Source organism: Erpetoichthys calabaricus, chromosome 16 (genome assembly GCF_900747795.2).
Source record: "Erpetoichthys calabaricus chromosome 16, fErpCal1.3, whole genome shotgun sequence".
In the NCBI taxonomy this organism is placed as follows: Eukaryota; Metazoa; Chordata; class Cladistia; order Polypteriformes; family Polypteridae; genus Erpetoichthys; species Erpetoichthys calabaricus.
Window position 1 is genome coordinate 100,388,346 of NC_041409.2, and position 259,511 is coordinate 100,647,856.

At 41.9% G+C, this 259,511-nt stretch overlaps 4 protein-coding genes across 6 annotated transcripts in view; all 4 read right to left on the minus strand.

Annotated features, from left to right (window-relative positions):
• coch (coagulation factor C homolog, cochlin (Limulus polyphemus)) overlaps positions 1-17,654 on the minus strand; it is a 58,842-nt gene extending 41,188 nt beyond the window's left edge. Inside the window, exons 1-2 of one of the 3 annotated variants that reach the window (XM_028821933.2) lie at positions 17,261-17,654; positions 900-948 (exon numbers count right to left, since the gene is read on the minus strand). In XM_028821933.2, coding sequence (XP_028677766.2) covers positions 900-930 — 31 coding nt within the window. In that variant the 5' untranslated portion in view covers positions 931-948; positions 17,261-17,654. The remainder of the gene's footprint in view (positions 1-899; positions 949-17,260) is intronic. The other 2 variants (XM_051920001.1, XM_051920002.1) reach the window with 2 other exon arrangements.
• A 26,871-nt stretch (positions 17,655-44,525) lies between these two features.
• On the minus strand, positions 44,526-55,262 carry opn6b (opsin 6, group member b). The gene is made up of 6 exons (XM_028821429.2): positions 55,095-55,262; positions 54,562-54,767; positions 52,790-52,889; positions 52,312-52,416; positions 51,216-51,439; positions 44,526-45,283 (listed from the first exon to the last, which is right to left on the minus strand). Exons 1-6 carry the CDS (start codon positions 55,201-55,203, stop codon positions 44,882-44,884), a joined length of 1,146 nt encoding a protein of 381 aa, XP_028677262.2. The 5' UTR covers positions 55,204-55,262; the 3' UTR covers positions 44,526-44,881.
• Positions 55,263-64,449: 9,187 nt separating this feature from the next.
• scfd1 (sec1 family domain containing 1) lies at positions 64,450-241,596 on the minus strand. The gene is made up of 25 exons (XM_028821277.2): positions 241,486-241,596; positions 237,951-238,021; positions 235,422-235,510; positions 226,863-226,953; positions 220,626-220,748; positions 218,932-219,019; positions 215,438-215,527; positions 214,589-214,644; positions 211,132-211,217; positions 208,252-208,351; positions 177,909-178,048; positions 173,098-173,188; positions 164,841-164,914; positions 159,270-159,351; positions 148,358-148,454; positions 138,973-139,043; positions 133,835-133,914; positions 128,491-128,553; positions 126,325-126,400; positions 118,464-118,517; positions 86,277-86,329; positions 76,803-76,836; positions 71,277-71,342; positions 66,916-66,984; positions 64,450-64,620 (listed from the first exon to the last, which is right to left on the minus strand). Exons 1-25 carry the CDS (start codon positions 241,517-241,519, stop codon positions 64,597-64,599), a joined length of 1,902 nt encoding a protein of 633 aa, XP_028677110.1. The 5' UTR covers positions 241,520-241,596; the 3' UTR covers positions 64,450-64,596.
• Positions 241,597-254,958: 13,362 nt separating this feature from the next.
• g2e3 (G2/M-phase specific E3 ubiquitin protein ligase) overlaps positions 254,959-259,511 on the minus strand; it is a 61,718-nt gene continuing 57,165 nt past the window's right edge. The window contains exon 15 of the mRNA XM_028821563.2: positions 254,959-259,162. Within this exon, the coding sequence (XP_028677396.1) occupies positions 258,921-259,162 (242 nt within the window). The 3' untranslated portion in view covers positions 254,959-258,920. The remainder of the gene's footprint in view (positions 259,163-259,511) is intronic.

The following is a 259,511-nucleotide window of genomic DNA, read 5'->3' on the forward strand; positions in this document are numbered from 1 at the left end:
ATGGCTCCTCATTCTTAGAAAGTTTCAAAACAAAATGGTGTTTGTTGTTTAATTTGAGTCGCTGCCTAAACTGAGGTGCGTTGTGTGGCCGCTGGTTAAGACTTGGATTCCCGACCTGGTCAGGACACACGCTAAAGATGTCACATAAGTTGGCATGGCAGTTGTGGTCACCTGGGCCAATGCCTGCCCGTCTGTGAACCCGAATCAGGGCACCGCGCCATGCTGGGCGGAATGCGCTCCTGAAGCCGTGCCCGGTGCTGTCGACTGACTAACGGACGTTTGGGTCTTCAATGTTCCAAAATAAGGGAACGGAATGACGTTGGTTTTCTCCCTTCTGCGTTTTTATTTGACTGATTTTATTAAAATCACACAACATTCCATAGTACTAGGGTGTTGTACCGTGTTAGCCATTATGAATGTAGAGAAAAGCCAAGCAAAATGGCACCTTTTATTGGCTAACTAAAAAGATTACAATATGCCAGCTTTCAAGGCAACTCAGGCCCCTTCTTCAGGCATTATGTAATTGATTGATTGATCGTAATGATTCCATCTTGCCTGAAGAAGGGGCCTGAGTTGCCTTGAAAGCTGGCATATTGTAATCTTTTTAGTTAGCCAATAAAAGGTGTCATACAACATTCCATACAAATAAATCAATTTTTCAAACATAAAATCGAAAACAAATCAACAAATCCCTTGTACATTTTTAAAGGGGTACAGAAATGGGAGCAGATTCCCTTCAAGATTGACTGTGGAGGGGACGCTGGCGCACACTAAGCACCTTGAGCTTGGGAAAGGCGCTATATAAATAACATGTATTGTTATTATTAATCCGTTTATAGACTGCAGGGAAGCGGCAAAGAAGCCAGAGATTTAGAGGAGACGGCGTGAGGCGTACATACCGAGGAGTTGGAGAGCCACTGAATGATTCATCCTGCCGTGATGTGCGATCTGAAAGAGAAGACAGGAGACTCGTTACCGACGGCCATCATCGGACTCCACTCGCGCAGCGCGGCGCCGCCATCTGCAGCTCCCGGGGGTTTCGGTGTCCACAACTGCTACTCGTATTTTTGTCTTAAATCATTTCTCTTTTCTTGTAATTTCGATAAATCATCTATAATTGATAATTCATTCAAAGTGGAAAGCTTAGTTTATACTTACTTCGTGAAGCCCGCGCGCAGACCGCAATGCAAAGCACGCACGTAGTGAGCGACCAAAACGCATTTACACTTCTGAGGGTCCAACTCCGAAATTTAAAGAAATCGTTCAGTGATGGAGTGCAGTATGAAATCCAACTAAAGAGTCAGGACTGCCGATAAGCGCTGAGATGTCGGGGGATCAGCCTGGTGCTTTCAGACCCCGACATGATGGCGACGAGCCTGCGTGTCTGCCATTAGCGCGATGAGCGCTTCATCACCGGCTGTCCTCTCCTACATTTGTGTACTAAAAGACAGCTTAGTAGAGACCCGGAATACTCGGAGGTTTATTTTTTAGAATTTTGCCAAATGGTCATTTTCTAAAGCCCCCTTTATGATGGATTTACTGCCATAGCAGGACTGAAACACGCACAAAAACTAAAGTGCCGCTCTTTAGGATGTGAGAAGTGACGAGGGAGATCTTACTAAACTCCAGACGATGCCGGAGACAAACTCACAACGCGCTTTCACCCCAAATACAACAATCGAGGCGGCAGAAAGGACTGGAGAATCGGAGAGGGTGGCGGCGGTGAGGGTGGCAGTCATGTAATCTGCGGAGTGACAGCCCGTCCTGACACCCGCGTGTGAAGTCAAACCGCCGTCTCTTTCGTTCGTCTGTCACATCTTTGACTTCATGCGACAAACACTCAAGTTTGTTTATACCTTTTCACCTTTGTCGTTGGGTGTCATTACGAGCAGCCATTTATGATTTACTTTCTGGTTAGCAGATGAGGTGTTTGGTGCGACCAGCGGGCGATGGAGACGCGTTTTAGAGACAGATGTCAATATAATCTTCACAAATTAAATATAAATACAGTCGATATATGAAATGAACGTGAAAGGAGATCAACCCTTGGGCACCTCGTAGTTCATGAACTGAGAGTATGCCAGTGAAATAATGACACACACAGCCAACTATGTCTATGGTGCCAATCCAAATGGTCTGTCGTTAAAACCAGTATGTTAAATCTCAATGTGCACTTACACTTTTCATTTACATTTACTTATTTGGCGGACGTGTTAATCCAAGGCGATTTACACCATTTATAATACTGGTTATAAGATTGGTTTTTCAGGTGACTTGCTCAGGGTCACACTGGTGTCAGTAGTGGGATTTGTAGTCCAAAGCCTTAACCACAACACCACACTTTTCATGTTGGCTCACACACCGCAAAATTAAAAAAGAAATCCTCACCGGCATTTCCCCCAATCTGTGGCACCTCCTCATTCATATAGGAGGTCTGATCAAGCGCTCTTCTCGATGCCCTCCTCTCTGCCGACATCCTTTCACCCAGTCCTCCATGTTCTCAGATCTGCGACCTCTGCCAGTCCCTTCTGCACAGCACTACTGCATTCTGATGGCCGCACTCCCTCTGGATCAGTTCAGCAGATCCACTACTGATGTGACACTCGGATACTCCGACATCCGCCATTCCCTTATTGCATGGCACCACAGGGGTCAAACTGACACCCCTAGCTTTCCTGCTCCCTCTGCACCTGTTCAGCAGGTCCGCTCTCGATAAGAAATGAGTAAGAACAAAAACACTCGGCGCTCTTCCTCTTAAGCACATTCCCGGAGGCATCTGAATTCTGCCGCCCATTAATTAGATGGCCTCGACTTGTGACTGCACACTGTGATATTGGCGCATAGTTGGCGCCGACCCGACACAGACTGACAACGGAGGCACGTGTAAAATAAACAAAAAAGATTTATTTTTTCTTCACCTGTGGGGCACGTCTTCCCCGTGAACCCCACAGGCACAACACAATCCTCAAAACACACACAAAGAAAAAACACTCCAAAGGACACTCTTTGTCTTCCAATCCTCCCAGGGCAGCTTCATCATCATCATCATCCTCCTCCTCATCATCATCGTCATCCTCCTCATCCTCTTCTTCATCATCATCATCCTCCTCATCATCATTCTCTTCTTCATCCTCATCATCATCCTCCTCCTCCTCCACATCCTCATCATCATCATCCTCCTCCACATCCTCATCATCATCCTCATCATCCTCCTCCTCCTCCACATCCTCCTCATCATCGTCATCCTCTTCCTCATCATCATCATCCTCCTCCTCCACATCCTCATCCTCCTCCTGCACATCCTCATCATCATCCTCCTCCTCCTCCTCCACATCCTCATCATCCTCCTCCTTCTGCACATCCTCATCATCCTCATCCTCCTCCTTCTGCACATCCTCATCATCCTCCTCTTCCTCCACATCCTCATCATCATCATCATCCTCCTCATCCTCATCATTATCATCATCATCATCATCCTCCACATCCTCATCATCATCATCATCATCGTCATCCTCCTCCTCATCCCGACTCTGGTGCCCTGAGTAGTGGTTCCTCTTATAGCCCACCTGGAAGTGCTGCAGGTGCTCATTGACCTACTTCTGGCTGCACTTCCGGGTGGGCTATGCTCCCAACAAAGGTTCTGAGGGACATAGCGTGGCTTCCATGGCTGCTCCCCCAGATCTAGTGACAAAGGGGCGTCCTGGCCGTCCACCACAGTGCAAATCTCATCAGCCCACCACTGCCACACGTTACCACCACAGGCTCTCCTTTGTGCGCTCACATGAAGCCTCAGCCTCCTGGCAATCTCCTCAATCTCTTCTATGCCACCTCCACCACGAGTGCCGTACCGAGGGCTCTTCCTCACTAACCACCATCATCTGTTGGTATCCCACACATATCCCAAGAAGACCCCAAACTCTTGTGTGCTCCTGAGCCACTGCCTGAGCACCAAGCCCCTTCAAGCACCCCAGCCACCAATGGCCCACTCATACACAAGTAGTCCAAGTTGAGCATTTTGGTGATGTGACCCGTCACAAAGCTAACAGTCATTATGGGCAGGGTGCACTTTGCGGACAAAAGTATTGGGACCCACCACTTAATTATTGAATTCTTCAATCAGCTCCTTTGCCACACCCAGCCATGTTGTCTCCATTTACAAACATTTGTGAAACAAAAGGGGTCCTTCTGAGGGGCTCAGTGGCTGCACGCCTGGTACTGTGATAGGATGCCACCTTTCCAATAAGACAGTTCGTGAAATTTCATCCCTGTTGGAAATTCTGTAAATGGTATTATTGGAAAGTGGAAGCGTTTAGCAACAACAGCAACCCAGCCATGAAGTGTAAAGTCACAGAGCGGGGGCAAAGACAGCTAAGGCGCATGGGGTGTAAAAGTCACCAACGCTCTGCTAAAGAATTCCAAACTTCTTTGAGACCTTCATGGAGTGGGTTTCCATGCCATGCAAGCCTCACATCACCAGGTCCAATAGCAGGTGTCGGATGGAGAGGTGTAGAGCCCACCGCCACTGGACTGCGGAGCAGCTGAAATGTCTTCTAATGGAGAGATGAATCACGTTTCTCTGTTTGGAAGTCAGATGGGCTGTTTGTCAGGGTGTGGGTCTTGAGCCCTTGTTTCCAGTGAAGGGCAACCTTAATGCTTCAGCATACCAAGACATTCAGGACAACGCTATGCTACCAACTTTGTGGAGACAGTTTGGTGAAGGCCCTTTCTCTTTCTTCCTGCGTGACTGTGCCCCTGTGCACAAAGCAAAGTCCATAAAGACAGACCTGGTGGGATGAGTTTGGTGTGGAAGAACCACAGAGCCCTGACTCTCAACCCCATCAGACTCCTTTGGGATGAAGTGGAACGGTGATTGTGAGCCAGGCCTTCTCGTCCAACATCACTTCCTGACCTCGTCAATGATCTGCTGAATGAACACACTCCGAAATCTTGTGGAAAGAGTGGAAACTGTTATGGGGGGGCAACTCCATTTTAAAGTCTACGTATTTGAATGCAATGTCATTAATAATGATAATAATGCATTTTATTTATATAGCGCCTTTCCCATGCCCATTAAAGTCCCTGTTAGTGTAACGGTCAGGCGTCCCAATACTTTTGTCCATAGAGGGTATGTAACGTGTTTTGAATATTTTTAAAGTTCAATCGTAACCACAATTCCAACTCAATTCTTCTTCTCTCCTCCTGGCAATCCTGACCCCAACTCCCCGGCTGAGGTAGATGAGCTCCTTTGTAAGCCACACCTGAAAGTCACATTTTAGAGCCAAATGTAAATGTAATCCTGACAAATTATATATGGAGACAATCGATATACGAAGTGAACGTTAAAGGAGTGGCCTCGGTCTCCACATGATCAACCCTTGGGTGTCTTGAAGTTCATGAACCGAAAGTACGCCAGTGAAATAATGACACACTATGTTAACAGTGCCATCTTTCATTACAACCGGTGCGGTGACACAAGTTAAGGCGGAGTGGTGGCTCTGAGGCTAGGGATTGGCACTGGCTATCAGAAGATTACCAGTTCAAATCCCGTAAATGCCAATAGGGACTCTGCTCTGTTGGGCCCTTGAGCAAGGAAGGCCCTCAACCTGCAATTGCTGAGCACTTTGAGTAGTGAGAATAGCACTATATAAATGCAAAGAATTATTATTATTAATTATTATTATTAAATCTCAACATGCACTTCAGAAAGGTCTAAGGTTGAGATCCTGCCTTACGTTTGTTTTCCAAAACTACCATCCACATCAACGTTCCAGAAAGTACATTTATTCATTTAGATCCGTAGCACGTTCTATCAGTAATCAATAGATTTGTGAAATACTAATGGGTTCCTGATGTTAGGATGAGTCTTACAAAGGCGACGTTCAGGGTTTCCTGATCTGCTCGTGTCCTGCTAGGTAGCCTACAAGACATTAAAGACTTCAATATGAAGAGTTTACTTCTCCGATTCTCCCATAAACTCCCATATGCTCTCCACCATACATTCTCTTAAACAACATCTGACATTTCCAGATGGTACTATCAAGGAGGCCACCTGTATCACATTTCTCCTCAGTGTTTTTGACCATTAAAAACCTCCTAAGAAGTTTGAATTCCAAGCTCTATGACTTCCTCAACAAAAATAAGGAGAACCGAGCAAACTCATCTCTTTACTGAAAACCGAGCTGGAGAAGGAAGTGTCCTCCATTCTCTTCAACGGAAACAGCAAGGTCTGGTGCCAACACACTTGGACAGTCCCCAAGTCCTCATCGAGCTTTACAAGCTTTGACCACCGAGTTTGTGTCACATCACACCTTGCAAGAGACATCTGCACAGTGAGAAAGAAGGTGATCCTGTCTCTGAAAGCATCCACTCCATTAATCCCAAGCGGAGTTTCAGAGCCCCACTGGCTGGATGTTTTATCAATCAGTTCTCTAAACAAATCCAGAGAAAGCTCTCTTGTCCCAACACACACGGGTCCAATCAGACCAAAGGTGAACTTCAGGCGCCATCAAGATCATCACATCTGCAGACAAGAGGAGTGTGGTGGTGGTCTGGCAGAATGACCTTCATATTGCAGAAGCTTCTAAACAACTCCATCAGTCTTCTGCTCCCACGGAATCCAATAAATGATGACCAACAAGGAGGTCAGTTTCTCTGAAGGAATTGCCTGCCAATTCAGACAAAGACCCCCTACCAGGTGGGCTGAGTGTGCAATGGGTGCCAACAAATGGGATGGGTATTCATCTCATCGCACACTCAGCCCACCTGGTAGGGGGTCTTGTCTGAATTGGCAGGCAATTCCTTCAGAGAAACTGACCTCCTTGTTGGTCATCATTTGTTGGATTCCGTGGGAGCAGAAGACTGTTTGTCGGCACCCATCGCAAATGTACAAAACACCCAAAACAGAACACAAGTCATCATCTTCACAGAGCGAGACGTCCAATCTGTCATAGCCACCTCAGGACTACAAACCACAAGGCAAAATGAATCATCTGCAAACCTGCAGAAACTCCAAGTCGACCCTAAGAGAAAACTCCAACAGGACCTCCACCCGCTTTACCACGGGGGCTTAATAAGTGCTGAAGCCAAAGGCGCCACAGCCTTGAATTAATGTTAAGTTTAATTTGACAAAAGCACGTGTCACATATGGACATTGACACAAAGAGCATACGAAGAGCACAAGAACAAAATCTTGCGTACGCACAGTTTAAGGAAGAAAGGGAAAAATTTAGGAAACGTTTTCCAGTAAAATAAATGATGTATCAATCCAAGTGAAATCGAGACGTTCAGTTTCAAAAAGCAAACTGTAAAAAATCCCTGGAAAACACCTTACATTACCCGTATATTTTTATAGAAAACAAACTGCATTGTAATAAACAATAAGTGGGGACAATAAGTATGGAACGTGTGAAGGTTTTTCTCAGTAAATATATTTCTAACCAGTAACGGCGCCCTGCTATAACGACAACGTGCTGTGAATCCACTTAGCTTGACATTCCCAGTTTTCAGACTCTTTCTCTGTACGTTTATCACTCGTTTGCTCAGAGGTCGATGCGCTTGTTCCTTCCTGAGCAGCTCTTGTCTTCTTCACCCTAGCGGCCCCCTTCTTCTCTTCTTTCGTTGGCATCTTTTTGCATTAAAACTGATTAAGTCCGTGTTTGTGTTGCAATTACTTAGAATGTTTTTCTTAATTATTCACTTAAGCTGGCACTTAAGTCTTCAATCTGCCTCAAGAATGATTTAAAATATGAAGAGGTAGGGGAAGTGATGACGAAGGTGGGAGGGATAAGAACGGCGACTGTACGCATGCGCCACACGGCCGCCCGGCTGCACACTCCAGAGAGTTGATTCTACAATAAAATAAAATAAAAATAAAAAGAGGAATAAAAATCATCACCCCAAAAGTGGACAGTAAACGTCACGTAGTATATGTGTAGCAAATTTCAGGTCAATCGGTCAAACGGTTTGCAAGCTGCAGGTGATTTAAAATCCTGGCCGGACAAACAGACAGCCACAGTAGCGCATGCGGCAGTGAAAGCTCCGCCACAGAGCCCAGCACTAGAATGTCAGTCAGTCAGTCAGTCAGTCAGTCAGTCAGTCAGTCAGTCAGTCATCATCATCCAACTCGCTATATCCCAACAATGGGTCACGGGAGTCCGCTGGAGCCAATCCCAGCCAGCACAGGGCGCAAGGCAGCAACAAATCCCGGGCAGAGTGCCAGCCCACCGCAGAACACTAGAAGGGGGGCAGAGGGAAACCTTATGCAACCCCCCCTCATCAATTTGACGCATCAAAATTGAAAAGATAATAAGCAGTACCACCGCTCCCTATACGCAGAGTACGCAGTCTGCGTAGGGCACCAACTCCCAGGGGGGCACCATCCCAGCTGCTCAAAAAAAAAAATCGTTTTTATATATTATAATAATAAATTAATATTAATAATATACATATACAAATAAACAAAAATATAAACATATATATATATTGCATTTTACGGTGAACCGTTTGAATAAAGTTCTATTTTGGCCCCTATAGTAGGTGTTTTTTTTATTATTTTATTTTTACTTCCGTAATATTTGGGGGAGGGGGCACAAAAGTAAATTTCTGCTTAGGGCACCCATTTGGCCAGCAACGGCCCTGATAATAAGTTTCAATTGAACGTATGAATTTCTAGAATATTCCAATTTCTGTAAATTTCTCTATTTTTATCCCAATAAATATGTCATGAATTCGTCTTCTCTTTTCTTTTGTCATGCCGTCCGTTTAGTACATAAGTACCGAAATCAAAACAAATAAGTCCGTAAATAAAGTTATGCGTTATAAGGTGGAATGACACAGGGAGAAAAGTCACCAGTGCCACCAACAATAAGGCTGTGAAGGTCTAGAGAGAGCTCTTTGCTTTCACCCATCATGAGATGCTTCTTGTGTGCCACCCTGGTAATGAGAAACCATCAATTCGGACTAAAGCAGCTGATACTCATTGGCACTGATGGGGGGCTATCAGGAGTGACAGATGTCCGCTGCCTTCTTGGCTTTCCAGGCCTTTCTGCACCTCCTTTTCTTCACGTGTTCAGTTCTCTGCGTCATTCCACTTTATTACACATCACTTCATTTGTGGACTGACTTGCTTTGATTTCTTTGTATGTGTGGATTATTTGGGTTGTTACGGACATCTGGTGAAACGTTCATGTCGGTATCCCCACTAGAATTATATTTACTGAGACAAACGTCGACGCGCTCGATACTCTGTAGTTTAAACAATGATGTCAAGGAGATAAATGCGCATCAAGTTATGTTTAAAATTGTTATAGCTTTGAATCTCTTTTAATTTTTTAAGTCTGCCAGACTTTTTTATGACTATGTGGTATCGCTGTAAAGTCACGGCATTGTACTTTTTATATTGCGCTGCGCAGCGCACGGGCTGCCACTGCCAAGCCGAGGAGCTTCTTCTTCTTCTTGGATGCCATAATGAAGACGACATCACTAAACCCGACTGCACTCAGTGTGACGTGGACTACACTTTTCATTTTGTTTCAGTAGTCTCATCTACTAAAGTATTTGCTGCTAAAAATTTTTTGACTTGCTGCTAAGTACAGGGAACACTGCAATAATATTTCTTTTAGTTATGGTTATCTTAATTTACGTATTAATGTTATTTCGTTCTAATTCATTATGTTTCTCTGTGATACTTTTATCACGAAGCTTTGGGGTTAAGAGGCTACTTATGGGGTACATTTTATTATAAACTTTCTTTTTGTTTTATTGTGCGCACTGAATACTGAATTTCATTTCTGCATATGCATGTCTTAATGACAATAAACACCCTTTACATTTGCATAGGTCACGCCCCCTTTACTGTGACGCTAACGGCCCGCCTCCTTTGCAGTGCGAGAAATAAAAACTGGCAGCTCGTCCGCAGATCTCGCGTTTCGTGTGAACTGGTTAGGGGGGTCTTCAGTGTTGGTGGAATTTCATTTATGGTGGGGGTTCTTTTCGATAAACTGGCGAACCCCCCGCACACCCGATATCACAAAAGCAGCCTTTCTTTCTGCGCCCGTCAACACGAAGCGCTTCGATTAAACGTTCAATGCATTTAATATGTTAAAAAAAAGACTGTTTAAAAAGCAATGGATTTTATTCCCACGACTGAAGTTTTGTTAGTTTCACACAGGTGTGTATTATAAACATACTATAAATGAAGGTCTTGAGACAGCTTGCTTTTACCCATACTATAAATTTTAAACTTACTATAAATTAGCAAATACGCCGCCCAGCTCTTTAACATGGGCTGTAATGGTCGGACGTAACTGTAATATAAACACTATACTTGAACGAATAACGACGTAATTTTTATTGTTGATTGCATTACACTTATTGATATGAAACGCTCACTGCTCTTTGCTTCTGATAGTTTTGAACGTTTAGCTGATTGGATGCCCCGCTCAGCCCAATTCAATCAGTTACCTTCAAATCAGTGCGCACCCCGAAATAAAAGCGCGGCCCTTCAGAGCAATGCCATAGGCGGCCGACCACCCACGTGAAGGAAGGTCCTAGAGATCCGTCACAGGCTCCTTAAACAGCGAAGGCACCGCATTGTGATGCTGCTGATTTTCAAAGAGCCCCTGCCACATTCGGTCACTCGGGGGGCTGAGTTCAGGCACATCGGTGATCTCTTTAATCACCTGCGAGGTCGCCGACACCAAACATTAAAGATGTCAGCTTGGTGCACACCCCGATGGATATAACCTTTGTCAGAATAAAGCAGTCCTTTGTCGATCAGTGGCTCTAAACACCGCATATTAAGAACCTTTTCAACGCCCAAAGAACTGAAACGAGTTTTACTGACAAGCAACGAGGACCCACACAACCCAGTAAAGTGCCAGGAAAGACTAAAGACCGCGGGTTCGGAAAAAGGAACGAAATGTAACATGATGGTGGCGGGGACCGGAGCCACTCCGAGCAGCACTGAGTCCATCACAGGGACCACCCGCGCACACGTGGTCCAGTTTTACAAACCCGCGCGTGTTTTTTTTTTTTTTGTGGGAAAACCGAAGGAGCGAACGGCACAAAGACAACGACCACCACAGTCGGACTTGAGCAGAAATGGCCGCGACACTCACTGCATCATCACCAGCCTCATCATCATCATTACCGTCGTCATAATAATAATAAGAATATAATATGACGACGAAAAAGAACTAAGAAGGTAATGGCATTCATTTTAAAGGGCTGTTTCAACATTTTCACAAAGATCGGGAAAAGGAGCAACACCCAGCGGAGATGCAGGATCCATGAGATGGTGGAGCTGCCTTCTACACCATATTAGTAAAACTATCACGACTACTACTGCTAATAATCCATCCATCCATTATCCAACCCGCTATATCCTATCTACAGGGTCACGGGGGTCTGCTGGAGCCAATCCCAGCCAACACAGGGCACAAGGCAGGGCGCCAGCCCACCGCAGGGCACACACACGCACACACACAGGGACAATTTAGAATCGCCAGTCCACCTAACCTGCATGTCTTTGGGCTGTGGGAGGAAACATTAATAATAAAGAAGGGCTGTCTGGTGTGGTGGTTAAGGCTTCAAAAGCTGAGGCTGTGGGTTCAAATCCCAGCACTGACACCGTGTGACCCGTTGGCTGTATTCAATAAGCTGGCACACCTGTAGGGCGCCATACACCACAAACGCAAACTTTTTCTTCCCCACCAGACAATGTGCCGTAGTTTCCTTAAACCAGCGTTTCTCAACCTTTAAGTATTTGTGACTCGAGTTTTCATAACAGTTTTAATCGCCCCCCCCCCATAACGTTTTTTTGAAAGGAGCCCTCTAATACCAATTTGTTCTTTTTAAATTAATGATATATCATAGATGCATATTTTATTATACCTACTTAACTTTTATCGACATTTATCTAACTCTATATTTATTTTTCTGGTATCAGAATGTAGTTTAAGTTAATTTGTTTGGGTTTCAATAGATGGATTTTTCATATTTTTGATTCTTGTTTTCTTATTTTCACTCCTTCGCTCCCCACAGACTGAGGACCACTGTCTTCAACACTGAATTGTTTTCCATGTGTATAATTAACTGGTACCCGTTTGCTATGGTTGTTGTGACTTTACTGATGCCAGCTGTGTAGTGCGGGGTTTCACCCTGACGATACTTTCTAACGGTTTATTGATTGGCATATTTATTACACGACATGAATTTCTGATTATGCTTAAACATTCCCTTCTGTTGGAATGTGTTGCAAAGAAAAAACAGTTTTTACTACAAAGTTATACTGTAGGCCTAAAAATATTGTTACCTTATTTATTACAGTAAAAGTTTGGCAACCCAGCTTCCAGTTTTTTATCGTAAAAATAATTTTTTTATAGACCTAAAAATACTGTCACCTTTTTTTTTTTACGGTAAAATTCTGGCGACCCAGCTGCTAGTATTTACCGTAAATTTAACATTATTTTTTTTTAACTGTGTAGTCACCTCACCCGCCTGGGCACCAAATGGAAAACACAAAGAAATGGAACCAATTGTATCATAAATGTTGTAAGTCGCTTTGGATGCTTTTAGCATCAGCCAAATAAGCAAATGTAAGAAGTGAACGGCGTGTTCAATATTATAGCGCATTTCACAGCAATTATCTTCACACGGGTCTTTATGAATTACACAAGAAACGTTTTAAAATAATTAGCATGCTGACTACACGGACCTTTATACAGGTCTCGATTTAAAAATAAATCTAAAAAAATAGACCTGCATATAATTAATTTAGCTGAACTTATACCTAATCAAATCGATAGCATATCGGTATTGTTTTTGTGATTCAATATTTTATTTCAATAAGCACATTTGGCAATCGTAAAAACAAAAAAACAAAAATAAGAAAGAAAAAAAAAAACAGACACCCCCAAAAAAACTGCCCTGTCAAGGGGGCTCAGTAAGATTAAAGCTGGCGGTGCCCGCGCAGACCGACGAGCAGGAAGTCCAAGTCGATGAATTGGAAGTCGTCTCGTTAATTCAAAAGAACGACAATTATTGTGTCGCGCAATAAAAGGGCGGCAGAGTTTGGGGGAGAAAAAAGAAATCGAATGTGTGTTTATAATTAAAAAGAAAAAAAAGTAATTTATCAATGCAATCGAAACTGAGAAACTGAACTGCAAAAGTTTAACAAATAAAGGCGGCCGAGCGAGCGGCTCCTCAGAGCGATGTCACATTTCTGGATCCCTCAAACATCGAACAGCAGAAAGTTCTGGAAAAGGCCTTTAGTTTCTTTAAATCTGTAACTGGACGGTGAAGAGCTGAGAACTGATCTGTCAAACACCAGTGGCTTCTGATTTTAAAAGCCTGCAATCGTACATGCGGCTGAGTTCACGTTTTCCTGTCCTGTTGAGTCCCGCTAATAAAGATTTCTTCTCTTTCCACACATTAGAAACCATTTCAAAGACAAAAAATAAAAACAAAAATACATATACAAAGAAGATTTGTAAGAATGAAGGTGATTAATAAAGCAGCGGTTCAGCGAGAAACCAAAAACCACACCATAAAGTACCGTTGGAGAAGCAGGATTTGTAAGAGTGCACTGCGGGTTCAGAAAACGAATGGACCACCAAAAGACTGACATGAAACGCGATGTCCTCATGACACCCTCATCAAATTCAGGGTTACGGCAGCCGGGGCTTCTCCGCGCAGCACTGAGTACAAGGCAGGCGGGCTGACGGTTCATCATAGGGTCCATCCGCAGACAGCATGCTTTTTGGGGGACTGGGGGAGGAAAACCGAAGGAACAAGTGGCATACAGACAACGACCACCATAGTCGGACTTGAGCCGGGGACGGCGGACCGGGGAGATGGCAGTGCTACTCACTGCGCCACAATATTATTATTATTATTCATACTACTACAATAATAATAATAATAATAATAATAATAATAATCAAGTAAGAAGTTAAAGGTATTCATTTTACAGGGCATTTCACAGCAAGCATCTTCACAAAGATAGGGAGAAGGAGCAAGCGACACACAGACGACAACCTTCAGGAAAGCAGGACCCGCGAGCTACACACTGCGCAATGATATAATAATAATAATAATAATAATAATAATAATAGCAGAAAGAAGAAGTAGTTAATGGTGATATCGAGCATTTTACATTGGCCATCTTCATAAGCTTCTTTCTAACAAGAAACGCTTTGATAAAATTCATATGCTAACTATACAAACGAATCTAAATGTATACGTGTCAATTTTTATAATTCATTTATCTGAATTTGACTAATTAGCCCGAGTCCTTCACGGCAGAATCGACCACAAAGTAAGAGCCATGCATCCCGGACGGGCCGCCGGCCTTTCGCACCCTCTTAAAACGTCGTTTCTTTTATTGCATTTTACTGAGCTGTGTGGCTCCTCACTGACCTGTCCCTTGACAAAGAACCATTCCGTTCTGTGAAAGGTTTTCCGCTTCATATAAAGTTGGTTCTGTTGGCCTCGAAATGGTCCTTATATTGTACACAAAACAGAAATCTTTAACGTCCCGTTGGCTGCCTGGCAGGATACGAAAGCTCAGGAAGTCCTGTGAGAGAAGTGGCGAGAGTCCTTTTAACAATCAGGAACACTTTGCCGTTATTACCTGCATGTTGTTAATTATGGACCCCGTTATGGATCTAAACAAATAAAGGTTCTTTCTGGGACCTTGATATGGACGGCTCTTTAGAGAAGCCAACATGGTTCCCCTATGGCATTGCTATGAGGAGCCGCTTTGGCACCCTGATTTTTAAGAGTGCGGGACCCTTTGGAGAGCAAAGCTGCAGGTAACACGAATGTCTTTATGATGTGGGAAGAAACCAAAAGAACTGGGAAACTCCGACTCAAGTAAATGTAATTAACTTAAAAACCGTTGCTCCAGTATTTGATAAATGAAAAATCAGATTTCGTTTACAAAGAATGAAAACGTGAGACATTTTCGAGGTTTGTAGTTGTAGTGCCGTTTTTTCTGCATTGATAAAAATTAATCACAAAAACAAAGTTACAGTCTACTCTAAAATTTAAATATACGGTAGGTCACGTGATGATTATTTTATTTAACGCTTTTCCCAACATTTTACTAGAAAAATTTCAAGAACAATAAAATGCGAACTACAAACACTTCTCGGCTAAATAAATTAAAAAATAATAAAATACACCTGAGTTGAATTCATTTCGCTGCATTTGCCAAATGAAATCTCAGAGTTCCGACCGCAAGGCAGAGGCGTCACTGGACGGGCCGCCGGCTTCTCTCTGCGCGCTCCCGGACACGCGGGCTTCGTAGGACGAGACGCAGAAGTCATCTGAGCGGCACTTCAAATAAAGCAAATCTGTTGAGACCTTACAACTGTTGCTCCTATAATTGAGCATTTCAAAAAGAAATCAGAGTCCCGATTGAAAGGACATTCGGATATAATGGACACAACATTTTTGTAATGAGGTGAGCATTTTCCACTTATGCGATCCCCTCTTGTGCCGCGGGGTACATACACACTTATACGTTATAATAATATATCATTTTAATCTATACATTACAATGACATTTTAATGCATCATGTTAATTGTAATTTAGTTATTATGTGTCTCTGTGTAAAACACATTCGATTTAACGGACTAAATGGAATCTAATAACTCGAGGGTCTACGTCGTTTAAAAAATGAAAGTGTAAAACATTTTACAGGCTTACTACTGTGATGTACGCGTGCAATTTCTTGCACCGATGAATATTAATTACAAAAATAAACATGCATCCTGTTTTAACATGGAAATATTAGTCGCGTAAGGATTCTTTTATATAGCGCACTTCTCAAGAATGCAGTTTCATATAAACAGCCAAACTTTCTGAATTTTAAAACAAAATTAGTTTTATGCTAATCAGTTAAAAAACATTTCGTAAGATTGAAAATGGAAGAAAAGCACACCATGCCATACTGGCTCAAGCCTGAACAACATTGAAAAGTTTTAGGTAAACCTAAAAACGAATCCGACTATTAAAGTCACACTTGTACACAAATGATTGGGTACGACAGTCAGTGTTGCTTGCGGTGCCCCGTGGGTATCAGAAGCCGATGCCAGTGTTGCCCCCTCGCTGTCCTGATTGCCGGCGTTTCTAATTCCCCGGTGCGCGGCATTGCTGGGGGTCTCCGTCAGCTAACATCCCGTGTACAGGTGAGCTGCAGACGCTTGTTGGATTTTATCCTTCTTGTTATTCTTTAATGGCAGCTTGTATTAAAAAGTGAATTTTGATTACAGTGCCACGTGGCACCAGAAAGAAACGAGTTTCTGTGTGAGCGGCTTAAGCCGATGCCAGCCCTGGGTGTCGACGCTTCTAATTCCCCGGTATGCTGCATTGCGGGTCAACCTGTACCTGGGGACTCCGTTAGCTAACATCCCGAGTGAGGATGAGCAGCAGACGCTCATGGGGTTTAACTCTCTATCTTTTTTTCTCATTATAACTTGATTTAAAAAGTTAATTTCTAATTGCGGTGCCTCATGGGCATCAGACAGACACGCGTCTCTGCTTAAGCCGATGCCAGCGCTGCCCTCTAACTGCACAGACTGACGATGTTTCCAATTCCCCGGTGAGTAACGTTAGCTGACATCCCGTGCACAGGTGACCTACAGACATTCATGGGATTTAATCCCTATTCCTATAATTGCATTAAATCTTTTATTAAAACGTTAATTTGTAATTGCGAGGCGCTGTGGCTTCAGACTGGCACACATAGCTACTTGGAGCTACCAGCACTGCTCTCACTTTATCCCGAATGGCGGCGTTTCTGATTCCTCGGCAGTCTGCACCCGAGGACTCCGTCAGCTAACATCCCGCGTGCAGGTGAGCCGCAGACGCCTGTGGATTTTTATTCTTTTGATTTTCGTTCATGACAATAATAGAAAGTCAAGCTGGCACGCGCATTTAAAGGAACTTTCTGGGATATCCCGAGTTAAAAAGCGGCTCGAAGTCACAAAGGCCGGCAGCCTCGTCTTTATTGCGCTTTTTATTTCTCCCCTGCAGGTTCTGCCTGCCCGTTCGTTTCTTCCCCGAGACGCGTGCGCGTGCGCGGCTGCCGGTGCCCAGTGGGCACCGCCGCGGTTCTCCGCTCCCCAGTACTCTCTTGGCACCCGCTATCCCGCATCCCTTCTTCGTTTGCTTTCATCGCGACCCAATGCCAGACCCCTGGTTTCGTTGTTGATTTTTTCTTTTTTAATTTTCGTCGGGTTTCAGATTTCTTACTGACTCGATGAAGCGGAGAAGTCCTGGCCGCCGGAGGGTCTTCTTTAAATCCAAGTTCACCGTCCCCTGTGATTTTTTTTTTGTTCTTCTAAAATTATTTTTCTCCACGTCCCAAATGCTCCGCCGGTGCTCCTTTCCTTCTACTGACAAGATCGGGATAATAAGGCGGACCTTAAATATTGTCCCCGCAGGTCCCACGGCCGTCTCGGGGGGCTGCGTGACATCAGGTGAGGGCGTCGCTAACTTTGCGCAGCTCGTCTTTGTGCAGACTTGGCAGCCTTGAGCGTCTGGGCTGTGTGAGCGACTTTGGCGACAAACTTCCCCGACAGGCGACTCGAGTTGAATTTCACTCTTTGGGAAGTTTCCTTTTCTACCCCCGAAGATGTCCGAAGTGTATCATAATATCCAGATGGAGTTTGTGTGCATGAGATGGGCACTACTGACCAGTGGGGACAACCTAGAAGCTTCAGGAACATACAGTCCATCTGTCCATAGCCTTCGCAATGCATGGCAGAGATGGCACAGATGGTGCCAGGCTGACAACTTTAATCTGCAGCTCTTCAAATCTGTACCTGACTTATCCTCTGTCCAATGTCCCTCCAGTGAGCTTAGAAATTCTCCAGACCCCTCACTTTTTATGCGTTTTGATACGTTGCAACTTTGTGCTAAAATCATTTAAATGAATTTTTTTCTCATTTCGTACTGCAGAAAGACAAAAACAAAACGGATTATAGAATTTGCTGTAAACTGTGCTACCCGGCTAAGACAGACTGGAATCTAAATAATCAACGCAGAAGCACAAGTAAAAAAAAAAATGCATTCCATCTGTCATTCCAACAGGTGGTGCATCACGAACATTTGAGATAATAAAATGCATTACTAGAAATGGTTTGTGATGCACCATCTGACAGAGACATGGCAACCAGACGGACACACAGACAGAGCTTTTATTAAGGTAAATAAAAAACTGAAACCTGACACTGACACAAACAGATCCTTTACTGGGTACTTCTTGTTCTCCACATGAGACAGGGTGGTGTGAAATGTTATGGAGATGGTGTCCTCGGTGGACCTGTTGCAACGGTAGGCAAACTGGAGGGGGTCCAGACTGTCAGGGTTGATGTCCTTGATGTGTTCTATCACCAGCCTCTTCATGGCTATGGGAGGAAGTCCTGCTGGGAGGTCATCATTACGGGCAGTCTACTTTATTTTTCTTTGGGACAGGGATGATGGCTGTGTGCTTGAAGTAGGTGGGGACAGATGAAACCCTCAGAGATGTGTTAAAAATATCCGTAAAGACAGCAGCTAGCTGGTCGCAACATGTTTTTAAAACGCGACCTGAGACCCCGTCTGAGCCGGGTGCTTAGCGGAATGTTGAGTCAGGAAAAAGTCTTCCTCACGTCATCCTCGGAGAGCCACAGGCTGGAGTCTTGTGGCGCTGCGGGGGAGTCGCCTACCATACATTAACAATTTGTGGTGTCTTCTTCATATTAGGAAGTTTTGCAAAACACAAAGAACCACCTTGAAATGGAAAACACCCTTCGCAGAATGAAACGGTGCTTTGTCAAGCAATGGCTCCTTGAAGGAGCCACACAGTCCAGTAAAGAACCATGAAGTGCCGTCAAAGAAGCAGCATTTTTAAGGATGTAGGAAGACTTGAGGTTGTCCCAAACCTCTCCCATTTATGAATTCTGGTGGCCACTGTGCTCCTGGGCACCTTCAGTGCTGTAGCCTTCCCCACATGTGCACCTCCACACATTCCTGTCTCTGAGCTCTGCGGGCAACTCCTCATGGCTTGGAGTTTACTCACCTATGGACCTTCTTCAATAGACAGGTGGGCGCCTTTCCTAATCTGTCCAATCAGCTGAAGTGACCACAGGAGGTCTCCAAACCAGGTGTACAAACACCTCGATGATCATCAGTGGAATGGGATGCACCAAAGCCAGATTTCAAGGGTCAAAGCAAAGGGTCTGCACACCTGTGTCAATGGGACATTCCAGTTTTGTGTTTTTAATACATTTGAAAAGTTTCCTACAATTCTGCTTTCGCTTTGTCATTCTGGGGTATCGAGAGTTGCTCGATGAGGGAAGTATGAGGGTCTTGTACCGTGTTGGCCATTATGAATGTAGTGGAAAGTCAAGCTAGATGATCCCTTTTATTGGCGACCTAAAATGATGACAATATGCAGGCTTTCAAGGCAGCTGACCCCGACTAGGCCCGACTGCCGTGTCTGTGTGTAGCAGAGTGGTGGCCGCGCTGTTCCTGTTTCATGTCGAATAAAACTGGTTATGCTAAAGTACTGAGACTCAGCCTCGTGGTCTGGGGCACAAGAAATCAAAAACTGAAAGATCTTGTTCTTCTAAGTATTCAGGCCCTTTACTATCTCACTTCCAAAATATGCTCAGGTGCTCCCTGCTTGCTTTAACTCTCCTTGAGATGTTTCCAGAACCTGATTGGAGTCCACCAGTGGTCAACTGAATTGATTAGACAATCATTTAGAAAGGGGCAGCATGGTGACAGAGTGGTAGCGCTGCTGCCTCGTGGTAAGGAGACCAGATTATGGCTCCCAGGTCCTACCTGAGTGGAGTCTGCACGAGTTTCCTCCACATACTTAGGTCTCCTCTTAATGTCCAAATACATGCAGGTTAGGTGAGTCTGTGATCACCAGTTTGTGTTTGCTGAGAGGGTATGTGTGTGTGTGTGTGTGTGTGTTTGCCCTTCAATGGACTGGCACCCTGTCCAGGGTTTGTTCCTGCCTTGCACCCCATGCTAGCTAAGATTGGTTTCACCCCATGACCCTAGCTTGGATGAAAGAGGTTAGGAAAATGACATGACATTATTTAGAAAGTCACACGTGTACCTGCGTATAGATAGTCCTACAATTCACAATGTATGTCAGACAAAACCAAGCCATGAAGACCCAAGGAACTCTCAGGGAGACCTCTTAGATCAAATTCTGGTGAGGCACAGAGCAGGACAAGGGGACCAAACCGTTTGTAAAGCACTGAGTGCAACCTCAGAAATTGTGAAATGGAAGATGTTTGGAAGCACCAGGACTCTTCCTAGAGTTGGCCAAACTGAGTAACTGCAGTCAGGGAGGTGACCACAAAACCAACGGTCACCCTAACAGAGCTTCAAAGTCTCTCTGAATCAATCCTCTGAAAGGTATGATGGGATGGATTTTGTAGATCTTGAATGAAATGTCAATGGAAGTTTTTTGAAGTTCAGATGTGCTCTGATCTTTCTTCCATTTACCGTTCTGACAAGCCCATAGGTCGTGGAGTTTTACTTAACGCTTATACATAATGCGTTGTTTCTGAACCATTTTCACTGACTTTAAGGACAAATCGTTTTCACCGATGCTTTGTTACAGATTTGTGGCCGATGAAATTTAATGTCAGTAAATGCAAAGAATTACAAATAGGAAGTAAAAATGTGAGGTCTGAATACACAATGGGTGGTCTGAAAATCGAGAGTCCACCTTATGAGAAGGATTTAGGAGTCGTAGTGGACTCTAAACTATTGACTTCCAGACAGTGTGCAGAATCCATGAAGAAGGCTAGCAGAATGTTAGGTTATATAGTGCCTTGATGTGTGGAGTACAAGTCACAGGAGCATCTTCTCAAGCTTTATAACACACTGATGAGGCCTCATCTGGAGTTCTGTGTGCAGTTTTGGTCTCCAGGCTACAAAAAGGACATAGCAGCACAGAAGAAGGTCCAGAGAAGAGCGACTGGGCTGATTCAGGGCTACAGGGGATGAGTTATGAGGAAAGATTAAAAGAGCTGAGCCTTTACAGTTTAGAAGAAGATGAAGAGGAGACCTGACTGAAGTGTTTAAAATTATGAAGGGAATTAGTCCAGTGGATCGAGATGGTGACTTTAAAATGAGTTCATCAAGAACACGGGGACACAGTTGGACACTTGTGAAGGGGAAATTTCACACAAACATTAGGAAGTGTTTCTTTACACGAAGAACGACAGACACTTGGAATAAGCGACCAAGTAGTGTGGTAGACAGTAAGACTTTAGGGACTTTCAAAACTCGACTTGATGATTTTTTGGAGGAAATAAGTGGATGGGACTGGCGAGCTTTGTTGGGCTGAATGGCCTGTTCTCGTCTAGAGTGTTCTAATGTTTACAATCCACTAAAGCCGTAGATTAATAGAAGTAAAATTCCCAAATTCCAGACAGAAATTTCGAGGTGTTGTGCCAGTCGCAAACACCTAAAGCACCTCGGCTGCACCAGAGCACAGAATCACTCCACCTCCATTTTTAATTCTAACAAACGTCTTCCTATTCACAGTGGACTGTTAGCAATCACGAGGAAGTAGTTGAACATGGACAGGGAGGTGTGTACGTTTTTGAGAAAATTGAAATAAAATATCTAAGTATTGTTACTGTGACAGATAGGGGGTGCTGTCGTCCCCTTGAACCCTTAGCCCACACGTCAGACACCAGGTAAAAGTCCAATTATTATTTATTATAATAATGAAGTGCACAAAGCACCCTCCACTCCACAATACTCCAATAATTAATGAATACAATACACTACAATTAATCAATCCTCCACTCCTTCCTCCCAACTCGGCTCCCTCTGCTGGGGTTTCCCACAGTCCTTTTAAAGTCTCTGACCCGGAAGTATTCCGTCTCCAGGTCAAATGCCTTCTCCAGGTGTCCCAGAAGTACTGCAGGTTTCCGACCGCGTGACTCCTAAGTACTTCTGGGTTAGCGTCACCATAATAGTCCCCGGGTTCTTGGTGAGCGCCCCCTGGCGGCACCCACGGCACCAAACAGGGCTGAAGAACCGGACTCCATGTCAACATGCTGCCCTGCGGGAATCCTGGGAACCATTTCTATCCAGGGGAGCTGCCATCTAGCGTCCCGGGGGATGTAGTGTCCTAAAAAGTCTCTTTCTCTTAGTTGAGGGACATCCCGGCCAGACTGAACCACCGGCTGTCCCTCACATTACCAAAAAACAAAATCCAGAGCTCTGAACAGTAAGCGAAGTCGACACAAGAATTGCCAGCAGTCGTTACGATAACCATAAGAAAATCACCAAAATGGTAAAACTATGAACTGAATTGAGAAGTGGGAAGCTGCGAGTCATTAACTGGAACACCCAGCGCTCTGAGTTCAAGGTGTCACACATGTACGATTAGGGGACAACTTGTAATTACACTCCAAACCAGGGGTCGGCGCTGTCACTTCATATCACTTCTCTTCCTCTCTCTGCAGAAAAGATGATTGACAGACCAAACACAGATGAGGTCACTTCCTGTTTATGACTGCCTGAACCCGCCTCTTCTGCTTTCCAGACTTTAAAACCGGCTTCTCCGCCATCTTGAAGCAGAAGAGTGCGTAAAGAAACACACTTGTAGTGTCCCAAGAGCAACATCGGTCTCAAAATACATCACACGAAAGACAGCAGTGGACACCTGACAGACCTTCCCTATTGCGTTGATGTTTTGCTGTTTGCAGGTTTCTGTTACACATAATAACATTTCTTCCTGTTGAATAAAATTCAATGTTTTTGGCTCATTTTTCCCGAGGGTAAACAATGAGAAGGCTACGTGAATAAACCGCGTGACCAAAACTAGAACTGCATTACTGAGCTCATAAGGGAAAACTAGGATTACTTTTAATTGTGCATTTTTAAAATGGAGTTTAGCAAAAAAGGAGCAGAGAAAGTAAATGGAGACACAGGAGTCGGTCACTGACAGGCAGGCGCTTACTTACTATTGACTTGCTGTCAGCGTCTGGGGGCAGAGGAGCAGCTGCAGGGCTTGAACTGTGAATGAAGACAAGCATTTGAAGGGCCAGAGAGAGAAGTTAAAGTTTTAGAGCGCACCGTGGGCCAAGTTTGAGGCCACTTTAAACAAGGGGCCTGTTAGATCTGTTCATCTTTTGAACCATCAGCTGATCAGACTGACTGGAAAAACAATGTGTTTTAACAAAGTCTTGAAATCTGGGGTGCAAATAAAGACACAGAATTCTGGGAAATATGCAAATGTAAAGTAGACCTAAAGAAGAAGTGTTATTATCAATGAGAAAGCTTACGACCAATCTCAGATAAACTAACCAGAGTGTATATGCATATAAATAATGTGAAATAGGGGTTGTTTGTTAACTTTGATTAACTTACATCTTATAATTAGCTTAAAATAACTTCAGACTGGCAGATGAGCAAAGCCAAGGGAAATTCTCAATTGTCCAATTTTTACTAATGTCACTTACAAAAAAAGACATCAAGCCATGGCATCTACTGGTGTGATGCAGACATTGTACAGTTTTGAGCGATGCGGACGCCATACGCAGGGCTATGGGGTCAGGAGCAGTTATTGGGTTACTGGAGTCAGAGCCAGTAAAAATGTGCAAATTCTGACTAAATGTAAATTGTAATATATTAAAATTTACGATTTCAAATATCCTAATTAAAGTATTTTTTCTTTTGATAAAATATAACTTCTTTTTTAATTCTGTAAGTTAAGTGTTATGTTTAATAGTACTGAGTGTTTGTAAGCCACAGCGTTGCAGGAGCCTTTAATCCCGAACTTTAACAGGTGAGGGTGCTGAAAAATATCCTGATGAGTCACAATGGCGGTGGTGATGAAGGGCCTCGCATCTCGTATGCTTCAATCAACACGGTAAATATATGAGAGGAGCCGGAGGTTTTGAGAAATGACTGCACAGCCCTGGCTATACGGCGTTTGAGAAAAGCAGACGTTAGGCAGATGACATAAGCATTTTAAAATGGAGGGATGACGGAGCTTTAAATAGGAGAATGCAGTGCTGGTGTGTGAAACCGAAAGGCCGTAGTCTGTTCTGAAGACGCACTGAGGACGAAAGTACACTGACATCTGAAGTGCACAGTTTGGACACATAAACGGTTTTCTTTTCATTTCCTCTTTTATTTCACAAGCACAGTGCATTGCCATCATGACTGGCTTTGGAAGGAGCGTTTATGTGCTGATTATGAATTCCTAATCACAGAATGGGTCAGCATACACTTCACAACCTTAGTATTAAATATGTAACTGAAGAACACCTATTATTATTCAGAATTCTGCATTAGTATTAATGCAAATAATTTGTGAAATTACTAAAAATTATTAACAAAAACCCAGTCATGTAACATACCAGTCATTTGTGTGGTTTTATATATATAAGTGTGTGATACAGTACCTGCCAAATAATACAAAGAGTACACGATACGTGTTTTGCCCTTATTGGGACTTGTCAGGTGTAAGCGATTTTGCATCCCCTTACAGGATTCGAACCTGGAATGCAAGAGTATGCACACCTGACGAGCCCCAATAAGGGCAAAACACGTGTCGTGTACTCTTTGTATTATTTGGCAGGTACTGTATCACGTATCTGTGATCTGCTTCTCGTAAATGAGGGGACGTCACTGATGTCTGCTGACTGGCCAACCACCCACAAGTGTTACCTGGTAGGTAACCACCTAAACAATCAGATTGCAATTCAGAACTAAGAATGTAATAAAAATGTTGTATATTTATATAACATATGTAACTATGTGTCCATTCAGTTGCTCTGTTTCTGTCATTCCAACAGATGGCACTCACAAGCATTAAGACTGATTTTACAAATTTAAGACCAAATGGCACATAACCGAGATATTTGTCATTCCAACAGATGGCACATCGCAAATATTGGTAGTAATAAAATGCATTGCATTTGTCATTCTAAATTATGACACATCTCAAACATTAGCACTGCTTTTATGAACCCGATAGCAAATGGCATATAACAGAAGCATATGTATTGCATTTTCCATTCCAACAGATGGAATCTCACAAAGATCTGTACACCAATAGATGGTGCACCGAGGTCTACATTGATTACTTAGATTTCAATCTGTGTTAGATGGAGTAGCAGAGCTAGTATATATACAGTGCATCCGTAAAGTATTCCCAGCGCATCACTTTTTCCACATTTTGTTATGTTACAGCCTTATTCCAAAATGGATTAAATTCATTTTTTCCCTCAGAATTCTACACACAACACCCCATAATGACAACGTGAAAAAAGTTTACTTGAGGTTTTTGCAAATTTATTAAAAATTAAAAAATGTAAGCTCCTTATGATTCATATAATTGTCAGCAACCTTTTTAATGTAGAAAAGAAATTGTTACATAGCTTGCAAAGATGAAGTCAAGAAAAAGCAGTTTCGTATTTCGCTAATTTGTGTTTTTATAATTATATTAATTTTTTATGAAACATTATCCATCCATCCATCCATTTTCCAACCCGCTGAATCCGAACACAGGGTCACGGGGGTCTGCTGGAGCCAATCCCAGCCAACACAGGGCACAAGGCAGGAACCAATCCCAGGCAGGGTGCCAACCCACCACAGTGAAACATTATTATATTGTTATTAGTATTATTTTCTTTTTTGTTACTATTTACTTTTTATATTGTTGTTATTGGTAAATTGAAACTAATCAAGCAATAAACTGATTTGTCGTTATTTTATATTGTCATATGTTGTACTGTCCCTTTCTGGCCATGAGACATAAACGTCACTGACGAGTGGCTGCAGCAATCAAAAGCGGTTTGTTGCTCTTTTATGCTAACTGAACATTCAAAAGAGCAGTAAAGTTAAACAACAACTGTTTACAATTCTGCTGCCATTTCGGCCATGGAAGACGCCTTCACTTTCCCCTTTAACTCTTTCTACTCCTGCCACCCCCCGTTTTCAAGGCACGTGAGTCCACTGCACCTTCACATCTGGCAGCCTCTCAGTGGCAGACACAAGGAAACTGTCATCTGAAATACGTCCACCTGCAGAGACCGCCCTGTTAGTCCTTTTGCCATCCCAGTTGCTGCTTTAACTGAGGGTGGCAGAAAGAGGTCCTCTGTGCCCACCCCACTGCATGGCACTCTGAACAGCCCGGGTTGCTATGGCTTTTGGGCCACATGGCCTCATGTTGATTTGCCAGATCATTACAATATATTTTAACGTAGTTGTGTTTACTCATTTTGTAAATAAAATATACTCCCTTGTAAAGTGCGTGTACATTTCTTTACCTCAGATCTGTAGTAAACATTTTCTTTGACGTCACTTACAGAGAATTGTGGAATTCATTAGGACTCGTACACTGCATGCGCCTTTATTTTACATCAAGTACCTGCATGAATATCAAACTACAAATCAGTCCACAATGCATTGGAAGTACCAGCTCCCAAGTTAAATGTCTGACACGTAATCCTCACCCAAAGGGTTAAACAGCAATAACCCTTCAAGAGTGTCATGCGTCTGTTTTGTCAGGTGTTTGGACTTCAATTGGGCAACACAAATACCAGAGCAGGCCCAGGCCGTCATATGAGCGTGTCGCGTGCCTCCCAGAGTGACGGTCACGTCAGGAGCCATGTAAGATAAGTTTTGTGTTGTCTACACCCCATATGTTGCTGCTTTTTCCAGAAGGTTCCCGTGTCCCCCCTTGCACCCCGTCACTGGCTGACAAAGCGTCCTTTGCCTGTCTGCACATGCTGTTCTAATTAAAAGTCAGCAGCGGGCCAACATTATCCATTAGCCTGTGAATGGCGCATCTTCTTCTTGAACATTCTTCACGGCAACCTACAGAAGTCTGGGAGACCATTTGTCAACCAGAGCCAGACTTCTGTCTTTGATGAACATGTGCTGTTGATTTACATGCAGCTTGGCAGAAAAATCTCAACCTTAGAAGGTAGAGAGATGAAGTGGAAGAAACTCCTCATCAGTCTGGCTCTTTTGATGAGCGCAAATGAAGCACAGGTAAACGAGAAAGGGGGCAAGGCCATGGCACTGAATACTTTATAATCGTGCAAAACAATTCAGCCATCCATCTTCTAAAACGCTTTTCTCTCTGAAACTACATATAATTTCAGTCACTCGGCGATTGTTAAAATCTGGTTTTTCAATTACAAGGTCATCAGGATCAAAGTTTGTCTAATTAGCGTCTTACAAAAGCTCAAAAAATTCAGGGAGATTCACTCGAAAGAGGCCCAGAATATTCTGAAATAACAAGCAATCTGAACAAAACAACGTGCAACGAGCTCCTCAGTATATGGAGCTTTGAACAAGCCGGGAGTGATGAGGTAGGCGCCGGACAGCCGTCGTAACGTTTCACATCCTTTTGTAACTTTTGGGTGCACCCCGCCCGTACCCCTTCACTCAGTCACTCGACTTCTCGTCAGGATGGTGGTGTACAGTACTGAGCAGCGCGTCTTCATGGTGCGAGCCTGTTGGGTCACCAATTCGTTTAAGCGATGTCAGAATCGACTGGATGATCGTTGAGTTAACAGAAGGTGACTTCCAGCAAGATGCAGCAACGTGTCGCACATCGGCAAGGAGCATGGCAGAAATGGGGTCCTTCTTTGGCAACAGGGTGGCTTTGGCCACCGTGGTCGCTGGATCTGACACCACCAGACTTCTTCCTTTGGGGTCTGTTCAAAGGAAAAGTCTATCAGAACAAGTGGAAGTCTATCTATCAATGTGAAAGATTTGAAGGAAAACATGCAACGTGAAATTGCTGCTATTTTCCCCGAGATGCTTGACAATATGTTGAAGAACATGGAGCACCGCGTCGAAATGTGTCTGTCAGAAAATGGAAACCACTTCCAGCATCGCATGTAATGCAATCGATTACACATACGTCAAGGTATAGAGTGGATTTTATTGGTTCAGATTGCTTCATCCTAATGGGAGTTACAACAGAATATCCGGGGCCTCTTATGAGTGAATCTCCCTGTAGAAATAATTTAACAAACAATGGCAACTCACCTCAAACATGTACAAGAATTACAAAGAAGAAGAAAAAATCGTCCGACTTGGCTAAAGTTAAGAAAGTGGTCCCAGTGAGGCATTACAAAGACGTAGAGCAGTTGGAATGAGGACCCTCAGTGCTGTTTCATTTCTCAGCACGCGTCTGATTAATAATCCGTTGGCTGGAAGCCCCCCATACTGGTGTGTCACAGGGAGGACGTGCCGCATGTTCAGAATCAGTTTTGCCTTCATTCTCTCCTCCACCACTACCTCCAGCGGGTCCAGGAGACGTCCCATAATTGAGCCTGCTTTCTTAATAAGCCTGTTGATGTGGTGGGCCTCTTTTGTGATTTTACTGGCTGAGCACACCACACTGGCCATCACAGACTTGTAGATGGAGTCACTGCCACATTAAAGGAGTGCTGTGTACGAAGACAACAGGCTCTGCTCTGCCCTTTGTCATACAGTGACTCAGGGTTAGGAGACCATTCCAGCCTGTCACCGATGAGGACCCTCAAATACTTACAGAAGTGTGCCACCTCCAGGCCCACTCTCAGAATATAGTGACCAGACACAGGGGTTCTTTGGCACACCCAAAGCATTGAACACAACTGAGATAACAAAGTCTCGCTTTCAAAAGATCCTCCATTTCTTCGTTTACCTCCGCCATTGCAGCATTTTCCTTTCATGAGAAAGTTATTCAACATCTTCCTCTCCCACCCCTGATGAACTTTGTCCCTAATTGACTCCTGACTTCAACTTGGCAGACTGAGAAGGAGAGGCTGCTTTAAAAAACAGAGCCAGGAGTACCGAGGGAGTGAAGGACTGGACTGCTGCTTTTAACTCCAATGACCTGCAGCACTACAAGAGTGTCAAGTGCGAGTTATGAAAGGCGAACAAAGCGGCAAACATTCAGTGCGGAAACGGGCTGGGAAATGATTTTGACAGAGGCGATCCACGTCATCGGTGGAAAGGTTTGCAGAAAGGCAGTCATTGACTACAAACTATTGAAACTTGTGTCTGACTCATGATCTCTCCTAAATCCTCATGAAGTTAGGAACTTTTTAATAAAATGATTTTAGTTGTAATCCCAACAGTAGGACCAAATTTGCATCGCCTGAGGTTTCTGAGCCTTGGCATGGTCATGGACTAAGGAGAACTTCCCAACAAAATCTCCCAAAACGGTCATAAAAAGCCCCACAAGAGGAAGGGTCCATCAACCTTCAGCTTGTGTAATAAAAAGCAAACAAAGAATCTTCATAAATAAAAATCGAGAGTGGTCTCCCCTCGACTTTCTCGTATACTCAGATGTGGGGATGGACATCTGAGGAGTAAATGGCAAGACAATGATTATATTTTTATATTATGTGCATTAAAGAACCATCAACAACAAATCAAATTATTAATATATTGAACAATTATTATAAAAGTTGAGGAAATCGGACTCTGCATCTGCATGAATGAAAGGTGAAGTTATTGGAAACAGCCCAAGAGTTGATAGAAATCTACGTTTTGTACCTAATACTTGTATTTAAAATTTAGTTGACCAAAGTGAAAGTGAACTCAGGTTATCATGTTTACACACACACACTCACAAAGAGAGAGACATCATTCCAAAAATGGTATTTTCGGAATCAGGGAGCTCTAAAACATCGAGGTTCATCAAAATCTCGACATCAAATCTTTGGACGATTCCAGTACTTTCCTTATACTTCGTATGTGAGAAAGTAAAAACATCTGTTTGTACAAAAATGAAGACATTCCCAGGAGCACAAAAGGCAAAGATGTAGTTTTCTAAAATAGGCAATCCAATCAACAAGACCCAATACAAAATCAGAAGGATCGTTCAAAAACAGCCAAAGAAATGTTCACAAAATCCAGGAACTCCCCATATTAGACTGGACAGAAAAGCAGAACTCACCACCACCACCAAGCACATTCAATGAACCGCCAAAGGGACAGCTTGTTTCCTCAGTCTTTAAATGGTTAATGGCTGCCCGTTGATGGAGATGGACAGGTGGCCCAGCCTCTTGGGGAACCACCCACAAAACACAAGAAACATACTAGAAAATACTGTGGCCCACAGAAACTAAAGGATACGTAATTAGTTACTGTAGTTAGCGACTTTGACACTGCACCCCGCCCCCCCCAGTCTATTATAAAGCTTCCTCCACTTCTCTCCATCCTGTGTCACACCCTCCATGTTTCTTCCTCTTGCTCCCCAGTCTCTGTCTTCCTCTATCACCATATCTTTCCACCTCTTTCTTGGTCTTTCTTCTCTTCTCCTTCCTACCGGAATCTATCTTTCTGTTCTTCTAGATGTCCATCAGTCATCCATGCACCACGCATTTCCTGCTCATCTTATTCTTCTCGATACGCCTATTTCACTCTGCTTTGTCTCACCAGATCTTTGTTACTAATCGCTCTCATTCCCATAATCCATCTCAAATATCTCAACGACGAAACTAAATAACACACCAAACTAATACAAAAGATATGCAAATAATTAACATAAATAACAATAATTACACAAACAAATTAATCAAACATGAGCAAAAAAGACAGGAGTAACCCGAAAAGAAGCATAACAGGCGCTACTGAATCCCACCAATGCTCGATTTTAGAGCAGCTCCACCGACACCAGTGTGGGCACACCTGATGGCACAGAAGGTAGTCAGAATTGCCTATAGATAGATAGATAGATAGATAGATAGATAGATAGATAGATAGATAGATAGATAGATAGATAGATAGATAGATAGATACTTTATTAATCCCAAGGGGTAATTCCTATACTCCAGCAGCAGCATATTGATAATAACAATATTAAATTAAAGAGTGATAACAATGCAGGTATACAGACAGACAATAACTTTGTATAATGTTAACGTTTACCCCCCCCCAGTGAAATTGAAGAGTCACATAGTGTGATGGAGGAATGATCTCCTCAGTCTGTCAGTGCAGCAGGACGGTGACAGCAGTCTGTCGCTGAAGCTGCTCCTCAATGTGGAGATGATCCTGTTTAGTGGATGCAGTGGATTCTCCATGATTGACAGGAGTCTGCTCAGTGCCCGTCGCTCTGCCACAGATGTCAAACTGTCCAGATCCATGCCTACAACAGAGCCTGACTTCCTCACCAGTTTGTCCAAGTGTGAGGCGTCCTTCTTAATGCTGCCTCCCCAGCACACCACTGCATAGAAGAGGGCACTCACCACAACCGTCTGGTAGAACATCTGCAGCATGTTATTGCAGATGTTGAAGGACGCCAGCCTTCTAGTGAAGTATAGTCGGCTCTGTCCTCTCTTACACAGAGCATCAGTATTGGCAGTCCAGTCCAGTTTATCATCCAGCTGCACTCCCAGGTATTTATAGGTCTTCACCCTCTGCACACAGTCACCTCTGATGATCACGGGGTCCATGAGGGGCCTGGTCCTCCTAAAATCCACCACCAGCTCCTTGGTTTTGCTGGTGTTCAGGTGTAGGTGGTTTGAGTCGCACCATTTAACAAAGTCCTTGATTAGGTCCCTATACTCCTCCTCCTGCCCACTCCTGATGCAGCCCACCATAGCAGTGTCGTCAGCAAACTTTTGCACGTGGCAGGACTCCGAGTTGTATTGGAAGTCCGATGGCTGAACAGGACCAGAGAAAGTACAGTCCCCTGTGGCGCTCCTGTGTTGCTGACCACAATGTCAGACCTGCAGTTCCTGAGATGCACATACTGAGCTCTGTCTTTAAGATAGTCCATGATCCATGCCACCACCAGGTATGAATCTACTCCCATCTCTGTCAGCTTGTCCCTAAGGAGCAGAGGTTGGATTGTGTTGAAGGCGCTAGATTATTATTTTTATAATAACTTTATAATAACTTTATTTCTCCTAGGAAACTTGATGAGACCCTCCAGCAGTCAAACGTTAATACCACCAGCATGGAGAAGGCACTGTGGGCCTTAACAATACAGTCGGGTGCCATGTTAGCTTTCTGGGGATGTGGACATGGCTGTCTTTGGCACCCAACACAGAAGGTCCAACCTAACAAACACAGTCATTTGTACGGCACAAGCAGTCCTCGATATGCATGTTTCTTTTTTGTTGTTGATGGGTTTCATTTCATGCCAGGCTTTATGAGTGAGTGGCTGCAGGCTGGCAGGATGGATATTTCAGGTCCCCCCCCCCCCCCCCCCCCCACCTTTTCTTTCTGGATTTTGTTTTACTGCAAACATTCCTTTGGGCTGTAAAGAGCGGAGTCATTCTTCACGGGGAGCTGTGCCAACGCAAGCATTAGCAATGTGATCTGGGCACAGGCGCCCTGGTTTGCTAAACCGCAGGGTGTGACATGAGAGCCCCTTTCAACGAGCGGGTAATCATCACCAGAGGGCCTGGGCCGCGCCGCGCTGAGTGAGCCAATTCGACACAGTGAACCTTCTGTACTCGAGAAATGTCAGCCAGTGGCACGTCTCAAATCATTGCCAGGGTACAGCCGTGTGTGTGACCCTGCAAAGGTTGGGGGGGTTGGCCGGGGGTCTCTCTCTGTCTGAAACACTTGCTGCAGGCCCCCTCACTGCTGCTTGAACTGCTCTTGGAGTCACAAATTGTTGATTTTTATTTTAAACAGCGCCAGTCTCACAGCTTGCTTGTTTGTCTTTAGTAGTTTCTCGATTTTTAACGGTTTTTGCAGACAGCACCTGATCTGAAGCCGTTGTATCGCTACTTCCAGACTCGGTAGTTGTAACCATGTCACTCACTGCACTGTCGGCAGAACCTGCTTGTGGCCATTATGACGATTCACCAGCCTCAGCGTTCTCAGTTCCCACCGCTGGCCGTCGCTCAGTTTTCAGAAAGGTAGAAATCTCGGTAAGCGTAGCGTTCTTCAATTCCTGTTGCAGGCGCGCCTTACGTTTAGCAGCGCCACTCTTATTATGTTTGCCGGATCCGCTGCTACTGGCTGACATGGCGTTGTATGGCCAGAGTATGAAAAACGTCAAATTGTTCAAATATTCGGCGTTTGGGGGACCACAACTTAAGAACAGAATTGCTTTGATTTACCGTTTACAAGTTTGAACTTTGAAAACTATGGACATCAAATCAAAGTAGAAAAGTAACAGCTATTTACGATAATCACGTATATCTACGCTATTCATGTGACGTCCTTCAAAACTTCTTCCGTTCACGTCTGCTATGGCACGCCAAAGGTCGCCAAGTTTGGGAACGTGAACTTCTCTGTAGGACGTGTTGTGCCTCCAATTAGGCTTTGAGCTTCTGAAACTCCCGAAGTCTCAATCTGTGTAAACTGCAGGCCTGCCGAGTACGTCATATCATCGTGGATTGGATTGGACTTACATGGTGATGGTGCCAACATGCCACTGAAATTGTGAATTATTAACACAATGAACTGTGCAACTGATTTAAGTTGTTCAATTTTATTTTAAATCTATATGCCCCCCCCCCCCCAAGTTCGTAGGCCCAATCTGCACAATCCATTGCCACACCACAGTGCCCGGGTGAGTGTGTGGTTCACGTACTTACATAAAGCTGCTTACCTTGAGTGTTGGAAGTTGGTGCCATGAAAACTCCGGTAGTGAGAATGAGGTACGCACATCCACAGCGGTGTAGCGGGGGGGCTCGTGGGGCAAAACACAAGTCAACCCAGTCGGGATGTGAGGAGGCATCCAGCTGTGAGTGAAAGAGGAGAAGTTAGTGGAGCCGCTTTGGTGTGAGAGAAACCCTCGAGAGAGTGAAAGTGAACACGTACCAGAGGGCAGTCAGAGGTCCGAGTGTCTATGGTCTGGAATGGAGGTGGACGTGCGAGTGCCAGTGTGGATTTTGAAGGCTTCCTTCCAGGTCAAGGTGCGTAGAACAGATTACATAGAAGTGTGCTTGGTCATCGGAGGAAGCAGGGTGAGGCATGATGGGAGAGGAAGATGGACATCATAAGTATTCTTCATGTTGCAGCAGAGTCGGACTATTGTGGAGGGTCCACCGAGGTGCTCCTGAGTAGCCTGAACAAGAGGGGGTGCAGTTCCTCTTACTTACTCTCTGGGGCACAGAGAAGTGGGGAGCGCCATTCCCTTCACTCCCTCGCAGGACCACTGACCACCTGCCTCCTCATCACTTTGCTGGTTCACACTCCCGATTCTTCCTTTCTTTGTATTTTGAGTTTCCTTTTCTTGTTGTCCCTGTTCTACCTGCTCAGGCTCCATTTCATCCTCCTGTGGGTGAAGGTGACTTAAATGCAAACCCCAGAGCGCTAACAAGGAAACGAGTTGAGCTGTATGTGTCTGCACGTGAACGCAGGTTCAGCCAGTCCCCCCCCATCAACACCCCAGGGCTGCTCGTCTACGCTTTCATGTGAACCTTTACTTAAAACTGCCTCTCCCCTCATCAAGGGACCACAGACACTACCACAACACGGGCCAGAATGCAAGCTAGCCTGCCCAGAAAAGGTTCACTCCTCTGCAGTCCATGTAGCTACTCAACTGGCTGGCTCCGGCCTACACCAGGCCCAATGGACTTTGGCATCAAACGTTCAAAGCCACACTGAGAGCAGACAGGAGGTGAATAAATGAACAACATCATCACAACAGAACTGAACAAAGAAAGAATATAATTATTAGCAAATGAAAATCACATGTTCTTCATATGTCAAAAAGACCTTCAAAATTGGGTGATCAGAAATACGAGCAACAAGGCCAAAACAAGTGACCAAAATCATGTGCAAAGTAATTTGAAAAGGGGGTTTGAATTTGCACCTTGGATAAGGAAGTGATGCCATAGAGGACCTTTAAACCTGTCACATGGTTCTTCAAGGTCACGACCCCTAATGACAAACGTCTTTAAGGACAGGACATCAACATGGCAGTTACTGAAAAAACTCAAAATGGTGGAAGAAACAGACAAAAAATTATTAAGTAGCAAAATGTAAAGGAATTGCCATAAAGCAGGGGTTCTCAGACTCGGTCCTGGGGACCTGCAGTTGAGGTTGGGAGCAGGTGCTGAGACGCACCCACCACACGACCAACCACCCGGTGCTTTGAGATCCGAGTGCAGCCGCGCAACGGGTGACACCTCAGCACCACACTGCAACAGTGCCAGTCCTGCCACCAACCCCAAGGTTTTTGCAGCGAGTTGGAGGACCTGCTTGCAGATTCACGTCACACCCCGGACGGAGCAATGTCAGGTTAAGGGCCTCGCTCAGGGGCCCAACAGAGTGGAGTCACTTCTGGCGTTTTATGGGATTCAAACTGGCAACCCCCTGGTGCAAATCCTGAGCCTCAGAGCCACCACTCCGCCTTAGCCGGGGGCACACTGTGGGTGCAGGCTTTTGTTCCAATCAGCTTCTGTTTTTAATTGGATTCCTGGGCTAATTAAGTGAACTGTTGTTTCCCAGATTCTGTGTTTTAGGGAACAATATAGAAATTAGAAAACTAAGTTTAGTAAAAAAAAAAAAAAAAAAAGAACAAACAAACAAACAAACAAATAAACAAACAAACGAATAAATAAATAAAGCAATATATGGGAATAAAAAAAGAAAAAAATACCAGCTAATTTATTGAGATCAGTGTTACCAGTTGTCGTCACTGATTATGAATATGGCTGGAACAAAAACCTGCAGCCACAGTGGGCCCCCAGGACCGACTTTGAGAACCCCTGCCATAAAGCAATGTCAAAATTAAATTCCGCGACTAAAAAAATAAATAAATAAAAGGAGTTTTAAAGCACAGGAAGTAATACAAGAAAATTACCAACCCAGCACACATAAGCAAAGTTCCAAAATATAATGAAAATGTCCCACAAGGGAGGGGAATACCGTAAAGCCCTGGCTTGGAAGAGATCAATGGCAAAGAATCTTTGTAAATGGAGGATTTATTTACAAAAACAGAGAAATGTAATAAAGTGTCCAAAAGGGTGAAAATAATAAATGGAGATGCCAAACAGACAATCTGAAAACAAACAAGTCACAGTACATAATATACTAAATTGTAATCCTAAAACAGGAGCAAAAAGAAACAGCAACACTCAAAGTGAAGTCCTACCTGCAGCAAAGCGCATTCAATGAACCCCAAGGGACTCCTCTTCCCAGCCTTCCCTTTATGGTGGGCTCCATTTCCAAAACATGGGGGACATTAAAATATTTAAAGAAACAGTAAATAAATAATTCTAAGCATAATTAGTGAGACGTCAAGCAAGATGACAACTTTTATTGGTTAACTATATTGTAGCTTTTTTTAGTTTTCCAATAAAATGTGTCATTTTGCTTGACTTCTCACTGCATTCATAATGGCTAACATGGTACAACACCCTAGTACTACAAGCATAATTAAAAATGGCAATACTATGAAATATAATGACTTAAATGATAAATGGACAGGACAGTATTAACAGAAATAATCGTAATCAATCCTTCAAACTGAAAAATGAAGGAAAAAGTGTGAGACACCACCAGACCGAGACCACCTCTTTATTAATGGTTACACAACACACTGTGCTCCCAGCACCTCTCACCCCTACTCCGGGCTTCTCTTCAAATGTCCGTGGGCCGCCTTTCCTCTCTCGTCCTGCTCCCACTTCCGACTCCAGCTCCCCAATTCTAGGGAGGCGGCCCCTTTTATTCTCACCCAGATGTGCTCCAGGTGCCTGATGACATTCTTCCGGCAGCACTTCCTGGTGTGGTGGAAGTTCTGCCCTTGCACCCGGAAGCACTCCGGGCGTCCCTGGAAGGTTCTTCGTCCATCTTCCCGGGTGTGGCGGAAGTGAATGCCTCCCCGGGCTCTCTGAGGCTCGGGGCGCCCCTTGGTGGTGGCCACAGGTCCCAACGGGCTTGAACCTCCTTGCTCCTCTCCCGATCCAGGGCGGTTGCCCCCTCATGGCCCAGAGGACGAATATGCCACCTCCGGGTCCTTCCAGGCGTCCCAGCTGGGTCTGTCCCCCAGCCTCCTGTGACAAAAGACAAGGAAAAGGAATTTAAACCTGAGCCAGAGAAGGACCCCGTGCTGAAACACAGCAGATGTGATCACTCACTGGTGTGACTAAAGCGAGTCATCCTCCTAAGGACAGGCAGTTACCTAAAAAAGAGCAAAAAAATCAGCGCAGGCCGCCTCCACACATGTTACAGTGCTGTGGCATAAGGAGAAGACCTACAGGTGTCAGAAGTGGCATAAGTACAGTCTGAACGTACATCAATTACAGTGTGATCTCAATAGATGGAAACTGACACAAGACAACTTGCTCATATGGCACAAGGGGCACAAACCCACACACACAACACTCTACTGTTAGTCTAGTTGAAGCCAAGTTGAACTGAACATGGAGGCTCCTCCGCTCTGTAGTGAAATTTCTTTGGACAGAAGGAGTGAAACCTGATGAAATGTACTGAAGGATGTTGGTTTGTGCAGATCAGTAAGCTGTTGGGGTGCCTATTGTGTTACTACCCCACTGACACAAGTCTTCAGACCCTTGGCCTGGGCTCAGGTTCATCCCATTCTCATCAGTGATTCAATTGGTGGTCATCTTGCTCTTGGACCAAAATAGAGGGCCATCTTAGTCACCGTCTGGTCGTTGCTGCGCACCACATGGCCATACTATGAGAGGCAGGCTTCATGCATCTTGTTAGTAACTGGCGCTACTACAATTGGTGGGCCCACAACTGAGCCAACACCAAATCCCTGAGGTTGAAGGACTGAGTTGAGGTGCAGATCTGGGGAAGGCTGCAGCATTGAAGGTTCCCAAGAGCAGAGTGGCCTCCATAATTCTTAAATGGAAGACATTTGGAGTGACCATGGACCTTCTAGAGCTGGCTGTCTGGTCAAACTGAGAAATTGGGGGATAAAGGCTTTGGCAAGAGAGATGACCGAAAAACCCAACTTCCAAAGAACCTGCATGGTGATGGGGGAAAGCTCCAGAAGGGCAACCATCTCTGCAACACTCCCCTTATCTGGTCTACTTATTATGGCAGAGTGACCAGAAGATACATGGATGTGGATCGAGATGGTGACTGTAAAATGAGTTCATCAAGAACACAGGGACACCACTGGAAACTTGTGAAGGGTGTGGGACGCCCAGGAGGATAGGAGGAGGGCTCACGATGCCCCGTTGGACACTTGGACTGACCGAGCTCGACCACGATGGTGAATGAGGATGTATGGAGGATTGTGGGAGTAGCAGTGGCGTGGCAAGGGGGGTACATCTGTCCCCGGGCGCAGCATCCAGTTTGTCCATTTCTCAGTTTGACCAGACAGCCAGCTCTAGAAGATCCATGGTCACTCCAAACCACGAGGGGGCAACCGCCCTGGTTCCTTTGGGGTTCACGGGTACAAAGCTGGGAAGCTCAACCCTGTAGGGGCCCATGGTCACCGCCAGGGGGCGCCCCAGTGCCTGGAGAGCCCTGGACCTCAGCACTTCTACCACACCCGGAGGTGCTGAGGGGAAGAAGACTGGAGTCGGGCGGAGGTGGACGTAAGTCTCGGAGGCGGCCTGAAGAAGGAAGGCACTGGAAGGAGAGGCCTGGACTTTGGGGGATGGGTGCTGGAGGCACTGGGTTTGTGCAGTGACTTTTGTCAATAGTGTAAATAATAAACGTGTGTTGGGTGATATAACAATGTCCGTCTGTCTGTCTGTGTCCGGGCTGCGTCTCACAAGGGTAAATTTCGTACAAACTTTAGGAAGTTTTTCTTTATACAGAGAACCACAGACACGTAGAATAAGTGACCACGTAGTGCAGTAGACAGTACAAGAATTAAGTGGATAGGACTGGCGAGCTTTGTTGGGCCGAATGGCCTGTTCTCATCCAGACTGTTCTAATATTATGAAGTTCTGGAGTTTGCAAAAAAAGGCACCTAAAGGGACTCTTAGAGTGTGAGAAACCAGCTTATCTGGTCTGATGACACCAACAGTGAGGTTCTGAGCATCACATCAGGAGGAAAGCAGACACTGCTGATTACCTACGTGATGTCAGTCCAATGGAGAAGCATGATGGTGGTGGCATCAGGGACTGGGAGACTAGTCAGGGTTGAGGAAAAGCTGAACAGAGCAAAGTTTGGAGATATGTCTTAATGAAACCCTTGTCAAAGTGCTCTGGATCTCACACTGGGCTGAAGGGTCACCGTCCAACAGGACAAAGCAAAGACAGCACAGGAGTGGCTTAGTGTGACTCTAGGAATGTCCCTGAGTGGCTCAGCTGGAACGCAAACTCAAACCCAATACAACATCTCTGGAGAGACCGGAAAACATCTGTCCACTGCTGGTCTCCATCCAACCTGCTTGAGAGGCTCTGCAGAGAAGAATGGCAGATAAATCCCCAAATCCAGGGGTGCAAAGCTTGTCGTGTCCAACCCAAGAAGACTCCAAGTTGAATGGCTGCCTTAGGTGCTGAGGGAAGGCTCTCAATACTTGTGCCAGTGTCAAATTTCATTTTTTTTATTTTTATATATTAACAACAAACTCCTAAACAAGTCACTTTGTCCTTCTGGGGTATTGAGTGTTGCTTGAAGGGCGGGGGGTTTTACTATTTTAGCACAAGGCTGCAACGAAACAAAAATGAGAAGACAATGAAGGGTCCGAATGTCTCCTGAATCACTGGGTGGAGAGCACCGTTACTCCACACAGCACCTTTCCATTATTGTCACCACACCAAGCTGCTTTACAGGTGACTGGGCCACACAGGGGGACAAATGGCACAGCCTGAAGTGACGGCGTTGTGATTTCCAGTCCAACGCCGTCATCACTCGGCTGCACGGCTCAAGTGCATTGTGTCATCGTAATTATCGATGGCCACCCTTTTGTGAGATGAAGCAGAAGGAGATCCTTAGCAGTCAAAGTCATCTTAGGGTGGGCTGCTGGATTTCCTGACTTTGATGTTTCCTTCAAAACTCGTGTGTCAGCGGGCAGCCCCGAGATAGCAGAGGAATTAGCCGCACTGCCAAGCTGCGGACAGCAGACGTCAGCAAACCCTGCATCTGAGTGGAGGACGCGGCCAAAGCGGCCAGCTAGGAGCAGTCAGTTTAGCAGGTGCCAAGTAAACCTGCCATGCGCTTGCTTGCATGCTTGTGTTGGCATTTCAATGTTTTAGGGAGTTTTTGGCAATGGAGCAGAGCTTTACAGCAGATATATGGCGACACACGAGCAACTGCAGACATGGCAAGACCAATGTGGGGTAGCACAGTGGCACGATGGGTAGCATCGTGGCTTCACCGATGCCAGGTTAGTTCACATTGTGTACAGAACTGGCACAATCTTCAGTGCCCCGTACTTGTCTTCTTTCTTAGCGTGTGTGCCACTCTGCAGTGTCTACTGCACCAGTTGCTCCAGTTGAGGGCGTCTTCAGGAGTGACGTTCACCTGTCACTTATCTTCGTTTTAGTCAATCGAGCCAGTGTTTGTTTCACCATCTTGCTCTCGGACTAAAATAGAATGCCATCTTTCCAACTGTCTGGTCATTGCTGTGGACCGCGTGTCCATATTATCGGCGGCAGGCTTCAGGCATCGTCTTAGTAACTGGCGCTACTTCCCAGAGGCGTAGCTAGAGTTTTCAGCACCCGGGGACAACTGAAGATTTTGTGCCCCCCTCCTGTTTGCCAAAATGCAATGGGGAAGGGAAAGAAAATTTTAAAATGGCGCACCCTGGATGCTGTGCCCAGGGACAGATGTCCCCCCTTGCCACACCACTGCTACTTCCACAATCCTCCATACATCCTCATTCACCATCGTGGTCGAGCTCGGTCAGTCCAAGTGTCCAACGGGGCATCAGAACTTCCATAACGTGGAGCGCTTGCTTTGGCCAACACGCTGTACCCCTGCAGGGTGTCTGGTCTGCAGACCATTTTGCAAATCTTCACCTTAAGGTACCTTGGCACCTCGAGGTCATAGAAACCATCGTGTTGGCACACGCTCAAGTGTCACCGTCAAAGTGGACTCAAATATTTGAAATTGGTAACTTTTAGTGACGTCTTGTGCATCGACACGTATGACACCATTGGCCTGCATGCCACACTCCAAAGCCCAGCAGCTCCTCCTCTCTGGGACTGGTTGGAAACAAGGAACTTGTGGATCTTGGCTAAGACTAGCGGGGTGTTCAGCGTAAGGAGGAGCGACTGGCCGGTGGGAGTACTCACTTGTCCCTGTGGCGTCTGTTCTTTTTACGCTCCATCATATAGTGCTGTTCACATCTGTCTATCTCTGATATGGTGTGATATCTGTGTCTCTGTTATATAGAGCTTCTCTTCTATATCTTATATAGTTTATTAACTATCTACAGTACTGTGCTAAAGTTTTAGGCAGGTGTGAAAAAATGCTGTAAACAAAGAATGCTTTCAGAAATATAAATAATGATTGTTTATTGTTATCAATTTACAAAATGCAAAGTGAGTGAACAAAAGAGAAATCGAAATCAAATCAATATTTGGTGTTCCTACCTTTGGCCTTCAAACCAGCGTCAATTCTTAGAGGTCCACTTGCACAAAGTCAGGGATTTTGTAGGATTCTAGTCAGGTGTCTGATCCACCAATTCTACCAAACAGGTGCTAATGATCATCAATGTCACACGGAGGTTCAAACACAGTCATGAACTGAAACAGAAACAGCTTCAAACTGGGTGAGGAACAGCCAAACTGTGCTACCAAGGTGAGGTTGTGAAGACAGTTTCATGTCATGGCAAGATTGAGCACAGCAACAAGACACAAGGTAGTTCTACTGCATCAGCAAGGTCTCTCCCAGACAAAGATCTCAAAGCAGACTGGGGTTTCAAGATGTGCTGTTCAAGCTCTTTTGAAGAAGCACAAAGAAACGGGCAACGTTGAGGATCGTAGACGCAGTGGTCGGCCAAGGAAACTTAGTGCAACAGATGAAAGACACATCAAGGTTATTACCCTTCAAAATCGGAAGATGTCCAGCAGTGCCATCAGCTCAGAACTGGCAGACACCAGTTGGACCCAGGTACACCCATCTACTGTCCGGACAAGTCTGGCCAGAAGTGGTCTTCATGGAAGAGTTGCAGCCAAAAAGCCATACCTCTGACGTGGAAACAAGGCCAAGCGACTCAAGTATGCACGAAAACATAGGAACTGGGGTCCAGAAAAATGGCAGCAGGTGCTCTGGACTGACGAGTCAAAATTTGAAATATTTGGCTGTAGCAGAAGGCAGTTTGTTCATCAAAGGTCTGGAGAGCGGTACAATAATGAGTGTCTGCAGGCAGCAGTGAAGCATGGTGGAGGTTCCTTGAACGTTTGGGGCTGCATTTCTGCTAATGGAGTTGGAGATTTGGTCAGGATTAATGGTGTTCTCAATGCTGAGAAATACAGGCAGATACTTATCCATCATGCAATACCATCAGGGAGGCGTATGATTGGCCCCAAATTTATTCTGCAGCAGGACAACGACCCCAAACATACAGCCAAAGTCATTAAGAACTATCTTCAGCGTAAAGAAGAACAAGAAGTCCTGGTATGAAGTGATGGTATGGCCCCCACAGAGCCCTGACCTCAACATCATCGAGTGTGTCTGGGATTACATGAAGAGGCAGAAGGATGTGAGGAAGCCTACATCCACAGAAGATCTGGGGTTAGTTCTCCAAGATGTTTGGAACAACCTACCAGCCGAGTTCCTTCAAAAACTGTGTGCAAGTGTACCTAGAAGAATTGATGCTGTTTTGAAGGCAAAGGGTGGTCCCACCAAATATTGATTTGATTTCGATTTCTCTTTTGTTCATTCACTGCATAAAATAAATGATTAACACTTCCATTGTTGAGAGTATTCTTTGTTTACAGCATTTCTTCACACCTGCCTAACACTTTTGCACAGCACTGTATGTCGATGTCTGTAATATGGTGTGTTACCTATATAGCGCCTTTCATCTATCTGTCTATTCATCTCTTATTTAGTGTCTTTCACATGTACCTGTAATATTGGCTTATCTTATCTATATCTATTTACTGTATATAGTTCCTTTCGCCTGTATGGTGCTCTTCATCTTATTTCCTCCTCCTACAGCACATGACATTGTGTTCTAAAGTTAAGGGCTTTCTGTCAATTAAAAGAAATGATGTTGCCCACTCTGGCGCTTTACAACAGAGGGTATGGGGCACAGAAAAAGCTTACAGACCTTCCAGACACGTCCATTGTTCCAGTCGAGTGTTGATCGGCGCCGTCTGTGTTTCTGTCACGTGTTTGTGACAACAACGGGATCAGGAAATAATCGTCAGTCAGACAGTCAGCCATTACCCAACCTGCTATATGCTAACTACAGGGTCACGGGGGTCTGCTGGAGCCAATCCCAGCCAACACAGGGTGCAAGGCAGGAAACAAACCCCGGGCAGGGTGTCAGCCTACCACGGGGCACACACACAGACACAATGAGCACACACAAGGGGTCGCCGATGCCCCTAACCTGCATGTCTTTGGACTGTGGGAGGAAACCCACGCAGACACGGGGAGAACATGCAAACTCCACACAGGGAGGTCCTGGGAAGCGAACCCAGACAGGTCTCCTAATTGCGAGGCAGCAGTGCTACCCACTGCGCCACCATGCTGCCCAGACATACTCGTCTAGTCGCGTATCCCTGGTAAGGACACGTTTTCTGTTTGCTGGTGCGAATTCTCACATAAATACAGAAGTAAATGAAAAGAAAATCAACCACACGAGTCTAAGGGTTTACTGCGCTTTGGTCTGTCAGAATGAAACCACAGCCCCCCGGGGGTGTAAGGCTGCTGCCCAGGAAGTCTTCGTGCTGGACTGTCACACGCCGGTGGTCTTCTCTAAAAGTGTCACAAGCTCCTAATATTGGGGTTTCTTTGTCTTGTATAAAACAATGCGTGTGAAGTCACAAGGTGCAGATCAAAACTCGATGGCCGTCTTGGCTTATAAAGGGACCGATTTGCTACGTCTTTATGCCCCCCGCCCGCACCCCCCCTGTGCCCCATAGACTACAATGTAAAGCGCCAGTGCAGCCAAGATGTGAAAGCGAGTGAACTCGAGAACACAGTTTTGTGCGTCAAATGCATACGTAACTTGTTTGTGAAGAAGTAACTTCAACTTGAGATACCAAGCTGATCGTGGAAAGTCACTGTGATGGAATCCTCAGCTGCTCTGATTTTCCATCCCAAAGACCAGTGATTGTACCCGTTGGCAGAGTGGCATTGTGCCCACCTCTGAGGTCACCCCCATTCCTTGTCCTTCATTGTGACCCTAAAGGTGGTCTCAGCAGGTCAGAAGCTGGATAGACGGACAGACGGCGGGCACTGAGATCACTTCTGGGGGCTTCACTCCCCGCTGACCCAGACCGGCTCTCAATGACGCTGAGCTGCACCTCTGCATGGATTTACTTAACTCCCAGAATTCCTGGAGTCTGCCCCCCCGTGACAACAGGGACCCTATAAACAGATAATACACACACGGCCTGGCGCCCCCTACAGGATGGACCCTGCTGTGGCCGATGCTGCCTTCAGCGTGGAGTAAGGTGAGCACAGAAGTGGATGACCAGCTTGGTGGACCAGAATAAAACCCAAGCCAGCGATGACTGGCGCCCCCTGGTGGGTGGAGTTCTGCTTTGTGCCCTCTGCTTATCTCTCTGCGCCATTCATTACTCCCAAATGTGAGAAGAGAAGGTGGATGAAGGCTGAGAACTTTATACCCAAATCATCGACACTTGATGCTTTATATTTATAGAACACGCTGCAATGTGCAAACCCGCAAAACACAAACGTAAAAAAGCACCCGAAGAGAAAGACTGGAGAGAAGCTGTTCACAAAATTAAAAAAACTTCCAAAATTTCCACCCTGCTTGCTTCATTTTCAGACTCCTCGTTGTCAGGGACCCCGGTGATGGCCCACCTTCACTTAGTCCAGCCTGGCATTCCCGCTCCAGTGGATCAGAGGCGGCCTGATTGGCTGGCATGATGCTGGATGACCAAGCTAGTGGTCCTCGATGGCCTCCTGCCCTTCTCTGAAGGGTCCACACCATCGTGGACCCCAGTAGGTGGCATGTCATGGGCTGGCTGGGGCTCTTCTGCTGTGCTATAGATGGCAGGTGGTGGCAGTGCCCCTCGCTGGCTTTTCCGGCCCACACAATGGATGAGCTTGCGCAGGTCATTCCTGAATTTCGAGCTCATGCCCATGTAGATGAAGGGGTTGTAGAAGCTGGCAGTCTTGGCGAACAGGCTGGCCACGACACTGGTGAGTGGGGGCACCTGAAGTCCACAGGCGGACCACATGGAAATGACGGCATAAGGTGACCAGGCCAAGAGAAAGGCGACGCAGATGACAAAGGACACCTGGAAGAGAAAGAAGAGTCAGGGGTGAATCAAGTGAGATCTGTCATTTGGAAATCTGTGTCTTATATAATGTAGCGCCTTACTGCTGTGTCAATTCTTCAACAGTTTAGACCCCTCTAGTCACACGACAGTTGATGACCTCACTAGAATTTCTGTGTTTGTGTGACACGCAGTCGGACAGACGCGCTGGGGGAGCACCTTCAGGGCTCCAGTGACGTCAGAATACCTCCAATGGTGACTGGGGGGGTTGGGGGGACGCGATTACTGTCCCGTTCAACCCGTAGAGCAGAAGCAGATCTTCTGGAAGTCCGGTGACGTCACTCCTGTCTGTGATGCCCTGAGCCCGTCTCGAGTCACCTTGGGCATCTCATAGTTCATAACCGAGTAACACCGTCACTCCAAATGACATTCTTGATCGATGTCGATTACAGGCGCTGCTCGAACACGTCCTCGAGTGAGCCCACCTGTGCCCCCTTCAGCTCTCCACTCCAGACAAAAGTCAATCCAAAAATCCCAAAGCCAAACGCTTTCAAAGCCCAGACACCAAGGTCCCCACTCGTATTTTAGTGCCTGCTAAGCCGATGTGGGTGACATACACTGCAGGATGTGCTGCCCCTGAACTTTTATTCAATCTGTGGGGGGCTTTGGCCTTATGGGGGGGGGGGGGGGTCGTGTCCGTGAATCTCGTTTCTTTAGCTCACAGCTAAGCTGCCCCCAGTATCCCCTCCAGGTCCTTCTGAAAAGTTGTCCAAGTTTCGGCTTCAACTCCACGTCTTGCTAATCTGTCCCAGAATTTGAATTTAAAATTCCCCCGTGGGATTAATGACGTTGATCAAATCTAACGACTCTCGGAGTAAAGACGACCTTCCTGGCTTCGGTCTGACATGCACTTCTAGGGCTGCCAACCGTCCTCATTTCTAACGCACATGAGGAGTTTATAAAATTTTGAAAATGTTCGGAATTGTGACTACTCCTTTAATTTGAGAATCTCCAGATCCTTATCATTGGTAAGAACTGACAGCCGCACACCAGACGGTATTTGTGGACGCAGCGCGCGCACCTCTTTTTTTTCCCAGAATCCTCACATTCCATTCTAGTAGTAAACAACGCAGAGATTTACGAGAATAGTCGACGTCTGTCCAGCTTGGTGTCTTCACTTCACCCTCTGAATTCAGGTTATCTTCTTGGCGAGTAGACAGCTTGTTCTAAATGTTGTTCCTTTCCTTGATAATTTGTAATCCTAATTCACCGTAACTGAGTGAATTTATTCAAAATCGAAATTACACTTTCACGTTTTCTACATGAGATCTTATTTTCGATTCTTCTTTTGGCTGCTCAGTTAAGCAAGAACTTTCACCCATCCAGGTACAGTCCGTCATATTTAAGTGCGAGGAAGCGCAGCTTTACAGTGTTGTGCCTGAATGAGTTACTTCAAACGAGCGCCTTCATTCAATAAGCGCATTTCTCTACGAACGTTGAACTTAACGTGACGTATTTACAAGTGAAGACCCTGAAGGTGAGCGACTTCAGTTTGCGGTGACATTCTGGCTCTGCTTTACGTCCTGATTAAACATTTCGCCTTACAGTGTCATGTCGGGGTGGAGCCGAATAAGAATACGGTACTCGGATAAGAACAAAGAGTGGATCTTTACGAATATTTATTTCGTACGAATGTTTTGCCTTTATTTATTTATTTATTATATCGTCAAATCAAATCGGCGCTGTCTGTGTCTGCCTCTTGTGCTTAAGCTGCAGCCCCGCTGACTCGAACACTCGGTGACGCTCCGCTTTCACTTTTAGGATAACGTTGGACTTCGCGAGGCCACTTTATATTTTTCCCCGTTGGACGTACAATATGTGACGCGAATTTTGACCAGCAGCGTAATAAGTTAGTTCATCTACACGCGGCTTCCACACTTTGTGTTACATGGTTGGAAACTGAGCGGCCATTTATATGTCTACTTGCATCTGTTTAGTTTCTTTTTTGACCAGGAGGATATTAGCATATATGATTCTATGTGTTTGCTGCTGGGTATAACTCAAAATTAGGGTTAGGGTTAGGGTTGTAATCTTTTTAGTTAGCCAATAAAAGGTGTCATTTTGTTTGGCTTTTTTCTACATTCATAATGGCTAACACGGTACAACACCCTAGTACTACGGGTATAACTCAATAAAGTGTATTTAAATAAAAAAGTCTTCATAATTATTGTACATTATTAAAGAACAGTGTAATAGCCTAATATAAGGCATGCAAAATTGACAAAAGTAAACTCACGGCTCATTTATTGTCACTCCTTAAAAGATACAAAATGAACTGAACGTGAACAAGTTCAAAACTGAAATGGTGAACTCTGGACGTGAATTTATTCATTTTAATCTGTGAACTGAAGCGAGTTGAGCGAGTTCTTGTAAGGTTTCTGTTCCGTGTCACCCGTGACAGGACGATGGGTGTGCAGGTGACACGCTGGTACTCCTGGTGGTCTACTGAAACAACCAACGCGAATGCAAAAGCCCTCCTCTGCTCCCCTGACAGCGATAATAATTTACGAACACAGCAAAGAAGAAACCGAACAAAACACTCGGCGCTAGACGATAAACCATCCACACGTACGAGACACAGTCCGAGACACAGTCCGGTCCAACTGGGGCGCCACGTGAACATCTCCATGAATGTTATTAACGGTTTGTCCTGCCGAGTTCTGTGCGGCGTGTAAAGAATCAGAGACGTTGGGAGAGCCCGCCGGACAAAGACAAAATCACACAAGCAAGCAGGCGCTGGACAAGCAAATCAATTGTGAATGAAACTGTGTGACCAAACGGGGGCGCCAGTGAGACACACATGCAGTCCCGGGTACAAATAAAGGTGTCTTTATTACACAATTCCTCCAAAAGCACCCGTTCACCTCTCCTGTCGTCCATCCGTCCGTCCGTCCACCTCCTCCAGTCGAGTGTTGCCTTCCCTCCTCTCAGCTCCGACTCACCTGGATAAGGGAGTGCTGCCCCTTTTATTGAGGACCCGGGAGTACTTCCGGTGCCAGGGCTGTTGCCCGTTGGAGGCACTTCAGAGTCATACGGAAGTCCCAGATAGCAGAGAGCACATCTCCCTGCAGCGCCCTCTTGTGGCACCCATGGACCCCAGCAGGGCTGTGCTGCCAAACTACATTTCCCAGCATGCCCTACTGGTTTCCAACTGGGTACCAGTTCCCAGGGCCACTGCCATCTAGCGTCCTGGGGGAATAAGCAGAGCCCAGCGACAGTTCTTCCCTGTCCTTATTTTTCTTCCTGGCCAGGGAAGGCACTCAAAACATCTCCAGTCGGGATGCCTTTCCAGTTGCCTGGGGCTTCCCAACTGGGTAAGAAACCACCTTCTTCTCCTCTGGCTGGGATGTCCATCCCTCTATTAGGGAAGTCTTGTCCAGGTGTGACCTCCTTCCCTCTCTTGGCTGGGATGCCTTTCTGTCCATTCAGGTGGTCCTGTCCTTTGCAACTCCCTGCTGGGATGCCCGTCCATCCCGTGTGCCACCTACAACTGTCACTCCAGGGTGGCTGTAGCTGCAATCCGAGACCGAGGGATGCGTAGAAAGAAATACACACAACACACACCAACGAATGCAATCCTCTCGCCGTCTTTTTGGCTCTTTTTAAATTCCCAGCAGCCCCAGCCACCCTGAAGCTGCCCAATGGTGGAAGATCACCAGGGCTGCTGGGAGTTTTAGGAAATTTATGTAGCGCTGCTACAATGTGATACAACTGATTAAAGGTCAGGACACGAGACAAACTCCTAAATCGAGAGACGTCGGGAGAGATTCACAAACCAAACGGCAAAACGCAAAATTCCAAATATTCTCAATTGTAATTGAAATTTTTCATTCTTCACCCTCTGATGGAGGTCTATGGGGGGTTAGTGAAGGATCAAAAATTGAAAATAACCTCCGATTCATATCTCTGACCTTGAGGTGGTCTGAAACGACACCCCACATGCCACACCCCACCCCACACATGGAGGGTGAGGACCACCGGAAAGGAATCCAGTCTCTAACATATGATCCCAGTCGTGATGAGCCACCTCAAACTGCATGAAGTGACAGTCCACATGCCGACATTACCAATCTCCAGTTTTTCTACGTTTTGTGTAACTTTGGCCCCTCATATTTCATTAGGGGGGTCTGTTGAGGTGAACGGCACGACCTCAAGTCCTACTGGTTGTTTTTTCTGAAGACTCCTACTGTATGGGTTTACATTTTGTCATAAGGGGGTCGCTTCCTGCACAAACGGTGGTCCTAAAAGCACCTAAAATGGGGGGGGGGGGGGGTTCCCAAACAGCTTGACGTCTTGCGTAACTCGACATCAATACAAGTCAAAGGGCACATCACAGGAGGTGAAGCAGGAGGCTCTGAATGAAATGTAAAACACGAGGAAAACCAGGGAAAGGGTATGAGAAGATAGATGAGCATGGGAAAGGCGCTATATAAATAAAATGTATTATTATTATTACTGTTATTTTAGAAACATAGAATCTGGAAACTAGGATGAGGAACTGCCCCAAATGGCCCCTTGTTAACCTGTCACATCGTGACCTTTGACGACATGTCCCCCACATAGTCATTGTGACGACGGGATGATAAGACGGGTCACAATATAAATAAACAACATGGAGGTGAATACTGCCCCGCCAAAAAAAATGAGACTCTGGTCACAAAACTGATGACAGATTTAGAATTGGGGCAAAAAAAAAAACAACCCAAAAACGAGTGGTCAGACTTTCAAAAAGACAAAGAGGAACACAAGAGAACACGAAGCACTGACCTGTGATTAACAAGAATGGAGTGGCAGCGTACATAACGTAACGGGATTTAATAGTCAAATCAAAGTTCACTCTTTAGGTGACAGTTCAGTGTCTTGGCCACTAGAGGGCCCCAGTAAGAATACACACTTAGGTCTTCCTGATGGTCGCTGGTTTGTAATGTAAAGCCTTGGCCACTAGGGGGCAACACTGCCGAACGAGAAGACACACGTAGGGCTGTTCACTGGATGAGTATAAAATCTCACCGTCTAGCGGAGTACAGCATAGTTAGCATAATATTGTCACACGTGCAGAGTACAGTACGACTTGCAATGTGTCACTGCTCTCTGACACCACGATAAACAAGAATGCAGTACAATTCAGAACGTCATTTTAATGACAAGAAAACAGCAAACCAGTAGTTTACAGTTGAGGCTTTGGCCACTAGGAGGCCACACTTTCAGGTAAAAAGACAGACTTAAGTGCCAGCCATAGTTTATAAGTTAATGCCTTGGCCACTAGGGGTCAGCACTGCCGATTGGCTCACTACGTTAGGACAGTAGAGGACGTGTGCAGAGAGCACTGGAATTCTCACTTGTATGTCTGACCAGCAGGCCACATGTCACCGCTCTCTCTAGTGTCATATTCAAATACAGAATGTCATCAAACCGTCTTACCCGATGTCCTCCTCACTCCTGCTTCTGTGCTTCCATTAACCTGAAATCTTGGGCCAATAATCTCCAACTGCTACTATGCATAAATAATACGACGGGGACATAAAAGACAAGCTGGCTGAACTTCCAGGTGACACCAAATGGGCTGGATATTCTATCCAAGGTGCGTTCCTGCCTTGGACCACGTGCTACTGGGATAGGCTCCACCCCCCGGGGGCCCAGAACTGGATTAAGCAGGACAGAGACTGAGACTGTCATGTCCCTGTGGACTGGTGAAGACCACACGGTGGCTTCTGACCGAATGTCCAAGGGCACCTCCAGCAGCACTTGAGCTTCATTTCTGAACGTTTTGTGGTACCCCCCTGATCAGCACACCAGGGGGCTCTCCTAACAGCCCCAGTAGGATGTTTGCCACCCGACGGCAGAGGGGCTGCTACAAGGCCCCCTTGTTATTCTGATCGTCCTCCACGCTTACCCGTGTGAGGTTGTGTTCGATCCTCCGCTGACGCTCCGTCACCTCGCCTCCCCGGCTTGACTTGTGGCTCGAGCGGACGGTTCGGATGATGGACACATACGAGAAGACCATAATGGAGACGGGAAGGAAGAAGTTGAAGAAAAAGATGCCAACCACGTAGGACCTGTAGGCCCGGGAGAAGGTCGCCTTCATCCAGTCGATCTCACAAGTCCCGTACTTGCGGCCTGCAATGGAAAGACAAGAAGAAATAAAAAGCAGACGTGTTCACGGGAAAGGGACAATGACCGACATGGAGGAACGGGACACACGGCCACTGTACAGGTGACATTTATGAAAGGTGACGTGTTCTGGCCTGGCACCTCTGCCTCTGCACTACAAATCAGCACGAGCCGCACATTCTCGTTCACGTGTGGTCCTGTAATTTCACGTCTTATTGAAATTGCGCATCTGAAAGGTGTAGGCAAACAGGGCAATGGCGTATGAATTATCCGGTTGAGTATGTAATGAATTATATAGAATCAAATCATATATTTACAGATAATTAAGTACAAAATCCATCCATCCATCCATCCATTACCCAACCCGCTATGTCCTAACTACAGGGTCACGGGGGTCTGCTGGAGCCAATCCCAGCCAACACAGGGCGCAAGGCAAGTAAATACAAATTAAGGAGCAATAATATGAATTATTATGTTATATTTTATAAACACATATGTACACTACATGCTGTATATGAAAAGAACGTGCAGATTATTCAATGATATTCTTATGATGCGATCAGAGGGACCCCCGAACAAAAAAAGGAACCAAAGTTTAAACTGACCTTAGAAAAGAATCAAACGTATCGATTCACTAATACAATTCGATGCATTGAGTCGAAATGGCCGTCACCAGTCGAGAGCGCTTTCCACTGTCCCATCACCGCGGGACCACCAAAACAAACGCGTAATTCGGCCGGCAGATGAGCTGCAAATCTACTGGAAATCATCAAAGCGTTTCTAAAAGTCGCGTAAAAACCGAGCCCGCTGAGAATACGTAAGCGGTGACGTCACGCAGACTCACTCCACGCCCCCGTCCTCCGGCCCGCTGCCCTCACCTGTGTAGCTGCCCCATCCAACAAGCGGCGATCCTGCCCAGAAAAGAGCCGTCAGCCAGAGCAGCCCTAAAATCAGGGCCACGCTGCGCGTGTCAACTCTATAAGCTGAAAGAAAAGAGGGACCAGAAAGAGGAAAAGAACATTTAGGACATGACAGCACATCGGTGGCGCTATATAAACACACACACACATATATTATATACAGAGAGAGTTTAGGGACAAAGGGCGCGACACCCAAATCAGGACACGGAGGCTTTGTGATTTCAGACGGCCAGTCTCCGTGAGGGGCAGCACGGGATGGGCGCCTGCGTCTTGCCTTTTCTCCTTTAGAAGGGTGGTCCCCCAGGACTAAAGCCATGCATCCCCTGCCTGCCGCGGTGTCACTTTCAGCGCCTCTCCGATTGTCCTGTCAACACCTGAAATGAGAAAACAGCGTTGGCAGGCAGGCAGGCGGCTTGGCAAGGCACAGCTGGCATACCTTGGTGAGGCTGGCATCCTTTGATGTATCGGATGACGCTGATGGCTGTCAAAGTGTTGATGCTGAGGAGTCCAAAGAGCAGGATTAGGAATCCGTCCATCTGTCAGAGGGGACATTGAGAGATCAGAGTGAAGGGCGCGCAAGGGCACCGCATGGAATGGAAAAATGCGAGCGAATGCCAAGAAAAAGGAAAAAACTTTAGAGGCAGGCGGCGGGCAGGGGCTGGCACCGAGGACCAGCCGGTTAAGCGCCGGTGGGCACAAGGTAGGCACTCAACCAAAAGGAGCGCAGTGGACAGGGAAAGAAGTGCAATTCATAGGCGAGTAAGTGCACCCCCCCCCCCTGGAAAAATAAGGGGGCAATTGAATTAGTCAACCGGTCTTTGTTTTATATAGCGCCTTTAAACACTCCACATGAAGATCAATTAAAGTGACAAAAATAATGAGGGGGCAAACGAGCGCCCGTCACTCATTACACAGTGGACAGGGGAAAAAAAGTGGAATTTATTGGACAATTAGACGACGATTAGACAGGCGGGCTTTAGTTTACGTGACGCCTTTAACAGAAGGTGACACAATGAAAGGCACACGACTCTGATTACTGCATTAGACAGAAGCAGAGACCACTCAGGCAACCCGTGTTGGATTTATATAGCGCCTTTATCATAAATCACTTTACAAAAAAAGTGACAACATTACACAGGCAGGCGCCAATTATGTTTTATATAACGCCTTCAATATATGGGACGTGAAAAATATTCCTGTAATAAAATAGACAATAAAAGTGAAAATAATCAGATGAGTCAATTATACAGAGGTGGACTCCAATCAGTCCGGCAGTGTTTGTTTTATATAGCGCCTCAAACATGTAGCACTATACGTGAAAATGGCGTTACGGATAAAATGACAATAATAATGCGAGTCAAATATAGAGAGGCACATTCTGGTGAGTCAAACGGTTAATCTTTAATAAAGCGCCTTTAATATACTGTAAGGCACTTGACGGAAAAAAAATCTGTGCTGTAATAATAGTACAAATCAAATGAGTCAATTATATAGAAGCAGTGCTTATGTGATATAGCGCCTTAAACACGAAGCACGTTACTCCTGATATGACGCCACAATACAACTGACGATACTAATGCTAGTCAATAGATAGAAAAATAGATAATGTGAAAGGCACTATATAATACACTGGACATAGATAGATAGATAGATAGATAGATAGATAGATAATGTGAAAGGCACTATATAATAGATAGACAGATGGCCCTACACAATAGAAACACTTGATTAAATGTATTCTGGTCGATTAGACGTTTATTTTAATGATGGATTCTTTGAGATGCACAAGTAAAGAAATCAGGGGGGCCTCGAATTCAAACGAGACCCTTCAAGATGAATGAATGAACTACTAGATTAACCCTTTTCCTCCCTCGTTGCTTTTCACTTCACGCCGGCGTTGAGCGGCCGTCCTTCCACACAAACGTCGAAGACAAGCGAGGCCCACATCAAGGCCGGGGGCGCCTTCACTGATCCATCTTGACGTCCTTTCGGTGCACATTCTTTCTATCACGGAGACGTAAAATTAACAAAATCTCCCGAAACTTCACTCGGGCACGCGCAGCGCGTGCAGGCGATGTGGTGACGACCGGAGTGACTCTGCAGTCTGTTGCGCCACCGAGCTACTCAAAGAATAAACGCGCATCAACGACTCAGATTTTTACACACCCTTAGAAAGAAAGAAAGAAAGAAAGAAAGAAGTGCAGTCACCTGGCAGGTCCAGATGGCCGTGATGAGGTAGCCATTGTCCCTCAGGACGTTGAACACCTCCAGTATCCCCCTGGAGTAGCCGAACACGGAGATGCTGATGTCGGAGATGGCCAAGTTGAAGGTCAGGTAGTCGTGGGGTTCAAGCGAGTGCCTTTGTCTGAAGAGAAGGACGATGACCACGCTGTTTCCAGCCCATGAGAGGCAGCCTGTAAAAGAAGAAAGCGACAACTGATGACAAAAGGACACTTGTAAATAACGGGACCCACTGCCTGGGTCCCTGGTTAAGGTGGTCGCACTTGGCAGGGGGTCATTGTACGAGGAGCAGAAAACACGGACTTCAATTTCGCACCGTGCGCCTTGTATTAACACGCACGTGCAAGCCGCTCCTCACGAAAGGTGACGCGCTCGTGTCGCCAGGTCCCCAAGCCTAAAGCGAGGCGCTCCTCCTAGCGGGGGCACTTGTCGAGCTGCTCGTCGCCCTTCCGTTGTCTACAGAGGAGCACGAACTTGGACCGAAGCGGCCCCGCACTCACCCAGGATGAGCAGGTAAACGCCGACCGCGGTCTCCCCGCGCTCGGAGACCACCGACATGGAGCCGTTGTGCAGCCGCTGAGCGGAGCTGTCCATCAGCACCTTGTCCATCGTGTCGCTCTGCTGGTCGGCGCGTGGGCTCGCGTCCTTTCACGCACCTCGTTTTGTCCCGGATGCGTCCATCAGCCCGTAAATGGAAATGGCCGGCAGGGCGGCTATGGGATTAGGGTGAGCCCCCCGGCCACGATGAGCCCTGTCAGTCTGAGTCCGTTAATTAGGATGGGCGGGCGTGTGGATAATCCTGAGCGGCTCGAGAGCTGAGCACTTAACTTACATCGACAGGCGCTGAAGAGAATCAAAAGTAAAGGGAGAGGAGACCTTAAAGAACAGCGAGGAGCTGCGGCCATGTAACGATCGGCATTTTTTAAAACACCTGCCGATTTACAAAGCAAACATAGAGTGAAATTCAGCAGTTTGTAAACATTTCTAGCCAACAACCTGAAACCGTACGATCTTACAACGGATACAGCAGGAAAGATCATTGGGACCCCTCTGCCGGCCAGTAAAGCCATATTTCTAAAACGATGCATCTGCAGGACCACTCAGGACCCCTCTCGGGGTCTCTTTGTCCAACTCCCAGCTGACAGAAGCTTCTGGAGCACCCAAACCAGTCCTGTCGGGCTCTGCAGCAGCTTCTACCCCCACGGTGGTCCGCATTCTGAACTCTGTTGTGCCCCCCAGCCCAGTGGCTTATGTAGATGCAGTACATTCATTCCACTTGTCACTACGCTTGTGTTTCATTACTAGCTGCTATTATTTAATTTCAAATTGTTATCATCTGTCCACATTCCTATTCTTTATTTATTGAGTCATTTTATTGTATTGTTCTTTACTTGTCTTGCGCTTGTCCCGCGTTTGTGTGCATTTTGCACTGTGGTGGTCCTGTCATTTCGTGCCGCTGTATGCTGCAATGCAGTGTATGGATGATGTGACATTAAAGCCACTCGACGTGACCAAAAATGAAAATTACCGCCATATTGACAGAAGACGTCACCAGGGGGAAGCACACAGACAGAAAAAAGTGTAGGGCCAAGAAGTGACCAGAGAGGTACACCAAGCGTTACTTCCGAAAAATTCACAGATTGCAAATATTACAAGTTACACGTTGACTTCTACTTGAAAAACAAGTGAAACTGTGTGGCTGCCATCTCCGGAAGGACGATAACACGTCTTGAAGTGGCTTAGAAACACGTCGTGATCTGAGCTTCAGCGTGGACATCAAATCAGATCATCGACCACTCGCATCAAAGCAGCGTCTGTGGAATGGTGGGACTCAACGGTGGATTGGAGTTTGTTAAAAAGATTACCGGGAGACAAGTCGGCCATGAGTTACACTTAACAAGTCCCAGTGTTCTCGATGAACTCATTTTAAAGTCGCCGTCTCGACCCACCGGACTAATTCCCTTCATCATTTTAAACACTCAGTCAGTCAGGTCTCCTCTTCATCTCTGTGAAGGCTCAGCTCTTTTAATCTTCCTCATCACTCATCCCCTGTAGCCCTGAATCAGCCAAGTCGCTCTTCTCTGGACCTTCTCTTGTGCTGCTATGTCTTTATGGAGACCCAAACTGCACCCAGGACTCCAGATGAGGCCTCAGCAGTGTGTTATAAAGCTTGAGCAGAACCTCCTGAGACTTGTACTCCACACATCAAGGCGCTATATAACCTGACATTTAAGTTAGCCACTATGACTTCTAAATCCTTCTCATGAGGCATACTTTCAATTTCTTCTCATTTTAAAGTCGCCGTCTCGATCCACTGGACTGATTCCCTTCATCATTTTAAACACTTCAGTCAGGTCTCCTCTTCATCTCTGTGAAGGCTCAGCTCTTTTAATCTTCCTCATCACTCATCCCCTGTAGCCCTGAATCAGCCTAGTCGCTCTTCTCTGGACTTTCTCCAGTGCTGTTATGTCTTTATGGAGACCCAAACTGCACCCAGGACTCCAGATGAGGCCTCACCAGTGTGTTATAAAGCTTGAGCAGAACCTCCTGTGACTTGAACTCCACACATCAAGGTGCTATATAACCTGACATTCTGTGAGCCTTCTTAATGTCTTCTGAACACTGTCTGGAAGTCGATAGCTTAGAGTCCACTATGACTCCTAAATTCTTCTCATAAGGTGAACTCTCGATTTTCAGACCTCACATTTTAGTTTTCTACACTTAACACTTTACATTTACTGACACACAGCTGACCAAAGTTGGTAATTCAGCTCCATGGACTGAACACAGCCAGTCCTGTAAGGTAAACCTCACCGCTATGCGGACCCTCACCCTGAAAGTGAGGTTTTCCACAAGAACGGCAAGTCCTGATCAAAGGAAATCCCAGAAGAAGTCAGGAAAAAAATGTGGTTGAAACTTACCAACAAGCAAAGGGTTACAAAGCTGTTTCCGTGGCTTGGGGGCTCTGGTAGATCACAGTGAGAGTCGTCGTCTACAAGTGGAGAACATCTGGACCAGAGGGCAATCTGTGCAGTAAAGGCTGACCTGCCCAAATGACCCCAAAGAGGGTCCAGGAGAACATCCAAAGAAATGCAGGCCTCCACTCAGGTCAGTGGTGACGGCACCTTGGTAAGAAAGACACGGAGGGCAAATGAGATCGACGAGGGATGAACGAGGTGGAGAGTTCAACTATCTAAGAGGAACATCAGCGGAAAGAAACTCCGGCATGTTTGGCAAAGCCATTTCTAAGGCAACACACGTGACAGCCATTATCTGCAAAGAGAGAACATTTGGACAACTGGGCACTCTTCTCTGTCTTAATGACCCCAATGGGCACAGAAGAACATCCAAAGAACTGCAGGCCTCCGTAGCCTCAGTTCAGCTCAGGTCAGTGGTGATGACGCCACGATAAAAAAGAGACGGAGGAGAAATGGGAGAGGAGTGAGGCAGAAACAGCGGGATGATCTCCAAGCCTTTGGGAATAACAAGAGACACGTCAAAAGTAGAGCTCTGTGGACGACGCAGGGTCACTAAGTCTTGCGTTTGGCAAGAAGAACATCAGACCTACAACTAAGCTTTGCAGTGCTGGTATGGATGCTTTGAAAGATGAGTCACTATTGAAAGGACCAGGAACTGTGCACTTGGACACAATACCCTTCAGGAGAAAGGCTGGTCATCTGTCTGTGACCTGAAGCTGAGGTGCACTTGGGTTACGCGGCAAGACAAGCAGCCAAAACAGAAAACTGAGAACTGAATGGCCCAGGAGAAACAACATGAATGTTCTGGAGTGGCCCAGTCAAAGTCTTGACTTGAACCAAACTGAGACACTGTGACAAGCAGTTCACACTCCCAGACCTAGCAATGTGTCTCAATTAAAGGCTGAAATGGACTCCACGGCATTAGTTATCGCTGCCAAAGGTGCTGCAATCACACATTGGGCCTTGCAACACGACACAAAAAGGAAGGCCTACAAGAGAAAGGCTCAGAATTTCTAAAGCGGCCGAGTCAAAGTCCTGAAATGAGCCGCTGACGTCCGCAGACTTACCGCGAGTCTCAATGTGAGTATGGCGATGTGACTGACTGAGACACAATTAGAGGAAGCGATTAGCTGTGGTTATTGAGGCTAAGTAAAGGGGCTGCAACGCAGGATTAAAACTACAGGGGCATTTACTTTTTCACATTTGGATGACTTTGCTCCTTGAATAAAAAGGATCTGATTTAGAAACTGTATTGTGTGTTCACTCAGCGCCCCTTTCTTGTCTTGAGGTCTGAGGCCAACCGTCATCTGAAATTTGCAAACAAAGAGAGCATGAGGAAGGGGGCAAACACTTTTTCACAGCACCGCATGTTAGAAACACAGAGAGAACCAGTAAACCCTGCAGGATTACACGGATGCTGTATAAAATAAAGGCAGAGAGACTAATAACATTAATGAACGAGGACAGAGACGATGAGATCAGGTTGTGTAACACGACGCTTGGCACCTCAAGATGGGACGGCGGCACAATCCTCTCAACGGGATTACAAAGATGGGGCAGAGATTAGCCGTGCTGAGATCCACTGAGTTAATCTTCCTTTCCTTGCCGCATTAAAGCTGAACGTGGAGATCAGATACAAATCCATCATCAGTAAGGCGGCCTGTGGCCTTTCGTTTATTTTGCTCTTGAATGAGAAAGAGAAGAGAAGAGAAGGGAGTGACGGCGACAAATTACGAAGAGCCAGAATGTCAGAGTAAGAATCGCAGCGGTAAGCACATGGTCTTCAACAAGGAAGAAAGAAAAGCAGAATGATGAAGAACGCGAGGAAGGCGACGGATAAAGCAGAACATAATGAATCTCTTGTGATGATAATCAAAAAAATTCAGAGAGCCGCAAATCAGAAATAGAACCTTACAAACACAGCAGGGGTCAAACCCAGGAAATCCAACAAAGAGAGAAAACCCAAAATCAAAAATTAGGAGTCACACCAGAAAATGGAAGAAACGGCAGTCCACATAATACCTGCTGGGGGCCGGTGGATCAGGTGTATAATCAGGTGGCCCTGCCTCCTTAGGCTCCACATAAAAGGGACAGGGCAGAGAACACATGAAGCTGCTACATATATGAAGAATAGAAAATTGATAAATTATTAATAAACACAGGAAAACTCATAATACGATGTAAACAAAAACAGACTTCATAACATAACATGAAAAATAATATTTGAAAAACAAGGCAAAGATGAAATAAACAAAGAACACAGCTGAGCCAGTTAGGGACACACCGACTTCTGTCCTGGTATGGGCCGTCGACAGGTTAATTTTTCAAGTCCAACTTATTTCTTCACAAACATGCTATTAATACATTTACCTGGTAAAAGTGTGTTCTAAAGTTAAGAGCTTTCTATGAATTTAAAAAAAATATCTTAATATCTTACCACTCCGGTGCTTTACAATGGAGGCCATTAGGGCAGGTAAGAAAAGCTTAATAACTTACCAAATACGTCCATTTTTCAAGTCAAGGTAGTTGTAGAGTATTGATTCGTGTCTTGTGATTACACACACATTGTAAAACACTTCATACAAGTCCTGTTTGAACATAAAACACCACTATTATGAGATTCTGCCATTTTAAACGTAGACCAGCCGTGCATGAAGGCTCAACACTTGGACTTCCTGCTGTGATGGATGGCAGACAGGGACTGGCATTCCTACCAACATGGACTCCCTTCCTCTGCCTGACTGGGAGGCTCAGGTGACAAACAGCCATGGAAAGAGGCAGGAGGCTCCCTGCCTACACAAGAATCTGGGCAGTGGATACCATCTGGAGAATGGGTACACTGGTATACTCGGCAGGTTTAGATGAAGAAACATTACCCGACTGGGAGGCCAGCTTGAAGGAAGGACTTTTGGGGGGTTATTCATGCTTCATGCTCCCCTGAACTGCTAGGAGGCAGGTACACCAATGGACGCCCACAGGGCATGCTGGCACCAAAAGCACTCCAGGGTCCAACATAAAAGGAACCCGTCTGCCACATCTGGGTGAGTCGGAGTCGGGAAGGAGGAGGACAGAGGTCGCCTGGAGGAGTGGAGGAGAGGAAAGAGAGGAATAAAAGAAGAATTTTGAGTACTGGAGAGCCACTGTGAAGGTATTGTTGATAATAAATAATTGATTTGAACCTGTGACGTGTGTTTGTGTGGGGGGGTCTGAGGTTTGGGTCACACTGACAACCTTTCACCCCAAAGCCCCAGGTCCCCTGAAGAATTCTTCTGTTCCGATTTTGACTGATTTCGAGGATCTTCCTCTTCTCTTCGGTCTCAAGTCACTCTTCTTATTCAGAAAGCCAGGGAGGCAGTGGTGACCCGGCCTTACACCACACTACCCAGGATACTATCCACACTCGACCCTGTTAGCCTTAAAAAACAAAAACAAACAATGAAAGAAAGAAGAAGAATCAGCCAATCCAGAGCAATCGAAACAAGAATCGACGTCCATCAAGCTTATTGGTGTTACCTCAGCTGGCAGAAGTGTCCAGTCTGCGAGTCACAGAGCCGAGGGTCCACTCAGGAGCGTCGCCCACTAACGTGTCCTCTCCTTCTTCTGCTCTCTTTTGTCAGCCCTTGATGTGGACCGCTGCGTGACAAATCAGGCAGGGCAGACGTGTAGATGGAAACGTTAGAATTTGGAGCTGAATTACATTTCAATTGCCTTTGTGCCATCATGATGATGGAGGTGCAGTAACCAGGAGGGATTACATGGACGCTGCTGTTTAGACTGAACTGACATTACTAGAGTCACTTAACTTGGTTAACGATTGGACTTCTCATTTCAAGGGGCTCTCGCCTGATCTTCACTTGTTTCAGCCGGACCCTGAGCTGTGGAAACAGTTCCTGAGGTATCTAAGCCAAGCTATCTGAAAGACTAACGGCCAGTGGCACTCATTTCTATTTTAATAAAATGCTTTGAACATTGGATAAAAAAAAATAAATAAATTAGGGCTCTTGTTTAAAAATGCAGACATCGCCCTCTGTTTTCGCCTTTTGTCCACACTACCCTGACATTTTTCACCTCTGATAACGGAGACTTTTGAAACACGCTCTCCAGATCTGAGTACTTCTAAATACCCGGCTCAGTGCTGCAGCGTGAAAGGATGAAGACACTGACTCTATTCTGATTGGTTGGTGCTTATTACAAAGCCCTTCCCTGATTGGACCCTTGCATTACGTGTCATTTCCTCATTGGCCACACTTCAGAGGAGTTGCTTTCCATGGGATCTCTTGTGTTGCTTATTTGTATGCATCGATATTGCAACTCTGTACTGTTTTTATATATTGGGTACATGAACAAAAGGAAAACAAGTACAGTTTTGCCATAAATCCTGTGGCCAGCGCAGGGCCAGATTTATATGAAAAGAGGCCCTAGGCTATTCCACTTACGAGGCCCTTTCACCTTCCATTTTTAAGTTTGTAAATTACATGAGAGATAATAAAATACATCATTACTGTGATTAACCAATACATTTTTATGTTTGTTTATTAGTCATATGCGTAGAATTTCTCCTTATTTTCGGTTGTGTTTTAGTGTTCACTGTTTTTAGAATAGTGTAATTTTAATTTTGCTAACAATTTGAATGTAGGCCCCTCTTGATCTTGAGGCCCTAGGCTGAAGCCTAGTTAGCCTATAGGAAAATCCGGCCCTGGGCCAACGGCATTAATGAACATTTAAGAATTATAGACGAACAGCTACGTCACATGCGTCTTTGGTCATTTCAGTACTGATGAAGATACACACGTAAACAATGTGAAAAGGCGAGTGTGATGGAGATTGTTTCAGCTTAAAAATACGTAATCTGAACGTCAAAAAGGCTAAAGAAGTGATATCTGATGTTGTAGCTGCATTTACCCAAACTTACCAAAGTTCAGCAGCTCCGGCTTGTAATGGGACTCAGCAAAAGCCTGACGCCTCGAAATGATTCCACAAACAAAAGATCTTCATTTTAAAAGATTTAGTAAAAATTCAAAGTAAAACAGTTCACACAAAAAAAGAGAAAATTCATATAGCAAAAAAAAAAAAGGTTCTGTTTAAAGCTTATACATCTTGTTTCATTTCTAATCATTACAAAATCACTTCTAAACGTTTCTGAATCATTTAAAAACGGTCAGGAAACTGTACGCTTATCCCATTTCTATGCTGTAAAGGGGTCTTTCAGTCCCTGCAAGCACTGGGACCAGTATAAAAAACGACAACTGGCTCATTGAACACACCATATCTTAAATTATAGCAAGAAAGTTCTCTCTCTTATTAACTTACAGGGGGTAAAAGGCTATACCATTGTCTAGGACTATGAAAGGAAAAAATATATTCTACTCAAATTAAGCAAACACTAATAGGAGTTTAACTTATTAAGATTGGCTCTTACAGAAGTTATGATCAATAATCCTGGGGAGAAGTTAGAAACAGTGGCTGAATATAAATTCTGAGGAGCTATCAATACAATACAAGACAATTTATTTTTGTGTAGCCCATAATCACACAAGGAGGGCTGCAATGGGCTTTAACAGGCCCTGCCTCTTGACAGCCCCCCAGCCTTGACTCTCGAAGAAGATAAGAAAAGACCCTTGTAGGAAAAAACAGAAGAAACCTCGGGAAAGGCAATTCAAAAGGGTTGGGTGTGCAGTGGGTGTCAAAAAGGGGGTCAATACAATGTAATACAATACACAGAACAGAACACACGTAACTCTATCCAAGATAAGAACCCAAATGAGAAGATACAAAATACACAAAACATATAAATACTCTGAATGCAATCAGTGCGTATTCCTCCTTTGTAAACTCGGACTATTTAAAGTGGACAAGGACCTCCTGTTGTCCAGTCTGATCCAGCCTGTCGTCACTGGTTTTTGGTGGTCTGACAAATGAGAAATGAATTATGTTGAGATTTTTTGATGATTTGATTTCTCCTCATCCTCGCTCATACATTTTTTGAACTGCCTGCCTTTTTTCAGTCAGTACACCAAGGTGAGGAGGAGGAAGGACTGACACACAAACACTAGCAGACATTACTGGCTCAGGACAGGACCTTTAATTTGGTCTCTTGGGGTGAGGACCCTGACTTAACTCCCACAGTTGGCCTTGGTGAAAGCCCACCCTGTTTCTAAGTTAAGATGGCCTAAGCTGATAAACTGTGAAGTGTCTAAAATTGTAAGCTGTTCACAACATATCTGATGTCATCTTATCTTTTATTATTTCCAGTCCAAAGTGCCCCCTCGCTTTTTAGCGCAGCTCCTTTTATGCGACCCCAGCGTGTTTGGCTCCACCCCCTCTGAACAGTCACCTGCCTGCTACTTCACAAATTGGAGTGCTGGTGGCATGCGTGGCTCCGCCCACCTACAGATTCTCATACTGTGCATGAAAGGCTGAGACGAGGAAGTGGCACAACTCATTGGTTTAATGTCAGTTTTCAAAGGATTTGCCAATGGCCCATTGTGCCACCCACCCTTTATTAAAAAACCTTGGCAGGGTGTTGGCGTTTAGTGGATTTCTTGACTCCATTCCTAGTGTGCTTACTAGAAGACACTGTGTGCTGTGCTAAAGCTGAAAATGTTGTCCCTGCACACACACACACACACATACACCTTAGGGAGGACATTGCTGGTGATTGTGACTGATGTGGACGTAACTGTGAGTGTGCCCTGTGATGGACTAACGCCCCCTTCAGATCTGCCCCTGTCTGTACACCTTAAGGTCCCTGATCGTCTCCAGGGCCTCCACACCACCATAACCGTAAGGAATTGGTAATTAGAAACTGTTTGAAGGTAAAGGACATTGACAGCATAAAACAAATTGAAAAGCAATAATGAACATCACAGTCTGCATTAAGTTAGCATGCTTTATTACTTTTTTACTTTTACTCCAAAATGCAGTTTTTAATACAATAAAAAATATTACACAAGTGGAATTTATGATGGAGACATCATAGGAAAGACACAGGAAATGCCTGAATACGACGGCTCACCAACAGACTTTACTTCTGACCCAGCTGAGACAACTAAGAAACAAAAATAAAATGAAATTAATTAATTCATGGTATGGAACCTCCAAGATCAAGCCTCTCCTCTGACTGGCCGTGTGACCTTAAAGGAGCTGCTGTGTCTGTAATGTGAATGCTGGCCTGCACGCGGGCATGACTGCAGGGCACACGTAAAGCTCTTCACCTTCAAATAGCGGCCACTATTATCAAACCACAAGCTCCCTGCTTCGCCATTTACAGCACCGCTAACTTACCAGGGCACACGTCAATGGTGCTAAGACCTTGGGATGTACACACCTGTAAGGAAATAAGTGCAAACGGAATGAAACTGTCCTTAACAAGAGTCGGACTGTGACAGCTCCTGGACTGGAGGTCAGCAAAGTGGCCATGAGACCACAAGTGGAGATCAGAATGAGGCACCTGCTGGCCACCTGTAACATGCTGTCAACTAAAGACAAGTCTCAGCGGCGGGACATCAAATTAGGCATCCGCAGGTCGGGAAGGGACCCTCAGCTGGAGGTCAGCTTGGGCAGGGTAGTTGTGAACTGTTAACAGGAACACAACCGATGCCCAGACTGGGCAGCCATGGATTGCAACAGTTCTTGAACTTGTTGGCTACCTGGTTGGCTGTGGACAGTAATAATCCATGAACTGGTGGGCAGACTGGTGACTGTGGAGTGTAATAGTCCCTTCAGCTGGAGGCTGGACAGGGTGGCTATGGACAGTCATAGCTCTTCAAATGGAGGGCAGACTGGGCTGTTGTGTACTCTGATAGAATCTCAACCAGATTCTGGCCTAGGCTGCCATGGACTGTGATTGCCTCTCAACTTCAGGTTGGACCGAGCAGTCTTGAGACTATGATAAACCCTCAACTGTTTGGTGGATTGGACCGCCATGGCCTGTAACCGCCCCTCATTTGGTGGATGGGAACAAACTGTGACAGGTCCTCACAATGAAGCAAGACTTGGTGGGCTGTACACTGTAACAGCTTCTCAGATGGAGGCCAGACAGAGGCAGATGTGGACTGTGATAGCCTCTCAACTGGTGGCTAGACTGTGCAGCTATGGACTCTGGCGGCCAGACTGGGCTATCTGTGGACTGTGGTAGCCCCTCAACCAGGGTTTGGACTAAGTGGTCATGGACTGTGATAACATCTCAACTGGAGGTTGGAGTGAGCAGTCGTAGACTGTGACAGCTCCTCAACTGGTTTATGGGCTGGATAGCCATCAACTGTAACAGCCCCTCAAATGATGGGTGAGCTGGACGTCCATGGTCTGTGATAGGTCCACAAATGGAGACCAGACTGGGTGGGCTGTGAACTATGATAGCTTTTTAAAACTGAGGCCAGACTGGAATAGCCATGGATTATGATAGTCGCTCACCCAGAGCCTGTAATATGCAGGCATGGACCATCACAGGTCCTGAACTGATGGCTGGACTGGGACGCCATGAACTGTAATATCTCCTTAAATGGAGGGAAACTGGTCTGTTGTGTACTGTGACAGCCTCTGAGTAGTGAAAGACTATGATAGCCCCTTCAACTACTTGGTGGGCTGAAGGGCCATGGACCAAGATTGGTCCTTCGTTTGGTGGGTGGGCTGGACGGCCATGGACTGTAATTGACCGTTCATTGGGTGAGTGGGCTGGATGGCCATGAACTGTGATAGGTCCTCAAATGGTGAGAAGACCACACAAGCTATAAAATATGATAAGCTTCTCAAATGGAGGCCAGCTGTGGACAGTGATAGCCTCTCACCTCTGTTTTTATTTGAATGTCCAACTAAGTTAATTACTAGGATGCTGTGGCCCCTCGGAGGATGAAGCTCAGTCCTCACGACAGACACACTAAGTAACTACTCCTATGGAGCTGACATACTTGAGGCCTTCAGTCCATATGGAAACAATTCTGCTTATGCATTTGTGATTTCAACTTGATTAAGATAAAGGCTATAGCTGAATAAACAGAAGTAATGAAAGGACTGTGAACAGGAGAGAGAAAAGCTGACACTAGAAACCATATGTCCTGATTTTAGTCTTCCAGGCTGATCAAACACATTAGAATCCTTGGCCTGATTGAAAACCTGCTATATTTGAAAAGCTTCCAGGCGGCTTAGCCGACATAGGAGACGTGATACGTGATTCTAGTTGATCCTGAGCATAGTCTGCCCTACAGTAGTAAGCAGCTTATCATGAGATGTGCCTTTTATGAAAAACTCCCAAAAGACACCTGCAGCTCTTAAAGATGATCTCATTCAGAGCAGTAAATGACGTGCAAACACATTACCTCAACTAGTGACACTTGTGCATAATTACCTGTTTAAGAAACTGGGAGGCGTTAAAAAGCTCACTGCAGCCATACAGCACGTGTTTACCCGGCTTCCCCTGTGAAGAGACACACAAAAGATGCTTTAATGAACAGGCAATGGTGTCTTTGTTCAGTCCCTCATGAGTGTGTGGCACGCGCGCTCTGCTAAGCATTCATAACCCTGACGATGAGAGCAATGATGCAGAATTTAAATTCCCATTCTGACTTCTAAAGGTTCCACTCATTTACTCCCTCAGTCTTACCAGTGGGCCAGTTGCCCTGTACCATCCTGAGGGTGCACTTCAAAGCTCCGTGGAGGCCACAACTCTCTCTTATGTGTGCCAAAACTCCTACCGTCTACGCTTTCAGGGTGTTTGGCAGATCTATAGGGCATACTGCCTCAAACTGGCATCTGGAGAAGGCGCCTTATCACCACTGTAAGCTCTTCTTTACTCCACATGGTTTGTATTTTTTTATGTCCTCCTTTTCCTTGGCACCCTGGTTCATGCTTGTACAGATATATGTGGACTACTGACATGAATGGTCAAGTGGATGCCAACCTTGACTGAGGAAATGAAGAACTGTGATGGAGGTGACGGGTATGAAGATCGAAGAGAAGCTGAAAAATACACGGAGAGACGTAAAGACAGATGATGTAGGCAGAGGTCTCAAGGGCCAAATCATTCATCCGAATGCAAAAAAATGCATATACAAAAACTAGACAAAGAAAACGTTAAATGGGAGCTGTTTTGATTTTATTTAGCAAAAAAATCTGCCAATGTGGTAAGCAAAATTTACTTGACAAGCCAAATAATCATCCATCCATCCATTTTCCAACCTGCTGAATCCGAACACAGGGTCACGGGGGTCTGCTGGAGCCAATCCCAACCAACACAGGGCACAAGGCAGGAACCAATCCCGGGCAGGGTGCCAACCCACCGCAACGTCGGCAACACGAAACCTCCGAGGAAGAGAGAAACTCACTTAGCCGCTGATAGACAAGTGAGACGAGCACGTCAGGAAAACAAAACACCCGAGGAAGAGAGAAACTCCCTTAGCCGCTGATAGACAAGCGAGGCGAGCACGTCGGCAACACGAAACCTCCAAGGAACAGAGAAACTCGCTTAGCCACCAATACAGAAGCAATGAGATTGATTGATTGAAGTGCCAGAATCCATGATATGCCATGGTTCCACTGTTAATGAAATACTTGGAGACAGAATCTCTAAGGACATGGCACAGTCCTTTGCCAAGCGAGCCATTCTGTGCCCAAAGAATAATGTCATTGAACAACTTAACAATCAAGTAATTGACATCATTGATGGTGAGGATGTTACTTATCTAAGTGATGTCTCCATTGTAACTGATGCCGACCAGGAAAGACACAACTTTCCTTTGGAGTTTTTCAACAGCATTACACCGTCTGGAATGTCAAATCATAGTCTTACATTGAAAGCAGGATGTATTATCATGCTCTATTGAAACCTAAATACAAAGCGTGGACTGTGTAACGGAACTCGCTTGGTTGTTACAGATTTGAAGCAAAATGTATTGCAAGTGGAAGTTCTTACTCGATCAGCTGAAGGTGATATAGTGTTGATTCCTCAAATCGATTTATGTCCATCTGAAACTGGATTGCCTTCCAGATTGAAATGGCGACAGTTTCCCATAAAGCCATCCTTTGCAATGACTATTAATAAGGTCAAACATTAGATCGCGTTGGAATTTATTTGCCAGAACCAGTTTTTGGGCATGGACGTTTATATGTGGCATTCTCCACAGTGACACAAATGCAAAGTGTCAAAGTAAAAGAAGAAGAATCCTCAATTCAGGGCAAGCTGATCAAAGACTGTGACAAGGTTTTTATACAGAATGTCGTTTACCGTGAAGTTTTTGTAAGGTGTATGGCATTGAATGTAAAGCTTGTGGGGACAATGAAAATAATATCATGAGTGCCTACTTAACTAGGCCAGTGGCACAACATCAGAGACAGACTCTCATCCCTTGCCCAGAGTTGTTCCTTTCAAATATATGACATCTCTGCATTTCAATTTTTTTCCTGACGATTTCAAGTTTATAGGAGCCCGGGCAGGCTTATACAGCTAGAATGTTATAGTATTATACAGTACAATCATTTTTATTGTATTGTAAAATCTTCCATTGTCTGATTTCATGTGGTATCACTAAAGTGGAATTTACACGGGAGTGCTAGATGGACCAGACCAGACTGATTTTTTTCTAAATTCACCCCTCAAGATGGGAGTCAAGTCTTCAAACGCTCAGTCTTGTTTGAAGGCTCGTCCCTCGTCTGATGAGTGAGAGGATTTTCCAGAAACTTTAGGCGACACAAGCAATTTGAGATTTTTTTCAAGGACGGTTTGTTATTGCCTGCTGTTGTTCAAGCTGGGTCTCAGGGATCAGGAATTCGTTCAGAAAACACGAGATTAAACATTTTTCTTGTCCATCTTTATGGATGGCATGTTCATGTCTCAGTGAAGATTCTATAAAAAGTCCATAAAAAAATGCCCAGGTGAAACAAGTACCATGCGAATCAACATGTCAGTAAAATTCTGTCATTTGAGGCTAAAATTAAAGAGGTCCTCCATTGATAAATACTTTACTGCACCTTCTTGTGTAAAGCTAGTCCCATCCAAAAAGGGCTTTACACCAGAATGGACAAAATCTCCTGCCATGTACAGGGTGGGGTATAAAGATCTCCCACATTTTGAAGGGGCATAAAAAATGAATGAAGCTATCTAAAACAAATTGTATATACTTCTGAAAAGCAAATAAAAAACGGTTTTGTTTTAATGGGTTTTAAAAATCATATCAGACAAATGGAGGCCATTGTTGGCAATACATTGCTGATGACATTCCCAGAAGTCATCTCAGGCGGAATGGTGTCGATTTCATGTCTGATCCTTTCTTTCAAATCCTCAAGAGATTGAGGACGATGTTGGAAAACCTTTTCCTTTAGGTATCCCCAAAGGAAAAAGTCACATGGGCTTAAATCTGGTGGCCGGCCACTCCATGTCTCCCCTTAAAGAGATCAAATGCCCAGGGAACATTCCCCTCAACACTCCGAGCGAACGTCGTGCCGTGTGAGCGGTGGCCCCATCCTCTTGAAATGACACATGTTCTGTCCTAGATCTGCCATGTGACTTTCTTTTCAGTGTGGACCCTGCTGCCCGAAGATTACAAATCCACAGCAAAATTGTTTTCCGATCTGGCACAGATGCATTTCAACTGAGCGTGAAGCATGTATGGAACTCTCTCTGCGTTGCTATCACAGAATGGTTGTTCTCATAACACACTTAGACAACAAAGCCCTGATGTTCACCGGTCCAACTCTTGATGGGTACTGAAAACGGTAGAGGCTAACCTACCGAATGAGACCAAATACCCCACTCCTCTACCCCCACTAAAGCCTGCACAGTTCTCCCTAGAAATGTGGGAGATCTTTATGCCCCACCGCATACTTTGAGAAACTTATGGAAGGTGACCCTTAGACTTTGATTCAAGGTAAGCAGTTAAAAGGCCATGCCAACAAATACTAACAGCGATAAACAGTGAAATAAATCTGTCACCAAGCTACTAATATGACTTTACAGGGAATGTATGGCAACATGACACATGTGGAGATGGGAAATAAGGAGTGTGAACGTCTATAGCTGAGGTGGATGGAAAGTTTTGGCCACAACTGTAACCTCAAGCCACCATAATCACTATCTGTACTGCTAGCTCTCTGGTTGTCCCCTGGCAGCCCAGACTCTGTAGTCAGTGAGGTAAGGAGGAATCCATAAATGTATCCAGCACACCCCACTTGAGTGTGAGTGTTGAAGAAGCACAAAGAACTCATCTAGGGTATGTCATAGGACCACACACTGGTAATGTTCTTTGTCCAGATGTATGGGATATATGACGCTTTTATTTGCTTAAGTCACAATACAGAGGTGCAGACCAGCAACTCTAAGTCCCAGTTGAGCAACCGGCATTAAAAGCTTTTCTTTGGTCTCCTCCAAACACATTACAGGACCCTATGAGGGCTTCCTCCTAGACAGGACCCGGCCACCTCTGATCTCATGGCCAGCCCCCCACCTTTATTGACAGTTCATAAATCTTTGGATGTTCTTTTAATGTTTGATGTTGGACTTCTTCAGAATTAAGGGCTTTGAAAAGGATTATGATGAAAAGAGTGAGTTCATATTTCCTGTTATTAAAAATGGATCTTATTTTCATCCTTTCATAATTAAACACAGACAGCACAGCCGCACACAAATGTAAAGACACACAGTACTTTCAGCTATTTTTCCCTTAAAATAACTATTTTCAAATATTTGGTTGAACATCAAACACTTCCAGACATTACCTTAACATAGTCCACAAGATTTTGGTATTCAATGTAGTTTCCTCCACCAACCACAAATATAATTGCCTGAAATTAAAAAAATAAAAAACACACATGCAAATTATATTATTATATTACATATAAAGGCAAAAAGTACAATTTCAATGGGATAAAACTGAACAGACACACTGAACAAAAATTACACTGACAAACATCAGCTGACAAATGCGGGCAGCCAGTGGGCTGCTCTTTCAATCTCGGATAGTTACTGTGGATAAACCTGCAGTAATTTTATTTAGTGGATGCTTACAAATAAATAGTTTGCCTGCAAGTTAAAATATTATTAGCTTTATGGCTTACGATGAGGTACCTGCTGGTTTTGAAGAGACTGTAGACACTTCTCACTAGTGCTTTAGGTCTCCGAATCAAGACAGTTAGTTAGTAAAGTGCCAGTCACGTTGATGTCAACTCATAATGACATCATGTAAAGTTCTTCTGAGCAATGCTTGGTCTTCCAATAAACACCTAGCCATGGTTTGGGATGCTGTGAACAAACTACTGGATGACTTAATATGGAATTTTTTTCCCATGGACATTTTGATAGTTTTCGGCATTAAAAACTTGTTATCTCTGTTCTACATGAAAATATGAGGTGAAAAGTTTTTCTCTGCCATCACTAAAAATTATATGAAGTAGGTTGGTCAGTCAGTCATTGTTCAACCCGCTATATCCTAAGTAATTTATTAAAAAACAAAATTATACACATATATATATTGTGAAAGCCAGCCCGACCACAGACAGACATCGAAAGTCCATCACACACGATTTACTTACAAGTATCTACAAAATAAAGTCCAGCACCAAACACCCCTCCCTCTCTCTCTTCATCTCACTGGTCCTCTCCAGGGCGCCTTTTCCCACTCTCCGAAGCCACCTGACACCAGCTCCCCGACTGTTGGAAGGTGGCCCCTTTTAAGCTGCCCCGGATATGCTCCAGATGCCCCTTGATGAACTTCCACCGGCACTTCCTGGTGTGGTGGAAGTGCTCGCTTCCAGGACTTCAACATCCAGAACCCACTTCCTGGCGATGGCCACGGGCCCCTATAGGGTTGAGCTTCCCAGCTTGGTTCCCGTGACCCCCATAGCAACCAGGGCGACTGTCCTCTCCTGGCAGAGGCGCTATATAGGCATCCTAGCTGGGTGGCCACAACAATATACACACACACATATACATATATATATACGGTGGGTTGTAAAAGTATTCAACCCCCTCTGGAAAGCCACCATATTTCCATCTTACATCATTACAACCTATAAAAATCACAAATGCAGAGTATCAGAGTGAACTTTTATTTCTCCGTGTATATATTTTAACACATTTAGAGCTTGGCGAACTAAACAATGTTGTGAAAAATGCTGTTGAAAAACTAACGGACCCTTTCACATGACACCCAGTCAATACTTGGTAGCAGCACCAATAACTGTTTGCAAATCGCTTTGGATAGCCATCTACAATCTCAGCACATCTGGATGGAGCCCATTTTTTTCCCATTCTTCCTTGCAGAACTGCTCCAACTGGGCAAAGGTTGAAGATGTTCATTTGTGAACTGCAATTTTGAGATCACACCACAAATTTTCAATTGGATTCAGATCCGGACTCCGCAAAACCAGGATCTGTGTTTTGTCAGACCATGCTTGGGTTACTTTGGCACAGTGTTTCGGGTCATTGACCTGCTGAAAGTGGAAGCGTCGTCCGAGTCCCAATTTTATGGCTGACGTTTGAAGGTTTTCTTCCAAAATCTGGATATACTTCTTACTATCCATTCTTCCTTCAGTACAGACAAGGGACCTAGTGCCTGTCCTAGAGAAGCAGCCCAAAAGCACGATGCTCCCCCCATCATGCTTGATGATAGGTATGGCGTTTGCCAGATCATTGGCAGTCCCTTCCATCTGCCAGACAAATGCCTTTGTGTTGAGGCCAAAAAGTTCAACTGTGGTCTCATCAGACTCCAGAATGCAGGACTCTTGTCAAGATGTCCGTTAGTGAATTCTAATCGAGCTTTCAGATGACATTTTTTTTTAGTAGTGGCTTTTTTCTGGCAACTCTGCCATTCAGCCCCTTCGATATTGTAGTCTCCAGCTGCAGCTCACTGAGAGTCACCTTAGGATTTGCTCCGACTTCTCTTTTTCTTGACATTTTCTTTGTTATTTCAACAGGGTGGCCTGACCTCGGCCACTTCACTATGCTTCCAGTTGTCTTCCACTTCTCTGCGATGGCCTTCACAGTGGACACACTGAGGCTAAGGAGCTTGGCAGTCTTCTTGGCACCTTTGCCATCTTTAAATGTCTCAATCCCAGAGTTTTTCAAGTCATTAAAAGGTCCCATCGTCTTCATGTTTGTCAGTTTTTGAGGTTTCACCAAATAAGTCGCTTGTACTGATTTCTCAGTCGTATGTTCCTAAGAATTGGTCTGAATAATCACGTAAAGACCACTCAACACGCTAGACCAGGGGTGGGCAAAGTCATTCCTGGAGGGCCGCAGTGGTCGCAGGTTTTTGTTCCAACCCAGTTGCTTAATTAGAAAACAATCCTTGCCAATAATTACATTTCATGGCTTGTTAGTGCTTTAACTCTGCTATGTCAGGTCATTCTCCTATCCTAGATTTTTTTTCCATTCTAAGGATATCATCCAAATACTTTGAAGTGTAAAACGGATGAGAAATTCTCAGTCCTTCACTTTTTTTCTCTTCTCTTTCCTTCCAAGTATTTAATTAAACCAAATAGTGCACGATAAATACACACAGGTGTAAAGGGTAACAAGCAAAATGGATAACTGCTGGTTTCTTTTGTCATTTGCTTCTTATTGCTAACAAGGAGCAATTAAAAACTGAGAATGCAGCTGTTTAAGACTTAAATAAACAACAAGGGTTCAAAATCTTAATAAGGGAGATAATTAAAATGAAGCAGAAGTGTTTCTAGAGCAATAAGTGCTTCTTATTAAGCAATTGGGTTGGAACAAAAACCTGCAGCCACTGCGGCCCTCCAGGAATGACTTTGCCCACCCCTGTGCTAGAGGATTAATGGCTTGATTGTTGACGCCTGTGTTCATTGTTAACAATCACACCGTCTCCAAGCTATTAGGGCTCGATTACTTCTTCAACAGCAGATTTCACTGATATGTTCTTTATCGCTGCAGCCTAATTTTTTAGTGAAAATGTATTGTCCAAGAGGCCCTCATTTATATGTAACAGTAGGAAACTAAAGATGCATTTTCAAAGAAAAATATTACAGGAAATTTAAACTTTGTCTAGGAGGTCGAATACTTTTTCAACCCACTGTATGTGTGTGTTACTTTTGGGTCGTGTATTCCTGTAAATCTCAAGTTCAAATTCAAATATGTCTCCAGTACAATGAGATGTATGCTCTCTCTCCCAGATTTGAAAAGGTCGTACAATACCAACAACAAACAATGAACAAAACATCAGACAAAAATATAAGAACAACACACTGAGTAGCCTTATGATCGGAGGATAAAGACTGCTGCAGAATCTGGTGCTGCATATGTCAATGATCTAAAAGAGAGGAGTAAGATACGTGACTATGCAAAAGGGCTGAGGTACTTAATAATTAGGTTCATTTTTATAAAAGGTTGTGCATGTTACACATGTCCTGGCTAGAAGGCGATTTTGGGGTAATGATATTCTGTCACCACTTTCTGTAGTGCCCCAGCAGCCCAGGGCCAAACAGATGAAACACCAGTATGTTTTGTCATGGACTCACACCAGGATCTATCCTAATTCAGATATTTGCTGGTGGTCAACCACAAACCTGCAATGTTGGCTTTTAGAAGCTTCTTATGCCGTGAGCAATAGGAATTCGCTTTTCCACTATAAAAACACTTGGCGTAGTCAGTAGGACTTGCACTATGGATGAGTGGAATATAATGGTGACACCTCATATAAAAAGGGGACAGAGTGAGTGAGAATGTGAGAGGGAGAGAAAGAGAAGTTCTCCTAATTCTTGTGGTATAAAAGGAGCTCCTGAGGTCCTCCCTAATGAAGATGTTGCAGGTTCACAGCTGGCCACTGGCAGTTACCACAGTGCAAATGTCTGAATTGGGATGGACTCTGGTGTGATTCCACCACAAAACACAGAATGTTACTCCGTCCGGTGAGGACAGAATCCAACGTGTCCCAATAGAAGTGTGAAGTGTTAATCTATGTTTAGAATTTCAAAATGTTTACTCACAAGTAGGGCTGGGCGGTATGACCAAAATTCTGTATCACGGTATTTTTCAAAATTATCCCGGTTTCACGGTATTCAACGGTATTTTTTCCCCCATGCATGAGTGGATGTTAACCACATTTTCCACTGCAATTACTGCAGTACACTTGCTAAGAATAACCTGTGCCAGTGTCATGAGAATTGTACATTGTACAAAAAAAACATTTTAATGTGCACACACGTATTAATCCTGGTTTGCATGACCCCATAAACTGATAGTTTCAAGGGGGTGGCACTGATGAAGAGAAGGAATCACATTGCATGACAGTTGCAGTCAAAATATAGAGCCTTTTTATTGAACAAATTTTGCAAACAACTTAAAACTATAGTTTTGACAACATATTTTCAACCATCCAAAGAGGCATTTAGACTTAGTAAAATATCCAGAGGTGCTTGTCAAAAGTCGTATTGCACTGAACATGTCTTAGAAAAGGAATGAAGAGTAAATATTTTTTGTAAACCAACTACACTTTCTGTTAATGTTAACAATCTCTGTCCACTGACACGTTAGCTATATGGATTGTAATGGCGTTGGTTATCTTGATCCACCTCTTGCTTTTTTTGTCGTAAGCAGTACCTCTAGTAAATGTGTCTACAAGTGACGCCCGACTCGAGTGTCCTCTCACTTTTTCAGTTTTACCTGAGGACGTGGAGGGTCCCAATCTTAGTTCCATACATTCATGGTACACCAAAGCATGTTTGCGGCTAAGGTGGTGAAGCAAATTGCTCGTGTTACCACTTCCAGTGACAACTTTAGCTCAACAGCATTTGCAGTGAATAGTTGTTTGGTCCACATCCGACCTTTTAAAACCAAAATCTCCAGACAACAGACGTGGCTCCTTTTTTCGACAAAAGTTCTTCTGTGTCATCATGTTTAACTTTATCGTCTGCTACAGCTTCAGTTTCAGAATGTTCTCTGTCAATTTTCACCGCTCAGTACCTCCACTAACACATGTACTCCGTTGCATGCGTGTTTAGTGGTGTAGCAGTGAAAAAGGTCCCCTTCCCTTAAACAGTTTCCAGCTGCGCCACATTCTGAACGTTGTTTAGGCTATTTAAACCGGTATTGCGGTATAAGAAAAATCCATCTCATAACAAAAATAAAAAACGGTTTTCGGTATGAACCGGTATACCTCCCAGCACTACCCACAAGCCAAATCAAGTCAATTTATTTTTGAATAGAGTTCTTCACCGAGTGCAGGATCAAAATGCCATAACAAGTAGCAAGCAAAGCTTAAGTTAAAATGTCTTTACACAACTCACCTCTTGGAATGGATTCTTGTTTCTTGGAACAGAGCTGTTCAAAAAATAAAGAGACAAAAACAGTCAGTATGACCCTAAAATAATATTAGAACATGAGGTAGAGCAGACAGGACTAAGATCAAAAAATAAACCATCAAATGTAATCAGGGTGGAAAAATTGCAAAAAGGGCATCAGGGGTGTTAGGTGACCAAAGAATCAGAGTAAGAGTGAAGGTCTAAGGCGTATGAAAGGGTGAGTGGTCAGAGCGGCACTGCTGTATGGTCCACAAACCTGGGCAGTTAAAAAGGGTGTGAGAAAGAAAATTTAGAATTAAGGTGCATCAGTCTTTCCAAATAATAAAAGTATGATGCTAATAGAACTATAAGAAACGTGACACTTATGTATTAAATAAGAATGTGCTAAAGCTAACTGAACAAATGTAACCTAATGTAGATACTAAAGCTATAAGAATATCATTTCTTTATAACTAATGTAATGTACTGAACTAACCTTTATGTAACCCTTGATATTTTACGAGCAATGTGCGTGAAAAAAAAGAATGAGGAAGTCAGCATTGTCTAAAACCGCTGAGTTGCATACACCCTATAACCGTTAGGACAAAACTTGCTATAACTTGTCTTATGTACGTGTAAGTTAGCAGAAGTGTATTTCTTAAAATTGTGAAAATACTGACCACTTTTTATCTGTAAAAAGCACTGTGTGCTTCTGCATGTTCTAATCAAGGGTGTGACCGCAAGCTATAACGATCTACGTATGACCTCAAAATGAACTGCTGCGTTTTTTCTTTTGTTCTTCTTAAAGAACTTGAGTGTTAAAGGAAGTCTCGGCTTCCTACTAGCAGGCTGACGGTTTGTAGCACACTGGAACGTGACAGGGTCTGCAGCCTCCTCTCACCAAGAATAAAGAAATTGGACGTTCTCGACTTTCAGCGTCCACAGGTGCATGAAAGGAATCTGGACGCTACAGAAATGAGGATGTTGAGATGGATGTGTAGAATAAGAAAGCTTGATAAGATCAGGAATGAGAGAATGAGAAGTACAGTTAAAGGAGAGCTGAGGAACTCTCAAAGGAAAAAACAGGAAAGAAGGTTCAATAATAATAATAATAATAATAATTCATTACATTTATATACCACTTTTCTCAGTACTCAAAGCGCTATCCACACAGGGAGGAACCGGGAAGCGAACCCACAATCTTCCACAGTCTCCTTACTGCAAAGCAGCAGCACTACCACTGGTAGGGGGCATGAAATGAGAAGAGCGGTTAACAGTGTGGGGAGAAGAATCACAGATATGGAAGAGAAGTTGACGACCAAAGAGAAAGTGGATGTGTGTGTGTGAAGTGGAGTGGAGACAGGGATATCAGGAAAAGAAGAGTTCAACAGACAAGAAATGAACACATCAGTGCAATATAGCAGTCTCACATGAAAGTGGGAAAAGCTTTAGTTTAGAAGAAGAAGAAGACGACAGAGTAGAGAGGGGCAATCATTCATTTTTCAAACATGATGTCAAACTCAACAGTGTTGTGCTAATGAGCAAGCAGAAAGTTTTTCAATGAGACGACTGGGAGGTAAAGTGAAGTCAAAGACAGAAATGAGGTCAAAACCAAGAAATCTACTGCCCTATAAACCAAAAAAATAAAATAAAAACACAAGGTAAGAATCAGATGAAGCATGACCAAAAACCACAAGATTCTGAGAGAAAAAGGGTTTTGAAAAGGAATGTTTGCAAAAGGATTTTAAACCTGTCAACTCGGATAGGGAAGTAATCCCAAGGACAACCTTTCAACCGTCATGTTGTAAGTCAAAGGTCACAACCTCTGCCCTAATGATGCGACTGTAAACAACCAAGATGACAGCGAAAACGGGACAAAATATTTGATACCAATAAAAGTAAACCTCAAATTGAAAAAATGGTGTTAAAAGTGTATTCTAGAGGTAAGAAAAATACCAATTTGAATATTACAACTCAAACGAAAAAAATCATACAAAACATTAAATAATGAATCCAATTAGAACTGCAAGAAGCACAAAGCAGACATCAACACTAGACAGGCTGTCTCTTGTGATTAGCAAGTGTTATTTATTGTTTCTTGGGTTTTCTGTAACAGATGCAGTATGTCTTCTTGGGAGGTTGTTGATCCAAGGAATTCAACTTTGGGTTGCAACATCAGTCTCGGACTTCATTTAGAACGTTTCTGTCAAAATCTTGGAGCGGTGAGTAAAGAGCAGGGCAAAAGATTCCATCAAGATATGAAAGACATGGACAGAAGGTACCAGAGACATTGGGATGTTATTAAGATGTCAGACTATTACTGGATGATTCATGTAATAAGAAAAAAGGGACAAATGATGGGCCACCAAACGGTAAAGCTAAGAAGTGACAAAATTGAGAGAAGTCAATGAATATGTATTGTTTTCTGTACATATATGTTAAAAATATTACACTTACCAAATATTTTCCTATTAAATTGATTTGGAGCTGTGTAAGTTGGTATTTTTTAATTAAATTTCTCTTCAGTTTTTTACTTGAATGTGACATGATGGAAAACATCCTAATTATATTTTTGTTTTCTGTTCAAGAAATCAAATAAAAATAACTACAGTAATCCCTCCTCCATCGCGGGGGTTGTGTTCCAGAGCCACCCGCGAAATAGCTTGAGCTCTGGGATTATAGTTAAAGAATAGTTAAATAAAGTTATAGTTAAATAAAGAAAGAAAGGGTGCTATAAAAAATTTGTTTTCTTTTTTACTTCTTGTGTATTTAAGGGTTGATGTAGTTAGCGCTGCTGACTTACAGATTCAAGGCCTTGGCTTGATCTTCATCTACAGTGGATTCAGAAAGCATTTGGACCCCTTGGCTTTCTGCACACTTTATTTTAAATTTGTCATTTTTGATCCTCAATCTACAATCTATTAGGCTACATGACTAAGCACCATGCTACTTTGATATAGAAACCAATAATCTGCATTTTAAAAAGCACCCTTTGACAATTACATAGTGCAGATAAGAGTTCAATGAGTCCCAAGCCATTTCTTCAATGAGGTTATTAGAAACAAACTCGATGCATTAGGATTAAAAGTCAAGACGGAGGTAAAAAGCTTAGGGGTAACTGTTGACTGTAATCTAAATTTTAAATCGCATATTAATCAGATCCCTAGGACAGGATTTTTTCACTGAAGAAACATAGCAAAAGTTAGACCTCTTATATCATTGAAAGATGCTGAGAAATGAGTTCACGCTTTTGTTTTCAGTCGACTAGATTACTGTAACGCACTCCTCTCAGGACCACCCAAAAAAGACATCAATCGTTTGCAACGAGTGCAGAATGGAGCTGCTAGAATCCTAACTAGGAAAAGAAAATCCGAGCACATCTCTCCAGTTTTGATGTCACTACACTGGTTACCTGTGTCATTTAGAATTGACTTTAAAATCCTGCTTATGGTTTATAAAGCCTTAAATAATCTGCTCCACCTTATATATCGGAATGTCTGATGTCTTATATTCCAAATCGTAACCTTAGATCTTCAAATGAGTGTCTGCTTAGAATTCCAAGAGCAAAACTTAAAAGAAGTGGTGAGGCGGGCGCCCTTCTGCTGTTATGCACCTCAAATCTGGAATAGCCTGCCAGTAGGAATTCGCCAGGCTGATACAGTGGAGCACTTCAAAAAAAACTGCTGAAAACACATTACTGTAACATGGCCTTCTTATAACTTCACTGTAATTTAATCCTGATACTCTGTATATTCAATTCATTATAATAACTATTCATGGTGGCTCTAAAATCTGTACTAACCCCTACTCTCTCTTCTGTTTCTTTTCCCGGTTTTCTGTGGTGGCGACCTGCACCACCACCACCTAATCAAAGCACCGTGATGTTCCCACATTGAGGGATTAAAAGCCAGAAGTCTACATGACCATCATCATCAAGTCCCTCCATGAGAACCCTAAATACAAAGAAGACTGATCATTTATGTTAGGTAGAATGCCCAGAGGGGGCTGGCTGGGTGGTCTCGTGGCCTGGGACCCCTGCAGATTTTATTTTTTTCTCTTCAGCCAACTAGAGTTTTTTTTTGTTTGTTTTTTCTGTCCTCCCTGGCCATCGGACCTTACTCTTACTCTATGTTAATTAATGTTGTCTTATTTTAATTCTTACTTTATCTTTTACTTTCCTTTTCTTCATCATGTAAAGCACTTTGAGCTCCATTGTTTGTATAAAAATGTGCTATAGAAATAAGGTTGTTGTTGTTGTTAACAGCTGGAGCTCAGGCAGGTTAAGCGACTTGCTGAGTCAAACAGCACATTTTGACTGAGCCATCCACAATGGATTGTAAACTCCAATCAAAGACTCCAGGACAATTGGAGTAGAAAAAGGACAGACACTCCAGCCGATGAAAAAGCAGAGTAAACGTTGGTGAGTGAAGGCTACTGGTAAGAGAGATAGAAAAGGAGGCGGCTGAAAAGCTTCAATCCCGTTCCTTGCAAAAATCTTAAAATGACATGTTAAGCGAATTTATGTTGCAGAACTGGACTCTGTTGCCGGGTTTTGGAAATTCTAATGACTCCTGTGTAACGGGTTATGAGAAAATTCTTTTATATAAAAGATGGACAGCAAAAAACAGATGTGCCGCTGTAACAGCACAGGGAGCTCTGAAAGATGCCGGCATTGTGTGCCAAGTTCTTCTACTCTTGGAATTTGACTGCATGAAGATGAAAGGATTTCTATGCAGTCCACTCTGTTATGTCTGTCAGTAGTCCTTACCACGCCATGAAGCCAAGCAACACATTAGAAGAGCAATCAATCCTAGCAGAATGAAGTGATTTTTTTTCCAGAAGCTTTGAATCTCCAAACACCCACAAGGACTCTTCACATGCAGGCTAACAGAGAAGAATACGGGCACCAAATGCCACTTTTTTCACCTCTTGGGTGGCAATTTTATTTTTTTCAATTCTCTGCCAAATATGGTAGTGCTGTGCTTTTCAATTTAATTTTATACTATCAGTATTAAATAGAATACAATAATAATATTAATAATAGTAACAGCCATCCATGTTAAGTAAAAGGCGAGTTCAAGGACGGGTAAAACGCATGCAGAAAGAAATCTCTCAGTCCAAAAGTTTGGTTTAAAAATATTTAGTGAAAGTTAAAAGCAAATAATCTACACAAGAATAAAGAAAAAAGTAGTTACACATTTAGAATAAAAGGAAAAAAAAAAAAAAAGGAAAAATGTATCTTCTCTAAATGTAGCTTTTCTTGAGGAACTTTAGTTATTTCAGTACTTAAAAGTTCTTAATTTCTTCTTCTGTATGCCTTAAGCGTACGGCTTTGCACTTAAATAAGCGCGTTTTCTTACGAGTTACTTCACATACTCAAAAGGCCCGTAGGCACAATTTAAAACCTTGTGCCCTCTATACCTTACACATGGCAAGGCTGGTCACTAACTGAGAATAATGTTTAGTCAGAGCTGTTAGAAATGGCAAGAATATACCAATTCAGTTCTACTTATGGGGGTTATAGGAACCTCCCATAGATTATGCATTGTCATCTAGTAAAATATTTATATAACTAGGAAATGGCTCTTACAAGGGGTAAACTCCGAGATGTGCAGGCGGTGTCCAAGATGACGGACTATCTGTCAGACAGTTGGCACTTTGTGAGACTCGAGGACTGTGTGAGTACCACTGGAGCGCCACAAGGAACAGGCTGGTCTGCTCTTCTCTTCACTCTGTACATCTTCGACTAACAGCAGGTCAGGTCACTTGCAGAAATTCTCAGATGATTCTGCACTTATGGGGAGTGTCGATAAAAGGGATGAGACAAAGGCGAGGAGTCAGGGGGAGAACACGGTTTCTTGGTGCAAAGAGAATTGTCTACAGATTAATATCAGCAAAACTAAGGAACTCGTCATTGACTTTCACCACACCAAAGAGCCTCTATGTCCGGTTACTATTCAAAGAATGGATGTAGAGGTGGTCCACTCCTACAGGTACTTGGGGGTCCACATTAATGATGGGTTGGACTGGTCTTGGAACACAGAGGAACTAAACAAGAGGAGGCAAAGCAGACTCTTCTTCCTTAGGAGACAGTGTTCCTTTAATGTGGGAAGTGACCTTCTTCACATCTTCTACAATTTTGTGATGGCCTGTGTGGTGTGCCAGGCTGGTTACATCACTTCAGGAGAGGCCAACTGAATCAACAAGTTGACTAAAAGGGCAGACTCAGTTATGGTACACACTCTGGACCCCCTGGAAGTAGTGGAGAATAGTAGAGAATGAAGACAAACCTGAGTGCCATTATGAACAATGCTCCACATCCTCTCCATGGCACCCCAACACTGAGGACTTTCATCTAGTCAATTATTCAGCAGACGTTTATCAAGAAACACGATGGGGGGCTCCTTTATACCAGCAACAATACGCCTGTATAGCACCTCACTGGGACTGGGATGGCCAAGTCAGAACTTTTCTTTTCTTTCTTTATAATCATTGTGGTGTGTGTATATTTATTTATCTACCCATTTATTATTTATTTATTTAAAGAGCTTCTGTAAAAAAGGCAAATTTCTCTCTAGAATAATAATTTTGCATTAACATTTTCAAACCCCCATAGAGTTTACTTGTTTTTCTAATATACATTACGTATGTAGGTGTTTTATGATACGCTTTTTTGTTTGTTTCTGTTCTTATTTTTACTTTCACTTTGGTTTTGACCCTTTATGATAATTTGTAATGATATTTTTTAACCTTATGGTTGATGCCACTTTGATTCTCTATTTCTATTTTTGGGTGCTGCCATTTTGTGTTTGCAGAATTCCAAGGTCGGCTCCTTGGGGGAGACCTGTCACCTACCAGAGCCCAACAAGTGTGTCCTTGAATGTGGCAGTGCCTCCTCCGGTCAGAGAGGGCTTCCAATGTCAACCCTCTGCTGCTTTACTGGAAAAAGCGGATTCAAAAAACCAGATGGTCACAAGAAGTAGATAAAAATGTCTTTAATAGGCTTGCTGTTGTCCAGAAATAAGCTGAATTATATTTATTTTAAAAATAGTTATGTCAGACGAACTAAATCAAAACAGCCAGTGGCCAAAAACAATGGAACTCTAAAATGATTTTTTCTTTTTTTCTAAAATTATTAAAAGAACAGAGCATTTCATGATGACCATATAAGTATTCCCAGAAACCTTGCTCTGTTATGATTCTGTACTTATTTTGTATTTTTTATACTTGTTTAAGGAAATGTTCATATTTTTGTCATTTACATTTATTTCCTATCCAAAGCAATGTACAAAAGAGCTCGACTGTCACAACATTTCTACAACTCTGAAGAGCAAGTTGAAGAAGAGTTAAAAAGAATGAATTCCAAAAATTTTCAAAATGAGAAGTGATTTTATTAAGGATTGAGTAGGCATCACAAAGTAGGGTTAGGGTTAGAAATCAGCACTGATCACTGACGACCAATACGGGGAAAGCAAGAAAGCCATTCCAGAATTTTCCTTTCTTTGCTCAGACTTCTCTAATCTTAACATTAACTTACCTAATTAATACCACTTCTGCTTCTCTAATGACCAGAAAGAGCTCATGCGCCACTCATGTCTGTCTGAGTTGGCCTCAGATCATGGAGATACCCTTAGACAAAGTCATTATTTGACAAAACACAGCGATAGGAATTAATGCATTAAGTAAATTGAGAGACTTGCAAACACCTGCTGCCCAGGAAAATCTATTGGTTCTAAACTGTCACACCTCAAATTTAGAATGAAACGCTTTGAGGTGTAAAAGGACAAGCCAGAATAACGTGGACACAACATGCAGATGACACATAATGAACAACTTAAACACAAGACCCGGGGGCTGCCCCGGCACCATGTGGCCAGGCGGTTGATGATCAGCATGACCCTGATAGACATTCTCTGTTCATGCCATACTTTGACTTTGGTGAAATGGCTCGATTCCTGTTGAACGTACTTCATGCTCGAGCACTGCTCTGATTTTCCTGAAGTATTTGTTTAACAATATTTCAGCAAAAATGACTGTATGTGTTGTGAGCATACAACAGGATAACTGACCGGTGAAATATTGCAAACAACATGGGAAAACTGATTTTATTCATGGATATTTTAGACCACGCCCACTCTACTATGTTTTCTTATAAAAACAGTGTTTTCGTATCTCTGTTAACACTAAAATGGCTGAAAACGCATATGGCGCAACCATTTGTGTACATTGAGCTTGCATGCATCACTGGAAACAGGAAGAGGAAGAGTCCTCCATGCTTGACGTTCATTTGAGAGGCATGAAAAACAGCAGGGGTGAATATGAAAAAACAAAAGTTTAGATGCCACACAATAAGCGTCATAGAAAGCAGCTGCTCCATGTCCGCCATGTTGGAATATGGCTTTCTTTTGTGAAGGATTACCAATCAGGGAATGAGATGTTGTAATGAGAAGGACTCAGTTTAGGAGACGACCATGTAGGAAGTCCAAATCAATCAGAAAACGATTACAGTCAGTGCTTTCAAAACTGTACGTTTTCACCAATCTGCACCATAATGCTGAGTCTACATTTTTAGGAATATACGCCTCTGGACGGCACTTTCAGAAGTCTCCATTTTCAGGGGTTAAAAACACTGGGGTAGTGTGGAAGAAAGGTGAAAACGGAGGCTAATGTCGGCGATTTTTTAACAAAAACACTGGAGTGCAGTCATTGCCTTAACATTTTTTGCTGCTGTTCAGTATCGCCCTACCAGTACCTGTTGATGTGTGTTGTATCATAAACTCTGTTTTCCATTAAAATAAGATTAAAAATGTTTATCAGCCATCACTACAAATAACATGGGAGGAAACGTGTACAAAAAATGCAGACATAAAAAAATAAAAATATAATGTATTCCACTTGAATATTTGCCTTTATTTGTGAATATTGTACAAGTGAAACAGGACAGTGAGGAGGGCCGTGTCATGCTTCCCCCTCCTCTCAGCCCACAGCCTCTGTCTCTCGGATTAGCGTGAATATATCACTCCGGCAAGTGAACTCTGATTCTTAGAGCGATGAGAGAAGTCACAAAAATCAACCGCAATGTTCAAGCAAATTATAGAAAAAAGCCCAATCTAAATCCGTTAAGTAGTTCTCTCGTTCGGAGGTAAGGTACGCCCCGAGGCGGGTGCATGAGTAAGGAGGACCCCTCCTTCCCCTTGGTCCACTGCGTCTCTCTGGGATTCGCGTAAATAAATCGGTACCGCAACCAAACTACGATACTTACATAGCGTAATGAGAGAAGTCACAAAATCAACTGGAATGTTCAAGCAAATTCTAGAAAAAAACCCGATCTAAATCCGTTAAGTAGTTCTCTCGTGAAAAGCGGACAGACATACAGGCAGACATTGGATTTTATATATAGAGAGACTGACTGTTTAGAAAATTTCAAATAAAGCTTTAATAACCAATAAAAAAAATTAAGCTAGACAAAATTTCACTTACCTTTCACTGCCACGGAGCATTTTGGGATCAAAGTATCTGTAATCATCCGTTTCCTAGAGAAGGTGGAAGAAAAACAACAACATTTAAACAAAATGCACAATAGTTACTTGTTTATTTATTTATTTTTTACAAAGTCACATTCCTTTTTTAAGCTGGACAAACCCTCTCAGTCAGTGGCCCTCATCGCTCGCCCTGGTGGGATTCACATACATATGAAAAAACATGAAAATATATAAACACACACCACAGTGAGAACATGCAGCCAGGCAGTCCAAAATGGTAATGGCCTTAAGACACAAGCCGTCTTAAAGGGATACCCCACCTAAAAATGATATTCTTTATGCACAGTAAGTTACTTACCTCATGTAATTTGTAGTGATGGCTAAGAAAAATTTTGAACCTTATGCTTTCATGCGGAATGGAGATAAAAATGTTTATGACAGAATGTAATCCAGTGGTGACCAATGCTGTACAACGGAAAACGATGTGAAAAATGACCACAGGAAAAAAAAAAAATAAATTCACGTTGCTCATGTCACGTATTCCACAAGTCAGTTATCCAGTCGTACGCTCAAAACTCTCATGTTTCAAGCCAGTGTTCTGATTTCTGTCTATTTTGTTCATTTTTATGTTGCTACTGTTGATTATTTAGATTCTATATGCCAATATATTTTTTTTATGTGCCATGTGTTTTGTGATTGATCTCCCACCTGCTCATCACAGTCAAAGGCCTGCCCTTAGCCCTAAAAACACTGAGGAAAAAAACAAACAAACAAAAAAAACAACAGTCCCCTACGGTTCATTGAATGCCTGCTGAGTGTCTTTTGTCATTTTTTTCAGTGCTTTTTGTACCTTTTCTGGATTTTGACCTTTTGGTCTGCTCTTATGATCATTCTTTGGCTTGGTAGTTCAGGACATTGTTTTTGCTGTCTATTTCAGGCAGCTCCTTTTGCTTTTTGTGCTCTTTAGAACTTTACTGTTAATAGAGCAATTACTTTTATTTATAAAAATTCTACATTTGCCCTTTTTGTTTCTTGATTGTATCCCCCTCTAGTGGGCATTTTGAGTCATTTTTGGGACTTTGTCCTTAGGAACTCTCTAGTTCACAACAAAAACAAGCAAAACGCATGTATTTTTTGCTTAGATATTGTTGAATAGATACTTTCAGAAACATCAGTGCATATCAGAAACAGGAAATGCAAGTCACATGGGATTAACTGTTTGAATTGAAGATCCGCCTTTCCACCTTGCTCATTGGTCAAGTCTTATCTTCAATTCAAAAAAAAAAAAAAACTCGCATAAAAGGATTGGGAGATGAACAGAGTCAAAAAAAATACATGCAAAGGTGAAAACCGAGAGAGCCAAACACAGGCATCAAAAATCAGAAACAAAACTGAAATCGAAGTCAAATGTCAACAACAACAACAACAACATTTATTTATATAGCACATTTTCATACAAAAAGTAGCTCAAAGTGCTTTACATAATGAAGAGAAGAAAAATAAAATGTCAGAGCCAAACGTCTATCACCTAGTTCAGAATCAAAGAGATTTTAAGGAGTAACCCAATCTCAGATGGCCAGGAAATGCCCAATGCTGATCTGTTATCTCATTGCAGCGATGACATCAGAAGTTGTACACTCCTGGGCCACTTCCTTAGCGACACTATGACACCCGTGAAAAATAAAATGGCATCAAAAAGAGACTCGAAAATACTTTCAATTAAATACATCTTGAACCAAAAAACTTCAAATACCACTGCCGTCAGAAAGCCTCAAAACCCATAAGAGGAAAGGAAGAGACCAGAAAAACATGACGGAAAGTAGGACAGCAAGAAGGGTCATAACAAACTGATTCATAATCTCGAGTATACTTTACTATTGTGAGCCAGAGAATTGTCTGGAAATGTTTCATTTAACAATATTTGAGCCAAAATCAACGTGTCTGGGACATTATAAGTGTTATAGGCCAAACCTGGTTTTAGGAAAAACTAGTTAAAGCTAGGCTAAACCAGTTTGCCGAAGCGGAAAGAACGAACCTAGTCCGATTTAGATCATCCAGAAATCAATGTAGAGCTCAAACCGATTTGTTCTAGTCTAAACTAACTTGGCCTGCAATTGCACTTTCCTAGGCCAAACCGATTCATTGTGTCGTACCTCGGGCAAACTAGCTTGGCCTGGTCTAAACTAGTTGGTCCTAAAATCGGGGTTTGCCGGTAGCATAAGCACACAACTGGAAACCTGACGTGATACGGGTGATCTACAGTTGTAATAGATATTTGATTCCTGTTGTTCGGCTTGCGTCCATGACGGAAGTCCACTGTATTTGGACTTTTCTTTCTTTGTTCTCTGTGGAAAACTGAGATTAAATGTTTTCTTGGCTATTACTACAAACAATGTGGGGTAATAAATACAAAAACGATCATTTTGTGTGGAGTATTTGTCTAATTTACAGCGCATTTGTATTCTGTAAGTGGATCCACTCAGCTTTCATCAGCAACTAACAGTTTCATGGACATTGTAGTCAGTGTGGCCCTCTAGTGGTTAAGAACTGGAATTGTCATCACTTCAGAACCATCCATCATCTCACTCAGGCCCACAGCAACAGACACATTGTGCTAAGTGTCTCACTTTTGGCATTTAAGGTGTTTTAGATGCAGTTGAAGCCAAAATTTTCCATCCAACTCGGATAAATTCTTTCAAACTCCATATTTCCCAATTCCAGCCGTGTCATGCTGCCCTACATTCCCTGTGTTAAGTCAATTATGGTCTCTCCTTTATTTCCATATATATATATTCGTGCTAATCCGAGACAGAGGCTGCAGGTGGAGGGGAGGGAGAAGCGTGACGTCAGGAGTAGGGAGCCGGGCAGGACCCTCCTCACTCACACTCCAGCCTCCGTTCCAGTCGGTCTGACCTCTGCGTTTTGGAGTGTTCCTTGCCTCCGCTTAGCTAGCGATGCCTGTTTGTTTATTGATTTTTAAAGTTTGTCCTGTTTCACTACTACGCGGGCAGAGCCGCGGGGGACGGCAAGTTTCTAATAAAAAGGAATTGAATTTGTGGAGATTTGCAGTTTTTTTTTTTTTTTTTTTGGAGATCTTTGGCTGAGTTGCTAGAATTCTCCCCAAAGGAAAGAAAGCACAGACCCTTATATAAAGCCACAGGTGCAACTCCCAATTAACTCAGTTAAGACAATCGGCTCTCGTAAAAGTCATGACATCAATGTCTGGAATCTTCCAGGCTGTTTAAAGAGACGTTCAACTAGGTTTAGACCCACTGAACATCTGATCTGGTAAATAAAGGCTGAAACCAATCTTTCACTTAGCTGTTATTGTGACTTTGCCACTTACGGAAATAAAGTAACAGCTGACATGTATTTGATTCGGGAAACATGGAGTGTTTAAAGTCTTTAGCTGATGTGGGTGGAAACTTTTGGCCCAACTGTAAAAGCATCAGCTCAAATATGTTTCACCTGAGGATGTCGAAGAATGGTCGATTTTGTGAATATGAGAGGATCTGTGGCACAGTCAAGCAGACTTAAATAAAAACAGAGAAATGTCTCCTTGTTCCTTTTCTTATCAAAATAACTATAAAAGACATTCTTTTTGTATCCAGACTACAGTAAACATTTATAAAAATTAGCCCAAAACATAAAAAAGAACAAAACTTTTTTTGTAGAAAATAAAGGCAAAAACAAGGAACAAATGTCATCTGTGTCTAATTAAACCAGTGAACTGACCAGCTCTGATTTCTTTCCACATCCATGGTTTTCAACTTGGGATTTTATTTTTAATTGATAGGATTTTCTATGGTCTTAAAGAATCACCAGAAGCTTTACTTTTGAATTTTTAATCACAACCTTTAACAGGCTGATGATGTGTTCTTAATGGAATGTACTGGGCTGGTAACAACACTTCAAGAGGGGACCACAGAACCAACAAGCTAATCAAAACCTCATTCTCAGTTATGGGACACACTCTGGATCCCCTGGAGGTTGTAGTGGAAAAGAGAATGAAGACAAAACTCAGTGCCATTATGAACAATGCAGCACATCACCTGTATGACTGGGGACTTTCAGCCAACAGATTATTCAGCAGAAGTGTGTCAAGAAACACAACTGGGGATCCTTTACACCAACAACAATATGTCTGTATGGTGCCTTACAGGGACTGGGACTGCTAACTTACACATTTTCTTCTTTATTTTTCATTCTGTTCTGAGTTCAGATCATACTGTGCGTGTATATCTGTTTATTTAAGGAGCTTCTGTAAAATAAAAACAAATTTCTCCAAACTCCAAATAAAGATTGATCTATCTATCTATCCATCGATCTATCTATCTAATCCTGCCAACTACACTTAGATAGATAGCGTAGTTGGCAGGATTAAATTAGATAGATAGATAGATAGATAGATAGATAGATAGATAGATAGATAGATAGATAGATAGATAGATAGATACTTTAATAATCCCAAGGGGAAATTCGCAGATGCAAGCCACAGGTGGTCTGACAAGATGATAAAATGCCCTGGGACGGCTATTAGATTCAAAATGAGGAAACTCACAAGGATTTTATTTGTCAAAAAAAAAAAAAAAAAAAACAGACTTAAGCTGCTTAATTGACTTGTACATTTCGCTTGCCCACTGTCCCTATGGCAGTGCAGTTCTTGGCATGACTGTTTCCTCCGGACTGGTACCAGTCCTCACCCCAGCACAGCCAGGACTCTGCACAGTAGAGGGTCCGTATATATCACATTTGGAAAGGTGACTATAAGATTCTCGAGGTGTTCTCAAATCAAGAATAGGTTTTTGTTTATTTTGTGAGTTGCCTTATGGTGGGGAGGGGGGGTTTGTGTTCCCCATGGAAGTTCTTATACAAGCAGCAGACGGACTGCAGGGATAAATGAACCAAAAAGAAAAAAACATGAGGAGAAATGAGAGCCGCCCCCCCTCATCACGGGCCACACGCTGACATACACAAACACATTTATGTTTCCACAGAGGTTACTTTGTTTTCTGAGCACTGAGGAATTCCGAACATGCCGAGGAATTAGGGAAGCTGAAAAGACAGGAATGTAAGGTGATTGCCTAATCGAGGTAAGTGCTTCACTGAGCCAGCAGGTGTCATCCACAAGCACTGATGAAGTACATGGGGGGTGGTGGTGGTGGTTCATGCTATAAGACGTCAAGCTGTATGTTGTGTTTGCAGAAGCAACACTGACTTTTTTACAACCACTTCTCACAGTATAACTTTTTCCACCCCTAAAAATGATGGAAATACAGTGGAAATAAACTGTAAATTTATTAAAAAAAAAAAAAACTGAAATCTCTCATTTATAGAAGTATTTAGACCAACGGTTCTCAAACTTCTTTAGAATTTCTTGTGTGGTGGTCCCTTTAAAAATTGTTCGATGGCTTGTGGACCCTTTTATTAAAAATTTAAAAAATCAATATTATTTCAAGAAAATTGGGGGCGCCAAATACTTTGCACAAGGGTGCCACATACCCACTGCGTGGCACTGCATAGGTACAGGCTGCTGTGAATAAAACATTTTTTGACAAACAATTACTTATTCAGAAAATATTAGGTACATCTTAGTTATTAAATTTAAGTTAAAATTTGAATGGGATGGATGCATCTGCTTTGCCTTAACCATTTGTGCTGAGCGCGCATTTTCACCAAAACACAAAAAATGTAAAATATGTTGTTTGTTGAATATCTGTATCCACCTTTTGCGCTCTTATTTGTTTCTAAACTATACGAAAACTGTACGTGAGTGTTTTGATTCTACGAAAGAATCGATAATTTTTGATTACGATAAAAATAATAAGGGCTGGTTTGTGCCGAGCGATAATGGTGGGAAAACAATGCAGTGGCAGCGAATAACGGAACAGCGGATTAGTGGTCGGGTCTAGGTGGTGAGGGTAATGACGGAGCTCAGTCTCTTACTTCCCCTCGGATGGTAAAGGTTAATAATTATAAAAATATAAATAGTATAAATATGCAATCATTTCTCACGGTCCCACTGAAACCGTTAGGGGACCATGGACCCCAGTTTAAAAACCGCTGATTTAGACCCTTAATTCGGTACTTCGTAGAGGCCCCCTCTGCAGCAAGTCCAGCTTCAAGTCTTCTTGGGTAAGTCCCTACAAGTTCTGCACACCTGGATTTGGGCAGCTGATCCCATTCTCCCTGGCAGATCCTTTCAATCACTTTTAGATTGAATGGGCAGCGTCTTTAACTGCCATCTCCAGGTCTCTCCATACTTGTTCTATGAGGTTTAAGTCTGGGCTTTGGCTGGACCACTCAAAGACACTCAAGAGACTTGTCCAGGGTTGTCTTGTATACTTGGGGTCATTGTTGTCTTGAAAAGTGAGGTGGGGTGCACTCTGGAGCAAGGACCTCTCTGTACTTGGCTGCATTCATCCATCCCTCCATTTTGTCCAGTCTTCATGTCCCCATAGCATGACGCGGCCACCACCACGCTTTACCGGTGGGATGGCATTAGACAAGTGATGAGAGTGCCTGGTTTTAGCCAGATGTGGTGCTTGAAGTTCTGCCCAAAGAGTTCAATTTTTGTCTCACCAGACCAGAGAACCTTCTCACTCAGGTGCTCAGAGTCCTTTAACCCTTAAACTGCCACATACTTGAGTGTTAAAGCACCCCGAGACGCCAAATACTTTTTTGCTGCACTTTTTAAGTAAACGTCACAATTCAACAAGAAAAACTGAAATTTTAATGGAACACATTTTTTTTCATGCAAAGAGCATCACAATTACTGCAAAACTTAGTTTTTACAGTTCATTGGCAGTGTGTAAAATGATATAAAAAAAATCTACTGCAACAATCTATTATGACATGTACAAGGTGCAAGTGATGCCATTGATGAAATTCAGTCAATCACCATGCCAACTGCGCTTGAACTGGCTGCACGAAAAGCACACAGTGGCCAACAGTGACGCTCGCTAGCCAGTCTAGTGCAGAGGATCAATCCCAGGGACAGTGATACCGATTCGCTAGGGGGCGCCAGTGGTCACGAGCTGGCTGCTCAATGAATGTATGGCACGGACTGATCAGCTCCAGTGTGCTGGCAAATTGCACTGGGAACCAGCTTTAGCCAGTTGTGGAGTTCAATGAATGTACGTCGCCAAATATACTCGGCTCCGGCGTGCTGGCAAACTGCACTGGTTCCGGTGGTTTAAGGGTTAAATTTATTTTGGAAATTTCGAGGTGAGTTTTCATACGGTTTTTACTTAAAAGTGGGTTCTGTCTGATCGGTGAAGTCCTGCTGAGATGGTTGGAGGACTTCTGAGGTTCTGTTAAAGTGACCAGTGGGTACACAATCACCTCCCTGACCAAGGCCCTTCTTGAATGGACTACCTTGTTTGGCCAGACAGCCAACTCTCAGAAGACTCCTGGAGGTTCCAAACTTCTTCCATTGCACAATTCTTGAGGCCACTAGGCTCCTGGGAACAATTAATGCTTTAGAAATTGGTTTGATGCCCATGTCCCAATCTGTGCCTCACCACAATTTGATCATGGAGGTTTACTGAGAGTTCCTTGGACTTCATGGTTTAGTTTTAGTTCTGACATGCAGTGTGAATCGAGGGACCTTCTATACAAAGGTACACATGGGCCTTTCTAAATAAATCAGTTCACTCTGCCACAGGTGGACTCCAGTCAAGTTCTAAAAGCATCTCATGAAGAATTAAAGCAAACAGGAGGCATCTGAGGACAATGTCGAGTGATTGAATGCTTACTTACACGAATGAGAGATTACAGTTTTTGATTTTTAACACATTTGCAAACCTTTCTGAAAATTGTTTTCACTTTCTCATTATGGGTTAATGACAACTGGCAAAAATGACAAATGTATCCATTTAAAATTGAATTTATCTACAATAAAATATAGAGAAAGTGAAGTCTGAATATATTCTTGAGTCCAATATAAATGAAACATTAAGACAAACATACAAAATAAATCTTGGCTAAAACACCTGATAACGCAAAATTTCTCATGAAGTAAGAAGTACCTACAATGTCCTTCTGATGCAACTTGAACAAGGCAAAGTGCTCTGTCCAATGCTCCAGTGCAGTGACGGGAACACTGCTGCAAAAATGGCGCCGTCCTTCAGAAGAGCCTGACTCTCCCACCACAAGTTGGTCATTCTGGCCTCCTAATAATCTCCCATCTCTAACTGGTTAATCATCTCTCCCACCACCTAATAATAATAATTCTTTGCATTTATATAGCGCTTTTCTCACTACTCAAAGCGCTCAGCAATTGCAGGTTAACGGCCCAACAGAGCAGAGTCCCTATTGGCATTTACGGGATTCGAACCGGCAACCTTCTGATTAGCTAAAGTGCAGTGAGCATACTGGTGCAAAAATGGCTGCCATTGCCTCATCCAGGTGGATTCTGCACATTGGTGGTGGTTGAAATGGCTCCCCCCTTGCTATGTAAAGCGCTATAAAAATGCAATGCCTTCTTCTTCTTCATTGACTACATAAACCATAAATTCAGACAAGCTAGAAAACCAGATGACCTCCAATTTTGATTTCTAGTATTGGTTATGACTCCACAGGAACTGGTGAATGTGTCCACTCTGGAAAGTGTGCGCTGGGCTTTTCAGATAGGATGAAATATTACCTTGTAATAACGCTGGGGCAGACGTGCAAGATCATGCTGGCTTGGAAGTCAAACAATACCTCAACTGTATCAACTGGCATGCCTGGAAATGATCAGAAGTGACTCTCTGAAGGGACAACAATGGGCTCCGTTACACACCATTTATTCAAAAAAACAAGAAAATACCTACGGAGTTTGAAGCCAGTTATTCAAAAAATGCAATGGCTGGAGCAGAATTGCTTACAAACACTACACAGTGCAAACTATCATGGCTGCACAGTGTCTGCTTGAGCACTGAAGATCACGGTAGTGACCGTTGTGACTCAAGGGGTGTCACACTCCAAAAAGTTGTCTGTCAGAGTAAAGAAGAAGAGTCCTTAGTTTCTGGTCTCTAAGAAATACTCAAAGACGAAAGGCTGACATTAATAACGTTAGGTGAATGGAGCTTGATTGGGCTGTAAGTCACACACCAAAACAAAAATCAATTCAAACATACAACATGACAACAAAAGTAATCACAGGCTTATTACGTCTGCCACTGGTGTGCCGTGTCTGTATTGTAATCCACCCTGATATTCAACGCAGACAGAAAACAAAAGTTGTGTAAATTATAACACAACATTAGGTGGAGAGTGGAAATAGCCAGACATTTCCAATTTACGGATTCAAATGTACTTCCCATTCATGTCACGTATGACTGTATTGAATTTAGTACTGTACAGCATATAAAGGTGGTCTAAATCTGATTGGGAAAGGACTGATTTCATGTGATTTTTTGCTCTTCACACTCCTCCAAAAAGAACGGATCTGAGTCAAGTCTGTGGCTCTCTGTGTGATGAAAAACGTTGTAATGTTTATGTGAAATTCATCCTTGACAGATTTCCAGCTGTCACAGTCTTGACCCGCTGGATTAATTCCCTTCATAATTTCAACATTTCAGTCAGGTCTCCTCTTAACCTCTGAAAAGGCTCCACTCTTTTAATCTTTCCTGAGATGAAAACTGAACACATTACTGCAGGTGAGGCCTCACCAGTGTGTTACCTGATTCAGACCGCTGTCCTCCTCCTTGAGTTGTACTCTACACATCAGGGCGCTATATAAGTGCACATTCTGATGGCCTTCTTGATCTGCACACTGTGTGGATGTGGATAGTGACCAGTCCACCAGGGGTACTTTCAAGTTTTAGACCTCCCATTATGTATTCAGATCTAACATTCCTAACTGTATATCAAATTTCACCTGTCACAAATCTGCTTAGGCCTGCATGTTGTCCATGTCCGTCTGTAATGATTCGGCGGTTTCTAGATTAGCTGCCAAAACTTAACCAGCTTGTTCTTCATATTCTTATTCAGATTACTTATATAATAAAAAGATTAGCTGCAAGATTATTATAGTTTTGCCTTTTTATATTAGTTTTTATTTCAATATTTTTTTCTGATCTTACTTTGAAATTCAGTTTAGTTTTAGTTTTCCTTCATCGTGTACCTTTAATTTTAATTTAGTTTTTATTTCACAAAGACATTTCTATTTTATATCTATTAGTTTCAGTTTTAGTTTTAGTAATTAAGGTGTGGTTAAAGAGCTACTATGGAGTTTAGTTTTGTAGGATTTGGATATAATATGAATTTAATGTTACTGGAAGCTTACTAAGTTACATGATTTACTATCTAATTTTGTTTTTGTCTGATAAAAACAAGCATAATCAAAAGCAGATACCAAATATGAACAATTTTATTTTTAAGTTTTTAAAAATGTTCTATGTCATTTGTGCTGAACAAATGTGTGTGGACAGTTGCCACTTTTTATCTTTTCCTTTTATTGCCCAGAATGGACCAATTTGTAATGAAATTTAGGTCTGAGGGTTTTTTACTCTAAATGTCCACTGCACACAACATATCCTGCTCCAAGACAATGTGCTTATAATGAATGCCTTCAATACTGCATTGAAATATCTCCCATACTGTGTTTTGTTATTTTCTACCAGCCATATTGATCTCTGGCTCCATCTCAGGCACAAACAATTTATAGACAGAATTTTGCCACCTGCAGGCCTGAAAAGATATCAAAAAATCAGAAAATAGATTCTACTGTGTTCTGACAGGTGTGATCATGAAAATCATGGGGGCTTTGGAAGAATAGGGCTCTTAGGCTTGAATTAGTGTGCAGACCCCACCTAACTATATTAAGGAAAACAAAGAAAAAAAGAACATAGCGTCAAAGTTAGGAGAGGCGGTGAGACTTGAGTAGCCCACCATAAGAACAGTAAACCCTTAATGAGCAGAGTAAGAGCAGGTAATAGGTGTATGGACGGGCACAAAATGACAGAGACAGCATCCGAGAGTAAGAATAATATATACATTATCTAAACCTGTTTATCCAGTTTAGAATTAGAGGAAACCTGGAGCCTATCCCAGCAGGCTTGGATGCAAGGCAGGAAAAATCCCAGGTATGCAATATGTATGATATGGCTGATGTTAAGAACAAAAAGAATATGACATTTCAACTATATTTTGAGAGAGACAGAAAAATTGAAAAAGAGGGACAAATATTTTAAGACATAATTCTGCTACTGGATTATTTTCACAATATCAGGTATTTTGAGCTTTGAATATAAACTAAAAAAAAGATAAATGAATAAATATAGAATAAATATAAAAACACATTACTATGTTTTGTTTTTCACCAGTTAGCAGACTCTCTTCTCCTACCTACCTGTAGTTCAGTAGAGACGTTACCAACTCAGGAGTTTTACAAGGTCTGTATCACTTCATTGTTAAACGACTTTTTTAAAGCAAAAGTGATTAGTCCGTAAGAATATGCTGATCTTGTATGATGACCGTCAGTCTCTCGATCAGTGCTGTTTTATTTTCAAAAAGGATTTATCCTGTGCGAAGTGGCAGGTGAATTATTGCACCTGAGAAATAAACTGAAACGTTACTCACTCGTGATTTTTCTGTCCATGTGGTAAAGGTTTTGTTGACCAGCACATTCCGATTTCAGGCGTTTGAATTACATCTTGATATACAACAAGCGCAAGGGAAGACGTCATAGTAAATCGCTTTTTATCTCGCATGCTTTACACACCCATATTCAGATTGCTCTGTCACTGCAAATGCTGTGTGCACACCCACCCTCCTTCACTGGATGAATACATGCAGGTGGCTCATGGTGGATGAGTTAAAAGTTATAAGGGTTAAAAGACTAACGGCAAGAATACTCATTCAAAAGTGAAAACTAAAAATATTTTTAGTAAATTATCATTTTATTTCAGTTAGTTTTTCTAGCTACTTTAACTGTTTCGTTTAGTTTTAGTTTCTCATTTTGGTTTTGTTAATTATTTTATTTCAGTTTACGAAAATGTTTTTGTAATAATAATTTCAGCTTTGATTTTAGTTTTCGTTAACTATAATAACCCTGATCAGCTGCTCCAGCTTTGACCCGTGAGGGACGTCACTTATAACATCACCTAATTCTAATATAGTTTCTAACACCAAAACCCTTTGCTTCCTAATTTTAACCAATTTTGCTCCCATCTGCCCACTATGCTCTGAACGTCCACTTCTTTTAGTTTGACTACTGACCTCTCACGTAGGACTTTATCAAATGACGATCAAGATAAATAATGCCATATGCACCTCTCTTTTGTTGCATCCTCAAAGGATTCCAGCATATTAGTATAAGGGTAAATCAAAAATGTGAAAATGACACAGTAATTGCAAAGGATAGACGCTGATGCAATACAACACATTTGCAATGTCTTATGGGTAGTGTGAACACACACAATGCAGCACTCTGACTTTAGTATTGTTGAAGCCATGGTCAAATGAACATGGACGCTTAGGTCCGGGATTGCACCACTGCTAAACAACGCACTGTAGTGAGATTTCTATGAATGTCGCACACACAAGTCCACACTGACCAGGCAATTGCTTCTCCAGAAAAGACCTATGTATTACGCTATCTGCTGTTCGTGCACATTTGGATATCAGCTGTGGATCTGCACACGCCATAGCACATGATGACTTGGGGCACTGTAAAGTTTGCACAAAATGCGTACCCAAACAGCTTACTGATAGGCACCAGCAACAGCAAGCGGAGGTTGTGATCCAATTCCTGAAAAGTTATGAAGAAAATCCAGATGTTTTGGAGTGTCACTGGAGAAGAGACATAGGTTCATCACTGGGAGCTAGAAGGCAAGGGACAAAGCCTGCAGTGGAAACCCTCGTCTTCTCCAATAAGAAGAAATTCAAATGACAGCACTCGCCAAGAAAATCATGATGACCTTCTTTTGGGACCTGAAGGGTCCTATTCTGGCGCATTTTCTGGAACAGGGACAATCAGTGACCAGTGCGATTGTAATGTGCTATGCTTAGAGAGAAACTGAAACCTGCAATTTGCAGCAAAAGAAGAGGAGTGCCATCAAAAACAGTCCTGCTGTTCCATCACAGCATCACAACAATCTAGACAATACAACAGCTGTGGCTTGAAAGTCTCCAACATCCCCCTCGCAGCCCTGATCTAGCAACATGCGACTTTCACATCTTCAGTCCACATAAAGAGGCTCTACACGGTCACAAGTTCACCTCTGATGATAAAGGTATGGGAGCGGTGCAGACCTGGAATCGGGAGCAGACAAAAAACGTCTCCCAAGGATTGGGGAATTTAGTGGCACGATACAGGTTGCGCATTGACCTGCAGAGAGATGATGTGGAGAAGTGACAAAACTGTTAAGTTAATGTCAAAGTTACCGGTAATAAAGGGTAAGTTGTCTTTACTTTTTGATTCTCCCTCAGTAGTAGGGTGTTGTACCACGTTAGCTATTATGGCTTCAATAAGAAGTCAAGCCAAATCACACCTGTTATTGGCTAACTGAACCACATGTGTTTTGTGGATTTGGAGAAGGCATTCGACCGTGTCCCTCGAAGCATCCTGTGGGGTGTGCTCCAAGAATACGGGGTAAAAGTCTCGTTGTTACGAGCCATCCAGTCCCTGTACAGGAGGAGCAGGAGCTTGGTCCGCATTGCCGGTAATAAGTCGGACTCGTTTCCTGTTGAGGTTGGACTCCGCCAGGGCTGCCCTTTGTCACGCATTCTGTTCATAAGTTATATGGACAGAATTTCTAGGCGCAGCCAAGGAGCGGAGGGGGTCTTGTTCAGTGACCTCAGAATCTCGTCTCTGCTATTTGCGGATGACGTGGTTCTGTTGGCTTAATCGGACAGTGACCTCCAGCTCTCACTGGAGTGGTTTGCAGCCGAGTGCGAAGCAGCGGGGATGAGAGTCAGCACCTCTAAATCCGAGGCCATGGTTCTCAGCCGGAAAAGGGTGGAATGCTCTCTCTGGGTTGGGAACACAGTGCTGCCTCAAGTGCAGGAGTTCAAGTATCTCTGGGTCTTGTTCACGAGTGAGGGAAGAATGGAGCGGGAGGTTGACCGACGGATCGGTGCGGCATCCGCAGTAATGTGGGCTCTGCAACGGTCCGTCGTGGTGATGACAGAGCTGAGCCAAAAGGTGAGGCTGTCGATTTACCAGTTGATCTACGTTCCTACCCTCACCTATGGCCACAAACTTTGGGTAGTGACCGAAAGAGCAAGATTGCAGATACAAGTGGCCAAAATGAGTTTTCTCCGGAGGGTGGCTGGACTTTCCCTTAGAGATTGGGTGAGGAGTTCAGTTATCCGGGAGAGACTCGGAGCAGAGTCGCTGCTCCTCCGCATTCAGAGGAGTCAGTTGAGGAGGTTGGGGCATCTGGTTAGGATGCCCCCTGGACACCTCCCTGGGGGGGTGTTCCGGGCATGTCCCACTGGGAGAAGGCCATGGGGCATACCCAGGACACGCTGGAGGGATTATATCTCCTGGCTGGCCCTGGAATGCCTCGGGGTCCTCCCAGAGGAGCTGGAGGAGGTGGCCGGGGAGAGGGAAGTCTGGGCTTCTCTGCTTAGGCTGCTGCCCCTGCGACCCGACCTCGGATAAGCGGTGGATAATGGATGGATGGATGGTACAGGTGATTGGTTTGATTTCAGCCTATTTAATCTTCGCAGCACTTCTCTCGCTCTCTACGATTTCCAAATCACTCAGTACCTCCTTGGTAGTCTCTGTTACTGCTGGAGGTTTTCCACTTCTTCACATTTGAAAGCTACTTCAAAAAATTGCAAGCTTATAGTATTTGCCATTTCACCGTTTGCATATTTTTACTCTTCACCTTCTCCTTGACTGTTCGTTTACTATTTAGGCACTGAGAAAATCTTTTTGGCTCATTTTCCGCCTTTCATTAAATATTTGTTTAAACGCTCTCTAACTTTACAGAGATCTTGTACAACAAAATACAACATTTCCATCAAATTCATTTGGTAAGAAGCCCCCCAACTGGATGTATACCTTTAAAAAAGGGTGGCACGGTGGCGCAGCTGTAACTCTACTGACTTGCAGTAAAGAGACCTGGGTTCACGTCCCCGGTCCTCCGTCACTGTGTGGAGTTTGCATGTTCTCCCAGTGTCTGTGAGGTGAGCGCTCCGGTTTCCTTCCACAGTCCAAAGACATGCAGTTTAGGGGCATTGGCGATACTAAATTGGCCCTAGTAAGTGGTTGATGTGTGTTGTGTGTGTGTTCGCCTTGTGATGGACTGGTGCGCGACCTGTCCAGGATGTTGTTCCTGCCTTGTGCCCTATGCTAGCTGGGATTGGCTCCACCCACACACAACCCTGTTCAGGAATAAGCGGGTTAGAAAATGACTGACTGACCTTTAATCAAATGGCTTCAGAATTATTACTAAAAATCACCAGATACTTACTAACAGATCTTCTGCCTCACTAAAAGTCCACCATCAGCTCTTTTGCTTTCTCCACATTACTAGCAGCATACCATTTGCCCAATTCCGTTACCTCATTCCTGCACATTTAGTCCCAAGAACTGTGAAAGCATGGGAGACTAAACAATGAAAGACGCATTGTAAGAGGCCAATAAAGCGCAGAACTGGGGTCGTACTTAGTGAACGTAACAGAGGGGCACGTCTCAGTATCTGTGCTGTTGGTTCTGGTAACTAGAAATCTGCATTCTTGGGAAAGAGAGGACACAGAGGCCACTGGCACTTGGGTGAGTTGACCCAGCGACTCTGGAAAAAGCCCGGAAGTAAAAGACACGACTTGGCTGATTCCTACCAGGACTGATTGAATTCAGAGTTGTAAGAACTCCCTGCTGATAGAAAAGTGGCCAAAAAAATGACCTAAGAGAGCACTGAGTGCAAGATAGTGTGGCACTGGGAAAAGCGACAAGTTGAAAAGGACAGAATGTGTCCTGAGGCGAGGACAAGCTGTAACAGCAAGGGCAGGTGTGTGCGGATTTCTCTCTAAAGCCTTGCAATCTGCATATTTGGTGCAGTGCTGTGCATTAGTAAATGTAAAAACTTCAAGTTGGGTTTATTAGCTGAAAAAAAAACCAAAGTAGTTATATTTTTACTTAGCTGTTCACTTTACCAACTACAGGGCTGCAGAGGGCCAGAATCTGCTTTGGAATGTACGCCAGTTTATCACAGGGAACAATCACTCATACCAGGCAAGATCAGCTGGAGGTTACATTCAATTATTATTATTATTGTTTACTTATTTGGCGGACGCTTTTATCCAAACAACATCAGAGATACAGGTTGTTCCAGCTCTTTTGTATTTCCCATTGGAGCACAGACAGGTGAAGTGAAGCCACAAGCTCAGTGTTTGAAGTCCAAAGCCTTAACACTAGAATTACCAGAGCCTACGAAAAAACTCGCAGATCCGTCCCACCTTAACACCGGCTGTCCAGATCTAAACACTAGAGTGGAGAGTCTATAGCTGAAGGTGGAAGCTGCCGTCACTGTACTTTGTATATAAGAGCCAGATCGAATGTTATTTACTTATTTACCTTTATTTATTTACTTACTTCCTACAGCGTAAAGTCACAAGTTGACTGCAGAGCTTCCCGTGTACATATACAAAGTACAGCGATGGTAAAAGTGTGGTGTGCACTCTTGCTCTGATGTAGAACCGTCGTCATGATCTGAGTTCACCTCTGTTATAGCGCGTCTTTATGTGAAAACAGCAGTGTCAGATGGGGCGGGGGGTTAGATCGTGAACGCGACTGAGAGAATAAAACTGAATAAAAAAACAAAGCTAACCTTTACAAGTATCATACATTTACACTGGCTGTTACAGACTGAAATCAAATGTATGTTTTTATTCTAAAATAGTACGAATAAGAGCAGCTCACTTCTCAAAACGGACTTATCCGGGATTGAACCCGTGAAATTTTGATTACCAGTCAACAATTGATACCGTTGCGCCACCGAAGTGCTCGTAGCAAATGCACGTCAATGTCGCACCCTAACGCGGGTTCTTTATCTGTAGTTACATGCTTGAATAGAAGCATACTTGTTCTGTTATATTTGTACCTTTTGTGAAAGTGTTTATTTGATATTTGGAATTCAGGCTTAACACATTATACACTTCAAGACTACATTTTGTCAATTATTACTAAAACATGAAAAACGTTTCTGTTTTAACGATGTGTTTACTGTACATAGACTGTTGTAGACACGGAACACACATGAAATGCATGTGTTCCAAATAACGATATAGTATTTATAAAAGGTGTCATTTTGCTTGACTTCTCACTCTATACAACTGACACGCAGGTAAACAGACTTGAGCTGAGAAAACTGGGAAGCGGTGGGAGATATGATAGCAGGCTGCTTGCTGCTTATCAACACATTTACAGGACAAAAGACACTGATGGAGAGGTGCGAAGTGATTTAAGGTGGGATGGATCTAGGAGTTTTTTTGTAGGCTCTGGTAATTCTTGTGTTAACCACTACACCACACTGCTCCTTTTTGTTATGTGCAGGGTCTTTATTTAACGTTTCTGTGTTTCTCTTCATCTTTTTGAGTCCTTTTTCACAATCCTGTTTTCTGGCTAACTAGTGGTTAGTGTTCTGTTCATGAAGTCTTCTTTAGATAGTCGTCTCTGACACATCAACGTCTGCCCCCTGAAGACGGTTTCTGATCTGTCAGACAGTTGTTTGGGGCTTTTTCTTTACCAGGTAGAGGATTCTTCTGTCATTAGTAGTGGAGGTCTTCATTGACCTACCAGGATGCAGGGAGTAGAGTTGGTGAAGGTGGAGGAGTTTAAATTCTTGGGAGTAATGGGGTTTGTGGAAGAGAGATGAAGAAGAGAGTACAGGCAAGGTGGAGTGGCTGGAGAAGAGTGTCAGGAGTGATTTGTGACAGACGGGTATCAGCAAGAGTGACAGTGGAAGTCTACAAGACAGTAGTGAGACCAGCTATGTCATATGGGTTGGAGACGGTGGCACAGGAGACAGAGCTGGAGGTGGCAGAGTTAAAGATGCAAAGATTTGCATTGGGTGTGACGAGGATGGACAGGATTAGAAATGAGGACATTAGAGGGTCAGCTCAGTTGGAACGGTTGGGAGACAAAGTCAGAGAGCTGAGATTGTGTTGGTTTGGTCATGTGCAGAGGAGAGATGCTGGGTATATTGGGAAAAGGATGTTAAGGATAGAGCTGCCGGGGAAGAAAAGAAGAGGAAGGCCTAAAAGAAGGTTTATGGATGTGATGAGAGAGGACATGCAGGTGATGAGTGTGACAGAGCAAGATACAGAGGACAGAAAGATATGGAAGAAGATGATCTGTTGTGGTAACCCCTAATGGGAGCAGCCGAAAGAAGAAGTCTCTAGCAAGTCAGTATACCTCACTTGTGTCTGTAAACCCTCACAACAAAAAGAACATCTTCAGATTCCTTTGCCTCATGCTGAACTCTCTCATAAAAGTTCTTCATCTTTTGCATTTTGAAGGGAACCATCTAAATGGTAAACTTTGTAGTATACAGTGGGCCCAGTGCAACGGACACTTTCTACAATCACGATACATTTCTTGTGTACATTGTTTGTGTGGCCTTGTGATTAACCTGTGACTCGGACATCCCCCTGAGGGGTCTCGCACCCAAAGCCACAGGGGCCGCACACTTTGACAGATTCCACAGGGCTGAGATTCTGCTAATTAATCTGTTTCTTTAAGGATACGAAAAATGCATCTCTCAATCCCTTCATAATTATCTGAACTGACTGCATTATGCACAAAGAAAAGCTATTCACAGCACTCTGTAACAATGTGTTATTTTTGAAGTTCATTATGTACTTGTAAATGCGGGACACAACAAGTCTCAGAACCAGCGGGTCCCTAAATACAATCAGGTATAGATTAACAATTGATACTGAGCTGTCTGGACCAGCGAGCTGCAGAATTTCACCCCCTGAGAAATGGCTGTACATTATCCGGTAGTAAAGAAACTAGAGGAGCCGAGAAAAAGATAGCATTCATGTATGTAGCTCAGCTATTCAGCTGATTTTCAGTCTGTAACCTGATCTTTTAGTAGTCATTATACGCTGCTAATCAGAACCCCTACAAAAGCACAGGAATTTAGCTATGTTTTTAGCTGGCATAATCAAGTCACAGTTTTCTAGGGGGAATTTGATTGTGTTGGGCTTGGCACCCACCAGCAGCCATTCTCAGCTTTCTCTTTTTTGGACGAGATAGCCACCCAGCTGCTAGAGAAATCATAATACCAAACCAAGGTTAGAGAAGAAACTCTTTATTATTTGACGAGGCTTTAACATGTTAACCTGACTTCACATCTGGTTCTATTATTATTGATCTGTAAAACACTTTTCCTATTTTTGTAACACTTTTAATTCAGCCACCACTACCAACATGTTGGAGCAAATACACATCATCTATAACACGCATACGAACATTCTCAAACCTGCTTAATCCGGTTTCGGGGTATGAGGTACTGGGGTGGACTCTTACCAGTGTGTCATATACAAGAATGCTGACACAATGCATTTTATTAAGCAGGTCTCAATAAAATGCACTTTGTCTACATTTCCATAAATAGTGCAATAACAAAAATCACAATACTTGTCTTAAACTCCCAGTTTAAACGAGGAAAGAGAAAATTGTATTGGAATCATTGCAGCACTAGCAATGCTCATGGTGTGCTGTGATGTCAGTGAGAATGTAGAAGCAATGCACTTTGTTAGGTACGGATCAATAACACTGCGCCGAGCATGGGGAAGGCTCTATATAAATAAAATGTACTATTATTTATTATTAATAATAATATCAATAACATGGAGTTAATATTCTCACAGTTGGCACAATAGAAAAAGTGAAGAAAAAATATGTTCATTATAATAGATAGAAAGAGTTACTGCCACTCTCGATGTAGGCTGTACATTTGTTTTTTCCTCTTCAGCATGTACAGTATATATCCTTTAACCATTGTTCTCTTTCTTTCTATATATATATATATATATACATATACAAACACACACACACATATATATATATATATATATACACATACACACACACACATATACACATATACATATAAATATACACATTATATATATATACACACATATACATACACGCACATATATGCATACACATACATACATACACACACACACACACACACATATATATATACACTGTGGCAGACTGCTGGGGTTCTTACCTGGCCGGGATGCCTGGAATAGTGTCCGGGTCATGAGGGGCCAACTGCCCTGGATTAGGGGAGGACCACGGGAGAGGAACAAAGAGGTTTTGGCCTGTTTGGACCTGTGGCCACCGCAAGGGGGTGCCTCAAGCCTCGTGGGACATGGAGAACTGTCACTTCCACCACACCAGGCAAGATGGCGGATGAACCTGCCAGGGACGCCCGGAGTGCTTCCGCTGCAAAGGGCAGCACTTCCGCCACTTCGGGAAGTGCTGCCAGAAGGTCGTCATCAGCCACCTGGAGCACATCCGGGCGGGAATAAAAGGCGCCGCCTTAATACAATCTGGGAGCTAGAGTCGGGAGTGGGAGCAGGACGAAGCTCTCAGGAGGAGAAAGGCGGTAAAGGACTGAGAGAAAGGGACTGAATTGTGGTGATTTAATTGCTGAGTGCATTGTGTGGTGATCGGGACTTAAATTCTGTATTTGGTGGAGTAAATAAACGTGTGTCTTTTTATAAAGATGTGGTTTCCGACTGGTGGTGTCCGGGCAATTCTCACAATATGTATATTATAGTGTCATGCATGCACATCAGAGGGTCACCCTTGCACAGCCCTTAAAAGTACCTTCATTTTCACAGTCCAGATGAGCATATGGTTGGCAGCAGGCAGGTGTCAGGGGATCACCTGGCACAGAGAAACTGAGGCCAAGGGTCTAAGAAGAATAAAGGAGGTGGGAAACGAGTGTTGGGTCAATATTCTGTGCAGGCAGGCCCAACAGGCAACAGGATTAGAACATAAGAAACTTGACAGACGACAGGAAGCCATTCAGCACATTTGTCGCTCATGTCAGCTAAGCTGTCCCAATATCTCACCTGGGGCATTGTCAAAATTTCTGCTTCAACTCTATGGCCCTGTAGTTTGTTCCTAATTCCCACAACTCTTCATGTAACAAGGTGCTTTCTAGCTAATTTCCTAAAGGCAGTTTCCGTTAATTTCTACTGGTGTCCTTGAGCAGGCGATTCACTGCTAATTCTGCTGGATCTACTTGATCAGCGCCTTTGGGGATTTTGAAGAGCTGGATAGAGGTCCCCACATAGTCTCCTCTGATCAGACTAAACAGGTTTAAGTGCTGCCATGTCTTTTTTATTATGGAGTGTTGACCAGAACTACTCACAATACTCCAGATGTGGTCTCACTAGTATGATTTATATAGTCTGGACAATAACTTCCTTCAAATTATATTTAACACTTTTTACGATATGACCTGATATTTTATTTGCCTCTTTAATTGCTTCTGCACAATGCATAGATGATGGGAACGTTGTGTCAACACTAAGCCCCTAAATCTTTTTCAGAGATGACTTCCTTTAGGACCTTTAGGTTTATTGTTTCCTTTTTGTTAATTTATTGGTCTGTGTTCTCTGTGACTTTAATCCTACCCTTATATTATTATTTACATAAACAAATCTCTTTTTTGTGTTTCTTCAGTCTCCTTGGACATTCCCGTGTCTGAAGTGCCCCTTAAAGATTACGATATCAAATTACAGAATTATGAATTCAGTCATTTTATGAAGCCACTGTTTCCGCTGCAGGGTTGCTAGGAGCTACCGGTTATCTTGGCAGCGATATAACAGAGGCTGTGTGGACCTCAAGAGCACAAGGGTGGAAGTTCAAACTCCATCAGTTACTCGCTGCATGCTCCTCAGATTGGCTCTCCTCCTGCCAGTAGATGAAAATGTCAGGTAAAGAAGTAAATATAAATCCTGAATCCCATAAACATCAGGGTTCTTGTTCTGATTTATGCACTGAAACTCATTCTTTGCTCAGATTGCTAAAAATGATCCTGCACAACAAGTAACATAAACGAGTTGTACTGGGAAAACCATTATGGGGAAAACCATTATGAGATAGAAATCAAGGAATTAACTCCAAGGACACCATGTCTGAAAAATGTTTGCAATTTATTCCTTCCTAACTTTGCCAGCCTGAAGGACTTTGTGCTGCTGGAAGTACAATTTGCTTCCAAGAAAGTCTTTGTGAGTTGCCGTCGTGGGGGCGATGCAGGGAAGAATTTCAATAAACAAAAAAAAAAACAAAAAAATGCTTGAGAGGTACAGCAAAACACCCTTGCCAAGATTTCAGAAATAATGACTTTATTTATGGAACAAAGACGAGAAAGGCTGCTGCTAGTGAAAAAACCAGCTTCGCAGGAAGTCGCCTACTGTTACCTCAGAAAAATGCAATGAACTACATGTGATTCTTCCACCGCTGATCAAAATCAGCTGACACTCAGTGAACTTATCAGGTTACACAGCCTAATAAAATGGGACATGGCACACAATACCAATGCTGCTTAATTAGTACAGAAAGTCCGCAAAGGCCTTTGTCAATTCAAGTGCATGAACCCATTTGCAGAATGCGTCGTGAACAGCATGTGTGTAAAGTACTGTAGAGGGACACAGGAGGGCTGGACACATGATCTACAAACTTTCTTCTAGTTTTTCACTGAATAAACTTTGTCCTTACATAGGGAACTGCTCTAAGAAAATAGCTTTTGTAGGAGACGGCATCAAAATAGAAGAAATGAAGAAGACGTTGTAATTTGAGGCCACTGGATGATAGGTCCTCCTGTACTTCTTAAACCCTGGGTTGCTTCCTTAGCTGAAGAACTTTCTGTGGAGATTCTGCATGGCAAATGTGCACCATACAGTATATACTCATGGATAAGTTCAGATAAGTCGGGACTTGATTTTACTGTATAATTTGTGGTATTTTATAATGTCGGTCGTAGAAGTCGAATGCAGAGATTACGATATGCTAACTCCCACCTGAGACAGTAACCACGGAGCACACAGCCTTTTATTAGATAGGTAGATAGACAGACAGATAGATAGATAGATATGAAAGGCACTATATAAGATAGATAGATAGATATGAAAGGCACTATATAAGATAGATAGATAGATATGAAAGGCACTATATAAGATAGATAGATAGATATGAAAGGCACTATATAAGATAGATAGATAGATAGATATGAAAGGCACTATATAAGATAGATAGATAGATAGATAGATAGATAGATAGATAGATAGATAGATAGATAGATAGATAGATATGAAAGGCACTATATAAGATAGATAGATAGATATGAAAGGCACTATATAAGATAGATAGATAGATAGATAGATAGATAGATAGATAGATAGATAGATAGATAGATAGATAGATAGATAGATAGATAGATAGATAGATACTTTATTAATCCCAAGGGGAAATTCACAATGTATTGTGCCTACGTGACCACACAGTAATACCTGAACTATTCCGAAGCAACATTTGCAGTCTCTATTGGGTAGATGCAAGGAGCTCTCGTGAACTCGCACTCTAAGACGACTGCTGCTGAGCAAGACGTCGCAGGTTCATGGCTGACCACTGACAATTTCCAAAATTCAAATCCACTTGGTGTGAGGCCATGGCAATTCACCCATCGGGGTCCTCCAGTGAATGCATAAGTCCAATGCTATGCAGTCACAACTGACCCAGTGGGGGGGGGTTACAGCAAGTGTGCCCTGCTAGGGTCTCTTCTCTCCTACAGGGTTGGCAGGGTGGGACAGGCTCTCCATTGTGAGACCTAAAACTGGATCAGTGGGTTAAGGATATAGAGGTACCAAAGGTACAGTAAATCCAAGCTTGGCATACTTGTTAACACGGCTTTGGCTGCTTCTCCAAAGCAGAATCAGAAACTTGTTGATCGCAACATGACAGAAGTTTGTCTTTGAAATGACTCAAAGATGTTCAGCACACCAAGCAAACATAAGTTAAAAACCAAAAAAGAATCACAGATAATAACACATAAATAAGTAAATAACTAAAATGTTAAAATATTAAAATAACAATATACATATTCACTCTCTTTGTGTTTATGAGGTTAATATCTGGAGGAATACAGGATTTGTTTTAAATAAATGTTTGTCGTAGCTAACAGAACGTTATAACGATGGCCTGATGGGAGTAATTGGAACAAATGGTTAAGGAGGTGGACAGATTTCTGTATAATATAAATAGTGCCACTTCTAATGACCTGTATATGATAGTTTTAATCATCTATATATATAATTCTCTAAGCCGCTGCCAGAGCAGGCAAGACACCTATGAAAGCACGCAGGAAGGAGCCACGCCCACCAACCCTAAGACCATTGGATACGACGAAAACTCGCACAGCCACGCCCACCAACTCGGACGCGACGCCTCGGAAAACATGCCGTCATTTCTGTTTGTCTGTGCTACAGTGCACATGCACCTCTGAGCCACGTTGACTTTTCGGTTACGACGCACGACCACGTGCAACATCTCAAACTGTTTTACACGCTACATACAGCAATTCGCATCCGCGACAAACATGCGTCTTCTTAGATGGTCCTGCAGGAACACGGAAAAAGTTTCCCCGCCCACCAACACTCCTTATTCCCCGGCCCGCGTCCACCCTCGCTCTCTAGGCATTCCCACTGCCTGCTCATGTGCGCGGACGCAACAACTCACCGACCACCCTGTAAGTCGCTTTCGTCTGTGCTAGGAGTCCACATGCACCTCTGAGCCACGTTGACTTTTCATTATTCTTTTCGGTTACGACACCCGACCGCGTCCAGTGCGAGAGAGAGAGCCGCACACACACACAGGCAGCACCAGAGAGAGACACACACACACACATAGGTGCGTGAGAGAGAGAGCTGGACACATAAGGTAGGAAGGCAGTTAAAGAATGCACTGGGCTTGATTTTGTTTTCACTTCTGTTTACAGTGCTCGGTTCGTAGCGTGCATTGTTGTAATGTTACTTTTCTTGGTGGTTTATTAAATTACGGATTTTTTCAAATGTTCATTTCCCTGTGCTTAAAACTCATTAAAAAAAAAGTGTTTTTAGCCAGCAGCTGGTAGCGCTATAGAGTGAACTATTGCAGTGTTAGTTTTCTCTGTTGTTCATGGTTTTCTCAGTGTTATTCAATGTTTTTACATTTAGTTTACTATTACGCTGTGCATTCTATGGTTTAATCTATATATATATAAAATCCCTATGTGCGTTCAGGTGTCCGTGTGTGTGTGTCTTCTGGTGAAGTGCGCATGTGCGCGGGGCACGGTGCGATGCGCGATATTACTGTCAGAGAAAGTTAGAGGCGTTTTACGGAAATACAAACCAGTATTACTGCGAAAGGAAATTAAAGGTACACAATACAGTGACGCATATTACAGCCACATACAAGCCAGTATTACTGTCAGAGGAGATTAAAGGCATGTTACCGACGCGCACGCCTGTATTACCGCCAGAGAAAATTAAAGGTATATTACGGACGTACAAGCCAGCGGACATACAAGACGGTATCCTTCAATAAGGGCGCGCACAAAAAGGTGAGCCTCAAAAGGACGACCTCAATTGGGCGCAGCGAATAAAGGCACGCGTAAATAAAGATCTGCACCTGTTGCTCTTCACATATTCCAGAGCCATTTGAACTAAATTATCTACGCGCCCTTATTGAATAGAGCCGTACAAGACAGTTTTACTGTCACAGAAAATTAAAGACACACAATACACGGCGGCAGCCCACGAAGAACGGTCAGCTCAGCAAGTAAACATCAACAAAAGAAAGGCTGAAAGAAAGAAAAATACGACCAACAAAAAGAATGAGGTCAAAGTCCCTTGCCATTTAATATAGACTGTTCCTACTAATGTTTATGCACTACTGTTCTAGCGCCCGTTATTGTAACGGGCTAAATGACTAGTTAACTATATTTGTGCTTAAAAACTTAAAATGTATCCTCAAAACCAACCCCATTTGGACAACTGTATCTTTCAGGAAGTGTTCACCCATCAATACATAATTATGCGGCGTATGCTACGCCACGGATTGGCTAGTTTAATGATAATTATTTTACATGCTTGATTAATAATAGGGGTAAATTGTACTTTGTTCTTCATGGAAGAATACTGGGCCGTGATGTAACTTTAAAAGTGAGCACTGACTCATAAAGTGATTTATATACAGTATCATTGTTAAAATATCATTCACAATGCCAAAACCTTTAAGTTTTCATAGGAAAGATACAGTAATATGAATAAAATGTTTGCCCCCTTCCTGATATCCTCTATTTTTGAATAATGAATGGCTTCAGACCTTTAGACAAAATGTAATATCAGATAAAGGAAACCAGAACAAACACACAACACCATTTCTAAATTGCTACTTAATGTTTTTAAGTAATATAAAGTTACCCAAACACCTGTATTGCCCCCTTAGAAAATCACCCATTCAAATAGCTGACCAAGCCTGTAGATGATCCTAGAAGAAGATTCAGATCACTGCAGGCCTCTGGAGCCTCAGCCGATGTCAGTGCTCGTCAGAAAGGGCCTGTGACTCGTAAGAGAGCAGCAAGGCAGGGACCTCTGCTTACCAAAGGTAACGTCATTGCTGGTCTCGCATTTGTAACGAAACACCCGGCTGATCCCAAAGCCTTCTGGACTAACGACAGAAGAATGCAGAATAGAACTCTCTGGAAGACACAGGACTCACCATGTCTGGTGTTCAACAATAAGAATATTAATGCTATTATTATTACTTTTTTGGCCGATTCCTTTATCCAGGGCAGCTTACAACAACATTTGAGATACAATTGGTTACAATTCTTTTTGCTTTTTCAGTTGGAACACAGACTGTCACAGGGACTTGCTTATGGTCACACGGTGTCACCAGCAGGATTTGTACCCACAACCTCAGAGTTTGAAATCCAAATTCTTTAACCACTGCGCCAACTTTAGATCAGCAATAAAACACGGAGGTGTTTGATGATGAGGGGATGATGTGGAAGACTTGCCATTCTTGAATGAAACAGAAATTCTGCAATCTATATTACTAAACCACAGTTAATTTATGCACGGCGGACGCACCGAAGCGCATGCGCACTGCGGCGTGGCGCCCCAGAGTCAAACGCAGTGGCTTCCCAGAGTCAGTAGGTGGCGCCCAAACAACATGGATAAAAACAATGAACGAAGGAGCCCACACAAAGAAACCGCTTCAGTTCAAATGGGGTTATTGAATTAAATGGAAACTTTACCATGCCTACGACCTGTGAACTAAACCGGAGGTAAAGCGTGCACGCCAGGATGTACAGCTGCCCGGACGCGACCGCCCACGCCACCGCATATACGAAGACACAGCCATAAAAAAACAAAAACGAGACTGCATGAAGAAAAACAATAACAGAAGCGTGTTGAAATGAACTGTCCCAGGACGCACTCACACTCCATGATATGTCATCACCACTTGCTCTAATCCACTGTGCCAGTAATATAGATCACATAACGGTCACAGACTCAAACCCAGCGGCTCCCCAGACTCAGTGGCCGGCACACGAACACCACAACCTGTAAACTAAACTTGCTGTGCTCCACTCTGCCAGCAGTCGGTGTTAGCAAAGGCAACGGAATCACGTCTCCACAAAACGAAACCACTTTAGTACAGATATGCTTATTTGATTAAATGACATTTCCCCAGATGCACCCACCCTCCATGATATGTCATCCATCCATATAGCGGACGGAATACAAACTGATTGCCATTCTTGGATTTATAATTCTCTAGAGAATCGCGGGCTTACTTGTTTACCAGAATGCTCTTAAGGCAAATGTCGGGTCGTCTGCCTGTGACCTGAAGCTGAAGGATAACCGGGTATAACTGAGGTACAGCAAAGACCAACACTACAAAAGCGACTGTATAATTAAATGGCTGAAATTCAGGTGACTTTCACCCACTACAGACGCTGGAACGAGCAGCTGACATTCACAAACCCACCAATGTGTCTGAATTAAAACAGTTCTGGGCTACAGTTCCTCATCAGTGATGTAACAGACCAATATCAAATTACAGCAACTGTTTAGTTGGGATTATTGCTGCAACCATGTATTGAGACCATGGGGATATTACTCTTTCACAGGGGTGTGCTGGGTAACTTTATTCATAGAATGAAGGAAGTAATAACATAACTCTGTATTGTGTGTTCACTCAGGTTTACTTACATTGTGTGTAAAGGCCCTTCACTGTCTATAATATGCAAGAACAGGATATTATGCAGGGAGTGAAATCTTTTTCACAACACTTTTAAGTGCTGCTGGGATTTCTTTTACACAAAACCAGCATGTGGAAGAAAGAATAAGGTATTGTGTCTGTTTGCCCAAGTATGTAAAAACATCACACCACCGCTTGTCTATTCAGCCTCAGGGGTTCAAAAAGATGGTACATCGTAATTTTAGAGATGTTGAATTCCGAGGAGTGGCCAAGGTGACCACATACTAATAGTATGAACTTAAGGCATTGTCACTGTCCACATAGTCTGCCAGGGCTCTGTCATCTGTGTATGGCATCTCATTTGCTTCTCTGTTGTACACATGGGAATTTTCTTAAAGTGGTTTAACAAACAATATTTTATCTAAAATGCATGTGTTTGGGACACTGTCAACATACAACTGGATACTTGACATCTGAGTTAAGTGACACAATTTTGTAAATTGGTGACTGTGTGGTTAGCAGCCTGAGTGTCTTGGTTACTACGGGGTACCCTTACAGTGTGCTTAATTACACTACTTATGTCAGGGGAGGTCAGGTCAGGTTGGGGAGCATGCACTGGTACAGCGTGTTCCTGCACCCACCACACAACGAAAACAGCACAGGATCCTGGTTAGCAACTCCCCAGGTAGACATGCAGCCCAGTTCCACCCTCCGGAGATGACCATCTATCTATCACAACCAGGTGTTACGTGGGCGTCCCCTTGCCTGGTCCAGTAACTTGGGTCCTGTGAGCTAGATCACCCGCTGGGAATCGAATGTGCCTCATTCGGGACTCCATGAGCAACACAAAGTCAAACCAGCAGTGCCTAAGGATTCCATGAAGAGACACACATGAAGGAGTCCAGTCTTCATCTCAGGTCACTGGATAGCCTCCATGTCTCGCCACCATATATTAAAACAGGAAGCACCAGGACTCTAAAGACCTGGACCTTTGCCCTTCTGCAAAGATATTGGGGACGTGCAAAATAAAAACCTAAGACCACAGATGTTAATGCAAATTGCTGTGGTGGTGTAAGAATGAAAAATGAAACTTCAGCAACTGTGTTTGATACGACACAAAAATGACCTGAGTGGCTTGCTTCCCCTCTTAGTTCTTTACAAGAGAATACAATACACTTCATTCATTCCAGGATAGGAAATTCACACTGCTACCAAATGTATACAGACATACAAGGTTACCAACGAAGTCTAAAATCACAGCAGAAAAGGCGTATGGATGTGTGAGTGAGACAGAAAGAAGAAAAGAGCAGACTCTACAAGAATATCGGAATACCCCAGGGCACAGTATCGTCTCCATATGATACATTTGAATTCTTTTTTGGAATTATATGATATACAGAACAGAGAATTCACAGGCAAAAACCACGAAGGTCAGCGCCTTAATGCTCATAAAGTCTTACACAATATTCTTAAACTTTTGGTGACAAAGCCTGTCCTGGAAGCACCGGATCTGCTCACACAAGTCCACATTCAACTGGGTCAGTTTAGAATTGACAAGTGACCTAATAATCTTCATGATTTTAGAGATGTGGGAGGATATTGGGAATATTCAGAGGGAAACCCATGCAGACACGAGAAGATTCAAACACAAGGTGCTGGTTACGTGAAGCCGCAGTGATAGATTAAGTACATTAAAACAATTCTGACGAGCACAAGCTCCCAATCCCAGGCCGCTGAAAAGGTCCCTGAAGTTCTACTCTCTACCACACTATCTGATCACTTATTCTATGTGTCTGTGGCTCTTTACAGAAAGAACTACTTTCTAACGTGCGTAAAATTTACTTTTAATTTACCAACCGAGTGCCCGTGTTTTGTGAAATAATTTATTTTTAAGGGGAACAGTCACATTTTTCAGTTTACAAGCCAAAAAGTACACTTTTATGGGGCAGTTTTCTCACTTTTCATGAGCAACTAGCCACAGTACCTGGCAAATACACGTAATGCAATAATCTGTTACATAAGATCAGGTCAGGTTAGTCAAGTTGGGGAGCATGCACTGGTATAGCACATTGCTGCACCCACCACACAACGAAACAGCTTGGGATCCTGGTTAGCAACTCCCCAGGTAGACATGCAGCCCAGTTCCACCCTCAGGAGATGACCATCTCTCGGTCACAACCAGGTGTTACATGGGCTTCCCCTTGCCTGGTCCAGCCACTCGAGTCCCCAACAATGAGGATCTTACGAGCCAGATCACCTTTGGGGAATCGCGCCACATGGCTGTAGTGCCGTAACTGACGCTCCCTCACAATGCAGGTCATGTGCCTTATTCGGGACTCTGTGAGCAACACAAAGTCAAACCAGCGGGACCCAAGGATTCTCCTAAGAGACACACATGAAGGAGTCCAGTCTTCAGTTATATAAGAAACATAATGAGAAGTCAAGCAAAATGACACCAGTTATTGGCTAACTAAAAATATTACATGATGCAAGCTTTCGAGGCAACTCAGGGCCCTTCTTCAGGCGAGATGGAATGTAATTGATGTAAGATGTAATTAACTCATCACGAACTCTCCCGAACCACGAGGACTTGGGACTTGAAATTTGGAATGTAGGTTACCCTTGGCCCATAGGTGCTCACTAAGAAACTGTTTTAAAAATTTTGTGGTACAAGCACATTCTGTCTGTATGTCTGTCTGTCTGTTTTTCACGAGAGAATTACGTAACGGAGTTAGATCAGGTTGTTTTCTATAATTTGCTTGAACGTTCCAGTTGATTTTGCAATTTCTCTCATCGCACTAAGTACGATAGTTCGCTTGTGGTACCGATGTATTTATAGAAATTCAACAGAGTGTCTGGGGGCTGAGAGCAGGGGGGCGGGGCCTTCCTCATTCACGCACCAGTCTCTGTTCGAGTCGCTCTACCTCTCGCCCCGCTACCCATACCTGTCTGTTCAACAGACATTATCATCTACAGATTGTCAAGGAGTGATGTTTGACGTTTTTGAGAGGGAGATCAGAGCTATGTGTGTTTTAGAGGGTAGCTGCTGATTGCCAGGAATATCACGGCCATCTGCTTTTCTCCCCACGCAGGCAACACTGTCCCATCAGAGATGAACACGATCAGATACAGTGCCAACGTCTATTGATTTTTAAAGCTTGTCCTGTTTCATTACTATGTGCGTGCCGCCATGGGGTACAATTAGTACAATATAATAGAAATGCAATAGTAATATTACAAGTACAGAGCAGAATTCAACAGTAGATGAAATCACAAAACACAATTTGGATTCGTGTGTGTATGAAACTCTTCACTGGAGCTCCCTTTCTCAAGCATGTTAGTGTAAAACCTACTTCTCCGACTGAGCCGTTATTTCAGAGTTTTATATTTTCTGTCTTAGCGGGTGACTCTCTCAGTGTGCACCTTTACTCCTCCTTGTCTGTCTCACACTTCCTCTTACTTCGTGCCAAAGCCAAATTGACCAATCAGATTGCTCACGAGAGACTGAACACACATATCTTAGTGTTCAATATTATAGCACATGGGTTCACTAATAGTATTGTGAGAATGGATGGCACAAGTTAAATCTTCATTTGAACAAAGTAAAAAATAGAAACAGAAAGTCTGTATTAACCCTTAGTCTTTTGTGTTTTAAGCATACCGAGGTGCACATGACTGTTCACAAGAAAGAGCGTGCTTCATCATCTGTGTCTTTAAAATGGCACTACTCCAAAGAGCTAAGTCTGATCCAAAACTCAACAAAAGCTGAATGTGAGATGCAAGCTGCAGTAGCACTGAGCACACAAAGGAAGCCGTGTAGTCACAGGAACCAAGCGAGACACACAAACCTCAAGAAGTTCACTCCGAAGCCAAGAGAACAGCGGCTTAACCTCAAAGGAATACAACGGCTTGTACCGGATAAAAACTATTATCAAGAACAAAATTAGAAAAATAACTCACAGGGTTGGATTTCATCTCCATAAGGTTATCCAGGATGCGGGTCACTGGTAAATTCTACAAAACAAACAAACCCAATCATGTTTTATTAAAAGAGCTTCTCTGCAAACGAAATGTACCCGAATGTATCTCCCTTCTGTTAATATACTGTATCTGATTTTACATCATAATAAAAACAACGGCGTCTTTTATAAGAACTCTGGAAACAGAATAATATTATACAAATCTGATTAACTCTGCTCTGTAAAATACAATTAAGTGAAATAATAAAAGACAGTCAGTGATGGGTATTTGACGTGAACAAAAATGAAATCTTTTATCATTTGAGACTCATGCACTCTAAAATAGGACACGCTTGAGTGTCATTCTGACCCAGAAAATATTAAACCAGACAGACCACAGGAAATACAAAATCTGAGCCTTTTATTATTCACACACAAGGGGATTAAAGAGAAAAGAACATAAACAAAATAAAAGAAAATCCAATGCTGCGCAGGCCATCCCAGACACAGCGGCTTTTCAAATTGTTACCCATGGACCCCTGGATTGTACCACAAACACGACCAAGCAATGCTCTCCTGCTTCCACCCTCTGATTCTTTCCCTTATGAAAATCGCCAACTACCCGTATAATCGGACCAACATTTAGAGACTTTTATATTTAACGACTCTATTTCTCTTAATTATATACAGCATCTGTCTTATGTAAATGTGCATTATCTATTTGCTGTATACTATTTCTGCATTATTTCTCTTATCTAAATTTAATTTGTTTTTCTTTATCTTTGTAACTACTTCTGTGACATCATGTAAAGCAATTTGAGCGCCATCCTGTGTATGCCAATCTGCTATAGAAATAAATGTCGTCGTAGTTGCTGTGAAGACGGCCAGGCAGCTCAGTCAGTGTGAGGGCGGCCATTAAACTCTGTGTGCTGACTCGCAAGTTCACAAACTCCTCAGGCCGTCGAGCCACACAAACTTCATGTTACTCCAGTGGCGTAGCTAGGGGTGGGCCGGGTGGCACATTTTTGGGGGCGGCATTATTGGCCAAAAGTCTCAGTACAATTTGTGTGTAAGCAGCAGGATTGGCTGAAAAAAAGGAAAATTCTCTGATTTTTATACACAAATGCTTCAAAAAGAATTTTCAGACTGTCCTTCTGTGACGGCATCACACTAAACAGTTGAAATTTAGGAGGCAATAACAAAAATAAACAGAAACATTACACCGATAAGAATTTCTAGGAAGATAAACAACTAATTTACAATTTATAATTTCTTTTTGTTATCCATCCGAATGCATTCAAACATCCCCACCTATCACTTGTACACTATACTGGTTCTGGTTTTCGCAGCGTAATTATATTAAACTAATAATTAGATAATTAGTAATTAGAACACGGCTTATCTGGGCGTCTATATGATATTCTTGTCTAGCTGATGCTTATAAATAATTATATGTGAAAATTATTGCTGTTTCTCTATATATGAATAGATCTATGCAAAATGTATCTTAATTTTTCCCTAGACGTCATTTTAATTTTCTATTTAAATAGGTTAACATATTCAGATATGTTGGAGGGCGGCAAATTGAAGCACCAGCTCACCCCCAGCGGCATGAACTCGAGCTACGCCGCTGTGTTACTCTTGCTGTTCTGCCACATGATACTCTAAATCAGGGGTTCTCAAAGTCAGTCCTGGGGGGCCCACTGTGGCTGCAGGTTTTTGTTCCAACCAGATTGATAATCAGTGAAAATACCTGATAACGCAGATCTCAATTAATTAGCTGGTATTTATCTTTCTCTTCTCTTATTCTACATTAAGACAGCACCGCAGCAGGATTTTTATATTTATAACACATTTAGGAATATTTCCATTTTTGCTAGAGATTTAAATGCTTAACACTTTTTTATTGATTTTATTATATTTTGCCCTTTCTCTGTGCAGTTTGGTCCCTTCATTGTATCTTAACAATGACAACCAGCGGAGCAGACAGCCAGGCAAACAACACGGAATAATCAAAGGCTGCAACCACTTTAGCAAAAGACTCACTAATTAGAAAATAATTAATTAATTAAACAATTAGAACACCTGGCAAAAATGGAATGTAAATCTAGATGAAAATATTGTTAAAAAGAAAAAAAAAATACATTATTCCCATATAACTGCTTGGTACATTTAAAAAAAAAAAAATATATATATATAGTGATGGACGGCCGGCAGCTCATCCTGGCCGACACACCCAGGACGCTAGATGATGTCTTCCCTGTAGCTCAGAGGTGCTCCAGATTCCCGCAGGGCATCATGGGAGATGGAGTTCGGCTTCACAACCCTGCTGGATACCGTGGGTGCCACCGTGTAACGCTGCAGGGAGATGCGGGGATTTTTGTTTCCCATAGGGCTTGGAAGTACTTACCAAGTCACGGGGATGGAAAAACACAAGTACTTCCGGGCTGAAGAAAAATGCAATTCTCCATCTGACCCGGAAGTGCTGACAAGTCACGTGAACAGCAGAGGAGAAGCACTTCCGGGTCAAGGACTATATAAAGGACTGGTGGAGACCCAGCAGGAGAGCCGGAGTTGGTAGGGAGTGTGACAGAGCTGCTGGGAGGAGAGGAGGAAATTTATTGTGATTTTTTATTGTGTGTTTATTGTGGCTGTGGTGCTTTAGAGGCACTATTTAAAAGAAGAAAATTAAAAATACTTCTTAGTGCTTTTAAACCTGTGTTCGAAGCGTCTGTTGGGGAAAAGGTGGGCAATAGTGCCACCTAGCGTCCATTAACTTACAATATATATATATTGTCACACACATTTCGATTAGGAGGCAGCTAAAGGGCTTGAGTAACTGTAATTACTACGTCAGACCAGGGGGTTGTGGAGTGTGCTGACTGTCTCTCTCAGTCTCTTGCAGACCATTCCTGGGAAATCCCGCCAGGTTCCGGGGCCACTGATGACGTCACTTCCAGTTTCAAAATGCATGACATCATTTCCTCTTCTAGCCTTTAAAAACCGCCATCTTACCTCCACTTAAGCAGTACTGTTTTGTCAAACCTTTTGCAGCCAGGATCATATTATACAGGTAGCCGCCCCAAACCTTTGTGACTGTCTGGAGTCAATTTGTTACTATATATATATATATATATATATATATACACACACAATTTTTACCAAACTTAGTTTTCTAATTTGTAAATTTTTCCCAAAACACAGAATCTGGCAAATAAAAGTTCACTTAATTAGCCCAGGAGTCCAATTAAAAATAGAAGCTGGTTGGAACAAAAACCTGCAGCCACAGGGGGTCCCCAGTACCGACATTGAGAACCCCTACTCTAAATAGTCATATAAAAAGAGCGTTTCTTTTTTTTTTTCTCCCAGAATGCTCAGTGTAAGCGCCTTCTGCTAGTTATTTAGGTTATGTCAAGTACAGTAGGTAGAAGTGTTTGCCTATATATTAGTGTATAATCTAAGAGAGGTTCTTAAAACCCCACCAGCTGAATTGAATTGGTGTATTCTAACTGTTTCTTGTCCCTCTGACTACAGAGTAGTCTCAGTTAGTGACCTGCCTTGCCATAAGTAAGGCATGGGGGGCACACGGTTTCAAACCGAGCCTTAGTATGCCCAATAGTATGTACTGCAACTTGCCCTATTGAACGTGCAACGGCGTATGTTTAGAGCGTACTGAAGGTGACGTAAAGCATTTTTAAGTTTAGAAGAAACTACTAAGTTTAGAGAATAGACATTTTTTCCCATTTTTTTGCTTTTTATTCTTCTTTCTTTATTTTTGTATGGACTCTTTGCTTTGAATTTTCACTAAACCTTTTAAAGCAAACTTTTGGACTGAGAGATGTCTTTCGGTATGTGTTGGACTCGACTACTTGATCCTGCCTTATCTACCAGCAGCTACATTCAGCTGTACTTGAAATGAAGCAGATAAAAAAAAAATTGTCTTTTTTTTGGGTGTTTTCTGACATTTTCCAGTCCCATTGAAGGATTTGGAAAATGTAGATTTCAATTTTCAAAACATTTTAGCATCAAAACGATATTTAATGTAGTTCAATAATTCTGGCATCTTTCCTTTATGACATTTTTATCTTCCCAGTGCTCTCATTTTGTGCCGATGCTGCTATCGCATTGCTAAAGAAAATCACCAGACGTTTACAGAGAAAACAAAAAGATTTTCTGAACTATTTTCTAGTTAGTAACCTCCTGACAAATGAACTTAGAGCAAGGTCTTTCTACCTACGGTGGATTCAGAAAGTATTCAGACCCCTTTACTTTATTATGATGTACATTTCATTTGCCATTTTTGCCCATCAATCTCCATACAATAATCCATAATGACAATGTAAAGACATGTTTTCAGAAAGGTTTACAAATTCATTAAAAATCAAAAACTGAAACCTCTCGTTCATAAGACGTATTCAGTCCCTTTATTCAGCACACTGCAGAAGCAGCAATTACAGCTTTGTGTCTTTCCTGGAAGTATTCAGACCTTTGGCTGTGGCCACTCCACATTGTGCTCAGGTGTATTGTATTTGCTTTAATTCTGCTTGGCAAACTGAATTGACTGGTTTAGAAAGGCACACATATGTACTTCTGTTTAGAAGATCCAACAATTCACACTGCATGTTAGGTCACAAACCAAGCCATGAAGTCCAAGGAGCTCTCTGGAGTCCTCCATAATCAACTTGTGGCGAGGACTTGAGCAGGACAAGAGGATAAAACCATTTCTAAGGCTGTGAGTGGTCCCAGGAGCACAGTGGCCTCAATAGTTCTGAAATGGAAAACGTTTGGAACCATCAGGACTCGTTCAAGAGTTAGCCATCTGTCCAAACTGGGTAAGTGGACAAGAAGGGTCTTGGGTCAAGTAAATGACAAAGAACCTAATGGTCACACAAACAGAGCATCAGAAGTTCTATGCTGACATGGGATAACATCCTGGAAGGATGACCATCTCAGCAGCACTCGATCAATCAGGAGTTTATAGCAGAGTGACAACATGGAAGCCACTCCTGAGTGAAAAAAGCATGGCATTTAAAGGACTCTGAGAACATGAGGAAAAAAGATTCTCTGCTCTGATAAGGCAAAAATTGAACTTTTTGGGCAAACTCCAAGCACTATGTCCAGTGAAGACCAGGCACTGCTCATCGCCGGGAATCTTCAAAGAGTTGGCTATCTGGCCAAACTGAGCAACAGTGCAAGAAAGGCCTTGGTCCGGGAGGTGATCACGTACCCAAAAGGTCACTCTGACAGAGCCTCAGAGGTCCGTCAACCATCTTGGCAGCACTCCACTGACTAGGCAGAAGCCACTTTTAAGTTAAAAGCACATGAAAGCCCACTTGGAGTTTGCCAAACCAAATTTAAATGAATCCTGAGAGCAAGAGGAAAGAAAGGGTACTCCAAGTACTATGTTTGATGAAGACCAGGCATGGCTCATCACCTGCCTAATACCATCCATGCAGTGGTGGCAACATCATGCTGTGGGGTTGCTGGGACAGAGAAACTGGTCAGAATTGAGGGAAAGATGAATGCAGACAAATGCATAAAGGTCCAGGAAGAAAACCTGCTGCTCCAGAATGCATGCCACTCCGAGTGGGGTGACAGTTCACATTTCAGCACAACAATGACCTGAAGCATACATTCAAGACGTAACTGAAGTAGCTTCAGGAAAAGCCTCTGACTGTCCTTGAGTGACCCAGACAGAACATGTATGGAGAGACCTGAAGATGGCAGCTTACACACACTTCCCATTCAATCTAATGGGGCTTGAGAGGATCTGCCAGGAACAATGGGATAAACTGCCCAAATCCAGGTGTGTAGAGACTTACCCAAGAAGACATAAAGCTGTAGTTGTTGCCAAAGGGGCTTCTGCATTGTCCTGAATAAAGGGTTTGAATACGTCTATGAATGACAGATTACAGTTTTTGATTCTTCATGAATTTGCAAACCTTTCTCAAAACACGTTCTCACTTTGTCATTGTGGGCCACTGAGTGTAGACTGATGGGGGTACATTTATCATTTAAAATTAAATCTACAGCACAATAGTGAAGAGGTCTCAGTGCTTTATGAATCCACAATAGGGTTGTGTTTATGACATAACAAAAGATCAGTTTGACTTCCTGGCTGTGAAACTTTGCTTTATGTTCTGGTGAACAAGGTCTCCCCTGGGTCTATATTTAAAAAAATATAACCCAAAAGCGCATTACATTTTGATTCAAGTTCATAGACCGCATGTCAGAACTAAAAGCAAAGCAGACGTACTGCATTTCACCTAAACGTAGCTCTGTGTGTACTACACTTTAATTTGTGCTTTAATCAGACAAAAGTAAAAGAAATCAAATGACCAATCGACATGTTAAAGGTGGGGCAAGGGGCGCCAACAGCTGGGGAAAGAGGCGATGCACTTCTACACGTTTCTGTATTCTTCTGGCGGTGGGAATGAGTTTAGTCAACTGAAATGGTGAGAAATCTGTTTAAAGTCTCGCTTATGTTAAGTTGTCTAAAGTTGTTTTTCTTTTCATACATGTTAAATTAAGCAGAACGGGTTACATTTTCAAGGTGTGGGCTCTTAATGATTTTAACTAAATATAGCACAACATTTCTTAGCGTCACGAAGCTTGGTTTCTTCGTAGCTGTATATTCATACCTTTTATGAGATAACCAAGTATTATACAGTTTTTCCTTTTTTCGACACATGAGTATGAACTTGTCATTTAGATCGACAGCTTCCACTGGTTCAACGACACAGCAGATCCCTGGCCTTCAACTTCATGTTCACCTTCTTTCCAAGCACAACACAATTGTGATTGAACGCCCCTTTCCCTAACTGCGGACATCCTTTGCCCTACATTTTGATGTGGGTTGGTCATTTGATTTCTTTTAGTTTTAGTTCAGATTAAAGTGTGGTCTCTAATTAAAATGCAATACACTCGGAATTAAGGCTAAGCATGCGATTTGTGTGTTTTGTTTTCAGTTATGACACACGATCCAGGAACATACATTAAAATGCAATGTGCTCTGGTATTGCATTTTAAAATGAAATGAAAATTGCATGCTATAGTGAAAAACAATCATTTCTGCTACTATGTTAATTATGACACAATAAAGCTGTGCCAAAATCAAACAGCCCACTTGCATATGACGTGCTGGATTATATCTAATTTTGGCATGAAATATCCTTAATACGGATAGGAGCAACAGATCTGCATCCCAAACTTCTCATCTTCACACACACACTCTTCTTCACTCTGGATACTTCATCAAACCTGCCAGACAACACCTCCACACACCCCATCATCACTGGCAGAGGGTGACCTTACCTAAAATGGCGTAATCACCAGTATCCAGCAGTCTCCTGCTAAGTCCCAGACATTCAGACTGGTCTGCTCCTCTCAAGGCTAGTAATCTACTGGGAATCATCTAGAAAATCTCTAGCTAACAATACACGCTGTGACTGTGCGTCTACATGTGCTCCTCTGCTCAACATCCACAGCAGGCTCTTCGTTCCATGTCTTGCAGCTGGGCGCTGGGTGGTCTCGTGGCCTTGGAACCCCTGCAGATTTTGTTTTTTTTTTTTTTCTAAAGCCCTCTGGAGTTTTTTTTTTGTTTTTTTTCTGTCCTCCCTGGCCAGCGGACCTTACTTTATTCCTTGTTACTTAGTATTGCCTAAGCTTATTTTTATATTTTTCTTTCTTCATCTCGTAAAGTACTTTGAGCTACAGCAGTTGTATGAAAACGTGCAACAGAAATAAATATTGTTGTTGTTCCTGCTTATTAACCCCATCCTCTCTCTCTCTCTCTCTCTTCTTTTCTCTGCTAAATAACTTAGGTGTAAATCCACTGGTTAAAACATAAATGTTATACTCACATGCTGCTTCAGTACTAAATTCTTTACTCCTTCCATCACAAACTGCGAGCCTGTGTTCATTACTCTTGAAAAGAGCCTGTTAAAGACACAAAACATGCTTATGAAATCAACAAAAATCAAACTTTTCAAACTGGGCCATACACATTCAACTGAAAATGCATCATCTGAAACAAACAACAAGGTACGAAGGACAACAGTTAAATATTTCCATTTTTTTTTAATAGTGAAAAGTACTTGTTGGCACTTTGAAAAATCACAGCGTAAATCAATGCACTCGTTTTCATACAAAATACCAGAAAATGATGGACTGATGACAACACTGATCTTTCCATGTTTTATTATGATAGACAGATAGATAGATAGATAGATAGATAGATAGATAGATAGATAGATAGATAGATAGATAGATAGATAGATAGACAGACAGATACTTTATTAATCCCAAGGGGAAATTCACATACTCCAGCAGCAGCATACTGATCTATCCATCATTCAACCCGCTATATCCTAACTACAGGGTCACGGGAGTCTGCTGGAGCCAATCCCAGCCAACACAGGGTGCCAGGCAGGAAACAAACCCCGGGCAGGGCGCCAGCCCACCGCAGGACACCCACACACCAAGCACACACACTAGGGCCAATTTAGAATCACCAATCCACCTAACCTGCACGTCTTTGGACTGTGGGAGGAAACCCACGCAGACAAGGGGAGAACATGCAAACTCCACGCAGGTCAGGACCCGGGAAGCGAACCCGATGCTCCTAACTGTGAGGCAGCAGTGCTACCCAGTGCGCCACCGTGCTGTCCCAGCATACCGATTAATAATTATATTTATGATTAATAATTATGTTACAATTATATGCATTAGTTTTGTCCATCATGTGCCCTGTATCCTGTATGTGGAGCCTAAGGATGCAATATGTCTTGTGATTTTGTTCTTTGTCTTTGCATTTACTGGTCCTGTTTTGCTTGGGTATCAAATCCTTATTTCACTCAATGACATGCAAATCAATTTATAACTTTTATTTAATGTGTTCTTTCTGGATTTTTGGTTGATATTCTGTCTCTCTCCATTAACCAGGGGATCAAATAATTATTTTCCCCCACTGTAGATGCTAAATGTAATTGTTTATCTATAAAAACACAGCTTCCTGTAGTCGGTGACATTGTCTTTCTGCCAGGTGCTGTCAGGCTGCTTCTAACCAAGGGGCTGGACGTTTCTTTACAAATGGCTGTGTGTTCGCTTGTGCAGCCTGGACTGTTCAGTTTAGCAATGGTGGGTGAAGGCTGCTGCCACAATTAACATGAGGACCTCCTGTTGTTGTTGTTGTTTTTAATTTTAAGTGCATTTCCACTTCAGGCTCAGTTTGTTTCCTCACCTGAGGCCGTGCAGCACAAGCCAGCGATGAGGTACGAAGAGTCAAGTTCCATTTGCCCCCACAGTAACTGCATTGTAACTCCCTCGTGCAGATTTGCTCTTGTATCTCATCTGTAAGATCAGGCCATACCTGACAGAGCAGGCCACACAGCTATCACTACAGGCAATCGTCCGATCATGTTTTTGACTTTTACTTTTTTCCCTAAATTGTTTCTCATTTCTTTTCACTGTCTTTATACAGATTGTAATGTCACAATAAGAGTGGAAATTGGTGTGACCCGATTTATCCTGTTTTCATTTTTTTTATATCACAAAAACCGACCATTTTAATGCGTGTGTAGACTTTTCATATCCACGGTATAAATCCACACATTAACATAAATTTACAGGCTGGAGGTTCTTGAATGTAACAGTGAAATGTTCAGGTAGCCCTATAATCATGAAGGCTACGTTTTTCCTGACATGTCCCAGGTGTGCTCATCTCTTTAGAAGGGGAAGTCAATGCCGATCACTGCTTTGTGATTCTGACGGGTCACCTTCATCCCATATTGAGGTATTTCTTTCCTGTCCTCCAAGAGAGGGCTCACATAGTGGTATGATGTGTATGCCACTGTTTTCTGTGTATTTTTCTAGGTTCATGAGAGCATTTTCATCTCCATCAGTCCAAATCACACACATTTTTACCTACATGAAGAACTTGTTGACCACCTCCTGCGTGTAACAAACTAGCAGCTACACAGACTTACTCGAGTCATTTATTCAATGCAAACTGATAATCACTTTCTTACCCCATGGCTTTAGCTCCACTTCCTCCATAGTTTGCTGGTGCTGCAGCCATCTTGGCAAATGCTCTGCAATAGAAAAAAATGAACATTCACTGCTTATCGCCAAGAAGCTTGAATAACGGACTTTTCTTCTGTAGAATCAAGCATTGCAATTACATCTTATCATTGGTAATAAAGAATACGGAAAAACCCAACAGCATCCCACTTGTCCAGATTTTTGTTTTAGATGATACGCTCCAGTTTACAAATATATACAGTTATCCCTTGTGATTTGTGGTGGTTAGGGGGGTGAGAACCTGTGACTACGTTTTGGGTCCATGATTATACAGTATTCTAATATTATTGCACTAAACAGGATGCAAAACTTGCAAGAAACGAGAGAACAATCACTGGGCAGGCTGGCTGTTTTAGACAAAGATCCATGGCGTCCCCCAGACTAAGTGTATAGTTTTGTAGCTCTTTGGTGAACTGTAACCTTTTACAAAATTGAACTTACAATAAATTTGTTTGTATATATATGATATTATTAACACTACAAATACAAAAGAAATCCAACAAAACCCTGACACACGTCATAGTCCAGTTTCACAGATGCAGATGATGGTGGTGTGGTTATGAAATGAATTCCACTGTGAAAAGCCTCCTGAAGTTCTGTCCTACCATCATGCTGATGTAATTGAAGATTTGTAGAAGCTGGGAGTGCTCCCTAGGCGAAGATGTTTTCTCCAACCCTGACAAAATCACACAAAAGAACACAAATCCAGAGAAAACTGTAATCCGATGAGTGTGATTGTAATTCAGTTACGCAGTGAAGCGTTGAAACAAACAGACACCCGACAATCTTAAGACTCCCTTCTAAAAGTTGCACTTCATCTTGTTTAGCCCAGCAGCCGTTACGGCAACCGCCAAAGCTACCCAGTACTCTCGGGACTACTGGGATTTGCAGTTCATTTAAGTAGTGCTGCTACTGTGTCGTCTGAGGTTTTCCACAGTAGGTTGTAAAACTATCACAAAACTACTAATTTCCATTTAATCATTCATGGAAAACCTGCGAATAGGCAAATCCGTTAACCATAAATCATTGAAATTGCAAGGGTTGACCTATGACCAGGGCCGGATTTATATGAGAAGAGGCCCTAGGCTATTCCACTTATGAGGCCCTTTCACCTTCCATTTTTAAGTTTGTAAATTACATGAGAGATAATAAAATTTTGCTAACAATTTGAATGTAGGCCCCTCTTGATCTTGAGGCCCTAGGCTGAAGCCTAGTTAGCCTATAGGAAAATCCGGCCCTGCCTATGACGTCACCCACTCAGCATCCAACCAGGAGAGGTGAAACAATTCCAGTCCATTTTTGAACTGGGATGAAATAATAACCAATAGAAATTCCAAGGCCTGTCTGTATTTCAAGGCCACCATAGCCAAACACACCACCAGATCACCCCTTCAATTCTAACAGTAACTAGTGTATGATTAAACACCATATTTTCACCTATGCACCATGATAAAAGAATAAATCACATAATGAATACTTTAACAATACCTGTATAATTGTCCTAACTTTAACTCTAAGCCTAACCCATGATATACTCTACTAAAAAATGAGAATCACTACAAGTTCCAGTCCATCTTGAAAGAGTATGGGAAGTGCATTTAGGGCTGATGATAGGAAACACTACTTTACTCCAAGTGTTGTGGGAATTTGGAACAAACTATCGGGACATGGAATTGAAGCATGAAGCTTGACAACCTGTTAAAATATCTGGATGAGACATTAGGACAGCATAAATATCAGCTAAACAAATCAACAATGACTGGACTGAATGGTCCTCACCTGTTTGTTAAATATCTTCTTAACGCTCCAAATATCCCACTGAACTTTACCCCAGGTGTTACACACTCTTCCTTTTAATCCTCTTCTTTAATTCCGCCCACATAAACCACATTAAGCAACTCTCTTACTTCCACCTCTGTCACATATCCCGTGTTCGCGCAATCCTCTCCTTTTCAATTGCTGAGACACTTGTCCCTGCTTTTATCACATCCCACATCGATTATTGTAACTCCCTACTGGCAGGTGCTGCTTTTAATCTTATATCACAGCTCCAGTTGATTCAAAACTCTGCTGCAAGAGTCCTTACACGGGCCATCAACAGCGAGCACATCACACGCATCCTGCTCCACCTCCACTGGCTCCCCGTGTCTTACAGGATGAAGTAAATTGGGGCAGTAGTCAATAGTGGACTCATCACTGTCAACACCCAGACAGTGTACCGAATGTCATGTTATATAGCGCCCTGACGTGTGCAGTACAAGTCCAAGGAGGTGATGCTGAAGCTTTATAACATACTGGTGAGGCCTCATCTGGAATGGAGAACATTCTAGGTATCTCTGGCACTGCCCTCCATTGGTTTAAGTCCTATCTGACTGATTGGCAGGAGTTTGTTAGTCTTGGGCACAGCAGGTCCAGCTCGGTGCCAGTCACACAAGGAGTTCCTCAAGGCTCTGTCCTTGGCCTGCTGCTCTTCTATATCGATATGCTTGCCCTTGGCCGTATAATTTGTAGCTATGGACTGGGTTATCAATTTAATGCTAATGATACTCGACTCTATTTCATTGTTAAAAGCAAAAACTTCATCAGGGCTTTCTCAACTCACACCTTGCCTCAGTGAAATTAAAGGCTGGATGGACCAGAACTCTTTAAAATTAAACTTCAACACTCCTGCAAATTGGCACTAAAGCAAAACTTTAAAAAATGAGCTCCTTCTCAGTCACCCTTGACCATTCTCTGATGCAAGGAAACTTTCTAATTCCGCCCACATAAACCACATTAAGCAACTCTCTTACTTCCACCTCTGTCTCATATCCCGTGTTCGCGCAATCCTCTCCTTTTCAATTGCTGAGACACTTGTCCCTGCTTTTATCACATCCCACATCGATTATTGTAACTCCCTACTGGCAGGTGCTGCTTTTAATCTTATATCACAGCTCCAGTTGATTCAAAACTCTGCTGCAAGAGTCCTTACATGGGCCATCAACAGCGAGCACATCACACGCATCCTGCTCCACCTCCACTGGCTCCCCGTGTCTTACAGGATGAAGTTTAAAATTCAATGAATAAACTACAGAGCTTTAAATGGCCTCACACTGGACTACATCAGTGCTCTTCTCCATCGCTCAGCTCCTATTCGCCCACTACGGTCCTGTGATTCTGGCCATCTTCATGTACCCCACACTAACCTGCACTCTGTGGGTGACAGGGCCTTCAGCTGTATAGCACCCAGACTTTGGAATGACCTCCCAACATCAATGAGGTCAGCTGACTCCATGACTTCAAACTCATCTGTTCAGGAAGGCATCTAACTAAACCTGACATTCCGCCCCTTCATTCAGTTTCTCTCTCTGTCCAGATGCTCAGGATAATTTGTGTGTGTGTGTGTGCAAACATCACAAATGATGTGATTTGTTCAGGCTTTTCTTCTAGTACTGCTATTAGAATTTTATTCTGGTTTATTGTCTTTATTTCTATTTAATGCTTTGTATATCCTGAAATTATCCGTTTTAGTGTTCTAGGCAGAAAATATTTGTATCCAATATCACAAACAAGCCTGCTGTTCCTTCTGAGACTCTGTGAAGCACCTTGAGCAAGAGAAAGGCGCTATATAAATAAAATGTATTATTATTAAAGTTTCTCTTCAGACAGAAAATCACAGATAATGTAGAATAAGTTACCAAGTAGTGTGGTGAAGGACCTTCAAATCTCAACTTGATGTTCTCGTAGAGACCTTAGATGGGTAGGATCGGTGAACTTTGTTGGGCTGAATGGCCTCCTCTTGTCACATTTTTCTAATGGCATACAGATCTATTACAATTTTATATTTTTTTCCCCAAGAGCCAGTTGGAAAATCAATGGAAAGAACTGAAGGTCAGAGTTCATAGAAGGGGACCCCGGAACATTCAAGATTTGAAGACCATTTGTGTGGAAGAATAGGCCCACATCACACCTGAGCAATACATGTGACTCGTTTCTTCACACAGGAGGTGTCTTGAAGCTGTCATTACCAACAAAGGCTTTTCTACTAAGCATTAAATACATTTCACTAAGTGTGTTCGATACTTATTCCCTGTGTCATTCCACTTTATTACATATAACTTATGGGTTTATTTGTTTTGATTTCTTTGTAAGTGTGGATTACTTGGGCTGAACGCCTGCAGATTTTATTTTTTTCTCCAGCCGTCTGGAGTTTTTTATTTGTTTTTTCTGTCCTCCCTGGCCATTGGACCTTACTTTTATTGTTAATTAGTGTTCCCTTATTTTGTTTTCTCTTATTTTTTTTTCTCTTTCTTCATCATGTAAAGCACTTTGAGCTCCATAATTTGTATGAAAATGTGCTACAGAAATAAATGTTGTTGTTGTTACTGACATCTAGTGAATATTTCATGTCAATAGCCCCATTAGAAATCTATTTACTGAGAAAAAAACGTTGATGTGTTCAGTATTTATTTTCCCCGCTGTGTATACCATATACAGTATATCTGCATTTGACTTAGGCAGGTGTACATGGCAGCACACTAAGTAGAGAGAGTTTGATGTTATTAAATCTAATGAGAAGACACAAAAGCAAATAGCACAGTCCATAGTAGTTTCAGTAGACTAAGGATGCAGATGGAGTTCTTGATTCCAGAATGTGGTGAGCTGACCAGCTGACACGGAGGAGAGGAAAACAAAAAACTCCCAAGATTGGCGTTGCAGAAGAGCATAAGCACAACTGCCTAACCACCACTCAACACTTAATGTACAGTTACGGTAATAACGGTGAGGCATTTTCTGAAGATAATCATCACTACAGATGAAACATGGATTCATCAGTTCAAACTGGAAAGTAAACAGCAATCCGCATGGCCCTGACGTTGCTCCCTCTAGATTAGCTTCTCTCTGGTCCACTTAAAGAGCTCGTCGAGTTCTCACATACCAACATGTGAAAGCAGCTACACATACATGGCTGACAGGTCAACAAAAAATGTTTTTTTCTGAGGACATAAGGAAATGTGTGGAATGCTGGACCAAGTGCATTGAAAAGCAAGGGGACTGTGTGTGTGTTTCTATGGTCTCTACTGTAGTTTTAATAAAGTTTAGAAACAGATTGTGGAAAATTACTGACTTACCCTCTTTGAATGCGTATAACCAGTAAGCTTCCCCGACAAGTGCAAGGGATATCCAGAGAGGAGTAAAATGGAGTCTGGCAGACAAGCAGCCATTAGTGTGGGTCAAGACACAGCGGTTAACAGTACACAGAGCATAAAGGTGTTAAATAAAAAATCAAAGATAACTTTAGAAAAGTCTTACTTCCATTGTCGGATGTAGTTTAAAGGAGAAAGATTGCATCCAGCATCTGCCAACGCTTTTCTATATTGTTCCATATCAACCTGCATTAGAGCAGAAATTTTTTTTTTAAAAATTAGGAAAAATGTTTTTATATGCTATAGTTGCAGGATGTATACATATCATATTAATTTAATGTATAACAGTTAGCATTCCTAAAGGAGTTTCTAAAAAAAAAAAAAAATCCAAGGTTGGCCTGTTACTTGTGAATTTTTCACAATTTAAGTCACTAATGTACTTGAAGTACACCCAAATGTGTTAAGTTTCCCGTTAGTGGAATTTTCAAAATGGACTGAGAAAGAAGTAAATAAACAGAATTGAAAATTAAAATGAAAACAACCACAACATTGATCAGCATGACATCTCATTTATTCTGGCCGCTGGAAGATGGAAACTTGTCAAAGCTAAGCGACAAGACAGATGAAGCCTCAGTACAACATCGGTTTTGGAGTTCTGCAAAACAACCGCGTATTAATTACAATCCCATCAGAGGCCGTGCTTCGGGAAATAACGTAAGAGCAGAAACTGCTGCTTCAAGTTAAAAAGTGACACAATGCGGCCCCTTAAGGGCGTCTGTTTAAATACTCTGCTCCTCGGCCTGCTTCTTCAACATTGTACTGCAACAGCTTTTACGCTGGCTGACCACGTGATTTCACTTTTATATATTTTAGAAGCAGGGTGCCACAGTGGATAAGGACCGGAGTTCTGAAGAGCAAGGTGATAGGGTCAGCAGTTTTCCTTTCATTTCTGGCAAACTATTCTGAACCCAAAGAGGTTAATCTTGGCATTTGTTGTTTTTCTCAAACTTGTTGTTTAAAAGATGACATATTTTTGGCAATACCTCACAACACCATTTTATTTTGATATTGGTACCACCATTTTAGGCTGTTGCCATAGCAATGTTTACCCAGGAATATCTGGGAACGCGCCACGCGTGATGTCACTGTGTACGGACCCCGGTTGACACGGTATACTTTTAAGTGATAACGACTGGGAGAAACAAGTCAAGTTGAGTACTGAAAGTCATAAACCAACACTCAAAGACCTACAACAGTGGCTGGAACTCTTTTACCAGGAAGTCAGTGATTAAGGATTTTTAGTTTGCACACTACTCAGGGGATGTCCATCAATCCTGGATTGCAGCAACCTACGATCCCCTTGCTTTGATGACATCACACACGTCACGCATTCCAGGAAATTCTGGGAACGATCGCCTTGGAAACATCAGATGCCTAACTTCTAAAATGATGACACAGTATAACATTTCGATGGACGTTCAAAAAGTTTCTGCACTTATTTTTTAAACTCTATTTATTAAGAACTAGCCATCCCCCGTGGCTTCCGCCCACATAGTAGTGAAACAGGACAGTGAGGAGGGCCCTGCCCGGCTCCCCACTCCTGACGTCATGCTTCCCCCTCCTCTCAGCCTCTCTATCAAATTAGCGTGAATATATCGCTCCTGCAAGCAAACTATGATTCTTAGCGTGATGAGAGAAGTTGCAAAATCAACTGCAATGTTCAAGCAAAGTATAGAAAAAAGCCTGATCTAAATCCATTAAGTAGTTCTCTTGTTTGCTAGCAAAGTGGAGGTAAGGTACGCTCCGAGGCCGGCGTGTGAGTGAGGAGGGCCTCACCCCACTGCATGTCTCTCTGATTCGCGCAAATAAATCAGTACTGCAAGCGAACAATGATACATAGTGCAATGAGAGAAGTCGAAAAATCAACCAGAATGTTCAAGCAAATTATAGAAAAAAACCCAAATCTAAATCCGTTAAGTAATTCTCTCGTGAAAATCGGACAGACAGATGTTGGATTTTATATATTTAGAGATTTCAAAAACAAATGACATCACTTTTCTACATAGTCACCATCCTTTGCGATGCAATGTTCTCAGCGTAAAACGTTTTTAATGCCCAATTACTACTCTTCTCACCTTCACCGTTTCCAATGAAAAACATACAAGTGCGAAAACGTTTTGAATGTCCCTCGTAAATATATTCAGATTGTTATAAAACAAAAAAACAACACTATTTTTGAATTCCTTGAGTCCAAAGCCCTCCAAAAAGATGTAGCATTTTTAATATTTATTCAGGGTAAACCAACAAAAGGTCACCACAACCACAACACACCTGAGTGACCGTGTAAAGGTGTGCACGTGCATTTCCGGATCATCCGAGATTGGAGAACTTCACGTGTTGGTTTACAATTGTTTTCCTTTGACAAGAAGCGGCATCAGATCATAGCTTTTGTTACAAGGAACGTTAAGTTTTGGTGTCTGAATGTTTTGACTCTTTGATAACAAACTCTGCACGTCTATCGACCAAGGCTGATCTCCTGGTTTTTTTCATTAAAAATCCTTCTGTCTCTCTTTGAGTCAGAACAAAAGGCTTAAGTGGGCGTAAATGGAACTCAAGAGTTAACAGCATCATCCTAAATGTCCTATTGTGCAATCAAAGAAAGCAAATTATATTGGAATGAGAATTGGTGCATCACACAAACCTAATCAAACAACCAAGTAATGGCTCTTGAGACAGCTACCTGTGGTTGTTGTAAAGGAAATGTTGTAAAACTTGCAGAAGACCAGCTTAGCTTGGTTGTGGACAACAGGGTCGTAAGCATACTTCTAGCCGATTGTTAACTGGTCGTTCACCTCTTGTAAACAGAGCAGCCTGTCCAAAAGCACACACTCATATCCAACAAATGTGGTCTTCAATTAACACACGGCCACTAACACACAGAAAATCCACAAGAATAGAGAAGAAAACCAAAGTAAACTGTGATGAAAGTGTCACACTGGTGCAGTCACTAGTACTTCAGGCTCATCAGAAAGCTTCAGCTTTTGAACTGATTGCCAGCCTTACCCTCTCATTCATTGGTCAAGAGTCACGTCTTCAATTCAAAAGACTGACCCCATCTGAACATTCACATTTTCTAGGGGCATTTATTTAACAACTAGTCATTTAGCCCGTTACAATAAAGGGCGCTAGAACAGTAGTGCATAAACATTAGTAGGAACAGTCTATATTAAATGGCAAGGGACTTTGACCTCATTCTTTTTGTTGGTCGTATTTTTCTTTCTTTCAGCCTTTCTTTTCTTGATGTTTACTTGCTGAGCTGACCGTTCTTCGTGGGCTGCCGCCGTGTATTGTGTGTCTTTAATTTTCTGTGACAGTAATACTGTCTTGTACGGCTCTGTTCAATAAGGGCGTGCACAAAAAGACGAGCTTCAAAAGGGCGACCTGAATTAAGCGCGGCAAATAAAGGCATTCGTAGATAATTTAGTTCAAATGGCTCTGGAATATGTGAAGAGCAACAAAGGTGCAGATCTTTATTTACGAGCGCCTTTATTCGCTGCGCCCAGTTGAGGTCGCCCTTTTGAGGCTCGCCTTTTTGTGCGCGCCCTTATTGAAGGATACCGTCTTGTACGTCCGCTGGCTTGTACGTCCGTAATATACCTTTAATTTTCTCTGGCGGTAATACAGGTGTGCGCGTCGGTAATATGCCTTTAATCTCCTCTGACAGTAATACTGGCTTGTATGTGGCTGTAATATGCGTCACTGTGTTGTGTACCTTTAATTTCCTCTCGCAGTAATACTGGTTTGTATTTCCGCAAAACGCCTCAAACTTTCTCTAACAGTAATATCGTGCATCGCACCGTGCCCGCGCACATGCGCACTTCACCAGAAGACACCCACACACGGACATCTGGACGCACACAGGGATTATATATATATATATATATATATATATATATATATATATATATATATTCACGGCATTCGAAGTCTGTGTCACAATCTGATAGTGTGGGTGGTTACCTACCAGGTAACGCTTTGTGGTTGGCCAGACTATCAGATTGTGACACAGACTTCGAATGCCGTGAATGTAATTACCCCGATCGACATGCTGTCAAATAAACGAACCACACGCTGTGGCGCAACGTTAGGGGCATCGCCACTGACGCTGACGTCCGAGGTTCGATTCCCGAGAGGGAGTGCAGTGGAGTGTGTACACCTGATGAGCCCAGAATGAGGGCAAAACACGTGTCGTGTACAATTTGCATTTATTTGAAAGTAAACTATTTCAACCATATATATATATATATATATATATATATATATATATATATATATAGATATTCTAACAAACAAAAAAAAAAGAATATACGTGTTTTGATGACGTGAGTACACAGCTGGATAACTGATATGTGGATTAGGCACAGAAAGTAATTCAAGATTTTTTTCATGGATATTTTAATACTGAAGCCATTTTATCAAATATGCTGTTATCTCGGTTTTTCATAAAAACAGGTTTTCTGAGCAATCATTAAAAAAAAACACGGGGGATGTAACAGATCATTTTATTTTTGAGTGGAATATTCCTTTAAAGTGTGATTTTTCTATATTTCTTTTAATTTGTAAGCAAACTTTAAATTTAATGAAAGTCTCTTGTAAGATTCTACACATAGTCAAGTGTTATGTGTGAATTTAACTTCTGAGTTAAGACAATACAAGTTTGAGTTAATGTGAGAATGCTACTGTCTGTGTGCCTGCAGACACTCCAAGAAATCTTATTGGTCAGTTTGGCTTTGGTCTGATTGGTCAGTTTTGCTTTGGTTGTTTGGTCAAATATCTTTGAGGCAGGAAGTGCTGGTCAAGGGAGGCTGACCCACGAGGATACCGAGGATGGAATGTTGAGAGTCGTCTTCAAACATGGAAGTATTTGCAAGAATATAAATGTTGTTTTTCCAGGGGGATAATGGGGGTCTGCCTACTATTGGTGGTAGTCAAAAAGCGGACAGAAGGAGAGCAAGGTGCCATGAAGTGCCAGATTCTGGGAAGCAATCAAGAAAGAAACACATAAGGATAATGAAGAAAACTGCAGGAGGAACGCTGAGGGTACATGTAAGGCAAGAGATATGAAATAATTTAACATTTATTGTATTACCTGCCTTACTAACATGGTTAGTAATCTATTGAAATTCTATCTCTAATTTCCTTATGATAACAGGTTAGTGGAAGTTTAGATTATCAGAAACGGTGTTTGGTAAAAAAAATTAAAAAACAAAAGAGAAACACAACTTCAGGCCCAAGACAGTTTACCTCAGATGGCGGCTGCTGGGATGTGATGTAGTAGATTAAGAAAAGTCTCATCTTGTCTTCTGGGGTTCCCGCTATGAATCAAAAGAAAGCACACATTGAGCTGCAAGAAATATACTTTAAAAAGTTTTGTTACGTAATAATAATTCTTTGCATTTATAGTGTGCTCAGTTCAACTGAAAAAGGCCCCCCCCCCGTTGTAAAACACCACAGTGACAGACAAGGCGGTGGTGAATGCCACAACCTGTAGACAAAGGCAGACCAGGACCTCACCAGTCTGCACACACTAGGCAGCCTGCCCCCTAACTCAACAGGCCGGCTTCAAGGCCTGCACAGGTCCAAAAATGGGGCTTAGCCTTTGAATGTTCAGAAATATACTTTAAATGTCCCAAAACCACAAAAAAGGGAGAGGAAAACTGTAAAACCTCTGGCTCAAAGGACTACGTCAACAAAGTATCTTTGTTTAATTAATTAATTAATTTTAATTATTGGGCAGCTCGGTGGCACAGTGGTAGTGCTGCTGCCTTGCAGTTAGGAGACCTGTCTGGGTTCGCTTCCCGAGTCCACCCTGCGTGGAGTTTGCATGTTCTCCCCGTTTCTGTGTGGGTTTCCTTCCACAGTCCAAAGACATGCAGGTCAGGTGCACTGGAGATCCTAAATTGTCTCTTGTGTGTCCTTGGTGTGTGCTTGGTGTGTGTGCGCCCTGCCCGGGGTTTGTTCTTGCCTTGAGCCCTGTGTTGGCTGGGATTGGCTCCAGCAGACCCCCGTGACCCTGTGTTACGATATAGCGGGTTGGATAATGGATGGATTTTACTTATTTTAATAACAGTTTTAACTTATATGGAAGAAGGCTAAATAAAGCCAAAATGGATTTGCCCAAAGCACACAAATGCAAATACGTAAACCAAGAGCAACATCCAATTCAATCAGTAGCAAAAATTCACAAAAAAATAGAAACAGGAATCCAATACAATTTGTAGTCCACCAATCTCAATGAACCCCCGGTAGATTCTACTCCTCCTCCACCAGAATATGAAGATGGAGGGCGGCCCCACAGTGGTGACATCACAGTGGCCCCACCCCCTAAAACCCAATTTTTGAGTCAGGGCACACAACTAAACACTTTAACAACACTGAACATATATAAATAATTAGTGAACAAAACAATACTTAAAAAAAGGACAAAAACAAAAGAATTCACAATAAAGACATTTAAATAACAAGAAGCACCTATTAAATGAAACTACATTTGAGCCAGGATGGAGACGGTGGCTAAAAAAAAAATGATGACACCATCAGGACAAAGCAGATTAAAAGAAAAGGACGGTGGGCCGCTATTCAGACAAGGCCTGCAGAAAATGAAAGGGCCTGAGTGCTTCCTCAACTCCTGTATGTCCAGCTCTGCTTCCTTTAAAGGCTGAAAACAAAAAATGAGCCTAACTGTGTGACTCACATGTAGACAAGGCATGTAGAAACATTGCTGACTGGACATATTTGTTCTGCTGTGTAATCAAACAGATTTTACTAGCAATATCTTTGGCCACGAAAAAAAAAGAAACAACCTTTACAAAGAAAGTCATGACTAAAAATTCTGTAGTACCATACTAGCTCCATATAAATGACTGTAAAACCATTTAATATCGGTTTCATAGATACATGAGGCAGCCTATCGTTCAATTTGCTGTTATTTCCCGCTGCTTTTCCACATCTGCTGTCTGTCTTCATTTATTTAGCACTTATCCAGAACTGTGTGAACACCCTGCATGCACTTTGAAGTGTGTACGGGCGCAAAAACATTCTACCAATATTTCCAAATCTCTGTCAAATGCCATCTACTAACATTTACTGTGGTTAGCATTAAGCAGTGAGGCTTGGTGTTAATCGGAACCACTTTTGTGAAAGTAGACTGTAACATGGATTGAGTCTAACCCCGTCTTTTCCAATTTACATTTTCTATTTCAAATTTTCAGTTTACATTTTCTATTTCTATTTTCTTCAATAAAACAGGGGTTTGTCTATTAAGCTGCTAACTACCACTGTGAAAATACGGTAGGCAGTTGTCCTTCATGCCAATGTAAAATCAGGGTGCGATAACTCAGCCTGGTCTAACAATTACGATTCTGCACAATTCATTGCAATCAGATGTCCTTCCATTCATCCACTTTCTACCACTGATCTGGTTTGGGTCACAGGTACAGCAGTCTAAGCAAAGATACCCAGACGTCCCTTTTTCCTCCATTAATGTGGGTAGTGATGTCCTTTATATGCACTGCTCAAAAAAATAAAGGGATCATTCAAATCACACATTGGACCTCGATGAAGGAAATATTCAAGTGGAAAAACTTTACTGAGTACATGCTGTGTAATTCGTTGAGAACAAAATGATGTAACAATGGTCAATGGAAACCAAAATCACCAACCGATGGACAGCTGACTCAAAATCACACCTTCTTCTTCTTTTGACTGCTCCTGTTAGGGGTTGCCACAGTGGATCATCTTCTTTCATATCTTCCTGTCCTCTCCATCTTGCTCTGTCACACACATCACCCGCATGTCCTCTCTCACCACATCCATAAACCTCATCTTAGGCCTTCCTCTGTTCGTCTTGCCTGGCAGCTCTATCCTTAGCATCCTTCTCCTAATATACCCATCATCTCTCCTCTGCACATGTCAAAACTAATGCCATCTCGTCTCTCTGACTTTGTCTCCCAACCGTCCAACTTGAGCTGACCCTCCAATGTCCTCATTTCTAATCCTGTCCATCCTCGTCACACCCAATGCAAATCTTAGCATCTTTGACTCTACCACCTCCAGCTCTGTCTCCTGTGCCACCGTCTCCAGCCCATATAACATAGCTGGTCTCACTACCATCCTGTAGACCTTCCCTTTCACTCTTGCTGATACCCGTCTGTCACAAATCACTCCTGACACTCTTCTCCACCCACTCCTCCCTTCCTGCACTCTCTTCTTCACTTCTCTTCCACAATCCCCATTACTCTGTTCTGTTGATCCCAAGTATTTAAACTCCACCAACTCTACTCCCTGCATCCTCACCATTCCACTGACTTCCCTCTCATTCACACACATGTATTCTGTCTTGGTGGTCCTACTGACCTTCATTCCTCTCCTCTCATATCTCCACCTCTCCAGGGTCTCCTCAACCTGCTCCCTACTCTCACTACAGATCACAATGTCATCAGCAAACATCACAGTCCACGGGGACTCCTGTCTAATCTCATCTGTCAACCTGTCCATCACCATTGCAAATAAGAAAGGGCTCAGAGCGGATCCCTGATGTAATCCCACCTCCGTCACTCCTACCACAGACCTCACCACTGTCACACTTCCCTCATACATATCCTGTACCACTCTTACGTACTTCTCTGCCACTCCCGACTTCCTCATACAATACCACAGCTCCTCTCAGTTACCCTGTCATATGCTTTCTCCAGGTCCACAAAGACGCAATGCAGCTCCTTCTGGCCTTCTCTCTACTTCTTCATCAACATCCTCAGGACAAACATCACATCTGTGGTGCTCATTCCTGGCATGAAACCATCCTGCTGCTCACTAATCATCACCTCACTTCTTAACTGAGCTTCCACTACTCTTTCCCATAACGTCATGCTGTGGCTCATCAATTTTGTCCCCCTGTAGTCACTGCAGTCCTGCACATCCCCCTTATTCTTAAATATCGGCACCAGTCCACTTCTTCTCCACTCCTCAGGCATCCTCTCACTTTCCAAGATTCCATTAAACAATCTGGTTAAAAACTCCACTGCCATCTCTCCTAAACGCCTTCCTTACTTCCACAGGTAGTCATCTGGACCAACGGCCTTTCCATTCTTCATCCTCTTCATCGCTGTCCTTACGTCCTCCTTGCTAATCCATTTCACTTCCTGATTCACTATCTCTTCATCATCCAACCTCTTCTCTCTCTCGTTCTCTTCATTAATCAGCCTCTCAAAGTACTCTTTCCATCTGCTCAACACTCTCTCCTCGCTTGTGAGTACGTTTCCATCTTTATCCTTTATCACCCTAACCTGCTGCACATCTTTCCCAGCTCGGCCCCTCTCTGTAGCCCACCATTCCTTTTCTCCCTCCTGTGTGTCCAACCTCTCATACAACTCATCATACGCCTTTCCTTTTGCCTTCGTCACCCCTCTCTTCACCTTACGCCTTATCTCCTTGTACTCTTGTCTACTTTCTGCATCTTTCTGACTATCCCATTTCTTCTTTGTCATCCTCTTCCTCGGTTTACTCTCCTGTATTTCCTCATTCCACCACCAGGTTTCCTTTTCCTCCTTCCTCTGTCCAGATGTCACGCCAAGCACCCTTCTTGCTGTCACCCTTACTACATCTGATGTAGTTGCCCAGCTGTCTGGTAATTCTTCACTGTCACCCAGTGCCAGTCTTACCTCCTCCCTGAACTCAACCTTGCAGTCTCCCTTTTTCAACTTCCATCATTTGATCCTTGGCTCTGCCCTCACTCTCTTCCTCTTCTTGATCTCCAATGTCATCCTACAGACCACCATCCTATTCTTCTCAACTACACTTTCCCCTGCCACTATTTTGCAGTCTCTAATCTCCTTCAGATTGACTCTTCTGCATAGGATGCAATCTACCTGTATACATCTTCCTCCACTCTTGTACGTCACCCTGTGTTCCTCGCTCTTCTTAAAATATGTATTCACCACAGCCATGTCCATCCTTTTAGCAAAATCCACTATCATCTGACCTTCTTCATTCCTCTCCTTGACACCATATCTTCCCATCACCTCCTCGTCTCCACTGTTCCCTTCACCAACATGCCCATTGAAATCTGCTCCAATCGCCACTTTCTGTCCCTCAATGTTCATCACTTCATTCAACTCACTCCAAAAATCTTCTTTCTCACCCATTGCACACCCAACTTGCGGGTCATATGCACTAACAACATTCATCATCACACCTCCAATTTCCAGATTCATAATCATCACTCTGTCTGACACTCTTTTCACCTCTAAAACACTCTTGACATGCTGTTCCTTCTGAATAACTCCTACCCCACTTCTCCTCCCACCCACACCATGATAGAACAATTTGAATCCACCTCCGATCCACCTGGCCTTATTCCCCTTCCATTTAGTCTCTTCACACACAATATATCAACCTTCCTTCTCTCCATCATATCTGCTAACTCTCTCCCCTTACCAGTCATAGTGCCAACATTCAGAGGTCCTACCCTCAGTTCCACTCTCTTTACATTCCTCCTCTCTTCCTGCCTCCGGACACGTCTCCCCCCTCTTCTTCTCCTCAACATCACACCAAACATCCCAGGCTGATCCAACTAGCATGAATTTCATTCCAGCAACTCAATGTGACTCAGTAGTGTGTGTGTGTGTGTGTGTGTGTGTGTGTGTGGCCCCCACATGCCTTTATGCACTCCTGACAATGTCTGGGCAGACTCCTGATGAGACGGCAGATGGTGTCCTGGGGATTCTCCTCCCAGACAAAACTATTGGCCATTACAAACAATGCTGCATGTCCTCTTTGTGATAAATGTGCACTGAGGACTTTTAGCCAATAAATTATTCAGCAGAAGTGTGTCAAGAAACGCAACTGGAGTTCCTTCATACCTACGGCAACACACCAGTATAGCGCCTTACTGGGTCTGATCTTTTTATCTTTGCCAAGTCAAACGTTTTTCATTCTTTTTAGCCATTGTGCATTTGAGAGAATGAATATCTATCTATCTATCTATCTATCTATCTATCTATCTATCTATCTATCTATCTATCTATCTAGTACCTTTCATATCAATCTTTCTGTTTATGTCTGTATGTATGAATATATTTTATTTTAGTGATCTTTGGCACACAGTAAATGCAAAGTTTGAGTCTATAAGTAGTTGAAGAAAAGCTCATAGCTGAAGTGATTGTTAGCTTGTTAGGGACTGCTAAGTCTGAGTTTTTCTTTCTTCTTAATTATTTTGGTGTGTTTTCAGATGATAGTGTGTATATAGATCTATCTATCTGTTATACAGTGCCTTTCACATCTATCTATCTATCTCTTTTCTTATCTACCAATCTATCTATCTGTTTTCTTATCTACCAATCTATTGCAACTGAACTCACACTACATGGACAAAATCTGTGCAGCCACTGGCGCTGTCGGGAAGCTGGTCAAATGCCTGTCAAAATGCACAAAGTCTGCAGTACTTAAAGTGTGAAAAGTCATGAGGAAGTCATGTAATCCGATATCCCCTGAAATTCCCATCTGTGTAGCTGGCCATCTTCAAGCCAACGAGATCCAGCAATTGCAGTTGTTAAGTGTGACATGCCTGCCGATTCAATGTTGTGTAGTGTGACTGTGTTTGTAGATTTAAGACTGCACTGAGACTTACTGCCAATCCCCCCCCCCCAGTAGGGTACCTCCCCGGTTTTGTCTGTTCTGGTTCAGAAGGTCCCAGAAATCCTTGTGGAAAATAACTTGCACAGCTTTAAGTTCTTCCTGCAGATTTCATCTCCCACTGCAGCGAATGGAAGAAAGCAGGTTCAGAAAACGAAGAGGTCGATGGAATTTACATGCTGCGTTAACCACTTTCCATGAATGCACCCTGCCAATTGCATCCAAATCCAAATGCACAAAAAAAGTAAAGCAAATTGAAAGAAGTGGATGATTTTAATGTTTGTCCCAAAACTTCAGTAACTATGGCAGCAACTGAAATCAAGATATATTTAACAAACAGAAGATCTCTTGTGCTTTAGTCTTGGCAGACGCAGCTTCTGATTTGTCACCAGTTAAGTGATGCATCTGACAGCTGAGGGAGTGAGCCCTGCTGGCACTTTGTGCTATTTAATGCTGTTCTATATTTGCCTCCGTTTTGCCATAAACTAAACCCCAGCACATTTTCCTTAACACTCTGTGCACCAGGAAAAATAACAAATTAGAACAGCGTAACTCTGTCATTAAAGTGAAGGGCTTCATCCCCGAAAACAAATGTGACTATGTGCTACAACCTGGATACTTTATTCTTGAAAGTTAACTCTGATAAGTAAGTCCATAAGTCATGTCAGCATGTAGCAGCGGTTACTGGCTAACTAGTGGCACAGACTGCTGGACGGTCAGCACAGAAAGTCTCATCTGCTGACGATTCAGGAAGTCTTCACACTGCTTCAGCTGCTGCACACTTTACTGTGTTGTCGATGTCATTTTAAATGATAAACTTACCATTGCTGCTCACTAATCCACACTCAATAACCCAGAATGACAAAGTGAAGACATGTTTTCTGAAAGATTTACAAATTTATTAAAAATCAAAAACCGAGATCCCTCATTCCAAGGAGTATTCAGACCCTTTGCTGTGGCACCTCATGGGTGTGCTCATCCTCATCCTGGTGCATCCTGTTTGCTTTAACCCCTGCCACCCTCTTCAGGAATAAGCGGGTTAGAAACTGACTGACTGTTTCTGCCATTGATTCGATAATCATGCAGGTGATTTGGGCAATTTGTTTTCTTCTCCAAGCCACCCTGGCATATTTTCAACACAACAATGATCGTGTGTTTTGACTTTGACAGACTTCTTCATAAAGAGTTTGTTCCCCACGGACAGACTGTTAATCGGTGGCATTAAACCTACGGGAAAGTATCAGGAACTCAAAAAAAAAAAAAAAAAGTCCAGAGAAGTGGCACACTCAAAACTGGGCATTGAACCGTGGCAAGACACCTGCGCACACTGCACTGTCAGTCAAAGAGTGTGACCAGAGTCCTTGAATCTCTTCATTACATTGTATAGTCGCGGTCAAAAGTGTTGACAATGAACCAAGTATTGTTTTTCACCAAGTTTGCTGCTTCAGTGTTTTTAGATCTTTGTGTCAGATGTTTCTGTGGTGTACTGAAGTAGAATGACAAGCAGGTCAGAAGTTTCAAAAGTTTTCATTGACAATGACATGTGCAGAGTCCATACTTGCAGTGTTGGCCCTTCTTTCTTTTTCAAGACCTCTACAATTCTACCTGGCAGGCTGGCAATCAACTTCTGGGCCCAATCCTGACTGATGGCAGCCCATTCTTGCAGAATCAATGCTTGGAGTTTGTCAGAATTGGTGGGTTTTTGTTTGCCCATCCGCCTCTTGACCACAAATTCTCAATGGGATTAAAGGTCTGAGGAGTTTCCTGGCCATGGACCCCAAATTTTGATGGTTTTGTTCCCTGAGCCACTTAGTTGTCAGCTGATGGCCTGGTTGTCCACTGTTCTTGGATGGTTGGTAGAAGTTGCTCATTGAAGATGTTTTGGTCCCATTTTTTTATTCAGGACTGTGTTCTTGGGCCAAGCTGTGAGTGAGCCCTGCACTGCCTTGGCTGAGAAGCAACCCCATGTGACATGAATGGTCTCGACATGCTTTACTGTTGGCATGACACAAGTCTGATGGTGGTGCCACTCACCTTTTCTTTTTTCTGGATGCCAATGAAAATTGGAAAGGGGATTCATCAGAGACAATGACTTTCCCCCAGCATTCCAATCCCAGAATATCATTCTGTCCCAGATGGCTTCTTTGCTGCCCTTCTTGACACCCACCAGGCCATCCTCCAAAAGTCTTTGCCTCACTTACACCTGCTTAATGCCATTCCTGAGTAAGTTCTGCCCTGGTGGTGCCCGCAGCTGAATCCACTTTAGGAGACACTCCTGGCACTTGCAGGCATTTCTTGGGCGCCCTGACGCCTTCTTCACCTCTCTATTGTAACTCAATCAGTGTGACAGAGTGACCTCCAGCCTCGTCCTCGTTGACACTCTCACCCATGTGAATGAGAGGATCACTGAAATGACGTCAGCAGGGCCTTTTGTGGTTGACATGCAGTGGAAATCTTTTTTTTGGGATGAAGTTACTTTTCATGGAAAATTAATTGCAGTTCATCTGCTCATGCTTCATGGCGTTCTGGAGTCGATGCAAATTGCCATCATAAAAACTGAGGCAGCAAACTTTGTGAAAATTAATATTTGTGTCATTCTCACAACTTCTGGCCACAACTGTACACTGCAGATGGTGAAATGCCCAAAATCGTACCAATTGGTTTTTAGGAAATGTCATTGTGGATTATTTGCTGGGAAATCTCTTGGCAAATTAGCGAGTCTTAAGCCATCCTTGGTCTTGAGGCCCCTTATATACTTCAACACAAATACCTCACCAGTTTGACATAACCTTGTAATTTCAACTTGCGCCAGCGTTATTTGTCCTAAACAACACCTGTTGCAAATTTTTGGAACTGGCATCACTTAAAGAATAAATGAATTTAACAATAAATAAAACATGAAACACCTTAACTTTATCAGGGCTATGGAGTCAGGAGCCATTATTGAGCTAGCAGAGTCGGAGTCTGAATGTAAATTGTAATATGCAGCAACACTCACCGTCGGGATCACTGATCATGTCCAGCAGAGACTTGTCCAGAGTGGACTTGCTCATGAGTTTCTCTTCATATTCAAAGTACACATCAAGCTTTCTGGTCTGTGGATAGAAAAATGAGACGATAACGAGCTTCTGTTCTATCTCTGCAGTTTAAGACACAATAACTAAAAGACAAATTAATGTGACCAGCTACAAGGTACAGTGGGTTCAGATGGCATTCTGAACGCTTCACTTCCTGCACACTTCACTGCTCTGTAGATTTCACTGTAAATGGATAAACTGGCCCTTGGATTGATGGGCATAAATACACAGGTAGACAGAAAGAACGAGATACTCAGAGCTATGTAAGGAGGAATGTTTTGGGCAAAAAACTAAATAAATACGCTCACCCTCCCAACTTTGACAAGTGAAAATGCAATGAAACTTTGAATTTAAGCGATGCCACACACAACATCAAATACATAAATGAGGAAATAAATACATAAAGAAATAAGCAACAAAAAACATACTGTACACTTCACAACATATTTCATTATTTACAGTATGTTCATTATTATTGATATTTATTGTCACATTTCACAGTACATTTACTTATCTGCATACTCGTTTATCTCATTCTGCCCTACCCATTTGTACCGAGTACAGTGACATTCTGACCAGCGTGAAACACGTCACTGCTCATTAGTGCCATGACAAGCCACAGATGCATACTGTCATTTATTTGTAGCTCACTTTGGATAACTCTAAACGTCTCCCATGAGAGTGTCCCACTCAGATGAACTTTACCAATGACCAAAAAAACGCTTTGAAAGTTAGTGTTCAGCAGGGAGGTCCTGTTTACACTAAACGAGAGGAAGCGTTGCCAGCTTCGGCTGTGCTCTTGTGCCTTATGAACGGCCACTCACTGAGTGTCAGGCCTGCTTATTCAGCTCAGAGTAGCAGGGAGCTGCAGCTCATCCCAGCATCGTCAGGTGCAGCAGGAATGTCACTTTTCACATTAGCCGCAGGCTGTCTGCTGTGCACTGACTAACCCAGCCATATCCCCATCATGCCAAGCCATATTTTCCCATCTGGATTCTATAGTTGCTGAATTTGTTTGGCGACTTTCGTCTCTCAAATGCGCCCGAGTATCTAGTTGCTCATTTTGACTAAAATTGTTTCCTTTTGTCTGACCTTGGAAGCAACAACTGATACATAAAAATGCTTAATCGCTGGAATAAAAAGACTTCTTTCATCAGATTGTTCAGCACACTGAATTACTTTTCTCGGACTCACGTGATGCTTTGTTTGTATTAAACATTTTTTTTGCGCCCGCTTGAGGAAAGGAGAACATTTGTCTAAAGCTCAAGCAAAAACACATCAAACGCAAGACAAGCAAATATTGCAGTATCACTCAACATGTGGCTGTAAAAGGTGAATGTAAATCTGTGGTAGGCTTGTTTTATTTTTTTACATAATAATATACCAGAGTGGCCTGGTGGCACAGTGGTTAACACTACCGCCCTGCAAACCCAGGAACACCAATACAATTCCGCATGCAGCCACAGTCTTTGTGGAGTTTGCCCGATTCTCCTCATGTGGATTGGTTCCAACGAAGCTATTTGTGAGCCAAGTCTCAGTGAGAGGCTTGATTGGATACTCGCTGTCCCTAAATCTGAGAGAATGAGTGAGTACAAGTGTGTGCCCCACCATGTTTGAGGAGGCAAAAAGGAAATGAAAGTGAACATTTTAAAATGATGATGCAATCTCTCTTTTGCAAGGTAATTTCATAGAAACAATTATCTGATCACATACACATACAAATATAAAGATAATATGAAACAACTTTATAAAAATAAAGAAATTGAAAAATATTTTGGCATTATGTTTTTTGCAATAATATGTTCAATACTTTCTAGAATGGTCAGAAAATTGATTTTGCTTTGTTTAAATTTCATTCTTTTTCGTTATAAATAAGGGCGGCATGGTGGTGCAGTGGTAGCGCTGCTGCCTCATAGGGTTCACTTCCCGGGTCCTCCCTGCGTGGAGTTTGTATGTTCTCCCCTTGTCTGTGTGGGTTTCCTCCCACAGTCCAAAGACATGCAGGTTAGGTGCATTGGCGATCCTAAAATGTCCCGTGTGTGTGTGTGCCTTGCGGTGGGTTGGCTCCCAGCCCGGGACTTGTTGCTGCTTTGCGCCTTGTGTTGGCTGGGATTGTCTCCAGCAGACCCCTCCGTGCGTGACCCTGTGTTAGGATATAGCAGGTTGGACAATGACTGACTGGCTATAAATATGAAATTAATTGACAGATAATATTTGTTACTTGTATATTTCTTAATGAGGTGGATTAAAAAATCTTATAAATGATGCAAAAGGGAGCATGAATTAAACAAAAATTATGAATTATTATGGAACTGCTACTGCATTACCTCATTTTGAAAAGTAATGAAATAAAAGAAAAAAAAAAAACTACAGTATTGCTTTATTTTAAAAAGTTATAACAATAAGGAGTCTGTTCGAGTCGTTACAAGGGAATGGAAGATAATAATAGGAGGACGAGGTAGTGAAATCTCCAGAGGTGTAAATTTATTATATAATCTCTTCATTATAATAAAAACACTTTTTTAAAGATTTTTTCAAGTCCAGCACCTCCTCTCAACCATAGAAAACCGTACACATGGCCCTCTTACCTCTCATTCGACAGACACAGTTCTTGTGCTCTCAGCTCTTATAAATTTTAACGTTTTCTTCACTTTAAGTTCCCAAATAAAGAAGACGTATTATGTCCAAATCTTATTGAAGGATTTCATCACAAAGGGTTATCAACAGAAGAAATGAGTACACAGGCAATCCTAGCACCGAGAAACGATGAAGTCAAACAAATTGTCGATCAGTTACACGTCAAGTTGGTTAAATGTGTATCAATAGACTCTGCTGAAACAGTTGGTGGTGATGGTGCGGAAGATGAAAACATCAACTTACAATATCATGAAGAATATCTACAACCATTAACACCGTCCAGTCTTCCTCCGCACAAATTACTGTAGAAAGAAGGATGTGTCCAAGAAAGGTAATGTAGTCCATCTTCAGGGGTAACATTAGACACCAAAGGAGATCTTGATATGCCATTCATCTTAAAACGTTAACAGTTTCCCGTTAGAATAGCTTTTGCTAAGACTTAACAAATCTCAGAGCCAAACATTCGAAAAAGTCGTTTTATTTAATAGAGAGAAAGAAACGAAATTCACTCATGGGTAGTTATACATGGCATTGTCACGATGAAAGTCCAAACACAGAATCAAAATTCAAAGTGATATTGGCGAAAATTTAATTCAAAAAATAGTTTTTACTGAAGTTTTACAATAAAAGTATAAGTTTAAAAAGTTTTTGCGTGTGAATGTCAAAGCCAAACAAAATGAAATCATATTACACAACAGAATCACTCTAACGCAACATGAAACATAATTTACATTTAAATTATTAGGTTTTAATATTTTTTAATATGGTTTATTACTCGCTGTAATGTAAAATACTTCGCAAATTGTAGATCCGCATTCCCATACGCAAGCGGCAGAACCGTAAAGAGGCTAGTGTGTAGCGCAAGCACGGGGGTTGGCGAGCAAAGCAAACGGGGGGGGGGGCAAAGCCCCCTAATACTACATAAAAAAAAAAACCAAAAAAAAAAAAAAACCAAGGCATTCCATTTCCAATTCAGTGTAAATAAATGTAAATTCTGGCGTAGTAAAGGCTCATTTTTGTCATGTTAAATATTGCAATGAAACAGCACATTAATTACTTCAGAACTCCAATTATGTGAGGTCTTTGGATTTTGTGAGGCGATTTCGCTGTGAAGCTTGTAGTGCGGGGGTGAAAACATCAAAATCACATGACGTAATCGAAGTGGCGACAGCTGCGATGGACAAAGAATTGTGGGAAATCAAGAGGCAAATCCCAGCCCTGTGCTATGTGTATGCTGAGATCTTTAAAACGAAAATTCAACGGGCAGCAGGTGGCGCCAGTGGTTCTTTGTGTTTTACTTTTCACTTTTGCAGCTTCTTTGCTGTTCAGGCTGAAAATGAAATTGCAAATGGTGTCCACATCTGTGTAACTGAACTTTGATAGGAACGTGTCATGGTACAATGTGAACTGCTGATTGTGTGGGTGGCCTTGTCAGTCAGAAAAGCCTATCAAAACTCATCCAGTTTGGATTAAAATCCAGACACGTTAGGCAGACCTTAAATTCCATCCGAGTGTCTCACTTCTACATGTAGAATTCCAGATACATTTCTGTGAGCTAAACTATTGAGCATGTTGTTTATTGACTCAGTGATGTCTTATAGAGCGCTGGCATAGATGTCGGCACATTCTGTGGCTGAGCATGCGATGTTAGGATTTCTGTGCTGGCTTGAGTTGCCTCATTTTGATCTCTATATTCCCAAATATTTTCCTGGTTCTCTGGACTTTGATTTTAGGTTTGTATTTTAAACATGGCATCTGACTGTCTGTCTTTTCTGATTATGACCTTTGCCAGTTTTTTTTTTTTCTGACCTCGTTTCATCTCCCATTCCTGTCCTTTTCAAATCTCTGCTCTCTCTGGCTGAGTCAGCACAGTCCACAGATAAATAGGATAACCTTAAATATCAGTTTAGGATTTCTTTGCTACATCTCTGGACTGGATGGTGAGAAGTGTGGTGGTGATGTGGGGTGTCACACACACACGTGCACAGGGGAGACGGTTCATGGGTTCATATTGTGTTGTTTCACACTTGGACCAGGGGTTGGCGCTGTCATTTGATCCTTTCTCCTCTTGTCCCTCAGCACACCAGCTGAAGACCAGGCTTCTCAATGACGTCACCTCCAGTCCATCCACTGATGACGTCACCTCCGGTTTCCAGTAACCACCTACAGACGACATCACTTCCTCTTCCGACCTCCCTGACCCCACCTCTTCCTGTTTTCTGCCACATTTATAGACCAGACTCGCCCTGTTAGCTCAGTTCTGTTTTGGACTCCTGTCTGTAAAGAGGAGTTTCTTTTTTGCATACCGTTTTTTTAAAGTAACTTTTTATGTCTACCGCCTTTATATTTGACGGGGTTGTTCTTATAATATTTGCATGTCTTAATGTTGGGAGACTCTACTTTCTATTGGTTTGCATCCATTTAATGAAAATTTGATCACAAAAAATGGAAAAGATTTTGGAGTGCTTTTAATGTTATTCTATTTTAATGGAATTCTCTTCCAAAAAATAAAATGTTCAGTCTCTATAGAGAATGCTCCACTTGTCAGGAGGAATAGCTTATTCATATATTTATGTAGTGTTGTCACTTGAATTGATAGTTTCAACATATCCAATGTGCCAGAGTTCTGTCGAGACACTTTGGTGATTAATTTCTGGTTTCCTTTTGACTTGAATTTCAAAAATTATCTGGAAAGCAGCTGTGGATTAAACAGGATAAAGGTTTAACCTCACACAGCCAGCAAAAGGACCCCTGAACAAGACAGAGTACGTCAGCCACAACGTTTAGACATCAATACTGCTCAACAATAAATCAAACATTAGTACTGGTGCAAAAAGAAGAAGGCCACATATTTAACACCCGCCAACACCTTCCTTTGTGACTCCATAGGTGTCACCTGGACTGGTATTGAATATGGAGATACCTGTGTGGCATGCCAAAAATGGCACTGCAGTGGTGGTCACTATGAGGAGATCCCATATAAAATAAAGGCACTGTGGCCTACAGGTGAAAGAGCCACAATGCAAAACACCATTTTGTATTCAGATCAGCGCAGGCCACCAACTCATTGTCACCAAGAAACACATCGTCCACTTGTGTTTAAAACTGTCCTGTGGAAAAGCACTATAAACGATGACACAGTTTTTCGATTTAATACCCACACTGACACCTTGTGTGACCCTGAGCAATTCACATCACCTGCCTTTTCATACATTGTACAGTCATATGAAACAGTTTGGGAACCCCTCTTAATTCTTTGGATTTTTGTTTCTCATTGGCTGAGCTTTCTAAGTAGCAACTTCCTTTTAATATCTGACATGCCTTATGGTAACAGTAGGATTTCAGCAGTGACATTAAGTTTATTGGATTAACAGAAAATATGCAATATGTATCATAACAAAATTAGACAGGTGCATAAATGTGGCCTACGTGACTACATGGTAATAACCAAACTATTCCAAAGTGATGTTTGCACTGATTTGTGTTTTTTGTATCTCACACCCTCATACATCTTTATCGTAACAGCATCCCAAATCTACGATGGAGTGTTCAATCAGAAGAAAATATGAAGCAGCTTTTAAATTAACCATCATTGAAGCAGCAAAAGAAACTGGTAACTGCGCTGCTGCAACAAAATTTGATGCGTCCGAGAAACATGCGAGGAGGCAATAAGATGAAAAAAAAAAAATGTGTTACATTTTTCAACGGGCATGTAAGTCGGGGTCTGATTTTATGATCAATTTTTTTGGGTTTCAATACCCGACTTATACGTGAGTATATATACGGTATATATATATATACACACATACATATATATATACAGGTACTCCTCACTTTACGACCAAGTTCTGTTACGACAACTACATCATTAAGCGAATTGGTTGATAAGCAAGGAGCTTGTGCCGGGAATATAGGATCATTGTAAAATTATAAAATTATATAAAATTATGCAACAAACTTCAAATTTATTCATAAAATGACATGCATATGTACATATTATCATTTGTAAATGATTCTGTCGATTTTTCGCCTTCACGTGCCTTCAAAGTCTTAAAGATACTGTGTGCCATAGCTTGAATTATTAAAAGGCTTATTGGCATATTATTTTGCATCTGGTTGTCAAACCAGATCGCCAATAATTTCTCCATCTCATTAATAAGACCTTTTCGCTGCCTAGTTATTGTGGCTTTAAATCCTGTCGATGATTTCACTGCCTCTTTCACTCTAACTTTATCCTTTAAAATCGTTGAAATTGTTGAATGTGCCAGTTTCAAGTCACATGCTATTTCATCCATCCATCCTCTTCCGCTTATCCAAGATCGGGTCACGGGGGCAGCAGCTTGAGCAGAGATGCCTAGACTTCCCTCTCCCCGGCCACTTCTTCTAGCTCTTCCGGGGGAATCCCAAGGCGTTCCCAGGCCAGCCAGGAGACATAGTCCATTCAATGTGTCCTGGGAATTCCCCGGGGCCTCCTCCCGGTTGGACGTGCCCGGAACACCTCACCAGGGAGGCGTCCAGGAGGCATCCTGATCAGATGCCCGAGCCACCTCATCTGACTCCTCTCAATGCAGAGGAGCAGCGGCTCTACTCTGAACTTCTCACCCCATCTTTAAGGGAGAGCCCAGACACCCTGCGGAGGAAACTCATTTCAGCCGCTTGTATTCGCAATCTCGTTCTTTCGGTCACTACCCATAGCTCATGACCATAGGTGAGGGTAGGAGCGCAGATCGACTGGTCGTAAGTGCGAGTGGTCATTAAGCAAATAGGTCGTAAAGTGAGGAGTACCTTTATATATATATATATATATATATATATATATACACTAGACATTAAGCCTGTTACAATAACGGGCGCTAGAACAGTAGTGCATAAACATTAGTAGGAACAGTCTATATTAAATGGCAAGGGACCTTGACCTCATTCTGTTTCTTGTCTTAATTTTTTTTTGTCAAAAATATTTTTGCAAGAAGCCTAAATTAAAATACTAATAAAAATAAAATAGAAACATATATGACAATACAGTAAGTATAATTAATATTACATTTATCCTCTCCTCTGTGGCTGTTGATTGATGTGATGTGTCTGTCTGAAGATCTCCTATCCTGCCTCTCTTTATTTTAGCTCACTGTGGCGTCTCTCCAGCAAGTACTGTGCAGTTCCCAGCAAGTATTTTAAACCGTGCTGGCGTGCAGCTGATTATTGTCTGTGTGGCGTCTCCCCAGCAATGGATTTTATGCACGCGAAAATAAATCTACTTTTAAAAGTCATCCTATTGTAATATCCTGAAAATTCGTATATTTAGGAAAACCCCTTCAATGACTGACTTTCCACTTTACTGGGCCAAGCTTCTTAATCGCAAATCTGACATCCTCAGAGTGAACACTTGCACAACCACAAACACTAATCCCACATCTTTGGGGAAGCTGGTCTCCGCGTCTCAGTACCCGATTATATTTTTCGTGCCTTATGTTGTAGGTGTTACCTCATTTACTGAAATCTGATTGGATCGGCTGAGCGATATTTTATAGGTCCCGCCCTCTCTGTCTTGTGTGACGCTTCAGGTGGCCTTTGAAGCATCTGCTAGAGGCCGGTGACTCTGCCACTCATTCCGCTCTTCCCTGTACTTCCGCCTTGTCCGTAATATGCGTTTAATTTTCTGTCACAACAGTGGGCAATCAGCAGAGTCTCCCCAGGAATTGATGTAATGTCTGGCGTACAGCTGATAATCATGGCTGTGGCGTCTCTCCAGCAAGTATTTTAATCTGTACTGGCATGCAGTTGATTAACGGATTTTATGTGCGCGGCCGTGAGTACCCAATCAGCACTCTCCAAAGCAATGATGTCCTTTATTAAAGACTGCCCCGCGCATGCGCACTTCACCAGAAGACACAGACACATGGACGCACACAGGGATTCTATTAAAGAGGATATATATTCATTCATTCATTTCATTCATAAGCCCGAGCTGTAAAAAGCCCGGGGGTCCTAGAAACTATTGAAATCATCAGAAAAAAAATTGAAATGTAGAGATGTCAGGTAATTGAAAGGAACGACTCTGAGCATCTCTCTCGTAGGAGGATTCGATTTGCTGACGTGCTCACCTAGCTTGTGTTATTAGCGGCTAAGCGAGTTTTCTGTTTCCTCGGAGGCGGAGCTCTTACCCTGACTCCACCTCTCACTCCCGGGCTGGACAGACAGACACACACACACACACACTTCCATGCATAGATGTTTATACATAAGATTAGTTGGTGGACCCTAATTAATACTTTTTCTTACAAACAGGATAGATTTACAAAGTGTAGAATATGAAGCAGCAAGTCTCAATTTTCAGAATGATAAACAGAAGATATTTTTGCTCTTCAGCCTGAATTTGAACTCATAAGATCACAGACATTCTGTGTTGCTCCTCTAAGTGTTTACCTCCCTTTTCTCCTCTGGACTCGAAGCTCAATTACTTTCTGAACATATTATCAGTCAGTACGAAACAAGGACATTGGGTTTATTTCCCAAAAGAGAAAAAAAAACAGAAAATGGAATGCCAGCTTTAAATCATTAAAATCTTCTTTAAGGAGTAATGTGATGATTCTAAAACAATTCAAGTCAAAACAGTGGGGCTACATAACTGCAGAAAGCTGCAATTCTGTGATGGGACTGGGCGGCTGGAAACTTGGACAAAGTGAACAAAGCCCACTGTACTGCAGGATACACAAGTGTAATGTGACGGTGCAAAGAAATACAAAGCAGAGCTTTACAAGATGACCGCAGGAGGTGTCATCGGCCTAACAGAAGGATAACACTGCTGTTCTTTAGGTAGGCCATTCTAAAGCTTTGAGGGCTATGAAATAAATGAGTAAAGCGGGCCAAGCTCAGCTCAGCGAGTCTGTCTATCTGTGAATGAAGGAGGCCAATTTGTTTAATTTTTCTTTTACTTAATAATACAGGGTTGTCCAGATCTAATTATGCAATTATTGCATTGCATTGCATTAAAAGTTGCATAGTTAGACCACCCTATATATAAACATATATACTTCTCTAGCGTCTTCAACACCATCCATCCTCTGCTCCTTAGGGACAAGCTGACAGAGATGGGAGTAGACTCATACCTAGTGGCATGGATCGTGGTCTATCTTAAAGACAGACTTCAGCATGTGCGTCTCAGGAACTGCAGGTCTGACATTGTGGTCAGCAGCACAGGAGACTGTACTTTCTCTGGTCCTGTTCAGCCTATATACATCGGACTTCCAATACAGCTCAGTGTCCTGCCACGTGCAAAAATTTGCTGACGACACTGCTATTGTGGGCTGCATCAGTAGTGGGCAGGAGGAGGAGTATAAGAACCTAATCAAGGACTTTGCTGAATGGTGCGACTCAAACCACCTACACCTGAACACCAGCAAAACCAAGGAGCTGGTGGTGGAATTTAGGAGGCCCAGGCCCCTCATGGAACCCGTGATCATCAGAGGTGACTGTGAGCAGAGGGTGCAGACCTATAAATACCTGGGAGTGCAGCTGGATGATAAATTGGACTGGACTACCAATACTGATGCTCTGTGCAAGAGAGGACAGAGCCAGTTATACTTCCTGAGAATCCACTGCACCCACTAAACAGGATCATCTCCAGACAGAAGAGCAGCTTCAGCGACAGACTGCTGTCACCGTCCTGCTTCACTGACAGACTGAGAAGATCGTTCCTCCCCCAAACTATGCAACTCTTCAATTCCACCATGGTAAATGTTAACATTATATAAAGTTATTGTCTGTTTTTACCTGCATTATTATCAATCTTTAATTCAATATTGTTTTTTGTATCAGTATGCTGCTGCTGGAGAATGTGAATTTCCCCTTGGGATTAATAAAGTATGTATGTATGTATGTATGTATGTATCTATCTATCTATCTATCTATCTATCTATCTATCTATCTATCTATCTATCTATCTATCTATCTATCTATCTATCTATCTATCTATCTATCTATCTATCTATCTATCTATCTATCTATCTATCTATCTATCTATCTATCTATCTATCACAGACAGATCAACCAGGAAGTCGCGGCATTATTCTGACATCTACAATTCAAGACCCCCCCATTATGATTTGAACGCTCACTTAGCACTGCAGCATTGAGCAGAGACACTGATAAATATGAGATACGTTTAGAGATACAATATAACATAAAAGGTTACTTTACCTTAATGTGTTCCAAAACAGCAGTTGCAACGTTTGTGTGAAGGTCAATCAGCCTCTTCTTCTCTAGCAATTCCGGTAAAGAACTTTGGAGGAAAACATTTTAAAACAGGAATGAGAATCATTTCTTATGCTAAACGTTCTTTCAGCATGAGGGTATTCAAAAAGTAAGATAACACGTCTGCTCACTTGAAACACACAATCTGGGTGCCTCGTCTGACTAGGTATCATGTTCAGCTCTAATCAATTCTGTTTATTGCTGTCTAACGCCGTACCGAGTTCACTGGTATATACAAGTACAAACTTTACAAATTAGTAATTGCATAGCAAGTACACTTAAAGACACACATTTGTTTAAACACACAGTGACAAGTTAAGCAAAGCGACACCCGTTACTGGAAAGATTACAATATGCAAGCTTTTGAGGCAACTCAGTCCCCTTCTTCAGGGAGGATGTAATGTATAGTTAGCCAATAAAAGGGTCGTTTTGCTTAACTTCTCACTACAACAATAATGGCTGACATGGTACAACACCCTAATACTTTAAACACACAGGAAACCAAAGCAGTTAAACACTGAATAACATACATGGAACCAACAAAGTCTACCCATTAATTAACTGGTCAGCAGCCACACCACATGCACTTCAGAAGAGGTTATCCACCTGAAGCTAATCCTGTTCAGGCCTGACCAGTACTCGGATGGGAGACCATCAAGGAAAAGTTTGGTTTGCAGCTGGAAGAGGCGTTAGTGAGACCAGCAGGGGGCACTTACCCTGTGGTCTGTATGTCTCATTCTCACCTCTTCACCACCTACTAGCTAATGTGTGGTGAACATACTGGCGCAAAAAGGGCTGCCGCCACGTCATCCAGGTGAGTGCTATGCATTGGTGGTGTTTGACGTGGTTCCCCTCCGCCTATGTAAACCACTTTGAGTAGCGAGAAAAGCGTCATATAAATGCAAAAAAATTATTCTTATTAATTATTGAGATTCAGTGAATTGAAAAAGTATTCCTACTCTTTCACTTTATGCACACGTTATTGTGCTGTACATTTAATGTTAAATGTGCCATTTTTGCCCCTCAAGCTACAGCTAATAAACAATTTTAACAAAGTGGCAACATGTTTTCAGAAAAGTTTGCAAATGTATTAAAAATCAAAAACTGAAACCTTTCATTCAAGGAAGTATTCAGGCCCTTAATTCGGCACATTGTAGAAGTCCATTTGGCACTATATCTATTATACAGTATCTACCTATAAATCTATCTAGTAGTGCGTTATCTATCATTCTATTATATAGTCTCTTTCATATCATATCTATTATACAGATCCTTTCATATCTATCTATCCATCCATCTATTATATTATGCCTTTCATATCTATCCATCCATCCATCCATCCATCCATCCATCCATCCATCCACCATGGTCAACTGACCTTATCACTGGACCGTTATTTAGAAAATTAAAAAGCAATTTTATATTTAAGAACTCAATTTCTCTCAGTTACACATCTATCCTATGTAAGTATGCATTATGTATTTGTTGTGTACTATTTATGCATTATTACACTTTGTTTTTCTTTGCATGTAATTTCTTCATTGATATTCTGTTTAATACTTTTTTAATACTTTGTATGACACTGTGCTACAGTAGTAAGTGCCATTGTTGTAGTATAACAAATATTTATAAAGTGCTGTAGCTGCTCTGGACTTGTGAAAGCATCATGACGTGCTGCTCGAAATACAGAAGCACAGCTTTTTTTTGCTTCCTTTGGCCCTGAAGTGAACTGATCGGCTTTGAATAATTAATATTATTTTTCCCTGTGTATTCATCCACAGAACAGAAAGCTCATCTTTGCCAAATGAAGCAGAGAACTGATGAATTGGTTGACAATGCAAATTGAACTGAAGATGTCTGATAATCTTTGAATTCTAATCAAGTGTAAATGTGCAATTTTATTTGAAAAAGTGAACACAAAGAACCACGCAGACAGTTGCATACATCTTCAGATTTTTGTCAGTATTAAGCTCATCTGCTTGACATAAACCATCCAAGCACCAAGAGGAAGACATTTGAGTTTCAAGTATGGTCTGAATTAGCTTCAACCACTGGCTTTTCTCCACCCAACAGCACCAACTGTCAGCATGAAAAATAAAAGGAGTGATTATGATGCCATTTTCCTTCCTCCCATCTACTATATGTCACTCTGGGATTTTGTGGCAATAACATTTGGTGGTATGTCACTTTTTGAGGTCATTAATATCCATATTAGGAACATGAGCAAACTCCAATGTTAACTGCATTAGCCAGGAATGTTAATAAAAAGACAACATTGACTGATGAGCCTTTAGAATCTTGTGGAATGTGAGATGCTCCACGTAATCGAGATAGGAGGCTTTGATCACTGGCGAGTTATTGTTAACACTTGTAAGGCAAAAGGGAAGAGACGCAGCCTTCAGAGTGCTGGTGTGCTAACAAACAAGCAGCAGAGGTTTAGACAGCAGCAGTTCTGATGTGTGCACAGACCTGAAGTCCACCTAAGTGCCAACAAAATCCATTGCTGATAAAACTGGCACACACACAATCATATTCTTTAAAAATGCACACATAAGACAAAGGCAAGCAAGCTGCTAAAGACATATACGCTTAATTCTTTATGTGGCAGCACTACAGACTGTAGCTACTGGTATTTTAAAAGTTTGGCTCATTTAATTGTTTTTTTTGGATGACATCAAATGACAACTTACTACACACACACACAAACCAAATGTGGCATCACGGTGTTAAAAACACCTGTCAAGGGCTGGATTTTTAAAAATCTCTACGAGAAGCCTGCAGGTCATAGTTTGCCAACCCCTGCTATACACAAATGAAGCCGATAGAAAATTTACAGTTGCTTCATATCAATTAACGCCTGGAGACACTTAAACTTAGCAATTTAAAAAAATCTCATACGCAAGCAAGGACACTACAGGTTGTCCTCCCACCAAAATAAGATGTATAAAATGTGCACGTTAAACATGATTTGAAATGAGCAAATGTGCTGACTCCTGTAGGAGCTCCCTTCAGCAGCAATGAACGCTGACTAAGATCGGACTTTAATACTGTGATGTTTATTTATGGAGCCACAAATAATAAGAACAACAGACACAGGACACAGTTGCTGAACTTTTTGCTTGGTGAAGCAAAACTAGCAATTTTAGAAAGGACCTGTGGACATCCTTTTACTGTTTAGGTTGAAAATTCACTCGAGGATCAAACTAGAATTTACTTATTATAGACCAGGGGTCTCCAACACGTCGCTCATGAGCTAGCGGTAGCTCACAACCCCTTTCCAAGTAGATCGCCAAAGGGTTAATGAATCCTAGATAAATTTGAAAACTTGATTAGTCAAATTAGGGGTGGGCGATCTTTATAAAAAATCATATCACGATCCTTTTAACACAAAATCACAATCCACAATCTGAACTGCAATCTCTAATTTCAATGTGGCATACGCTTAAGAGAATATCCGGACTCAAACTCATCAAGACCTAAGTAACACTTTATTTTAAATATCAAACAAAGTTGAATTCAATTGTTCTCTCGTTCGCTAGCTAAGCGGAGTTAAGGAACATGCCCTGAAGCTGGCGAGTGAGTGAGGAAGGCCTTGGCCCGTCGGCCTGCTGCGTATTTCTTGGATTCGCGCAAATAAAATCAGTACTACAAGTGAACTCTGATACACAGCGAAATGAGGGAAGTCGCAAAAATCAACCAGAATGTTCAAGGAAATTATAGAAAAAAACCTGATCTAAATCCGTTAAGTAGTTCTCTCGTGAAAAGTGGACAGACAGACAGACCTTGGATTTTATATTTTATATATTAGTAAACCTTCAAAATAATGTGCAGTTAAAGTCTCAACAGCATTCTCAGCATTTTTGGAGCTCAGTAGAGCCAGATTACTAGAAGAATCTTCACCAAGCAGCTCTGAAAATGTCAGCTTTGTTTGGGTCTCCATACCTCAGTGAGTCTGATGTGAATGTCATGAAATCAAAGTTCAGAACAAGACTGACAGACGAACATCTAAATGACTCCATCAGAGTGAACCTGAGGGGCTCCACTCCACCACACACTTTAATGCCAGTCATCTGACAAACTAAAAAACACATCACACATGTGACTGGACCTGTGACTAAAGTGACACAGTGACATGTGACAGAATGACAAAGGAATAAGTCAGATCTGTGGATTTGGAATTGCATTGTTTGGTTTTGACAGCATTCATGTTTTAATTCAATAGTGTGAGCTACATGAGAAAATGCGGACAGACATACAAAATGCACTTGTAGGTGAACTAAATATTTTTTGTGATGATTTAATGTGGACACCAAGATTCTGTAAATGTTCAGGCAAAACAAGCTTATTCAATTTGTTTGGGTTGAAATAAGCTATGAGGATAAACGTTAGAAAACATGAGGAGCTCTCGGCCATTTTCATTTTGTAAAAGTAGCTCTCGGGTTAGGGGGAAAGCTTGGAGACCCCTGTTATAAACTAATGCAGAAAACGGACATTTTTGAGGATGTGTGGTATGCAAAAGGGGTACTGTGTGCTATAGAGGAGGGAGAATTGAAAATCAATTTATAACTCACTATTGAAAAACTGTGTAAAAGGAAGTTATATGTAGCAAGTGATACTCTGAACAACACTGGGAATCTGGGCTGACTGGGCTTTGGCTTTACTTATTATGAACATAAATGAGGAGGACACTGGGGAGGAGATGAGAAAATATTAAATATTTATATGATAACTGTGCGTGGGGTTACATGGGGTGAACAAGGACGGAATTTTTTTTCATTTCTTTGTATAGGTTATTTAGTTGCATCTGTACTTTTAATATATTGATGTTTGTTCTTGTTATATTTTTTGTTTCAATAAAGTACTTTAAAAAAAAACCAAAACAAAACAAAAAAAGTCACAACAGGAGAGAACAAAATGGGAATTTAAACTGATGCTAAACTTGAACACAACAGCCAAGAGTTTTCCGACCAGATATGAGGAGTGTTGGCATCGCCCTGACTGACTCAGGTGATCTGATTACAGATCAGTATGGAAAACTCATCAAGAACTTCCAAAGACTTTGTTGGATAGAAATATTATATCAGAAGATCTTGAGCATTCACTGCTGTTGTCTCCTGCTAAATGAATGTTAGGTTGGAGGGGTCTGTTAATATTTCACACTACAGATGGCTCACTCAAGGATTTTAGAATTGGGTTCCTTTCATGACGTGTCTGTAAACACAAGTAACTCTGGTTTCTGTATTATGCCTCACCTGAAGAAGGGGCCTGAGCTGCTTACATATCATAATCTACTCAGTTAGCCAGTACAATGGGGTCACTCATTGAATCCATAAATGGCTAACCTGGTACATCACCCTACTACTTTAGAATCCTTCTGAAATGTGTAAAGAATATTTGGCATGAGACAACACCGTGGGTCAGCCTCCTAATTTCAAAGTCTCATCTTTTTCTGCCACAAATGAAGTGCGTCCAGTAAGAGTCACGGCTGGAATTCAGTGAGTGACAGTTTTTACTAACCTTACTGCAGAAGTCAGCTTTGCCGTGTTGTCTGATAACATGCTGATTGCGCCTTCATCTTCACCTTCAAGACCCTGAAAAAAATAGAAAAGGAATTAAGGTTTGTGACAGTTCAGAAGACCTAAAACACGGCACGTCTACAGATCAGGATGCTCCATCTACATATCTGCGAGGGACGTTCAAAAAGTTTCCACACTTTTATATTTTCGTTGGAAACAGTGATGGTGGGAGTGAGGAGGAGTAATTGGGCATTAAAAAGTTGGGAAAATTGCATCGCAAACAAAAGGTGACTGTCTAGAAACGTGATGGCATTTGTTTTTGAAATTCTTAATAAGTTTAAGAAGTGCAGAAACTTTCTGAACGTCCCTCGTATATAAGGAAGATATAACTGAAAGATGACTATAATTCATGAAGCTTTGTATTATGAGCCGACAAATTCAGATTTTTGCATTTTATATATTGTTATTTTGAATTATTTGCTCTATGATTTTATCCAACATTTACAAATAATAGCTGCACTGTACTATTGTTTCAGTATTGCCACAATATCAGCAAGAGGCAGGGACTGACTGAGCCAGTAAGCGTAATCTTTAGAATTTAACATCCTAGCCACTAGAGGGCCATTAAGCACACATTTCTTTAATATTGATAAAACTATGAAATAACTCATTGATACATAACTCTGTCAAGTGTCTAACCCACTTGTCCATTTCAGAGCTGCATTGGGAACTGACACTCCAGTCCTTTGTGGGACGCAATGACTGACACCACATTAGAGCTGCAAGTTACCCAACATGTAATAATAAAAATTACTTTTATAATAGAATACCTACAAAACAACATTGTAGTATGGCTAAAAATGTAAACTGTTATATTAATAACAATACAATATTACATGTATAATTATGACAGAAAATCACTTAGTATAAAAAGTAATAAAATGCAGTGCCTAAAGAAAATCAACCTTCCCCGCCATTTGAAATACTCACATCTTTGATATTACAACTTGATGTCAAAATCCATTAAAAACGTATTTTTTCCCAGCTTCATTTAAATATTTTGCCTTACTGCATTTGAGAATGAAAAAAGTTAATGGTCTGAAAATCAATAAAAAAAATGAAAAGCTATAAAGGGTTGGAAAAATGATCAGTCCTCTGATTGAATACTTTGTAGAGTCACCTTTTGCTTTAATGACAACCATCAGTCAGTTTGGATTTGTTCTCTTCCGGCTTTCCTCACCTAAATTGGAGAATATTTGCCGATTCCTCCTTGCAGAATTGTCCGAGTTCAGTCAAACTTGGTGGTGAGCAATGATGAGCTGCTCTCTTCAAGCACATCCACAGGTTTTCTATCAGATTTGAGACGGGGCTCTGACTTGGCCACTCAGGGACATTGACCTTCCTATCTTTACACCACTGCGTTGTTTTTATTTTTTTTTTGTTTAATGGTGTGTTTAGGGCCATCACTATGCTGGAAGGTGAGCCGCTTGTCCATCTTTGTCTGTCTGGAGAAAGGAGTGACAGTTTACCTCACGGTTTTGGGTGTAATTAGCAGGCTTCATTTTCCGGTCAATCCTGACTAATCGCCCAGTCTGTGCTTCAACGTAGGTATGGGGTCTTTTGGGAGGTGGGCTGTGTTTGGTTTTTGCCAAACTTAGTGACTGAAGTTCAAAGCAAATAGTTGCTCTTATTTGACCATACAAATCTTAATTCGTAAATCTTGTGTGTGTGTGTTTTTTTTTTGCCAAACACAAAACATACAGAACCAGGACAGGATATGTAGAAAAAAATGTAAAACTTGTGGGAACATTTTAATTAAAATATTCCCTCGTTTTAGTTAAGCTGCACACATTTACATGATAACATTTCCATGATTTAGTTAATGCATGATACATGCAGTTAATGCATGTTTTAATTAAAACATTCACTTTATTTATATAATTTGTGCACATGTGTTAGATGCCAAGATGTAGAGATGCCTAAGGAGTTTTGGGATATTTATTCTTATCTTATATATAAACGTCTACGCATGGAAAAGTGTGTCTGTCTGTCTGGCCTGGAGGTGAGGGGTGGAGTCGGGGTAACGGCTCCGCCTCCGAGAAAACAAAAAACTCGCTTAGCCGCTAATAACACAAGTGAGGCGAGAACGTCTGCAAAACGAAACCTCATAAGAAAGACAACATCGCTTAGCTACTAACATCGGCAAAACGGTATCCCTTTTACTTTTCCTCCCGCCGCTAATACACAAGCGTTGCAAGCACTTCGGGCAAAACGAATCCTCCTAGGAGACCGAGAGACGCCCAGAGTCATTCCTTTCAATTACCTGACATCTCTACATTTCAATTTTTTTTCTGATGATTTCAATAGTTTCTAGGACCCCGGGCTTTTTACAGCACAGGCTTACACAGCTAGTTATTTATAAATGTATATACAGTGGGATGAAAAAGTATTCAACCCCCTCTGGAAAGCCACCGTATTTTCATCTTGCATCATTATAACCTATAAAAATCACACATGCAGAGTATCAAAGTGAACTTTTATTCCTCTCTGTACATACTTTGACACATTTAGAGCTCGGTGAACTCAACAAATGCAAATTGACAGTTATGTTGTGAAAAAAGCTGTTGAAAAAGTAATGGACCCCTTTCACATGACACCCAGTCAATACTTGGTAGCAGCACCAATAACTGCTTGCAAATCGCTTTGGATAGACGTCTACAAGCTCAGCACATCTGGATTCTTCCCATTCTTCTTTGCAGATCGGCTCCAACTGGGCAAAGTTTGAAAGCTTTTGTTTGTGAACTGCAATTTTGAGATCACGCCACAAATTTTTAATCAAATTCAGATCTGGACTCTGGCTAGGCCACTGCAAAACCAGGATCTGCAGTTTGTCAAACCATGCTTGGGTTACTTTGGCACAGTGTTTCGGGTCATTGTCCTGCTGAAAGTGCTAGCATTGTCCGAGTCCCAATTTCATTACTGACATTTGAAGGTTTTCTGGATATACTTCTTACTATCCATTCTTCCTTCAGTACAGACAAGGGACCCAGTGCCTGCCCTAGAGAAGCAGCCCCAAAGCACGATGCTCCCCCCACCATGCTTGATGGTAGGTATGGTGTTTGCCAGATCATTGGCAGTCCCTTCCATCCACCAGACAAATGCCCTTGTGTTGAGGCCAAAAAGTTCAATTGTGGTCTAATCAGACTCCAGAATGCAGGACTCTTGTCAAGATGTCTGTTAGTGAATTCTAATCGAGCTTTCAGATGACATTTTTTTAGTAGTGGCTTTTTTCTGGCAACTCTGCCATACAGCCCCTTCGATATTCTAGTCTCCAGCTGCAGCTCACTGAGAGTCACCTTAGGATTTGCTCCGACTAGTTTTCTTCACATTTTCTTTGTTATTTCAAAAGGGTGGCCTGACCTCGGCCACTTCACAATGCTTCCAGTTGTCTTCCACTTCACTACGATGGCCTTCACAGTGGACACACTGAGGCTAAGGAGCTTGGCAGTCTTCTTGGCACCTTTGCCATCTTTAAACTTCTTAATCCCAGTGCGTCTCAAGTCATTAGAAAGTTGTATTCATGTTTGTCAGTTTTTGAGGTTTCACTAAATTAGCTGCTTGTACTGATTTCTCAGTCGTACGTTCCTAAGAATTGGTCTGAATAATCACGTATAGACCACTCAACACGCTAGAGGATTAATGGCTTGTTTGTTGACGCCTGTGTTCATTGTTAACAATCACACCGTCTCCAAGCTATTAGGACTCGATTACTTCTTCAACAGCAGATTTCACTGATTTGTTTTTCATCGCTGCAGCATAATTTGATTTTCAGGATTTTTTTTAGTGAAAATGTATTGTCCAAGAGGCCCTCATTTATATGTAACAGTAGGAAACTACAAGAAATTTAAACTTTGTCTAGGGGGTCAAATACTTTTTCAACCCACTGTATGTGTGTGTGTGCCACCAGTTGCGTCAAGTTAAATTCCTAGTACATGTAAGTGCATATGGCCCGTCACACACGTGTGCATGAGAGGCAGCTGAAGGGCTCCTAAAGGGATTATTCCATGCCAAACCAGGGGGTGGCAGGGTGCACTAATCCTCCTTTTTTTTTTTTTTTTCCCCCCCAATCGACAGACCAACCGCAGGAAATTTCACCTGGACTTGAAGACGTCACTTCCGGTATCGGGTCCAATGACGTCACTTTGGGTTCCTGCCCTGATGACATCACTTCCCCTGCCCGATTTTAAAATCTTTGCCTGTTATGATTGTTCTATTGTTGGACTGCAGTCTGTTGAGATCTGTTCTATGGAACCAACCATTCAATCCTGGCAGCCTAATTCAAGGATATGGGCGGCTGACCCCAAACCTCTTCCTGTGTCTGTCCAATCTTTTCACAGGCCATTAAAGTTTCATTCAATTCAATTCAGTTAATGCAGGGGTGTCAGACTCCGGGACTGGTGGGCCGCAGTGGCTGCAGGTTTTCATTCTGACCATTTTCTTAATCAGTGCCCAGTTTTCACTGCTAATTAACTCTTTTTCCCTTCCTTTTAATAGCCCTGTTCTTAAGGATTCAGTCCTCTGAATGTACTCCTTTCTTCATTAAATGACAGCCAAACAGAAATGAGATGTAAAATGAGCTGACAGATGACCAGCTAAACTGGGATTTCAAACTCCAACCAATGTCTTAATGAGAAGCTGACTCTTGCTTTTAATTAAGCCCGTTATTTAATTCCACAGCTTATTGTTGCTCGCATTCGGCCACAGTAGACATTTCCAAAACTGTTGATTTTTCTTGTTTTTTTCTAAGAACATTGTCAAAATGTTTTGGTGATCTGAGAGATCAGCCTTACTGAGACCATCACCTTTCTTTATTTCCACATATTGTGTGATGGACACAGGTGAGTTGGTCATGTGGCGGCTTGTTTTGTGTCTCATTATTGTTTGCCTACTAACTAAGGAAGAGGAGGCAGCTAAGGGGTCTGAGTCAAGTTAATTAAAACTAAGGCAAAAGAAGTTAATTAGCAGCAAAAACTGGTCACTAATGAAGAAGATGGTTAGAATGAAAACCTGCAGCCACTGCGACCCTCCAGGACTGGACTTCGACACCCGTGAGTTAATGTGTGCTTGTTGTTGTGTACAGATGGAGACATTCTGATAAGACAATTTGTTTTGATTTGGGACTGTGTTATGATAGCATTGTAGTGGCTCTGGTCTTAGCTGTCACCATTCTGAGCAAGCGGCAACTGCAAAGGATACTCAGGGCTAATGGGTTCTACCGACTACGCCATATAAACATCGAACAAGTTATTCTCTTTAGTGCTGATCAGTTGCATGGAGCCGGGAGGCTGCCTGGCTGTCACCGGATATACACAAAGAGTCTGGAGCCACTTCAGGACCTTCTCTTTTTTTTTTCTCCACTTAAACCACTAAAGAGTCAACCTGGCCCTGTGCAGTAGATCTTTATTATGTTCAAAAGTCCAAAGGTTTTCTTTCTAAAGTTGTGTTCCCTCTGAGAACCAGTAGCATTCATTTTGCAGTCAACATACCACATGGCGCAGTATACAGTGCAGTCTGTAAGTAAAGATACTGTTCTCCTAAATCACCTCCACCCCAAAGAGTGTTTTAGATATGGCAAGATCTCCAAAGCACCGTTGTGCCTTAGTTATCGTAGCCATTACAAAGTGATGTTATGGTGATCTTTATGCTGTGTTGCTTTAGTCCTTAGGTTGAGTGATGACAGGGACAGTTTCCATATGACCTTTCTCACGGGTCAATTGACAGTTCCTTTACTTTTGCTTTGTTTTAGTATACAACAAAAAGTGAAGCAGGGTTATGCAGAATACAGGGGCACACATTGACTAAATCATGGGAATGTTTTAATTAAAAAGTGTGCATAAATGACATAAATCAAGGGAACGTGTTAAATGAAAATATGCACACAAATTACATATATTGAGGGAGCATTTTAATTAAGATGTGTACAAATTAACTAAATTGAGGGAACATGCGCATGAATTGTAAATTGTTCCCATGATTCTCTTTATTCTTCATACCCACATACTCTCTGGGGCTCCATACAAGCAAGACTCAGTGTGTTTACTTTTTCAGTAGAAGCTTCCTTCTTGTCACCCTGCCATACAGGCCAGTTTTAAAGAAAACTTGTGAGATTGTTGTCACATGCACGAACACTTGTAATGTAAGTCCTTCAGTGTTGCCATTGGCTTCTTGGTAAACTCCCTTATCAATATCCTTCTGGCTCAATCATTGGAGGGACTGCCCAGTCCAGGCACACTGTTGGCAGTGCCATACGCTTTCCACTTCTTACTAATGCTCTAAACCAGAGTTCTCAAACTCCGGTCCTGGAGGGCCACAGAGGCTGCAGGTATTCATTCTAACCCTTTTCTTAATTAGTGACCTGCCATTGCTGCTAAATAATTTCTTTTGAATTAATTGTAATTGACCTGCTCTTGTAGACTCAGACCCCTTAATTGTTTCTTTTTCCTTAATTAGCAGCCAAACAACAATAAGATAGAAAACAGGACCAGCAAACTGTGACCATCATACAATATCTGAAAATAAAGGAAGATCTCAGGAATGCTGATCTGCTCAGGTTCCCAAAACATTTGACCAGTGCGCTGAGAAAAGAGAAAAATCAACAATTTCAGAAATGTCTGCTATGAGAGCAGCAACAAGCTATGGAATTAAAGAACGAGTTTAATTAACGACAAGAATCAGCACCTAATTAAGCAACTGCTTGGAGTGAAATTGGTTGGAGTTTGAGGCCCTGAATTAGCTGGTCTTCTGTTGGCTCACTCACTTCACGTTTCATTTCTGTTTGGGTGCTGTTTGAGGAAAGAGATGAAGCAATTCAGAGTAACGAGGAAGTAATTCAAGAGAACAAATCTTAAAAAAAGCAAGTTAATTAGAATTAATTCAAAAGAAGTTGATTAGCAGCAAAAAACAGGTCACTAATTAAGAAATGGGGTAGAATGGAAACCTGCAACCACTGTGGCCCTCTGGGACCGGAGTTTGAGAACCCTGCTCTACACGGTACTCAGAGGGATAGTTAAAGCCTTAATTGTATCCTAACTTGTGCTTTTCCATAACTTTCCTTTTTGGAGGCACCTTTTCAACCATGGGGAATTCTTAGCTATTAAATAATAATGCACCTATATAGTCTAGTTCCTCAAATATGACACTGACTTCAGCACACTCCAATGACCTGACTAGTCCTCAGATATCAGCACCTTTACCTTGAGGTGGAATGGAAGGTTCATTACACAAATGTGTGGTCAAACAATTTGCAGGAGCCGTGTGATATTGTCGAGTTAGTACCGGCCACAACCCGCAAAGAAATGTCTCCAGAACCCTGCTGAATCGATGCCTGAAAGACCCTGCGGTAAAAGGGGTTCTGATGTCACCATCCTGCTCCACTGACACACTGAGGAGATCGTTCCTCCCCCACACTATGCGACTCTTCAATTCCACCGGGGGGGGGGGGTAAATGTTAACATTATACAAAGTTATTGTCTGTATACTGCATTGTTATCACTAATTTAATATTGTTTCTTTATCAGTATGCTGCTGCTGGAGTATGTGAATTTCACCTTGGGATTAATAAAGTATCTATCTATCTATCTATCTATCTATCTATCTATCTATCTATCTATCTATCTATCTATCTATCTATTCCTGCCGACTACACTATCAATCTATCTATCTAATGTGGTGTAAACAATAAAGAGGCCATTGAGTGTCAGTCAGTCAGTTAGTCATCTTCCAACCCGCTATATCCTAATTACAGTGTCACGGGGGTCCGCTGGAGCCAATCCTAGCCAGCACAGGGCACAAGGCAGGAACAAATCCTGGGCAGGGCGCCAGCCCACCGCAGGGCGCGCACACACACACACACACACACACACCAAGGCCAATTTAGTATCGCCAGTGCACCTAACCTGCATGTCTTTGGACTGTGGGAGGAAACCCACGCAGACACGGGGACAACATGCAAACTCCATGCAGGGAGAACCCAGGAAGCAAACCCACATCTCCTTACTGCGAGGCAGCAGCGCTACCACTGCGTCACCATGCTGCCCACCATTGAGTGTGATTCATGGAAAATAATGACTTCATTCTGTAAAACAGTGACTTCCATCTGAAACAATGATGCACATCTTATAGTCCATCAGTATACATCATCAACAACAACAACAATAAAAGAAACAGTATGACAAAATGACAACCATCAAAAGCCTTACCATGATGCTTTTTAGGCGCTTCACTTCGTCTTCCTGAGCCCTGTAGGTATCTAGTTCTTGTTGCACGGATTCTGCTACTTCTGGAAAAGGGCTAAAAAAAAAAAAAACCCCCAATAACAAATTGTTCAACAGAAGCCTGTCAGACGTCTTTAACAGCAGCAGGCACCAGAAAGGAGCAGCACATCTTCATTAAGGTTGCATCTTACCCATGGAATGTCTTAATAATAAGAGCAAGTTTTATTTACAGTATGTAGTGCCTTTCATACACTCAAGGACACTTTACAATTCAATAAACACATTAATAAGACAATAGAAATTACATACAAGGAAATTAATAATACTCATTGAAGAGATGTGTTTTTAAACAGGATTTTGAAATGAATAATAGATCTTTCCTCACAAATGCTGAAAGGAATCCACTAATAATTCACTTTAGTTGCAGTTTTACTCATGTTGTATCACACTGGCTAGCAGTTGCAGACCATCTTTAAGGCACAATCACAAAGCTACAACTTGAAGGGAGAGCCATTAAAATATTGCAGCTTTTTGTTATCCTAACGCACCTGTATTAACATCTTGGAGAAGTCAGCACACTGATGAGAGACTGCAAACACTGCAGCCAAACTGGACAGGCAATGTCAAACGAGGTTACTTACTTCTTTTTATCGTTTTGTGTGTGTGAATTCTAAATTCAGTTTAAATCAAGTGTAAAGCACTGCTGACAGCTTAATGTTAGGGAGACAGTCCTAGTTTGCACTTACGGCTCAGCATCTGTTGGTATCCAGAAATGACGTGCGCCATAAACATTTTGCTTTTACAACATACCGTAAGCATTTTACATTTCTACAGATGGTGCCCCACATATTTCAGAATAGTTCAAATTCCCAATCCTTGACCTCAGTGTCTCCATAATGTGACGACAAATGCTTCAGTATCCTGTTGTATCAAATTTTTCCCAACACCTCTACTAATTTGTATTTATAGACACATAATCTTAATTACTTATTAATTACCAAAGATAATACCTTCGGTCTAAATTACAAATGACAAATACAAATGTAACAGTTACAATCCCGCCTGGTGGTAAGACGTCCTAGTAAGTTAGCAGATTTACAATTGAACAACCCAAAGCACCCTAAAGAAATCTACGAGTTTCGACTTTCAGTTTTGGCTTCCGAACTTCCGTACGACTGGGTCATGTTCATTCACGGATTACCACATCCAACTATTTCCAGATGGGTTCCATGGCATTCGTCACTTAGCTGTAGGAAACCCGGAGAAGAAATATGGTCCTTGTTTTGAGGTTTTCATGATTTTGTGACAGCAGAGTATGTGAAGCAGATGGCTTGCTTTTATAGAACAATGTAGGGAAAACCTCCAAGTGTTCAGTTATTCCAGTGAAACATGACCATTGTGAGATGAATGAGATGACTCTTTTAGTAAATTAACCACTTCATACTGGCCACACGTATCACATGCAGAAGTTTAATCCACACGTAGTTTGTGAGACGAGACCAGATTTAAAGGAAGAACAAACCTTGGGCAGTGACTGAAGAAGCTTACAGAGTGCCACTGTGGGTAGACATGTGCCATCAGCAGGTGAAAAGGGTGTCTTGTATAACAAAGAGGAAACATATAGAGGGTGCCACATAACAGGTTAGGTTCTGACATGCTTACCAGGTTATTGTGTGTGACTATGGATGGGACATGCGGTTTCCTATTCATAAGACTATTTACTGGCTGAACCTTTAAGGATAGCATACCCACTTTCAGTGAAAGAGCCTGAAGTAGATCACAGAATTGGTTTAGTTAATGCAAGAAGTGAATGGTCCTGGAACATTTAAAGAGGAGGATGAAGAAAGCGATTCAAGGTGACACAAACAGTTGAGAAAGTAGCCCACAAACAGGAAGCCCCTTCACACCAGACTGTGCATTGGAACTGAAGACCTGCCTATCCCCCTTATTCACTGGTCAAGAGTCCTGCCTTCAATTCAAAAGTGCAATACCATGTGAAGGGGCTTCCTGTTCGCGGACTACTTTCATCATGCCCGTTGGGAGCAGATGACTGAATGACTTGACCTGTGGATTAAGCAACACGAGTAACTTGAGATTTTCTCATGGACATTTTCAATACCACTTCTTGCCCAGCATGGATTACTATTGGGTCCCATTCTGTCAAAAACTTTGTTGTGTCTGTTCTCCGTGAAAACATGAGATTAAAAGTTTTTTTACAGCCAGTGTTATAAAGTACATTTTAGCACTAGAATCCCTGAAGCCTACGAAAAAACTCGTAATCCCAGGCCACCTTCAATTCCTTTGCACCTCCTCATTAAATGTGTGTTCTGTGTCTACAAAGATCTGTGTAAGTGTAGGATGAACCAAAATTGGAGGCAAGAAATGCTAAACACATACCTAAAGCAGAAAGGTTTTACATGTTATACTAATAATAACATGAAGTGTATAATGTGTGAAGACTTTAGTCCAAATATCAAATAAACGTGCGCTTTTATTCAAGAATATAACCAAAGAAAAAAAAAAAAAAAGCAATTTACATGTTGCTGTCAATGAGTTAAAAATACAAGCTCAAATGTCAGACGACTGAATGTTGATACAGTATGCATTCTTGGATGGTGAAGAGGTAGGAACTGCTGCCTTATAACCAAACGGTTCTGGGTTTGAGTCCGGGTGCTCTGCGTTTTGAGTAGTGAGCTGCTATTATTATTACTATAAGCAGTTCCTACCTCTGCACCATCCCTTTCCAGGTCTGGCAGGCCAAGAAAAATACAGGAGCGGCATATGCACAGGATTGTGAGAATGGTTACAGACAACCCACAGATCACCTCCAAAGACCTGCAAGAACATCTGGCTGCAGATGGTGCATCTGTACATCGTTCTACAGTTCAAACATCTGTATGGCAGGGTGACGAGAAAGAAGCCCTTTCTGCACTGACGCCACAAACAGAGTCGCTTGTTGTATGCCAATGCTCATTTAGACAAGCCAGATTCATTTGGGAACAAAGTACTTTGGACTGATGAGACAAAAATGGAGTTATTTGGTCAGAACAAAAAGCGCTTTGCAAGGCGGAAGAAGAACACTGCATTCCAAGGAAAACACCTGCTACCCACTGTCAAATTTGGTGGAGGTTTCATCATGCTGTGGGGTGGGCTGTGTGGCTAGTTCAGGGACTGGGGCCCTTGTTAAAGTTGAGGGTCGCATGAATTCAACCCAATATCAACAAATTCTTCAGGATAATGTTCAAGTATCAGTCACAAAGTTGAAGTGACGCAGGGGTTGGATATTCCAACAAGACAATGACACAAAACACAGTTGGAAATCTACAAAGGCATTCATGCAGAGGGAGAAGTACAATGTTCTGGAATGACCGTCACAGTCCCCTGACTTGAATATCATCGAAAATCTAAGGGATGATTTGAAGCAGGCTGTCCATCAAATTGAACTGAACTGGAGAGATTTTGTATGAAGAATGGTCAACAATACCTCCATCCAGAATCAGACACTCATCAGAGGCTATAGGAGGACAGCGTCTAGAGGACAAAAGGAGGCTCAACTAAGTATTGATGTCATATCTCTGTTGGGGTGCCCACATTTATGCACCTGTCTAATTTTGTTATGATGCATATTGCGTATTTTCTGTGAATCCAATAAACTTAAAGTCACTGCTGAAATCCTACTGTGTCCATAAGTCATGTCAGATATTAAAAGGAAGTTGCTACTTTGAAAGCTGAGCCAATGAGAAACAAAAATCCAAAAATTAAGAGGGGTTCCCAAACTTTTTCATATGACTGTGTGTAGAGACAGAGAGAGAGAGAGATGAAGTGTTTTGGTATGTTTTTCATATTAAAAATATAGCATCTATCTTAGAATTAGCTTAAAGGGTTAATAAATGTCAGTTACTTGTTCAAGCATATCAGGAACCCCAGATAAAAGTCAAATGAACAAGAAGGCTCTGGGAGACGGTTTCAGAAGTGGTACCATTTGCTGCCAACCTCTGCCCAGGGCACTGTGCCTTAGAAGTCTACTGTAACGGGACGCTCCCTCTTCATTTGCTGAAGAGAAACTAAAGGACGTGATGCACCAATTTCCTCCTCCTGCCTGGCTTCTGACTCAGAGAGGTCCTGGTTGAGGACAAGATATCTGTAATCTCTTCCACAAACCACAGTGTTCACCTCTATGTTTACAAGGAAGGTAAGTGTGACAGAGCCACTTGTGCATAGTGCTGTATGATCCGATAAGCAGTAACCAAACAAACTGTGTATACTAAGTTACAGTGAACTGCTAATACCAAAGCAATTCAAAGATACTTATTACAAATGGCCATATCTTCTATTCCACTTTTGTCAGATATTATCAAATTATGAGATACCACACTGCCTACTAAAGCATACTATGCCTGCAATTTCATTTGGAATGCACACAAATAAACAGACTGAACTAAAAGCCTGTTGAAAATGAGCTTGTGCCATATTGGTGAGGGATTTACTGTTGTGTCCACAATGAGCAGATGCTTGAATTCTACTGCTGGACCTCCTTACCTTTAAAGTGGTATACTGGAAAAAGCATTCAGTATTTCATTTGGAAGGAAATTTTGAACGCTTTGTAAAAAGGATTCATTGCTTTTGGAGAGAACATGGAGCCTAGCTTTGAGAACATGGGCCAGAAAAACCAAAACTGCTTCTTGAGAAATGTGTTTAGAAGGCTGAGTTTACTTGTTCAAGAAAGTGTAACATATGATAAATAAGCCCATTTCTTTCACCATAAGGGTCACCTTGATTGTCTCATCACCACTCACCTTCCTTTATGCTTTTGCCAAAACCTATCAGCCGCAGTCAAATCATAATTTTTCTTGTTCTTTTTTTTCGGTCGAGCTCCAGCTGGGGAGTTTTCTGGGCCTGTGGATTCCTCCATGGTTACTCGGTTCAAATGGAAATCCTGGTTTGAAAAGGAAATAAAAATGTATAAAACCAGAAACAAAATTTATTTTTGGAAAAAAAAATTAAGAATTGGGCTAACGTAAAAACAAAATGTCTATTGCTTTTTAGAATGTATCATGTAGGAAAAAATGCACAGTACGCTTCCTTAGGGGTATATGATTGTATGACCTGCCAATTTTTAATACCAATTTAGGGAATGTGAATAAAGGCCGTGTGCTTATTCATTTGGTTTTCATGGAAAACACTTTATAAAGTTATCTACGTTTTGCTTCAAAAGAGGATTAAAACAGAACTTCTACATGCCCTGAAGTCAGTGTCCGACTGAACTCAAAATCACTGAACGAAACGCAACTTCAGTCTACACAATAACAAACCTACATTTGCTAACAAACAAAACACTCTCAAGTCTGCTTAAAATGATGAAGTGTGTACAGTTGTAGCAGCACTACGAAATAAGACTACATATCCCAGCTGCCCCAGCAATGTTGCTCTATTGGACAACTTCGGTGAGCAAAGGGGAGGGCCTGCTGGGAAGAAGACCGAACTTTTAAAAGTTGCACCAGTAAGAAGCAAGACGACTGCGATTGTTCGTCTGTCTGAGATAACGCCATTTCACACATTTGGAATACCAGTTTATTGTTCCTGTCTGGACGTACGGTCTGTCTCGTGCCTGCCTGTTTGTATGAGTTTGTACAGATGGGACACATCCTCGTCAGAGGGAGTGCTGCCAATCACCTCATCTCATGCCGCATCAGGAGACCAGTAAGACAAACTTTACATTACTTACAGTTCCAATCACCATCCATCATCATCATCTGTAACCGCTACATTTGGACTCTGTCTTAAATGTTTATTGTATTATTATTATTATTGGTCATCGCCGTAAGGGAGTACTAGGGAGGGTTAACTGTTTAATTGTTGTTAGTATTCCTGGTTCATTTAATATATTGCACTATTTTTGATTTAACCCGCTGTTCAACTGTCTTTCTGTGAACGAGTCGGGCCTACGCTGGGTATGTTCCCGAGGACCCCACCAAAAAAATAAATAAATCAGCGTCCCTTTGACGGTGTGAATCTTAGCAGCACCTCGACTGCTACACTGCGGTCAAATTCATAAAAATGACAGCTCATCGCTAAACTAGAAATGATGTCCTCCCCACAGTTCAAATTCTTTGAAAATGTCTTCATTTGATTTTAGCATGCCGGGCCTTCGACTGACTCACTAATGTCATTGACTGCTCTATCATCTCTTACAAAAAAAAAATAAAATATCAGGAGTGCTCTCCCCTCGACTTTCTGGTATACTCAGATACGGGGATGGATATTTGAGGAGAACACTGCAAGACAAGGATTATATTGTTATACTATGTATATTAAAGAGCCACCGACAACAAATCTAATCAAATGACTAATATAATGAACAATTATTATAAAAGTAAAGTTGAATAAATCGGACTCTGCAGCTGCATGAATAAAAGGTAAAGTACCACTTCCGGTTAGCGGAAATTGCCCAAAAGTTGATAGAAATCTACGTTTTGTACCAAATACCTGTATGCAAAATGTGGTTGACCGAAGTGAAAGTGAACTCACATTATCACGTTTAGACACACACGGATATAATTCCAAAAATAGTATTTTCGGACTCAGGGAGGTCTAAAGGGTCGAGAGTTATCAAAATCTCAACATCAAATTTTTGGATGATTCCAATACTTTCCCTATACAAAAAAAAAAAAAAGAGGAGTTTTATTTCGTTTTTTCCAGTTTGACTGAGTCTCTCTTCTTTTTCTTTTTCCAAGGGGTGGGGTTTGAATCTTTATTTTTATTAATTTACTAGCAAAATACCCGCGCTTTGCAGCGGAGAAGTAGTGTGTTAAAGAGGTTATGAAAAAGTAAAGGAAACATTTTAAAAATAACATAACATGATTGTCAATGTAATTGTGTTGTCATTGTTATGAGTGTTGCTGTCATATATATATATACATATACACACACATATACACACATATACAGATATATTATATATACATATACACATATATTTTTTATATATACATATACACATATATTTTTTATATATATATATATATATATATATATATATATATATACACATACATACATACATACATACATATATACACATAGATGCACTTACAATAACATAGAAATCAATATAAAGAACATTAACATCATTATCATATGAGAATATGAAGTAATATATAAGAAGCACATTTCATATAAATATAAATTATTAAACAGTAAAATCTTCTTCTATAATTTGCTACCGTGGCTTTTCGTTGGTCTGTCCAGGATTTGAAATCACATGTAGCTTGCAAACCGTTTCACGTATTGACTTGAAATCTGGTACACATATAATACGTCACGTCTGCTATCCGCTTTATGGGTGATGATTGTATTACTCTTTTTATGTTTATTTTATTTTAGAATCAACTCCTATCTGCGCACACCAGGGCGGCCGTGGGCAGATGCGTATGGTGTATTCACTCCATGTTATCGTGCATTGCGCTGTCATTGGTATTTTGATAAAAGAATTTGAACAATATATAAGAAGCGTATAAATTATTAAACAGTAAAACATTAACATTTAAGAAGTAAAGTTACATTGAGTACTACTGCAGTGCCTTTGGGTATACCTCATTTTTTCTTTGCCCATTACATGCTTAAATGTATACATTTTTTGGTGTACCTACCCGAGAACACGCGACATATAACCGACCGTGGGAGAAGCATGGATTTTAAACACGCGTTGAGTTCATCTGCTGGTCTCCCTCGTGGAATAACTGGTAATGTTTGACTAAAATCTACAGCGAGTAAAACGACATTACCTCCTTTTTTTTTTTTACGATCTCTGAGATCTTGCTTTTTTCGGTTCAAGGCTTCATAAGCTCTTTTATGTTCCATGGTGTACTTAATAAGTACTAATTATCCCAAACCATCATCTTTGAATGTTGCAAGACTTTCGCCTTGTATGTAGATCGGGGTAATTACATTCATTGCATTCCTAGTCTGAATCACAATCTGATTGTATGGGTGGTTACCTGGCACTGTAGGGTTGCCACCCGTCCTTTAAAATACGGAATCGTGCCGCGTTTGAGAATGAAATTGCGCGTCCCGTTTTGAATCAATACTGGACGGGATTTATCCCGTATTTTTTTTATCATTTTTTTTTTAAAGCAGCGTGTCATGCAAATCATCCCACACGCATTTTATGAAGATGCCTCCTTTCCTACTTTTGATTGGGTAATACTTGATGTCATCGTTAGTTTGATTGGTCTTTTTAACTGTCCAGTGAGGAGGGCGTGTCTTTTAAGTAGAGTCTGCAAAGTGTTGGCACTGAGATGTGGCGTCAGCGCCATAGTTGAAGCCCCTAACGTTGCGGTCAGCAAGTCGGCTAACATCCGCCATGTGCCGTCTTTCAGTTGCGAGAAGCAGATCATAGAATGGTTGAAACTGTTGCCCCTAACGTTGCGCCACGGCGTGTGGTTCGTTTATACCTCGTGTCTTCTCATTAAACTTTTATCTCGCGAATATGTTATTGCAATCCGCAGCGGGAGCGTTTCTATAAACTTAATTTAAACTTACGTTTTACACCGTGCTTTGTTTCCCTTATGAACATGCTTGTATGCTTAACTCGCTCCGTTCTCAATCGTTTAATTAATTTTTTGCTGTTCGCTGTTTGCGGCTGTTCCTCCATTTCCCCCTACTTCGTTCTTTTATCTCGCGAATATGTTATTGCAATCCTTAGCGGGAGCGTTTCAATAAACTGATTGAAAATAGTTTTGCATTTACCTTTTTAGTAAAAGGCGAGCTTTTAAGCCTGAGAAATCACCCCGTAAATGCACACGTTTAATTGGACATGTGTTAATATGTATGGTTACACAGTATTAAAAGACAGTGAACAACGTCAGTTACCTTTCTTCCCGCGTTTGATAAAAGGTGAGCTTTTAAGCCTGAGAAATCACCCCGTAAATGCACACGTTTAATTGCACATGTGTTAATATGTATGCTTACACAGTATTAAAAGACAGTCAAAAATTAACGTCATTTACCTTCGTTCCCGCGTGTGACTCGTGCTGTAAATGTCTTCCTTGTTTTTAGTTCACGTGATTACGTAGGAGGCGTGATGACGCGATACGTGACTCCGCCTCCTCCATTACAGTGTATGGACAAAAAATATGTTCCAGTTATGACCATTACGCTTTGAATTTCGAAATGAAACCTGCGTAACTTTTGTAAGTAAGCTGTAAGGAATGAGCCTGCCAAATTTCAGCCTTCCACCTACACGGGAAGTTGGAGAATTAGTGATGAGTGAGTCAGTCAGTCAGTCAGTGAGTGAGTGAGTGAGTCAGTGAGGGCTTTGCCTTTTATTAGTATAGATTTTTTTCTGCTGTTGATTTAAATTTGTATTTATATTTTTCCTTTTCTTTCATTGTAATTAATCTGAAGTAAATAGTTATAATATTATCTGGTATGTTATTATACGAAGTCTGAAATTCAAATGCTAATTCTGAATTTCCCCATGGGATGAATCACATTTATTTAATCTATTGAATTCCACTATAATGTGCTGATTTTGTAAGAAAACACTGAAAAAATAAATAGGTTTCACAGTAATAATAATAATAATAATAATAGGTTACATTTATTGAGCGCTTTTCACAAACCCAAGGTCTCTTTACATACAGAGTTAAAAAAAAATTACACAGATGACAAAAGTTTGTAGAAAAGGAAAGTTTTCAGTTGCGATTTAAAAGTGCATAAAGAGGAGCAAACTCGGAGAGACTGAGGAAGAGAGTTCCAGAGTTGAGCTGCTATAGCACTGAAGGAGCTGCCTGTCCTCCCAAGGTGGAGAGTCTGGTGCGTGGGACAGTACGGAGATTACTGCTTGAGGACCTGAGAGAGCGACAAGGAGTGTAAGGAGCTGAGTGAGGTAGAGGGGGGCAAAGGTTATGTAGGGCTTTGAAGGTGAGAAGTAGAATCTTGAATTTAATCCTTGATGGAACCGCTAACCAGTGAAGCTGGGAGAGAACAGGGAAGATTTGTGTGGCTGCAGAGTTCTGAAAGCAGTGTAACTGCAGTATAGATTTTGCAGGGAGGTCAATAAAGAGGGAATTACACTAATCAATACGAAACGTTATGAAACAATGAAGCAGAGTTTGAGCATCAGACAAGGACAGAAATGGACGGAGGCGGGCAATGTTACGGAGATGATAGAATGAAATTTTGGAAAGAGACCTAATGTGTAACTCAAAGTTAAGTGATGAATCAAACAAAACACCAAGATTTCTGACAACAGGAGCAGGTTTGACAAGTGGACCATCAACAGAAATAGAGAAATTGAATGCCTAATAAGGCAGTTAAACATTAATCTGCTCTCCCACCTTCCCCAAAATGGCAATGTTTTAGTTTGTTCATTGTCAAAGTCATATTTACTATTTTGTTCTTCTCAAATGTCAAGTACATAGATAATTTATTCAGGCGTTTCCAAACTTGTTCACTGTACTGTATGCATCCTCACAGGTGGCGCAGTGGTAGTGCTGCTGCTTTGCAGTAAGGAGACTGTGAAAGATTGTGGGTTCGCTTCCCGCTTCCTCCCTGTGTGGATAGCGCTTTGAGTACTGAGAAAAGCGCTATATAAATGTAATGAATTATTATTATTATTATTATTATGCATTGGGTTTCTAGGGACAGTAAAAATGGCAAAATCTTCCGATGGTGTTGAGCATTCACAGCAGAACCACATGAACATCCCAAACAAACAAAGATTTAAAAGCCAAATGCTGTAGCACAACTAGTTTTACTGCTCTTGGATAAAGAATCAAGCTACTTCTGTTGAATCAGGTCAGTTTGAGCAAGGAAAAAAATATATACATTTTTGTAAATAAAACAATTTTATTTGCTTTAGTTATAAATGCACTAAAAAGCAAAAAAAATATTTTTTTCTTTAATCACAATTTTCGTGGTTATATGTGACTAAATAAAATCGTGGGGCACACATTAATTAATTAATTCAATCAATTGATAGATAAATAGATAGATACTTTATTAATACCCAATGGGAAATTCACAATAATAAAAATAGAATAGCTACTTTCATCATAAAATATAAAAAAAAACAACAACATTGTAATTCCCCACCATGCTAAACAACTTTCAAAAATTGAATCAATTCATCAACCCATGATTTTATTTAGTCACATATAACCCCGAAAATTGTGGATAAATACAAATTTTTTTTTTTGCTTTTTAGCACATTTATAACTAAAGTAAATAAAATCGTTTTATTCAAAATTTTTTTTTTTTACATATTTTATTTTTGACTTTTTAGTTTTTTAGTATTTTGCAAATGATTTTTCTTTAATAATTTTTCATGAATGTGAAGCTTCTTTGAAAGTATTACATAATGTATCCTCTTTAAAGGAATTATTTAAATACTAAAAGGAATTATTTTTTGGTCTCTATTTTTCTGTTCAGGCTCTTATGGGATTAGCACTTGGTTGCTACGAAAAAAAAATATCGACGACTGAACGGCAAGCTTACGTCAATACCTCCTCACCGTGATCATCGCAAGAGGAATCAAGTGAAGTTGCTACACATATGTGAATTTCCCATTGGGATTAATAAAGTATCTATCTATCTATCTATTTACCGACTCCACTCAGTGGAAGAGGCAAGTGGCGGCAATCCAACGCGTCTCTCACTCATATGCTCCGATATCTCACTGTATTCTCTCTCCGTCATTGTTGTGTATATGTTAATTGGAATCACATAACCAACAATTACGGTGAAATTTGTTAAGTAATTGCATCGGTTTTGACAGATTATTGTATTGTCATCAATACTGAACACGTATGCAAAATTTGAAGAAATTCACTTTGCCAAAAGTGGGTTTAAAATCAATTACAAGATTTGACCCAGACAAACAGACAGAGGAGTCAAGTTAAATAATATAGTTTGATTAACTTTAAAAATGTGGTAATGTCTTGAGGAGCAACCTGCTCAATTAGTCCCAAATGGAAATATTTTGGCCTTGACAATCTCTTACCCTGAAAGTCAGCAGAAGTGTGATAGAAGAACTGCTGAAAGGAACTCACCTAGATGGCTTAAAACACATCTGAGAACCGACTGAAATTAGTGTAAGTGCGGAGTGCTCAGCAACTCTGAGATGATTTCACAAACTTGGATTGGAATTGAGACAAACAGGCTGCAGATGGTAGAAAATAAACTGGAGAGAAGCCATACGGTGAGCTGTACTGAGAACATGGTGCCTGTGTGGCGACAACAGTTGTAATGAGATCTTATATTTTGGAAAATGTTTGGTCTCAGTCTAGGAAATGAGATATAAAAATAAACCTAATGGATAAACTGGTGGGTTTCTCTTGTTCACAGACTTACATCCTGACACACAGCCTTATGTTTAGCTGATGCACACACACACCCAAACACACTGAAATTAGGCACATTTAGAATGACCGGCTAACAAACTCGTGGAGAGTATACAATCTCCACAAAGACAAAGAGTCATTTGTAACGCAGCGGAAGCCTGGATTTGTAAGGCAATGATGTTAATAGGCCGCCCTCTACATTACTATTCAATCTGGATAGCGCATCAAAAAATTGTCCTATATGAGATAGATTCCTGTTTTAATACTGTACTTTATACTTTATTTGTCCCATAGGGGAAACTAAAATTTTACAGAAGCGCTAAAGAAATAAATAAATATAATGAGAACAAACAACAAAAAGAAAAAAACAGAAAAACACAAACAAAAACTTCTGGTTTGGATAGCAGAGAGCTGCTGCTCTCCATAACTGGCTTCTAGATGTCAGTAAGATGAGGTCTGACCTGCTCGGATTGTGCCACAGGTTTATATTTAAAGCCATTAATATTTGAACAGAGCAGGTCCAGCTTGTAGTGTCCATGAATGGAGCAGACCTAACAGATTCTTGATTCCTTCTTTGACGTCATCAACATTCAGAATGATTCATCATTACTATACTGGTCATTTCTGTGGCTGAGTGAGCCAAGATGATACAACTGACTTTTCAGAATTCGGTCTACAATTCACTGTCTTGATCACACATTTTAGTTTTAATTGTACAGTGTGAACCATTGCACATTTTCAAAAATCTCCAGTCCCCTTCCTGCTTTTTCCACTCAGTCTGAGGAAACCCGTCCAGCATTAAAATAGCATTTGAAATTTGAGGTGTTCACTGGTTCTCCATAGCACCTGAACTTGCCATAACTCACTATGAGATGTAATAGTTTAAACAACTTACATGAACGTAAATACACATTTCTCATTATATGAAATCAGGCCAGGTCGGAATCCTTTCTATATATATTATATATATATATATATATATATATATACACACACACACACACACACATAGTTTTGCTCTGGATTTTCACCTCTTCCATTTCCAGACAAGCTTGTGATTTTTTTTATCCTTGCTCGGGAAATTTGCTCTTTTTATTTTCTGTTGTGCAGCTTACACAATGCCTGTTGGGATAGTAGATTATGTGTAAACATTAAAAAGAGTTTTACCTTCAGAGTCATGTGAATTCGTGAAACAAGTTGGTGTACTTGAGAATTGCACTGAAAGGATTTGATAACGTATGTTGAGCTAAACAGCAGGTTTCTCTGGCTTGTAATGTAATAAACATTTTAGAAATTTTTTAGCAATGTAAGATTAGGTACTGCATTACTAAAATCAGTATGCAATTAGGATACGGAAAACTTCTTTGAATGAAGCAAAGACTTTAAGTGATGGAAGGAAATTATCTCTGATTAAGAAATTGATGGGAAGGAATGCCAGAAGCAACAGAACTGTAACAAGATCTGCAGTAGATTGGGGAACACCAATTTGGGGTCAAGGCAAAGCTTAAATAATTCAATGACATCATGAGAAAAGAAGTCTCACTCAATACAAACAGACGAAAAGGGGGAGAGATATGATAAAGTGTGATGAAAAGGGCCAACCCAAGAACTGAAAGATGACTTTTCTGACTGAAAATCATGGAGAGTTTTTGTTCAAGTTGTCACCAACAGCTCAAAATACGTAAATGGAGCATAAAACAAAAGCAGACGGCAGACATGCTACAGTGCCAAAGAAAATAAATAAATAAAAAGAGGGGGGCCACCAAGAGTACCTCTGGAGGGACTAGGCAGACTAACAACTGTGCCCGGGTGCTTCACCAGCTGCAGTTTTATGGGAGAGTGGAAAAGAGAAAAATACACAGGGACCTCGGAAGAAGGCTCATGGGAGATTCTGAAGTCAGGTGAAAGAAGGTTCTATGGTGCAGAGACACTAAAACTGACCAAAAACATCATGTCTGCAAAAAACAGCACATTATGAAAAGCCCTCCATTCTCATGGTGGTGACAGCATCTTGTTGTCAGGATGCTTCTCTACAGCAGGCCCTGGAAGGCTTGTGAGGGGAAAAAGAATACAGCAACAGTCAGAGATATAAAATAACTTTACGATGAATGCGCTACTGTGACCTCTCCGCCTGCTTAATCAATACACATGCTGGTGGAATATACTACAGGCACAGTTTAATATATAAAAACGTTTTAGACTATGGGGAGTGTTTACTTCAAGAAACTAAAGTTTGCTCCACATTTTGCTGAAATGTCACTGTTTTCAATGAGCCTTCAGCATGGGAAAGGTGCTACATAAATAAAATGTATTATTATTACTGTATTGTTTTAAAGCAAACAGGTTCAGTTGACCTACAGGACTGCATTTTACCCTAAGAAGTAATGGAGCCATAGGCACTAACCTATAGATTGTAGAATGACTGTTGTAAATGGAAGCTTAAAGGCAGAAGGTCAGCAAGAAATGAAGTCTAAAGGCTAACTGGGCTTAATGGAGGGTCAACCAGATGACTAAAATAAAGAAAACTAATGGGTTTTGTCTCTGTAAATCAATCTATATATCTATATATATCTATATATATATATATATATATATATGGCTCTGAGGCTAGGGATCTGCACTGGCAATCGGAAGGTTGGCGGTTCGAATCCCGTAAATGCCAATAGGGACTGCTCTGTTGAGCCCTTCAGCAAGGTCCTTAACCTGCAATTGCTGAGCGCTTTGAGCAGTGAGAAAAGCGCTATATAAATGCAAAGAATTATTATTAATTATTATACAGTGATCCCTCGCTATATCGCGCTTCGCCTTTCGCGGCTTCACTCCATCGCGGATTTTATATGTAAGCATATTTAAATATATATCGCGGATTTTTCGCTGCTTCGCGGGTTTCTGCGGACAATGGGTCTTTTAATTTCTGGTACATGCTTCCTCAGTTGGTTTGCCCAGTTGATTTCATACAAGGGACGCTATTGGCAGATGGCTGAGAAGCTACCCAACTTACTTTCTCTCTCTCTCTCTCTCTTGCGCTGACGTAGGGGGGTGTGAGCAGGGGGGCTGTTCGCACACCTAGATGATAGGGACGTTGCTACCTTCTGTGTGCAGCTGCTTTCTGAAGGACATGCTGCACGGTGCTTCGCATACTTAAAAGCTCGAAGGGCACGTATTGATTTTTGCTTGAAAAACAAACTCGCTCTCTCTCTCTCTCTCTTTGTCTGCTCCTGACGGAGGGGGTGTGAGCTGCAGCCTTCAACAGCTTTGTGCCGCGGTGCTTCGCATACTTAAAAGGCAAACAGCCCTATTGATCTGTTTGCTTTTGTCTCTCTCTATCTCTGTGACATGATCTGCTTCTGACACGCACTCCTTTGAAGAGGAAAATATGTTTGCATTCTTTTAATTGTGAGACGGAACTGTCATCTCCGTCTTGTCATGGAGCACAGTTTAAACTTTTGAAAAAGAGACAAATGTTTGTTTGCAGTGTTTGAATAACGTTCCTGTCTCACTACAACCTCCTGTGTTTCTGCGCAAATCTGTGACCCAAGCATGACAATATAAAAATAACCATATAAACATATGGTTTCTACTTCGCGGATTTTCTTATTTCGCGGGTGGCTCTGGAACGCAACCCCCGCAATGGAGGAGGGATTACTGTATATATATATATATATATATATATATATATATATATATATATATATATATATATATATATATATACACACTAGCCGTCCCCTGTGGCTTCACCCACGCTGAAGTAGAACAGGACCCCGGCTCCCCAGTCTTGATGTCACGCATCCCCCTCCCCTCGGCCCACAGCCTCTCTCTCAGACAAGAGTATATATCGCTTCTGATTCTTAGCGCGATGAGAGAAGTCGCAAAATCAACCGGAACGTTCAAGCAAATTCTAGAAGAAAGGTTGATCTAAATCCATTAAGTAGTTCTCTTATTCGCTAGCTAAATGAATGTAAGGTGCGCCCAGAGGCTGGCGGCACACGAGTGAGGAAGGCCCTGCCCCCCTCTTCTTGGCCTGTTGGGCTTCCCTCCGGTTTTGTGCAAACAAATTGGTACCGCAAGCAAACTCTGACACTGGGCGCGATGACAGAAGTCACAAAATCAACCGGAAAGTGCAAGCAAAATATGGAAAAAAACCCAATCTAAATCCATGAAGTATATATGGCTCTGAGGCTAGGGATCTGCACTGGCAATCGGAAGGTTGGCGGTTCGAATCCCGTAAATGCCAATAGGGACTCTGCTCTGTTGAGCCCTTCAGCAAGGTCCTTAACCTGCAATTGCTGAGCGCTTTGAGCAGTGAGAAAAGCGCTATATAAATGCAAAGAATTATTATTAATTTATATATATATATATATATATATATATATATATATATATATATATATATATATATATAGAGTACTGTGCAAAAGTTTTAGGCAGGTGTGAAAAAATGCTGTAAACAAAGAATGCTTTCAGCAATGGAAGTGTTAATCATTTATTTTCATCAATCAACAAAATGCAGTGAATGAACAAAAGAGAAATCGAAATCAAATCAATATTTGGTGTGACCACCCTTTACCTTCAAAACAGCATCAGTTCTTCTAGGTACACTTGCACACAGTTTTTGAAGGAACTCGGCTGGTAGGTTGTTCCAAACATCTTGGAGAACTAACCCCAGATCTTCTGTGGATGTAGGCTTCCTCACATCCTTCTGTCTCTTCATGTAATCCCAGACACACTCGATGATGTTGAGATCAGGGCTCTGTGGGGGCCATACCATCACTTCATACCAGGACTTCTTGTTCTTCTTTACGCTGAAGATAGTTCTTAATGACTTTGGCTGTATGTTTGGGGTCGTTGTCCTGCTGCAGAATAAATTTGGGGCCAATCATACGCCTCCCTGATGGTATTGCATGATGGATAAGCATCTGCCTGTATTTCTCAGCATTGAGAACACCATTAACCCTGACCAAATCTCCAACTCCATTTGCAGAAATGCAGCCCCAAATGTTCAAGGAACCTCCAGCATGCTTCACTGCTGCCTGCAGACACTCATTATTGTACCGCTCTCCAGCCCTTCGATGAACAAACTGCCTTCTGCTACAGCCAAATATTTCAAATTTTGACTCATCAGTCCAGAGCACCTGCTGCCATTTTTCTGCACCCCAGTTCCTATGTTTTCGTGCATACTTGAGTCGCTTGGCCTTGTTTCCACGTCAGAGGTATGGCTTTTTGGCTGCAACTCTTCCATGAAGACCACTTCCGGCCAGACTTCTCCGGACAGTAGATGGGTGTACCTGGGTCCCACTGGTTTCTGCCAGTTCTAAGCTGATGGCACTGCTGGACATCTTCCGTTTTTGAAGGGTAATAAGCTTGATGTGTCTTTCATCTGCTGCACTAAGTTTCCTTGGCCGACCACTGCGTCTACGATCCTCAACGTTGCCCGTTTCTTTGTGCTTCTTCAAAAGAGCTTGAACAGCACATCTTGAAACCCCAGTCTGCTTTGAGATCTTTGTCTGGGACAGACCTTGCTGATGCAGTAGAACTACCTTGTGTCTTGTTGCTGTGCTCAATCTTGCCATGACATGAAACAGTCTTCACAACCTCACCTTGGTAGCAGATTTTGGTGTCCCTCACCCAGTTTGAAGCTGTTTCTGTTTCAGTTAATGACTGTGTTTCAACCTACGTGTGACATTGATGATCATTAGCACCTGTTTGGTAGAATTGGTTGATCAAACACCTGACTAGAATCCTACAAAATCCCTGACTTTGTGCAAGTGGACCTGTAATAATTGACGCTGGTTTGAAGGCAAAAGGCAGGAACACCAAATATTGATTTGATTTCGATTTTTCTTTTGTTCGCTCACTTTGCATTTTGTAAATTGATAACAATAAACAATCACTATTTATATTTCTGAAAGCATTCTTTGTTTACAGCATTTTTTCACACCTGCCTAAAACTTTTCTACAGTACTGTATATATATAAAATCCTAAGCCTAAAAGTGCAACAGTGATGTCTTTGTGTCACTTTTCTGTCACACTTTAAATCGGGCTTATTTTACAACCTACTTATATATGTGTGGAATCACTCTTTTCAGAATTTATCGAACTTCAACGTCATGTTGTTAGATTTTCAGATTCTTATTCCGTTTTTAAGTTATAAACTAAAAAATATCAAGAACTCACGTCTCGCAAGACAGGACTTTGTGCCAAAAGATTTAACCATGACAGGGGCCAGAAATAAAACACAAAGAGTAGGACAGCTGCTGTACAGGCTTTTAAATGTTTGAAGCGCCGCACGAGATGCAGATCACGCGGCACGGCAGCAGCTAATCGAGCAAAGAGGAGGCAAAAAAAACCAAACTATTTGTTTCCCTATTTGCTCCTTGCTCTCAAACTGCCTCCCCTCTTTAAATCCAGGCTCTTGATTTGCTTTCTTTATTTAAAACACACCTTTACCTGGAACTACAAATGGGGAGTTTTGTATTTTTAATATATATGTGTGTTTTATTGCAATTACTTTTTTATTTATTTATGTAATTGTACGGTTTTATGATTTTATCTTGTAATGTGTCCTTGAGATGGCAGGTTGCCCCTATCAATATTTATTTATTTGTTCTTAGCCATTCTTGGGTGCTTTTTACTGTGTTTTGGCTCATCGTCCTATTGGAGGAGTCATGACCTGCGACTGAGACAGAGCTTTCTGACCCTGGGCAATACGTTTCACTCCAGAATGTCTTGATGGTCTTGTGATTTCATTGTTTCCTGCACAAACTCAAGGCACCCCATGGCAGATGCAGTCCCAAAACATTAAGCGAGCCCCCTCCATGTTTCACAGTAGGTCTGGTGTTCTTATATTTGAAAGCTTCATTTATTTACGTCTGTGGTCACAGAGCTGATGTGACCTGCCAAAAACCTCCAAGTCTGTCTCGTCTGCCCAAAGGTCATTTGCCCAGAAGCTCTGTGGCTTGTTAATATACATTTTAGCAAATTCCACTCTGGCTTTTTTTTATGTGGAGTCTTCTTGCATTGAGCCCACTGTCACTCAAAAAGCGAGGGATGGTGTGATGAGACACTGCCGGACCCTTGACCTTGGAGTTCAGCTTGTCTCTCTTTGGAAATTGTGTTTGGCTTTTCGTCAATCATTCTCACTGTCCTTCTGCCCAATCGGGGCTCGAATTTCCTCTTGCAGCTTTAGCCAGGGAGGTTGGCTGCAGTCCCATGGACCTTAACCTTCATAATATTTATAAGTGCTGTCACAGGAACATCACGCTGCTTGGAGATGGTCTTCTAGCCTTTGCCTTTAATGGGCTTGTCTGTCATTTTCTTTATGATCTCCTCAGACAACTCACTCCTTGGATTCCTGTCATCCATGTTCACTGTGGGACACATGATGTCACCAAACAGCAGAGTGATCACTTTTCTCCATTTAAAGAAGCTGAATGACAGATTGCTCGATGTGAGAAAAGGGTGATACGAATTCAGGAAAACAGCTATTTAGGATCTTTACTTGGGGCCCCAAAACACACGTCCAGGCCATCTTAGAATGTCTTTGTAGAATAAGCAAATGTTGATCTCTTGTCACACTTGAATGCTTTACTTGATGACATGACAAAGGCATGCAAGAACACAGGGGACGACTGCTTTTCATTTTATCACTTTTCAAGAGGCATAAATCCCAATGAGCTGTAAAGGGACCAACAAATGTGTCCAAGTCTGTACGATGAGGTGGTTTGGGCACACTGTACGTGGGTAGGGAAAATGACCCAAGTGGAAAAGTGTAGTGACTGTCAGTGGACATAAGAGGATGGAGTGGAGTGTGGAGGCCCAGGTCGAGAGAACTTGGTGGCAGGGGATTTGAAAGTGCCAGGTCCGAGGTCGAAGGATGCTGCAGACTGGACCAGTATGGATGCGGACTGACAAAGTGTTAACAGCTGGCATGCAGTTTCAAGGTTAAAAAAACAAGAGGAAGGAGAAGGCACCTCAAGAATGCCAAGTCTTGCGTCCAGCCCTTAAACTGTAGCTACTATTACTCATACTGTCTGATGCAATAACTTGAATGGGAACATTTAAAACTGTTTAATTTTTTACTATAAAAACAGTATGTCTGCAATAAGGCGGGCACTGAACCAGCATTTAATCAGAGTTAAGTGACAGGCAGACGTCATCAGTTCCATTACAAAAGTGAGCCCGCTGGACAGGTCCTGAAAACCAAAATAAAAAAATGAATAAACGAATGAGGCTTGACCGCAGACCACTTTAAAATATTTAAGGATTTCCAGCAGGGAAGCTGAATATTTTTTTTCCCTCATTTAAGAAACCAATATGTCAAATGCAGTTTTTAGGCCCAGTTAAATCTGATTGAAATTGCACGCAATGACACATGCAAGTCTGTGCAGTGACCTAATGTTGTCTGGATGCCCATTTGAAGATCAGAGTTGTTTATTTTGGCATGTGTGAAAACCATATAAGAATCTCTGTGCCGATAAATCGGGGACTCAGTGTTCTTCTATTTATTTATCACATTAAAACTGTAACGGATTGGAAATTTATATATCTGTGTGTATTGTCACATGCCAACGGGCACTCTTTTGTCCTAAAGCCTTTGAGACTCTAGCATTCAGACAGACATATTACCTACCACGACATAAAGAGTAGCTTTCCCTACTTTGCCGGGCATGCAGGGAGCCGTTTTTCCATAAAAACACTAATCCTGTGGCCGTTGGTGACTGTGAACGCTAGTATTTGGTTTCTTTTAAATGTATTACACCAGACTGGGCGACACACTGCCTGATGAAGGGCCCCCCCCCCCCCCCAATCACTCACTGCTAATTACATCTGCAGATCAAGGAGTTCGGAACGCAATATTTTGTGCTTAATCTCAGTTGTCTGACTGTCACTCTGAGTGCCGGACACATTAATCAGCCGTGGTAATCTTGCCTGACAAACAGTCGCCTTCACAATTTGAAGAGGCCGACTTTCCTCAAAGTCAGGGGAAAAAAACAAAACAAAAAAAAAAAAAACAAAGAACCCTTTCAAAAAATTTTTTTTGCTTTTGAAGAAAGGATTTTTTAAATGAGGCTTTTTAGTTGTAAGATGTTTTAGATGGGCTCTCATTTACGGCTTATTCCTGGCCCTATAGGTGCCGACTAAACTGTAATGTCAAATCAACACCTTATGTCAAATGACTTTGATGGACTTTGTGGTCACTGAAATCTACACTCTGATCGGATGCCTACAAGTTTAATGACGCCACACAAAGCCTCTACATTGTCCAATCAGAAAACTTCAGATCAGCAGCTCCTCAAAACTCCGATCCTGCTGTCTACACTTGTATCCAGCAGGGGACGCTAGCTCCTTTGTTGGAATGACTTCTTTTGTAATGTTACATAACCCAAAACTATCTTCATATATAAATACGCTACTGTGGCTGTTCGTTTGTCTGTCCAGGATTTTAAATCACCTGTAGATCGCAAACCGTTTGACCTATTGACCTGAAATTTCATACACATATACTAAGTGATCTCTACTATCCGCTTTCGGGGTGATGATTGACCTCCAAGGTTATTCCTCTTTTTATTTCTATTTTATTTTATTGTAGAATCAACTCTCGGCAGTGGCCAGCAGGGCGGCTTGTGCGGTGCATGTGTACATGGGTGCCATTCTCATTCCTTACCACCTTTGCCGTCACTTCCCCTACCTCTTCATATCTTAAGTCTTCAATCTGCCTCAAGAACGATTTAAGTGCCAGCTTAAGTGAAAACCTCTGAGCAAACGAAAATAAACGTACAGAGAAAGAGGATGAAAAGGAATGCTCAAGCCAAGTGTATTCGCTGCACGTTATTGTGCATTGCGCCGTTACTGGTATAGATATAAAATAAAAAGGCGATACCCCTTCCTTAGTGATACGGTGGTAAGAAATCATATAGGAGAAATAACTTAGCCTTCTTTAATAACGGTTTACATGGCATAACAGATGAAGGAAGCCATGACAAGACCTTTGGGAGTGGGGGCCCGATGTATAGAGTCTGCCATTTTCGTCACTGCATTGGAAGGATTTTCCGGATCGGATGATGTTATCTCCCATCAGTCCTTTGGCTTCAAAGGTGTGCCGGGCAATGTTCCGGGCTTTATACTCTTTCTTCATGTGCAGGCCCCCACTTCGGTGAATCAGGCCATTCCAAACAAGGAAAAGGGGATACAGTTTCATGCTGACTTTGACACACAAAAATAGTATACAATACCCATTTTACAGTTGTCCCTGTCTTGTCTTGTAATGCTTGCCTTGCAGTTCTAAATGATGAGCCCCTGTGCTAAATCTGTGTCCATTGTGCATGTGAGCAGAAAGAAAAGTAGATTTATAAAATACTAGCCGACACCCGTCGTAGCATACGGTGGTGTAAGAATAGGAACGGAAAACGGTGAGAAAGGAATTAAGAAACCAAGAAGAAATAAATACTTCTTGAAAGACACAGTGTGCATGTAGAATTTCCGGCCAAGCAGGATTACATGTGAAAGTGATAAATAAATCAGGCTTTCCGAATTTACGTACTATGGCCATGGCATCCTGATAGTTTTGTTGCATGTATCTTGGACTTCCTAGAAATGTGGACGGTAATCTGATCATTTTGCCTACACGTACGTTGTTATTTTCAGCGTTTGCTTGCTGAAGCCTGAAGTCTGATAGTCCTTTGTATTGTTCCACGCGCAGATCTTGTTGATGTAATCGGAGATAGTTGAGACACGCGCCCTCTGTTTTAACATACGCATCTACGACGTACTTTTGGAATAGTTTGCCGCTGGAGTGCAAAATACTAAATGTATTCCTCATTGCGAATCTGTACGTGTAAAATTGGCATTGAGTAAGCCTTATTCACTTGGCGGTTCTTTTATTGGGAACATGTTGTAAATCTTTGTGCCAGCCAATGTCTCTGTAAGGGAATAAAAGTGGGCAAACCATAGGATCACAATTCATATTGAGCGTGGAAATCTGTTTACAGGAGTTGCCTATGGGATAGATGCAAATGTCCCTTTCGGCAGGCGGTTCGCCATCTTCTCTGACGAATATCGCTGCAACATCGGTGTGACATGTCAGGGCATTGTATCATCATAAATCCTGACCAGGGTTTTCCTTGAAAACCATTCGTACAGATGCTGTTGGATTGGACTGAGCGATTTCATGCAGGTGTTTGTATGATTTAGCGAAGGGGTTGATGGTTCTGAGCATGGAATCTAGCTGGAGAAGTACATTTTCGCTTCATGCAGAGTTTGCTTTATTTTGTAAGCGTACTTCAGTAGCTTGTGCTGTGTCAAAAACATACAACTCTCCATATCCTGGAGAGGTAGAAGTGTTAGCGTATACTGGAGAGATTTGCCGATAAATTTGCCCGTGTATTTTAAAACAGTATGGTCTGTGGCAAGGAGGTTGAGTTATCTGTGCACCCATGGAAGCAAACGCTAGAGAAGAGTTGTATTCTCGAATGTGTTCACGATAATTTTTAGCTTCTGATGTTTGCTGTGTAAGAAGCTGTTGTAAAGACACAGGTGGCTCCCGCAAAGGTGAGTAAAGCTACTTTACCGTTGTGGTAGCACCTCGAGTACTTGTTGGATGAATTACGCTCAGCAGGCCAGTATAGTGCATGACATGGAAGATGACGAATAGGAATCGAGAAATGCCGTGTCGGCTGCGTGTGGGCAGGATCGGTTTTGAAGTGGAAGCAGGACGAACCAGAAGAGAAATATATATAAGAGATTTTTGTACAGAGGAAAGTGACATATTAAACTTATGTTACAACACTGCCCATCGCTAGTCTTGGAACTGAATGCGAAAGCCACACCTTACAAAAGTTATTCTAAAGATAATCCAATTAAAAATTGATAAATTAGAACATTAGAAAATTTTAGACAAAAACAGGCCTTTCAGCCCATCAAAGCTCACCAGTCCTACCTACTTGATTTCATCCAAAATAACAGCTTTGAGGGTCCCTACAGTCTTAGTATCTACCACACTACTTGGTCACAGCCTGATGTTGCAATTGGGACAGTGGAAGTCATTTTCTTTGCGCACTTTTCTTGTATCATTTTTTCATTCTGCTTGCAAGTAAGAGGGTTGACTTTCAGTGATTGAGCCGCACAAGCGACGTGCCTGTTTGTGTGGCTACCGCAATGTAGGGCCTAGCGTCTTCCACATTTCCCCTCTTATGAACACTGACAGTTATTGCATTGTGAACAGTGCTTGAGGGGGGATAATGTCTTTCATGTTCTTCTGCTTGATTGCAACCATTTTGGCATGAAGATGCTGCACCTTAATGCAGCGTTAGGCGAGTGAAGTCACCAGACATATCACAGTAGTTCAGTCATACGCATCAGTTTCACTATCGGCGTGGACGTCTCATGACCAATTCACATGGTCATCAGTATCACATAAAGGATATGTTAAGTATTTTTCAAGTCAAAGTTATTTCTTCACCAAGACTGTATTGTATATATGCTTTTACCACACAAAACTGTGTTTCAAAGCCCAGCGTTTGCAATACATTTAAAGAAAATATCTCACATGCACCGACGTTTTATGTTGGAATTGTGTACAACCCTAAAACAAAAGCCCTAAAATGTACCAAATATATCTATTTTTCAAGTCAAACGAGTTATCAAGTATTGATCTGTGTCTTTAGATTACACAAATATTGCAGAACAGCATTTTATCTTAAGAAGGTAAAAAAAGAAAAAGCCAAAACCACTGTTGTGAGATTTTAAAAGGACACTATGCAATCTGCTGTTCCACTCGTGTCCTTGTGTGGCACCTTTCAGGGCCAGAACCATGGATTCACCTCATAAAGCCATTATCATTTGTGAATTTCCCCTTGGGATTAATAAAGTATCTATCTATCTATCTATCTATCTGGCACTGTTATTACCGAATGCTGATCCCGCTGATGTAAACTGTGATCTCTGTTCTGTAGACAGCTAGACAATAACGACTGAAAAAGGCACACTTATGATCGCTTATATTCTTTCACTACATGGAAGCTTACTGCATCCCTCAACCCTTGGCTGTAATTCCTGCCTCATTGTTCGCCCAATGTATTTCTGGAATGTTAATATTGCATTATATAATCTTGCATTATGAATAATATTGCATTATCCTACTGACTTACAAAGTCTGTCATTTCAGATTATCGGTCATCATCGTTTACCGTATGACCAGCCTTCCAGACAGCCGTCGTCCTCTGATGTTGGCTTGTACAAAGTCCAATGACACTCCTATGTGCTATTTTCATTACGTTGCCACTCAGTGTGAATCTCTCTCTGTCAGCTTTGTAAAATAACAGTACAGAATCTGGTGAAAAGTAAGCGTTACTTACTGTATATACTCGCAGGTAAGTTCTCCCGCAGATAAGTCGGGACTTGATTTTACAGAATAATTTCTGATATTTTATAATGTCAGGTGTATAAGTCGAATGCGGAAAACTTACGCTATTGGTCCAAGAGATTATAATATGCGAATGTCCACCTGAGAGAGTCACCACGGTAGCACACGGCCTTTTCTTTCTGTATGGGTGCAGCAATGTGCTGTATCACCATGTGCTCCTGACCCTTCCTTCTCTCTATTGTGCCTACGTGACCACACGGTGATACCCGAACTACTCTGGAGTGACGCTTGCACTGATTTGTGTTTTTTGTATCTCACACTCTCATATACCTTTATCATAACAGCATCCCTTATCTATGATGGAGCGGTCGATCAGAACAAAATAGGAAGCTGGTTTTAAATTAAACATCATTGAAGTAGCAAAAGAAATTGGTAACTGCGCTGCTGCCACAAAATTTGATGCGTCTGAGAAACTGATGTGAGATTGGAGGAGGCAAGTGTTTTGCATTTTTGAACGGCATATAAGTCGGGGTCCGATTTTATGATCGATTTTTACTTATACATGAGTATATACGGTAATTTAAATTTGTTCATATTAAATTCAAATTATTTTCAAACCAGGGCTCTCCTAGAGAGCAACACTCTTTGCATTGGATGCCCAGGGCCATCACCCTCTCTGCAACCACTGCTGGCTGTACAACTTTTCGCTTACATGCCATTGTGTGCTTTGGTTGAAGGCTTGGCCCCACTCATGAATACTGATGCGTTATCAGAGAGTGACAAACCGCATAGAAATGTTTGTCCTTTTTTTGCAGCATGATATATTTTATCCACTTGATGACAACAAAACATTACTCAGTCTTACAGCAGATCATAACAGCTTAGTCCGACAGATACTTGGGCTTGACCGTTTTTTAAAATGACATGAAACAAATCTAGGACAGTCTACACAAGATACACTGATGGGAACATGGCAGTGAATTACTGGTATGGGATGACAATAGAGAACAAACAAGATCAGTGCAGTGGTTATAGATTCCTGAATACAGTTATAGGTTCAGGTATTGCCAATTACAGTGCAGAAGAGAAAAAAAAGTGCATTTCAAAGGTGGCTGTCAAAGCCGACATTGATGGAAATTTGCGAACAGACCGAGGAAGAGAATTACAGAGAAAAGGAGCCAAACAGCTCAAAGAGACAAAGCCGACATCAGAGGATGACAGCTGTCTGGAAGGCTGGTCATACGGTAAATAATGATGACAGATAATCTGAAATGTCAGCCTCTGTAAATCAGTAGGATAATGCAATATTATACAGGAAACCAGTGTAGTCAAGTCAGTTGAGGGGTGACATGTTCAGTAAGTCTGGTCCATGTCAGAACTCTGGCTGTAGCATTTGGCTAACGTCCTCTGTCCCGATGCCAAAATCCCACTTCAATCCTGATTTTGACTTTTTCCTGGAACCAGAGCTTCAGTTTTGGTGCTCGTCTCATCTTAGCAGTTCTAATGTCTAGCTGTTTTAAATCGGCACATTCTTTTGATTTGTTGGTTTATTTACCAGCATGAATGGCTGACAAGAAACCCAAGACAAAGGCACCCCAGCTCTGAGTGACCGGTGAAAGCTGTTATGATTATAGTTTATTACTCATTTTTTTATTTCTGGGCATTTATATAGTATTTATTTTGTCTCAATTAGACTTTCACAAACAATCTAGTTTTGTCATTTACGTATTTACTGCTCCATACTAGCTGTACCTATGTTTCTATTTTTTAACATTATTTATTGTGTGTTTATGCAACACCGTGTAGACATCGGAGGACTTGTCTGGTTGCACTGATGATGCAGCAGCCATTATGTATAAATTCTGCGCTCATGGAGTTTATCCTCGGTGAATAAACACAAGTCTTCATTGTGGTAGCTTTACTAACAAGTAGGGAGGTTTGATTTTCATATCTTGACTTTGGCTTTGGTTTTCCTGACAACTCTTTGGCCACTTCCCTTTACTGTGGTATTCAGTAATCTCTGTTTTTCGGGTATTGATCCAATACTTGCTGGACTATACTTTGGCTATGCTCCACTTCTCATCCCATTTGAATTCTCGAGAAAACATCACTTCTTGAGTGGCTGAGATTTGAAGTCACGCGAAAGAAACCTTAGTCGAGGGCCAATCAATTGTGTCTGATAACATTCCTAAGATTTTAAATTAAAAAAATCGCAAGTCTTAGTCGGGAGCCTGTAATTCTTAAACAAAAAATAGTTAAAAGGAAAAAAAAAAAAAAAAGTGCCAAACTGAGGTGCAGAACTGGCAAGGTGGTCTTCTCTGAAGTTTTGCCTGTGCTACATGTCAGTCCAGGTAAGAGATTAGAAGTGTGGCTCATATCTTATTGTAGGACACGGGGTCATAGAGTTATGGGGCATTGGGTGTGCTTCTGGAACAGATGGCACCTGTTCTGCCATGACGGGTTACATCTGAACACAAGGGGTACCAATGTATTGGGAAGGCATACGAGTAGGTTAGTCGAAGTTTGTTTAAACTGGGGAATCGAGGGGTGGGATGTGGAGGGTGGGCTACTTTACAAGAAGCCGGGCTTAGAATGTCACATCAAGACACAGGCAGAAGTATAAATACAGAGCGGCTTTGAAAGTTCTAGCACACTGTTAAAAGCCAAAGTTAAATAAAATCAATAAAAAAAAAAATATATATATCATAAATTGCTTGCCTTAAGAGATGAAATACTAAGAACAAAATAAGTGAGGTGTATTTGTAAGTAAAGTAGTTGCACATAACTATGATATACTGGAATAATAGAAACAAGGCTAAATAATAGAGGTGGGCACATAGGCAGGACATTATTCAGGACTGTTCAACAAAATCGAAAAAGATGTGGGAGTTACCATTTATATAATACCAGTATCAGCGCACTGCTGTAACGATTACGTGCAGTGAATCCACTTGACTTGAGCTTTCCTAGTATTCCTCCTCTTTCTCTGTACATTTATCATTCATTTGCTCAGAGGTTGATGCGCTTGTTCCTTCCTGAGCAGCTCTTATTTTCTTCACCCTAGCGACCTGCTTCTTCGCTTTTTTCATTGGCATCTTGTGTCACGTTAAAACTGATCAAGTCGGCGTTTGTGTTGCAATTACGTTTTTTCCTAAATTTTTCACTTAAGCTGGCACTTAAGTGTTCAATCTGCCTCAAGAATGATTTAAGATATGAAGAGATATTTAAGATATGAAGGTGGTAGGGATGAGAATGGCGCCTGTACACAAGTGCCGCACGACCACCCTGCGGACTGTTGCCGAGAGTTGATTCTACAATAAAATAAAATAAAAATAAAAAGAGGAATAGCCTTGGAGGGCAATCATCACCCCAAAAGTGAATAGTCGACGTCACGTAGTATATGAGTACCAAATCTGGAAAGACAAACGGACAGCCACGGTAGCGTATTATATAAGAAGAAAATGCTGGGGTCAGATTGTGAGCTGAGCAATCCGATTGACCAGTTTGGTTTAGGTGGCACAATCAAAAGAGAAAGTGTGAGAGACACGAGAAGTAAAGGCATAGGACCCACGTTGAAAGTTGCCTTTAAAGATGGGAAGTATGAAAGTAAAAAGGAGGTGAGCAAGGCGCCTCGAAAGGACAGAGTCTGAGAAGCAAGGAATGTGCTCGACAGACACACACACAGACAGACAGACAGATAGATAGGAAAGGCAAAATCTAATATGGTGACAGACAGAAAAAGAAGAAATGATGGATCACTCGCCCATATAGCACCACACCACAGAAATTGCACTTTACAAACGCATACGCTGCACAGCCGCCCTGCTGGCCGCTGCCGAGAGTTGATTTTATGATAAAATAAAATAAAAATAAAAAGAGGAACAACCTTGGAGGTCAATCATCACCCCGAAAGCGAATAGTCGACGTCACGCAGTATATGAGTACCAAATTTCAGGTCAATAGTTCAAACGGTTTGCAAGCTACCGGTGATTTAAAATCCTGGACAGACAAACGGACAGCCACCGTAGCGTATTACAGAAGAAGATAGGACTTAAATGCAAGTCTCCTTTAATTAGTTGGTGAGCCACAACTTAGTGAGGACGTTTGGATTTGATAAGACAGCATCGGGGATTGAAGACTCATATTAGAAGTGTGATATGGACCACGTAAGGCAAACAACAGCTTCAATTTACATCTCTGTAATGATAATAAAAAGGAAAGTATGGAGGGGAAATTATAGCCATGGAGAAGTTTAATTACTCAAATATTACCTGGGCTAAACTTACAGTTAGCAGAGCACAAAAGCAGGAGTTTATAGACGTAATCAGTGACTGGTTTTTAGTTAAATCACCAATCACTTACTGTACCACTTCACTTCCTTTGTAATTTGTTTTCTATACTTCTTTATTGTGCCATTTTTGGTGCCCATTTTCAACTTTATTTCCACTGCTGAGAGCCAAATCTAGAATTGCCAGCTCAGCTGTCATTCTCAGTGCAAAATTAGAAACCTGCTTTGCATTGGATGGATTGAAAGCAAAACTAATTTTAGTCTTTAAAAATTAATCAAAATTCAATTCAAACCACTGGAGAACAAATTAAACCCAATGTATTTCACCCATAATTTTCATTATAGAAGTAATTTAATTTAATACACTCTATCCATGAAAACATAAAGAGATGGAAAAAAAAAACCAATTTATTAATCTCAATGTCTGCGATTATTGCTGTTTAATGAGATAAAGCCTAAAGCTTAGAAACTGTGAGAATTGAAGAAACTGGAGGAAAAAAAGAGCAACATTTTTTTCAAATATGAGCGCAAAACCAAAAATAGATCATGACATAACCTATTATTTTCAAACTTGTTTTGACAAATTTGGAACAATATTAAGTTTCTGAGCTCATAAGGACTTTGTAAAATGATCCGAAATATTTCAGTGTAAGAAGCTGGCGCTCAACTTGAACACCAAATCAGAGTCTGGCTCCAGTTAGGCCTTCACTTGACACATTTTATTAATTAATCAATTTGACACATCGGCATACAAAAAAGTGGTGTGAAACATAAAAAAGGTTTATTATTTTATACTCCTAGATTCTTCAGTTTAAAAAGTGAACTTGAACAAAAGTATTGTAAATATTACAAATATGTTTTGAATTATACAAGCGGAAACGTAACCTAATGTATGCATACAGTTATAATAAATTATAATAGTCATTTATCAAACGAAGCTCGTGTATTATTTGCACCGCATCTCATTCATCACGAATTTAAAAATATATGATCACAAAATACTTACAATTTCATATAATACTGCGCCACTCCACACAATATTATATCAATTATATAATACCAGTAACAGCGAGCTGTCAAAAGTCAGGGCCTGTTAAAGCCCATTGCGGGACTTCTTTTGTGATTTTGGGCTATACAAAAATAAATTGTATCGTATTGTACATATTATATTTTAGGTCGAAGGGCACCCCACACCTACCACAACAAAACACTCATACTGTATATCATTTTTTAATATGAGTACTGTATGCGAAAATGAGAAGTTACTAAAAGGAGGATCACCGTACCTTATCACAAAAGGATCCATTTTGTCAGGGTTATATTTAATTTGTCTGTTCTCCTTCTTAAAAGAATTGTGTCATGAAGCCAAATGAAAAAATGCATTAATATTGACGATCTATTGAATTACATGTCTGAATTCCTTAGATACAGTATATTTTCAGCTTTCTATTGATGGGAATGAGATATAAAATGACACATGGTGTGAAGATAACAATCTATCTCTTGATGTCAACAAGACAAAAGAGATAATTGTGGACTTCAGAAAATCACATCCTGCCCACATCCCATTCAGCACCAACAGTTTAGATATGGAGACTGTTTAGGAGTACCAAGTTCCTCGGTGTGCACATAACTGAGGACTTTCATGGATGCATAACACCTCATCACTAATCAAGAAAGCCCAGCAGAGACTACACTTCCGGTGCCAAGTCTTCCCCCTTCCATCCTCACCATGTTCTACAGAGGCACCATTGAGAGTGTTCTGACCAGCTGCATCACTGTCTGGTATGGCAACTGCAACATATCCAACCGTAAAGGATAGTGAAGACAGCAGAGAACATTATTGGGGTGCCTCCCCCTTCACTATAGGACAAATGTTACAAACGCAGTGTCCGCAAGGCCTACAGCATTGTGCAGGACCCCTTACATGGACTTTTCACACTTCTGCCATCCAAGAAGAAGATACTGCAGCATCAGAGTTAGATCTGCCAGGCTGCAGGAGAGTTTTTACCCCCAAGCTGTCAGACTCCTTAACACCAGGCTGCCCCCTGGGACCTTCCACACAGCCTCAACCACCTTTAAAAACAGAACTTTTAAACATGCGAGCCACTGTCCTGTGAAGACGAGTGTGTGGGTAGAGAAGAACTGAAAATCTCATACTGACCTTTAAGTATTTTGACACTCTTGATATCCTTCTGCTGTGAAACATTCTGACCGGTCATTGTTTACACATGTCTTAAACAACTATTATCAACTTCAACTTGTTCAAAATTCGGCTGCTCGTATAATTACTAAAACACCCTATTCTGATCACCTTACACCCGTTATTCAGCAGCTTCATTGGCTGCCAATAAAGTTTAGGGTCAACTATAAAATTTTAGTCCTTACATATAAGGCCATTCATAATCTTGCCCCCACATATCTCTCACAGCTCCTACAAGTCATTAAACCCTCTCGTATGCTCAGATCCTCTTCTTCCATCAACTTAAATAATCCACCAGCACGTCTTGTTACGATGGGATATCGCGCATTTAGCAGATCGGCACCTTCCTTATGGAACTCATTACCTGCTTATCTTAGGAATATGACTACCCTTCATCAATTTCAGGCTAATCTTAAAACTTATTTGTTCAAAATTGCTTATTCATTGTAACTGTTATTGGTGTTTTATCTGATGTTTTATTTGGATTTTAAATTTTCTAGTTATTGAATGTTTATTTTTTTAACCTGATTATACAGTGACCTTGAGTTTTTTGAAAGGCGCTTCAAATAAAATGTATTATTATTATTATTATTATCATACACTGATCATTTCTGTATTATCTATGTCTATTATTTATTTATTGTATTACATATGTATTGACTATATTTATGTATCTAGATTGCATAATATCATAAATTGCATCAATGTTCATATTGCTTACTACACGTCAATATTGCTGCTACTTCTTTGTCTTGTCTTTGCACAATGTCTTGTCTTGTTTGTGTTTTAATTTTAAATTTTAATTTTAATTCTATTTTGAATTAATTTACATTTTTTATTTGCACTGAGGAGTCGCCTTCAAAGAAACCAAATGTAAATGATGTTTTCACAGCAGGTAATGGGGGCCCATCTATTGTTGGTGGCAGTCAAACAGTGGACAGGAGGCAAGAAGGACTCCTCAAAATGACAAGAGTCTGAGAAGCAGGCTTCACAGGGTACTGAGGAAAGGCGAACGAGGAACGCTGAAGCCGCAAGTACGGCAAGAAATATCAAATATTTTAAAATGTATTCTATTAACAGGTAACATGGCTAGTTTAATGTAAAAGAGAAATGGGCAATGACACTTCTAGGAGAGAAAAGACACATAGCTAAGTAGGGAGCAGATTGAGGAGACCCTGGAGAGGTGGAGATATGAGAGGAGAAGAATGAAGATCAGTAGGACCACCAAGACAGAATACATGTGTGTGAATAAGAGGGAGGTCAGTGGAATGGTGAGGATGAGGGGAGTAGAGTTGGCGAAGGTGGAGGAGTTTAAATACTTGGGATCAACAGAACAGAGTAATGGGGATTGTGGAAGAGAAGTGAAGAAGACAGCGCAGGCAGGGTGGAATGGGTGGAGAAGAGTGTCAGGAGTGATTGGTGACAGACGGGTATCAGCAAGAGTGACAGTGAAGGTCTACAGGATGGTAGTGAGACCAGCTGTGTTATATGGGCACAGGAGACAGAGCTGGAGGTGGTAGCGTTAAAGATATTAAGATTTGCACTGGGTATGACAAAGATGGACAGGATTAGAAATTAGAACATTAGGGGGTCAGCTCAGGTTGGGAGACAAAGTAAGAGAGGCGAGATGGCGTTGGTTTGGACATGTGCAGAGGAGAGGTGAGGGCTATAATGAGAGAAGGGTGCTAAGGATAGAGCTGCCAGGCAAGAGGAGAAGAGGAAGGCCTAAGAGAAGGTTTATGGATGTGGTGAGAGAGGACATGCAGGTGATGGGTGTAACAGAACAAGATGACGAGGACAGGAAGATATGGAAGAAGATGATCTGCTGTGGCAGCCCCTAACGGGAGCAGCTGAAAGAAGAAGAAGGATTATAAAATGCAGTGTGTTAAATGGTGCATTATTTTTTTTCTTCTTTTGTATAAAAAAATAAGAATTTCACTGGCAAGCATTTGTTATTAAATCCTAAGCTACAAAAAGGGCATAGCAGCACTAGAAAAGGTCCACAGAAGAGCTACTAGGCTGATTCCAGGGCTACAGGAGTTGAATTATGAGGAATGATGAAAAGAGCTGAGCCTTTACAGTTTAACCAAAAGAAGATTAAGAGGTGACATGATTGAAGTGTTTAAATTGATGAAGAGAATTAGTCCAGTGGATCGAGACTGTTATTTTAAAATGAGTTCATCAAGAACACGGGGACACAGTTGGAAACTTGTGAAGGGTAAATTTCACACAAACATTAGCAAGTTTTTCTTTACACAAAGAACGATAGACACTTGGAATAAGCGACCAGGTAGTGTGGTAGGCAGTAAGACGTTGGGGACTTTCATAACTCGACTTGATGTTTTTTTGAAAGAAATAAGTAGACAGGACTGGCAAGCTTTGTTGGGCTGAATGGCCTGTTTTCGTCTAGAGGGTTCTAATGTTCTGAGCCTATCTATGAACCTCCATGAAGCTGAACTGCGACTAAAGTAAGAAGTTTGCAATACTGAAGAATCTTTCACAAAAGCACAAATACACAAAAGGGTTTAGTTTTGCTATCCACAATCCTGATAGAATGCTCGGATGCTTAAAGAGTAGCGCACCAATGAAGTACCTTATCTCAGGCTTCAGAGAAGCACAATCCTGACAACAAACCACAAAACGGTGGTGAGCTTACAAAAAAACAATATGGCATCAAAATTGCAACATTAAAATAAAAGTAAAAGCTTTAAAACAAAATATGAACCTACAAAACAAAAGCAAAAACAGAATCAACAGGATTCTGAACCAAAAAGAAATACAAAACTTGAGAATAATGTATTAGCAAATATTAAAAAATAAGAAAACAACAACATACTAGATATATAAATAACATTAGTCATTTACACCCAGCTGATACTGCAAACAAATAGTGCAATGAGACTACATATTGAGATGACGTAAAGTTATGACATGTCTTACCAGAACATCATGCACCAGGGCTTGATACGTCCACGTGTGGTGTAATGGAGTAGCCAAATCTAAATTTCTGTCTAAGAGGACTAGTACAGGTCTCTGGAAGCTGTAGGAAGAAAGGAAGTAGGAAATGACTCAATAAAAAAGTACTCTGGACTCTCTAAGTGAAACTTGTTTGCTGTGCCGAGTCATCTGAAGCTACAGCCACATTACTCCCTGTTGTTTAAAAAAGCAGACATTAGTCTGTTTATTTCCTTTCCTCCACAATACCTTGGCATTATTAACCCTGAAAACAAAGACTTTTGAAAATGCTCCTCAGAGCCATACATTTCTGAAAACGCTGGATTGGCATTGCAGTGTGGATAGGTGAAAATGGAGGATTGATCGATTGCAACTGCTAGAACCTTAACTAATAAAAGGTAATCCGAGCACATTTTACCAGTTTTGATGTCACTACATTGGTTACCTGTGTCATTTAGAATTGACTTTAAAATCCTGCTTATGGTTTACAAAGCCTTAAATAATCTGCTCCATCCTATATTTCAGAATGTCTTTCACCTGACACTCCAAATCGGACCCTTAGATCTTCAAATGAGGGTCTGCTTAGAATTCCAAGAGCTAAACTTAAAAGAAGTGGTGAGGCAGGCGGCCTTCTGCTGTTATGCACCTCAAATCTGGAATATGAGTTTACCGATAGAAATTTGCCAGGTTGATACGGTGGAGCACTTTTTTCACATGGCTTTCCCAGAGGTTCGTTTTAGTTTAACCTTCTGTATATGCATTGAATTATCATTTTTTTTCGTGGCTCCAAAATCCGTATTAACCCCTACTTACTCTGTTGTTCTTTTTCCGGTTTTCTGTGGTGGTGATCTGCGAATGGGACCAAAACACTCTCCGAGGGCAACTTCTCTCAACCACCCAAGAACAGTTTGGTGACCGACATGACGGAGCACCGGGCCATAAGGCAAAAGTGAGAACTAAGTGGCTCGAGGAACAAAACATCGACATTCGGGGTCCATGGCCAGGAACCTCCCCAGACGTTTAATCCCATTGAGAACTTGTGTTTATATGGTCATTTTTATATATTTTAAGTCCTTATAAACTCTCCCACATGGTTTATAAATATTCCCCGTACAGTTATACAGCATAAACCCTTTATATTCTCTTAGTTATTAGGTAAGATTCGTTGAAATTATGTATGTAAACACAGTTTATATACTACTAACAAACATACGTATCGTATATCATTGAGGAGTTTTATTTAATACGTAATACAGTTTTAAACATATTGTAATTGAGTAGGTAATATAAAAATAAGTGAAAAATCTATAACATGTAAATGCTGTACATAAAACCAAAATGTTATTTTAAAGATACTGTAGAGCGTCTCCGATATCACATTTGTCACAGCCATTACGATAGACAGGCCACCGGCAATAAATACCTACAATGCAAGGAAAATTGTATAAAATGTGTGCACAGTTACAATAAACATACATACATGTACTAAAGTACGTAGAAAAATAGTTTTGGGTACTCACCAACTTGTCAGATAACGATGACATTTACTGCACTGTCACAGCTGTTCTAAAGGAGCCTGTTCAGGCGACTGTGTAGCACCGCCGTCATCTTCTTCCACTGAAGGCGTACTAGGCAGTGTTTTGCGGGTAAGGAACATCGTGATGGGCAGTTGCTGGCGCTGCTTTTTCATTTGTGTAAAGAGGTTCCTATACACTTCCGTGGCGCCGTCAAGAGCATTTTTAAATTGCAAAGAACGAATCATTTGTGGGTCCCATTCTTCAACTGATGTCTGGAGATCTTTTGTCATTCGTAGAATGGTCGGGAGACGCTCGAGAGTTAGGCCTGCGTCTTCTTCCTCTGATGGGTCGTCTTGTTCTTCCTCGCTCGCTGACTTGATCATCTCGGCCAAATCTTCATCGCTCAGCAGCTCGGAGTGGGCATTGAGTAGTTCATTGATGTCATCACTGGTCATGTCGTTGAATCCCTCCCCTCCTAGCAGTTTTGCTAGCCTGACTGCCTTGTCAACCACTGAGTCATGAATTTCTTCTGCAGAAAAACCCTTATGGTCGCGCACAACTTCTGGCCACATTTCTTCTTCGCTGAGCCAGTCAGCTCCCAGGAGCTTAACCGCGTGCTCTGATTGGGTAGCTTCTCAGCCATCCGCCAATAGCGTCCCTTGTTTGAATTCAAATGGGCAAATCAACTGAGGAAGCACACGTACTGTAGACTGCAGACATCCGCGAAGCAGTGAAAAATCCACGATATATATTCACATATGCTTACATATAAAATCCGCGATAGAGTGAAGCCACGAAAGTCGAAGCACGATATAGCGAGGGATTACTGTAATTCTACTTCAGTATACCATAGAAACATCTGACAAAAAGATCTAAAAACACTGAAGCACCACATTTTGTGAAAACCAATAGTTGTGTTGTTCCCAAAACTTGTGGCCACGACTGTAGTTCTCTTTTTAATTGGAAGACAAAGACACAAACCAATATCCACTGGCCTTTTCCTTATAGCCTCACACTCAAAAATGTATTTAATGGTGTGAAATGGTTTCCTTCATTTTTAATGTAACCTCACTGTTTACTTATTTACAAGGAGCCCCTGTTATTTCATTTATTTTTAGGCTTACACTTCATTCTTCTTGCTCCCAGGTAAGGGAGGCATCGTTGCTATTTGCTTTAGCTGAACAAATAAGCTAAATGTTTACTTTTAGAGAGTTTCTCAGGACACTAAGATTAAAAAAAAGCAAAAAAAAATTCAGACAGGGCTTGACCTCGTTTATAGAGACCTACGTACACACAGTAAATACGGTGCATAATCATACAAAACAACTCAAATGAACAGATGACATACCTGAATTGTCCAGTTCCCATCGTGTCACTTGTAAAGAGGCTGTTTCGTGCATCTCTGAGGTTTTCTCTGAGCTTCTTGTCCAGTTTCTTAAAAAAAGAAGAAAGAAAGAAAGTAAAACTCTGGCTAAAGGCCATGTCACTTTATGCAACTTTTCCAGCGATTTTTAGTCACAGCTTTCATTCACACAATCTTAGCGCGGCAGAGGCGGTTAGCGGTGCGCTCCCATGAAGCCAGTCGCCTGATGTGACCAGCTCTGTGACTCACTTCAACGACTCCATAACTCACTCCGACAAGCTCAAACAGGTTTGATTTTGCCTTTATAGTCATGGGGGCGGGCTCTGTGTGTATGAGAGCTGACAACCAATGAATGCTCATCTGGACATACAAGGCATATACAAAGCAGTGATGAGGACTAAGGAACACGTGACCTCACAAACAGAAGAGAAGCTCGTCAGTCTAATGTCTCATGTTTTACATACCACAAGAGAATGGAAAAAAGAAGAAGAGCAGAGACTGCGGCTGGACCCACTACAGCTGTTAACCCTTGGTACTGCATGGGCTCCATTATATAAGCATGTGATTGGCTGCCAGAAAAAGGAGCAAACAATGAGATCAGGAACTATGGTTGGCCAATCTGACACACCTCACAACTAGACGCCATATAATATGACATCAGCTTTTGGTGTGTGGAAGAGTATTTATTTATATTGATTTAAATACAGTACAATCCCTCTTAACTGGCCTAGCATTAACCGGCCTGTTAAAATAAAATAAAAAAATTATTTTTTAATCCTGAGTTCTTCTTTATATTATATGAATGTACTTCCTTCTTTCCTAGCTCCTACTTTCAGAGTGATTTCCGTTTACATATTCATTTATGAATTTTCCATTGTGCCTTCTTCTTTCTACCTAGTGGCTCCCCTGCTTCTCCCATTGGGCTTCGCAACAGGGGAGTCGCCCTACCTGCAGGTGCAGCTGCCTTCCACACTGGTCCGGTAGCCCTCCGATCCCTGGCTACATCGGGCTCCATCCGGACCGAGACTTGGGTTCTTTCCACAGCGGCCAGGGTGCTCACGCTGGGGCTAAACCAGCCCAAAGCCTCCATGACTGCCGCTGCCTTGCGACGGCCAGTCGTCTTCAATACCGGTCACTCCAGCTCCGTGATCGCTCAACTGGAGCAACCGCTTTCTTCAGCCCCACCGAGCGTCGGCCAAACACTCATCTGCAGAGGGTTTACCTCCCAGCAGCCTGCCTTTGCTCCAACAAATCTTCGCTCGCTCTCCTGCACCAGCTTTCCTCTATCTGCTTTCTTCTCCATTAACCTCCTGTTCTTTCTTGTTCTCCCCCTAGCCACCTCGTGCTTCCATGTATCACAGGGACGTGGATCAGATGTGGCAATTAGCAGTTCCCAGGAACAATTATTTAGGAACATTAGGAAATGTTTCTTTACACAAAGAACGATAGACACTTGGAATAAGCGACCAAGTAGTGTGGTAGACAGTAAGACTTTAGGGACTTTCAAAACTCGACTTGATGCTTTTTTAGAAGCAATAAATAGTGCTGGGGCCGCTGCTATTTTTAATATTTATAAATGATTTAGATAGGAATATAAGGAACAAACTGGTGAAGTTTGCAGATGATACCAAGGTGGATCAGCAGATAATTTGGAATCCGTTATATCATTACAGAAGGACTTGGACAGCAGACAGGCTTGGGCAGATTTGTGGCCGATGAAATTTCATGTCAGTAAATGTAAAGAATTACACATAGGAAGTAAAAATGTGAGGTGTGAATACACAATGGGCAGTCTGAAAATCGAGAGTACCCCTTATGAGAAGGATTTAGGAGTTGTAGTGGACTCTAGGCCAGGGGTAGGCAACGTTGGTCCTGCAGTGCCACAGTATGTGCAGGTTTTTGTTCCAACCCAGTTCCTTAACGAGAACTCAATTATTGCTGATGAAGCACATATTGCTTAAGTGACATTTTAATGCTTCATTTTAGTGGTCTCGCTTGTTAAGGTTCTCCAACCTTAATTGCTTATTTCAATCTTAAACTGCTGCATTCAGTGTTTTAATTGCTCCTTATTAGCAATAAGATGTAAAAGACAAAGCAGCCAGCAGTTCTCCAGCTAGCTTTTTTCCAATTACATCTGTGTGTGTTCATCATGCACGGTTTGATTTAATAAAACACTTAATAGAAAAATGTGACAGACTGAAAATGATCTGTTTTAGGCTTCAAATCATTTGGATGATATCCTTGGAAAGGAAAAAAATCTACGATATAAAAGCCTTACATTGCACAGACTAACAAGCCATAAAATTAAATAAGGTCTGAGATTGGCAATGATTGGTTTCTAATTAAGCAATTGGGTTGAATGAAAACCTGTAGCCACTGCGGCTCACCAGGACCGACATTACCTACCCCTGTTTTACATCTTATTGCTAATAAGGAGCAATTAAAACACTGAATGCAGCAGTTTAAGATTGAAATAAGCAATTAAGGTTGGAGAACCTTAACAAGCGAGACCACTAAAATGAAGCATTAAAATGTCACTTAAGCAATATGTGCTTCATCAGCAATAATTGAGTTCTCGTTAAGGAACTGGGTTGGAACAAAAACCTGCACATACTGTGGCACTCCAGGACCGACGTTGCCTACCCCTGCTATTGACTTCCCGTCAGTGTTCAGAAGCCATTAAGATGGCCTACAGTCTGTCAGGTTATATAGCGCCTTGATATGTGAAGTACAAGTCACAGGAGGTTCTGCTCAAGCTTTATAACACACTGGTGAGGCCTCATCTGGAATCCTGAGTGCAGTTTTGGTCTCCAGGCTACAAAAAGGACATAGCAGCACTAGAGAAGGTCCAGAGAAGAGCGACTAGGCTTAGTCCAGGGCTACAGGGGATGAGTTATGAGGGAAGATTAAAAGAGCTGAGCCTTTACAGAGATGAAGAGGAGACCTGACTGAAGTGTTTAAAATTACGAAGGGGATTAATCCAGTGGATCTAGACGGTGACTTTAAAATGAGTTCATCAAGAACACATGGACACAGTTAGAAACTTGTGAAGGGTAAATTTCATACAAACATTTGTTTCTTTACACAAAGAACGATAGACACTTGGAATAAGCGACCAAGTAGTGTGGTAGACAGTAAGACTTTAGGGACTTTCAAAACTCGACTTGATGCTTTTTTAGGAGAAATAAGTCGACAGGACTGGCGAGGTTTGTTGGGCTGAATGGCCTGTTCTCGTCCAGATTGTTCTAATGTTCAGTGGACACTGCTTACACAGTAACTAGAGCAAGACATACAGCCCAAGCTCAAGTGACAAAAAAGATAAATAGTTAAGCTAAACAACAAATTAAAACAGATTAAATAGTTTAGTAATATTCAGCAGCTATAGCCATGAGCCCAAAATAATATGTTTTACTTCTAAAGGATATGCTTTGTGAATTCTTACCACAGCAACCATTTCTGCTGCATTCCCTCTCGGACATCTAAGTATAGGCACAGCACCTAGAAAACATGACAAGATGCAATGCAAGTAAGTGTTATTACATTATCACTGTTACAAGTCCATAAGCAGAAACACAATTCTTGGAATTAATATTTATTAAGGACATATTGATTATGGTGATATCTATGCTCAATATAGCTTGTGGCTTTGTTGGGTTTAGAAAGCAGTTTATATAAAATGTATTTTGATTACATGCCAGGGTATGAATTAGCTGACCGTGGCCAAAGAGGCGGGCGCAGGCATAGCGTTCAGAGGTGAAGAGACGTCAGGGGACTGCAGAATGGCAGACAGACTGCCCTGTACAGCACTGCTAGGAGCACAAATCTTTGCTTAAAATAAAGTGAAATAAAAAAAAACCAATATATTTACTAGCAAACTACATAGAAAAAAAAGCAATTAATAATAAAAAGAACAAAAAGAATCTAGAAGTTAAAGACAAAACTAAAATATTTCTAAATGTCTTATAAAAATGTGCTGTGCTTCTCTGAATGCAAAATAATAATAAAAACACCACTGGGGCCACGAGAGTTGAGTGCGAGATAAAATATTTGTTAAAATAAACATAACAGGAACACATAGCTGAGAGCTGAATGTCACACTATGAGGTCATAATTGTTTAATATTGTGCTTTTATTAAAGGGTTCATTCAAGTGAATGGTGTCATATATGAAAATGGTTTGCCTCAGCAATCATTTTATACAAAAAAATTGCTCTATAAAAGGTTAATAATCATAATGATTACAAAATAGACACCTTTTACCAAATCATGCTCAACCAATAAAGTGTACTTACCCAGCGTAACTAAGAAGCAAAAAAGACTGTCAACTATTGTGTCCATTATGGTTTCCATGTCTGTGTCAGTGATATCTGGTTTGTTAATGGCTTGAGGGCAAAAGAAAAAAAGATGAATGAGTTTATAGGCCGTGCAGGTATAGAAGCAAAGAAATAATCTGTTTACAGACAGGAACAAATTAGCTGAAATAAAAACCACACTAAATCTTTAGCTATGCGGATTTGACTAAGTCACACAGTATATAATGTGCTCATAAAAAACATACAATATAACCAGACTATCCAAGTTAAAAGAGTATTAGAACATTAGACAATTGTCGATGAGGGCAGGCCATTCAGCACAACAAAGCTAGTCCATCCTAGCCGCCCAATTACTCCAAAATACATCAAGTTTTGAAGGTCCTGAAAGTCCTACTATCATACAGTTTAACTAGTATTTTATTCCACATGTGGAATTTACCCTTAGCAAGTGTCCAACAATGTCTCCACGGTTTTGTTGAGCTCATTTTTAAGTAACAACCGGGATCCACTGTATTAATTTCTTCCATAATTTTAAACACTTGAATCATCTCCCCTCTTAATGTCTGTTTGCTCAAACTGAAGAGGATCACCTCCTTAAATCACTCCCACTTAGTCCTGAATCAGCCTAATTGCTCTCCTCTGTGTTTCTCTAGTGCTGCTTTGTCGCCCGGATATCAAAACTGCATGCAGTACTCCAGGTAAGACCTCACCATTGCATTACACCCCTTAGGCATAACCTTCCCTGACTTGTACTCCACCTATTTAGCCCTCTTAATTTCTTCCATCCTCTGTCAGGACGTTCATAGTGAAGAGCCCACCATGACTCCCAGGTCCTTCTTTGTAAAGTGTAACCTGAACTTTTAGACATCCCATTGTGCATTTAAATCTGCTAACTTAACCAGCTTGTTGTTTAAAGTCCTATTCAGATAATATAAATACATGGGGTAAAAAAAAATATATTTCATAGCATTCGTAGTCTGAAACACTATCTGATTGTATGGGTGGTTACATATCAGGTAACGCAAGTGGTTGGTCTGCAAATCAGCAAACGTCCGCCACACCCTCTCAGTCGCGAGAAGCAGATCACAGAATGTTATATAGTTTTACTGTCAAATAATGCAAAGAGTATGCGACACGTGTTTGCCCTTATTTGGGCTCATCAGGCGTACACACTCCATGTCAGCATCAGGTAGGTAACCACCCATACAATCAGATCGTGTTTCAGACTACAAATGCTATGAATGTAATTACTCCGATCTCCAGGCTGTCAAATGAATGAACCACACGCCGAGGCGCAGCATAAAGGGGCTTTGCCTCTGACGTCTGAGGTTCGATCCCTGTGAGGGGATGCAGTTGAGTGTGTACACCTGATGAGCCCAAATAAGGGCAAAACACGTGTCGCGTACTCTTTGCATTGTTTGACAGTAAAACTATATAATAATAATTATATTAGTCTCAGGTAATTGAAAGGAACGACTCTGGGGGTCTCTCTCCTAGGAGGATTCATTTTGCCGACGTGCTCACCTTGCTTGCATATCCTCAGAGGCGAAGCCTTTACCCTGACACCACCTCTCACTTCCAGGCTGGACAGACAGAAACACACACTTCCACATGTACACGTTTATACATAAGATTTTATATTATATATATATATATATACATACAGTATATATATATATATATATATATATATATATATACACACACACACATACAGTATATCTATCTCTATCTGCGGTGGGTTGGCACCCTGCCCAGGATTGGTTCCTGCCTTGTGCCCTGTGTTGGCTGGGATTGGCTCCAGCAGACCCCCGTGACCCTGTGTTCGGATTCAGCGGGTTGGAAAATGGATGGATATATATATATTATATATATATATATATATATAATATATATATATATATAGTTATCCATCTATTTATTTATTATTTTTATGTGGAGTATTTCTTTAGCCAACTTTTGGCCTTTAGCTTTAAACACCTATCATTTGTTGTCACAAAAAAAAATTCAACCTTTTCTTGTAAAAGAAAAATCACGGGTAACAGAAGGGACTGCGCAATGGAAAGTCACTATGTAAATAACATATTATTAATATTATTAATCACATGATTATGTCTTGGGCACACAGGCTTAAATTATTCACTGCTTAAAATAAACAAACAAACACGACACAGGGAAATGCAGAAAATGTATTTATCCTGAAACAGTAAAGCATACGTTACTGGAGTGTACCGCATATAAGGAGCAAAGAACACATCTTTTTAAAAAAGCTGAAATCTATGGGACAGGATATTATTACAATAGAAAATACATCAGTAAAGTGTTGGCAATATGGTGTCTTAAAATGCTTAGTTGAATTTTTAAACAGTGTTGGACCTTTTGATATTATTTCAGTTTTTTTTGTTTTTTTTTACCCTAAGGTCTCTTCTCCACACTCCAGCTCAGTAGGTGGCAGTAATGTACCATTTACGTTAGTCTGCCAACTGCTATAAAAGAAGAAGAAGGAAATCATGTGTAGATAATATGGAGTTATCATAGCAGATAAACTAAAAAAAACAAAAAAAACAATCATTCAATGCTTGATGGTAGACATCTCTGCAAAACACTACAATAGCTATGAAGTTGACTTTACAAGACATTTGAAGAGGTTTGAGACATCATGAATAACGTTTCCAGATCGTCCCTGTTGAAAGATATGAAAGCAGCTTCTGATCTGATCCCTGATATTAAGGCCTGCTGAGCCCCTGGACAGCTCAGTGCCTGTGACTTCTCCTTTGCTTCACACGTTTTTTCCTACTGCATTCTTGCCAAAATAAAAAAGACACAACCTTCAGGCATATACCCTTAGATCCTCTTCCTAATAATTCTTTGCATTTATAAAGTGCTTTTCTCACTACTCAAAGCGCTCAGCAATTGCAGGTTAAGGGCCCAACAGAGCAGAGTCCCTATTGGCATTTACGGGATTCAAACCTCCATCCACTTGACTGTCCCCTTTGTCCGTCTTACCACTATGGGGGGCACAGCATTCAGTTGTTCTGCTTCCCAGCTCTGGAACTCACTACCACCTGAGCTTAGAAATACTGAATAATTTTCACTTTTCAAATCTAAACTTAAAACTCATTTGTTTAAGACTGCGGTGGGTTGGCACCCTGCCCGGGATTGGTCCCTGCCTTGTGCCCTGTGTTGGCTGGGATTGGCTCCAGCAGACCCCCGTGACCCTGTGTTAGGATTCAGCAAGTTGGAAAATGGATGGATGGATGTTTAAGACTGCTTTTTCTCTTTGATTACAATTGCTCAGTCCGATTTAAATTTTTGTATTTTAGTTTTTTTATTATCAGTGTTTTGTATATTGTTCAGTGTCCTTGAGTGTTTAGAAAGGTGCCTACAAATAAATAAAATGTATTATTATTATTATATATTCTAAGACAGCTTGTACCTTACAAATATATAAAAACAGCCAGAAATGAACCAACCGTGGTATGAGATGAGCTCTTTGTTTTGATTGCAGAGAACAAACATGTCATCCTCCAGTGTAATAAAGTTGAGATACTGATCAAAAACCTGTCAGAAGCAACATTTTCAAACTGGAATATGAAGTAGTCACAAAAAGAAAACAGAAATAGACACAGAATCTTCCGACATTACTTGCTTATCCTCTGTGGCTGCTTGTCAGCAAAGAAAAAGGTTTCACTGATGGGTGATGCACATTCAACGTCCTGATTTGAAGGCTAATTCCTCTCATAAATGTGTGCACTGCAGTTTGCATACATAGCTCATTAGGAACTACGGGTTTGTACAATCATGATTGTTACTAACAGCCATTTATCATTAGAACAGACTGTATGCAGAAATTGGAAATCTTTAAAATGAGGTCAAGTCAACATGAATATAACAAAAAGCTTACTTTCTACAATTTGTGTTAATTCATTGCATTATTTTTGTGTTGTACTTCAGCTAAAGGTGTGCAGGAGGTGCTGTCACCATACTTCAATTGCAATTAATTACACTGGTCAACAAGCATTTTGCTACTGGGATTCTTTCATCTCTACATTAACAAATCTCACTTGCTGACTCCAAATCTGAAAACCGTTTTTGTCCAGCAGCACATCCCATTTTATAGTTATGATGTTCCAGGTCTTGGACAACTAGGGTGACTGGACAGTAAAGGCGATGCGATTCAGCATTTAAGAAATAAGTTTGGTCTCGAGAAAAGTGAAGCCAAAATGAAGGAAGGTGTTTTTGCTGGCCCTGAAATCCGTGAACTGATGCTTGATGAGGAGTTCAAAAGGAAACTGAAGCCAACTGAATCAGCACCCTCATTCGTGCAGGCTGTCCAGAATTTTCTTGACAGTCACATAGCAGAGAATTACACTGGGCTTGTGGAGAACCTGCTGAAAGGATATTAGCTTACGGGAGCCAGAACGTCACTGAAGACGCGTTTTTGACATTCTCATCTCGACTTTTTTCCACCAAATCTAAGCGATGTCAGAGATGAGCACGGGGAAAGATTTCATCAAGATATAAAGGTGATGGAAAACCAATATCGGAGAAAATTCACTCCGAGCATGATGGGTGACTACTGCTGGTTCATGCAAAGAGAGACGGATGTGCAGTACAAGCGCAAAAGCGAGGGCCTCCAACATTTTTGGGCACGCTGACTTCACTTTTATATTGAGGTAAATTTACATAAATATGCTTTAACGCTTCTCTGGTATCGTCTTCTGGTTTGTTTTCAGAATAAACACATCAAAACAATGTTGGTGGGACAGAGTCCAAACTCCAGATATCGTGTTGATATATTATATTGATATTCAAAAGTGACAAAACGTCAATGATGTGGATCTCAAAAACCTGACGTGCAGCTTAATTCCGATTTCATATATGAAATCAGTGGAAAAAAACTTAATAAAAAGCTGCTCAGAAGTTGCCAGAAGCAAACAAAAAATATTTTTTTGTAGACCAGTGTAATGTGGAGTAAAATTTCTTGTGATGGTCTGTTTTACAAAATAAAAAATGACAGAGATGCCTGTGCATCCTTTCTCTGCTTAAGCCTTCTCCCTACAGATGCCATCTATGTAGCTAGACAGACAGAACTCAATAAAACGGGTTGTCCTCAACAGTTCACGGATGTGGGGGGCACCACATGATTTACAGAAGAAATGCCTACTTTAGTGATTTGGGTGACTGCATTTGCTCCCAGAGCGGCACTTGCAATGTCTTCAAGTTTGCTTCTTGAAATGGCAGAAATGAAGTTCAAGTAGTAAGACTCATATAGTTGACTTCGAAGATCCTTTAGAAAAAAGAAATAAAAATAATTTTAGCATGTGTGGAAACTGATTTAAGACTAATTAAATATAGCAGAAAATTAAAAAAGGGTTCCCACCCTAATTTTTGGTTTAACCTCCACATTCTAACAGCAATCCTAGCATCACTTTGCTGCCTTGTCTACATTTACCTAACATGACTCATTAAAAAAGGTCATTTGTTTAAATATGCTTAGTGTAGATGTGCTGCTCGCTGTGGTTTCAGTTTAAACATCATGAAACACTATATATACAATTTTTTTTTTAAATCATTTTGAAACATTACTATTATTCCTTTCATATAAAGAGACACTGCTTATGCTGCCTATAGTAAAATATTAGGTACTGCAATGTTCAATCTAAAAATGTCATAATTAGCCTTTACGTTTAATTATCATATCCCTGTCATTTGCATGGAAATTAATTTGGTGAAGATGCCTTAACTAAAATATCAATATAAACACACAAGAACAACTGTATTCATCGGCCCCCAAAAGACTGATCAAACACAAACAACACGCTTAGACCTATAATAATGGCAATAATGGATACAATGAGGCTATTAGAAATAAACTGGATGCATTAGGATTAAAAGTCAAATCGAAGGTAAAAAGCTTAGGGGTAACCGTTGATTGTAATCTGAATTTTAAATCGCATATTAATCAGATCACTAGGACAGCATTTTTTCACCTAAGAAACATAGCAAAAGTTAGACCTCTTATATCATCGAAAGATGCAGAGAAATTAGTTCATGCGTTTGTTTTCAGTCGGCTAGATTACTGTAACGCACTCCTCTCAGGTCTACCCAAAAAAGACATCAATCGTTTGCAACTAGTGCAGAATGCAGCTGCTAGAATCCTTACCAGGAAAAGAAAATCCGAACACATTTCTCCAGTTTTGATGTCACTACACTGGTTACCTGTGTCATTCAGAATTGACTTTAAAATTCTGCTTATGGTTTATAAAGCTTTAAATAATCTCACCCCGGCTTATATATCGGAATGTCTGCCACCTTATATTCCAAATCGCAACCTCAGATCCTCAACTGAGTGTCTCCTTAGAATTCCAAGAGCAAAACTTAAAAGAAGTGGTGAGGCGGCCTTCTGCTGTTATGCACCTAAAATCTGGAATAGCCTGCCAGTAGGAATTCGCCAGGCTAATACAGTGGAGCACTTTAAAAAACTACTGAAAACTTTAACATGGCCTTCTCATAACTTCACTGTAATTTATTCCTGATACTCTGTATATCCAATTCATTATAATAACTATTCATTCAAAATCTGTACTAACCCCTACTCTCTCTTCTGTTTCCTTTTCCGGTGTCCTGTTGGTGGTGGCGTGCGCCACCACCATCTACCCAAAGCACCATGATGTTCCAACAATGATGGATGGATTAAAAGCCAGAAGTCTGTATGACCATCGGCATCAAGTGACTCCGTGAAAAACCCGAACTACAAAGAGGACTATTTCATTTATGTTAGGTAGAATGCCCAGAGGGGACTGGGTGGTCTCGTGGCCTGGAACCCCTACAGATTTTATTTTTTTCTCCAGCCTTCTGGAGTTTTTTTTTGTTTTTTCTGTCCACCCTGGCCATCGGACCTTACTCCTTTCTATGTTAACTAATGTTGTCTTATTTTAATTTCTTATTTTGTCTTTTATTTTTCTTCTCTTCATTATGTAAACCACTTTGAGCTACTTTTTGTATGAAAATGTGCTATATAAATAAATGTTGTTGTTGTTGTTATTTATTAAATGTTAATACAGAACTCTTAAGGTCAAGGTGTTTATATTTTAAGCATATTGTAGAGCGGCCAATCCCGTGAGCTTGACTTCTATTCATCTTCATTCTCATTATCATCACCGGTTTAAATGTTATTTTTCAGATTTTCCCATTCTAGCTGTGGCACCGATGAAAAGACAAGAGGCAGAGCTGGAAGTGGCGGAGTTGAAGATGCTACGATTTTCTCTCGGAGTAATGATGGCAGACAGGATTAGGAATGAGGACATTAGAGGGACAACACAGGTATGACAATTAGGTGAGATTGAGATGGTTTGTGGAAGAAAATTTAGACTTGGGGGTCACATCGTCAAAGTGTTTGGCCATGCTTGCCATCTCTCTATATATAAAATCCAACGTCTGTCTGTCTGTATGTCTTTTTGCTTTTCACCAGAGAACTACTTAACGGATTTAGATCTTTTTTTTTTCTCTATAATTTGCTCGAACATTCCGGTTGATTTTGCGACTTCTCTCATTGTGCTAAGAATCAGAGTTCGCTTGCAGTAGCGATCGATATATTCAGGCTAATCTGACAGAGGGGGAAGTGTGACATCACTGTCCTGTTTCACTACTACGTGGACGGAGCCGCGGGGGATGGCTAGTGTTAAAATATAACATTCATCTTAAAGAAACTGCATAAGGGGTTAATAAATGTCAGAAACCTGTTCAGGCATATCAGGAAACCAGACCAAGGTCAAGTGAACAACAAAGACAAAGATGTAATACACAAAACGATGACTAAGAAATCTGCAGATGCCCTGTAAACAACCAGAATGGTCAGTTGTTACATACACAGAAATTTCAAGGGTGGTGGCTCAAACCAAAGGGTATAATTTCATTTTATACTAGGGGGTTCCCCCCGGCCTATGCTATGCGCCAGCCACTTCACATCTCTCTCACTCGCGTTGTGAAGAGGGGGGCTGAACGCACCCCAAGGAGACGAAGTCGCTCCTCTGAAACCCCCTCTTAAATGGTGATACAAGGGGAAACAGTTTTTTTTTTTTTACCTCCTCTTTGCTCGATCAGCTGCTGCTGTGCCGTGTGATCTGCATCTCGCACGACGCTTCGAACATTTAAAAGTCTGTACAGCAGCTGTCCTACTCTTTGTCTTTTATTTCCGGCCCCGGACATGGTTAAATCCTTTGGAACAAAGTCTGGTCTCGCGGGTCGTGAGTTCTTTATATTTTTTAGCTTATCATTTAAAAACGGAATAAGCATCTGAAAATCTAACAACATCACATTAAAGTTCGATACATTCTGAAAAGAATGATACCAAACATTGTCACATACGTGCGCATGGGAGGCAGCTAAAGGGCTTGAGTGAGGGCAATTCCGAATCTGACCAGGATGTGGCAGAGTGCACCGACTCTTTTTCTCTTTTTCCTGCAGACCATTCACGGGAGATTCCACCTGGTCCTCTTGACGTCACTTACGGGACCGAGCCTATGGAACAAGACCTTGCCGGCTCTGGCCCCTGTGATGTCACATCTGGGCTAGAGCCTATGGTTGAAGACCCTTATGAGCCCGACCCCTTTGACCTCACTTTCTGTCTTCCCCTTTAAAAGCCTTCACCTTTTCCCTGTTCCCTCAGTTCTGTTTTGGACTCGGGTTTTGTGCACAGCAGTGCTATCATTTACATCAATCTGCAGCCAGGAAACCAAATATACGGGTGGCTGCCCCAAACCTTGCTATGACTCTTTGTGGAGTTTGTGACAACATATAAATGTACGGTGATCCCTCGCTATATCACGCTTCGACTTTCACGGCTTCACTGTATCGCGATTTTTTCTCATACACGGTTACGTCACTACGCATGCGCTTTCTTATCTAAGTCCCACGATGGCTCCTAAACGTGCTGCTTTTTCTAAGCCTTCTGACAATGAAACTAAGCGCCGGAGGAAGATGCTTACCATCCAGGAGAAGGTGAAACTCTTGGATATGATCAAAGATGGTAATACCCTACAAAAGCCTCCTCACGCATATGTAAAGACAGCGCCAGCAACTGCCTATCAAGATGTTCTTCAGCCGCACACCCAGACACCCACTGCCTACTCCTAGTTCTCCTTCAGCGGAAGAAGACAACGACGCACCTGCTGAAGATACTGCACCACCTTGTCACAATTGGGTCACAGATTTGCACAGAGACACAGGAGGTTGTAGAAAAAAAAAGAACTTTATTCAAAGCACTGCAAACAAACATTTGTCTCTTTTCAAAAGTTTAAACGTACTCCATGACAAGTCAGAGATGACAGTTCCGCCAGGAGCAGAGAATGACTGAGAGAGAGAGAGAAACAAAACAACCAATTCCAAAGCTGAGAGGCGCTGCACAATACTTTTAAGCAAGCGGTTTATCGCGCAAGTAAGAAGGGTAAGGAGCAATGTGAAGGTAGACTGTCAGCTGTTTCAGGGGTTTTCCCAGGGGCGTCTGTGTCCTCTGAGGGTGCGATCAGCACTCCAGCTTACCACCTGAAGACTCTCCTACTGAGCTGGTGCCTTCATAGGTTAGTGGTTGTGAGTAAGAACTGTGTGTGTGTGTAATTAAATGTACAGTACAATAATAATAATATGATATTTTTAATGTCTAATATGTCTTATTTTCTCTTATTTTGTCTAATATATTGGGTAATACGAGTGTAATGGTGACTAAAGGGTGTTATTTCATGTCTAGAGGGCTCTAATAATGTTAAAAAAACGTATTTAGAAGGTCGAAAACAGGTTTTCTATACTCTAACTGCGAAAATATTCGATTTATAAATAACCAATTTCTACTTCGTGAAAATTCATTTATCGCGGTAGAGTCTGGAACGGATTAACCGTGATAAACGAGGGTCCACTGTACATTTTAAAATAAGCCTGATTTAAAGCGTGACAAAAAACGTCACATAAAATCGTTGCAGTTTTAGGATTAGGATTTTATATATTATATATATACACATATATACACATATTTATATATATATATATATATATATATATATATATATATATATATATATATATATATATATATAATATATATAATAATATGTGTATATATGTATATATTATATATATATAATGTGTATATATGTATATATTATATATATATATATATAATGTGTATAAATGTATATATTATATATAATATATACATATATACACATATTATATTAGATATATATATATATATATATATATATATATATATATATACACATACACACACACACACACACACACACACACAGTAGATAGATCATTTGGGTGTGAACAACCAGAATAAATGTATGCACTGATTGACATTTATGTAAATTCAGTTGCTTATCAAACAGACCAACACCCTTAATATTTACCACCATTCTGTTCATACTATAACAGGCCGCTTGGTGCTGCAGGTGTAATAAATGACGCTGTGTGTTGTCCTGTATAACTATGTATGTGACAAATAAATAATTATTATAATTATTATTTAAACCCAAACTTGAACCAGTCAGGGTGCTAAATAGCCTGATGATTTATGATAGCAGTGATGAAATGCCTTATATCGTATATGTTGGTTGGGCTAGCCTAACAGTAAATAAATATATTCGCCTCATTACAAATAGAAGAGTCGGTGGCACCATAAATTGAGAAGTAGAGAGTTGAAGGTTTTGTGTACCGACTGCACAGCCCTATCATGCCCATCACTTCATTCTCTTCTCTGTTCTTTGCAGTTTTGCTTCATGCTCGTCTTTCATTGGCCATGTCTCACTCTCAGCACGGCTCACAAAGTATTTATAAAGTTCACCCTTCAATACAGAAGTCAGAATGGCACATGGCTTCCAGAACTCCTTCCCTGCCCCTGTCACCCTGGCTATTACTGTTGTGCCTGCACCTCCATCTCAACTTATCAACTAAGTAAGAGAGGTCCCCTAATTTCTCCTCAAATTACACTTTCTGCCTCACATGCTGTCTACAAACATTCGAACACTCTGGACGAGAACAGGCCATTCAGCACAACAAAGCTCGCCAGTCCTGTCCACTTATGTCTTCCAAAAAAACATCAAGTGGAGTTCTGAAAGTCCCCAACGTCTTACTGTCCACCACACTACTTGGTAGCTTATTCCAAGTGTCTATCGTTCTTTGTGTAAAGAACGATGTTGCAATGTTGCACTTGCCGCCCGCAGATTACTTTTATGCAAACCGTGCATTGGATTAATTTTCTCCCAACTCTGCCATACACACCACAATGCCATGTACCCTCATTTTCCAAGCCTATTGTCCCTTCACCTTAAGCACCACCAAAAAAAAAATCTAACCTTAATTTTATAGGTGCTTAAAAAAAAAAGAAAACAAAATACAATACCTGGCATATCCTGTCAATGTTTTCTTCTGTGGGCATCACAAAATAAATGGCTGGCACATCAGGGATTGCATCTCGATCAGAGTGAAGTAATCTGAAACAAAGGAATGCACAAGAAATGAGCTGCATCAATGTTTTGATAATAGTGTTATCTACTGACTTTATAAAGCACATTATGATGGTCTGCTGTGAAAGGAACTATACTGATCTTATTAAGGTGTTGTACTGTGTTAGCCATTATGAATGTGGTGAGAAGACAAGCAAAATGACACCTTTTATTGGCAACCTAAAACGTTTTATTTAGCCAATAAAATGTGCCATTTTGCTTGACTTCTCACCACATTGCTCTTATTAAGAAAGGCAAAGAATACTATTACAGCTCAGTAGCTTTGCACAGACAAACACAAGAACCCAAACTGTACTTCTACATAACTGGTACCCTTTTGCTGTGAATGTTTAGACTCAGTTGTGTCTGCCAAGTTCATGAACCGTTCGCTAACCCCTACGCTGGTCCTAAGCAGCAAGTAAAGAAGGTCATACACCCAGATTTATTATAAATTTAATTCTTTACCAATGTATTTTACAACATAAACACAATGCAAATGACTGGGAAATCAGCAATGTATTTATTTTTTTGTTGCTTGTCTATGGGTGCAGTAAGGGCCCCATTTCTTGGGTCAGAGTTTGAGAAAAGGAGGCAGAAATAAAAATCACACACTGCGCCTGTGGTCATCATTCACCTGAGGGTTAAACCATCTTATCCATTACAATCTACTGTGTCTGTAGGATTTTAATTACTGAACAATTCCTCCAATCAAAATAAAAGTTTGTTCATATAGTACATTTACAGTACTGGTCAAACGTTTTAGAACACCTCAGTTTTTCTTCAGATTTAATCTGCTGAAATGCAATGATTGGCCTAAAAGGGGTAGGCGAGCGAAGCGAGCAGGGGGCGGAGCCCCCTTGTGATTGGCCTAAAATGGTGAAAAAGTAAGGTTTAAATTTAATGTTTAGATTAGCAAAAACTGAATAAAGGAAACTTCAGAATATAGATAGATAGATCTTTATTGTCATTGTCACTTTTACAAAGGAACAACGAAATTGAAGGTGCAATCGACTCAGTGTGAGGAATAAGAGTTAAAAAGACAAAAAGACAAGAAGAGAGAAAATAATAACAAACCGAATAGTAATAAATATACAAATGGGCCTTCTTCAGGGAACAAATAATAGGTCACAACCTCCAGATGTTCGGTAGCAAGTCCAGCAAATGAAGCCTTTCAAACAATTTGCACAAGTGTCCCAGCTTGTGTTGATTACTTCAAAACTCTCTGTCTGTGTTAAAGCAGAGGCTGAAGTATGACTGGGACAATTCCAGTGATAACGACAAGAAAACATCAATTCACAAATGAAATGAGACAGAGCCATTATTACCCTTACAAGTGTAGGCCTTTCATTTAGAGCAGGGGTGTCCAAACCTTTTTCAAGAAGGGGCAGATTTGATAATGCGAAAGTGTCTGAGGGCCAACAGAACCCTGATGACATCATTTTAAACAATAAAAAATGCATATGAATATTCCGTTAATGTTGTCACTTTCACGCAAGAAAAGAAAAAAATATGCAAATGTAAGCATTTAGATATACAGATCACAGCATACAAGTTATCTGAATTTCTAGCAGAAATTGAAAACATTCAGAAACTCTAAAATACAGCTGTGTCTAATTCTGATAACAGAGCAACAGGTAAGCTATTGACACTAACGTGAAGGGTGAAACTGAGATCTGGATTTCAGTCCACAGGCCTCATGTATAAACGGTGTGTATACGCACAGAAATGTTGCGTAAGAACGTTTCCACGCTCAAATCACGATGTATAAAACCTAAACTTGCCGTAAAGCCATGCACATTTCCACGGTACCTCATACCCTGGATCTATAACGTTCAGCGCATTCAGATGCTTTGTTATGTCAACCAAAAAAGCCAAGTCTGCTATCCACTCAGTATCTGACGGTTCTTGCATTGGCTGACATCCCCTTTAAGAGAGAAAAATCGCTGCAGTGCTGATCCCCTGCTGAGCCACCTCACCTCGTTGTGATATATTACATCTCCATATTCAGCCTGGATGTCAAGCAGGAACTTCTGGAACTGGCGATGGTATAGAGCTTTAGAATGGATCAAATTAATTGTCTTTACCACTGGATTCGTGACATGATCAAATCTTAGATGTTTGGCCCAAAGACCCTGCTGATGAATGATGCAATGGAGTTTAACGGCGTTGCCTCCTTTGTCGCTGACTTTGTTACAGATTAGCGTGGACAGTCCACTTCATTCACCAGCCCCGGCAGGCGCACCATCTGTAATAATCCCACTAAGCTTGCTCCATGGTAGTTTCATGTCATCAACAGCTGAACAAACATTATGGAATAAATCACTTCCTTTTGTTTGGCCTTTGAGCCTTTTGAGGTCCAGAATCTTTTCTGTTATGTTTATGTCACCATCAACACCTCTCCAAAAAATCAGTAACTGAGTAGTGTCTGGTGCATCTGTGCTTTCATCGCAGGCTAAAGAAAAAAAAATCAAAATCTGTTGACTTGTCTCCCAGTTGTCTTCTAACATGTGATGACAGCTCTTCAATTCTCCATGCCACACTGTTACGAGCGAGGCAAATGTTGGCAAAATCTTTCTTCTTTTCGGGGCAAATGTGTTCTGCTATTTTCATGACACAGTTTTTAACAAACTCACCTTCTGTAAAAGGTTTTCCATGTTTAGCAATTAACATAGCCACTTTATAGCTAGCTTTGGTGATGTTTTCATTTGACTCCTGGGCCCACGTAAAGAACTCCTGCTGGGCGGCTAAGCTCTCCTCAAGTTACTTCACTTTTTCAGCACGGTCAATCTCTGATAGCTTCTCATATGTACTAGCACGTTTTGTCTCGTAGTGTCTTCACATTATATTCCTTATACAAAACAACAGTCACATGGCAAATTAGGCAGACACAGTTGTTTCGGTTTTCAGTGAAAAAATATTGTGACTTCCACCTTGCCTGGAAGCGGCGTCCTTCATTATCAACTTTCCTTTTTTAACTTGCCGTAGCCATGACAGTTGTAGGGTCACAGCAAATTTTACACAGCCATACAGTGTACCTTCAAACTGGCAGCGTACACCTGCAGAATCCTCGGTGTTAAACCCTCCGAAGCCCCACAGCATCGCGTGTCCAGCGAAAGCTGTGATTGGTCCATCATTCAATCTTTTTCTGTTTGAGGTTTTATGGCAGTTGGCAGACTCTGTTATAAAGTGCTGCCACCATGAGTTCAAAAGAGAAACTGCATGTTGAATAGGTATGATTTATTTATTCTGTTTGTGCATGCGGGCCAAAAATAACACATTTTGAGACAAAAGGAGCGGGCCGTATAAAATCCGATCTCAGGCCATGATTGGCCCCCGGGCCGGACTTTGGACAGGCCTGATTTGGAGAAATTGCAAAAACAATCCAAGTGCCAGTGAGTCCAGTGGTGTCTGACACAATCCAATGGCAACTGGAAGAAACTCTGATAGGAAGAGATCGGGCAGAGCCAAAGTCACAAGCCAATCAGAAGACACGTTTCTGAGGGTCACCAGCTTGAGTGTTCACAGGCGCCTCGCAGCACAACAGCTTAACAGCGCAGGTCAAGAAAAACAAGTGTTAGTTTATATTGTGAAGAGGAGACTTTGTGCTGCAGGTTTGGCAAGGCGAGTGGCAGGAAGAAAGGCAATCCTTAAAGGACACAATGGGGACTTGAAATGCCGGCTGTGGACTCCTGCATTTTATGGGCCAACGAATTCAAATTTGAAATCTTCGGTTCATCATGCAAGGTGTTTGTACGCCATCCAGTTGGTGACAGTGTGGTCCCTCAGTGTGTGACACCAACTGTCAGACATGGAGGAGAAAGTGTGATGGTCTCAGGTTCTTTTGCTGGAGGCTGAGTGGGTGACTGGCACAGAGTGACTGGCATTCTGAATCAAAAGGCTTACCACAGTTTAGCTGTCGTATCAGCAAAAGGTGCAGGCTACTTGGATGAATCAAAAATCTGATTGAAATTTTGCACACTTAATAATTCCTTGACATATTTTTTTAATTTGCCATTGTTTATTTGATTTCATGAAACATTAAGACATTAAACTGCATGCATTTCCATAACAACTGAGGTGATGTAAAACGTTTTGACTGGTACTGTACATCTTTTTAATTATACAGCCTTCCGTCTCTTTTTTTTTTTTTAACCAGCTTTTTCCACTGTAGGGTTCTGGAAGACGCATACCGTCATACAATGCCCAGAATTAAACAGCAAGTTTCATTAACAGCAAAAACAGTCTAATAATTAAGAATTTGGTTAGTCTGGAAATAGTAGCTCAACAGGAACGGAGTTTGAAACGGTTGAGTTAGCTGGTTGCTACTTGCAGCTCTTTAACGTATGTTTGCTGCTTAGGCAAAAAGGAAACAATGATTCTGAATATTAAACGTCAGATCAATTAAATTGGCAAAAGAAGTGTTTTGTCAGCACCAGCAACTGGTTACTACTTAGGAAAATGGCAGAAGCAAAAACCTGTAGCCACTCAGACCATTCGGGATTTGAGTGGGATACCTCTGCTCAGTTTTGGGTGTAATTAATTGCTGACTTAGACAGGTGGGGTCAGATAGGAGTATCTCTTAGAAAAGTGGCACTAATAAATAATAGATAAAAGCTGCAATCAATAATTAGAAAGTGTAAAGAATGGATTTGTACAAAAAAAAAAAAAAACATGCAAATTATAGCAGAATTATAACATTGCCCCAAATCCAAAAAAGCCTTTGCATTTTCCGATTATAATCAACTAGCTGTCCCCTGCAGCTCCACCTGCGTAGTAGTGAAACAGGACAAACTTTAAAAATCAATAAACAAAAAGGTACCACTAGCTAAGCGGAGGCGAGGTGCGCTCCAACATGTGGCGAGAGGTAGAGCGTCTTCTGACATCACGCCTTTCCCTGCAGCCTGTGTCTTGAATTAGCGCAAATATATCGCTCCTGCAAGCAAACTATAATTCATAGCACAATGAGAGAGTCGCAAAATCAACCGCAATGTTCAAGCAAATTCTAGAATACAGCCCGATCTAAATCCGTGAAGTAGTTCACTCGTGAAAGGCAGACAGACAGACAGACATTGGATTTTATATATATATATATATATATATATATATATACATATATATACATATATATATATATATACATATATATATATATATATATATATATATATATACACAGTGGAACCTCGAGATACAATCACCTCTGTATACGAGAAATTCAAAATACGAGGAAAGTATGAGTGAAAATTTCTGATCTAAATGCGAGCATTGGCTCGCGTAACGAGCCACGAGCCAGGCTGTGGGTATAGCTCTCAGCTTAGCGAGGGGGCGTGGTAGCAGTTGCGAGCCGCGATCTGCGGTGTCTGCGTTTCTCACTTAAGTGCACAGGTGGGAAACTGCCCACATCCATGATTGTTCCTGTGGCTGATGGGCTGCAGCTGCCATGTCCTCCCCGCATATATAGAGAAGCGCGAGCCGGTTAAGGGGGAGAAGAAGTAAAAGGAGAGAGAGAGAGAGAGAGAGAGAGAGAGAGAGAGAGAGAGAGAGAGCGCGCGCGCAGGCAGGCAGGCAGGAGAGCAGGCTCGAAGGGTAGCTGAACAGGCGAGCCAAACAGCTGAAGCAGGACGGTGTAGAGAAGGTCAGCTGCATTAAGAGTGTCTCGCCTGTTGCAGAGCCCGCAGGTGAGACGCTAACAGAGAAGAAGCACCGGGGATTGTCGTCCGTTTTTTAAAGACTGCATCCTTTTGACGTTTTAACCTCGTGTTAAAGGATTGTTATTCTTGTGTATTTTAAACCTCCACTTCACAACTGTTTTAAGGATTATTTATTTAAACATTTATTGAATGCTCTACTGCACTTTGGACACCTGTTTTGATTCTTTTAATAATCAGTTATATTATTTACCAGTGTTATTTATTAAAGGTAGACTACAGTATATATAATTTATCAGTGTTATTTGTTAGGAAAATTGATTTTTATGTTAATATATTTGGGGTGCGGAACGGATTAACTGGATTTCCATTATTTTCAATGGGGAAGTTTGTTCTAGATACGAGAAATTCGCTATACAAGCTCAGTGCTGGAACGAATTAAACTCGTATCTAGAGGTTCCACTGTATATATATATATATATATATATATATATATATATATATATATACTAGCTGTCCCCTGTGGCTTCGCCCACACTGAAGTGAAACAGGACAGTGAGGAGGGTCCTGCCCGGCTCCCAAGTCTTGATGTCATGCTTCCCCCTCCCCTCGGCCCACAGACTCTCTTAGCGCGAAGAGAGAAGTCGCAAAATCAACCGGAACGTTCAAGCAAATTCTAGAAGAAAGGCTGATCTAAATCCGTTAAGTAGTTCCCTCATTCGCTAGCTAAATGAATGTAAGGTGCACCCCGAGGCTGGTGGCGCACGAGTGAGGAAGGCCCTGCCCTCCTCCGTTCGGCCTGCTGGGTCTCTCCTGGATTTGTGCAAATAAATCAGTACCGTAAGCAAACTCTGATACTGGGCGCGATGAGAGAAGTCACAAAATCAACTGGAAAGTTCAAGTAAAATATAGAAAAAAACCCAATCTAAATCCATGAAGTAGTTCTCCCATGAAAAGTGGACAGACATACAAACAGATGTTGGATTTTAAATACATAGAGATTAATTTGGCACATTCTGTGGTGAGGCTCAGATGCCATGGCAGCCATGGAGGCTTACGGTTGTGAAGAATACTCACCAACCATGGAAAAAGCGAGTATGTCACATCCTTCACGTTTTTGGCAAATTGAGAAAATTATGTCTCCACTATAATTAACGATCTCTAGATGTAATATTTCCTGAGCTTCATGCACACACATGGTTGGCGTGTGGACAGCGGCCGTGTGGAAAAAGGAAGGGGGACCAGGGGCGGCCCTTGTACGTCTCTGCCGTGAAATAAATGGTCTGTTAATGGAAATAAGGAATGAAACCGCCAAAAGGAGAGGTCAGTTCCGAAAGTTCCTTATGACATAATGGTGAGAACTGCCAAGAAGAAGACGTTATTTTCGAAAGTTCGTTATGGGGCATGGCGCGAAATGAAACCTACTTAACGTATGTAAGACAGTGTAAAGGATGAGAATGGGAAATTTGGGCTTCCTACGTATATTGGAAGTTGCAGAAATAGTGAGGAGGGGTTTCTCCTACCTATATACAGTGGAACCTTGGTTTGCAAGTAACTTGGTTTACAAGTGTTTTGCAAGATGAGCTAAAATTTTTAATAAATTTTGACTTGATAAACAAGCGAGGTCTTGCAATATGAGTAGTATGTATACGCTTTGTCTGCTGAGCGTCATGTGATCACAACTGAACTGATGGTTCTTCTCTCTCTCGCTGCGGGATTGTGGGCAATCGTCTCCTATTCTCCATCTGAGTCGGTGTGCCTTACTCATATAGTCAACATCCATACGAGCGTATACTGTTTACTACAGCATTGTGACGGTGTGTGTGTGTGTGCCGTGACATCTTGCACCCCAAAACACGAAGCTGAGTACTTTAGCAACACCAGCTTTATTCACCTTGAAACAGCAACAGCGCGGTTATTAATTGTAGTGAGATCTGCCGCTCTCCTATACACAGACACAGCAGTCAGGCAGGGCCGTGGCCAAGTAATACTATACCCTGCGCATTTGTGATGTTACTTGTATCACCCATTGACGGCAGGCGCTTACAGCATGTCCGCAATCTTTTCAGATTCGCTTTTACGGCGAACTGCTACAGCGCTGGGAGACTGCGATTGCTTTGGGACGCTCTTCTGCGTGTTGTCCCGTTGGGTGGAATCCCACAAGAGTTTAGAAACTGACTCACACCAGCCATGATTCTTTTCAAAGATAAAGTGCAGGTTAATTTGTTTTATGTATTTTTACTTTATATTTTGTATTAATCATTTTTATATGAATAGTTTTGGGTTGAGGAACAAATCTTCTGAGTTTCCATTGTTTCTTATGGGGAAATTCACTTTGATATACGAGTGCTTTGGACTGCGAGCACGTTTCCGGAACGAATTATGCTCACAAACCGAGGTTCCACTGTATACAGTTTAGGGGGTACACCCGTCCCCCCCCCCCGGGTATTGCAATAGGACATGAAACATAGCTAACTTTTGTAAGTACACTGCAAGGAATAAGCATGCGAAATTTCAGCTTCCCACCTATGTGGAAAGTAGGAGAGTCAGTGAGGAGTCAATGAGGGCCTTGCCTTTTATATGTAGAGATCAGTGAAGGGCTAAGTTGTGTACGTGAAGACCACAATGGGTGCAGATTGTTATTTACCTGACTCTCTTAGTCAGTTGCTGATTATAACAGTAAACAAACTCCAAGTTCTTTTTTATAATCATAACTGTCTACCTGTTGGTATTTTAGTATATACTATATTTTTATAAAACTATAAAGACATTTACGTATGCCTTTAAATTAATCATTACAATACTTACAAGTGCAAAGTTATGCCCATGTCCCTTAGTTCCTTGACAGCCAGCAAAGGAGAAATAATATCTTGTCCAAATCGGTCATAAATAAGAACCTGAAATAAATAAAAAAGGCAGAATAAGATTACAAAATATTTGAATAGCAGATTTAACGTAAGACAAATCAGCATTTTAGAGTTTCACATGCAACACAGTAAGAGGCCGCTGATCCAGCCACAAGTTGTGAGTTAATTGTACTGCATTTTGGTCATAGTCTACTGTAGTTATTCACAGACAGATGGCACTCCTTGCTAATTTATCAACAACTAGCCACTGTACCTGTTGAAGACACGTAACTAGTCAAGTCAAGTCGGGGAGCAGGCACTGGTACAGCATGTTGTCGCACCCACCACACAACAAAACAGCTTGGGATCCTGGTTGGCAGACACACGGTCCAGTCCCACCCTTCGGAAATGACCCTCTATCTGCCACAGCCAGGAGTTACGTGGGCCACCCCTTGGCCTGGTCCAGTCACTTAGGTTGTCAGCAATGAGCCGCATCACCATCAGGTAATGGCGCCACATGGCCGTAGTGCCGTAACTGACGCTCCCTCACAATGCAGGTCATGTGCCTCATTCGGGACTCCGTGAGCAACACAAAGTCAAACCAGCAGTGCCCAAGGATTCTCCGGAGAGGCACACATGAAGGAGTCCAGTCTTCGTCTCAGGTCACTGGATAGCGTCCATGTCTCACAAACTGGAAGCACCAGGACTCTAAAGACTTGGACCTTCGTCCTTTTGCTGATATCGGGAGCGCCACACACCCTTTTCCAGTGACCTCATGACACCCCATGCTCTCCCAATCCATCTACTGACTTCATAGGAAGAGTCACCAGAGTCACATGAATGTCACTGCCGAGGTAAGTAAACCTCTCAGTGATGAGGTCGACACTCTCTCTGCAGACAGGTAACAGAATAATTTTTAAAATATTTGCATTCTTTTGCCCTATGTGTACCTTCAGCACTTTTCCTCTGTATTTGTGTGTGTGAACGTCTCTTCACCGTTGTTCCCGTAAAGCCTGCTTCTCGGACCGTCATTATTTCGGAGGCGCTTTTCTCTCCTCTTGTACAGTTTCATACTTTCCGTCTATGACGGCGACTCTCTCAGCATGCGCCTTTACTCCTCCTGCGTCTCACACTCACATTTCTTCTTTCGTCACGTCACCTAGGATGCTCTGACCGATCACACCACAGATAAACTGACCAATCAGAATGCTCTGAGGGACTGGGCATCAACTGTCACAAATGCAGCATACAGTGCAATGACAGGTCATTCAATCATGATGCTCATTAACGTTTATTTAGTTAACATTTGGAAAATACAAAAGAATTGTGATGAGAACATGCCACTTAGCCCAAGAAAGCTAACAAATGCTGTTCACCTAACATCTCTGACGTGACATCAAGTCGACTTCTGAAGGTCCTTAAAGTCTTACAATTTACCAGACTACTTAATCGCTTACTACAAGTGTCTATGATTCTCTGTCTGAAGAAAAACTTCCTAATGTTTGTGCAAAATTTACCCTTAAAAAGGGGACACCGTTGGAAATTTAACATTTCTGTGAAATCTATTCTTCACAAGTGTCCACCCGAGTCTGATTTACTTTAAAGCAACACTTGGGACCCCCTGTAGTAACCCCCTGCATGACATTAAGCAATTCAATCATGTCACTTCTGAATTGCCATTTGTTTAAACTAAAGGGGTTCAACTTCAGTCTCTCCTCTTGGCCCAAACTCTCAGTCCTGTATCAGTCTAGTCGCTCTCCTCTGGACCTCCTCTAGTGCCACTCTGTCTATTTTGTGATATGGAGACCAAAACTGCACACAGTACTCCAGGTGAGGCCTCACTAGTGTGTTCTGTAGATAAGCATAGCCTTCCTTGACTTGAGACATGTTAGTTCAAAGCTAATTCCCATGATGCCCGAGTATTAAAACCCCTTACTGCTATTAATTTCCTCTCATGTAAATTAATTAGGTTACTTGCCCTAAAATTACTACGGTCATTTCAGTCACATTTTTCTTTACGTAAGTGGTTTACTAAGTGTGTGCTACTGCCTCAAATATCCTGCTCGGTGGGTATCAATCCCATGCCTGGTTATTGTCTGTGTAGAGTCTGCATGTTCTCTCTGTGGCTACTTTGGGTTTCCCTCCCTGGTACTCTAGTTTTCTTGCCACATTTCATGGCACGTTAACTGGCAATTTTAAAGTTACCCCTGCCTCAGCGTGGTTATACATGCATGCCAAACTCAAAACTGCGTCTTGCTTTGTACCCGACGCTGCTGCTAAGATAGGCCTGGCAACCCACACACATCAGATTGGTACATTACAGAATGTCCTGTAAGGGTCCTTTAAGGTTTCCTACTGTTTCCCATTCTTGCCTTAATGTTACGGGTCCAGACAAACGCTCAAGTCATGTGTACTTACCTAAAACATGACCCCACTTTTATTTATTTTATAATTTTACTTTACTGTGCTTTGTTAAGGCACTTTTACTAACCTTCCATACTGGCTCTGCTGCGTTGTTTTTCATCAGAGGAGAATTAAAATTAAGCATTCGCTTCAATGCGGCTGCAAAAAATAAAAAATAAAAATAAAATGTTACTCATTCATTTAGTTTCTCATATGGACTGTACAACTATTGATTTTGGTTAAGAAGTTGCAATAAAGGGATTTTTGTCATGAATTTTTATAATAAGAATATGAATTTTAAGAATTCATAATTACACACTAGCTCTTAGGTGGTGAAGAGGTCAGAGAGTTGGGCAGTTAGAGACAAGAATGGCCAAGGCGTGATGCGCAATTCAGCCAGGACATCATGATAAACCCACGCTTTACGACACAGGCCCAGAGATCTTTAATGACCACAGAGTGTCAGGGCCTCGGTTTTACATCACATCTGAAAGACGGCTCCATTTTGTTCAGTGCAGTGTCCTGGTCGCTGCACTGGGGCATGGGGATCTACACACAGAGCACAGGGTAAGCGCCCCCTGGTGGCGTCATTAATAACTCTTTCAGCAGCGACCCAAGCACTTCCTAGACTGGCCGAGTCCAAACATGCGTAGCTTCAGGTGGATGGCCTGCTGTGTGGTGCCGGTGGCTTGAATGCTGATGTAGGCAGTTTATGGAGGAGAAATAAGTGATGACTGCATTTAGAGTAAGTTCAAATTCCAATTAAGATTACTATTTACAGTGTGTCTGTTCTATTGCTATTTACAATAATTAGTTGTTCTTCTTCTTCCTCTTTATTACAGGTCCATGTGGGGTCGATGTGTCTGATCAACCTTTGCCAAACAGTCTGGTCCTGCACCTCCTCTCCAGTCAGACCCTTCCTCCTTCAGATCTTTTACTTTATCCATCCACGTTTCTCTTCCCCATTCCCATCACTCTTTTGCCCACACATTTCTTTTCTTTCCTCACCACATGTCCATACCACTTCCACTTACTTTCCTGCACTTTCTTACATATCTTCTCCCCTCTGTCTCATTTCTTATTCTCACCTTCTTTGTAGCTCCACAAATCCATGCCACCACCCTTCTCATTTCTGCCACATCGAACCTCCCTTTACCGACTGTGTCTCAGTGCCCATACTGTAGACCTTCGCCTTACTTCTTTGATCACACAAGACTCCCGATACCTTTGTTTCATCCACACTGCACCCTGGGGGTTATCTCTGCATCTAATTTTCCATATTGGGCGACCACTGAACCTCGATATTTAAATGTAGAAACTCTTTTCAGCAGCTCTTCCTGCAGGCCAACTTCTGAATCAGAATATTCTGAATATTGTAACATGGCTTTCTCAGAGCTTCCTTTTAGTGTAACCCCAATGTTCTGACTATGCTTTGATTTATCATTTCTATCATGGCTCCATAATCCGTACAAATCCCTTCTTTCTCTGCTGTTCTTTTTCCGGTTTCTCTGTGGTGACCACCTGATCAGGGCACCATGAAGTCCTTACATTGATGGAGGGAAGGCCAGATGTCCACGTGACCAGCATCATCATCTAATTCTTTCACGTGAACCCTGCCTCTTAAACTCAAACAGCATTTCATTTTGACATTCAGTTCTTACTGCACCAATTTACTATTTGTGAATTTCCCCTTGGGATTAATAAAGTATCTATCTACTAAACAGTCCAGTTGGTTTGAAGTAATACTAACAAACGGGCTTGATGGACAGAATGGCCTCCTATTGTCCGTCACATTTCTCCAGCAGATATGTGTCCTACCAGCCTGGTGTCCTCAGCCCACTTGATTACGGAGATGGGGTTGTTGTTGTTCTACCTCCGGTCACTTGTGTGCAGGATGAATTGTAATGGAGACAGAAGACGACCTACAGGTACCCATGAATTTGAAAAAGGGTCCTGCACTTAGACGGAGAATGACAGAAAAGCAAGTCTGAAATTCCATAATGTAACAAATGGGTTTAACATTCATAAGCGTTCAGTTTCTCAGGCTGAAGAAAAAATCCAGAAATAGTCTTCTAACATAGAAACACAGGCGAGGCTTATCAAGAAAAGAGCAGACATGATGTTAGATGGAGTTCTCAAACTCTACAGTGGCTGCAGGTTTTCATTCTAACCCTTTTCTTAATTAGGGACCAACCAATTTCACTCCAACCAGTTGCTTAATTAGGAGCCGATTTGTGTTGTCAATTCAAGGTTGCTTTATTTTGTCCTGTTTGCACAAGAAAACATGAAATTTGTCTTCTCAGTTGCATCTAATATCAAGACAGAAAGAAATCAACTAAAACAAAGAGAGACAAGACAGGTTAAGGTAAGGCAGTTTGATAATGTATATTTACACACTAATTGTCACAGGATGCATATCAAACCTTAATCATTATCTCCGATATTCCTTATTAAAAAGTCGTATGGACTAGGAAGAAAGGAATTTCTAGAGCGATTTAATGAAGTTCTCTGTGTAATGGAGGTCTGTCGTCAGTTGAGATTATTTCACTTTCTTTAGCATTGTCCTCTGACACACACTTGCCAGATCATCTACACGAGTCCGCATGCTTAGTAATCTGCTGGAGCTTTTTAAACCCGTTCTTTAATTCCATGGCTTGGTGCTGCTCTCATCGTGCAATGGCAGACACTTCTGAAATTGTTGACTTTTCTCTTTTCTGTTCAAATGTTTTGTGGACCTGAGCAGATCGGCATTCCTGAGACCTTCATCTTTCTTTATTTTATGTTGGATGTAGTTTGCTGGTCCTGTTTTGGCTCATTTTGTATCTCATTATTGTTTGGCTTTTAATTAGGGGTCTGAGTCTTCAAGAGCAAGTCAATTAAAATGAATTCAAAAACACGTCACTAATTAAGAAAAAGGGTTAGAATGAAAACCTGCAGCCACGGGTAGCTGGGGAGTTTGAGGACCCCTGATGGAAGATAACCAGCAGAGCATCTTCCGCACTTTTGTTTGCACGGTACGTTATCTTGAAAGGACTTCGTCTCTGTCATTGAAATTAAAATGATCCTCAAAAAGTGACAGCGGAATGGCTGAGGGTCTTGTAATGACACTTTCTATTGCAGGGCGTATTTTGTACAAGTCCCGAACAGATGTTAGATACCTGCCTTTAATATTCGAAGCAGTAAAACTGGCAAGACAAAGGAACAAAAAGGCAAAACTCCAGCGTAAAGCCCCCTGTCCCGGCATTCTTAAACAGCAGCCGGTCTCTACAGACAAGTGGAAGCAGAAAACTGAAAGCTGTCAGAAGGGGATCTCCTGTTGTTAATGCACTGCACAACACAACACAACACAACACAACGCAACGCCCTTCTGGTTTTCTTGTTCCTTTTTAAACTTTTAACTTTTTCTGACAGGTGAAGAGCACCGACCCTCTTAACATCTCCTGGGGGTTCTGAATGTAAATCCATACAAACGCTACAGGCAATACCGGCTAGAAACGAAACCGTCACATTTCAAGTGGACGTCCACACCCTGACACCATCCGCTCGTCCACCTCGTGTCCGCCGCCCCTCAGAAACCACGACGTCGGCGCGAACAGCTGATCAGAAAAGCATTTCAAGCCTACCTGTCTGTTTTTCTCTGATGGACGCCGCCATCATTGCCGTGTCGGGGCAGTCGAGTGACGTAGCGCGGGATGACGTGGCGACGGGCGTCCGTGTGGTGTCACGTGATGCGGCGCGTGGCCACTGTTTAGGGAGCGCGCTCGTCTGCCATTTAATGATTTGCTCAGCGTGGATGGGTGGAGTCGCTCGTGTGGGTCAACGCAGTGTTTGAGTTTTTTGGGGGGATCCTTTTTGATATACGACCACCTAGTAGTTCCCACTCGTGTTTTAAGTTTCGGAGTACTAATACGGAGCTCTTCTGGGCCAGGACAGCAGCCAATTCCGTATGTCAGGACAAACGTTTGACATCCACGGTCATTGTCAGCGCGACTAATGGGGGGATCGAAAATCAAGCGGACCAAAACGCAGACGTAAATAACCACCGGTTTAAAGGTGCATCACATCCCACCACTGCCGTACCGTTCTTCATTGAGCATTTTTTTGTATAACTTGGTAGCTGTGGGAGCCACAAACGCCGAATTGCCCGCGGTTCCCATTAGCGGCGCCGGGTCAATGCGTCCACCGCAACAGTCGTGTAGATCCGCTTATGAAATGATACGTGGATGCCTGCTGCGTTCTTGTGTTAAAATCGGCTTTAACGTTTATTTTTCTCAACCGATTGTCAAGTTTGTATTAATTTGTGGCCATGTCGGCATATGTAACCAGTGAACACGGTGTATTGTGTGTAGACGTTTTATTATTAATAGCCGCAGGAAGCGCTGTACTTTGCAATTATTTATTAAGCGGGCTCCTTCAGCCTAGGTGACTTACAACACTTGGGATACGATTAGTTACCCTTCATTAGTTTTGCCGATTCGAGTACATGCAGGTGAAGTGACTTGCTCAGGGTCAAGCGGTTTCAGTAGTGGAATTATAAGCTACAACGTCAGGATTTGAAGCTCAGAGCGTTACGCCACCCTGCAAAGTATGAGCTACAATTAGGAGACAAATAACAAATGGCTCCGGTGGGCTGGCGCCCTGGCCGGGGTTTGTTTCCTGCCTTGCGCCCTGTATTGGCTGGGATTGGCTCCAGCAGACCCCCCCGAGACCCTGTAGTTAGGATATAGCAGATTGGATGATGGATGGATAACAAATGCAGGGTCTCTAGCTCTGGTCCTGCCGTGTTGCTGTGGCTGCAGGCTTTCATTCTAATAACCGTTGTCTTTATCACTGGCCAGTTTCTGCTACTTATTTTCTTTTCCCCTTGGTTTACTTGACTTGTTTTAGAAGATTCAGTCCTCTGAACTGCTCCAGAAATGAGAGGCGAAGTGAGCCAACAGCTGACCAGCTAAGTCAGGACCTCAAACTCCAACCAGGTCCACTCAGACCAGTTTCTTTAAAGGATAAGTTTGGTATTTTCCAAGTCAAAGTTCTTTCTTCGCAAATATGTATACATTTGGCACACACAATTGGTTTCTAAAGTTAAATTAATTTCTATAAACGTAAAATATCGATCTATTGATTCATCACTTAACTTTGAGGTACACCTTAGGTCTTGTTCCAAAATTTCCTTCATCATCTGTAACATTGCCCACCTCTGTCCTTGTCTGATGCTCAAACTCTGCTTCATTGTTTCATTACTGTAATTCCCTCTTCATTGGCCTCCCTGCAAAATCTATACCGAAGCTCCAGGACATTCAGAACTCTGCAGCCACACAAAGCGTTTTGCTCACATCTCCCAGCTTCACTGGGATTAAATTCAAGATTCTGCTCCTCACCTTGAAAGCCCTACATAGCCTTTGCCCCCCTCTACCTCACTCAGGTCCTCGAGCAGTTGTCTCCTTACGGTCTCACACACCAGGCTCTCCACCCTGCCAGGCAGGTCCTTCAGTGTTATGGCCCCTCAACTCTGGAACTCTTCCTCTGTCTCTCAGAGTTTGTTCCTCTTTCTGGACTTTTAAATCTCAACTGAAAACTTTCCTCTTCTACAAACTTTTGTCATCTGTGTAATTTTATTTTTTTACTCTGTATGTAAAGTGACCTTGAGTTTGTGAAAGGCACTCAATAAATGTAACTTATATCTTGCCTGCACTGGCGCATTACATTGTAGTCTTTGGGGCATGGAGTAAAAACTTGAAACCTTACCAATTATGTCAGACGACAGGCATTGAATATTGATCTGCACCTTCCGTGTTTGTGGTGCACATACATATATTTAATATACTTTGTTAATCATGGGGGGGAAAGTTGTTTTCTCACATGACTTTTGGGGGTCAGCCAATGTACAGCATTTGTGACAACAAAAGGGATCTGGAAATAATCGCTTTATTGCATATTCCCGGTACTATTTTTCTCGTGATAAGGACACTTTTTCTATTTGCTTGTGCAGATTCTCACTAAAATACCAAAGTATCTTCTTTGTTCGGCTGCTCCCATTAGGGGTCGTCACAGCGGATCATTTTTTTTTTTTTGTTCTTTATTTCGCCTTATACAATTTCTTGTATTAGGAATTTGGTAGTTTTCGCATACCCCTTGGGGTCAGAGTGCAGGGTCAGCCATTGTACAGCGCCCCTGGAGCAATCACAGGTTAAGGGCCTTGCTCAAGGGCCCAGCAGAGCAGTGGCCTTTTTGGCAGTGACAGGGATTCGAACCGGCAACCTTCGGGCTACCAGCGCAGAGCATTTTGTCCCATATCTTCCTGTCCTCGTCATCTTGTTCTGTCACCTGCATGTCCTCTCTCACCACATCCACAAACCTCCTCTTAGAAAAGGATTTGAATGAAAACCTGCAGCTACCGTAGCGCCCCAGGACTGGAGACCTCAGATCTAACGTGTTCAGTTTTCTCCAAAGAAACATACAGATAAGGTGACATCTCCTCAGCTTACAGAACAGAGAAATCTAATACACAGTAGACATAATAATAAGAATGCAGGTTACAAAACAATGAATTTAAGTAAATGCTGCCTGTAATAGTATTTTATACCCCTCTATGTGGAAAATAATCTTAATTCAACCACAGTAATGTGCAGTTGTTCTGTTTTGGCAAGGATTCCTTCCCTGGCATATGTTTTTGCTTTTTTTTTATCCTCGTATTTTTAAATTTTTCAGTTTGAATTATTTTGTAATGTTATTGCTGTTAATAATGCTCTTTTCATTTACTTTCTATTTTAATGTATTGTTTTTGTTAATGTTTAAAAATATTTGTGTACTGTTCATTTAAATGCCTAAGTTCCCTGCCTTTTGTGGGCGGTTCTCCAAGAGGCGGAGCCACCTGCCCATCAATCAGTGTTGCGTGGCCACTCCCAGCCCGCTAAAGGGTGATGGGTAATGCAGTCCCTTACCATTCATTAAATGTGCTTGTGGTGCTAACCTGGGGTCCTGAGTTGGTTTGGTAATGTGCTGTATCAGCGCCTGCTCCTAACCTCCTCCGCAGTAGTGTTGGGAGTTTCTTGGATTTGTGATTTGTTTTGGACTATTTTTACACTTTATATTGGGACTTTGGTCACTTTTGGGATTGCCTTTTATAGTCACTGCCTTCTTAGCTTTTTATGTTGTTTGGGGCTTATTGCTCTTTTTATTTCAAGATGGAGTTTAATGATAATTTCCCCAAACTCCCCATTGGAGTATGTTGTTGAATTTTAAAAAGTACAGTACAATAAAAATCTGCTTTTTACAGAATTTCAATAAATTAAATACACCAGAATGACACATCTTTACCAAAAAGTCATTGGCTAAAAGCCCTCAGTGTTTGTGTGTCAGCATTGTTGATAACGGGCACTCAGTTTTGGCTTCATTCTCTCCTCCACCACTAATTTCCAGGGGATTCACTGGAATTTTTTAAATTAGCGGATTGATGGGGTGGTCCCCTCTTATCACACAGCGTGAGGATGATCAGAGGTCTGTAAAGGACTTGGGGTACATGTGGGTTTATAAATGGCCACATTTACCATTCTAAAATAAGCAAAATTATATTCAGGAATCTAAGCAAGAATTTATACCTGTGGTCCCTGGTCTTTGCCAAGGCGTTTGTGGTCAAGCTGTAGTCTTGCCCGCATGTTCTGTTGGTGTTCTCTGGGCACTCCACCCATGTAGATCATTTGTGAGGCCGCTTTCTAATCACAGACGCGGGCACTTTGGATATCAGCTGTGGTCAGAGCTGCCTGGAGGGTCTGTGGTGAAATTCTGCTCTTCTCAGAGATGCCTTTCAGCTTCTTTTGCTCTGCTCTCCAGATAAATTTGATAGGGCAGCCTGCCATGGACACGTGGGCAGTAGTTGGAAATCCTCTCGTTTGATCTTGACCCTGTGAAAACGCACACGTGAAACCAAAAGAAATGTCTTCATTAGATTCCCAAAGACATGGCCAGCCGAGCTCCTCTGTTGTGATCTTCTAACAACAGTTCTAACTTGAGGTGGTGATCAATGGAGGGGATACACTTACTCTTTCCACAAGAACATTGGCATTTATTCTTATTTAAGTACTAAACACACACACCAGATGCATACAAAAATGTATTTCATTAGCAACAACAAGCATTTACTTTAGTAAAAGATTTAATGGCCATGGACAGTACACCTACAATATTTAATTTATATAAAAAAAAATCCTGTGGTTTAAAGTTTAATTGTAACCAAGGCTGATGCCAACATGAGACCTGAGGATGAAACACAGCCAGCTAGGTAAGGAAAGTTTAGTGAAAATCCTTTCAAAATGCCAGCTGCCACAGCCAGAACAGGTGCATTTGTTCCTGATGCCAATGTGAAAATCAGAGTGTTATTTTAATAAACTAATTAAATGCATTTACTGATTGAGAAAATATATTTTTTATTGTGAGTTTTGCACAAAAACAAAATTGATTTGAGTTACCTCTCCATTGGAAAACAAAATTCTTTGTGTAAGCCCCTCTGTGTGATAACCACATACGATGACCTGCCATGGTAGATCTTGCACAACTCATTGCAATTGAATGTCGTAGTTTCCACTTGAAGGATGGTTGTTGGTGCTACATATTGATGGAGGTGAATGGCCATCCCGGATGAGACGGGAAACGATACATTTACCTGGACCGGAGGCCAGCTTGACGACAAAAACAAAAGCAAATCAGAGAAATAACTTTGTGTCTGACCAACAGCAAATAACAGACGGAGCAGCAGAAGCGGAGATTCGGGTACGGGGGCAGTGGTCCTCACATGGCGACCCAGTTGGGACAACCGCCGGGGTGCTTGGGAATTGGGAGTCTGGAAGTACAGCCCTGGCAGGTTCCCTTGGTCTCATGAGAGGGCACCGAAAGTGAAGGACCTCCCTACTTTCTTTAAAGCCTGGAAGTGTCTCCCAGAACACATGGAGTGGCACTGGAAGCATTCCTGGGTCTAACCTAAAAGGAGTCCGCTGCCTCCAGGGAGTCAGAGTTGAGAGGGAACACTCGGTCATGGAGAGACAGAGGAAGAATTAGTAATTTATTGTATTTTGTGACTCATAACTGGAGGGGTGTTGCTATTGAATATAAACCCTTTACTTTAAACATACATGGCTGTGATTTGGGGTTCTCTGGCGCACCCTTGTGGTTACGACATGTAAATTTGCCTTATACAAAGTATGGGCAATTAAAAAAAAAAAAAGCAGCACAGTGGAACCTTGGGTCACGACCGTAATTCGTTCCAAAACTCTGGTCGTAACCTGATTTGGTTGTGACCCGAAGTAATTTTCCCCATAAGATTTTATGTAAATACAATTAATCCATTCCAGACCGTACAAACTGTATAATATATATATATATATATATATATATATATTTATATTTTTTTTTTAAAGATTTTTAAACACAAATATAGTTAATTATACCATAGAATGCACAGCGTAATAGTAAACTAAATGTAAAAACATTGAACAACACTGAGAAAACCTTGAACAGAGAAAACTAACATTGTAAGAGTTCACGCTACAGCCTTATGAACCGCTCGCTGTAAAACACTTTAATGAGTTTTAAGCTCAGGGAAAAAAATTAACATTTGCAAAATCCGTAATTTATACAAAAACTAACCATAAACAACCAAGAAAACTAACCTTGCAGGAGTGCAGTTCCGGCATGAAGGAAGTGAGGAGGAACTGGGTGGAGAGGAGATTACAGTTTTGAGGTAAAGTCTGTGACGATGTGGGTTCGCTGCATGCTCCCATCTTGCTTCCGGGAGCCCTTAAACCCATCACCGTTGGTAATGTTACCAATGAGCACAACAGTGAGGAACTACAATGGAGCAATCGGATGGTTCAAGAAGTGCCAAGTGCTTTTATTAAAATCAACAAAACAACAATCAAAAACAAAGTCCAAATTAAATAAAGTGCAGTGCTTTCAGAATTCTTCAATAAATAATCCCATAAAAACAGAAGTGGAGGTTAAAATCCAATAGAAAAAAGTCTTCATGAAATACAACAAGGTTAAAACAATGCTGGAATCGGTCTCTTTAAAAACAAGCCTGGTGCATTCTTTAACTGCCTTCTCGGCCTTACGCAGCCAGCCATCCTTCATCTGGTCACTCCAGCTCCTTGATCGCTCAGCTGGAGCGACTGCTTCCTTCTGCTCCACTGAGTGTCAGCCAAACACTCCTCACTGTCCAGCTGCCTGCCTGCGAGAACGCGCTCCAGGCCCGCACCTAGGAAATTCTGGGCCCCAGGCAGCTGACAGAGTTCGGGCTCCTTTCGTGTTTCAAATATGTGCGTATATTTTAAAACACCACTTAATTTCAAAAACCTGGTTTTTGACGAAGGGTTTTGAAAGTCAATGGTTAACTAGGAATAGTTTATTCTGAAAAACTCATTCTGAATATAAAATCTCTCTCCATATTGTGTAAACATCATGGTAATCAGCAGTTACTGGCTGGTGGGTTAATCCCTTAATGCTTTGCTGACCATTTTCTAATTTTAACACGCTAGTTCAATTTATATCATGTCCGTGTTACTGGACTGGTGAACTAAACAAAATTAAATTACAATGCATGTATTGTACAATAGCGCACGTACCTGTCTCTGACTGCTGAGTGGGTCTGATGACAGCCACTGTTAAGACCAAAAGTGCAAATACAAAATTAACGCAGATAGGCGCTTCTCTTCACTGTTCACATAATAATGAAATAATGCCAAATTATAAGCTTTTGTAAAGTCTAACTCTAAGCGTGCACAAAACAGTAGGCCATAACTCTTAATACTCACACGACTGCGAGTGCGACTGTCCAGCATTGAATGAAAAACTTCCGCGATTCGCGAAGTCAAAAGGTGGAGACTAAACATAAACATTGCCGCACCGCCACTCATTCCGATTTCCGACGTTATCTTGATGACGGACACGGGACAGCCTTTATGAGAATGTCGCTGAAGCTCTCGGTCTTGCATTTTCCCACGGTTTGACGGATGACGGAAATGGAGTTCAAACTCAAAGCAGCTAGATCCGAGATCGCGCCCCTTTTTGATAATAAAGGACCTTTCGAGAAAAAAAAAAAACTCGAAAAAGGGCGGGCCCCTGACAAGTGTCATGGTTGTCCCCCCCTAGGTGCGGGCCTGCGCTCTCTCTCTCTCTCTCGCTCACACCGGTTCTTTCCACACTGCTTCCTGCTTACTTCCTCACTCCGCAACCTCCGTCTTTCTTTTCCATCCCTTTAGCCGCCTCGTGCTTCTATTTATGAAAAGGACGTGGCAGCTGTAGCAATCAACCACTACGCCCCCTCGCTAAGCTGCAAGTGCAGCGATTTATTTATTTAAAACTGGCCTCTTGACATGAGCTGTGGACCCGTTATACCACAAAGTTCCTCTGCGCGATGCGTGTCTGACCGAGAACAATGTACTGTACAGGGACAGACTGAACATGTGCGGAAATCATTGGCGCGTACAAACCGGAAGGGAAACTGGCTTGTTCGTCACCCGAGTGTGTGGTCATGAACAGATGCAAAAGTTGGCGAACTTTTTGGTCGTAACCCGATTGTACGTGGTCCAAGACGTTCGTGACCCGAGGTTCCACTGTAACAAAGTGGAATATTCTGTTCTGAGACCCCACTCGGATGTTCTGTTCTTACGTCAGATGCCCACTGGCCTCTCTTTAGATCAGTTAACCCACAAATATGCTTGTACAGTAAAACCTCAATTATCTATCATTTGATTAACTGTCATTCTCCGCTAACCATCTTAAAAAAAACAAAATAAAACAGCATATAGTGTCCCGTTTCTAACCCCCCACGGCATTTTCAAATCACAGTGTCCATTACATACAGTGCATCTGGAAAGTATCCCCAGCGCTTCATCACTTTGTCCACATTTTGTTATGTTACAGCCTTATTCCAACATGGATTAAATTCATTTTTTTCCTCAGAATTCTACACACAACACCCCATAATGACAACGTGAAAAAAGTTTACTTGAGATTTTTGCAAATTATTAAAAATAAACAAATTGAGAAAGCACATGTACATAAGTATTCACAGCCTTTGCCATGAAGCTCAAAATTGAGCTCAGGTGCATCCTGTTTCCCCTGATCATCCTTGAGATGTTTCTGCAGCTTAACTGGAGTCCACCTGTGGTAAATTCAGCTGACTGGACATGATTTGGAAAGGCACACACCTGTCTATATAAGGTCCCACAGTTGACAGTTCATGTCAGAGCACAAACCAAGCATGAAGTCAAAGGAATTGTCCGTAGACCTCCGAGACAGGATTGTCTCGAGGCACAAATCTGGGGAAGATTACAGAAAAATTTCTGCTGCTTTGAAGGTCCCAATGAGCACACTGGCCTCCATCATCCGTAAGTGGAAGAAGTTCAAAACCACCAGGACTCTTCCTAGAGCTGGCCAGCCATCTAAACTGAGCGACTGGGGGAGAAGGGCTTTAGTCAGGGAGGTGACCAAGAACCCAATGGTCACTCTGTCAGAGCTCCAGAGGTCCTCTGTGGAGAGAGGAGAACCTTCCAGAAGGACAACCATCTCTGCAGCAATCCACCAATCAGGCCTGTATGGAAGAGTGGCCAGACGGAAGTCACTCCTTAGTAAAAGGCACATGGCAGCCCGGCTGGAGTTTGCCAAAAGGCACCTGAAGGACTCTCAGACCATGAGAAAGAAAATTCTCTGGTCTGATGAGACAAAGATTGAACTCTTTGGTGTGAATGCCAGGTGTCACGTTTGGAGGAAACCAGGCACCGCTCATCACCAGGCCAATACCATCCCTACAGTGAAGCATGGTGGATGTTTTTCAGCGGCAGGAACTGGGAGACTAGTCAGGATAAAGGGAAAGATGACTGCAGCAATGTACAGACATATCCTGGATGAAAACCTGCTCCAGAGCGCTCTTGACCTCAGACTGGGGCGACGGTTCATCTTTCAGCAGGACAACGACCCTAAGCACACAGCCAAGATATCAAAGGAGTGGCTTCAGGACAACTCTGTGAATGTCCTTGAGTGCCCAGCCAGAGCCCAGACTTGAATCCGATTGAACATCTCTGGAGAGATCTTAAAATGGCTGTGCACCGACGCTTCCCATCCAACCTGATGGAGCTTGAGAGGCGCTGCAAAGAGGAATGCGGCGAACCTGGCCAAGGATAGGTGTGCCAAGCTTGTGGCATCATATTCAACAAGACTTGAGGCTATAATTGCTGCCAAAGGTGCATTGACAAAGTATTGAGCAAAGGCTGTGAATACTTATGGACATGGGATTTCTCAGTTTTTTTATTTTTAATAAATTTGCAAAAATCTCAAGTAAACTTTTTTCATGTTGTCATTATGGGGTGTTGTGTGTAGAATTCTGAGGAAAAAATTAATTAAATCCATTTTGGAATAAGGCTGTAACATAACAAAATGTGGAAAAAGTGATGCGCTGGGAATACTTTCCGGATGCAATGTACTTTCAGTTTTAATAGCATGTCGTAGATTTTCTGTTTTGCTACAATTAATCTACTATACATTGCTATGGCCGATAAACTTATGAGTGTGGTGTTGGAATTGTCACAAAGATTTTGAAATTCTTAAAATACTAGGGGGCTTCGCTTGCCAACCCCAGGACCTGCACTGCGTGCCAGCCTCTTTACGGATCTGCCACTTGCGTATGGGGATGCGGATGTACAATTTAAACAGATTTTTATTTTCATGGGAATTGTCACATATGCATCAACGCAACGTATAACTGCCTGTGATTGAATTTCATTTCTTTCTCTCTAATAAATAAACCGACTTTTCCGAATGTTTGTCTCTCAGATTTGTTAATTGTCATTGCTAAAGCTGTTCTAACGGGAAAACTTAACATTTTAATCCGAATGGCATATCAAGATCTCCTTTGGTGTCCAATGTTATCCGCGTTTGGATGCATGGATTTGTACCCATTATTGGCTGTAGAATTTCTAACACGTCAGATCGTTTAACTCTTTTGATTCTTTGTTGCATCGCTTCTCCGTGATTATAAATATAAACCTGACCGAATTGTGGTTTGTTCGAAATTAAACTTGTCGTAGCTTTAATTGTTGCAGGACCACAGATTCTCATAACGTATGGTCCTGAATCACGTAAATCTACGTTTACAGCATTGAATGATGTGAAATTGAACAGATTATTGTAGATTTGGATATTTTGCCTGTATTGTTTGTGGATTTCACTTTCACCAAATAGCAAATCTTAATTCTCAGAGATAGTGTTTCTTCCGAATGAAGAGGCCTACTTTTCTTTGGTTGCAACACGAATTAGACGATCTACAAGTCTCTTACTTAAACTTTAAATCAAAACAATATCTACATACTTCTGTCATGTCACCGATGTCCATATATTCAATCTCTTTTCACTGTTCCATTATTTCACCGAGTAATAATTTCCACTTGTTTGCACTAACACGATCTTTACTATCAGTTTAAGACTTTCGAATTTTAGTACTTTCATAATCTCTAACCTGCTCTGCATGTGTAACGTACCAACATTTTTAAACCTCTTTACGATGTTCTACTTTGTCTTCTACTCTTTGTCTTCTATTTCCGCCCCCACTTGGACCGGTTAGGTTTTCAGTTCATCTCTTGGCACAAAGTCTCGTCTCATGGGACTTGAAGTTCTCTCTCTGAAAAAGTCTCATTCCAAGATTTTTTTTTTTTATATAATAGGAGATTTACGAAAAGGTGAAAGTGCTTCAACTATTGCTTCAATTTACAAAGTAGGAAGAACAACAGTGAACACATGATGCCAAAAAATTGAAAAATGTGTCAAAAAGGGAAACCACTGATGGTAATGTTATTCTGTATTAATGTTCTTCTATACTGTCATTTTCTTTTTAAATTCTTCTGTATTAGGTTTTGTTACTATATTGTGAGGTGCAGGCAGCTTGTGATGCGCGCTGTGTGGGAGCAGAAAGGGTGAAATGAATGGTGCAAGTGATGGGACTGGGGGAGGGGCTTCTGTTCTGTGAGGGGCGGAGTCAGGAGTCAATGAGCAGAAGTGTTTGTGGTGTAGAGTGGGGGTGTCGAACTCCAGTCCTGGAGGGCCGCAGTGGGTGCAGGTTTTCATTCGAACCATCTCCTTTATTAGTGATCAGTTTTTGCTGCTAATTAAACTTTTTGCCTTTGTTTTAATTAATGTGACTCAGACCCCTTTGTTGTTTCTTATTCCTTAATTAGCAGCCAAACCATAATGAGACACAAAACAAGCTGCCACATGACCAGCTAACCTGTGCCCATCACACAATAGCTGAAAATAAAGAAAGGTGAAAGTCTCAGTAAAACAGAACAATCGACAGTTTTGGAAATGTCTGCTGTGGCAGAATGAAAGCAGCAACAAGCCATGGAATTAAATGACAGGTTTAATTAACAGCAAGAATCTGCATCTAATTAAGAAACTGGTTGCGAGTTTGAAGCCCCAGTTTAATTGGTCATCTGTTAGCTTGTTTTTCGTCTCATTTCTGTTTGGCTGTCATTTAATGAAGACAAGAATCAATTCAGGGGACTGAATCCTTAAAAACAGGGCTAAAGACAAGAAGTTAATTAGCAGTGAAAACTGGTCACTTATTACGAAAAGGGTTAGAATGAAAACCAGCAGCCACTGCGGCCCTCCAGGCCTGGAGTTTGACACCCCTGGACTGTAGAGACAAAGACAGCACGTCCAGACTCCACTTTCCAAGCAACCCTGTGGGTGTCCTAAATGGGTTTGCAGTGGCAGGAGATAAGCTGGCTGGTAGGGAAAGCTTTTTTGGAGATGTAATGGAGTATAAGACAGGGCACCATTGTTATGGAACAAAGACTCCATCTAAAATTAAGAAAACTCCAGTGCCTCCGAGTTGGGTTTGCTTATTAGGCTGGTTGTTACGATATTACAGTATTAATAAAATTAATGCATATGTTTTGTTAGCATAGGTTTGCAAATAAATACGACTATTCGCTATACGAAGCTACTGTATATAATTTTTAAAGTAGCTGTCTTATCTGTCATGGCCTCAGTCCGGACCCCTGATGGATAATCAAGTTTTTTTTTTTTCTTTTTGTATTTGGCATAGCAGCTCTGAAGATGGTTTACAAGGCAAGTCATTAGTGGGGTCTTGTTGTAGATCACCTACAAGTGAACTCCTATTTAGCAGCTAACAGGTTAAAAGACGAACAAAAAAAAAGGGTCAGTATTGGTCAGTTCTGGTTACACGGAGTCATAGACCAACATCAGCCCTGAAAAACACACAACACAATAACAGCATCCTTCAGATAAGGTCTGAAAGAGGAATGAAGTTTACCTGTCCAGCCGTAGTTCTTGACTCAGATCATCCAGCAGCACAGAGTACAAATTGGATACTTTCACCGTATTCCTTGTCCATCCTGCAAAAGGACCTAAAAGACCTCAAAACATTGGTGGTCTGGGAAGGGGGGCAAAAAAACACCCACGCAGAGAGTATAGGAAAGTCATGTCATTTTCTGTATGGGGGTGCCGGAGCCATTCCTATCCTAGTGGGAGACAATACACAACACACTAGGGGCCAGTGTAACGTCACCTGACCGGCACTTCTATTTGGATGGGGTGGGAGAAACCTGAGCACCCAGTGAAAACCCACACAGACACAGGGGAGAACATGCAAACTCCAAATGGAAACTGGGACACTAACCCTGGTCTCTCTCCTGTGCCACCATGCTGCCCCAGGGTATAGAAAAGTGAGGAGCTTCCATCAGCTTGACACAAAAAAAGGACATTTTCGTTTAACCCCTTATGCCCCAAGACTTTTTGGTATCATTACACCCAAATTAAAGATGCGTAACTATGCACTGCACATAAGCAATGCGTTTCTGGTCTTTTACGCACCACGGTGACATGTACTACACGTGACCAATCACAGACAGCGATGCATCACTGGAATGCTCTGAACCTCAACTGTCCAATGGTAGAGAGTCTTTCACTGTATGCGCCTCGACGTGTGCAGGATCTTCGATAAAAAGCAGGCCGACTCATCTTTGATGCGCAGCTCGACTTGGCGTATTCGCATGTAAATCACATTTTACTAAAGAGAGCAGACAAACATGGAAATTCATGATTTATTTAAAAGACCACCCTACTGGGGATGTAAAAACACCATCATTGGTTTTGATTGAATTGTGGGTTTATTGCGATGTGCACAAAACAACTCTGAAATACAGACAGGGCACTTTGTGCATGGGAGGTCAACAGATGAGAAACCCCAAATTTGCACATTAAAATTCTGTTAACAGAACATTTCTAAGGGGAAGGAAACTTTCGGTTCTAAACAAAAACAAAGTTGAAATACCAACACAAAAATAGAACAACAATAAAACGTAAACAATACAAAACACAGATATAGACATCAAATAATCAAAAAAAATAAAATTGTAACTTGCTGTACACTTAATATGTCAAATTCATAGCAAACACTATTTTAAGAAAATGGAGATAAAGGAATAACAAAAAGGCAACATAAGATTTTAAATGGAAAAAGATACCTGAATCAATAAAATGAGAATTTATATTTTACAACAAATAACATAGTGATACGCAATTTACCTCCAATTACAGGCCGAAGGCTGCGACACAAGTAAACAACCGCGGCAGAAACACCAGGTAGTAACTAAAATGTTCAAACATCTTGACAATGACACCATACAAATTTATAAATACAAAGACAAAATCCAGGGAAAAGATGAACGACACATAAAGAAATTGTCTGTAAAGCCACAGTGATCTCCAAAGACGTGAAGGAAGAAACGAGGCTTTCCAGCGGAAAAGGATTATAAACAAGAACCAACACTGACACTGAAATAAAATACATTTAAAATCATAAAATATGGAAATTTACATTGAAGAAAAAGCAAGTCATGCGAGACCTGAAGTCCGATAAAAAGTTTTACGTTTGCTGAAAGTTCCACTTTTTCTAACACCTGTGAACAGAAAAAGCAGCTTATAAAGCACAAAGTAACGTAAATAGAAATAAAACATTGTTCACGACGTTAAATAATAACACCAGCAGCAAGATGAGCGTGGCATCAGGAATTTTTTTTTTTTTTTTAAATAATTTATATTTGCTGCTACACAGCCATAAATGAACAAAAGTTTAAAGTGTAATCGCTACTATTTTTAATGCTTCAAAAAATAACCAAAAAAAAAAAAAAAAAGCTACAAGAAAAAAAAATTAAGCTTAAATACTGAGGTAAACTTAAATCATCGAGCCGTTCTCCCTGCAGGTTCTTATCGTTACGGTGGCGTCTTCGGGGTCTTTTGCTGTACTTTGGGTATTTTCAGAACGACAGCTCGCCTTTCCACTTTGTGGCACTCGCGTACATTTACAGTTTGTGTTTGGTGACTATTGTTTATTTGCGGTTTAACTTGCACTAAAATACTTGAAGCTTATTTTTTTTTTATATGAAAATGAAGTAAATGCTTTTATGAGTCAATGTTTAGCACTTACAACTTTATTTTTGGGAACGGGATTTGATGCGGTTATCCAATATTTAGTGCTGATCATTTCTATTCTTTTGCTGCCAACATCATATCAGCATCAGTTTGACTTTGCTGTTGTCTTTGTGATTGGCAGGGACACCAAGTGCTAGTCTTGTGTAGAACATCATTATTTCCACGACTATTTAAGGCAGAGTTTCTTAAACTAGGGGTTTGTGACCAGAGATCTCTCTAATGGTGAATTATAAATGAAGTGAATCAGGAAAGGGTCATAAATGGTTTGTGGAAAGAGACCTGCAATGGGTCGTCACTTGAATGGCTAAAACAAACTGCCTGCCCAGACTTCCTCAATTGGGAACTCTTACCCAGACCACAGTCGGCAGCAACTCTCAGAGAGGGAAACCCCAATCCACGGACAATGGTCGGGGGAAAGTCACGATGATCGGCCGTCGTTCGCAGTCATTACGGGTCACGAGGACATGCAATGGGCAAAATTGGGAGGAAAGAAAAAAATGAAGTTTAGTAACCACTGATTTAAGGGATCGTTAAAGTACAGCATGAATCTGAATGATTACTTAGGGACAGGATTATGAGGCGGTCAGAAATTCCTCCCAACCACCAAGTTTTTTCTGTTTTGGCTTGATCGGTTGGTTCTCGGTCTTGCCGTTGTCGACTCAGCCTGTAACTTTGACAATTCTTTTGTGTTGCCCTGTGAGCTTCTTTCTGTTCTACTGAAGAAGCTTTTCCAGGGTGCATAAAAAACAAAATAACCGAGTGTCTCAACACTCCAAGTACAATGTGACCACAACATTTTTGATGACATTGGAATAAGGCCAGAGTTTAGTTGTATCACAAATCGGATAAAGGTGGTTCTCCCACCACAGGAGCTACATTTTCAGGAACCAATGAGCTCCTGTACGATGTAGGCCCTGGCCATTGTTGTGTTCCCACCACACAAAATATGTGATGTGCAAAGAAGAGTGATGTGGTGCGACGTGAGGCACGTTCGGGAAGATCATGAGGGACCCCCGCACCTTATTGCTTGGAAGCGATTGCAACTTCACAGGGGAGATTATTACTTCGATGCAGCGCATTGCCATGGAGAGCCAGGGAAACAGCTATGAAGAGTGGTGTGGTGTGAAGTGCAGCATTCCATCTTCATCAATAATTTAAAATTCTAAAGTCCAAACTACAAACAGATTTGTAACTTGGCACCAAGTGCTTGTGGTCAACCAATCAGCACAATTCATCGCACGGGCCCCACCCACAATAATTTAATCACTGAATGAAAAGTACACACACCCTGGAGGAAGAGGAATACAAAATAAAAATAAAAAGCCCCAGGAACTACAAATGGTGAGATTTCCTGCAGGAGGGAATGGTACAAAAATTCCTGAACTTCTAAAAAGTTTCTGGTTTCTGAAACACATTCCGGAGGTGGGGAAACTCATTAAATGGAGACATTCATATGAAATTCGACCCCCAAGAAATCGTATCCCCCCATTTTTCAAATGTTTGTTGTAGCTCTGAGATAAAACAATGGAACTCTGAAATGGCTTTTCAACTTTGTCACACTGGGTTTGGAGCAGTTCCCCCCCCCCCAATCCTGGTGCAATTTCCTTGTAGTCCAGATTTTATTTTGGATGATGTGAACGCACCAATTCCACTACTTTGTGAAACAAAACCACAAGGCCGGGACCTTTTGGAAATGGTCTTGTGGTACTGAGCAATCCCTGGAGCGGTTAGTATGACTTATGAATTTGAATAGTCACTGGACTGACATAACGACAAGAAATACTGTGCATTATGGGAAATATTTTGTCCATAATTTGTCAATCTTAATATAAAAATACATACAGATTTACACTTAAGACCTCACTGGGCTGAGGTTAGTAAGCAAACCATAGTTATTGCAAATGCAGGGGTGCAGATATGTGGCATACTTCGACATTTCGTGGTGATCTTTCCTGAGGTTTGGAAGTTTCTGCCCAATGAAAGAAGAAGTTCATGACATGCCAGTGGGGTGTCTATTGATGGCTTCTAATCGGCTTGAACGTTTGTGGTGTGAAACTGGATACTGAAACAAAGTAGCTGATCCTCTTCTGATTATCACAAAACAAATGGACCAGGAGTGCAAAAACAACTGAAGCCGGCTCCTCCTGTGTAGAAGTGACGGGACGCAACGCCGGCTGCTAGGAGAGACAATGGCCTGCTGGTCCTTCTTCACTTGAGATCCCCAAACAGACTGAAGGAGTGAACAAAGCTGAGCATTTCGACAGCACATTTAAACAGAATGTTCTCCCAGGTTCTCCTTCCTCCTTTTGCAGTCTGCACAGAGCAAGTGTTACCACCAGAAAGCACAACTGCAGCACCACGAGTGTTCAAAATTAGGATCCCAGTGTACTGTGCTCAATTAAAATTTAGGCCAAATATTTTTGCTTGACGAGATGATTATAAAAAAAAAATCAAAAAAAAAAATCACAAAGCATAAACCTGGAGTATCTGTCCACTCACTCACCGAGTCCAAAAAGTACAGAGAAACCAGGATATTTACAAATTTAAAATGACAAGCATTTCACATTGAAACAGTCTGACAGATTGCATAATCCATGTTGGCTATGAACGTCTTGTAATTTTTTACAACTGGCAGTTTCAGTACGTTTAAGTGTGTGTCAGCTTCAGGAAAAGCCCTCCGAGTAATGTGTCGATTATGCACAAACTCAATGGATGGAGTTGGGTTCAAACCAACTGGTGGGATGGCGTCCGCCCCGGTCACAAAAATGAGTATCATCTCCAGTGATGCAGCACATTGTGAAGCTACAAAACAAAACAAGGAAAATTGTAAAATTCTTAACACCCTTAATTCAATTGAGCGTCATCCTGGGGAGTGGGGGGAGCCCAGAAGCACAGGTTGGAAGGTAGCCCTAGATGGTATGCAAATACATGGTACACCCACCCACCCAAATTTCACTCTAACTGGGGTTGGTTTATAGTAGTTAATCCACTTAACATACAGGTCTCTGAAGATATGAGAAGAAAACCCACACAGATATGGGGACAACAAGGAAATCTGACAAAAACCAAACGTGCCACCCAGATAACAGCAGGGCTGTGGAGTCGGTAGATAAATCCTTCGACTCCGACTCCTTACTTTCTGGTACTTCTG

Bases quoted from the DNA above. Each gene is read 5' to 3' on its own strand.
- opn6b (XM_028821429.2), bottom strand. From the start codon at position 55,203: ATGGACAAGGTGCTGATGGACAGCTCCGCTCAGCGGCTGCACAACGGC. The intron at 52,417-52,789 runs GTATGCCAGCTG...CTTTTCTTTCAG, and splicing joins AGGATGCCAGCCTCACCAAG to CTTATAGAGTTGACACGCGC. The intron at 51,440-52,311 runs GTGAGGGCAGCG...TTTCCATTGCAG, and splicing joins TGGATGGGGCAGCTACACAG to GCCGCAAGTACGGGACTTGT.
- scfd1 (XM_028821277.2), bottom strand. From the start codon at position 241,519: ATGATGGCGGCGTCCATCAGAGAAAAACAGACAG. The intron at 164,915-173,097 runs GTAAGGCTTTTG...TATTTTTTTCAG, and splicing joins AGCGCCTAAAAAGCATCATG to GGTCTTGAAGGTGAAGATGA. The intron at 71,343-76,802 runs GTGAGTTGTGTA...TTTTAATTTCAG, and splicing joins ACAAGAATCCATTCCAAGAG to GCAATTATATTTGTGGTTGG.